Source organism: Lissotriton vulgaris, chromosome 9 (assembly GCF_964263255.1).
Source record: "Lissotriton vulgaris chromosome 9, aLisVul1.2, whole genome shotgun sequence".
Taxonomy (NCBI): domain Eukaryota; kingdom Metazoa; phylum Chordata; class Amphibia; order Caudata; family Salamandridae; genus Lissotriton; species Lissotriton vulgaris.
The window spans coordinates 644020782-644303088 of NC_141697.1; the positions used below are offsets into that span (position 1 = coordinate 644020782).

The 282307-nt window shown below is 44.7% G+C and overlaps 1 long non-coding RNA gene and 1 pseudogene across 1 annotated transcript; one reads left to right on the forward strand and one right to left on the reverse strand.

Annotated features, from left to right (window-relative positions):
- Window positions 1-31821: 31821 nt before the first annotated feature.
- On the forward strand, window positions 31822-204004 carry LOC147692025 (uncharacterized). Its single transcript, XR_015299804.1, has 4 exons — window positions 31822-31871; window positions 122988-123205; window positions 164968-165087; window positions 202852-204004. It is a non-coding gene; the product is annotated as an uncharacterized LOC147692025 (long non-coding RNA).
- Window positions 204005-239976: 35972 nt separating this feature from the next.
- On the reverse strand, window positions 239977-275088 carry LOC147692026 (uncharacterized; annotated as a pseudogene).
- Between the last annotated feature and the right edge of the window lie 7219 nt (window positions 275089-282307).

Genomic DNA, 282307 nt, shown 5'->3' on the forward strand with positions numbered 1-282307 from the left:
CCATTACACGGACACTAGTAATCTCTTTCAATCAATAACTATCAATAATATAGAGTCTGTAGGAAGACGGTCTTCTCTTGTAATTTTAAATGCATACATTCCACCTGAAGATACTTTTAACATCGTTTTGAAGCGAATGTTTTCCTATGTAAAACAATTATTAGAGCTCGATCAGCCCCCTTATATCTTACTTATGGGTGACTTAAATAGCAAAGTGTCTAATTCAAGTACAGATATGTTTAGAAACAAATTCAAGGAAGAAGCATATAATATACCCCAAGCAATCTTTCCTAGTAAAATAAAAACTAATAAAAGAGGAAAGATATTACTTGAAGAACTTAGCTATTTAGAGGGGCTAATCGTAAATGGTAGGATGCCTTCTGACATTCCCGCTAATTTTACACATAGGTCATTTAGGGGTGAATCCATCCTGGATTATGTGATTACGGACTATGATACGTTCCCTTTCATTCGAGACATAATGATCTCTCAATCCTCCTTGAGCGATCATAATGTGATTAACATAACTGTCTCATTACAACCTCCAGATACTGACTCCTGGTCTTTAATCAATAAAGGAGTTTCTATTCATTGTAAGTCTGGAAGGTGCTTCTGGGACCCTACCACTATGAAGGATGTACAAAATATTCTTGCCCAAACTTTACTAGAATTAGATGAATGGCAGGGTAGGGAATTCTTATACTTCGAAAACTTTAAGAAGAAGCTTACTATGACAGCTAAGAAAACAAGAAATCCTAAGAAGTTGCACTTCCCTCCTAGTATATTACTACCTTTAAATAAGGAAATAAATAAACTTGTGCGGCAACAGTACCTTAGTAGATCTAGGGAAAATGAGCATAAGTTAGCCTTACTAAGAAGAAGGAGGGCCAGACTGAAAATAAAATTAAAAAGAGAAAAAGAAGATTCCCTCTGGATTAGGTTAAGAGAAGCATCGGCCTTTAATAAATCTAAAGAGTTTTGGTCCATAATAGGGAAGGGATGTGGTGCAAGAACCACCCCCATCCCCATCTCTATTGCTGAAGATGTTTGGATACTATTCATATCTAGTCTGTACGCATCTAACGGTGTAGAGGGTGATAATTGGGACCTAGCCCCGAATAGTGAGCATAATATAGAGCTCCCGACCGAGAAAACCATAGCTTCGGTGATAAAGAGTATGCGCTCTTCCGGAGCTATGGGTCCGGACGAGTTACCCATGTCAATAATGAAGCAAGATGTCACCTCCTGGAGTAGGATTCTTCTCCCAGTGTTTCATGCATGCCTCCTATCGAGATCAGTCCCTAACTCTTGGAGGGGAAGTATATTAATTCCCATATTTAAAAAGGGAGAGCGGGATAATCCTACGAATTATCGTTTAATAGCTCTATTGGATTCAATAGGAAAACATTTTGCTAAATATCTTTTAATATTAATTACTGAATGGATAGAATTAAATGGTATTTTACCCTTGGAACAAACTGGATTTCGCAAAGAGCATGGCACACTTGATAATTTAACAGCATTACAGGTGATTGTCGACAAATATGTACGTGTTCGAGGTGGTGGAATATACGTGGCATTTATAGACTTCTCCACAGCGTTCGTCCAACGCTGTGGAGAAAGCTTGCAGCTTTAGGCATGCCAATACAGTTACTCGAACTTGTAAAGTCTCTTCACTCAAACACGTGGTGTAAGGTACTACAAGGCGGAGAAAGGGGTCTTTCTCAATCTATCCCTTCTCCGAATGGGCTGAAACAAGGGTGTATACTGGCCCCTATATTGTTTTCACTATATACGGCAGACCTACCTACTTCCATTTCTGCTTGTGGTGGGCAAGCCCCAATAATTGGAGGATCATCTATATCGGTTTTAATGTATGCAGATGATATCCTCATCTTAGATTTAACCCCGAAGGGCTTGTCTAACCGCTTACATGCATTAAATCAATTCGCAGAAGCACATTACATGAAGATCAATGTTTCGAAAAGTAAAATTATGTGCATTTTTGGAAAGAAAAAATGTAGGTCTGAAAACTATAGCTGGGCCATAGGAAGACAGAAACTAGAGGTGGTTAAAACCTACACATTCTTAGGTAAAATAATCACAGCAAACTTAAGTGAGAAACCCCACATTGAGCACAATTCAAGTAAAGCATCGGCTCATGGTATGGGGTTATGTTCCTTGTACAACGCTACAGGGAAGAGACACTTCACACTATTTTTGGATGTATTTAGAGCAAAGATCCCTGCAACTCTACTGTACGGATTAGAATTAGTGGAGTTAAAACATTGGGGATTCTTGCAAAAAATGGAAGGAAAGGTGCTAAGAAGAATTTCTTCCCTTAAGACAGCTTGCTCTGTATCTTCATGCAGGCTGGAATTCGGACTCCGAAGTTGTTGGGTACAGGGGTTGATTGCCCTCGTAAGGTGGGTAGCCCGCTTAGCGAGAGGTAAACCGGGTACCTTACGGGAAGCCATTAAAAAATGAACTCCTGGGCAATTTTAACGAGTTTTCCCTGTTAGTAAAAAAACTTTAGAAAAGCAGTAACTCTGTTAGAGTTGGATGTAAGCACATTGTTTTTACTTACTCCCTCTGAACTAAAGTCTAAATTAAAATGTGCATCTTGGGAACTCAGTTTTAAATTGGATGTGATTGCCCAACAAGGAAAAAGAGAAAGGCAATCACTGTTAAACACATACACACCAAAACTGGCCCAACAATACCTCACCTGGAATATCCCCCATAGAGTCCGTAGGTTATGGTACCTTTTAAGACAAGATTTGCTCCCACTAAATCTCCTTTTTGCAAAATGGTATGGTGTATCTTCAATATGTAATCTTTGTTATAATGCCATACAGGATCGTAATCATGTCTTGTTTATCTGTCCCGCACTACGCCCATTGCGTTTTAAATGGTTAAAACCAATTTGTCTACAATTAGGAATTTTAAATGTAAAAACTATTTTCCATGCACTTTATTGTCCGCCAAATGAAATGTTCTGTTTCAGAATTTTTAACTTTTTTAAAGGGTTTTTAGATATTTATTAATGATACATAGAGAAGTGTTAGATGATTGTTCGACCAGTGAATATGAAGTGTTTCCTTTTGTTCTGCCTTTGTGATTTTCATTGTAATTAATGTTGTATAATTATGTGTTTATTTTATGTGGCCCTCTTTTGAGAGCCAAAAACATAATAAACTTAAACTTAAACTGCTACTCGTTCTCTAATACTCTCCACTACTCTCTCTCTACTCTTCACTCTCTACTACTCTCTACTGCTCACTCTCTGATACTCACTACTACTCACTCTCTACTACTCACTCTCTACTACTCACTCTCTACTACTCACTCTCTACTACTCTCTAACACTCTACTACTCTCTGCTACAAACTCTCTACTTCTCACTCTCTACTACTCAGTCTCTACTACTCTTTCTCTACTACTCACTCTCTACTACTCTCTACTCTACTCACACTCTACTACTCTCTGCTACTCACTCTCTACTACTCTCTACTACTCATTCTCTACTACTCATTATCACTTTCTCTCTACTACTCACTTTCCACTACTCTCTAATACTCTCCACTACCCACTCTCTACTTTTCACTCTCTACTACTCTCTACTACTCACACTCCACTACTCTCTTTATACTAGTCTCTACTACTCTCTACTCACTCTCTACTACTCTCTGCTACTCACTCTCTACTACTCTCTCTCTACTACTCTACTCTACTACTCACTCTCAACTACTCACTCTCTACTACTCTCTACTACTCTCTACTCACTCTCTACTACTCTCTGCTACTCACTCTCTACTACTCTCTACTCCACTCACTCTCTGATACTCGCTCTCTACTACTCTCTACTACTCATTCTCTACTACTCTCAACTACTCAGTCTCTACTACTCTCTCCGCTACTCACTCTCTACTACTCTCTACTCTACTCACACTCTACTACTCACTCTCTACTACTCACTCTCTACTACTCACTCTCTACTACTCATTCTCTCCTACTCTATACTACTCACTCTCTACTACTCTCCACTACCCACTCTCTACTACTCGTACTCTACTACTCACACTCCACTGCTCTCTTCATACTAGTCTCTACTGCTCACTCTCTACTACTTTCTACTCACTCTCTACTACTCTCTGCTACTCACTCTCTACTACTCTCTTTCTACTACTCTCTACTCTACTACTCACTCTCTACTACTCTCTACTCCACTCACTCTCTGATACTCGCTCTCTACTACTCTCTACTACTCACTACTCACTCTCTACTACTCTCCGCTACTCACTCTCTACTATTCTCTACTCCACTCACTCTCTGATACTCGCTCTCTACTACTCTCTACTACTCATTCTCTACTACTCTCAACTACTCAGTCTCTACTACTCTCTCTCCACTACTCACTCTCTACTACTCTCTACTCTACTCACACTCTACTACTCTCTGCTACTCACTCTCTACTACTCTCTACTACTCACTCTCTACTACTCATTCTCTCCTACTCTATACTACTCACTCTCTACTACTCTCCGCTACTCACTCTCTACTACTCTCTACCCACTCTCTGCTACTCACTCTCTGCTACTCGCTCTCTACTACTCTCCACTACTCTCTCTCTACTACTCACTCTCTACTACTCAGTCTCTACTACTCTCTCTCTACTACTCACTTTCTACTACTCTCTACTCTACTCACTCTCTACTACTCTCTGCTACTCAATCTCGACTACATTCTACTACTCACTCTCTACTACTCATTCTCTCCTACTCTCTACTCACTCTCTACTACTCTCTCTCTACTACTCTCTACTCTCTACTACTCTTCACTACTCTCTACTCTACTCACCTTCCGATACTCGCTCTCAGCTACTCACTCTCTACTACTCTCTCTTTCTACTACCCACTCTCTGCGACTCTCTACTACTCACTGTTTACTACTCACTCTCTACTACTCTACTCACTCTCTACTACTCTCTCTAAACTCTCTACTACTCACTCTCTACTACTCACTCTACTCACTCTCTACTACTCTCTACTACTCACTCTCTACTACTCACTTTCTACTACTCCCTCTCTACTACTCTCTACTCTACTCACTCTCTACTAACCTCTTGTACTTGCTCTCTACTACTCTCTCTACTCACTCTCTACTACTGTCTGCTACTCACTCTCTACTACTCACTCTCTACTACTGTCTACTACTCACTCTCCACTACTCACTCTCTACTACTGTCTACTAGTCACTCTCTACTCTCTACGTATTAACTCTACTACTTACTCCCTACTACTCTCTCTCTACTACTACCTCTCTACTACTCTACTCTACTCACTCTCTACTCACTCTCTGCTACTCACTCTCTACTACTCTCTGTACTACTCACTCTACTACTCTCTTACTCACAATCTACTACTCACACTCTACTACTCTCTACTACTTACTCTCTACTACTCTCTACTCTCTACTACTCTCTACTCTGCTAACTCCTACTCTACTAACTCTCTGATACTCACTCTCTGCTACTCGCTCTCTACTACTCTCTTTATACTACTCACTCTCTACTACTTTCTACTCACTCTCTACTACTCTCTCTCTACTACTCTCTACTCTACTACTCACTCTCTACTACTCACTCTCTACTTCTCTCTACTATTCTCGACTCATTCTCTACTACTCTCTGCTACTCACTCTCTACTACTCGCTACTCTACTTATTCTCTGCTACTCGCTCTCTGCTACTCTCTCTCTACTACTCATTGTCTACTACTCTCTACAATTCAGTCTCTACTACTCACTCTCTACTTATCTCTACCCTACTCACTCTCAACTACTCTCTGCTACTCACTCTCTCCTACTCTCTACTACCCACTCTCCAATACTCGCTCTCAGCTACCCGCTCTCTACTACTCTCTCTTTCTACTACTCTCTCTCTACTACTCTCTACTACTCACTCTCTACTACTCTCTTCTACTCAAATAACAATAAGAGGGACAGATAGGGATATTTTGTAACAGGGTCCAGCGTACATGCCCAGGAATATGCCAACAAAGTGAGGTACGCAGTTCCCCAAGTGTGGTGTACCCAAGGAGTGAAGACAGAGAAGCCAGGTATGAACATAAGAAGGAAACACGAGAAAGGGGGAGGGGAATTCTCCCTTTCGGGACAAAAACCCTCACACACCCAGCAAGCTAGGTGTCATGCTTCATCATCTAGTTTTTGCTCCTCGTAAAACTGGCAGTGCAATGTCTGACGGGCACCCAGATGGGGCTCTTTATCGGAGAACATTTGTCCATGCCAGTTGGTGCATGTGGGTATGAGGACCTAGTGGGAGGTGTCTAGATGTGTAAAAGTAGTGGTGGTGATTAAAAAAGGTTAGGTAGTCCACTATGTGTTTTTTATTGGTGTGGCTATCTACCTTAATAAAAAGCAGTGGGGAGAGATGACTTCCTGTTACTAAGATCCAGAGAAGTATATTCTACCGGGTGGTCGGGTGGTGGTTGGTCAACATGTTTCATGCAAATGTTCTGAAGGATAAAGCGCAATTCATCAGGACCTAAAAGCTATAAAACTATCTACACGCTGTGGAAGGAGAAAGATTACCTCTTCCACAGGGAGTTCAATGGTAGGCCAAGAGTCCTACCACTTCTTAGTAGAACTCCACAGGGAGTTCAATGGTAGGCCGATGGTCCTACCACTTCTTAGTGGAACCCTAAAGTATACCGTGTATGGCTTCAACGGCCTCCTCCCGTGAACCGAGCACTTCAAAAGTAGGTGCCCTAGTGCCAGAGCACATTGCGACTGTCAACCTACCCTCACGTGGCACGGGGTGAAGGAGCCAGAGCACTCTCTACTACTCACTCAGTACTACTCTCTACTCACTCTCTACTACTCTCTCTCTACTACTCTCTACTCTCTACTACTCACTCTCTACTACTCATTCTCTCCTACTCTCTACTCACTCTCTACTACTCTCTCTCTACTACTCTCTACCCTCTACTACTCTTCACTACTCTCTACTCTACTCACCTTCCGATACTCGCTCTCAGCTACTCACTCTCTACTACTCTCTCTTTCTACTACCCACTCTCTGCGACTCTCTACTACTCACTGTTTACTACTCACTCTCTACTACTCTACTCACTCTCTACTACTCTATCTAAACTCTCTACTACTCACTCTCTACTACTCACTCTACTCACTCTCTACTACTCACTACTACTCACTCTCTACTACTCACTTTCTACTACTCCCTCTCTACTACTCTCTACTCTACTCACTCTCTACTAACCTCTAGTACTTGCTCTCTACTACTCTCTCTACTCACTCTCTACTACTGTCTGCTACTCACTCTCTACTACTCACTCTCTACTACTGTCTACTACTCACTCTCTACTACTCACTCTCTACTACTGTCTACTACTCACTCTCTACGTATTAACTCTACTACGTACTCCCTACTACTCTCTCTCTACTACTACCTCTCTACTACTCTACTCTACTCACTCTCTACTCACTCTCTGCTACTCACTCTCTACTACTCTCTGTACTACTCACTCTACTACTCTCTTACTCACAATCTACTACTCACACTCTACTACTCTCTACTACTCTCTACTCTCTACTACTCTCTACTCTGCTAACTCCTACTCTACTAACTCTCTGATACTCACTCTCTGCTACTCGCTCTCTACTACTCTCTTTATACTACTCACTCTCTACTACTTTCTACTCACTCTCTACTACTCTCTCTCTCTACTACTCTCTACTCTACTACTCACTCTCTACTACTCACTCTCTACTTCTCTCTACTATTCTTGACTCATTCTCTACTACTCTCTGCTACTCACTCTCTACTACTCACTACTCTACTTATTCTCTGCTACTCGCTCTCTGCTACTCTCTCTCTACTACTCATTCTCTACTACTCTCTACAATTCAGTCTCTACTACTCTCTCTCTACTACTCACTCTCTACTTATCTCTACCCTACTCACTCTCAACTACTCTCTGCTACTCACTCTCTACTACTCTCTACTACTCAATCTCTACTACTCAGTCTCTCCTACTCTCTACTACCCACTCTCCAATACTCGCTCTCAGCTACTCGCTCTCTACTACTCTCTCTTTCTACTACTCTCTCTCTACTACTCTCTACTACTCACTCTCTACTACTCTCTTCTACTCAAATAACAATAAGAGGGACAGATAGGGATATTTTGTAACAGGGTCCAGCGTACATGCCCAGGAATATGCCAACAAAGTGAGGTACGCAGTTCCCCAAGTGTGGTGTACCCAAGGAGTGAAGACAGAGAAGCCAGGTATGAACATAAGAAGGAAACACGAGAAAGGGGGAGGGGAATTCTCCCTTTCGGGACAAAAACCCTCACACACCCAGCAAGCTAGGTGTCATGCTTCATCATCTAGTTTTTGCTCCTCGTAAAACTGGCAGTGCAATGTCTGACGGGCACCCAGATGGGGCTCTTTATCGGAGAACATTTGTCCATGCCAGTTGGTGCATGTGGGTATGAGGACCTAGTGGGAGGTGTCTAGATGTGTAAAAGTAGTGGTGGTGATTAAAAAAGGTTAGGTAGTCCACTATGTGTTTTTTATTGGCGTGGCTATCTACCTTAATAAAAAGCAGTGGGGAGAGATGACTTCCTGTTACTAAGATCCAGAGAAGTATATTCTACCGGGTGGTCGGGTGGTGGTTGGTCAACATGTTTCATGCAAATGTTCTGAAGGATAAAGCGCAATTCATCAGGACCTAAAAGCTATAAAACTATCTACACGCTGTGGAAGGAGAAAGATTACCTCTTCCACAGGGAGTTCAATGGTAGGCCAAGAGTCCTACCACTTCTTAGTGGAACTCCACAGGGAGTTCAATGGTAGGCCGATGGTCCTACCACTTCTTAGTGGAACCCTAAAGTATACCGTGTATGGCTTCAACGGCCTCCTCCCGTGAACCGAGCACTTCAAAAGTAGGTGCCCTAGTGCCAGAGCACATTGCGACTGTCAACCTACCCTCACGTGGCACGGGGTGAAGGAGCCAGAGCACTCTCTACTACTCACACAGTACTACTCTCTACTCACTCTCTACTACTCTCTCTCTACTACTCTCTACTCTCTACTACTCACTCTCTATTACTCACTCTCTACTCACTCTCTACTACTCACTTTCTACTACTCACTCTCTACTACTCTCCACTCTACTCACTCTCTACAACTCTCTTCAACTCACTCTCTACTACTGTCTCTACTCTCTACTCTCTACTACTCTCTGCTACTCACTCTCTGCTACTCACTCTCTACTACTCACTCTCTACTACTCTCTACTACTCACTCTCTACTACTCTCTCTCTACTCACTCTCCACTCACTCTCAGCTACTCACTCTCTCTGTAATACTCACTCTACTACTCTCTTACCCACAATCTACTACTCACTCTCTACTACTTTTTACTACTCACTACTCTCTACTACTCCCTACTCTCTATTACTCTCTACTACTCCCTACTCTACTCACTCTCTGATACTCGCTCTCTGCTACTCGTTCTATAATACTCTCCACTACTCTCTCTCTACTACTCACTCTCTACTACTCTCTACTGCTCACTCTCTGCTACTCGCTACTACTCACTCTCTACTACTCTCTACTTTACTCACTCTCTACAACTCTCTACAACTCACTCTCTACTACTCTCTCTACTCTCTACTCACTCTCTACTACTCACTCTCTACTACTCTCTACTACTCACTCTCTACTACTCTCTCTCTACTACTACCTCTCTACTACTCTACTCACTCTCCACTCACTCTCAGCTACTCACTCTCTCTGTAATACTCACTCTTCTACTCTCTTACCCACAATCTACTACTCACTCTCTACTACTTTTACTACTCACTACTCTCTACTACTCTCTACTCTCTATTACTCTCTACTACTCCCTACTCTACTCACTCTCCGATACTCGCTCTATGCTACTTGTTCTCTAATACTCTCCACTACTCTCTCTCTACTACTCACTCTCTACTACTCTCTACTGCTCACTCTCTGCTACTCGCTACTACTCACTCTCTACTACTCACTTTCTACTACTCACTCTCTACTACTCACTCTCTACTACTCTCTAACACTCCACTCACTCTCTGATACTCGCTCTCTACTACTCTCTACTACTTAGTCTTTACTACTCTTTCTCTACTACTCACTCTCTACTACTCTCTACTCTACTCACGCTCTACTACTCTCTGCTACTCACTCTCTGCTACTCTCTACTACTCATTCTCTACTACTCTCTCTCTACTACTCTACTCACTCTCCACTCACACTCAGCTACTCACTCTCTCTGTAATACTCACTCTACTACTCTCTTACCCACAATCTACTACTCACTCTCTACTACTTTTTAATACTCACTACTCTCTACTACTCCCTACTCTCTATTACTCTCTACTACTCCCTACTCTACTCACTCTCTGATACTCGCTCTCTGCTACTCGTTCTCTAATACTCTCCACTACTCTCTCTCTACTACTCACTCTCTACTACTCTCTACTGCTCACTCTCTGCTACTCGCTACTACTCCCTCTCTACTACTCACTCACTACTACTCTCTACTTTACTCACTCTCTACAACTCTCTACAACTCACTCTCTACTACTCTCTCTACTCTCTACTCACTCTCTACTACTCTCTGCTACTCACTCTCTACTACTCACTACTACTCACTCTCTACTACTCTCTCTCTACTACTACCTCTCTACTACTCTACTCACTCTCCACTCACTCTCAGCTACTCACTCTCTCTGTAATACTCACTCTTCTACTCTCTTACCCACAATCTACTACTCACTCTCTACTACTTTTACTACTCACTACTCTCTACTACTCTCTACTCTCTATTACTCTCTACTACTCCCTACTCTACTCACTCTCCGATACTCGCTCTATGCTACTTGTTCTCTAATACTCTCCACTACTCTCTCTCTACTACTCACTCTCTACTACTCTCTACTGCGCACTCTCTGCTACTCGCTACTACTCACTCTCTACTACTCACTCTCTACTACTCACTCTCTACTACTCTCTAACACTCCACTCACTCTCTGATACTCGCTCTCTACTACTCTCTACTACTTAGTCTTTACTACTCTTTCTCTACTACTCACTCTCTACTACTCTCTACTCTACTCACGCTCTACTACTCTCTGCTACTCACTCTCTACTACTCTCTACTACTCATTCTCTACTACTCATCATCACATACTCTCTACTACTCACTTTCCACGACTCTCTACTCTCTACTACTCTCCACTACGCACTCTCTACTACTCACTCTCCACTACTCTCTACTACTCACACTCCACTACTCTCTTTATACTAGTCTCTACTCATTCTCTACTACTCTTAACTATTCAGTCTCTACTACTCTCTCTCCACTACTCACTCTCTACTACTCTCTACTTTACTCACACTCTACTACTCACTCTCTACTACTCTCTACTACTCACACTCCACTACTCTCTTTATACTAGTCACTACTACTCACTCACTACTACTCTCTACTCACTCTCTACTACTTTCTGCTACTCACTCTCTACTACTCTCTTTCTACTACTCTCTACTCTACTACTCACTCTCTACTACTCACTCTCTACTACTCTCTACTACTCTCTACTCACTCTCTACTACTCTCTGCTACTCACTCTCTACTATTCTCCACTACCCACTCTCTACTACTCACTCTCTACTACTCTCTACTACTCACACTCCACTACTCTCTTTATACTAGTCACTACTACTCACTCTCTACTACTCTCTACTCACTCTCTACTTCTCTCTCTCTAATACTACCTCTCTACTACTCTACTCACTCTCCACTCACTCTCAGCTACTCACTCTCTCTGTAATACTCACTCTACTACTCTCTTACTCACAATCTACTACTCACTCTCTACTACATTTTACTACTCACTACTCTCTACTACTCTCTACTCTCTATTACTCTCTACTACTCTCTACTCTACTCACTCTCTGATACTCGCTATCTGCTACTTGTTCTCTAATACTCTCCACTACTCTCTCTCTACTATTCACTCTCTACTGCTCTCTACTACTCACCCTCTTCTACTCACTACTACTCACTCTCTACTACTCTCTAACACTCTCTCTACTGCTCCCTGCTACTCACTCTCTACTACTCTCTCTCTCTACTACTCTCTACTCTACTACTCACTCTCTACTACTCTCTCTCTACTACTCACTCTCTACTACTACCATTCTACTACTCTCTACTCTACTCACTCTCTGCTACTCACTCTCTACTACTCTCTCAGTACTACTCACTCTCTACTACTCTCTAGTACTCACAATCTACTACTCACTCTCTACTACTCACTCTCTCCTACTCACTTGCTACTACACACTCTCTACTACTCCCTACTACTCTCTACACTCTACTAGTCTCTACTCTCTACTACTCTCACTCGTCTCTACTATTCTCTACTCTACACACTCTCTTATACTCGCTCGCTGCAACTCGCTGTCTACTACTCTCTACTACCCTATCTCTACTACTCACTCTCAACTACTCACTCTTTACTCCTCTCTACTACTCACTCTCTACTACTCTCTACTACTCACTGTCTACTACTCTCTACTACTCCACTCACTCTCTACTACTCTTCACAACTCACTCTCTACTACTCACTCTCTACTACTCGCTCTCTACTACTATCTACTACTCACTCTCCACTACTCTCCACTACTCTCAGCTACTCACTCTCTACTACTCTCTACTAATCACTCTCTACTCACGGTCTACTCTCTCTCCACTACTTACTCTCTAGTACTCACTCTCCACTACTCACTCTCCACTACTCACTACTACTCTTTACTCCCAACTACTCACTCTCTTCTACTCACTGTCTACTACTCGCTCTCTACTACCCTCTACTACTCTGTACTCACTCTCTACTAATCTCTACTGCTCACTCTCTTCAACTCTCTACTACTCACTCTCTACTACTCTCTCCTCACTCTCTAATACACTCTACTACTCACTCTCTGCTACTCACTCTTTACTACTCTCTGCTATTCACTCACTATTACTCTCTCTCTACTACTCACTCTCTTCTACTTTCTCTCGACTACTCTCTACTACTCACTCTCTACTACTCACTCTCTACTACTCTCTACTCTACTCACTCTCTACTTCTCTTTTCTCTACTATCTACTAATCTCTACTCTCTACTTACTCTACTACTCTCTGCTACTCACTCTCTACTACTCTACTATTTACTCTCTACTACTCACTCTCTACTACTCACTCTCTACTACTCTCTACTCTACTACTCACTCTCTACTACTCTCTCTCTACTACTCACTCTCTACTACTCTCTAGTCACTCTCTACTTCTCTCTTCTCTACTATCTACTACTCTCTACTCTCTACTCACTCTCTACTTCTCTCTGCTACTCACTCTCTACTACTCTACTATTTACTCTCTACTACTCACTCTCTACTACTCACTCTCTACTACTCACTCTCTACTACTCTCTACTCTACTACTCACTCTCTACTACTCTCTCTCTCTACTACTCTCTACTACTACCTCTCAACTACTCTCTACTCTACTCACTCTCTACTCACTCTCTGCTATTCACTCTCTACTACCCTCTCTGCTACTGATTCTCTACTACTCTCTCTGTACTACTCACTCTCTACTACTCTCTAGTACTCAGAATCAACTGCTCACTCTCTACTACTCACTCTCTACTACTCTCTACTACTCTCTACTCTCTACTACTCTCTACAACTCTCTACTACTCTCCACTCCACTCAATCTCTGATACTCACTCACTGCTACTCGCTCTCTACTACTCTCTACTACTCTCTCTACTACTCTCTGCTACTCACTCTCTACTACTCTCTACTCTACTACCCACTCTCTACTACTCTCTCTCTACTACTCTCTACTCTCTACTACTCACTCTCTACTACTCACTCTCTACTCACTCTCTACTTCTCTCTACTACTCACTCTCTACTACTCTCTACTCTACTACTCACTCTCTACTACTCTCTCTCTACTACTCACTCTCTACTACTACCTCTCAACTACTCTCTACTCTACTCACTCTCTACTCACTCTCTGCTATTCACTCTCTACTACCCTCTCTGCTACTCATTCTCTACTACTCTCTCTGTACTACTCACTCTCTACTACTCTCTAGTACTCAGAATCTACTGCTCACTCTCTACTACTCACTCTCTACTACTCTCTACTACTCTCTACAACTCTCTACTACTCTCCACTCCACTCAATCTCTGATATTCGCTCACTGCTACTCGCTCTCTACTACTCTCTACTACTCTCTCTACTACTCTCTGCTACTCACTCTCTACTACTCTCTACTCTACTACCCACTCTCTACTACTCTCTCTCTACTACTCTCTACTCTCTACTACTCACTCTCTACTACTCACTCTCTACTCACTCTCTACTTCTCTCTACTACTCACTCTCTACTACTCTTTACTCTACTCACTCTCTCTTACTCTCTACTACTCACTCTCTACTACTCACTCTCTTTTACTCTCTTCTACTCTTTACTACTCTCTACTTACTCTACAACTCAGTCTCTACTACTCTTTCTCTACTACTCACTCTCATTTGAGATGTAATCAGTGATGTCAAGAGTGATGTCACTGACCATGTAATGAGTGATGTAATATGTGACGTCATCAGCAATGCATTGCGAGCGCGCAAGTTATAGTTAGCTGAACTAACTATAACGGAGAAATTTCAATGGTTTTGTATGAGAGAAATGTCCAGCTAACTAAAACATTGATGAAACCTATGGTTTTTTCAGTGAATTTCTAAGGTTTTTTAAATGCTAATTCCTAACTATAACGTGGCTAAAACCTATGTTTTTTTCAGTGGATTTTCAAGGTTTTTTAAATGCTAATTCCTACTATAACGTGGCTGAAACCTATGTTTTTTTCAGTGAATTACTAAGGTTTTTAAAATATTAATTCCTAACTATATCATGCCTGAAACCTATGGTTTTTCAGTGAATTTCAAAGGTTTTGTAAATAATAATTTATAAATGTATTAATTATGATGTCTTTCTTTTTATACTAATTTCTTATATTTTTTATATAAATATTTATGTTTATTTTATTTTTTAGATTATATTTCATATTCTTATTATAAAATACTAACAAAACTAATATGCAAAATATTTTTGGGATTAATTATTGCTTGACTTCGATTGCAACCATAACACAACTCCAGCAAAGCTCTCGGGCCGTATGCTCACAATGCTGTATCAATCCTTACACCTGCTTCAAGCATATGCAAGGTATTGACGCAGCATAAGATCAAAAGTAACTGAATGAAATGTTATACATTTCACTCAGTCACTTTTAGGAGGCGTTGCTGCACCCCCTCCTGCACAGGAAAGCCTCCTTCTGGTGCAGGGCTTTACAATGTAATGCACTCTCCAAATGCATCACATTCTTAATACAACACACCATGGAACATCTTTTGCACCACTGCTGTGTCACAAAAGTGATGCAACGGCTGTGTAAAAGAGGCACAGGGGGATTGTAAATCCGCCCCTCACACATACAAATTCACCCAGACTTGTAACATATTTATGTACATATGTTACATTCAAGTGCTTTGAACATACTACAGTATACTATAGGTAAACACCTTATAGATTTATGCTGTAGCACTTCCTTATAGTTCTGCACTTTCACATTTTCCATCCACTAGTAATATATTCATTCATTCATTTATAAACTACACATTCATTCTGACAAACCTCTACACACTAACATAGAAATATAGTTCTTTCTTTGACCAGTGAAGGTAGTTCTAAAAAGAACTGCTTTTTTCTGTTTTTACTTTTCAATTTTTTTTGTGTTTTGTGAACAAGTTTTTTTTTTAAACTAAAAAAATTTGAACTGGAGACCAAAAAGTATCAAACAGGAACAAAAGAATGAAAAAAAAAAAGCTAATGTCGAGGGCCGCGATGCTCCTGCATCCTGCGTTTCATCAGATCAATAGACTGCTCCCTATAACATAAAAGTCTATTGCAATGAATGCATACAATTTTAACGTCAGCAAAATCAATTTGTGGGTGTGGACTGCTTCCTGAATATTCTGCTGCAGTAGTTGATGTGCTTGTTGCAGAAGCAGGTGGGTTCTCCTGCAACTTCCGTCTTGCAGCTCGAGCAAAGTTATTGAGGTGCAAGTTCTTCACATGTCGCACCATATTTGCTGTGTCAAAGGAGCATTTTTTTGATGGATCACCCCTTGAAAGAGTTGATTGGCAAATTTTACAGGTTACTTTTGGAGCATTAACCTTTTTTTGCCCTTCTGGAAAAGTACAAAATTGACAAATTAGAGCTTCTTTCCTCTTCTTTGGAGGTTCTTCAGGAATGAAACCTCCCTCTGAAGAACTGCTGGAAGATGATTCCATTGCTCTTATAATGATCTTCCTTCTATTTGAAAAAATTGTCAGAAGAAATGATTCTTCTTAGAAAGTCAAAGTCGAATGATTGTAATGGGACGGAAATTTCAAGAGTTACAATAGGAAAACTTATGAACCAATCAAATCTCTCCTTTTAAAGTCATATGACTTTACGTACGCTTATGATGAGCTTATGCAGCTGTTTCGATACCAGTACGCATGATGTTCTACCGCGATTTGTGTAATTGTTTTTAAAAGCAATATATGTTTATAGTTATCCCAAATAATATCTTCCCTTAGTATGTACATTAAATATATAAATATATGTTTTTAACCATGTAGAAACATTGGCGCCTTTCGCGTACAGGGCGCCGTTCATGACGTCACACTTAACCTTTGATGCAACGCGTAACGTCAAACCATATACGTACTGTATGCGCGGGTACACGCTGACTATGATTAGCAGTACATGTATGGTGCAATCACCCTCTCAGTGACAAATCAGAGCACAGGGCGCGCTAACTAGAATGATTAGAAGTAGTCACTCATTGGAGATCTGATTCTGGGCCTGCCTCTGCGCACATAATAACACCGCCCCCATCTCTCTCTGTTTTTAATTGTTGGTGCACACACTCACACTTGCACATGTGCGGTGCACGAACGCCCACACTCGCCACATGCCACCACCTAGCATGCTTGCTATCACTAAGCATGGAACCCAATACATTAGCCAATGTGATGTCCCCCAAGGCCATCATTCTTATAGACCGCGAAAACGCTACCAATGATGCTCCTGGGCTTGGTTTGCTCAGCCCCCACGGTTCCCATATAATCCGAACACTGACGTGAGCATGCTCTCTTTTGCCTGCTTGTGCTGCGCTGACAGACAGAGTGTTGTCATCGATTTCACTACAAATTCACAGCTCGAGCGGAGGAGGACTCCTGACACTCGACGTGGTATCACTACTGCTGCCGCCCAGCCACAATACCGTAGGCGCAGAAGCAGCGGCGCCCGCACCCAAAACACCCCAGATCCAGCGAAACCGCAGCCTTTGAAGACACGACAAAACACGACAGAAGCAAAGGTAAGAGAAACCGTCACAACATCAGACTCCGCTGTAAATTGTATATGCATGATGCTACCCCTTAATGGTTTGAAATTGTATGCACATAGTCTTAAAGTTTCTATCTGCGTCACGAGGTCCTATACACCTCTAATTTTATAAATTATGCGTCCATAAATTTCTATGTCGTATTTCTGTACTACGCCACGTGCTTAGGTCTCTATCGTTATTAATTGTGCGTCTATCATGATATTTTCTTTTCTGCATCACAAGGCCGTCTGCGGCAGACCCGGACTAGCCGTTACGGGCACAGGCAATCCCCCGATACGCCGCAAGAGTGGGGGCCGGTTTTGGGCCCCTGGGGGCCGATTTTGTTACAGGGCCGTTTTTGCAGCATAATCGGCCCTGTAACAAAATCGGCCAAAAACTGGCCCCACCAAAGAGCTCGGTCGCACCCCCAACTCCCCTCCTCCTGGGGGACGGGGTGGGGGGGCAGCTGAGCACTTTGCCAGGGCCAGTTATGGTTCCCAGTCCGGCCCTGGTCCCAGGCCTCCATTCTTATTGATCTTCCTTTGTTGATCCTAATATTTCCTTCTGCACTCCTACGCTTTTTTTTAATAAATTGAGCTTCCATGAATTTCTGTATCCTATTTTTGAAGTGTGTCACGTGCTTTACAATGTGTTCTTTTTATTGTATGTTCGTGATGGTATTCTTTTCTGCATCATGTGCCCCTCCTACCCCTCAATGATTTTCTATGTACATAGTATAAGGGAGGACCCAGGGGGAGCCGTGCGCAAGCCGCTCTCTCCCCTTGGTTGGTTCGCGCAAGGGAACGGGCCACAGGTGCAAGGGGCGGTGATTAGCTAGTTGGAGCGGAAAGGAAAAGGGATAAATAGGGGTAGTAAGGGCGGGAAAAGGAACTGTGCCGGGGGAGGCGGGTGGCGAAGGTTGTTTTTGCCCCACCCACCCTCTTGCTCTTTCAGGTCCTGTTTGTTTGTTGTTTTATTGTGCTTTGGGTACTGCCGAAGCTGTTTATTCCTGGTTGCCACGCTAAGACAGGTCTAGGTGCAATTTTAGTTCAAGTTCCAAGTATATTTTTATTTGTTTGATTAATTAAAATCTTACAAAAAAAGCAGCTAAAACTTCACCAATTTTTAAAATGATAAATTAATTTCCAAGGAGTTAAATATATATCGTACACATTTAATTGTCTAATAGCCTGTCCTTTATGATTGTTTTAAAAACTGTATTATATAAAATCCATATTCACATAGTCTGTTGTTTGGTCAAACGAAAGCCTCCAATTTTTTCTGTACAGCGCAAAGGAATTTGACATGCAGAACTCATTGGCAGATCTTCTGGATTTAGACTTGCAATCAGGGCCTGTCTATATGTCCTTACACCACGCATGTTAAACATTCTTTTAAGGATTATTAATAATTTCTTTATTGTATAGTTAATAAAAACCATTACAAAATATAAAAATGCGGAGTATTTAAAAGGCACAATATAAACTTTAGTCTACAGTTACAAATACAGTCAATCTTTAACATTTGTAAAAATGAATCTCGTTCTTCAGAAGGAGCAGTCACATAAATTATGAGGGTTTATGGTGTAATTTAAGGCTTTACCAAAGTTCTTCTCTTTTTCTCGAAGTTGGTAATAAATTGGACTGCTCCGCAGATAAGCTGGGGATCCCCAGTGCACATGATTTCTATTATCGGAGACCGACAGGTACGTATTCCAATTTCCTTGAACTTGGCCTTTAGCCTGCTCTGTCGTTCCGGAAGGAGTGCGGGCAAGATGCAGATCAGGTGAATTAGATCTTGTTTTCCTGCGCCACATAGTTCGCACCCTTTGTTTTCTTGATCTTTTAAGCATAGTTTTTCTTTCGATTTCCAGATCCGGACAAAGACACAATAAGTGTAAAATGTTTTCTTCTCCTAGTTTACAAAGCCTGCATAAGTTATTTTCTTGTAATATTTTCCATGGTGCTAAGTGACATGTGCCTTGAAAGAAGCCAAATCTAGCATTAATGAAAATGTGCTTATTTTTCTTAGACAATGGTGTTTCCAGGTAGGTTTGAACTTGTTTTTTTTTTTTTTGAAAACCTTTATTTAACATTTGCAATCAAATACAGATCAGGGCCTACAACTCCCAGGGCTGGCCGCTAAGCGTTTCAGTACGGTATTACAGTCCAACGACAAACCCGCCTCCCTTGGGAGCATAGGAACTCCATCCACAAAGCACATCGGTTGCAAAGGCAGTTCAATTCGGAAACAGGATGGGAGGTTTTCATTTTACAATAATAAGTAGAAAGGATCAGGTGTCGTACAGTGTCTCGGATCACAAAGGGGGGCGAGCAAAAGAACAACGTGTCCAACAGAAGCTCGCTATAATGTAAGTCTACTGCGTTAAGACATTCGGCAACAGGATAAACTAGCACATTATTATTCGTCTACGCCATCATTATTGACCGCCCCATAGCACCAAACCTCAGAAAAGTTAGGGTACAGATATAGAAACAAGGATGTAAGAAAGCCGAACCCACTACACTAACCCGGAAAAGGAAAAAGAAGAAAAGACAAGGGACGAGAAGAAAGAAAAGAGGCCATAGAACAAAAATAAAAACGAACACCCATCCCCACACCCCCCCACCCTGCACCCCTGCTGATGACTACGGCCACCCCCCTCGCAGCGTGCCTGTCGCCCAGTAACCAGAACCCGAAATATAGAAGAAAGGGAAAGAAAGGAAAAGGCAAAGAACCCCACTCGATGAGGGAAATCGGAGGAGGGCATATTTCTACGGACTCCCGGTCTCCTTCCCCCGTCGTAGCCAGCCCCGCCGCGGACTCCGTTAGGTCAATAGAACAACCCCGTTAAACATAATGCCACACTGAGAGATCCAGATAAAGATCTCAACCCTGGCCCCGTCGGTCAAATTCACTGAAGTCGTCAATTAAGGAAAGCCCATTCCACAAAATACTGCAAAAGTCTACAGAACAGGAGTACACAGATGAGAAAAGAACGGCAGGTCCCAATATAGACGGCTGGTACCAATGTTGCCCCTCCCTGCCTTCCAAGCCAAGCTTTACCCCATCCGCCATCTTGAAGGACCGACAGGGGAGGGGAATCAACACGGTCGAAAACAGCAAAAGATAGAAAGTAGAAAGTTCCAAAATGGGAACGACATGTAAATGTTCCGAGGTATACACAATCGGGGGTTCCAACGGTTCCATCGGGTGACCAGGCACAGTACAATCAGGTAGATCCAGTACAATAGGGGCAAACCCTGCTTCCAGTGTCGGGTCAAAATACGTCTCTGAAACATCTATTGAAAAGCGGGCTGGTTGCCGGGTAGCGGGTGTTGAGTTAGGATCCGGTCTCAGGCCTGTGAGTCCATCCGTCGCAGACTTCAATAGTCCCCTTAAGTGCCATGAGTGCCTCCAGCACCGTTCGCAATGACGGGCCAGTTCGAGCCTGCTCCGCTAGATGACTTTCGACCTCCAACATGGTGGTCCCCACGGAGAGGCGCCTTCTCCGGGGCAAAATTAGGCAGAGCAGGAGTAAGCCATGAGGGACTGACGGGTAGCGAGCAGTAATACTCAGCGAGGCACCGACCCGGGGGAATCGGCGATGTGAATGCTGAGCCCCCGGTCAAGGACCCCCCCGACACAGCACCGTGCGTCACTCGTCACCTCACCTACTGTAGGGCACCGGGCAGCTGTTGGTAGCAGAACAATCAAAAAGGTCCGAGTGCTCCAGAGACTGGACCCAACCACATTCAGCAGTCCGTTGTTATTCAACTCGGACCCGGCAGAGCCAGCACTCGAGACCCCGGCTTCTCCGCTGGGTTAGGCCTCAATGCGACACTCGACGTAGCTCCACTCCGCAACGGCAGAGAAACTCCGGGATTGCACCCCTGGAGTGCGGGTCGGATCACACACACGGATCCGGTGCAGGTAATCAGGATAAGCAACAGGATATTAGGGCGAAGGACGGAGGTCAGCGGAGCCGGGAGACTATGCGGCCAACTTGGTTGGTGTCGTAGCTCCTCCGCCAGGTTTGAACCTTTTTATTCTTAAATCCAGAGACAATTGACCATGCATGGCTGCATTTAACCAAAATATCTTTATGCATAATCATGGAGAGGTAATTAGTGAGTTTGTTTATTGTTTTTTTGAAGCTCTCCGACGTAATTTTGGTTTTCCAGATGGGTGTTATACCAAATTCTGCAATTGCTCTATTTAAGTAGGAGTTGACATTTGTGTTTGTTTTATTATTTGCTTCTTGCCACAATAAACGGGACATTTAGTTATCCTGATCGTTTTTTATTCTGTTCCATACTTTTAGTATGTGCCCTTTCCTTGCGTAGCATTGATTGTTTAGCCCAAACTCAAGTCTCACCAGGGCTTGTGAGACATTCTTCGGGAGAGAGAATAAAGATCTATACTTTTTAGCCACAGCGATATTAATAATCTCAGCATCTTTACCATTGAGTGCCTCACTACCATAAGTTAAGGCAGGCAATAGTTTTGCGGCAATTATTTTTAATAAAGGGTGAGAAGACAAATCTCCTGTTGATTTCCGAATGATTTTAAATGCCCCTACAAGGGAGTTTGCTTTCCTTGTAATGTCCGTTTTTTATCTCTGAGAGTTGCCATTGTCATTAAAAGTAACTCCCAAGTATTTATAATCAGCTACTTGCTCCAATTTTTTGCCATCCAAAAACCATTTATGTTTGGATTTAAGATGCACATTTTTTGAGATGACCATTACCTTGGTCTTAGCTTCATTTATTCGCATGGCATTTTCCTGTGAATACCTAAAAACTCCATCGATTAATAGTTGCATGCCAACTTTGGTTGGACTTAAAAGTACAACGTTGTCTGCATATAATAGGTTAGATATCAGTTTGTTTGCTAACCTTGGAGGATGTGCATTGATTTTGTTAAGTTCTGTAGAAAGGTCAGCTAAAAATAAATTAAAAAGTAAGGGGGCAGAACGCACCCTTGTTTCAAACCACTCAATGTAGGGATTGTATTGGTTAGTGTTTTTCCCTCACCTAACCTCACCCTTACCCAAGTTTCCGTGTGCAGGAGCCGGATCATTTTTAACAGGTTATGCGGAAATCCTTGATTGTTAAGTTTTTCCCAAAGAAGTTCTCTGTCGACACAGTCAAAAGCAGACTTAAAGTCTACGAATCACAGGTATAGTGGTTCTTTAACTGTAATTGCTTTGTCAGTTAGTATTGATAGTATTAAAATGTTTGTGGATGTACCAAGGCCCTTGATAAAGCCTGTTTGGTTTGAGGGCAGTACCTGTTTCTCCTTTGCCCAGTCCGTTAAATTCTTCAGAAGGATTCCAGCAAACAACTTTCCGTCTATATCCTGCAATGTAATTAAGCGATAGTTTTCCAGTAGTTGCCAATTTCCTTTCTTCAGGATAGGTGTTATTAGCGATCCTTTCCATGATTTAGGGATTTGGCCACTTTCGACTACTTCTCTAAAAACATCTAAGATAAATAGACCAGAAATCAGGTGCTTCTTTGTATAGTGCAAATGGGATGCCATTGGGACCAGGGGCCCGATCCTTTTATCTTTTAATTAGTCTGGCCACTTGAGTTTTGGGTATTAAGATTTCACAATCGCCTTCTTGGTCAGTTTTTGTATACATCGGATTTTTGGCCGATTGTTTGTGTGCTGTGTATTCCGAATTTAGATGATTTTTAAGGAACGTCACCCATTCTTCTTCAGATAAGCTAGATCCTATACCAGCTTTATTTGGTCTGGCTAGGCCATTAATTAGTCTCCAGAACTCCTGCGAGTTTGTTAAAGTGCTTACGTGGAAGATTATTGTCGAGAGCTCTTGTTTGCCTTTATTTTTTTCATTGCAAATTAATTTCCTTAAAGTGCAATTTGTATTTTTTAATGATGCCAGTATTTCCTCGTTGAGTGGGGACTTGGTAAGCTGCTTCCTAAGCCTGTTTCTCGTGCTTCTAGTTTTCCTTATAGCATATGAAAGAAAGATGTTAGTTTCTCTAGTTTACTTGAATTTGTTCTTTTTCCTTTGTTCACCTGTTATTTTTGTATTGTAGGTCACTACTTTCTGTGTAAATTCAACCGACTGGTCGAGGGCAGTAGACTTTATTTGTTCATCAAAGCATTCTTTAACTAGATTTTTTGCCATTGCTGTAATCTCATCCATATTTTCGGGCTTCCATGTAAGTTTCTTATAATTGATGGTACCGATCTGACCTTGAAGTGTCAAGTACTTTTCAGATTTTGGGCAGAATAACTTTATCTTAATAATTTGCTGACTGTGATCGCTGTTCAAAACTTTTTTCAGACAGTAGGATGTCACTCTGTTGAAAGTACACAAAGATGTAAGTGTGTAATCAATATATGAATTATCATTAGTTGAATAAAAAGAGCAAGCCGGTGGACAGTCCGTTGTGAATCTACCATTTAGTATCCTGAGACCTAGCGCTTCCATGTCCTTTACCAAGTTTCTCCCTGTTCTATTTTGTTTATTAGGTGTTCTAGGTTCCATTATTGGATCCGGGATTTCCCATTGTTGGTTTTGAGATTGGACAAAGTCATCCCGCGCAAAGGATGTCAACAAGTTTGTATTGAAGTCACCTGTTACGATATAGTCCGCTAACGGCTCTTCCAAGATTAGCTCCATAAGCAAGATATTATGGCAGTAGTCATCTCTTTGTTTGCTTTCTGTTTAGGAGGTATGCATATATTGACTAAAATCCGAATTTTATATGACCCACTTCTGAGCGTTTTGTTTCGTCATTTTACTACGAGTAGATTTGGATTGTTCGTCTGTATTTGCTCATGTTTTACGTCTAATACCAATTGAACATATATTGCTAGACCTCCGCAGGGGCGGCCAAATTTCTTGTATTTAATTGCTGGTACAAAATATCCCTTGTAGTTTTTTAACATAGGTGGGTCCATTGCCCATTTTTCCTGCAGTAATATTAATTGGTTTTGATCCGAGAAGCCTTCTATTTTGGCATCAATTAACTTGCTACAAATCCCCTTGATATTCCATGAGCATATCTTTGTTATAGAGGTGGCCATACTCTGCTCTTGTAATAGTATTTGTGACGAGTGTTGTCAATGTTCCTTGTTACAATGCAAGGCTGCTGTAATCCATTTTTCGTTTACCTCATTGCTGTCGTCTTTCTTTAGGTTATTGGGACATTTTTTATTTTCAATGATTGTTTTGCCAATAGGGTTTTTTAGAATAGAAAAAACACTCTCGATTCTTTCAGGCTGTGATTCTTTTGTTTGACGTTCTGTGTGTAGGAGTGGAGTTGGATAGACCTTTGGAAGTGGCTGGCTGATTAGTATACCCCATTCAAGAAAGGTACCATGCTCTTTCAGGATTGAGTCCGCTAGTGGTCCTGTGGCCACTGTTAGTAACGTTAACTGTTGGCTTCCTTCGGGGTTTGGTTGAAAGCCCACACATATAATGCCTTCTGAAGTTATCATTTCAAGCGTTGTTATCGATTTCAACAGTCGGAGGATATTTCCTCTATTTAGAACGTCATGTGCTCCTTTATAGGACAAGTTGCCTGGCCCTATTTTTTAGGTGACTGTTATCACCATTGGTGTCTCCATTTCTTCTGTATTCCGTATAAATGATCTGCCTATTCTGACCTCTTCTTTCAATTACTATGTTATTTTGGATATTTGGGTATGTCAAATCATCTGTTGGTTCTTTTTCATTCTAAGATTGTGACTTTGTTCTCTTAATCCCTGTTTCGTACCTTGCCACCAGATCGTCTTTTTGGTTACAATTCCTAAGGATGCCAAGCAGAGATTTTTTATCTCCTTCTCTTGGCATTAATGGACTTGTGTGATTTTTGTTGGTCATTCTCGTTAGGTGAGGATGTTCCGGGTTCCGGTATAGTCCCTGACACCTTTTCTTTGGTCATACATTTAGTTTGGTCAAATCAGATATCGGAATAAGTAGGCTCTTTTAGTTGGTAGGTGCTTTTTCTGGGGGGTGGGCAGCCTAGACCGGGTTGGTTAAAGGAAAGGAGGGGGGTATCAACAAGAGTTAGATGCTCCTGAGGTTGTTTGGGTTAACTTGGTGGGAGTTTCATCTTTCATAAGGATGCTAAGATAAGTTGAAGGAATTTTTGCTTTATTAAATAATGAATTGCAAGATGTTTGATTACAAGTTAATTTGCACCTGTCTTAATAAAGTGGCCTTTCTTGCTAACCAAGAAGTAGTGAACAGAGAGTTATTGCGCGAATGTTTCTTTCTATCCATCACGTGGTCCTCCCAGCTCTGCTTTGCTTTATTTTTCTGGAATATATGCTTTCTGGTTCATCGTATTTGCTCCCTCCTAATTCTCCCATTAGTTTTAATATTTATTACTGCATCACGTGACACTCCCAAGCCTGTATTCGAATTCGAATACTTGTAAGTCTAATCGAATTTAATTGGCAGCCACGGCTGGTACAGGACATTACGCCGGGCGGTGACATCAGCAGCCATGGCTCGTGCAGGACGTTACGCCAGGTGGTGATGTCAGGCAGAGGAGGGCCAGGGTGGGGGGTTGTAAAATGCGGGATATGGACGATGTCAGGTAAGTACAGAAAAAAAAAATTGTTGCCCGCGCTGCATCACATTTAGCTATGCAGCGCGGGTAACGAAATGCATATTTTTTTTTCGGTACTTACCTGACATCGTCTATATCTAACTTAGCCGGGGTATAGTACAGACTGAACATGGTTTTGTACAACTGGGCTTTGAGGTTACTAGACATAAGAAGACAGTTTGACAACTCAATACCTTTATACACATCAACATTTGGATTATCCAGCTTCGCTGCCCACGTTACCTCAATTTTCTCAAGATCATCCTGAATTTTGGTCATTAAAATATCATACAGTCTGCCAATTCTGATCTTGAATCTTCCCATTAAATCAAGCAGTTCAATGCTTAACATGTCGACTGATGATTCGTTAGCTTTAAGTTTAGCAAACAGTTGAACAAATTTAAGATAGTCTCCATTAAGTAAATTATATTTCAATTTCAAATCCAGAAAGGTAGTTTCAAAACCTTTGACCAAAAAATCATTGACCGTTTTAATACCAAGCAACTCCCATTTTTTTGCTATAGCATCAAAATCTATACCAGATGTAAGAGTCGAATGCCACAAGGGTGTATACCTATTTATTTTACTAATATGCATATGTTTATTAATCTTATTCCAAACCTTAAGGGCACTGGTTATGGTTGCAAATTTACAATTATTTCTGTAATAAGAAGAATCTGTGTATCGCAAAAACAAGAGTTCCGCGTTGCTCCCAAGCAGAAGCTCATATATCGATGGTATTGGATTGATTTCCATATTGTCAACTCCGCTTTTTGGATTAATCAAAATAGCAAAAGTTTGTAAAAAGGTGGCCCAATGGTACAAAGTAGAGTTGGGGATAGCGAGCCCTCCTCTCTCCAGTGATAAAGACAACAGTTTGTGTGACCTCCTAATTTTGCCATGCTGCCAAATAAATTTGTACATAAAAGAGTTTAACATTTTTAGAATCTTATCGTCGATGGCTAGGGGGATAGCACGGAATAGGTATAAAAACCTAGGAAGCACATTAATTTTTAAAAAATTGGCTCTACCAATGATTGAGAGGTACAGACTATTTACACGATCTAGGTCTGATTTAATTCTGTCCAGGAGAGGATCATAATTTAGTTTTATAATACGTTTGATATCTGGACTAATCACGACTCCAAGTATGTAGCTTTACTAGCTACCCTAGCATCGGAGCAGTCAACATTGTCAGTACATACTATTACTGTTTTCCCATTATTAAGACAATAACCCGAATAATTACCATACTCAGAGGTAACACTCTCAATTGTGTTCATGGCCTCCGAGGGATCGGATGTAACAACCGCTATGTCGTCTGCATATGCCAGCACTTTTGTATAATATTGACCGCAGACAACTGGCTTAATTAGGTGACTCTCGAGAAGTTTTAAAATTAAGGGGTTAATATATAGTGCAAATAAAAGGGGGGAACAGGGGCATCCCTACCTGGTGCCCCTAGAAATATTAATATAGCCAGAATCATACCCTAATACCTGAATCTTTGCTTTGGGAGATAAATACATGGATTTAATAGATTTCAAAAATTTGGGGCCGAAATTAATACGTGACATGACCGCCCATAGAAATGACCAAGAGACGCGGTCAAAAGCTTTTTCTGCGTCCAAGAGGATCATTGACATCTGACCCCCCATAACAGACATGGCATCGAATAAAGTGATAGCCCTGCTGACATGATCAGTAGTCCCCTTCCCAGGGACGAAGCCATGTTGCCACGAGGAGACCAGATGTTCAATGACCCCACTCAGTCTGGCAGCCATCACTTTAGCATATAATTTAGAGTCCGAATTGATTAGCGAAATTGGACGATTAGAAGTAACAAATTCCGGGGTTTGCCTTTCTTTGGGAATACAACTATATTGGCTTTGTTCCAGGATTGAGGGGGGATCTCATTATATTAAACGCCTAAAAATAGGTCATGGAGAAGAGGCCCAAGCTGGTGGCTCAATATTTTGTATAAATCGATTGGGATTTTATCAGGGCCTGGGGCCTTGCCAGGGGAAAGTGCAGACAAAGCAGCCAGTACCTCCTCTATTGTAATTTCTTTTTCCAGATCGTTGCGAGAGAGATCATCAAGTCTCATTTCCTCCTCTGGGGAATTAAGTAAATTGTTTAAATAAACCGAGGAGTCTCTTTCAGTATAAACTACGTCCTCAGTATATAATTTCTGATAATATTGTTGAAATCGCGTAGCTATATCAGACGTTTGGGTATATATCTGACCATTATCATGTATAGAGGTGATATTTTTGGTGATATTTTTAGTGACATTCTTCTGCCGCGTACGTAGTGCTAGCTGTCTGCCAACCTTTTCTCCGCTCTCGTATACATCCTTCCTATATGTTCTATAAGTTTGGGCAGCTCTCTGGCTAAGATTATGATTAAGATCTGATTTTAGTACTGCCACCTGTTACATCTCGTGCTTCGCTTCACAACCCCGTGAAATTTGTGTAATATGTTTTTCTTCTGCTTTCACTAGGGCTTGTATCTTTAGATTATATTCGTTGACTTGCTGTTTCCTAGCCCTATTTTGAAAACTAATAGTTTCGCCTCTAAGAGACGCTTTAAAACTGTCCCAGACTATATTCCTCAATGCACTAAAACGGTTGACCTCAAAAAATTGATTCTACCACTGTTTAATATGAGTAATGTATTCGCTGTTCACCAACAATGTGCGGTCAAACATCCAAGGCCTACGCTGACTAGAGGAGTTAGGTGTTTTTGTTGTCAAAATAAGCGGATTGTGGTCCGAAATAATCTTGGGATATTTGCTAATTGAGGATTGTGCAACAAGATCGTGTGAAACAAAGAAATAATCAATCCTAACATGTTTCTGATGGGGATTCGAAAAATATGTACACCCTGGATCATCTTTGTTTATATGATTCCAAAAATCAACTAAACCCAAACTATTAGCCAATCTGGTAAGAGCCTTAACACCTTAGGTTTGTGGCCTACATATTTCTGTTGAAGGGGATTTATGCCTGGTTGTACTTTAAGGGAGATGTTAAAATCCCCACAGACAATAATTGGTCCCTGCTGGTTGGAAGCTATGTTTCTAAGAATTCAAAGATAGCTGGGTCATCTTGATTTGAACCATAGATGGTACAGATTGTAATACCCAAGGCCAATTTAACCACCGTCCACCTACCATAAGGATCGGACAGTTGGCGCATAGCCGCCCCAAGATGGGTTTTTGCCAAAATCGCCACCCCCCTTATATTTGAAGTTTGAGTTGAGCTTGCTAATAAGTTATAACCCCTCAATTTATACAGTGATCTTTTCTCCCAGGGTATGTGTGTCTCCTGGAGACACAGGATGTCGACTGGATTTAAACGAATCAATTCAGCCAGGAGCTGTCGTTTATTAGCAGTCAGTAATCCCCCTACATTCAATGTTTGTATAGTTAGCTTACCCATTATCATAATAGTAAATTGGTCAACCTGTATTACCTAAAAATAACTGAGTATGCTTAATATGCAACAGTGACTTATTTTGTTTGACACTTATTTTATTGTACTTCATACACACTGTGATTCCTTTTAACTGGCCTGGTTTTTTTGGGATTTAGCTGCTCCCCCCCCCCTCCACCCCCCACCCTACCCTGCCACCCCTGAACAACCCTCCCCCTGAACACCCACCTCCCAACCAAAGGCATTCAGAATCTACCAGAGTCTGGGTGATGGAAAGCAGAGCTACACCTGAGCTACCTCCTTGATTTCTAATATACACTCACCATAGGATCACCAACCACAAGAACAAGAGTGAAAATACATTAAAAAAAATAAAAGAAGTCAATTGAATTTACCAAGACCTCTACAAAAAAGTAACAGAGTTATGACCAAAGATCTTCTTAGCGGACCTAGTTTTAAATCTCATCTAAATAAGCTTTGGCTTTAATCTCTGAAGTGAATACTTTGGTCTTTCCTCCACGAACAACCTTTAGCTTAGCTGGATTATTCAGAAAGGCCTGGGCTCCTTTATCCTGAAAGGGCTTAATCAGTGAGCGTAATCGCCATCGACGCTCAACCGTTGCATGACAAAAGTCAGGCCTTGTAAAAAAAGAACAATCATTAAACTTCAGCTTACGATCAGGCCTGGCTTTCTCTGCAACTATCTGCCTTAATAAAAAATTTCCAAAATAAACCAAAATGGCTCGTGGATATACACCAGGTTTAGTTGGTAAATTAAATGGGATCCGATGGGCTCGTTGTATTTCCACGTCCCAGTTCCAATCAATCAATTCGGGCATTGATTCTCTGAACATTTTCACTACAAATGTACGGATGTTCTCGCCCTTGATATTTTCAGGGATTCCTAAAATACGTAGGTTACTACGGCGCTGCCGGTTCTCAAAATCTTCAAGTTTCCATTTCACATTCACTAATTCAGCTTCTTGTAACTTAATTTTTTCTGTATTAACCATGACCTCATTCTCGTTAAGGAGCACTCTTGACTCGATCTCAGTGACTCTCTCCCCAAACGCAGTGCAAGACTTTGTGAGCTTTCTAACTACCCCTTGGACTTTCCGAAGTGCAGCTCTAGATCTTTTACTATCAAGGGTCGTCTCCATGTTTAGCCTGTACTATACCCCGGATAAGTTACATGCTTGGGGAAAAAGAGAAAATGATTTGTGTCCCAGATGTGCAATGGGTCCTGCTGACAGTATTCATATGTTCAGTAGCTGTTGCAAGCTTGATGCAATTAAAAGTATGATGGCAGACTTTTGGGAGGTACTATTCGGTCACAGACTCCCCGATTCCGATTGTTTATTTTTAATGGGCTATGATAGTTCTCTAAAGTTTTCAAGAGACGAAAAAAGACTTGTATTTATTGGTACAGCGGTACTAAGAATTATTTTGTCCGCACGTTGGAAAGATTCGGATCCTCCCAGCTTCCAGATGTGGTTAGCCCGCTTTTTAGCGGTATATAGCTACAAGACTTCAATTTATGCTACAAGAGGACTGAAAGCCAGGAAGTTGGTAGATTCAATTTGGAGTCCGGTATCTCACTGGAAGGCTGGAATTAATCCGACCATAAGAGACAGCATTTAGTTTATAGGGTAGTAGTTATTGGTTATTGGTTATTGGTAATATGTTATTTGTTTCTCTTTAATGTTCTGCTTGTACTAGATACCATGATAATATGTTGTGTCTCCATTATAACTTGCTGTGTATCCTGTGTACTGTCCTGGTTCAATAAAAATTTTTTTTTAAAAAAAAGACATCGTCTATATCCTGCATTTTACAACCCCCACCCTGCCCCTCCTCTGCCTGACGTCACCGCCCGGCGTAACGCCCTGCACGAGCCGAGGCTATTAAATGCAATTGCAATTTAAGGAATCTCAATTTAGAGATTCCTTAATTGCGATTTTTGCATTTGGGAAGATGCATCCCAAATGCAAAAATACCGGTCACAAATAGAAAGATTCTGAGAATCTGCCCATTTGCCACCATTTTTTTGCTTCATGCAACTTTGTTAAAATACTTGTAAATACCAAAGAGGGTTTCAAGGATAACATTTATTTTGCAAACTACTTTTTCAATGGTTAGCATTGCTATAATGATTCCCTAATATACATTTTTTTTACATTTACAGTCTATTGAAAAGTATTGTGGTGTCTGCAACCAAAAAGCTTCAGTAACTTATACAGAAAAACTTATGGTAAGAATCTTTTCTGAGTTGCGTACACTATATTTGAAAGCTGACTATGCACCGTCAAGGATGTGTAATTTCTATAGCCCGACGCACAGCACATATTGTTTGAGGTCAAGGGCAACAAGTGTTCATGTATATTGTGTCCTTGGCACAAGTAGGCCCAACTCCCACCAGCACAAACCCTATGTCTGGCAGTTAGCAGTTCCACATAATGGGTCAGAGAAGGGCACCGTCTGTAGTTAACGTAATATGTTGACCATATTTTAATACAGTTCAAACCTGTATTTATTGTTCATTAATTGAATGCATTTATTACTCGGGTGCGCACTCTAAGTAAATGTTGTAACCTCTTAGTGCACAACTGTCAGTGGCTCCAGTATACAAAAGCGTGCACCTCTCTAACACACCTGACCCACGTATACTTATCACAAATGTCTACTGCCGAGTTAATATTTCTGTCCATATGTTAAAGACCTTCAAACTTGTACAACATTGATGCAGTTATTATTATTAGTTAGAGTGACTCTTCCAAATAAATGTTGTAAACTCAGACTGCACTAATAACAATTTCTGTAGTAAAAAGTGTACACACACTTCCAAAGTTTAGCACTATGAGGCTATGTATACTGCTCCCACAATACTCTGCGATTTGACGCAAATAATTGCAGAAGCTTAAAAGCAAGTTTGATAATACTTTGCTTTCAAAATAAAATGTTCATAAAAAAGAGAAAGCAGGAAAGAAACATTTTGCTAAACTACTATAACATTTCTGTTACCATTTTTTGCAGTATCATTTAATAACGTGTTCATCCATGCTAGTATTTCCCCAAAATATTCATTATGGAAAATCTCTGTAACTACTTTCAATAAGATTATTGGAAACAAAATTCAACAACCATTGGCAAACACAGTAGGTCTGAAATTGATGGTCACCTTTTTACTTTTGTCATTGTGTGACTCATTTTAGCATCGTGTTTGTAAAATTTAATTGCCATGTAAGCTGCTGCCCCCTCACTATTATTATTATTTTTTTAAATCTGTTTATTAGCATAGTAAGTAGAGCAGTTACATACATATTCGAGCGCAGTAGTAATCAGGGTGGTACATGCATGTGCTTGCCCAGAACATATAAATACATAGTATAATTGATTTTTCGTTTTGTTGTTGTCTGTAATCATACCAACTGAACAAACCCAAGTCGTTCCCGAACCCTCCCTCCACCCTCGAGAATCCCTCCTGACACTCTCTCAATATGCACATAACCGTAGTATTTACAACTGGGTCACCCATGACACTGTAACATGTAGCTTTATCTATACACACAGGTAGGTTGAGGTAGAATGGTCGATGGTTCGGGATTCCCCGTACCCCATTACAGTGCACCACAGTCAGCGACGGTGCATGAAGGACTAGATCAGGACACATTTATCCTACAAGTGGTGAGTCATGTGTATCCCCATCGTCCCCGTCATCTCCAGCTTCAAACGTTCCCACCGTGGCAAACCAATCCAGTGAGATCTGCGTTTTCCGGAGACCTCTGCGTTCCTCTCGCTGCAGTGCTTCGCCTTCTGCCTTACCCCACCGTATTACCTCTGCTTTCCATAATTCAGGGTTGGGTGGTTTGGGTGACTTCCACCTCATCGTGATGGCACGCTTCGCTATTAACAGGGCCAAGTCTGTAAAACGTGTCGCCACGGTTCTAGTGCGTTTTGGTGGTCCCAGCCCTAACAGTGTATGTTCTAGTGCAGGTGATCGGGACAGAATACCAGCCCTCTCAAGCGAGTCATTGACAGTGGTCCAGTAATACCCCAACTTAGGGCATTGCCATAGCATGTGTATTAGCGATGCGTCGTCAGTGTCACATCGGGGGCAGTTGCTATTCGCGTCAGGGAACATCACATGTATGCAGTGTGGGGTCAGGTAGGCTCTATGTAGCAACATCAATTGAATAAACTTGAACTTGGGGTTCCTAGCTACCTTTTTGGGAAACTGAAGGATACGCTCCCACTCTTTGTCTCTCAGAGGCCTACCGATATCTTCTTCCCATGCCGCCAGGAGTGGTGAGAGTGTGAGTGCCCTCCCCATTTTGATGCTAGCAGTGAGCCATTTGGTCAGATGGCCGCCTGTGCCCATGAGGTAGTGCATTGTTATTAGAGGGTTTGTAACAGGCTCTTGGCCCTCAGGTGACCACTTGTGTGTTATATAATGGCGAAGGCCAGCGTGTAAAAGGAATGAGCCCCTAGGAACGCCATGTGCGGCTCTAAAGTCTTCAAAGGATAATAGGTGCCCCTCTGCAAACAGGTCACCCACGTGCGACACTCCTGCGTCGTGCCAGGGCACCAGCGTGTTTGTCGTAAGTGTTCCCGAGCCCAGTGGGATACCCAAGAGTGGGATCGTGGGGGCATAAGATGTCTTGGGGGACGTGTACTTCAATGCCTTCCGCCAGTATGTTATCTCCAGCCTGAGGAGTGGCGGGGCGTCTCTCGGTAGATCCGAGCTGGGTAAAAGTAATGTGTGTACTCTCCCTTTTGCATGTTCATCCTCCGACACATTGATCTCATGAAGATTGCGACCCGCCACCCAGAAGGCCAGCCACTGTAGCTGGCACGCATAGTTGTAAGCCCTAAAGTCCGGTAGGCCCATTCCACCGGAGTCGGAGGGGAGCTGCAGCTTGGCTAGACCTATGCGTCTGCGGCCGTGTCCCCATACAAGTTCAGTGAGTAGTGTGTCAAGGGTCTTAAATGTCGCTGCTGGGATCAGGAACAGCAGATTGGTGAAGTGGTAGATGAGACGGGGGAGCATCACCATCTTAGAGATTGCCGCTCTGCCGGTTATTGAGAGGGGCAGTGTTAGCCAGAATTGAATTTGCGATTTCAGTGTTCTAATGGCCCTCCCAAGGTTGCCGTCTATCATCATGTCAGCCTCCCTGTAGATGTGCATCCCAAGGTATCGGAAAGTGGTTTCCGCCATCTGGAATTTGTGAGGGGCGAAGGGTAGGGGAGTAGATAGGCTTGTGGTTGCAAAGGTGAACCCATAGGACTTAGATTCGCTTATGGTGAGGCCAGAGATCGCCCTAAAGTCCTCGAATACTTGGGGTATAGGGCTCAGGTCGCCCCGCAGGTCTCGGAGATGTAATATGATATAATCCGCATAAGCGGACACAATGTGCGCTGTCCCGTGCCTCTGTACACCATAGCGGGGGGCCATCATCCAGAGCTTACAGAGCATTGGTTCGAGGGCGAGGATAAAGAGGAGGGGGGAGAGCGGGCAGCCCTGCCGGGTGCCTCTCGCTATAGCTATGGGTTCTGAGATGTGGCTGGAGGTGCGCACTCTAGCTGTGGGGAGGGTGTACAGTAATCTGACCCAGGCAATGAATTCGGGTGGTATCCCGAATTTTAACAGTGTGGCAAACATATAGTCCCACCTAAGGGAATCGAACGCTTGCTTCAGATCCAGAGATATGCAGCCCTCGGAGCTCGCGTCCACTTGGTCGCCGAGCATCAGCTGGGCTAAGCGCCTGAGATTCATGGCCGTATTGCGGCCCGGTACAAAACCACATTGGTCCGGATGGATCAGCTGTGGTATGTATTGCACGAGTCTCGACGCCAGCACTTTGCTCAAGATCTTGGAGTCAGTATTGAGAAGGGACAGGGGTCTGTAGTCGGCCATCCATAGCCCGTCTTTGCCAGGCTTTAAGAGGGATGTGATTAACGCTTGCATGGATGATTGTGGTAGAGAGGCTGTCCGTAGAGCTTCCAAATAAACAGTGTGTAACCGTGGGGCCAGGAGGTCAGTGAATGTTGCATAGAATTCGGCCGGTAGGCCATCTGTTCCGGGGGTCTTGCCCTTCGGGAGAGCTCGTATTGCCTGCCTAATTTCCGCTACTGAGACGTTGCGCTTCAGTTCTTTGCATTGCCTGTCAGTGAGTTGGGGTAGGTCTAGATCCCTCATGAAGGCCTCGAATGCAATCTCTGATAGGGGCTGTGGAGGGCTGTACAGCGTGGTATAATAGTCCTTGAACGCCGTATTAATCCCTACTTGGGTGGAAGTCGGGCTGCCTGTCTGGTCTAATATTTCCAGGATCGGGTGGCAAATTGGGGAATCACGTAGGAGGCGGGCTAGTAGGGGACCGGCTCTATCTGCCTGTGTATGCTGCCTATTCGTGTATTCTCTACAGTCTAGAAGCCTCAGGTCTTCCAGCAGCTCCGCATGTCTAATGTGAGCCTCCTGCAGTGGCGTGAAAGGTGCATTTGTGCCCGCTGCTTCATTCTCTAGAGACGCTAGTGAACCCTCCACTTCCTTCAGTTGACTGATTACCTCCCGTTTCCTGCCCACTCGAGCGGTCATTGCTGTCCCCCTGAGACAGACTTTGAAAGCGTCCCATTCTATCTGACGGGTGCTGGCTGTGTTCACATTTGTGGAGAAGTAGGTTTCTATAGTGTCGGACAGGGACGACCGGAAGACCGAGTCTTCAAGGAGATCTGGAGACAGCCTCCAAGTTGGGATGGGGGCCAGCCGCCTGCCCCACTGGCAAGTGAGCTCTACGGGGTTGTGGTCGGATAGGGTTTTCCCCATATGTTTGGTCTGAACAATTGAGTCTGTGAGGGAGCAGGAGCAGAAAACATGGTCGATTCTGGTGTGGAGCTGGTGGGGTGGGGAGAAAAAGGTATATTCCCTCTCCTGTGAGTGTGTGCTGCGCCATGCGTCTGCCAAATCCCAGCCCTCGGCCCACCGTGTTAGAGCGTCTGCCTGTTTCCTGCTCTCAGCGGCCTGCAAAGGTGGATGTGACCTATCCAGTGTAACATCAAGCACAGAGTTGAAATCTCCCCCAATTATCCAGCGGTGATCAGCCCAATCTGCAAGTACCCCGTTTACAGTTAACAAAAACTCCGATTGACTTGTGTTCAGTGAGTACACACAACCAAATACAATAGCATCCCCGTCCAACAGTCCCCGCACAAATACATAACGTCCTTCCTGGTCAATTCTTTGCTCCAACACCTGGAAGGGGACAGAGCTGCGAAGCCAAATTGCCGCGCCCCTAGAGAACGCAGAATAGGAGGTAGCAAAGAGCTGCCCTCTCCATTTCTTGCGTAGCTTCACGTTTTCAGCAGCGTTCAAATGTGTCTCTTGCAGGCAAGCAATCTGTGTCCCCCTGCGGTTGAGTTGAGCCAAGATTCTATGGCGTTTGTGTGCTGATCCCATGCCCCGTACGTTCCAGGTGCACAATTGGTAATTATTAAGAGGCCCCATAACTATCTGTGTGGTGCGGTAAAGTGAAACACCCGGGTGACCATGTCAGTTCTGTTTTGCTATAAGGTGAGAGTGTCTTGCGAACATGTAACCCCTTAACAATAAGGTCCCCAAGCCAACGTGCCCGGGAGCCAAACCATGGTGCCCAACGTGGGCACAAGTCAGTTAAGTTCGTGTGCATACTGGGGGTAGTAGGCCTCTGGCGACTGTCACTTAACGGCCTGCATGGGCATGATAGCCCTCGACAGGGTGGGCCCCTGTGCAACCCACCATACATGAAGGGGATCAGTTATACGTTACCACCCGGAGGGGATCAATCGTGTCGCCGCTCAGAACTCCGCCGCCATCTGGGCTGTGATCTTTGGAAATAGTTGTAGGCTGTCTACTGATCCGGATACCTCAGTGTGGGTGTCGGTGGTAACGGTGAGTATGTTTCCGGTTGCTCCCGCGTCGTGAGCGGCCAGTGCCTCCTCCGTTAGCCGCAACTGTGGTGATGAGTGGCCCGCCGTCTGACCTCCGGAAGGGTGTGCCTTCGCCGGTGTTCCATGGGAAGGGTGATGTCTGGGGCTGGAAGTGTTGTTCCGTCGGTCTGGTGGGCTCCTGTGGCTGCCGCTGCGGTGATCTTCGAATGGGTCCTGTGAGTTCGTTGGGGTCAGTGTGACTTCCATCCATTCTTCCGCCTCTTCCGGCGAGTCAAAGAAGTGAGATTTGTTGGCATGCAGTATTTTGAGCCGAGCGGGGAACAGAAGCGCATATTTCATATTTCTGTCTCTCAATTTGCGTTTCACTCCCATGAAGGTGGACCTGGCTCGCTGCACAGTGGGCGTGAAATCAGGGTAGACCGATATGTTCTTATCCTCAAAGCGTATCGGCGCTTTCTCTCTGGCCGCTCTTAGAACAGTGTCCCGGTCTCTATAGTGGAGGAGGCGTGCAATCAAGGGACGAGGAGGTGCCCCCGGTTGTGGGGGTTGCGACGGCATCCTGTGTGCCCGTTCTACACTGTATAGGGCAGTAAGGGGTTCCTGGACCACCAGTTTCCACAGCCAATCCTCCACGAACTGGGTGGGGTTCCTTCCCTCGCTTCTCTCCGGAATGCCCAGGATGCGGACGTTATTGCGGCGGACACGTCCTTCTGCGTCGTCCACCCTATCCCATAGTTGTCTGAGCTGTTTCTCCACGTTCTCCAACTTCGTGGAGTGTTCTGTCTGCTGTGGTATGAGGTCACTCAGCGCTATCTTCTGTTCCGCGACCCGCTCCGCCAATTTGTTATGGTCAGCTCGCAGTAGGGACAGGCCAGTCGCCATATTGTCTATGCGCGATTCCAGTGCTTTGCGCGTCACGCGTATTTCATTTAGGATAAGGTCCAACTTGGCGTCCTGGGATCCCTTCCCGGTCGGCGGGATGATGTCCATGTTGGAGGAGGCCAGCGGGTCCTCGGAGCCCGTGGACTGCATGTCCGTCGGAGCGCCCTGGTCCTGAGTCTTGCCCCTGTGTCTGCCCATTGACCTCGTAAGCAGGGTGGCGCTGTAGTGGTTGCAGCAGTCTGCCACGCCCTCGCAAATGTCCACTCAGGGCGCCGGACAGCGGCTGCGGAGGATCTGAGTTGTGTTGGAGAAAGGCAGTTGTGGTGTAGACCCCAGGATTGGTAGGGACAGTGCAAGCTCGCTTATTGTGGCGCCGCTGTAGGGTGGGCCGGCGTTCCACTGGGGGCCTTGCGGGCTGGTGTGACCGCAGTCCTGCGAGGTGGACGGGGGGAGATAGCAGGTCCCAGGTTACTGCGAGGCGGATCGTCTATGGAAACCGGGAGCGCAACAGATTCCAGGTATGTAACGCTGTGGCAGGGCGCCGAGGCGCGTGACGCACTCCCTCACCGTGGGCCGGTGCCGGCAGCTCAGGTACCTGGGGCCCGCGTCTCGCTGCGAGGTACGCGGGTCCTTGATGCGCGCCACCTCGTGCCAGGTCCTCGCCACCGCGTGAACCAGGGGTAGGCAAGGCGTCGCAGCCGAGATCCGGGGGTCCCGTCTCAGCCCCGGCGCGGAGACAAGATGGCGCTGGTAAAATTGCCTCAAAGTCGGGCCATCCCCCGTCCCGCAGTGCCCAGTGCAGCCAGAGGGAAGCGGAGTCCACAGTGCCGATGGCGGGTTACACGCACCGCCCGCCCCGCTGTCCTCGCCCGTGTTGCTGATGGTGTGTGCTCCGCTGGTGCTGCGGGCGGGCGGCGGGCCGGTCCGGGAATGCTCCTGCGTCCCCAACGGGCCTCACGGCAGGGCGGGCCGGCTGGGGGTTGAAGCAGTTGAGGGGGAGGCAGCGGGGCCACAGGCAGGGTAGGGCACCCCTCCGCACTCCGGTGCCTCGGCTGGTGTCACGGCTTACTTCTGGTCCGGGGTTCCGACTGGATCGCGATAGCAGCTGGGGGCAGGTCGGGCAGGCCACGCAATTTAGGCCGAGGCTTCACGCTGCTCCGTAGGCCGCAACAGGTGCCGCGGCCACGATGCTTTTACGGTGCGGTCCGGGGGGGAGCTACACTTCACCGCTGCACGCCGCTCACTCCCGGAGGTTTCGTGCACAGGATTCAGGTGGGCTGCAGGTAGGGATTACAGGATAAATCGCTTGTATTCAGGGCTAAGGACGGAGCTTGGAGACTACACGTCCACCATGATCGGCTCTTGGCCACGCCCCCCTCGCCCCCTCACTATTATAACAAACTTTGGGAAAAGCAAAAAATATTTTTGGTTTTAAAAAGCACAAACTTCCACAGTAGTTACTGTAACTGAACGAAACTACTTTGTGTGCTGATGTACTCCTTGTGAAACAGGATAATGCTGTGACTCACAGTGAAGCCATCCGATACAAAGAGAGGGAGAGAGAGAGAGACAGCGAGAGAGAGAGAGAGAGAGAGAGAGACAGGAGAGAGAGCAGAGTGGATGAGAGTGGAGGGAACAGAGAGAGAGAGAGAGAGAGATGTAATAAAAGCAAAAGTTCACGGTTAATGCCAGACCAAATTTGCGGCCCAATTATTCAAGAAAGTCTCAAAAGTGCACCCATGGAATATGTCCTAGCATTAAGTGCAGCTATACAGCTTTTCTGAATTCCCAAAAATGTACACAAGTAGGACAAGAAATAGTACTCCTAGAAAATATTTGTGGACTACATTTTAGCATGAGCAAATTTGCATGTGTAGATTTGCTCATGCGAAAATCTGAATGTTTACAAATTCACTTTTCCCCCAACACCTTTTTTCCCAACTCAGAAAGAAGGTTGATGTCTGCCATTGTCGGGAAGAAATTTCCAACATTCTTCACTATAACAAATGATTAGAGAAGAGTTCTTAAAAACGCATAAAACATGGAAGTTAGTGGGATTGCACAGACTCGAAGGGCCATTCTGACCCTGGAACTATGTTTACCATGTAAATACATATACACTTTTTATTTCAAAAAGCTATTCATCTTTAAACCATGCAATATTAATTACAACTTACTTTTCACAGGCCCAATGTTTCGAATGGATGTATGTCGTTACAACGCATGCTTTTTTCACGCATGCCTTTACAACACAGGTTTTACAACGCAAGTCGACTTGCGTTGGGGGGCGTTGAATAGTGAATAGTTTAATTTACTCTTCCAACTCCAGTCCCCGTGGATAGTAGGGAAGGTTTTGGATAGTAAATTAAACTATTCCCTACCCTACAGCGCCCCCAGCGCAAGTCGTTGTAACAACTTGGGTTGAAAAAGTTGCGTTGTAAAGGTACTGCGTGGAAAAAGTTTTGTTGTAAAGGATGTTTCCCGTTTCGAATGCAGCAGATGACCACCTTCAATCCATAAAAGGAAATGTAAATCATACTTACCTGTTACTACCTATATATGTAAAACAAAATTCATTTTGTTGAGTCTAAACACACCTCTTGCATTAGGACTATGAAATATTGGTGTAAAATATAATACATTCTATTGTCAGATATCTACCTTGGTGACAGTGGAATTACCACTACTTTTTAGACTACTATTGAACAATATTGTGTAGAGGACCGGTGTTGCTTCTTGACCTTCAAAGAGGAACATTTAAATGTATATTTCAACAGGTAAACAAAATAATTGCTGAATTTCAAGAAGAAAATTAAGTATCAATGTTACAGGAACTCTGCTCCAAATCTAAAAAGATTACTATCTCAAGCTTTTACAACCCTGAATGCTAGGTTTTCTGTGAGACGATGCCCATGCATAACCATGCTAAGTTTTGTTTAGCTCCATGAACACATGTAGTGTAACCTATCAAACACTTTAAAATGCTACCCTCCCACTAGTTCTAAAGGGGGATGTAGAATTCAACAGTTCTTCACAAAATAGAATTGGACGTCACTAAGTACAAAGTGTTTCTGTATTATGAAAGCTCTAATGTGTCCCTTAAAGATTCCAGCAAAGTCCACACACATACTAACTGAAACACACCAACCATTAGTAACCTGTTAAATTTACCAAACAACTCTTTCAAGGTGTGATCAATCCAAAAAATCCTCCTTTGGCACAACAAATATAGTGCAACACTTAAACAACTTGCACCGCAACAACTTAGCTTCACTGCAACACAGAGATTGCAGAACAACCGACTTCCTGCTGCATCAAGCACATCAACTACTGCAACAGTATCTTCCGCAAACAGTCCATGCTCACATATTGATCTTCAATTTGGTAAACTTAAATTTCTATGCATTTATTGCGAATAACTTTTGTGTTACACGAAACAGTCTATCAACCTCATCAAAAACAACAAACAGAAGTGTCACTGTCCTTAACATTACTTATTAGACATTTATCAAACTTTTTTGTTGTAAAAACTACCCCGTCCAAAGGCAGTGGAAAATTTGCACACTTGCTGCCTTTCTTGGCTGGAGTTATGAATTATTCTAAAATTAATTCAAATTCAAAATGCAGACCCTTTATTCAGCCTTCATGCTAACTACAAACTGTGAATACCAGTGAGTAATTTGCACACTTCTGTCCTTTCTTCCGTCCTTTCTACCGCACAGTGACTGTACTTTCTGCACTTGCACTGTTTGCTTAGATGTGATACCCACTTCTCAGGCTCCCACTACAGAATCTGACGCACAGTCTGTGTGATGGACTACAAAACCAAACACCCACTTCCTTTACAAAGCCGTCGGTAGTTTCCACATCTCCTGTCTTTCTTAATTTTCACCTTATTCTGTATCCACTAGCATAAACACACCTACCTGCAGCCTTTCCTGACTGTCTTTGCCAACTATTATTCTAATTCAAAGTAGAGACCCTGAAAAGGGTCGGTTGTTCTTATTTTTAAACTCTACGGCCCACAGTGGAAACGTAGTACACTTGCTTTGCTTCCTTAGATGTGGTAGTCATTTCGCAGCCTCCCACTGCGGAATACAACACCCTCTCTGTATAATAAAAAGGATATTGAAAGATCCACTTCCCTGACAAGGCAGAGAGTAGTTTGCATATCTGCAGCCTTTCTTATTTTTCACCGAATTCATCTTCTACTTGATCTAGACATGATCCACACGTACACACACTTACTTGCTGCCTTTTTTGGCTGGGGTTATCAATTATTCTTCAATTTCATATTCTAATTCAAAGACAAGGCCCTTTATCGATCCTTTTTGTTGTAACTACTTCCCCAACTAAACACACTAGGTAATTTGCACTTTTGCAGCCAACACCAATATTGGACATTTTAATAAAAAATGTTGTAGCTGGTCCAGTTTCAATATCAGGAAGAACTTTTGTAACTGTTGCAATTATTTTTCATAATGAACCTTCTACAACATCTGGACATTACACTGTTTATTTAAAATCACTGAAAGCTTGGATACATTGTAATGATAGGCAATTAGTTTATAAGCAACGTTTGCCTAAAGAGTTACCAAAATGTTACCTAGTATTTTTAAAGTCAAAATTTTAAGATCAAAATTTTGCCTTTTTAGGATTACTACTGTTAAGGTAGATTACTCTGGTGTTGTAGAGTATTTTATAAGTGAGGGTGAGCAGCTTGAAGATGATCCTATTCTTGGTATTAAGGCAGTGTAGATGTATCAGGTGGTGAATGATGTGGCTGCAGCAGAGGACTTTGATAATCACTCAGTCTTTTGGACTTGTTGTAACTGTTGTACATGTTTGACTGGAATTCCTATATACAGTGTTTAGCCACTGTGTAGTCTGCTGCTCATGAAGGACTGTATCACTGTTTTTCTTTTGTTCACGATCCAATTGTAAATGTTGCAGAGCATGTGGAGGGTGTTATAGCAGTACGAGGAGACGGTGTAGACTTGCTTTCACATACAAAGGGAGGAGTTGAGGATGAATCCTAGGTTGTGCACATGCTTGATAGGTGTTGGTACTGTCCACAATGTACTCAGCTAGCGTAAGTCATCCGAGGCTGAGAAAGTGGGTGTGAAGAAGACTACCTTCATTTTGTACAACTTCATGTTTAGAGAACTGCTCTTTATGTACTTGGTGACGTTGCAGACATTCTTATGTTTTACATTATTTATCTTCCACTCAATCAACACATTATCTACACGTACACACACACACACACCTACTTTCTACCTTTCTTGCCTATGGTTAACAACCGTTTCTTACGCTCCCACTGCAGAATCCGACTAACACTCTGTAATGTACTGGAAAACAAAACACCCATTTCCTTTACAAGACAGTAGGTTCTTTCCGCTTCTGCCACCTTTCTTCCTTTTCACCTTATTCCACATCCACTACTTCAAATACACCTACCTACTACATTTCTTGCTGCCTTTGCCAAGTATTATTGTAATTCGAAATGGAGTCCCTTAAATGGGCCCGGTGTTGTAATTTTTCAGCCCTACCACAGCAGTGGCAACCTAGTACACTTACATTCCTTCATTTCATGTGGTAGTCATTTCTCAGACTCCACTGCGAAATTCGACAATCTATCTGTATAATGAGGTGTGAAACCAAACATCCACTTCCTTGACAAAGCAGTGGGTACTTTGCACCTCTGCAGCCTTTCTAATTGTTCACCTTTTTTATCTTCTCAATCAACACATCATCTACACATAACACACACCAACTTGCTGCCTTTTTTTGTCTAGGCTTATCAATTATCATTGAATTTTAAATTCTGATTCAAACTCATGCCCTTTGTCAAGCCTTTTTGTTCTAACCAAAGTGGAAACAATATTATTTTGAAATGGCTAAGGTGACTAGACATATTCTACATTTTTTAGTACTGTATTTTGCTATAACAGCCTGAGCCTTTTCCTAAAGTCATCAGGAATGAAGGATTTCAAAATTTAAGAAAACATAAGAACACAATTTCCTTATAAGTAATTATATTTATATAACTTTGTAAATGAGTAAAACTCTACTAATGAAATGTTATTAGATAATGGTCTTTATATAATATTTTTTGTAAGCCAAAATAGGTGAAAACGCTAGTTTTGTATTTATATATTACGAAAACTGATAAAATTAACTGTTTATATTTTTATACAAGGAGCAACAACATAAAGAATAAATTATGGAAAGAGAACAGCCTCATACTGAGGAGGTTTTGGATATTACCTTGAGTGTAATTCAAGAACTAATTGTATCTATCAGAGGCAATGAGAGTGAAAAGGGGAAATTAGTGCTCCAGACATGAACTATGATTTCAAAGACGAAAGCTTTGATACACACTTTCTAGAAGCATTAAATTATTTTGAAACTTTAGAACAAATGAATTCCGATACTGCTAACGAGAAAGTTGATGTGTATGAAATACCTGATGAACTGATTCAAAGTCAAGGCCCTTTATTGAGCCTTTCTGTTCTAGCTACTACCGCGGCCGAAAGCAGTGGGAAATTTCACACCTGCAGACTTTTTTTGCCAGGGTAATCAATTATTCTTGAAGTAATTCAAAGTTCAGGCCCTTTATTGAACCTTCTTCGTACCCATGAATGTCAGTGGGTAATTTGTACACTTGCATCCTTTTTTGCGTCCTTTCTACCGCACAGCGTGTGTACTTTGTGCACTCGCTAAACTTCTTAGATGAGATACCCATTTCTCAGGCTCCCACTGCACAATCTGACGCACAGTCTGTGTAATGGACTGGAAGACCAAACACCCACTTTCTTTACAAAGTAGTGGGTAGTTTTTGCGTCTGCTCTTTCTTATTTTTCACCTTTTTGATCTTCCACTTAATCAACACATCATGTACACGCACACACACACCTACTTTCTATCTTTCTTTGCTATGGTTAACTAATGGTTATCTAATCTTCTATTTCATATCCATATTCAAAATGCACGCCGTTTATCGAACCTTTTTATTGTAGCTACTACCCCAGCCAAAGACAGTGGGAAGTTTGCACACTTACTGCCTTTCTTGCCTTGGATTATCAATTATTCTTCAATTTCATATTCTGATTCAAAGTCCTTTTTCGACTCTTTTTGTTGTAGCTACTACCCCAGCCGAAAGCAGTGGGAAATTTGCACACTTGCTGCCTTTCCTTCCTAGGGTTATCAAATACTCTTGAATTTCATATTCTAATTCAAACTCATGTCCCTTTATCAAGCCTTTTTCATGTAGATATTGCACGGCCAGAAGGCAGTGGGAAATTTGCGCACTTGCTAACTTTCTTAAGTGGGCTTATCAATTATTCCTCTTAAAATTCAAATTTAAAGTGCAGGCCCTTTATTGAGCCTTTTTGGTAACTGTTACTCGTCAATGAGTAGGTAATTTGCGCACTTCCTACCGTTCATGTATAATAAAAAGCTTAACAAAAGTCTACCAATATTAAAAAAGAGCCACTACGGTCTATGTTTATCAAATCTACTGTTTCTTATCCTAATTCAAAGTACAGACCCTTTTTTGACCCTTCTTGGTAACTACTACTCATGAATTGCAGTGGATAATTTCCACACTTGCATCTTTCTTATTTTTTCACATTATTCATCTTCCACTCAATCAACACATCATCTACACATACACACACCTACTTGCAGCCTCTCTTGGCTATGGTTATCCACTATTCTTCTATTTCATATCCGTCGTCAAAGAACAGGCCCTTTATCGAACCTTATTGTTGTAGCTACTAACCCAGGTGATGGCAGTGCAAAATTTGCACACTTCCTCCCTTTCTTGGCTGACATTATCAAATACTCTTCAATTTCATATTCTGATTCAAACTCATGTCCCTTTATCAAACCTTTTTCATGTAGATATTGCATGGCCAGAAGGCAGTGAGAAATTTGCACAGTTGCTGCCTTTCTTAGCTGGGCGTATCAATTATTTTTCTTCAATCAACACAACATCTACACACACCCACAACTACTTGCTGCCTTTCTTACCTATGGTTCTCAACTGTTCTTCTATTTCATATTCCTATTCAAAATGCAAGCCCTTTATCAAGCCTTTTTATAGTAACAACTACCTCAGCCGAAAACAGTAAGAAATGTGCATACTTGCTGCCTTTCTTCTCTGGGGTTATCAAACATTCTTCAATTTCAGATTCTGATTCAAAGTCAAGGTCCTTTTTCAAGCCTTTATTTTGTAGCTACTACCCCAGCCGAAGGCAGTGGGAAATTTGCACACTTGCTGCCTTTCTTGACTGGGGTTATCAATTATCCTTCTTGCAATACAAATTCAAAGTACAAGCACTTTATTGGGCCTTCTTGGTAACTACTACCCGTGAATGGCAGTGGGTAATTTGCACACTTTCAACCTTTCTTGTTTTTTTTCATTATTCATCTTCCACTCAATCAACACAACATCTAGACATACACACACACACACACCTACTTTCTACCTTTCTTGCCTATGGTTAACAACTATTCTTCTATTTCATATCCATATTCAAAATGCAGGCCCTTTATCGAACCTTTTTGCTATAGCTACTAACCCAGCCGATGGCAGTGCGAAATTTGCACACTTCCTGCCTTTCTTGGCTAGGATTATCAAATACTCTTGAATTTCATATTCTGATCCAAACTCAAGTCCCTTTATCAAGCCTTTTTCATGTAAATACTGCACTGCCAGAAGGCAGTGGGAAATTTGCGCACTTCCTGCCTTTCTTAGCTGGCCTTATGAACTATTTTTCTTAACATTCAAAGTGCAGGCCCTTTATTGAGCCTTCTTCGTAACTATTACTCATCAATGGCAGTGGGTAATTTGCGCACTTCCTGCTGTTCATGTATAATACAAAGCTTAATAAAAGTCTACCGATATTAAAAAAGAGCCAGTATGGTCTATGGTTAAGAAATTATACTGTGTCCTCAGATTATGCAAACAGTGACTAAAAAACTTTCATCGATCTTTCTGTCAACAACTGCCTTCAATCTACACTGCAGACAGCTGGGTTCACAACTTGAATTCAGCTTTCCTTCTACATTAAGGACAACATTGTATTCAGCCTTGCTTTCCTTAAGGCAGAGACAATTATACTGTGTCCCCAGGTTATGTTCTCTGTGACTAAATAGCATTCTTCAATCTTTGTGTGAACAACTGCCTTCAACCTACACTACGGACAGCTGGTTTCACAACTTGAATTCAACTTCCTTCTACATTAAGGACCGCATTACATTCAACACTGTTTTCCTTATGACAGATACAATTCTACTCTGTCCTCAGATTCTGTTACCTGTAACTAAATAGCAATCTTCAATCTTTGTCTCAACAACTGCCTTCAATCTACACTGCAGACAGCAGAGTTCACAACTTCAATTGAGCTTTCCTTCTACATTAAGGACCGCATTACATTCAACACTGTTTTCCTTGGGGGCGCTAGAGGGCGCACACGCTAATGGCCGCACTTCCGTGAGGCTCTGGCTGCCTGGCCGGTAATATCCTGAAATTATCCGCTTCCCCTGCGAGCTGAAGCCTACAACCCGCACCGAGTGCGAGGCTGGAAGTCCTGCCGGTCCTGTCCGACTTTGGAGAAAATTGGAGGCGCTGAGCCCGAGATATGGCAAGGTGAGCAACCACCGGATGAAGGCGACGCGGAGAGCAGCAGAGGCGCACCGGGAGCTGACCTACGCGAGGCCGCGGCTTCCCACGAGGCAGGTGGGCCTCGAAATCCCTGACTGCGGCCTGCGGGGAGGGTGGCCGAAAGAAGGTCTGGCGGAGGCTGGCGGAGGTGAGTCTTGCCGCCCCCAGTGAGCACCGGGGCAGGGGACGGACGGGACCCCCTTTTCTTGACACCGGGTGGCAATCCCGTTCACCCCGGCGCGCAGCGCCTGGCTCGGCCGGAGGGAAGAGAGACGCACCCGGCCATTTTACCTGCCCCTCCGATTGCATCCTTGACTTGCCTGCTGGACACTACTGGCGTCAGGCACGGAGGCTAGAGGCCCGGAGGATCACCCGACAGACCGAGCTGGCGATCGAGCGCAGGATCGGAGCTGTACTGGCGACATTGCGCTACCCTCCACTGCCGGTGGGCCTGCATCTCTCAATCCTGCACGTCGCTGCTGAAACGGGCTGAGCGCTTGCTACCAGCGTGCAGACTCCCCAGGGTGCCCTGGTCACTGTATCTGGGACGGGGAATCGCTACCCCACTTCTTGCTTGACCCTACCCTGATAGAACTCGACGCAGCGAGGGTGGCTGGCTGGGGGGCCCTGCACTGGTGGGGAGATGTCTACTAGCCACTCATCAGTGTCCGGCCCCGAACGGCGTCAACGGACTGAACACCATGGGCAAAAACGACGCCAAACAGGCGAAACTGTCCTTTGAGGCCGCACCCACCAAGAAACCACTGCGAGGCGCTACGACCTCTAATGGGGCCCCAGGACCATCGAATGCTGATACATCTCCTACATCGGCCGCTCCAGAGCTGCGTCTGCTTTTTGACGAGATGCGTCAGGGCTTCGCAACGATCGTAGATAAGGTAGACCGCTTATCTTCCAGGATGGACGGAGTTGCACAAAAGATGGAAGTCCATGAGGAGCGGCTCACGGAGGTGGAGCGGCGCATCTCAACTGCGGAGGACGTATCCAACACTCATGACACGCGGCTAACCCGAATGGATAATATCCTAAGGGTAATCGCAGCTAAGAACGAGGAATTGGAAGCCAGGAGTAGACGCAATAACATCCGCGTCACGGGAGTTCCAGAATCCACCAACACAGGTCGGATGGAAGATTACGTGGAGCGTATCCTGACCACCGCCATAGGTAAAGAGGCCTTCTCCAGTCAGTTCATTGTAGAGCGGGCGCACCGCTCTCTGGGTCCAGTCCCTAAGCCAGGGGCACAGCCTCGACCTATTATAGCCCGCTTACTCAATTACCGCCACAGGGATGCGGCGCTGAGGGCGGCCCGGACTACTCGGAACTTGACCTGTGATGGGGTACAGTTCTCATTATACCCAGACTTCACGCCCATGGTGCAGGACCAGCGTAGAAAATTCCTGGATGTAAAAAAGAAACTTAGGGATATGCAGATTGACTACGCCCTCCTATACCCGGCACGCCTCAGGGTGACCCATCAGGGCAAACAGCATTTTTTTTCGAACCCGCAACAGGCCGAAGACTACGTAAAAAGACTCCGTGCGGCCAGGAGGGAAAGGCGCAATGATGAGGAGGAGGAGGCCGCAGAACATCAAGCCGAACAAGAAGACTAGTAGTGGGAGACTTATGCTCGACTGCTCGATAACTACTCAATGCACTATGGATACAGCTTTCGGAAATTGTGAGTCCTAGAGGATGAAACTGGCCTGCACAACACATGGTGGTGCCACTGAGAACTATCTGGCCTCACAAGGGAACTGCTGCCAGGCGACTGACAGCTGATCATCGTATTTTGCTGTTATCATTTTGCCGAAATCGTGCAGAGGCATGTCATGATGGGAGGACATATGGATTGTGGAAAGATCTACGAATGACGAGGGCTTCTTTTTTTTTTTTTTTATTGGAAGAGTACACTGCTGGCCCTGACGGTGGCCGGGAGAAGGAAACTCGCACGAGAGATGAGTTACTTTGCCACCGATACGCTGCTGGTCGTTGCCCAAGCACATTTGCCCAGCCTCCGGATGGAGGAGCACATTTGAGTTGCATTGAGGTGACGGAGGGGCTTTGGCCTGCAGGGACGATACAAACCAGGCACCACCCCACCTTCTCTGTCTTTCACGTATGCTGCATGCGGATGGGGAGGGGAGAGTTGGGGTGTTTCAGTGTGTACCTCTTTTGCTCCCGAGAGGGAATTCCCCACATGGTTTTTCTAATGTTCTGGGACACATGGGTTGGGGCGGGGGGAAGGGACAAGGTACTGGCAAGTTTGAGTTGCTTCAGTGGGAGGGGGGAGGGAACGGACAGCCAGGGTTGGGTGGCTGTGCACGTGATGGGGAGTATAGTTTTTTTGTTAAGCTGCTAGCTGTTCGAAGTGGCGAGTTTGATGCGTGTGGCACTTGTGGCGAGAATGCAGGTAGTATGGATGACATGTATGGGAGTATGGTTGATCGGGGGGGGGAGATTGCACTTGACAGCGGAGTTGTCGACGAATGGTACTAGTCGATTCGGAGCTGGGGCATTGGCTACCGGCTTCATACTGGGATTGAAAGACATCTATAGGCGATAATGTGTTGGATAAAGTTGTCATATTGTCCTGGAATGTCCGCGGACTCAATGATCCCCGTAAATGCAGAAATGTACTTGCATATCTAGATCGGCACCAGGTGCAAATAGCGATGCTCCAGGAAACCCACCTTAGGCCGGGTGGTACTCCCAAGTTTGCGAGTCGGTGGGCGTGTGAGAGAGAGTTTTCCTCTTATTCCACATATTCTAGGGGGACGGTAATACTGGTCAATAAGAAACTTCCATTTCAAAAGCTGGGTGTGCGAGTGGATAGGGAGGGGAGATATGTCATCCTTTGGGGGAGGCTAGGATCTGATGTAATAATGCTTGTGAACTGCTATGCACCAAATGTCGACACTCCTGGATTTTTCTTGTCATTGTGGGGCCACATGTTGGAGATTGAGGCCGCGCACATTATCTGGGGGGGGGGACTTTAACTTATCATTACATAACACGATGGATAGATCCGACGGTAGTGGACATTACAACATGAACGCCACAAACACGCTTCAGGGGATACTCACGGAGGCGGTACTGGTAGACAGTTGGAGGCACACGCATCCGGCACTCAGAGAAGGCACCCACTTCACAGCACATGCGCGATCATGGGCAAGGATTGATTATTGCTTCATCTCACGGGGGCTTGCTGGGGGAATAGTGCAAGCGAAGCATTTGCCTCGCACTTATTCGGACCACTGTCCAGTATTGACCGTCCTTGAAGTACCCCGGCACACTAGGGTGAGACCGCCATGGCGGCTCTTCCCCTCGGCCTTGCTAGATCCTGTCTTTAAGCAAGAACTTGGAGAAGAGATCGAAGCCTTTTTCCCTAGAAACAAGGGCTCTGTGGAGAAAGTCGAAACCATCTGGGAGGCTTTTAAAGTTACCGTCAGGGGCGTCACAATCTCTAAAAGCTGCGGGATATTGCGGAGCATAGTGCGCACTCTACACACACTCGAAGGGGAGCTTAGGGCGCTAGAGGTGGAAATGGCAGGAAATACCAGTCCTGAGTTGGCAGCACGATTCAGAGCTAAACTGTCGACTTATGAGGAGGAGGCGGCCAGAGAGGTAAAATTCCGAGGCAAATATTGGACAGCTAGACGGTACTGCGAGGGGGACCGACCGGGGAAGGTATTGGCGGCGCTCACGAGGCACCAACGTTTTGCCTCTCATATCCTAGAGAGCTCTGATAAGGAGGGGAAGATCCATCAGGATTCTGAGGGGATTCGGGACACCTTCCTGCGACACTACAGACGCCTATACTCCACACAACAGGAGGGAGAGGTAGAGTTCGGTAATTACCTGGACGACATAGCGCTCTGCTGGTTGAGTGATGGGGACAGGGGGTTCTTAGGGTGCCCTTTCGAACTGGACGAGGTCAGGGAAGCGATCATGTCCCTCAGTAATGGCAAAGCGGCTGGGTTGGACGGCCTACCGGCCGAATTCTATACATGTTATATCGACATAATGGCGCCGGTATTGAAAGAGGTCTTCGAGGAATCGCTAGAGGTGGGGATGTTACCGGGGTCTATGAGGGAGGTGGCGATCACCTCGCTGTTGAAGCCGGGTAAGGATCCGAAGGACACTGATTCCTATAGACCCCTGTCTTTACTGAACTGCGACGCGAAGATACTTGCGAAAATATTGGCGACTAGGTTATCCCTGCTGATGACTAAACTTGTACTTCCGGACCAATCTGGATTCGTCCCAGGGAGGGCCACGTCCCACAATCTGCGCACGTTGTTCTCGTTAATCCCCTCCATCGCACCCGAATTGCCGGTTGCTGCTGTGTTTCTGGACGCCACCAAGGCGTTCGACTCGGTGGAATGGGGATACCTGCTGGCCATCCTGGGCAGGATGGGGTTCCCCCGGATATTCATCGCTTGGGTGACATTGCTATACACTTCCCCAGTCGCTAGAATCGTCATCAACGGGGCGCTGTCGAAACAGAGGCCGATCACGAGAGGCACTAGGCAGGGATGCCCTTTATCGCCCTTACTATTCGCCCTGGCGATAGAACCGCTGGCCTGCAGGATACGACAACTGCACAGAGACAGGGCCTTTTACTGCAACCAGCGGCAGATAGGCATCTCCCTCTATGCAGATGATGTCACACTGTATGTGCGCCACCCACAAGATAACCTCAATCCACTTTTGAGAGAATTTGTAGCGTTTGGAGGCATATCTGGTGTACATATTAATTGGCAAAAGTCACAACTCTTCCCCCTCACGGCATCGGTCACCCAATTTCCGCTGGACTACCCCTTGGAGTGGTGCAGCTCTGACTTGAAGTATCTGGGGATTACGATATCGCTGGATAAGGCTGACACCATCCGATTAAACTATGGCGTAGCCATTACACGACTGGCTGAAAATATCACGCGTTGGTTGGCACTTCCCCTTTCGATGGCAGGTAGGGCCTCCCTGATCAAGATGGTCGTCCTCCCACGATTCTTATATTTATTCCAAAATATACCGTATTACCCAGGCGCCTATTTTTTCAAAAGAATTCGCTCTGAACTGCTTCGCCTGTTTTGGGGTGGTAAACAACCGCGCATTAGGTGGTCGGTCTTAACGCAGCCGTATGACAGAGGCGGCTTTGATGTGCCCGACCTGGAAATTTACTACCTGAGCGCACAGGCGCAACATGCTTATTACTGGATAAGGCCCGTTCCTTTTATGCCACAGGTCGCTGCGGAGGACTGGATAGTGCACCCACTGCCTCTTGAGGGCATGCTAATGGGAGAGATTGGAGATGTTGAGACGCCCGCCACTACTGTGACTTGCACGATCGATGCCTGGCGGAGAGTGACCAAAATGCTGGACGCCCCCCTACTGTATTCGCCGGCGTTGCCTCTGGCATATCATCCGAGACTATCACTCCTACTGGAGGGAGGTTTCCGTTCGATGTGCCGCCGCATAAATCTTAGCACGTGGGGCGACTTCTTTCAGGATGGCCTGTTCCGCACCAAGGACCAGCTGTTCCAGAATACCCCCCGACGCCTATGGAGGTGTTCTATTACATCCGGCTACGTCAGGGTATGCGAGATATTCTCCCTAACTTCCCGGAGGAACCAGGGACGGTACTGCCATTGCATGTTATGCTCGTATCGGATGGGAGACACTTGGTGTCTAAACTCTATGCTGCCGTTCGAGAACAACGACCGATCACCCTGGCTAAGGCTCGGACCGACTGGGAGTCGGAACTGCCAGCCGCCCTCACGGATGACCAGTGGAAATACTGCTGCTCGATCACGGCTAGAATATCCCCCAGTTCTCGAATGAAAATTATTCATTATAAGTTTGTGCAAAGGTGCTATTACACACCGGTCAGAAAATTGAGATTTGGCCTCTCAACGGATGATAGATGTGCTAGATGTCGCATGGAAGGCGCGGGGTTCCTGCATCTGGCTTGGGATTGTGGAGCAATACAGACCTACTGGGGCCAGGTGCATGCCGCCCTTCAGGTAATGATAGCCGGCCCTCTCCCGTTAGACCCGATAGTGATGATATTAGGTTATACCAGAGATGTGCCCAAAGCGGATCGCAAGTTTGTTGACATCGCGCTACTACTCGCTAAACGGAGGGTTGCTTGCAGATGGGGGAGGGGAAGAGCGCCGAAGTTCAAGGAATGGCTGGATGACCTCCAACACTGTCAGGAACAGTATGGCGTCTATACGGAACTGATGCCAGCCCGATGTGCTCCCAGTGACATCTGGTCCCCTTTACGGGTATACTGGCTGGCTCAGGAGACGCAAAACGACTCCTCCGGGGATGATGACCTGGACCCTGGTCCATGAGCGCATTGACACTGTACATTTCATTCGCCTCACTACATCCGCACTACATGCTACATATGGGGACACCTACATTGAGAAACGTCGATAGACCCGGGGAAGAAGAGCGGTGGAGGGGATCTTGTTCAGAATAGGTCATGAGACACAACGCCTGAGTCAATTGTCCACCACCTCCCTCTTGGAAGTGACGCTGTGGGGCGGAGGGGGTGTACACACATTATTTAATGAAGCGGCAAGGGACGGCTGATGACAAGTTGGTGGAAAGGCATGGCATGCCGCCCTTAGTCGACAATCATGGGGTCCAGACACAAACACGTCACACGCTGAGATGCAGTGCTGAGCTGCGCACGCTAGGTACGCAAAGATAACGACACTGAGTGGATTCACGTAGCTAGCTGTCAGACACAGACAGAGATGATGCAGGGCTGGGATGGACAGTGCCACTATACCTGTGATGCTCATGCCCCACAATAGCGCAAAGGGATGTAGTCTCCCGGCCTGAATTACTCCTTGTTCCTTCCCCGTTTTCTCCCCCCCCGCACCCCGGATGAATAAGACGCGATGCCCATACTCGACTAGCTGCCTACTGTGACACATTGGGAACTGTATATGTAAAGTGCTGGTTGCAATGTTAAGATGGACCTTATACACGTGCTCGTCTTTCTCTCAAATGCTGGTACCATACTGCCATACGAAACTGTAAATGCTGTACCTGTCATGCCTTTGTGTTGTATGCATCTAATAAAGGTTTAAAAAAAAACACTGTTTTCCTTATCACAAATACAATTCTATGTCCTCAGATTCTGTTATCTGTAACTAAATAGCATTCTTGAATCTTTGTGTCAACAACTGCCTTCAATCTACACTGCAGACAGCACAGTTCACAACTTCAATTGAGCTTTCCTTCTACATTAAGGACCGCATTACATTCAACACTGTTTTCCTTATCACAAATACAATTCTTTGTCCTCAGATTCTGTTATCTGTGACTAAATAGCATTCTTCAATCTTTCTGTCAATAACTACCTTCAATCTACACTGCCGATAACTGGGTTGACAACTTGCATTCACTGATCTTTCTGTCAACAACTTCCTTCGATCTACACTGCAGACAGAAGTGTTCACAACTTCAATTCACCTTTCCTTCTACATTAAGGACCACATTACATTCAACACTGTTTTCCTTATCACAGATGCAATTCTACTCTGTCCTCAGATTCAGTTATCTGAAACTAAATAGCATTCTTCAATCTTTGTCTCAACAACTGCTTTCAATCTACACTGCAGACAGCAGAGTTCCCAACTTCAATTCAGCTTTCCTTCTACATTAAGGACTGTATTATATTTAACACTGTTTTCCTTATCACAAATAAAATTATATATCCTTAGATTCTGTTATCTGTAACTAAATAGCATTATTCAATCTTTCTGTCAACAACTACCTTCAATCTACACTGCAGACAACTGAGTTGACAACTTACATTCACCGATCTTTCTGTCAACAACTACCTTCGATCTACACTGCAGACAGCAGGGTTCACAACTTCAATTCAACTTTCCTTCTACATTAAGGACAACAATACATTTAGCCTTGCTTTCCTTAAGGCACATACAATTATACTGTATCCTGAGATTCTATTGTCTGGGGGTAAATGGCATTCATCGACCATTGTGTCAAAAACTGCCTTCAATCTACACTATGGATAGCTCAGTTCAACACTTCAATTGAGCTTTCCTTCTACATTAAGGACAGCATTGTATTCAACCTTGCTTTCCTTAACCCAAACACAATTCTGCTGTGACCTAAAATTCTGTTATCTGCAACTAAATTGCATTCTCCAATCTTTTTAACAACAACTGCCTTCAATATAACCTGCATACTGCAGGGTACACAACTTGCATTCAGCTTACCTTCTACATTAAGGACTACATTGTACTCAGCCTTGCTTTCCTTAAGGCAGAGAAAATTATACTATTTCCTCACATTCTATTAACTGTACAAAATAGCATTCATCAATATTTGTATCGATTAGTACCTTCGATGTACATTACAAACAGCAGAGTTCACAACTTCAATTCACTTTTGCATGTACATTTCTCTTATGTCTACAAAGAAGAGCCTTCAATAAATTCTGCGCTCACTAGAGTTCAAATCTAGATACCAATACCACCAGTAGTACAAAAAACATTCAATACAATCTTGATTTATTTAAAACAGACAATTTCACAATGTCATCCCATTTCCTTACAGTTTGTACATTAGGAAATGCAGCCTTCATTTCTTAAAATTATAGCTGTTTCTACTGTATGTCTTCAGATTTTTTAATTAAAAAAGAAACAAAAAGCATTCCTTCATTTCTGTGTCAACTACTGCCTTCGACCTACACTACGGACAAGAGGATTAACAACTTCAATTCACCTTTCCATGTACACTAAGGACAACATTGAATGTAGCTTTGCTTTATTTAAGAGAGACAATTGTACTGTGTCCACACATTCTGTTAACTGTGACAAAATTGCATTCATCGATCCCTTTAATGAAGGCCAAAAGTAAATTGAAAAGAGAAACTAACACATCATTTTTCAGACATTTTTCTTAGGAGAATGGAACGATAGATCAAGTTCTAAGCCTTTCTTTAATGACAAGTTATCTTCATAGTAATTATTTGCATATAGATGACACTAGTATTCGTACCTATGAAGTTAGAAAGAGTTGTTAAAACTCCAGGGAACACTTCCAATTCTAGTAGGATTTATACTGTAAGTTAAGAATGTATTCATATTTTTAATGCAACTTTTTAACTAAGTATAGTAACAAAAGTGTTAAACAAAAGATTAAGATGTGGCACGCACTAGACTCTTGCAGAGTGAGAGAAAATACTGGTTTGAAAAGTCATTCCCTGCCTTGTCTTTCTAAAAAAGTATGCCAAAGTGTTTTCACCGATTCAGAATGTTACCAGTTTATCATACTCAAATTAATCAGAACATTGTATTACGCAAAAATTCCAGCACTAATGTTAAAAGAAATTGAACAGAACTCTTTTCCTTGCATCTGTATCAGATGTAACAAATGTCTCAGAAGAAATTCAGCTTAGTTACTTTGGTCCTCAGGAAAACCGTGCAGAAGCTGAGATATTAATAAAAGAAAATGTGGAACAGAATGTACAATGTTGTACTGTAGATAATTGTGAGCAACATATTACAAAGTTGTAGGTGATTTCACTAACACCAAAACACCAAATTATTCTTCCATTTATTTTCAACAAACTCGTTATAAAAATCAAACCAGCACTGTTCATCTGTATTTAAAAAGGAAAAAATAATGACGAACCATTTTGCAACTTATTTATCACAGAATAGTTTTGAATTGCATTCTAATCAGCATATTTCTAAATATTTTTATAACAAATTAGATAAGAACAAAATGCCTCCTAGTGCTGTGCATAATAATGTAGACTTCGTAATAATTCCTTCTGAATTGATGGATTTAAATACCTATGAGTTTATTCTTATTAAATGAGTCCATCCATTTCAGGCTATTATTTGTATAGAGCCTAACACAGAAAAATGTCCTTCTTTTCATTCACAGAGAGAACCCACCTACTGCTGCACCAAGCACAGCAATTGCTGCAGCAGCATATTCACCAAGCAATCCACACCCACAAGTTAATCCTCATTTCGGTGAAATTAACATTCTGTGCATTTATTGTGATGAAGTTTTGTCTTACGAGGAACAGTCTATCGACCTAATAAAATGGATGGATCAGGAGCATCACTATGCTCAACATTACTTTTTTGGCATTATCTTCTAATTAGTATGAACTTCCTCAGCCGAAAGCAGTGCTTAAATTGCACACTTTCTGCCTTTCTTGACTGGTATTATCAATTATTCTTCAATATCACATTCTGCTTGAACATCAAGGCCCTGCATCGAGCCTTTTTGTTGTAACTACTTCCCCGGCTAAAGGCACTGGGTAATTTGCACACTTGCAGCCATTTCAATAAATGTATTCTTATAACATCTCATAACTTAATAGGCCTAAAATAATTTCATCATGTATTTCATATACCTCATTATCAATTTCAAAACTCATATGATAATACTCGATGTCAAGTAATTCTTCCAGAAAATCAAAATCTAACCTTTAATCTAGAAAATCACAGATAATATCTCCAGCATTTATATCTTCCTCTTCATTCTCGCTACTTTTAGAAGGTATGTTCAGCTCTTCTGTGACACTGTTACTAATTTCGAAAATGTGTTCAAATTTGTGTTATTGATTTTCCATACTGAATTTCTTCTGTTGTAGCTCCTTGTACATAAACACTTCTTTTTATCTTTACTATAATATCAGCTGCTGCAGTGATTCAAAAAAATTATATAAAATATTTATTTTTCCAATAAAACTATATTTTGTACATGAGTATATTCTATTTTAAAAACATTGGAAAATTAAATACAATAAATAGTGTCACTCTACATTGTGTCAAGTGCTTTATTTATCCTACCTACTGTGTTGCAAACTTAAAACAGAGAGAACAGCAGTGCCCCATTACGTTGTCAATTAGGGCGGAGGGACGCAAACAAAAAACAACACTGCCACAGACGCTACGCTGTGGAACTCATTCTGAAGAGACATAGAAACATACTGTAAAGAAAACAGAATATAAGTAAAGAAAAAGAAAAAAACATACATGCATGACAAAGTCACTGGACGAATACCCTGTTCCCCAACACAAGAAAGAATTTTGCAAAAACTATATGTACGAATGTTTAAGGAGCTGCAAATGAACCCATTCCCCGGGATTCAAGAAATATCATTAGGAACCGTGTGGGGAACGCCAATGCCCACACGGTCCCAGCCTTCGAGAGCCGGCATTGCTTTCTAAGAGAGAGCAGTTTATATGCTGCTCTCTAACGTAAAGCAATCTAATTCCTACTTGAAAGACACAGCAGCTTAACTTGCTCTTCCTTTCAAATAGGAAACCGGTTTGCTGTGCTAAAGTGGAAGCCGCGACGCTCCCACCCTACCATACCAAACAGCAGTGTCCCGGGGATACACACCCCGAGACACTGCAGGAGTCTGCCCTAAGACATGGTGGTCCCCAGAACAATCAAGAGCTCCAGGACGGATCAGCGCTATCCCCTCCCAACATTAAAAAGCCCCGAAAAGTGGTAAGCCCCGGAACTGGGAGGTCCGTGCCCTCACGGCCACTCCATTTTAAAGATTACTGCCCCAGGAAGGTGGCGGACCCAGGGCACGTACGCCCCCTCGGCCACACTTCAAAATAAAACATGCCTGCTAACACATCCTACTTTGAAGCGTTGACAGCCAATCAACATGCAACTCGTGATTGCACGTCTGCGTACGCCGCAATTTTTCCATTGTAAATAAAAAAAATATATAGAGATTAAAAATCCATGAACGACCCCCTGAGCAAGCCTACAGGAACAGGATGTTTCCACCATGCCCCCTTTCCTTATTTCTCACCTATTTTTTTTTTAACTGCTTTCTTGTGACTAGGTTCTATCGACCAACAACACGACTGCCAACACTTCCTGGTTTGGAGTATCGACAGACAGTTGACAGCCAAGCAGCATGCATGTAAATACACGTACTCCGTATTTTTTCTATTCAAAATAAAAAAAATATATAGAGCTTAAAAATCCATAAACGACCCCCTGAGCAAGCCTACAGGATCAGGATGTTTCTACCATGCCCCCTTTCCTTATTTCTCGCCTTTTTTTTTAACTGATTTCCTCTGATTTGGTTCTAGCGACCAACAACACGGCTACCAACACTTCCTGGTTTGGAGTGTCGACAACCAATCAGCATGCAGCTCGTGCACGTAAATATGCGTACTGCGCTATTTTTTGAAAATTGCATGGGGAAAACACGTTTTGGGACCCCCCTTTTTTCTCTGCCCCCACTTGACGAATCCCCCCCTAAACTTTCAGGGAAGGAGCAGAACTGAGCAGGCCATTTACTTAGAAATATTCACGAAGATTCGTCCACTGGCGCCAAAGTTATTCCAAATAGAATGTTGTGGATTTCCTATGGAAACTAGGGCCTAACTATAACTACCTACTGGCGACTGCCAGTGTGATATATATATATATATATATATATATATATATATATATATATATATATATATATATATATATATATATATACATATATATATATCTCCAACCAAACAAGTCGCTGTAGAACCCTGCCACTTGTCAAAGGCGGGCCTCGGATGGGATAGCGAGTCCCAATATATCCAGCAAAAAACCTTCTCCAGTAAAGAAAAAGAAATCCGGGCCACTTGAAAGTGCAAAGCGTGATTTTATTCAATGGCTTTCTCGACGCGTTTCGCAGTCAGTTCTGGTAACTGGTGACTGGTAAACCACCTTCTCTTCCCAAAGTCCCAAGTAAAGACAGGCAAAGCTCGGCGCAAAACAAGTCCCCATTCACGCTTCAAGATGTTTGGATAGTATGAATGAATCAATTCATGGCTGTCATGGTGCAAACTGGATCTTTAAATACCGTTTAAAATGTCAAGTACATCAATCCTTTATTGCAGTTATAATTATGTTGCAATCGGACTAATTTTGCGATTACTGTGCCCACTTGGGCTGCATGAGGAGTATTTATTCCAATGTGAATAGAATGTACGAGACTGCATTCCTGCACCTGTATTATTTGTTTTATACATATGATTGCTTTAATATGTCCATTCTACTGCACAACGAGTGTTTGTTTACATAGGACTCAGCCCGTGAATTTACTGGTAGTCTGTTTTCCATGAGTATGAATTCAATACCATGTGACTGTATATAATCAGCACTTCCTGTTTGGTTTCGGTCTCGTGAAAAAGCAGAACTGACTGCGAAACGCGTCGAGAAAGCCATTGAATAAAATCACGCTTTGCACTTTCAAGTGGCCCGGATTTCTTTTTCTTTACTGGAGAAGGTTTTTTTTGCTGGATATATATATATATATATATATATAACAATCCTCCAAAGATTGCAGGTACGACGCGTAGCTCCAGACCGAGAGGGCGTGTCACAAGACCAGTACCTGCGAACTGGTAAAACATAGCACCTCGACTCCCTCTTGGTGAAGAAAGAGAGTGACACAGCTCCGGGGGAATAAGTGAAGATTTATTGATTTTTCTATGCGCTAGTCCCTGAAACGCTGGGCAGACGCGTTTCAGCCATCCATTGGCCTCATCAGTGCCCGTCTCAGCTGCCTTCTCGTTGTTTCTGGGCGTCCGTTGTGGTGATGTTTTAACCTGTGACCACTCTTGATCATGTGATCACTGGCCCCACCTTATGCCTCACAGGTGTGAGTCATGTTGCGCTGTTCTACAGTCCCACTGCATGCTGGGCGTTGGAGTCCTTCGTCAGAGCCCATACAGTGAAGGGGTTTCCAAAACACCAGGTGGTGCTTCCAAAGTTATTTGGCCGAAGAATTCACGCCTTTCTACAGCCGGGATTGCAGGTAAATCTGTCCTTTGTCCCCCTTTATCAGGCAAACGCCGCGTTTGCCTCCTCTCTCCCCATGCGTTCAATCGCCTCCAAGTGGAAATCCAACGCCGGGGGGGCGACGCGTATTCAAACACGCCCTCTCGGTCTGGAGCTACGCGTCGTACCTGCAATCTTTGGAGGATTGTTTGAATACGCGTCGCCCCCCCGGCGTTGGATTTCCACTGTGAGGCATAAGGTGGGGCCAGTGATCACATGATCAAGAGAGGTCACAGGTTAAAACATCACCACAACGGACGCCCAGAAACAACGAGAAGGCAGCTGAGACGGGCACTGATGAGGCCAATGGATGGCTGAAACGCGTCTGCCCAGCGTTTCAGGGACTAGCGCATAGAAAAATCAATAAATCTTCACTTATTCCCCCGGAGCTGTGTCACTCTCTTTCTTCACCAAGAGGGAGTCGAGGTGCTATGTTTTACCAGTTCGCAGGTACTGGTCTTGTGACACGCCCTCTCGGTCTGGAGCTACGCGTCGTACCTGCAATCTTTGGAGGATTGTTTGAATACGCGTCGCCCCCCCGGCGTTGGATTTCCACTTGGAGGCGATTGAACGCATGGGGAGAGAGGAGGCAAACGCGGCGTTTGCCTGATAAAGGGGGACAAAGGACAGATTTACCTGCAATCCCGGCTGTAGAAAGGCGTGAATTCTTCGGCCAAATAACTTTGGAAGCACCACCTGGTGTTTTGGAAACCCCTTCACTGTATGGGCTCTGACCAAGGACTCCAACGCCCAGCATGCAGTGGGACTGTAGAACAGCGCAACATGACTCACACCTGTGAGGCATAAGGTGGGGCCAGTGATCACATGATCAAGAGTGGTCACAGGTTAAAACATCACCACAACGGACGCCCAGAAACAACGAGAAGGCAGCTGAGACGGGCACTGATGAGGCCAATGGATGGCTGAAACGCGTCTGCCCAGCGTTTCAGGGACTAGCGCATAGAAAAATCAATAAATCTTCACTTATTCCCCCGGAGCTGTGTCACTCTCTTTCTTCACCAAGAGGGAGTCGAGGTGCTATGTTTTACCAGTTCGCAGGTACTGGTCTTGTGACACGCCCTCTCGGTCTGGAGCTACGCGTCGTACCTGCAATCTTTGGAGGATTGTTTGAATACGCGTCGCCCCCCCGGCGTTGGATTTCCACTTGGAGGCGATTGAACGCATGGGGAGAGAGGAGGCAAACGCGGCGTTTGCCTGATAAAGGGGGACAAAGGACAGATTTACCTGCAATCCCGGCTGTAGAAAGGCGTGAATTCTTCGGCCAAATAACTTTGGAAGCACCACCTGGTGTTTTGGAAACCCCTTCACTGTATGGGCTCTGACGAAGGACTCCAACGCCCAGCATGCAGTGGGACTGTAGAACAGCGCAACATGACTCACACCTGTGAGGCATAAGGTGGGGCCAGTGATCACATGATCAAGAGTGGTCACAGGTTAAAACATCACCACAACGGACGCCCAGAAACAACGAGAAGGCAGCTGAGACGGGCACTGATGAGGCCAATGGATGGCTGAAACGCGTCTGCCCAGCGTTTCAGGGACTAGCGCATAGAAAAATCAATAAATCTTCACTTATTCCCCCGGAGCTGTGTCACTCTCTTTCTTCACCAAGAGGGAGTCGAGGTGCTATGTTTTACCAGTTCGCAGGTACTGGTCTTGTGACACGCCCTCTCGGTCTGGAGCTACGCGTCGTACCTGCAATCTTTGGAGGATTGTTTGAATACGCGTCGCCCCCCCGGCGTTGGATTTCCACTTGGAGGCGATTGAACGCATGGGGAGAGAGGAGGCAAACGCGGCGTTTGCCTGATAAAGGGGGACAAAGGACAGATTTACCTGCAATCCCGGCTGTAGAAAGGCGTGAATTCTTCGGCCAAATAACTTTGGAAGCACCACCTGGTGTTTTGGAAACCCCTTCACTGTATGGGCTCTGACGAAGGACTCCAACGCCCAGCATGCAGTGGGACTGTAGAACAGCGCAACATGACTCACACCTGTGAGGCATAAGGTGGGGCCAGTGATCACATGATCAAGAGTGGTCACAGGTTAAAACATCACCACAACGGACGCCCAGAAACAACGAGAAGGCAGCTGAGACGGGCACTGATGAGGCCAATGGATGGCTGAAACGCGTCTGCCCAGCGTTTCAGGGACTAGCGCATAGAAAAATCAATAAATCTTCACTTATTCCCCCGGAGCTGTGTCACTCTCTTTCTTCACCAAGAGGGAGTCGAGGTGCTATGTTTTACCAGTTCGCAGGTACTGGTCTTGTGACACGCCCTCTCGGTCTGGAGCTACGCGTCGTACCTGCAATCTTTGGAGGATTGTTTGAATACGCGTCGCCCCCCCGGCGTTGGATTTCCACTTGGAGGCGATTGAACGCATGGGGAGAGAGGAGGCAAACGCGGCGTTTGCCTGATAAAGGGGGACAAAGGACAGATTTACCTGCAATCCCGGCTGTAGAAAGGCGTGAATTCTTCGGCCAAATAACTTTGGAAGCACCACCTGGTGTTTTGGAAACCCCTTCACTGTATGGGCTCTGACCAAGGACTCCAACGCCCAGCATGCAGTGGGACTGTAGAACAGCGCAACATGACTCACACCTGTGAGGCATAAGGTGGGGCCAGTGATCACATGATCAAGAGTGGTCACAGGTTAAAACATCACCACAACGGACGCCCAGAAACAACGAGAAGGCAGCTGAGACGGGCACTGATGAGGCCAATGGATGGCTGAAACGCGTCTGCCCAGCGTTTCAGGGACTAGCGCATAGAAAAATCAATAAATCTTCACTTATTCCCCCGGAGCTGTGTCACTCTCTTTCTTCACCAAGAGGTAGTCGAGGTGCTATGTTTTACCAGTTCGCAGGTACTGGTCTTGTGACACGCCCTCTCGGTCTGGAGCTACGCGTCGTACCTGCAATCTTTGGAGGATTGTTTGAATACGCGTCGCCCCCCCGGCGTTGGATTTCCACTTGGAGGCGATTGAACGCATGGGGAGAGAGGAGGCAAACGCGGCGTTTGCCTGATAAAGGGGGACAAAGGACAGATTTACCTGCAATCCCGGCTGTAGAAAGGCGTGAATTCTTCGGCCAAATAACTTTGGAAGCACCACCTGGTGTTTTGGAAACCCCTTCACTGTATGGGCTCTGACGAAGGACTCCAACGCCCAGCATGCAGTGGGACTGTAGAACAGCGCAACATGACTCACACCTGTGAGGCATAAGGTGGGGCCAGTGATCACATGATCAAGAGTGGTCACAGGTTAAAACATCACCACAACGGACGCCCAGAAACAACGAGAAGGCAGCTGAGACGGGCACTGATGAGGCCAATGGATGGCTGAAACGCGTCTGCCCAGCGTTTCAGGGACTAGCGCATAGAAAAATCAATAAATCTTCACTTATTCCCCCGGAGCTGTGTCACTCTCTTTCTTCACCAAGAGGGAGTCGAGGTGCTATGTTTTACCAGTTCCCAGGTACTGGTCTTGTGACACGCCCTCTCGGTCTGGAGCTACGCGTCGTACCTGCAATCTTTGGAGGATTGTTTGAATACGCGTCGCCCCCCCGGCGTTGGATTTCCACTTGGAGGCGATTGAACGCATGGGGAGAGAGGAGGCAAACGCGGCGTTTGCCTGATAAAGGGGGACAAAGGACAGATTTACCTGCAATCCCGGCTGTAGAAAGGCGTGAATTCTTCGGCCAAATAACTTTGGAAGCACCACCTGGTGTTTTGGAAACCCCTTCACTGTATGGGCTCTGACGAAGGACTCCAACGCCCAGCATGCAGTGGGACTGTAGAACAGCGCAACATGACTCACACCTGTGAGGCATAAGGTGGGGCCAGTGATCACATGATCAAGAGTGGTCACAGGTTAAAACATCACCACAACGGACGCCCAGAAACAACGAGAAGGCAGCTGAGACGGGCACTGATGAGGCCAATGGATGGCTGAAACGCGTCTGCCCAGCGTTTCAGGGACTAGCGCATAGAAAAATCAATAAATCTTCACTTATTCCCCCGGAGCTGTGTCACTCTCTTTCTTCACCAAGAGGGAGTCGAGGTGCTATATATATATATATATATATATATATATATATATATATATACACAAACAAAATCTTCAAATCAGCAAACTCCTGCAATGAAGACACGGACCCAAGGCTGCAGTAAGGGTGATTTATTTCAACCTCTCAGGCGACGCGTTTCGAGCAACTAGTGCTCTTGATCACACACCATACACCTGGTCAGCAAACATTTATATACACTTTTTTTACTAAGTGATGCTCCACCTTCTTTGTGAATCACATGGTGCATAAAAATAGATGAAATACTCATCAATGCTTTTAGTAAGTGCACACCCATATAAAACTTAAAAGGCACTGAACACAATATAACTGCATGAATGCATAAACCATTTCTTTCTCATGTTCCACTCCTGATTTCTGAAGTCATGACAAATAACATCGTTAAAGCAATACTCCAACAAAAACTTGAAACAAAGTATAAACAAATAGAAAAAAAAAAAATATATATATATATATATATACGAATTTCCTATATACATTAATTTACATATAATTTGTCTATATACATCTTTATTTACAACTTTCAAATTTCATGACTTGGTATCACAGTACCTAGTAATGTATATACTGGATTTCGGAGTTCACATATGAGAATTAAATCCCTATTTGAATATATCAAACGTGCTCCAAGTGCCCATAATGTTGAACAAACCCTAAGTGATTACTAAAATAAAAGTTGTAACGTGATAATATTAAAACAGTGAAAGCAAAGAAAACCTTATTGTTGATAACAAAAAGTAACCAATCATTGATATGTACATAGTGTTGGGATGAGAGTCTAACAATTACGAAGCTTAGTACCAGCTTTCATAGTCTTTTAAGTTGAAATCTCTCAACTGTTTCACCCAAGGTGCAACTTGATGCAGTTAAATTTTCTGTATTTCATACGCATTCTTTAGTTCTGAAAGACCTTAAAAAAATGAGATATAAAAAAATCACATAAATGTTCGTTCTATATCTACTTATGAAGTAGCCTGTATTACACACAAAGTGAGCAGAAATCATGTGCATTATTATAACAAATGATGTAAATCTTCTGTTGTATTCAGTCCGTTGGGATATTTACTGTCCAGCTCAACTATGTATTCTGTTTCTTTCTTCCTCAGTAATCTTTCTCTGTCACCACCTCGATTGAGGGGAGCCACCACATCTATGACAAAGTATGTCAACTTTGACAAATCATTGTTATGAGTTGACCTGAAGTGGCGTGCTACCGGGTATGTGTTATCATTATTTACTATTGCACGTAAGTGTTGCAGGATCCTGACATGCACCTGCAGTTTGGTACTGCCTACATATTGTAGGCCACAGGCGCATGTCAGGACATATACTGCAAACTCACTGTGACAATTGTAATTACCCCGGATAGCTTTTCTGATGGAACTAAAAGGTGTGTTATAATGAGTGGTATTTACACCAAACTTGCACGCCCTACATGAGGAGCATTTGAAGAAACCTTTCTGTTTCAGCCAGGCACTGCCACTACCCAGCTCTGGACTGTTTTTCACCAGACTGTTGTGCATGCTTTGGGCTTTTTTATAGGTTATTGTGGGAGTGATTGGAAGTGTATCACTGAAGAAACCATCTGTCATAAGAAGAGGCCAGTGTTTCTTGACAATAGACCTAATTTGTCTTTCTTGCTTGCTATAGGTCAGAATTAGGCGAGGAGTATTATTGTCTGTTGCTGGCTCTGGTGTTTCTGATCTAAGTAGCGATTCCCTAGATTTTTCACGGCTACGTCTCAGAGCACTATTCAGAACTTTATCGTTGTAACCTCTAGCTTTTAAGTCTGTTAATTGTGTTCTGGGCTTCCTGTTCAAATATCTCAGGGGTACTGCTGATTCTTTTAACACGCAGCAATTCACCATATGGAACATTGGCAATCACATGTTGCGGATGTTTGCTACTGGCATGTAATATGCTGTTTCCAGCAGTTGGTTTTCGAAATAAGGAAGTGGTTACAGCATTATTTTCAATGGTTACATGGACGTCTAAAAAGTCTGCCTGCACCTTGCTGATATTGGAGGTGAAGAAAAGATTTTCCTGATTCTTATTAAGTGCATCAACAAAGGTATGGGCACTTTCCTCACCCCCCTCCCATATGCAGAACACGTCATCAATAAACCGTTTCCAGTATTGCACATGTTGAAATCCCGGTGTTTCAATGAGACTGCGCTCCTCCCACCAGCCCACGTGTAAACACGCATAGCTGGGGGAGAAGCACGATCCCATTGCCACACCCCGGACCTGTCTCCATACACCTTTAGCAAACATGAAGTAGTTATTATGCAAGCACCAATGTATTAGTTCACATAACATTTTGTTGTGAGTATAGTATTCACATGATCGTAAACCAAGATAATGTCTGATAGCTTCTAAACCCTTAGAGTGGTATATATATATATATTACCTACTGGCGGTCGCCAGTAGGTAGTTATAGTTAGGATTTTTTTCAATGTTAAATCTCAAAATTCTATTTGGAATAACTTTGGCGCCGGTTGACGAATCTGCCTGAAGATTTCCTCAAAATGGCCTCATTGAGCTCCGGTCCTTCCCTGAAAGTTTGGGGGGGATGCGTCAAGCGGGGGCCGAGATAAAAGGGGGGGTCCCAAAACGCATTTTCCCCATGTTAATTTCCATAAGGCGGTCGACCTCACTTTTAGCCCGAACGGCTGAATGGATTTACACCAAATTTGGCAAAATTGTAGGGACTGGTAGCCCGATGTACCTTTGCTATGTCTCAAGATATGTTCTACAGTGGATTTTGAGTAATTTAGGTTCAAAAAAATATATATATCTATAAGCGCACCCCGGTACGCGCTCCGGGGAGCGCTCCAGGCGCACCAGGCGACTTGGGCGCAGAAAGCTGATTGGTTCTTGGGTGTCTGTAAACATTCGAAACAGTCCGGAGCGGCCGCCATCTTGTGTCTCTGTAGGATCGAGACACAAGAGGTGGCCAAAACAAAGGGGGAATTGACCATAAGGGGGCAGGGTAGACCCCCCTGACCCCCTAGGTTTGATGTGGGGGCTATAAAAGGGTCCTGCTGGGCAAAAAAAAAATTTTTTTTTGATTTTTGATTTGCGCGGGGGGAGCGCCTGGTACGCGCACCGGGGAGCGCACCGGGGAGCGCACCGGGGAGAAAAGAGAATGGCAGAGTTTAAAAATGTAAGTCATTTTATATAAATGGGAGGTAGTTCTGAAAAGAACTGTTTTTTTTCTTATTGTTGTTTTACATATTTTTTTTGTTTTTTGGAACATTTTTTTTTTCCGGATTTTCTGAACAATTTTATATTTTTTTGTAGTTTTTCTGGGGTGAAACAAAAGACAGGGTATTGCAAACAGCTCAACTGGAGCAAAAAAATAGAAAAAAATTAAGGTTGCTTGCTGCAGTGATTGTTGTCTGCAGCTCGATTAAGTAAAGTGATGCTCTGCTCACCATATGATATAGTTTTGTTGCAATATATGCAAACAAATTTAGATTTTGAAAATTTGGTTTGGACATTAGGGACCATCTCCCTAGCCTCTGCACCCGATGGAGTGGGTTGGTTGGAGGTGCCTGAAGTTGAAGGATGGGGAGGGTTCTTGGTCATTTGCCTGACTTCTGCTCTTGAATAATTGTTTGGGTGCTTCCTCTGCATATGCCTTATCATCGTGTGGTTCCCAAACGAATATTTCCTGTTTGGGTTCCCTCTTGACAGTTCTTGGTCACAGATGAGGCAAGTGACCTTTGCTGCATTTACTTTTTTGGCACCCCTTGGCATTTTGAAAAACTCCCAAATAAAATGTTCTTTGGGTTTGTATGGGGGATTGTCCTCAGGCAGATATTGCCTCTCCTCCTGCTCCTGCTCCTCTTCTTCATGACCACCAATGTGGTCTTGTGGTGGTCCTTGTGGTGGTGGTGGAGGTGGTGCAGCTGCTACCATTGAAGCCATTTCTTACAGAATGCAGGTCTTCTTCACTCAAACAACAAAGTGAAAATGAGGAAAAAAGGTGAGGTCTTTCATCATTTGGAAAACAAAACTGTTGTGAACCAATCAAAAGTGTTATTTTCAGGTCACATGACCCGACACGCTTACGCTACGCGCCCCGGGACGTACCCAGGGGCGCGTCGCGTAAGCGCGTTGAATGCTTCCGGGTGCGTTTACGCCGTGCGTATCACGCGGACGCGGCAACGCGATACGTCACGATCATGTTTTCGTTCGCGACATTGGTGTTAACGGGACGCTTCCCGGTTCGCGCATTGGGGCGCTTCAAACGAGTACGCTCTCCGGGGCGCTCACCGGGGCGCGCACCGGGAGTGCTCCAAGGCAAAAAAAAAAAAAACAATTAAAAAAAGAAATGGGAAACATTGTAGGGACTGGTAGCCCGAAGTGCCTTTGCTATACTCAAGTGGTTTTTACGAAAATTAACTTTGAAAAAAATATATATTGTGCTACATTGGGCTATATATATGTTAGAGCCCAAATGTAGCCCAAATGTAGCCCAATGTAGCCCAATGTAGCCCAAAGACGGCCTCCAGAGACAAAAAATACAAATGTAGCCCAGATATCAGCCATATGTAGCCCAACTATAGCCCAATGATAGAATGTACCAGAGTGTTCTAAAGAACAACTAGAGCGTTAACAGTCTTACTTATAAAGTGAGACTTATAGTTAGGAATTAGCATTTAAAAAACCTACGAAATTCACTGAAAAAACCATAGGTTTCACACCAGTTATAGTTAGGAATTAGCATTTAAAAATAGAAACTAACATTTACAAAAAAGTGGAGCTACCTATACCAGTTACAACAACCAATTCAGTAATTCCACCATTTATATACACATCCACTCATTCACCAACAGTTCTATATAGTCATTCATACATATACTCACTTATCATATGTAGTGAGACACCTTTACATCCGTTAACACACTGACAGTCTTCCAAAAGTTACTCACACATGCAAATAAACTATTGAACATCCATTTATTTGCCTATACAGCTATACACACACTAGCACATTACTTCTAAGGAAACTTACACATACTTACTCTCTTAAACAATCACTTATAGAAACACATACTTTTTGAAACAGGAACTCTTTCAATCTCTCACTCTCATATATACTCACTTATATACATCAATACTCACATATACTAGATGAAAACATATGTAGTTACTCATAAAGACACTAGTGAGACAGTCATTCACTCACTAACACACACATATGCAAACCTTTCCACCCATACAGTCCTGCACATATGCTGTCTTCAAAACACATACAAACAGTGAGTTAGTCATTGATGCATCTATGTGCTAAGTAACACTCCCACCAAACCATACAGACACTCATACTGATACTAAAAAAACATCTAATAACACATATACACACACATGTAGCTACTCACCAACCCATGCAGCCACTTATACACAAAGTGAAACACTGATACAAACATTTAAATATTTAAACAATATTCGCTAATATATGTATTCACTAAGATACACTTAATAAGCCAGTTAACCAATCATTTTTTTTAAAAACATCCATTAAGACACTTATTTAAACATGTATTCTTCCATCGACCTTTACATATACATATATAAAACATATTTATTTTTAGAAAGACAAACATTCACTGGATGGTGTCATCAGTGATGTCATGAGTGATGTCACTGACCATGTCATGAGTGATGTAATATGTGACGTCATCAGCAGTGCAGTACACGTGCAAGTTATAGTGAGTCCAACTAACTATAATGTGGAATTTCAATGGTTTTATGTCAGTAAAATTTCCAGGTAACTATAACTGGTGTGAAACCTATGGTTTTTTCAGTGAATATATATATATATATATATATATATATATATATATATATATATATATATATATATATATACATCTCACACTGGCAGTCGCCAGTAGGTAGTTATAGTTAGGCCCTAGTTTCCATAGGAAATCCACAACATTCTATTTGGAATAACTTTGGCGCCAGTGGACGAATTTTCGTGAATTTTTCTAAGTAAATGGCCTGCTCAGTTCTGCTCCTTCCCTAAAAGTTTAGGGGGGATTCGTCAAGTGGGGGCAGAGAAAAAAGGGGGGTCCCAAAACGTGTTTTCCCCATGCAATTTTCCAAAAATAGAACAGTACGCATATTTACGTGCACGAGCTGCATGCTGATTGGTTGTCGACACTCCAAACCAGGAAGTGTTGGTAGCCGTGTTGTTGGTCGCTAGAACCGAGTCAGAGGAAAGCAGTTAAAAAAAAAAGGCGAGAAATAAGGAAAGGGGGCATGGTAGAAACATCCTGATCCTGTAGGCTTACTCAGGGGGTCGTTTATGGATTTTTAAGCTCTATATATTTTTTTTATTTTGAATAGAAAAATACGGAGTACGTGTATTTACGTGCATGCTGCTTGGTTGTCACCTGTCTGTCGATACTCCAAACCAGGAAGTGTTGGCAGTCGTGTTGTTGGTCGATAGAACCTAGTCACAAGAAAACAGTTAAAAAAAAAAAAATAGGTGAGAAATAAGGAAAGGGGGCATGGTGGAAACATCCTGTTCCTGTAGGCTTGCTCAGGGGGTCGTTCATGGATTTTTAAGCTCTATATATTTATTTTATTTACAATGGAAAAATTGCGGCGTACTCGGACGTACAATCACGAGTTGCATGTTGATTGGCTGTCAACGCTTCAAAGTAGGATGTGTTAGCAGGCATGTTTTATTTTGAAGTGTGGCCGAGGGGGCGTACGTGCCCTATATATATATATATATATATATATTACCTACTGGCGATAGCAAGTAGGTATATATAGTTAGGATTGGCTACCATAGGAAATTCCGAACATTCTATTGGGAATAACTTTGGCGCCGATTGAGGGATCTGACTGTAATTTTCCTTAAAATGGTCTCGCTGCGCTCCGCTCCTTCCCTGAAATTTTCGGGGGGATTTGTGAAGTGGGGGCTGAGAAAAAAGGGGGGTCCCAAAACGTGTTTTCCCCATGTTAATTTTCATAGGACGGTCTGACAAGTCTACAGCCCGAACCGCTGAATGGAATTAGTCCAAACTTGGCAAAATTGTAGGGACTGGTACGCAGATGTGCCTTTGCTATGTTTGGTGGAAATTGCTCCATGGTTTTTATGAAAATTAGGTTCAAAAACACATATATATCTATATGAGATTACGGGTCCACGCACCGTACGCGTACCGTACGCATACGTGCGCGTACCCTTACGTACGCGAGCGCGATCCTGATTGGTTGGCAGTCAACTGTCAACATTCCAAACTGTCCAAACCAGGAAGAGTTGGGCATCATCTTGTTTCTCAGGAGAACTGAGGCACAAGAGAGCCCAAAACAAGAGTGGAAAACACGAAAAGGGGGCAGGGTAGAGACCCCCCAACCCCCTAGCCCTTCTCAGGGGGTCTCAGAAGGACCCCCAAGGGCAAACAAAAACCCCAAAAACCAGAAAAATTGCGGGGTACGTGCCCGGTATGCGTATAGGCCGTACGTACGCGTACCGTGCGCGTACCGTGCGCGTACCCTGCGATTTCTTTTTTTTTTTAAATTATCATTTTGCCCTTGGGGTCCTTCTGGGACAACCTGAGAAGGGCTAGGGGGTCAGGGAGTCTCTACCCTGCCCCCTTTTTGCGTTTTCCACTCTTGTTTTGTGCTCTCTTGTGCCTCAGTTCTACTGAGAAATGAGATGGCTGCTCAGGTGGTACCAGAAGGATATTAACATATAAAAACGTTATTCGCTAATAGAATTCGCATTTACAAAACCTTTGAAGTTGTTTGGAAAAAAAAAGGTTTCACGCCAGATATAGTTAGGAATTGGCATTTAAAAAACCTTGCAAATTCACTGAAAAAACCATAGGTTTCAGGCCTTATATAGTTAGGAATTAGCATTTACAAAACCTTGCAAATTCACTTAAAAAACCATAGGTTTCAGGCCTTATATAGTTGGGAATTAGCATTTAAAAAACCTTTGAAATTCACTTAAAAAACCATAGATTTCAGGCCTTATATAGTTAGGAATTAGCTTTAAAAAAAACTTTGAAATTCACTCAAAAAAGTTTTAGGGGTGTTATAGTTTGCTGGACATTTCACTCATACAAAACCATTGAAATTGCTCCTATATAGTTAGTTTGACTAACTATATTTCGTGCACCCGCAATGCACTGCTGATGATGTCACATATTAGATCATTCATGACATGGTCAGTGACATCACTGATGACATCTCAAATGACATCACTGATGACATCATCCATGTGACAATCACATACACCTTTTCATACATAAGTAAAATCTTTCATCACTCTTTGTAAAATATCATATTTGAATGCATTGTCACAGCACAGCAATACAATTATCAAAAAACCCACTCAGTGATTCATAGATGTATGCACACATCTAATCACTTACCTGTAGATTCACTCATACATGCTGTCAATGAACGATAGAACACTATCAAAAATACTTATACACCTATATCAACATTGCACAGCAGCACACATCTTATTCACATATGAAGTCATCCTACTCACTTAGGCAAACAATGGATCATACTTACATACTTACTTAACTACACACTTATACAAACACCACTTCATCTATTCATTTAGATAGTAAGTCATACCTAGTGAATTATAAAATCATTATTACAAGTATATAGTTATCCACACAGTCACTCACACAATCATTGAGTCTTATGGATACTTATTTATATACAACAACTGCCTTTTATTTTTCTAGTTTGTTGGACATGTACCATTGAGAAAAATATTTGCTTATCACCTCACCCTTAAAGAGATTCACTCACCCAAACTGTTAGAACATGTAATTCTAACTTCATATAGCTACTGAATCAACTATTCACACATCTTTGGACAGTCACACACCCCCCAACGAACCACACACACTTTCACTCTCCCATAGAAATACTCAGTTATCTAATCAATAACTAATATAGACCTTCACATAGCTAGTAACCAACTGGAGAACCAGTTTACACAACAGCTGACAAAGTGATATAGATATTCGCACAGTTTAGTCCCTATCCACTATATTTAGTGAGACACTATAAATTGGTCAAGTAAACAGTCAATTACACTGCTACTAAATCCTCCATCCAAATATTTATTTATATATTTCCACTCATTCTTCAATGCAAATTGCTTTATATATAATACATATTTAAATAAAGAAGCAAACCAAATTCACTGGATGATGTCATCAGTGATGTCATTTGAGATGTCATCAGTGATGTCACTGACCATGTCATGAATGATCTAATATGTGATATCATCAGCAGTGCATTGCGGGTGCGCGAAATATAGTTACTCCAACTAACTATATAGGAGCAATTTCAATGGTATTGTATGAGTGAAATGTCCAGCAAACTATAACACCCCTAAAACTTTTTTTGAGTGAATTTCAAAGTTTTTTTTAAAGCTAATTCCTAACTATATAAGGCCTGAAACCTATGTTTTTTTCAGTGAATATATATATATATATATATATATATATATATATATATTCACTTAAAAAACGATAGGTTTCAGGCCTTATATAGTTAGGAATTAGCATTTAAAAAAACTTTGAAATTGCTCCTATATAGTTAGTTGTACTAACAATATTTCGCACCCGCAATCCACTGCTGATGATGTCACATATTACATCATTCATGACATGGTCAGTGACATCATTGATGACATAACTGATGACATCTCAAATGACATCACTGATGACATCTCAAATGACATCACTGATGACATCTCAAATGACATCACCGATGACATCTCAAATGACATCACTGATGACATCTCATTTGGCATCACTGATGACATCATCCAGTGACTGTGTGTTTCTGTAAAGTTTAAATATGTTTTACATATTGAAGAATGAGTGGATGTATAAGTGTCTGGATGAAGGATTTAGTAGGTGCGTGACTGACTGTATGAGTGAGTGATTAAATGTGTCTTACTAAATGCATGGGTTAGTGACTAAACTGTCTGAATGTGTGCATCAGTATGTCTGTTGTTGTGTAAGCTGCTGCATGTGTTGATCAGTAGCTATATGAGTGGCTATATGGGTTATTGATTGGTTGCCCAAGTATTTAAATGGGAGACTGAGTGTGTGTGTGTGGGTGGCTGGGAGGTGTGTGACTCTGTGCATAGATGTGTGAGCAGTTGATTCACTAGGTGTATGAGTTCAAGAGTTCATGTGGAAACAGCTATATGGGCAGTTGATTGTGTGCATGGGTGTGTTGGTGAGTGAATGGATATCTCAGTGCTACATGTCCAAGTAAGTACATATGTAAAACACAGTGCATGTGAGAGTTGGCATATATAAATGACTATACATGAGAGCCAGTGAATGTGCGAGTGGCTGTATGGATCATTGTGTACTTGTATCAGTGATTGTATAAGAGAGTAAGTATGTGTTAGTATATGTTTTAATAAGTAAGGTGTTGTGTGCATAACTGTATAGTTGAGGAAATGGAAGTGTGATTGATTCTTTGCATGACTGACTAGGTGTGTGAGTAACTCCATGGATGAGTGGCAGTGTGTGAGTGTCTGTATAGGTGTATGAGTGCATATGATAGTGTTGTATTGATGAGTGACTGTATGTATGAGTGATTCTATGGGTGAATGAGTGAATGTGTGTGTAGACCTAGGAATCAGTGAGTGCGTATGTAGTAACTGGTATTGGTGTGTCAATGATTTCAAGAATGGTAGTCTGTATTTAACACTGGGTGTATCAAAGGTTATATTAGAGTGTGAGGAGGTGCATCATATTATCACAAGAATGATATCATCAGTTATGTCAAATGAGATGTCATCAGTGATGTTATCAGTGATGTCATTTGAGATGTCATCAGTGATGTCATCAGTGATGTCACTGACCATGTCATGAATGATGTAATATGTGACATCATCAGCAGTGGATTGCGGGTGCGCGAAATATAGTTAGTACAACTAACTATATAGGAGCAATTTCAATGGTTTTTAAATGCTAATTCCTAACTATATAAGGCCTGAAACCTATGGTTTTTTAAGTGAATTTGCAAGGTTTTTAAAATGCTAATTCCTAACTTTATAAGGCCTGAAACCTATGGTTTTTTAAGTGAATTTGCAAGGTTTTTTAAATGCTAATTCCTATCTATATAAGGCCTGAAACCTATGTTTTTCTAAGTGAATATATATATATATATATATATATATATGTGTGTGTGTGTGTGTGTGTGTGTGTGTGTATGTGTGGGTGTGTGTGTGTGTGTGTGTGTGTGTGTGTGTGTGTGTGTGTGTGTATGTATATCTGCTTATATATATGCCGTTTCACCTTGTCCAAAGAACGAGGCTCACTCACCACAGATAAAATTCACTGTGCACCCACAAGATTCTGCGCGTAACTTCATTGTTTCCTAGTGTGCCCAACGCGTTTCAAATTTTCCAATCCTTGATCACGGGCTGACGATAAAGGACAACAGAGTCAAATACAGGGCTCTCTTTAAATATCCCAGTGCTAACTTTATTACGCTCAGGTGAGCACATCATCATTCGCTATGCATCTTGGGAAGTGAAGTCCATTACCATACAAAGCATATCGTCATAGTTCATAGTTCTTGTGGCAATTTTTGTAACAACCCTGATAAGTTGTGAAGGCCACGCAGATTGTCTGGTGAGCAAATTCCACAAACTGTGGTCCTGACAGGCTCCATATTCAAAGGGCCCCAGGTCCGCCATACCAGTCCTGGCGGGGGTGCGCCTCCACGGCTTGGAGTGCCATGTTTACATGCCGTTTCACCTTGTCCAAAGAACGAGGCTCACTCACCACAGATAAAATTCACTGTGCACCCACAAGACTCTGCGCGTAACTTCATTGTTTCATAGTGTGCCCAACGTGTTTCAAATATTCCAATCCTTGATCACGGGCTGACGATAAAGGACAACAGAGTCAAATACAAGGCTCTCTTTAAATATCCAAGTGCTAACTTTATTACGCTCAGGACTGGTATGGCGGACCTGGGGCCCTTTGAATATGGAGCCTGTCAGGACCACAGTTTGTGGAATTTGTACATGAAAGTTTTAAAAACACTAATTAAAGCAAAGCTAAATAGCCACCTAATTACAGACAGAATTGCTTTAACTTAAACGAGAGCGAGACCTATTGCATTTTTCAATGCTTGTTGTATCACTCCTACCACTCCCAAACACTTGTGGGGTTGCCAAAGAACTTCGAGCGGATATCTAGGATGATTTTTAACTTTGCCTCTAAACAGGAGCATATATTGCAGTCCCAGCTCTCGGAGTGGTGGTTAAGCTTTGAGGTACGAGGCCCTTTTGCCTTGCATTGCTACAGTATAGTATGGGAACCTGGCCACTGGGTTGTTCTCAACGTGTGGTCGGACATGCCTTTTGCAATATTGTGTCTCTATCTTTTTTGTGCAACTGGGAGGGCAACTACCAGTTATCTCACTGATCCCAGAGATGGGTGTCTTGCCGGTATCTTATGGGCCCTATCAAGAACTAAAAATAGAGATAGGCCCTGTGGGGCCTGTGCACACTAGAACAATTGTTCCAAGGATGACACCATATGTGTCCCCTCAAAACCCTCAGCAGACCCTCAATACTACCATCATTATGCCTATTACGTCAATCAGTGTCCTCCGCCTTTTTGTCCAATTGATCAGCCCTTTCAGAGGTGATATTCAGCTGTTTCTGTAACTTATTTACTGATGGGATTGCTTCCTCTAGGGTGGTCTCTTTCTTTTTTCACCTGGTCCAACAGTTTCCAGTGATCATTCATTAATGGCGACAGCAATTACCACTCGGTCAATTTTATGTTCCTGTATTTCTTGTAAGGTATTGATAGTTTTCAGTATATGGTCAAGCTTGGGATCTGAGGTGGCCCTCAGGTCTTTCAGCTACATTGTGGGCCCCTCAGGGATGAGCCCGACCGCTGGCCACTCTGGAGGTCCTTCACTGCCCTAGTTCTATCCCACATGAAGACTTGGTTGGGGGTGGGTCCGCTTCCCCAATGCCAAAGGTAGGCATGCTAGGCTGTGCTTCCTGTGTGTCTTGTGTATTGTTGACAGTGTCCACATTTTATGACCTGTGTCATCCAAGGAGTGATATCATATGCTCACATCACCTTGTTATTATTATGACCAGAGCTCATGAATTCAGATGGCTTTTAGGCCTTGCAATATCCAGCTTCACTAACCCAATCAAAGCAGCCTCTCTCACTTATGTCCCTTAGCACCAGTCATTATCAGTGGGGTACCATTTAACCCTGCTTTTCTAACAAAATGGCCTACTGTAGACCTGTCAGCCTTAGGATGATCTTCCCCCAAACATTTTGCCTTCCTCCTCCATTATGCTGACCTTGTATTTGCTTACCTTAGGACTCTGTACCCTTTACCCCTGCTATCCAGTACTAAAGTGATTGCGCTCTCTCCTTGAAACATGTTATTGTTAGCTTATCTTTGATTGGTATAGTAAATTTACCTATACGTCCCTACTAAAGTGGAACTACATTTATCCAGGGCCAGTAAATTAAATGCTACTAGTGGGCCTACAGCACTGGTTGTGCCACCCACTTAAGTAGCACTGTAAACATGTCTCATGTCTGCCATTGCAGAGTTTGCGTGTGCAGTTGTAAACTGCCATTTCAACCTGGCAAAATAAACCATTTGCCAGGCTGAAACCTTCCTTTTTAATACATATAAGTAACCCCTAGGGTAGGATCTGGACAGCCAAAAAGACAGGGTGCAGTGAATTTAAAAGGTAGAGCATGAACTTTCAAGCTGTACATGTCCTGGTAGTGAAAAACTCTTAAATTCTGTTTTCACTACTACAAGGCATATCTCTTCCATAGGGTAACATTGGAGCTGCCTTATTATTTAGCCCCTCATTCACCCTCTTCCGCTGTCCCTGAGAAACCTACACCCTCACAACCTGCCTTGCAACCTTTCAGAGGAGGAAACTTGGGCCCGCCTCCTTTCCTACACACCTTCCCCTGCTACGCCCAGCTCTCTAGACTTCATGGAGGAAGAAGTTGCAGACCTCCTCATTAGATATGAGTCAGCACTGTTAACCCCATGCCCCTCAGATCTGAGTGACAAACACCCCATCCGCACGGTTGCAACCAACCCCTTCAGATCAGCCACCCTCCGTGACAGAGGAGTGATCCAGAGCAACCTAGCGCTAGCTCCTATCTCTGTCCCTACGCATGACACACACTCAGACCCACCTCTATCAGGCCTCCTAATCTACTGCTGCTCTGCAGTTAAGCATGCCACTGATGTCACAGAGCTCATTCTGAGCCTAAACTCAGACCTTGCGTTCCTGACTGAATCGTGGCTCAATGAGTCTACTTCGCCCTGTCTAGACCTCTTAGTACCGCCCAATTACAAAATCGTATGACTGGACAGGCAATCTCCCAAAAAAGGGGGCGACATTGCCTCCATCTATCGATCTAACCTCCTTGTTACTGAACTTTCGGCTCATCCTACAGACACCTGCAAATACCTTGCACTTTCCATATGCAACAACTTCACCCAACTGTGCAGATTGCACATTTTTTACCACCCCCAGGCAAGAACGACACCTTCACTGACCTCCTCATGGAAATCATCACAGCCAATACCTCCCGCAACTGTAATGACATTTTCTTTGGCGACTTCAACTTGCACTGGAACGATCCCAAGGACCCTCAGGTCACCGCCATTAGAGATGTCTTGGCCGACCAAGCCCTTACTCAAGCCTGCTCACTCCCAACCCACACGAAAGGCCCCACTCTTTACTGGATCATAGCGAAGGAATCCGCGGCCAAACTCATCTCTATAGACCCCTGTGATTGGTCTCACCACCATGCCATCACCTTCCTTCTACCTGGCTCCAACAAAACTTGGACACCACAACCCGTTATTCCCAAACGTTGGGTTAGAGACACCAAGAACTTTGATCATGGGATACTGGCTGCCTGCTGTGAGACTGAGCCCCCCATCTTATATTTCTATGGTCAACAACCTCATTGACCATTATTCCAAAACGATTTCCAACATTCTCAATGACCTTTCCCCGCTAAAACTAAAAAGAACCCATATCAAAGACATAAACCCCTGGTTCAATGGATCCCTCAACAATGAGGTGAGATCCTTCCGGCAGGCCGAACATAATTGGAAAAAGCACCCATCAGCAGCCCATCCAAAACTCCTCCGCCAGTCCAGAAATGCCTACAATAGGAAAATCCTCAACTCAAAAAAAGAATTATTCAGAACTGAACTGGAGAACGCCAAAAACAGACCTCTCAAGCTATTCCATCGGGTTTAACACCAATCTAACACACTGGCTAAAACATCCAAAGAAACCCCTATATTGCCAATTTCATGTGAGGAATTGTACTCCTTCTTCATTGACAAAATCACTGCTTTAGGAAATGAACTCATCTCTGCAAAGCACTCCCAAACTACTACGCCGGCTCTACCTCTTCTCACCAGGCACCAGTCATCTCCAGACTGGAATATGGTTGCTCTACCCTTGCAGGTTTACCCAAGAACTCTCTGGCTCCACTGAAAGCATGCCTTAACGCCGCTGCAGGACTCCTAACAGGCTCAAAGAAATTCAACCACATTTCTCCCCACCTCAATGCTCTAAATTGGCTCCCTCTTGAGGCCAGAATAAACTTAAGCTGGCTTGCATCACACACAAGGCCCTATACTCCAATGCCCCAGCATATCTCGCCCAAAATCTCGTGATTTCCGGAGGAGCTAGAAACTCACGGTCTGCCAGAGATATGTAGCTCCAACCAGCACATTTGCGGGAAAGAAAAGTACAACCAGGCCTTCTCTGGGGCCGCTCCAAGAATTTGGAACTCATTCCCGTCATCAGAAGACTTTCGTTCTTGGCACTTTAAAAAGGAGGCCAAGACTTTCCTAATGGGCAAATTCCTCTCCTAATGCTTGCATTCAATAACCCCAATGTCTTTGTTTTCTCTTACCATTAAGGCCTTACCCACGGTCTCCCGGATTATACCCACCCGGCACCTCTGGGCAGCATTCCCTGGAACTGAGATTGCTACACTTGTAAAAGTTGTATAAGGTGCTATTTGTTTTTATCCCAAATGTTTCCAACATTTGCTATTGCTTATTCTTTTCCTTGTTTCATACAAATTCCTCTCCTAATGCTCGCATTTTAATCACCTCAGCGACTGTTTTCTCATACTATTATGTTTTACCTACGGCTACCTAGATGGTACCCACCAGGCTCTTCTGAGCATCCTTTCCTGGACTCGACACTACCTCATTTGTGCAATGGTGCTATATGCTCTTATCCTAACTGTTTTCATTGTTTGTTTCTGCTATTCTTCTCTTTCCTGTTACTTTTGCAACTACCTGTTTTTACCCAACTGTATCCAACCATCCCAAGTTCATGTATCTTACCTGTCAATCCTGTAAAGCGCTCTGATACCTTCACAGGTCTGGTTCGCGCTCAATAAAACTCAAATAAATAAATTACATTTTATAAGTGTAATTTCCAAATGGGAAAGGAGAGCTAGTTTGTTTGGTGTCTCTGGAATCACAATTTAAAAGCCCAAATTATGGAGAAGTTGGATTTTAAATTGCAATTCTGAAAATGCCACTTTCATGATGTTGAAAAGGCATGATGAGAATGTACTCCTTCCCTTAATGTGAAACCATGCTTGCAGACTTCAATAGAAAGTTTGTGCGAACAGTAATTGTCGATCGCCCCAAATCACAAAAAATACTGTTGTATTAAAAAAACAAGCTCTATTCTTGCGCTCTTTTACTGTTACACTGCAAAAAGGGGAACAACTCCCTTCATTGCATTATCTTCATCCAGGTATTCCACAGTACTCTTTGTAATCAATGTGTTTTTTAGTCTTCCTTATTACTGTCTTTAGCTTAGTATTCTTCACCACAACGGAGACAGTGGGATTCAATCTTTAATATTTATTAGACGTTTCTGATACATGCTGTATGCCATTCTGGGCTTTGTACAACACTACGTGCAAATTGATCTCCATATTTAAGAGTAAGGGAGTGAGGAGCATATGGACTTACTACTATGGAAGCATAAGGACGTTGTATTTCTATGGAGAGGAGCTAAAGGAGGTGAGATTGGTGCAGGCGGTTGACGTAAATAGCTAGAGGCAGCATGAAGATGTGAGAGAGGAATGAAAGTGGTTTGAAGTGTGGATAAGTGAGGGAATGTCATGAAGGAACGCGTGCAGTATCGAAGGGGAGGATGTGGTTTTGGATTGATTATGTGCTTGTTTGTAATAAGTGAGTGTCAGTGTGCAGATTAACAGGGAGGGACAAGGTGCAACAGTGGGAGTGATAAGAAAGAAGGAGAGAGATAATGGAGGAGAGTGAAGGGAAGGAGGTAGAGGAACGGGAAGGAGTATGAAAGGCATTGAAGGGGAGCATGTGGTCTTGGATTGATCAGGTGGTAGTTTGCAGTTAGTGAGTGCTAGTGTGCAGAATAATAGTGAGAGATAAGTTGAAAGAGTGGGTGTGATACGAAGAAAGGAGGGAGTTAACGGAGGAGAGTGAAGGTGAAGAGGGAGAGGAACGGGGTGGAGTCATGTAAGGAGAGATGAGTTTTTGTAACAAGGGGCCTGCATGGGTTTTTGGTGTGATTGTGAAGTTTTTGGGGAAACATATGTTTGGGCAGTAGGGGTGTAGAGGAGGGTGTTGCATTCAGTATGATGATTTTCACTAATGTGGGTGAAGGAAGGGTGTTGTAAGCAGATTGTGTGTTTATGAAAAGCATTACCATATTTTTGTTGCTATTACATATGCCTTACCATGGATTCGATAAGTCAAACTGTTCATTTTTATATGTTTTAGAATCCCCTGACGAAGAGCCTTTGGGGCTTGAAATGCATTGAGGCATACACATTGTGCTCATTTCACATAGAGATAAATTTGCACGTACTGTTGTACGGAGCCCAGAATGGCACACAGCATGTATCAGAAACGTCTAATAAAGATTTCAGATTGAATCCCACTGTATCAGTTGTGGTGAAGAATACTAAGCGAAAGACATTAATAAGGAAGACTAAAAAACACATTGATTACAAAGAGTACTGTGGAATACCTGGATGGATATAATACAATGGAGGCAGTTGTTCCCGCTTTTTTCAGTGCAACAGTAAAAAAGCGCAAGAATAGAGCTCGGTTTTTTACTAAAACTTTTATAATGGCATTTTATTGCCTTGGTAAGTTTAGTGCATGTAGCCTGTCTCTGGTCACATTACTGGGTTCTTTGTGTATTCCTCCTAGACAGCCACACACAGCAGGGAGCTTAGGTGTGCCCGGATGAGCCATCACTGGCAGAATAGTATGAAGGAGCTGGGTACAGCCCCACTTGCACCCGAATAGGTTAAGTCCTACTTCCACACAAAGGGCTTCATAACCCCCGGGAATTAGTCTGGAGCCAAGACAGGGAAGGCAGGATTCTTTGGGACTTCAAAGGGAAACCTCTAGAAATGTCTTCCCCACTTCAAAGGCACAACTGGTTTTAATACTGGACCTCAGACACCAACTCTTCATACACTTCTGGACCTGAGGATACACTGCCAGAAAGAAGGACTGCTGTGCTGATACAAGGACTGCCACTCTACTGGACTGCTGCTCTAAAGGAATAATTGCCCTGCTGTGCTGACCTGCTGCCCTCTTGCCTGGGAAAGAAGAACTAGACCTGCAACTTTATCTTGAACTCAGGACTCCATAGTGACTCTAAGGGCTAATCTGCTGACAGCCTGATCTGAGCCTCAGGGACATAAAAGACTCCCCAGCCAGCTCTTGGACCCAGCTTCAGCATGTTCCTGACCCCCAAGTGGTGCCTCTCAGGTCCTGGACCCTTGGAGTGGCTCAGCAGGTTTTAAAATCAAGCTTTTGAGCAATTTGCAACTGAAAATGGGCCTGTTCGCACAGGAACCATGTGGCTTGAACTGAAATTCAGCGTAAGCCGCCACCAGCCCGTCTCGGGGAACATCCTTTACGACGCGGATGTTACCCCGCGCTACCATTACGACGCGTCTCTTACAACGCAAGTCGTAACCACGACTTGCGCTGGAGGGCGCTCAAGGACAAGGAATAGTTAATTTACTATTCCAACACCTTCCCTACTATCCACGGGGACTGGTGTTGGAATAGTAAATTAAACTATTCCTAAGTCCGCACCCTACAGCGCAAGTCGTGGTAACGACTTGCGTTGTAAAACACGCATTGTAACGGTACGCAGGGTAATAGCCCGCGTCGTACCGTCATACATCCTCCCGTCTCTCCGCACAGAAAGCATCAATCGCCCTTGGAGGAACCCCCCTCACCATCCCGCCTATCTGCGACACATGGCCTGTTCTTTGCGCCAATTCAAACGCCACCTGTGATGCTCTTCTTGCTCTCTGTGATCCTCTCCAACGCGAACTGGACTTTTGACACAAAACTTAAAAAGCTAAACCTTCAGAGGGACTAATCTGGGGGTGTATCTGATCCACGCTCCATCACAGTTGGCCAGAACTTTTGACTTAAACCTGGTCAAGCATGACAAGATAGCTGCGGTTGGCGCTTTATGGTTTAGGTGCTAAAATGCTGTTTATTTTTTTTAATTCATAACTTCCGTTCTACTGATTGGATTTTGTCATTTTGGCCTTGTTTTATTTATTACATTTTGCCCTATATTCTAACCTGGTGTGGGATCTTTTTTTGTGGTGTTTTCAATGTTTTACTGTTTGAAGTTTTTGACAAATACTAAACACATTGCCTCTAAGTTAAGCCTGACTGCTCTGTGCCAAGCTACCAGGGAGTTGATCACAAGTTAAGTTGGTGTTTGCTTGGGTGTTACCTTGACAAGGATTGTGGTGGCTGCTTGACCAAGCCTCCCACCCCAGTCAATCATCAACCCAATTTCTTACACTCACACACTCTAAAGTGTTGCAGCATGGAGTCTTCTGTCACTACATGCAGGATATCACTTTTACAGATCCAGATCACATGGACTAGCATACCAGCACTAGGCCCTCGCAGAGGCAAATAGTGACTTCTCTTCACCTACCCACCCCCTCCCCCCACTCCCTACAGTAATTTCCCTCACAGTGCCCTCGTCCTCCGCCAAGTGCTCAGCCACTGGGGTCACAGGAGTGCATGATCATTTTATCTCACAACAGGACTTTGGTAAGGCAGTTTGTGTAGTGCTGCCGATAGCCCACCTAGCGCCTTTCAAAGCATTCTGCTGCAAAGTTAGTTCACAAGGCAAAATAACATGACCGCATCACACCCATTTTTAAGGAGAAAAAGTGTTTGCAATGCTGTTGGTACAACGCTGTGCCATTACAACACGGCCAGTACAACGACTGCGTTGTTACCACGCATACCATTACAGCGCAAGTAATTACAACGACTTGCTGTTGGGGGCTTTAGGTGTTGGATTTTCAATCCAACACCTTCCCTACTGTTGCACAGACTGGAATTGGAATAGTAAATTATACTATTCCAAACTCCAGCGCCCCCCTACAGCAAATCGTTGTAATGACTTGCATTGTAATGGTACACGTGGTTACAACGCAGCCGTTGTACTGACCACGTTCTAAATGCATGCGTTGCAACATTTTATATATTTATTTTTAAGAGACCTCCATTGGCTTCCTATTCCAACTAGGTTTATGTTCAAACTCTGCATCCTCACACACAAGGCTATACATAATAGTACTCCACTAGGCCTAACTGAACCTCTGAGCATTTCAGAGGGTCCACAGGCCTTAGAAGCACAATCTAACTTGCTACTACTTTATGTCCCCAAATGTAAGTTCTCACGACCAGCAAATACTTCTCGAGTGCTGCAGAATCAGCCTGGAACACTCCTCTATTGGCCTTCAGAAAACAATTGAAAACTCATCTTTTCCAACAATTCCTGACTCATTGACTTCACCATCTGTCTTATCTCTAAGAGATTACCATCATATCGTCAGAAGTTACTTGTTAATTCTTTTACTGGCATCTATTGTTTAGCATCAGTACTGTTCTTGTTCTCCCCTAGTTGAGAATCGCAATCCTTAATTTACGACTCATGTAACCCCTGTAAGCTGTTAGCATCCAATTTTGAGTAAAGCAGAATTATACCTGTTTGGTCTTGGCGGTGCGATATAAATGTTTAAATAAATTATAAAGAAAGAAATCCTAAAATGCAGGAGAGAGATCGTTGAGCACACTGAACATTTAGAGGACATTAAGCTAGGACGTTGATAGAACAAAATGTGGCCCCTTGAAAAGCTTAAATAAGCCCAGAGATGACTAAATCAAAAATAGTTGGACGGTTAGTGGACTCCATCAATATGCTTTACAAACATCAAGCAGCTGGCTGAAGAGAAGTTGCACATTCACAAAGAGGGTAGGCCACGACAGCTGGTTTACTGGGCAATACTTTTCTATAAATGCAGTTGCCCATGAATATTATTTTTTTTATAGATTTAGAATTGTCACTAGGGGTGGATTTATTCATCATCTATAAAACATACTTGCGAAGACCTACAGTTACACATGAGTAAGGAAATGTAACACATTTATAATCCTAGTTCTCCATCCTGAATAATCACTGAATTAATGAAAACGTAATACTTCTGCCTCTATGCGGGTTACTGGAACACTTCACTTGAGAACATTTCTCTTCTTTGTTTTTTAAAATATTTGCCTATTTTAAGCAATGCTTTTTTTTAAGACAATCAATTAAAATATTGCACTGACAATCCAGTGGCTTTAGCCTCTAATAATCCATATTTGAGTTTTTAAACAGTTGTTGGCATGGGACTCTCCACATCATGTCCATTATCCACCATGACATTTGTGAATTTGTCTTCCCAGTCTTCCGAGAGTCTAGGAACCTACCCCACCGGTCCTCTGTGTATTTGTAAAGAGTTCTCATGAGCGACCTTGCCTTAGTCACGATGAAAACTGAAAAAGTCACAGATCCTTGCAGAGCTGAAATTTGGAGAGCAGTTGGATGAGGCACCATGCATAGAACTGACACTTCTTCTGCATGAACCACCATCACTCCTCCAAAGCACACATTTGTTTAATCCACTGAACTTTTTAATGTGACATGAGAAGTATTATAGAAATAAAAAGCTGGCATGCAAATGTTGCAAACTCATAATGTATGCAGCCAACTAAAAGCACATACTACAACCACCGCTCCACTTCCATATCACACTATCTACCCCAACTATGGCTTCCTAAGCAAAATCCTGATTTCGATTGTCACACGCTCAACATGAGATTTACAAATCCTCCTGCATTTTCCCATTAACCACTGGATAGTCTCCAAGGGAGCTGAAATATGATGGGTTTTACTGTCCTAAGGTTTGGTTTCAAAATATGCATCCTCTAGATCATTACATTTAGTTATATCTAATAGTCACTCTTTCCTTGCTTACATGGGGGCTTTAAACCATTTCAATGTAGCTCTCTGTTTAGCAGGTGTCAGCATTGTCTCAAGAAGCTTCCCATTTATTTTCAGACGAGCTCTTGTCATGCATTGCCAATCAACTTTAAAAACATTTCTCTAGTAATGCAAATGTTATTATCAATATCCGTGCATTTCTGTCAGTGGAGGTGTACAAAATAGCACCCATCATGCGACATCTTGTATATTCCGCCTGTTTTCCAAATGTATCAGTTTCAGTCTCTTCGGGGTATGCTATACTTGGTGTAGATATTTAAACTGTGATGGCTTATGGATATAATTATATAATAAGAAAAGAAAACATAAACGGAGGTTGGAGGGTCTAAGGGAAGTTTAAAGACCTGACCAGGTTATCATCCCCTGATACACAATCTATAAATACACAAAAACCTGGGGGTCTAGCAAGAAACAAGTGTGTTTAAGGGACCATACAAAATATAGAGTCAACCGAGTACTAGCTGGAATGACAGAATGGTCTTTATATAAAGTTTAATAATCCAACGCATGTGACCACCAGCAAAAGTAGGTGAGACCCAAGATCCAGAGATGGATTACCATCAAAATCTTGTTGGTGATCTCATTTTCTCATCTGGTCATCCACAGGGCTGGGCTGGGGTGTCTCTAGATCAGTGAGACTACTTCCAGAACCGCCTGGCAGGACTGGGGTCAAGCCCACAATCGCTTGCTGACCATGCGTGGGATCACCAAATGGAACAAAGTGCAGTGCAAAGGGTGAAAGTGTAGGGAAAGTGAAGTTAAAAAAGAATAGAGAACTCACAGTAAGGAAACTTTAAAGGCTGTAAGCCTCTTTCAATTTAAAAACCAGAACAGCGCAAAAACGCAGTATAAACAAATGACTGCTTAGGGGCCGACATGTTTCTGCCAAATAGGGGAAATACTCCCTTGGCTTTCCTCAGGGCCTCTGTTCTTAAAGACCTTTGCTACTGCTAGTGCAAGCCACACTCAAAATAATAATGAAATCAAATACAGTGACATCTTTAAAGGATATATGTTCCTATTCCTCCATGTCAGCTGGTGTGTCAATTACCTAAAACAAGGGTGCAAAGTGGTGTAAATGCATAGGATATATAACAATATAAATCTGTTTGGAAGAGGAGCATAATAGTTCCTTACTCACCCTTCTTGACAGGGGAAACTACCTCACCTCACCTGGACCAAGCTCAGAGTAAGGGAGGCCACGCTCTAGGGATAAGAAAAGGCAAACCAAGTCAAGATAAAGCACGAAAAATTAAGCTTATCTAATTGCTTGGAGTCCCTAATCAATGTCTTATCCTCAAGATAGCATTCTTTCAACCAGTCTTCAGCTAAGCTCACCCACAAGCACTCCAACTACATAATATGGGAGAAAGTGCAGGGCTGTCTCACTATAGGGACATGAGCTCGAGTTCACAAAATATTTAAGAACCACATCATGGTGGCTACACTCACCTCTCCGTCGTTGCCCCGAGCTATGTCTGAGGTTGGGGGAGGCAATGTTTGAAAGAAAGGGTGCTTCATATATAGGTGCATCTTCTATTGTGTGCCCCTATCAGCGCGGGGTGTGGGGCCACGCCTATGTAGAGAGGCAACAACTGATTAGCACTGATGACAAACGCATAAAATAGTCTCTCGTTAGTAAACCGCTTCTAGAATTATTTATCACAGACAATCGCGGCCGTAAGAAGGAATATTTCACGATTACGCGACGTATTGTTGTCAGTAAGTCTGAAAGCGTGTTATCGCGAGATCTGAAACGAACTACAGAAGATGGGAGTTGTAGTTCGAGACGCGTTTACAGGAGATCAAGAAAGCGGAACCACAAAACAGGGAATTGTAGTCCGACGCATTTGATGTTTCAGTTATGATTCCGATAGAGATCGAGAATCAACATGCCTATGTAGAGAATAATTTACAGAGCCAGAGGCAGAATGTGGGTTCATAATCTATGCTGTTTATGTTTCGGTATGTGATTATCATTGGATTACCGCAAGATCTAAACCGAACTACAGAAGATGGGAGTAGTAGTTCGAGACGCGTTCAAAAAAAGCGGAACTACAAAACAAGGGAATCGTAGTCCGGCGCATTTGATGTTTCAGTTATGATTCCGATTAAGATCAAGAATCAACATGCCTGTGTAGAGAATAATTAACAGAGCCGAAGCCACAATGTGGGATCATAGTCTTCGCTGTTTATGTTTCAGTAGGTTGTTATCATTGGGGAAAGTATAGATACCAATAGGAAAGGAAGTACTGAATTCGTTCCTAGCTGGGAAATGTAGTTTCTGAGCACAGGGAGGCTAGGGTTCTGTCCTTAGCTCAGCTAGTTTTAACGAATAAAGCCTTTTGGATAGTATGGCCACATTGCACCAAATTCTTTGCAAAAACAACACGATATTCACCCTAAGTTCTGGTAGCTAGGCAGTTTAGCATATTGATTTTGCAGCACTAATGCATACCAGGTCACTACGATTGAGCAGTGCAGGAAAGAAAAGTTTCTTGAATATACTAAATGGAAAGATGGTTACTCATTCATAAGTGTATGCCTGGGTGTGTGAAGATGGTACAATGATTATATTCCTGCGTGCCTAAGTTGGATTGTAAAAGAAATGTTATTTCTTGTGTGTACTGATAGGAAAGATCATTTCTCATTCATTAAAAATGTGCCTGGAAAGGTCAAGATGGTACAGTGTTATTATTCGTACACACCTAAATACGATTGTGGTAGAGATTACAGCAGCAGAGAAAACTAATTTGATGTCTGACAGCTGGTCATAACGTGGTCCACGGAATTTCATCATTCAAACCCCGGGAATCTGTAGATAGTCTAAGTATCCATTTTTGTTCCTTAACAAATAGGTATCTAGCTATGTCCCCAATGTGTGATGGTATAAAAGGCTTTTCCAGGACTGTCCAGGTAAAGTCGGTTTCACTGTGATTTAGCTCAATAAAGTGTTTCGTCAGTTTGGAAACGCTCTTTTTGCAACGAAAAGCACTTTTGTGCTCCAGCATCCTCGTACGCACGTTCCTAGTGGTCATCCCCACATATTGTTCTTGACAGGGGCATGTGAGTAAGTAAATTAACTGGGAACTATTACAATTTGTAAAGTTTTTTAGGATCCAGGGGCGATCTGTGCCTATCTCAATTTGGGTAGCTTTCGAAGATTGAGGACACACGTTACAGTTACCGCAGGGATGATGTCTGATAACTGCCGCAGTGTTCCAAAGTGTCCCTACTGCTCTTTTGGGAGGATCTCTGGGACGAGTGTGTATCAACCGGTCCCTTAGGTTGGTAGACCTTTTAAAGGCAAAGAGGGGGGGTTGATTTTCTCATTGCCAAAATTGAGAATTTTCCAGTTATTCCTCACAATCCGTTGGAACTGGTTTGACTTAGTGTTGTAGGCGGTCACTAGAGTTAGACGGTCAAGAGGTGGTTTCTCAGCTGGGACCTCTAACAGGGCGTCACAATGGTTATTGGCCGCCCGTTTCCATGATCGTGTAATCAGTTTTTTTGGGTAATGTAGTGTTTGGAGTTGTCGGGATAGCCCTTCAGCGTGTTTTTGAAAAGTTGTAGGTGTTAAACAATTCCGCCGTACTCGTAGGAATTGCCCGTAGGGCAAATTATCCCTTAGGGATTTGGGATGTTGGCTCTCATATAGGAGCAGCAAGTTTCTGGCCAGAGGTTTTCTGTATAGTTCGGTTTCGAGACCGGTGGGAGTCACAAAAATGGACAGATCAAGGAAGGAGATCCTTTCTTTGCTTTTTTCCACTGTGAATCTTAGAAAGCGATTCTGAGTATTCAACCACTGGTGGAACGACATAATAGACTGTTCTTCCCCTCGCCAAATGACGAGGATGTCGTCTATGTAGCGTTTCCACCAGTGGATGTGTGACCTAAGGGGATTGTTAGGAGTCAAGACGCATTCCTGCTCGAATGCGTGGACGTACAGGTTCGCCAGGCTGGGAGCAAAAATGTTCCCCATGCTGGTTCCCGACACCTGTAAATATGTGGTCTTTTCATATTTGAAAGAATTCTCTTTCATGGCGATCCTAGCTAAAGCCATGATGAAGGGAACTGGTGTTATTGATTCCAAATTCGCCTCTTCTAGGATGTGCATGATTGTCTCCAAGGTCTCATCTTGAGGGATGGAGGTATAGAGAGACTCTATATCTAGCGAGACTAGGAAATCAGTTTGTATGTTGAATGCAATATCTGGGATTACACATAGTATGTCTTTGGTTTCCTTCAAGTAGGTTGGCATAGTCTGCACCAGAGGCCTTAGAAAAAAGTCCACAAATGCAGAAAGGGGCTCTAGAAGGGATCCCTGACCTGATATTATCGGTCTGCCCAGTGGTGGTCTTTGAGTCTTGTGGACTTTCGGCAAAGTATAAAAGTGCCGACAGATCTAGTAACACTAGAATCACAGAGTACCCTTTGTCCTGAAACATGTGTAGGTCATCAGTAACAGACAAAAGGGTAGACTCTGTACTGTGTTTCGGCCTGAAACCAGATTGGGAGTAGTGTAGGCCGCCAGTAGTTTCAACATAGTTGGAAAGATGTTGGTTTACATATTTTTCTGTGAGCTTACCCAAGAAAGGAAGCAGGGAGATGGGTCTGAGGTTTGTTAGTTCAGTCCATGGAGTAGCAGTGTTTTTCCTGACAGGCCTGACTAGCGCCTGTTTCCATTGCCTTGGGACAGAGCCTGTGCTGAGTGACAGATTGATGAGTTTTTCCATCGTAGGACATAGGGCCTCCAACAAGGAGGGCATAAGTCTGGCTGGAATTGTATCGTCAGGTCTTCCACTTTTAATTTGCACAGTGAGTGCTGACAGCTCCTTAGGGGTAATAGGGGGGAAATATCTAAGGTATGAGAATTTGGATTGCATTCTGTTTCACATGAAGCAATACCTGCATTAAGCATGGGCGGAAAATCCGTTTCGCTCGCGGATTTTGCGGATTTTCGGTAAATTCGCAATCCGCGAGATTCGCGAATCTCCCGCAAAATCCGCAAATCCGCGAGCAGCGGATTTTATGGCTTGCTCGCACTGTTCGCGTGAGTTCGCGGCTTCCCAGTACAACTTCGCGCCCCGCGAATAAGCGCTAAATTGCAGAAATACGATCTTAGCAAAACTGAAACTACTTACCAGGTTCAAAAGTTCAGGCTCATCATTAGTAGCCATTTCCTGTAGTGCTTCCTGAGGGGCCCCTCCAGAGTTCAGTTGCCAGTTGCAACTATTATGTGACCCTGCTCTGAACCTCAGAATAGTTACACATATGCCACAAAGGTCCTGAATTACAGCTAAGGGAGACAAGCAGGAGCCAGGCTGGAAGTTCAAATCCATTAATCAGCCCCTAATTCATTATTGTCAGTTGGGGCAGGGCAGGTGTTGTAACTAATTTTGCAACAATGAAAGCACTTAGCAAGTGCAAAAGATCACTAATCAGGAAGCACTAAGGAAGCAGGTGCCAGCTAAAAAAATATTCTGTGACACATTAATCAGCCCCAAATTAATTCAGGTCACTTGAGGCAGGGAAGGTGTGCTTTGCTTTGCCACAATAATGTACACTGACTGGACAACCAGAGGGTGCTGTGATGAAACAGAGGGTGGCATGGGTGGGCCAGAGGGTGGCATGAGTAGTCAGAGAGTGGCAGTAGTGACAGAGAGTGGCAAACACACAAAAAAAAAAAAAATCCGCAAATTCACGAGAATTCGCGGATTTTGCGGATTGCGAGTTCGCAAATCCGCAAAATTCGCGAACGCGTGATTCGCAAAATTCGCCCATGCTTAACCTGCATCACCAGTCATAAGGTTATTGGAGTCAATTATTTTTTTGTAGATCACATCAATTTTATTGGGAAAAAAATGGGATATCTCATCACAAAGCTTTTGAGATGAGGTGTCAGGACTTTCGCTTGCTGTTGGTTTAACAAAAGATTGTAATATTTGATACAGCACCCTAGGGGAATTATCTGCAGCAGTGATAAGGGATGTTATGTGAGTTTTCCTTGCAGTACGGATAGCCTTGTGATAGATGGTTAGTGATTCCCAGTAACTGCTTCTATCAGTTGCTAGGTGAGATGTTCTCCATTTTTTCTCTAACTTCCTAGCTGTTTGTTTTAATGTCCTAAGGTTATCAGAGAACCATATTTCCTGTTTATTGGCTGGCCGAGGTCTGAATTTTGTTATAGGGGCTATAGTGTCTATGGCGGTCTTTGAGGCTTTTTCAAATTTACTAAGAGCATTATCTATATTTTCCGACGTAAAAGATGGTACAATGAATTTGTCTAAGAAAGTAGTTTCATTGACTTTATGCCATTGTCGTCGTTCGCTAGGAAGAGAAATCGGGCCATGGGGAGTCGGTTTAGGGCAGGGGGTGTGAAACTCAATGATAAAATGGTCAGTCCAGCTGACTTGAGTAGGAGGGGAGCAGGTGACTGTAGGAAAATTCGCCAGTATTAGGTCTAGGGTGTGTCCAGCCTGATGTGTTGGGCCCACGTTTCGTTGTATTAGCCCTAGTAGTGATAGATCATTAAGAATAGATTGTGCTTCTCTACATTCTTTTAGTTCGCTGTGAATGTTGAAATCTCCAACTAATAGAAAATCTCTGTCATAACAGACATAGGGTGCGAGATTCTCAAGTAGAATATTTGAGAAATTGGTGCTAGGTCCAGGTGGACGATACACTAAAGCACCCATTCTGGTTTGTTTGGGGGAGAGGACAATTTTAAAAATAAGTAGTTCTATGTCAGGCGTACTAAGTTCTGCTACTGTGGTACAGATAGTTTCCTGTTTATGAATGATCGCAATCCCCCCTCCAATTTTCGAGAGGAGGTCTAGTCGAATTATTTTATAGCCAGTAGGAATTGCCAATGCGATAGCGGGGTCGAATGAGGTTTGAGCCAGGTTTCGGTGAAGAAACACAAATCTGGCTCGGTAGAGGAAATAAGGTCCCAGATTTTGGAGGTATGTTTGGGTAATGATCTTATATTACAGAGAATATTTTTCTTACCAATGGGACTAGAAGTGTTAATATTTATGTCCCCAACTCTAGGGAGGGGAGTTGATGCAGTAGTGTTTTTCTCAGCACCGACTACCTGGCTTTGAGTGGAAAACTGGGCTCTGCAATGTATGCATGCAAACGGACCCTCCAGTGAGGTAATTTTATGTTTGCCACAAGCTTGTATTGGACTTACATGTAGATCGCGAAGCGTCTGCATAGAGTAGGTTATCCTGGGGAAGATGGGTTTATGCGACTTATACCTGGTATCCCCCATGGCCCCTGGTCCCGTCCAGTCGCGGACGGGCGCAGACGGGCTGGTCTTTGGCTTGTCTTAGGCGCTGACTAGGGCGCCCCGCTGCGCGCAATCGCTGCGCGCTAGGTCCGACGAGGGGCTAAATAGCCCTCACAAGTGAACAGCTGCAACGCTAACTGCTCGATTTCCTGTGGGTGTCTAGCTCTTACCTGCCCCACCCTCCGCACTACGGTATTGGCTACCGAGTCGGACCGGGGCGGGCAGGCTGGAGTATTGAGCACAGACGGCTGTCAGGTGTAATGTGAGCCCCTAGCAGCACCGGCAAAGTGCAATTAACAACACAAAGTGAGTACAGTTAAAATTATTAATCAATTTTAACAGGTATCCGCTGCTAGTACAAAGTGCTGGGTATATTTAAAATGTATTTAAAATTAGCATTCAATTTTAAAAGTCGAGCGCTTTAAGAAGGGTAAAACAATATTTCAGCAGAGCCTCCGCTCTAAGTATGCTTGCAGGCGCCAAGCGGGGTCAGGAGATGCTGCCACCGTCGTCCCTTACCGTCCTTGATCTGTCCATTTTCGTGACTCCCACCGGTCTCGAAACCGAACTATACAGAAAACCTCTAGCCAGAAACTCGCTGCTCCTATATGAGAGCCAACATCGGGCTATTCCTACGAGTACGGCAGAATTGTTCAACACCTACAACTTTTCAAAAACACGCTGAAGGGCTATCCTGACAACTTCAAGCACGACATTACCCCAAAAAACTGATTACACGATCATGGAAACGGGCGGCCAATAACCATCGTGACGCCCTGTTAGAGGTCCCAGCTGAGAAACCATCTCTTGACCGTCTAACTCTAGTGACCACCTACAACACTAAGTCAAACCAGTTCCAACGGATTGTGAGGAATAACTGAAAAATTCTCAATTTTGGCAATGAGAAAATCGAACCCCCCCTCTTTGCCTTTAAAAGGTCTACCAACCTAAGGGACCGGTTGATACACACTCGTCCCAGAGATCCTCCCAAAGGAGCAGTAGGGACACTTTGGAATACTGCGGCAGTTACCGGACATCATCCTTGCGGTAACTGTACCGTGTGTCCTCAAACTTCGAAAGCTACCCAAATTGAGATAGGCACAGATCGCCCCTGGATCCTAAAAAACTTTACAAATTGTAATAGTTCCCAGTTAATTTACTTACTCACATGCCCCTGTCAAGAACAATATGTGGGGATGACCACTAGGAAGGTGCGTACGAGGATGCTGGAGCACAAAAGTGCTTTTAGTTGCAAAAAGAGCGTTTCCAAACTGACGAAACACTCTATTGAGCTAAATCACAGTGAAACCGACTTTACCTGGACAGTCCTGGAGAAGCCTTTTATACCATCACACATTGGGGACATAGCTAGATACCTATTTGTTAAGGAACAAAAATGGATATTTAGACTATCTACAGATTCCCGGGGTTTGAATGATGAAATTCCGTGGACCACGTTATGACCAGCTGTCAGACATCAAATTAGTTTTCTCTGCTGCTGTAATCCCTACCACAATCGTATTTAGGTGTGTACGAAAAATAACACTGTACCATCTTGACCTTTCCAGGCACATTTTTAATGAATGAGAAATGATCTTTCCAATCAGTACACACAAGAAATAACATTTCTTTTACAATCCAACTTAGGCACGCAGGAATATAATCATTGTACCATCTTCACACACCCAGGCATACACTTATGTATGAGTAACCATCTTTCCATTCAGTATATTCAAGAAACTTTTCTTTCCTGCAGTGCTCAATCTTAGTGACCTGGTTTGCATTAGTGCTGCAAAATCAATATGCTAAACTGCCTAGCTACCAGAACTTAGGGTGAATATTGTGTTGTTTTTGCAAATAATTTGGTGCAATGTGGCCATACTATCCAAAAGGCTTTATTCGTTAAAACTAGCTGAGCTAAGGACAGAACCCTAGCCTCCCTGTGCTCAGAAACTACATTTCCCAGCTAGGAACGAATTCAGTAGTTCCTTTCCTATTGGTATCTATACTTTTCCCAATGATAACAACCTACTGAAACATAAAAATCGAAGACTATGATCCCACATTGTGGCTTTGGCTCTGTTAATTATTCTCTACACAGGCATGTTGATTCTTGATCTTAATCGGAATCATAACTGAAACATCAAATGCGCTGGACTATAATTCCCTTGTTTTGTAGTTCTGTTTTTTTAACGCGTCTCGAACTACTACTCCCATCTTCTGTAGTTCGGTTTAGATCTCGCGGTAATCCAATACCGAAACATAAACAGCATAGATTATGAGCCCACATTCTGCCTCTGGCTCTGTAAATTATTCTCTACATAGGCATGTTGATTCTCGATCTCTATCGGAATCATACCTGAAACATCAAATGCGTCGGACTACAATTCCCTGTTTTGTGGTTCCGCTTTCTTGATCTCCTGTAAACGCGTCTCGAACTACAACTCCCATCTTCTGTAGTTCGTTTCAGATCTCGCGATAACACGCTTTCAGACTTACTGACAACAATACGTCGCGTAATCGTGAAATATTCCTTCTTGCGGCCGCGATTGTCTGTGATAAATAGTTCTAGAAGCGGTTTACTAATGAGAGACTATTTTATGCGTTTGTCATCAGTGCTAATCAGTTGTTGCCTCTCTACATAGGCGTGGCCCCATACCCCGCGCTGATAGGGGCACACAATAGAAGATGCACCTATATATGAAGCTCTCTTTCTGTCAAACGTTGCCTCCCCCAACCTCAGACATAGCTCGGGGCAATGACGGAGAGGTGAGTGTAGCCACCATGATGTGGTTCTTAAATATTTTGTGAACTCGAGCTCATGTCCCTATAGTGAGACAGCCCTGCACTTTCTCCCATATTATGTAGTTGGAGTGCTTGTGGGTGAGCTTAGCTGAAGACTGGTTGAAAGAATGCTATCTTGAGGATAAGACATTGATTAGGGACTCCAAGCAATTAGATAAGCTTAGTTTTTCGTGCTTTATCTTGACTTGGATTGCCTTTTCTTATCCCTAGAGCGTGGCCTCCCTTACTCCGAGCTTGGTTCAGGTGAGGTGAGGTAGTTTCCCCTGTCAAGAAGGGTGAGTAAGGAACTATTATGCTCCTCTTTCAAATATATTGTTATATATCCTATGCATTTACACCACTTTGCACTCTTGTTTTAGGTGATTGACACACCAGGTGACATGGAGGAATAGGAACATATATCTTTAAAGATGTCACTGTATTTGATTTCATTATTATTTTGAGTGTGGCTTGCACTAGCAGTAGCAAAAGTCTTTAAGAACAGAGGCCCTGAGGAAAGCCAAGGGAGTATTTCCCCTATTTGGCAGAAACATGTCGGCCCCTAAGCAGTCATTTGTTTATACTGCGTTTTTGCGCTGTTCTGGTTTTTTAATTGAAAGAGGCTTACAGCCATTAAAGTTTCCTTACTGTGAGTTCTCTATTCTTTTTTAACTTCACTTTCCCTACACTTTCACCCTTTGCACTGCACTTTGTTCCATTTGGTGATCCCACGCATGGTCAGCAAGCGATTGTGGGCTTGACCACAGTCCTGCCAGGCGGTTCTGGAAGTAGTCTCACTGATCTAGAGACACCCCAGCCCAGCCCTGTGGATGACCAGATGAGAAAATGAGATCACCAACAAGATTTTGATGGTAATCCATCTCTGGATCTTGGGTCTCACCTACTTTTGCTGGTGGTCACATACGTTGAATTATTAAACTTTATAAAAAGACCATTCTGTCATTCCAGCTAGTACTCGGTTGACTTTATATTTTGTATGGTCCCTTAAACACACTTGTTTCTTGCTAGACCCCCAGGTTTTTGTGTATTTATATGTAATTATATAATGCCAGCTTTGCCTGAAGAAAAGCATATATATTCGTTTATCCTTTAAGTCACCCTCAGTGTCCTTGACTCACCCATAGCTGCTTTTTAGGTCAACATGAGATAGGCATGTTTAGGGATGAGGTTAGTCTGACCTCTCCTTTCACACTCATGCCATGTTTAACAATGGGAATGCTTCAGGCTGAGAAGTGATACAAGGAAACTGTTGTGACGTGGTATTGCAGGCGTAGGTAATATCACAGTATGACTACCCTTCAGATGCTTCCATGGTAATTGAGGGGTAAGTACCACTAAAAACAGGTGCAAGAGTTGAACAAATGGAAAATCCAGAACTATGGATGGCATAACACTATGGTAACTTTGTAGTTTTAGGAAAATGTATCACACACTAGACTAAAGCTTCAACATTTTGTTTGATAATTTAGAAAATCTCTACATCACACACAAAAATGAACAAAACAATACTAAATAATCACCTGTTCCTTCCACGCTCCTTCTGACGCTCATTCGTTCAGTGACAACACCAGCCAAGATTGTTGCCAAAATTGCTGTGAAGAATTCACCAGAGACGTGGGTCCTGGGAGAGGAGAAGGTTTATTTGAAGACACAGGTAAGAACGGACCCCTGCACCATTCCCATTCTCTTCAGAACCTCTATTACCTACCACTACTTTACAGAATGAAATGCCATCCTAGTATCCGGTGTGGTAAATACTGCTTCAATCATCATCATCAAAGTAACTTTATTCGGTCCAAACAAGACTATAAAGGTACAGTAGACTTAAATAGATAAACACAATTCACAGAGAGAATAAAACATTCCAGATTCTTTAACAATAAGCTGCTTATATACATAAAATACATGAAATTCATATGGAATACCAGGAACTTTGTCAATAGAAAACTTACATTTAAAAAACTATACGGGGCGTGGCCAAGATGGCGGTGTAAGAGGTCGCACGTGCCTCAATCTCCTCCACACCCGGGCCCCTAAACTACTGCAGTGCTGCTGATCTCCCCCCACGCTGCGATTTCTCAGCAGCGGAAGGTGTGGGGAACCCAAGCATCTCACCCCGGAGAGCAACGAGCCTTGGGGACGCCACTGAGGTGCTCCGGAAGCTGTGCCGGGATAGGAGACGGCCTTCGAGTCCGGCCGCAAGTGGTGTTGGGCTCGCCAGGCGGAGTTGGCTGGGCCCGGGGAGCTGCCCTGGGGTGCCGGATTCGACCCGGACCAGAGCGGAGGAGCCCTGCCGGGGCTGGCGGACACCCGTGAGGAGCCGGGCACAATACCCCTCACAAGCGGAGACACGGGTGGCTGAGGGTCCGGGCCGGGACCGACTGCGGAGCAGGGCTGAGTCACGGCCAGGAGGAAGAGCCGGGTGGTGCAGGGTGAGTCCCCGGGCTTGGTGGGACTCGAGGATGGTTCAGTGGCGGCCCCCCCCGGCGGCCCGTAGGTGATGGGAACCCGCCTCCGGGAAGGTGGGGCCACCTGCGCCCCCGGCGGCCGGCGGGACAGCTGACCTACGTGAGGCCCCGGCTTCCCTCACAGAAGGCCTGGGTGAATTGGAGGAGGGGCGCACGAACGGAGGACCAGCGCTGCCTCTCCAGTGCCCAGGGGCGAATCTGGGAGCATTGTGACTGAGGCATTGTGGACATGCACCGGGGGTGATTCGCTGCCGGCCCTCATGCCAAGGGGGGGGGTGCTCAGACACGGAGGCCTGCCAGAGTCTGTGAGCAGCTCTGCGGGGGGGATTGAGGCCCTTCCCCCTGACCCTACTAAGCCGGAGAGGTGTGGAGCACGTCGGACTGGGAGATTGAGGACTGCGTGGTCTGTTGGCGAGGGAGGCAATGCGACGCCACAGCTGAGGGCCCTGAGTTGTTAGTGTGATGCAGGTCTCGGAGGGGGAGGTGGAAGCGTACCCGCCCGGCCCTCTTCCGATATTTCTTGGGGGGACTGCTGCCGGCCGGCCGATCTGGTAGGTGGCTGGTCAAGATCATTAGCGGCGCAGTGGCACAGCGAGACGGCGGTGGGCCTCCATAGCCTTTGGGATATACTCGGCCTTGGAGCGTGAGGTCCAGCCTCAACCTGGTCCGAGTGGTGGCGGAAGACATTGGCGTGGCCCTAGGAGGGGTCGGCGGGCCTGGTGGTGGTCTGGGATCTTCGGAGGAGTGGTGCGGGGCTCCGGTGGACCACCTCCCTGTCATTGCATACGGTCGGGCCCGGCGCCTGGAGCTTGACCCCCGGGGGCTGGCCGGATTGGGACAGAACAGGCATCTGGAGACGGCATAAGGGCGCAGGGATCTCAGGAGACTGGGGCTGACCGACTACCTGGTGGTCCAGTGGCACGGCGTTCTCTGGTGTTCCCAGTGGTGTTTGCAGAATCCGGAATATTGTTCAGAATGGCCGGCAATAAGGGGAACAAGAAGGGTGACCGCATCCTACCGGATATGCTGAGCAGGGGCGCAGCACGACAAGACAGAGGACAGCACTCCCCAGGACAGTCGAGCAGCTCCCAGGGGGCAGGTGGAGGGGAGCCGCCGGTCACCAGGTCCTTTCTGGAATCCTTGTTTAGCACCCTCCGCGAGGACTTTCAGACCCTTAAGCAGGAAGTTGCGGGGGAGGTCCGAGAAATACGGAGGGAGGTCGATGGCCTCGGAGAGAGGGTGGCTACAGTGGAGGAGGCCGGACACGCCCGGGATGAGGAACTCACGCAGCTTCAACAAGAAGTGATACGGCTTCGGGACCAACAGATCGATCTTCAATCGCACGTGGAGGATCTCGAGAACCGTTCCCGGAGGAACAACATTCGGGTTCGGGATGTGCCTCTCGGAGAGGAAGAGGAAGACGCTGCGGCCTACCTGCAGGATCTGTTCAGGGAAATATTGGGTGAGCCGACCGACTTTCTTGTTAGAATCGACAGGGCGCATAGAGTGGGCCCGCGGCGCAGATCACCAGCGCCCCCGACCTTTTGGCCTACTTACCGGACTACCCCCTAAAGGAGAGAATCCTCCGGGTGGCCCGGACCAAGCCTTCTCTGGAGTTCGGGGGTCACCGGGTGGCCCTCTTTCAGGATCTCTCTGTGGTTACACTACAGAAACGCAAATCCTTTAAAATTGCGACTGACTTTCTACGAGAGCACGACACTCAGTACTCTTGGGGCAACCCGTTTCGCCTCATTTTCCGATGGAATGGTACATTGCATCAACTGCGCTCTCTTCAGGACACCTGTGCGGTCTTGGGCATCACTGCAACGGATGAGGACGCGCCCACCCCGCGCCGTCGACGAGTCACGAGAGACGGCTGGCAGTCGGTCCCTGGCCGCCGGGATTCTGCTTCTTTGGCGAGGCCTGACTCGCCTACTATCCGAGCAGAGATGGATAGTGCAGTGAGAGAAGTGGCTAGAGACACGGCGACCGGTGAAGTTGCACTGACCGCTTAAAGAAAGCTCCGGGGGGAGATCGACATCGCCTTCTTGAAATTGCAGGTTTGGGGGCCGGGGGGAGGGGGGGAGAGCGGGGGTTGCGTGGTGGCTGGACGTCCACTTTTGTGACTTTCCATAGACTTGCCCGTTATGGGCCGGACTTGGACATTGGTTCCTTTGGAACGGGTTGTGGGGAGAAAGGGGTGGGGTTTTGGGGGAGGGGGGGCTTAGTTGGGGTATGGGAATGTTGGGGTGGGACCCGGGAGTTGGGTACGGGGGCAGAGGTCGTCCAGTGCACCAGGCAGGCATTTGTTACTTTAGCTGTTTTTCTTTACCTCGTTTTGGCCGGGTGGGGGCGAGATGGGCATGCAGAAGGGGGGGGATGGGTTGGATGGTGCGCGGCGCAGCATGAGGGCGCGTTGGATTCAGCCGCGCGCAGCAGCTGCCCTAACAGGGACCTGGGTTGGGGGGGAAGCACACACCTTCCATGACCTTCACACAGAGTGGCCACGCTCCCACGTACACTATCCACTATGCCTCCCTACACTTTTAAAGTTGTGACCTTGAATGTCCAGGGTTTGAACAACCCGGTCAAGAGACGGGCAGTGCTATCCCTGCTGGAAAATGCTCAAGCGGACATGTGCCTTCTTCAGGAAACGCACCTACTGCCGCAGGACACGCACAGACTGCGCTCACACAAATTCCCGACGCAGTTCTTTTCCTCTTGCGCCACCAAGACTGCAGGGGTGGCGATTTTGGTGGCCAGACATTTTAAGGGGGAACATCTCCACAAGCTCACTGAGCAGAAGGGCAGGTTGCTGGCGCACAGGTTCAGAATGGGGGGACTTACGTTCACGATCGGCTCCCTCTATAGCCCCAATAACAAGCAGGAACGTTTCCTGCAATCGGCAGTGGAGAATATTACTGATTCGCCAGACAGACACATTATCCTTGGAGGGGATTTTAATATGGTCTTCGACTCTGCCGTGGATAGATCGGCGCAGCGCTCTCCGCAGGTCGGGGAATTCTCGGCCTGCTGTAAGGCACGGCTTGCAGAGGTAGATCTCCTGGACCTCTGGCGTTGCAGGCACCCCACGGACAGGGACTATTCGTACTATTCTCATGCGCACAAGACCTATGCGAGGCTAGATCATATTTTAGTCACTTCACCGGTGCAGGCGTTGGTTTCTTCGGTGGACATGGGAGTACTATCCTTATCTGACCACGCTCCGGTGGAGGCTTCGTTGTGTCTGCCCCCTGCCACTCAACCCTCGAGGACTTGGCTCCTCCGGGATACTTTGTTACATAGGAAGATGGTGGTGGATCGTATTGAAGAAGTGCTCCGGGACTATATGGCTCACAATGATAACGTCGATACCACCCGGGCCACGCAGTGGTCAGCATTGAAGGCTGTCCTCAGGGGGGAATTTTTGTCAATCTCCGCTGCTGACAACAAAGACTGAAGGGCTAAGAGGGAAGAGCTTACGGATAGGGTTCGGGAGCTTGAGTTGATTCATCGTAGGACGGGGGCGCCGAGGATCTGGCGGCAGCTTAAAGAGGCAAGGAAGCTTTTGGCGGCCTTGGATATGGACCGGGCAGAATACGCGGCTCTCCGGCTGCGTCACGCCTTTTATACCGGGGGTGATCGTAGTGGTAAGCTGCTAGCCAATAGACTCCGGGTTGCCCGACAGAGCCAGGTGGTGAAGGAGACCTCCGACCCCACGGGAAGTCTGGAGATGGAAGATGCCCGTATCTCGGCCGTGTTCCGTGGGTTCTACGAGAACCTCTACGCTGGCGATCCGCCGGACGCTACGTCCACGGCCTCCTATTTGGAATCGGTCACCTTGCCGTCCCTGGATCCCCTGCAGGCGGATCACTTGAATAGGAACATTGGAATAGAGGAGGTGGTGTCGGCCATTGCCAAACTCAAACATGGTAAAGCGCCGGGCCCGGACGGCTACTCCGCCCTTTTTATAAGACGTTTTGTACGTCGTTAGCCCCTATCCTCACCCGCCTTTTCAACTCCTTCGCGGAACCTGGAGCCATACCGTCTGATCTTCTGAGGGCCTCCATCACGGTCATCCCTAAGCCAAGGAAAGACCCAAAATTCTGTGGGTCCTACAGACCGATATCTCTCTTGAACGTAGATTTCAAACTCTATACCGGGATCCTGGCCAGTCGCCTGGCGCCCTATTTGCCCGGTCTCATTGACCCGGATCAAGCGGGCTTTGTCCCAGGGAGGCAGACGGTCGACAACACAAAACGGGTGGTCCACCTGCTGGAGAAGGCTTCTCGGATCCCTGGAGAGCGAATGATGCTAGCGGTCGACGCAGAAAAGGCGTTCGACCGCGTACATTGGCCCTTTTTAGAACAGGTGCTGGTGAAGGCGGGCATCGGTGAGAAGTTTCGCTCCATGATCCTCAATTGCTATAAAGAGCCAACAGCCGTGGTCCGCGTGAACGGACACACTTCCGCTGCCTTCACCATTGAGAAAGGCACTAGGCAGGGTTGTCCACTCTCACCCTTGCTCTTTGCTTTATTCATGGAGCCGTTCGCTCAGAGGGTGAGGGCTAACCCAGCGGTGGAAGGGATACGGATGGGTGGCTTTACCCATGCGATTAGCCTCTACGGGGACGATGTCATCTTTACGTTAGCCTCGCCCCGAACAGCCTTGCCGGCTTGTATGGAGGAACTGGACGCATTTGGCGCGGTCTCAGGCTTTAAGATGAATGTGGGGAAGTCGGTGGCTTTGGATATCTCCCTAGACCCGGCCACCAGGGCTCACCTACAGACCAGATTCCCCTTGCTTTGGTCTTCGGAGACAGTACCGTATCTGGGGATTAAGATAGCGCCCACGTTACCGGCTATGGTTTCGGCTAACTACACGGCCTTGGGGGCGAAGATCAGGGAGGAACTTGGCCGGTGGAACCGCGGCATACTCTCCTGGATGGGAAGGATTGCAGCCATAAAAATGACGATTTTGCCGCAGGTTCTTTACCTGTTTAGGGCTCTGCCGCTTCAGCCTCCGGCTGGGTGGATCCCACAGCTACAGTCGGATGTGGCGCGCTTCGTTTGGCAAGGGAAAAAACCCAGACTACGCAGGGCCCTCTCCCTTTTGTCTCCTGAAGCGGGAGGTCTGGGTATCCCTGACTTCCGTAAATACTTTCAAGCGACACAATTGCGGTATTTTGTAGAATGGTGCAGGTGGGAGTCGGATAAGCATTGGCTATTCCAGGACCAAGCGGTGGCAGGTCGGCCGCTGCAAGAGGTACCGTTTTTACACCGGTCCCATCGTCCTAGGAATCTCTACGCCTCCTTTGTCACCAGGGTGCCTCTGCGGGTTTGGGATGCGACGTGCCTTAAGTATGACCTTACCTCGTTTCCGTCGCCGCTCTCGCCGTTGGTGGATAACCCGGCTTTTACGCCCGGAATGGAGAAGGGAGCTTTCACACATTGGCGGCAGGCAGGATGTAGAGCTTTATGTCATCTGTATGGGTCCGAAGGGGTCATCCCATTCACGCAGTTCCGCCAGGAATTCACTCTCCCTGAGACCGAGAGGCACCGCTATATGCAGGCCCGACACTGGGCTTTCCAGCCGCAAGTGAGAGAAACAGCGGATAGGCTCTTCTCACCGTATGAGAGATAGCTGCTGTCTCGTACATCTGACTCGAAACTAATCACGGACTTATATAGGTTTTTACAACTACCCTCTACACACTTTCACAACCCCGGGAGGGAGAGATGGGAGCGGGAACTCGGGCGAACACTGAGTCCCAAGGAGTGGGACCACATCTCCTATAGGGCACGTCACTCAGCTTATCATATGGGCCTCACTGACACATTCACCAAAGTCTCCACATATTGGTACTACACGCCTGAGAGGATACACGAGTTCGACCGCAGTAAGGCGGACACATGCTGGTGGGGGTGTGGACATCGGGGTACGCTTACGCACATTCTGTGGGACTGCCCTCTTCTGGCCACTTACTGGAAGGAAGTGTTGGACGAAATAGACTCCCACTTTGGGATAGAACTCCCGCGCTTCCCCGCATATACCCTATTAGGCCTCCCAAATGATTTAATGTATCCCCTCAGGTCCAGAAGAGGTACTCCCGCGCTTCCCCGCATATACCCTATTAGGCCTCCCAAATGATTTAATGTATCCCCTCAGGTCCAGAAGAGGTAGGCAGCCATCGCCCTAGGCTCTGCTGTCCAGAATATTCTGATACACTGGCGCACTGTCACACCGCCCACCATCACAGGCTGGCTCCACAGATTGTGGCATGTGCTGGGTATGGAAAAGCTTTCGCTGGTTGTGGCTGGAGACGTAGCACAATTTAACGAACTCTGGCAGCCGTTTCATTCCCTATCGCTCACGGAGTTCAGAGAGCTCACCTGTCCGAAATATCTCCGCCTCCTGCGGCTCACAAGCCCACCGACACTTCACCGGTGAATTGGTACGGGACTCCCCTTCCTTGTGACCTATGGCCTTGAGGTACACACTAGAGGATGATTGTGTACTGGACGACGGGTGGGGGGGTGGGGGGTTGTTGGGTTGGGGGGACTGGAAGTTGGGGTGGGGGGTAGTTTTTGTATTAAAATGTTATGTCACACTAGGTTTATGCACCCTCTCTATTGCTAGGCTGGATTACCATGTGTGGCCTATGCCTAATAGCTTTCTCTGAACATTGGGTTTTTCCGGCGAACAAAGGTTGCTCTATGATGACGTGTATTTGCCTTGGTGTGTCATGCTGAATAAAATACTTTAAACTTAAAAAACTATACATCGCATCTAAAAGATTGGAAGAAGGAGCACATCTTATAATACATTTCACAAAGGACAATATTATTATACATTTCCTGTTCACATGCAAATTCTTCCATTTTGCTTCAGTCTCCAAGCATACTTGGTGAACAGTTGTGAGCGCCATTTTCAGATTGTTTGAGATTTAGGGGCCCTGGATAGAATCAGGCTGGTCCGGGTGTGTCAATCAGGGAATCATAAAAAGCAGCTCATTCACGCAAACCCCGAAAAAACTATGGAGCCATGCTTGCCCAAATAGGCTAATCTTATCCTCGATTTAGTGTAACTATTCAAACTTTTCAAATTCAGGAATTTAACCTGCACCTAAGTCTCAGTCCTGTCCTGTAACTCATTAGAGAAGCTTTTTACCTCTCATGATGAATGGCGCTCATTAAAGTTATTCGTGAGCATGGCAACCTTGGGTATTGTTGGCTATAGTTTATTAGTGTAATGGATGTTTTTGTCACTACCTGCCCTGCACTCTGACTCAAAGTCAAACATGCACAACTGTCAGAGTGACTTCTTAGTCAACTGTGTTCCTCTTATCATCGAAGAGCCAACAGCTGACCATCACAAGGCCAAACAAAACCCAATAGTGTCCTCATAAAAGGGGCATTTTTTCCAATCTGGCCACTGCTGCTGAGCCCGCTTGATCATAGTATTAAAGGCATTGCCTGGAAAAATCCTAACTTGGCAACCTCCTCCCAACTAGATTTTATTGACCGCAGCTCTCTGATGAACTAGGGGTGCATCATTAAACCAATGTATGGCCATATAGCAGAACTGTTCAAGTGGCTCAGGAATTCTCCATTTATTACTTTATTTCGGCCACTAGGGCCATAAAAGTGCAGACAATAAAATAGATAATATACACTTATGGTTAAAAACAGGAGAGACTGACAGACATCTTCTTGTACGATAATTGTCCCGAGACTGGAAAGAACAATGCACACAGTACATGGGTACAGCAGGAATGTGAATTAATACATAATACTAACATAAGCCTGTTAAAAACAGAATAAAAACAACCAACCTACGATTAAATGCTCTAAAATGTGTACAAGAATAAAACTATGGAAGGCGATGCAAAGCCCGGGGCGTGGGTACAAGCTTACTCAACCTAGGCGATTTCGTACAGTTATTCATCCTCCATAGGATCTACTTTAGGTAGGCCCGGCGAGTGTGCCACATACAGTTTAAAAATCGTGATACAGCAAAGACAATTGGTGGCTGAGTGTCATACTTTAGAATTCTGTAAGCCTCTATGCAGCGCACAAACCCAAGATTCTTACACAGGAATTCTAAAGTGTACCTCCGACTACACCTTGCTGAGTTTAGCACGGCGCATGGCATCCTGTAGTGGTTACCACTGTCCCATTCTCAGTTCCATCAACATACACTAGTTACCCCTTCTCTGTAATTAATCATCACTCACAGACCTAGTGCAGTTATTGATGCTGTCCGAATGTTTTCGTGAATGTCTTTTGGATAGGTTTTGGATTGTAGATTGAGACAAACAAAAGTCTTGCTGCCGTTGGCAGCTCTGAAGAAGTGTGTCTTGTTTGCAGGCTCCATAAATAGATAGCCTTGCTGGAAATAATAGAGTATATCATCCAATATGCCTGCAATGTATTTCTGATCTACAGAAATAACTTTAAATTAGCCAGAAGTTATGAAGTGAAAATGTGGAGCACCATCAATCTGGATCCTTTAAGTCACACCTCGCCCTCTCTCTGGTAAGGCTAGGCGAATGGGAGGTCTTCAGGAGGAAGAAACGCAACAAGTGGCTGGATGAGAAGGTTACTCCAAACAAACTAACAAGCAATTGCGACTGGAAGATGCTATGCCATTAACAAATGAGATGCATGTTAATGACCCAAGAGATCCCAGGATCGACTCTCAGACCCATAACCCTTCTAAACTACAGGATAAATTAAACAACGTCTAATTCGTTTAGGGCCAGATATACAAATAATTTTTGAAGTTGCAAACAGTTCGATTCACAAACATGGTTTTTTAGGTGTAGAAAAAACAAATTGTGACCCCCACACTAATTTGATAATTAATAGTTCTAAAGTTTCTTGCATTAGGAATTGTGATTTCCTATCTGCTATTCGGTAAGAATAGCAATTTGGAAATCTCAATTCCTAGTTTTTGTACATCTGGCCCTAAGAATCCAATACAGTTTTCACCTTATATTCTGCCTGTCCCGCTGCTTAAATTGGAGGTGGTGCATGGGGTAACCATGTTCCTTCTTTTACTGGCTTAATCAGGAAAATGTGAAATACTGGATGTACTTGTAGTGTTTAGGGCATTTCTATTTTCACCACAACTGAGATTTATCTTTGAAACCTTAAAAGCTCCTATAAACTTGGGCTGAAATGTATTTCTGCCTTTAAGGCATAGATAGTAGGTGGACAACCACACTTGATCTCCAATCTTGTGTAATTGGTCAGGTTTTCCTTGCTTATTCGCAAATTCTTTATACTTTTTCTTGGCTTCTTCTAACTTACCTTTGTGAAGTGTTGTGAATGTCTATATTGTGTTCATGAAACTCTTAAACTGCAGGTACTAGATTAGGTGTCTGAATATTCACTGTCATCATTTTAGGGTGAAAACCTTATGTACAGAAAAAAAGTGAAAAATCTGAAGATTTACTGGTAGAATACATGCTAACTTCGCATTACATAACCAGGAACCCTAATTTGCACTTTACTGCAATATTTGACATCCCAGGTATTGCTCCAAACACTGTTTCACTCTCTCAGTCTGTCCATCTATCTGAGGATGGTGAATGGAGGATAACCTGAATTCAATGTCTATGAGGTCAGAAAAGGATCTACAATGTGTGAAATAAATTGAGATCCACAGCCTGAAATAAGCATTGAAGGAATTTCATGTAATCGCACAATAGACTGCCTAAACACCTCTGCTAATCTTTTTGCTGATGGCAAACCTTTCATCGGGATGAAATGAGACATTTTAGTCAAATGGTTGACTGTTACTACAACTGTGTTATATCCTTCTGGTCTGTGGAGTAACTCGACAATGAAATCAAGAGAGACTGTATGTCACTGGCATGCCTGAACTGGAATGGGTTGGAGTAAGACAGTGGGAGCCACATTAGAAATTTTACTCTGAGCGCAGATTGCACACATTTCAGCAAATTGTTTAGTGTCTTTAAAAATTGTAGGCCACCAGAAGTGTCTCCTCACTAAGTCTAATGTATTTTCTACCCAGGATGCCCAGCTAGTCTACTAGAAGGCTATATTGTGCGTGTACCACTTTAGTAGGGAGAAATAGGCCTTATTTTTATAATATAGATAATTCTGTTTAAATCCAGCATGTTGTGTCAGTAAACTTTTACTTAGTGTTGTGCTTTGTTCTTGTTGTACTTGTCTCATAACTTCATCACTTGTTATGAGTCCCACTACTTTTTCAATAAGTATTATGGAGGAAGGAGCTATTGGTTGTTCCACAGAGCATACCCATATCGAAGACATTTTGTCTGCCTTCTCATTTTTCTTCCCTGAACAAAAAGTAATGACAAAGTCATAATCATTAAAGAATTCTGCCTGACACAATTGCCTAGTAGAAAAAGCTTGAGCAGACTTCAAAAATTGCAAATTTGCCGTGGTCTGTTAAAATTGCAGTAGTATCTTGTGCTCTTAGTTGATATTTGCACCATTCTTCAAATGCTTTTTTAACTAAACATTCCCTATCTGCCGTTGTGTAATTTGATTCTGCTGGGCTCAATTTTCAAGAAACGAACGCAACAGAGTTTAACTGTGCAGTTTATGGATCATGTTGTGACAAGATTCCCTAATAGCATTTTGTGAGGCATCTGCCTCCACGATAAATGGATGTGCTGTATCTGGATGTCGATGCACTGGAGCTGTGGTAAATTGTTCTTTCAAGGTTTGAAAAGCTTTCTCTGCTTCAGACTACCATTGGAACTTGATTCCCTTTTTTAATAAATGCGTTATGGGAGAGACTCTGGCTGAAAACTGTTTTATAAAACACAGGTAAAATTTGGTGAGACCCAAGAAGTTCTGCACTTCTCTAACAGTTTGGGGAGCTTTCCAGTTCTCTCTTGCCTCTACTTTCTGTCTGTTCATGAGAATACCAATAGGAAAAACGATGCATTCAAAGAATCCTACCTCAGTTACATGAAAGATACATTTCTCTAACTTAGCAAAAAAGATGATGACTTTTGTGGGATAGATTTTGCATGGCCAATATGTTCTAATAGGGAATTTGAGTAAATTAGGATATCTTTTAAATTGACCACAGCACACATTTCAATAAATTCATGCAAAACCCTTTATAAAATACTGGAAGGTAGTTTGACCATTACACAGTCCAAAGGGAACTTCAAGATATTCATAGAGACCACATTTAGTTCAAAAGGTGGTTTCCCACTCATCACCTTCACAGATTCAAACTAAATAGTATGCTCCTCTCAGAATCAATTTTCTGTAAATGGTTGCCTTCCTTGCTTGATATAAAAGAGATACTATTAGAAGTAATGGATATCTGTTCTCAATAGTAACCCGATTCAAGGCTTTTCAATCTATCCATGTTGTGAGAACCCCCCCTCTTCTTGATAACAAAAAATAGAGGTGTGGAAACTGGAGACCTAGATGGGTGATGAACTCATTTTCCAGAAGTTCATCGAGGTATTCTCTGAGGTGAAGATTTTCACCCTCAATCAAAGTTAAAATTCTACAACAAGACAAGGTATCTGAGCCCCAGTTTGCAAATCTGTACGACAATCATAAGGCCTATGAGGTAATAATACATTAGACAATTTCTTGTCCAATACATCTTTAAATTCTCTGTAGACTGCCGAGATCAGTAACTCATCATCTCCTGTAATGCACAGAAGATTCTCTTGTTTTATCAAACAATATTGAAGACAATGAGAAGATCCGAAGTCTAAACTTCTTTCTGCCCAATCAATACTGGGTTATATTAGTACAGTTAATGAATTCCTAGAGTTTCTCTAGGTCAAGGGGCCATTATTAAATCAAACTGGACCTGTTCCTTATATCCACCATCAATTGTCATGGTTAACTGAATGGTTTGGGTGTTAACTGGTCCTGACAATATTTCACTACCATCCACTGTTCAAATATATTCAATTTTATTCCTTCATTAATGGGAATGCCTAAATCTTTAGCAAAGGATGAATCCATAAACTTTCCTGCTGCCCCTGAAACAATTAACAATTTAATAGTTACTTTGTTGTTAGACATCCATTCTAATAGTATCAGTAGCTGAAAGTGATGTATTGAATCCACCCTAGAGGATTTCCTTAACTCCCTGAAGAACTGTAAATTCTGTTCATCTGGAAGTTGAGTCTTCACAACTACCGGGCTCCTGAGCTTCCCTTTTCCTCAAGTATAACTGGAACCACTATAGATTTACCTTTGAGCTTTATAGAACATTCCCTACGAAAATGTCCTGTCTTTACACAATACAGACACAGCTTTGTATCTCTTTGTCTCTGTCTTTCTTACTTAGAAAGTGGGCCATGTATTCTCCTCCCGGCCAAAAAGTCAAAAAGTGTTTATTGATTGAGACCCTAACATGGATCAACAAAACAAAGATTCCCACAATCATGCTATGAATCAGGTGTGCACATAAATAAGATATTTAAAATAATTTCAAGAAGCATTTAAAACATTTAAATACATAACACACAAATTCATTGGTGGAAACTCGTAGGACGGGCAGCCTTAGGTTGATCTACCCACAAACATTTTGCATGCTTACCTCCACTTTTTGCTGTATTCTTTTTGTTGGCCATAGGACTTTGAACACTTTAACACTGCTGACCAGTGCTAAAGTGCATGTGCTTCTCCCCTAAACATGGCTTATCCACAATTGGTATATTTAATGTGTCTGTAAGTCCCTAGTAGAGTGCACTACCTGTGTGCCAGCCTGTGAATTAAATGCTACTAGTGGGCCTGCAGATGAGTGTGCCACGCACACAAGTAGCCCTTTAAAACATGTCTGAGGCCTGTCACTGAAGAGCCTGTTGTGCAGTTTACACTGCCATGTCAACTTGCCATTTAAAACCCCTTGCTAAGCGTTAAACTCCCCATTTACTACATATGTCATCCCTAAGGTAGGCCCTAAGTAGCCAATAGGACAGGGTGCTGTGTAACTAAAAGGTAAGACACGTACTTTTAAGTTTATAATGTCCTGGGAGCATAAAGAAACCTTAATTTCTTTTCAATACTGTGAGGCTACCCCTCCCATAGGTTAACACTGGGATTTTCTTATTACAATTGTAAGCTATATTTCCTGATTGAGAAGGAGTAGCTCTGTCTTGTTTTATAACATTGGAACGGTAACGAAAAATCCTCTTTGGTGTCAAATTTGGATCTATCATTACATTTTAGAATTGACACTTTAGAAAGATCCATCAACTAGAAAGGGTTGGATCCATAATCAGTAAGGCGAGGCCTACTTTAACAATCAAAAAACGACACATATGCCAATACTGATCTCAATTCACCATCTCACATCATGATCACACAAACCACTTGGTATGACCATATATTTTATTTTTTCTGTTATTTTATATCATTTTTTCAACCACTTTTTCAAAGTTATTAAAAATGCAGTATTCATGAGTTAGAACAACAATTTGTCACAAACCATTGAACAACAGAGACACAAAAACGCTATTAGTAGCACAAGAAGGGTACAAAGTTCCCCAAAATGAGTAGGAGTGTGTGTCTAGCGTAAACAGAGAAACAGGTAAAAGGGCGGGGAATTTCCCTTTTCGGAACTAAAACCCTCACACACCCAGCAAGCTAGGTGTCATGCTTCATAATATGGGTTCTGCTCCTCGTCAGACTGGCGCTGCAATGTCTGACGGGCACCCGCGAAGGGGCTCTTTACCGGAGATCTTTTGTTCCTACCATATTTTGCATGCGTGTAAGAGGGGAGGGTAATCGCGGGTGAATGTGTAGTCGTGAAGTGAATGTGAGTTAAAAAAGGTTAGTCAATCCAATGGGGACTTTATTGGTGTGGTTGACTCCCTTGGTTAAAAGGTGGGAGGGGAGAAATGTACTGGTGTAAGGTTCACAGTAGAAAATCTACTACCCTCTGATCAGGTCAACATGTTTCTTGCATTCTAAGCAATTCGTCAGGACCTAAGTGCAATGTACTACACAGTGAATAAAGAGATATAACCTTATGTCTTGAGGTCAGTGATAGTGCAGGCCGATTGGTCCTGCCCTTAATGATGCAACCTAGAAATGAAAGTAGACAACAGAGAAGAGCAATCAACATTACGCTCTATTCCTGTCTAGGTATTCTGTTCTCTATGCTAAAAACACACTAACACTATGAATTTAAAAATGTGGATAAGCGTTCAGAGGAACACCCACAATGGTCCTTTAAAATCTCTAATCATAGAGAGGACGAGGATACACAGCTCTTCAAGTAAACAGGAGAGGATAATATAGTGTTTTGCTTACCCTAAGGATTTCCCTAAGGTGCCACAGCAGTCAGCTCCCGTGGAACCAGCACTTTTGAGTAAGGTACCTGGGGGAGAGAGGGGGCGCAAAGTAAAGGGAAAAACTTTAGAGGGGACAGGATGACATCTGTAAAACGCTATTGCATTAAATTACATTCCTTACAACAAAACAAACAAGACATTTGACAGTTTAACCACATAAAAAACAGAGTACAGAAATCTTAGTAGCTCCGGTTCTGTAGTTGCTCAAGACAATATATCTTTTTGTCACACAAAAAACACAACCACACCCTTTCGGCTCATGTTTTAACACCCTACTTATATATTCCTTTAACAAGGGCAATACCAAACAGTGTGCCAATTGGGCTCGATATACGCCTTCTCAGTTATAACTTATATTAGTTCACATTATGAGCCTCCATGGTAGATGCTTGCGTGAAACACTTGTTTGGAAAAACAACAGATGGCGCGTTTCAAACCCTATTATGTGCTTTACAGGGTTCTCCTCAGGACTAAGAACACACAATGAGCTCTTTTATCCGAAAATAAGTCTCTCTTGCTTAGTTATCCTTATAAACTTTGAAGTGGCCCCAACTTCACGACATACTACGACATTGTAAAGGGAATTCTCGTTCCCGATCACAGAAGCCAACAAACGCTTCATGGAAATGTGTGTAAATTCACTTCTGTTTGAGAGGGCACCGAACTGGACTACTATTCTCCACACTGTCTGTTAGAAATGCCACTTTAGAAAAATGACACTTCTCTGCTCTTAAAGCTCTGTGTGTCTGCAGCCTGTCTCCAATACACGTCTGGGGTGGATGACAGCTAAACGTCTTGCATACGCCGGTACCACCGCAAAACTCCAGAAAAAACTCCAACGCATCCAGAACGCTTCAGCCAGACTCATACTAGACATCCCGCGTAAAGACCACATCTCTGTTCACCTGAAAAACCTCCACTGGCTCCCCGTCAACAAGAGGATTACTTTCCGCCTCCTAACCCACGCACACAAAGCACTCTACGAACTTGGACCCGAATGCCTCAACACACGACTTTCCTTCTACACCCCCTCCTGCCAGCTACGATCCTCCAACCAAGCCCTGGCTACTGTACCTCGCATCAACAAAACCACCATGGGAGGTAGATTCTTCTCCTACCTGGCAGCTAAAACCTGGAACTCACTTCCCACTCACCTTCGCCTCACTCAGAACCACCTAGCATTCAGAAAGCAACTTAAAACTTGGATATTCGACAAGTAATTCCCCACCCTTCTTCAAGCGCCTTGAGACCCTCTGGGTATGTAGCGCGCTATATAAATCTCTGACTTGACTTGACTTGACATTCCCTCTAGACAACCGTCTGGGGTGGATGACAGCTAAACGTCTTGCATACGCCGGTACCACCGCAAAACTCCAGAAAAAACTCCAACGCATCCAGAACGCTTCAGCCAGACTCATACTAGACATCCCGCGTAAAGACCACATCTCTGTTCACCTGGAAAACCTCCACTGGCTCCCCGTCAACAAGAGGATTACTTTCCGCCTCCTAACCCACGCACACAAAGCACTCTACGAACTTGGACCCGAATGCCTCAACACACGACTTTCCTTCTACACCCCCTCCTGCCAGCTACGATCCTCCAACCAAGCCCTGGCTACTGTACCTCGCATCAACAAAACCACCATGGGAGGTAGATTCTTCTCCTACCTGGCAGCTAAAACCTGGAACTCACTTCCCACTCACCTTCGCCTCACTCAGAACCACCTAGCATTCAGAAAGCAACTTAAAACTTGGATATTCGACAAGTAATTCCCCACCCTTCTTCAAGCGCCTTGAGACCCTCTGGGTATGTAGCGCGCTATATAAATCTCTGACTTGACTTGACTTGACATTCCCTCTAGACAACCACACACAAAGGAAGGGTAGGTGTGACTGAGTACCCATCTGCATACCGATGGCTCACCCTGGGTAAGACGGGTGGAAGGAGCTGAAACACCTGAATGGACAGTGCTCTCCCTCACACAAAGGGTTGATTACCTTCTGTAGTGAGGCTGGAGCCTTGGCTGGGTAGGGAGGACCTCTGTGCACTTCAAAGCCTCTCTTTGCATTAACTTCCACTTCAAAGGCACAACTGGGTATAAGTTCAGGGTTTCTGACCCCACCAAATCAGACACTTCTTCCTGTAAAGAAACTTTGCCAGGCAGAAGGACTGCTGTGTTGGTACAAGGACTGCCACTCTGCTGGACTACTCCTCTAGAAGAGCTGCTTTTCTGCTGTGCCACCCTGCAGACTGCTACCCTCTGCCCCTGCTGAGGACAAACTGGACTCGTGCTTGACCCTAGAATGATCTACAAGGGCAAGCTTGCTTGCCTTCTGTTTTGAGACTCAGGGAAATCAAAGTCTGACCTCCTGCTTCTGTGCCTGGTCCACTGGAAGTGGATCAAGGTGCATGCTCTAGTGGAACTGACGCATCCTCTGCTGTGTGAAGCAGAACCAATGGATTGCAGCCCTTGCGGGAAGAAGAAATGGCACATCACACTCGTAACCAAAGCATCACCTCCAGAACTGATGCATCAGAATCACAAAACCGCCGCTGCAGAGTGAGGAGATTGATGCATGGACAAACTCGGCGCATCCGCTCCGGAACCAACGCAACTCGGCTCCGGTGTTTCCTCTTCAGAACTGGCATATCGCCACCCTTCTATGAAGAAAATCAACCCATCACCTCTACTTCAGGGAGGAATACCGACGCATTGCTCGGCTGCGCCCGCATGTTACTGTTGTTACCAGGATCAAGTTACTTTGTTCAGCGAGACTTTCATGTCTCCTCCATCTGGCTCGCGCTCTATTGGAGTTGGCCTAAACATTTGACTGTACCCTGTTCCTGAGCGACCAGACAACCTCAATAGGCGCTTATTGCCCTGGAGCTCTATTTTTACATTTAATCTTTAAAAATTTATTTCTTGACTTCTACTTATTGGATGTTTGTCCCTTTGGTCTTGTTTTAATTATAAAAACATAATCTATTGTTCTAAACTGGTGTGGAGTCTTTTTGTGGTGTTGTCACAGTGTTACTGTTTGAAGTGTTGCACAAATACTTTATACATTGCCTCTGAAGTTAAGCCTGCCTGCTCTATGGCAAGCTATCAGACGGTGAGCACAGGTTAATTTATGGTGTGTATCTGACTTACTCTGACTAGGATTGTGCTTCTTGCTCAGACAGGGTGCATATCTCTGCCAACCAGAAACTAAATTTCTAACAGAAACCTTTTAACAATTAACAATTCATCTGTGTTTATTATGCTAAATTTGAAATATAACGGAGTTAGAAATCAACAACGCGTTACTGAGGCTGCAGGACAATGCCAAGTGCATGAGTCAGATCTTGAATCCATCCTTGACACAGATCGCACAGTCCTATGGAGTTGTGCCATCTGCTTGTATCGGTGTTTAGTAATAGCACCCCTAATCTAAGCAACAGTATAAACCACCTAACTCCATGATCTTGGTTGAAGGATAGATACATTTGTAGATAAGTGTCATCTTGGACAACTGGCAGAGATTTATATAGTTTTAACTTCATGCAATGATTCCTGTCACTTAAGTAACTTAATCTCAGAATACAGGTTTGTTTTTTAAAAGCTTAATTTGTGCAGGGGTCCAATAGGATATCACCTCACATTGCAGATTATTTTAAACCAATTTTCGCTAAAGGTGTTATTGTTTTTTTAATATTGTAAGGATTTCCTGTCTCATAATATCTTTAAGTGTGCCTTCTGTGGCATAACATAGGCTATAGGCCCAGCGCACTACGTTTGCCATTGCAATGGCAAGGGAACTTTTGATGGTGAATTCTAATTGCAGCACCTGTTTGTGAACTGCTTGGCTTACTGAAGTCAATTTACTGAGAATCGTTATTTCATTGTGATCCAAAAACTACCATTACCTTATCGGTGTATGTTCTATGTAATATATGAGGGTCAGTCCTGCAGATGTTCTAGTAGGCTGGCTGCATAAATCTTTCTCGATACGCCTAGAAGAGCAACCTGGCGGCAGTTGGCTGTAGATTTTCATGAGCCTCTTTTATGGAATGGTATTATAATTATAACCCTCCACTTCCAAGACAAGGGGATTTGACCAGCATAGTAACAGTATTCAAAAAGTGATACTATACATTTTCATCCTTTTTCAAAACCTTTATGGGAATTCTATCTGGACCCATTGCTGCGAACAAACTTGCATTTGTTTTATTTTACACCACTATGGATTGCCCCTATTTGCATTGGCTCACCTTCACCAACTGTCTTGACTTCAAGTTACTTATCTCTGATTATTACTACCTTTTGATCTTATTTACCCTGATCCCTCTTTCTTTCTGATAATCCGTGGTCTCGTTTAACAACTAGATCAAGTAATTAATCACAATTCTCAGGTGGATTAACCACCTGGGCTGATAAATCCTTTAACTCATCCCATAACCCTCTGTAAAAGAGTTAAGCTCTTTTCTCTTCAGGCCACCCAGATTCAGCAACCAAATGATTAGAGGTAGCTAAATAGGAAAGAAGGCCTTTGTTTCCTTGTTTAAGTTTTAAAAATTCTGCATCTACGGACTGAGTAAAGGTATCCTTGTCAAAAAGTTTTTTAATTTCTGCCTTGATGTCTGAATAATTATACAGGATGGATCATCCCTTTCTATCAAGGATATTGACCAAGTGGCAGCTGCACCGCTCAAATAAGAAAGAATAAATGCTACTCTAGACTGATTATCAGGAAAATAAGACTTTTGACATATGAATTGCAACTGACACTGATTTTAAAAAAATTAGAAAATTCAGAGGTTTAAAAAACGCTTGGGTGATGCCAGAGGTATAGTGTGAGGGGTTACTAATTGCACCACAGGAGTGGGAATAGCTCCTCTAGTAGCTCTTTCCCTCTCTAAATATACTGTATGGGACGGGGGGTCAGGATAATTGAAAGTTGGTGGTTAAAGCTTATATTTTGACCTGCCAACTCCACCAATGGTTTGCCTTTCTGTTTGAATAATACTACTTGGCTTTCTTCGAATTTCATCTACTCTACACACACACACACACACACAGATCCATGTTCACAGTATATCTACAACTTTGGAGGACCCGTGATCAGCAAACTCCTTGCTCTCATCATCAACTACTCCATCGAGTCTGCAACTTTTCCAGAGGAGTGGAAGCATGCTGAAGTCACCGCACTGTTATAAGAAATTGGCTATACCAAAGTTGTACTATACCCAGCAAAGGTGATAGAGAAGGCAACTCAACAACCACTTGCAGCTCCACAGTCTTCTCAACCACTCTCAATAAGAATTGTGCAGCAATCACTGCACAGAGCCTGCAAGTATCATCGCCACAGATGAGATCCACACCCTTCTAGACCAAGGAGAAACCGCCGCCCTCATACTGCTGGATCTCTTGGTAGCATTCAACACTATGTCAAACTCCAACCTAATCAAAAGATTACACGATACAGGCATCCAAGACACAGCCCTCGAATAAATATGCTCCTTCCTCAAAGAATTCAGCGAGTCAGACTCCCCCACCCTTTACACCCGGAACCCAAGGACCAGATCACCAAATCCCTCAAGAATCATCCCTCAACCCCACCCTGCTCAACATTTACAAGACTTGATTCGTCAACGTCATCAGATCCCACGGCATCCCCATCATCGCCTACACCAATGACATCCAACTCATACTCTCCATGTTAGACAAATACCAAACAACCAGATCCATCTTCACTGAATGCATGAGCCAGGTAGTAGAATGGATGACAACCAAGTGCCTGAAACTCAACACAGATATGGTAGAAGTGCTGATCTTTGGTAACAGAAACTCGCCCGGGAAATCCACCTGATAGCCATCAGAGCTCAGTCCTACTCCATTACCCACCAGTCGTGTAAGCATCCTGGGGATCATTTTAGAAGACAAACTCAATATGGCCACAGAGCACCAGACGTCCAGGCACTTAAGCCCTAATCACCAGCAGACTTGAATACGGCAATGCACTCTATGCTGAAATTCAAAATCACCTCCACCATCGTCTCAAAACCACCCAGAATGCCGCTGGCAGTCTTGTCCTGGACCTCCCACAGCACACCAACATGACGAATTACCTCAGAGATGTCCATGGGCTGCTAATACACAAACATAGCCAATTCAAACTCCTCACAAATGCATACACTGCACTATATAACATTGGACCAGCATACCTCAACTCCCACCTCCACTTCTGCCAGCTCACCAGACACCTACGCTCTCTCTCTCTCCCTCTGTTGCACGTGCAACCTGAATCCACAGAACTGGAGGTCTGGCCTTCTTAAGCCTCGCATCAAAACATGGAACGATCTCCCTCTAGGCCTAAAGGCCTCCCTTCTTGCTTCTGGAGTTACGTAAGAAGCTGAAGAACAGGCTCTTCAACTAAGACCCTGAATACAATCTTCACACCTTCTCCAGCTCCCGAATACCCTTCGGCTGATTAGTTACACGTTACAAATCCCTGTAACATAACATTATATAACATTTGTGTGCCAGTTGTAATGTTTCCCATGAGACTGCTACACAGTCAGATGTAACTCTTCAGTCTCATTTTTTAATGTTACTAAAAGATTAACAACACTTATCAATTAAGGATTCTGGGGTTCCATTTAGCTCAGACAGGATAAATACTCGGGCCTGCTATTCTGTTACCTTATGCACTAACCCGTGCCAAATTTTTTCCTTCTGGTAGTTCTATCCTGTAGAGTTGAGAGACAATCCCAGAGGAGACTTCCCACTGTATACATCCAACTCTTAAATAAAGAGTTCAGGACAAAATCAGTGTTCAGGAGAACAGGGAAGTGGACAAAAAGAAGAGAAAATCTGCATGGTCTACCACTTTAATCCCTCTGGATGTAGATACCTCTTCGTTGGTCAATATTACTTTGTTTTTGCGTGCATCTAACAATATAAAGCAGATTAGTAAGTAACAATATCTTAATTCATGTGTAGTAATGTTCGATTAATACTCATATTTTCACTTCCCCAATAACTTCTCTCTTTCCTACTGTTTAATTTTGGAAAGCGTGTGAGTGCATCTACTAGGTTATATGAAAACACAAGAGAAAACATTACTGAAAAGGTCAAGGAAAAAAAGTGGAGTTATGTAAAAAAGACCCCTAAGAATCAATTACCAATTGAAACTGTAGCAAGGACCAATAGCGGGCAATGCTTTGCAACATCCAGTTGCATGATTAACTTTCATCTTATTGATAGTTTGCTCAAGATGAGTTTCATTACTGACTTTCACAAAAAGTATCACACCAAGATTTTAGTACCAATTGTGTTAAACATAAAAAAAGTACTTTCCTTAATAAAGCCTCTTTCTGTTTCCTTCCCAGTGAATTTCAGAAGTTACAAAAAAGGTGATTTCCAATCAGTGAGATTGCAAATAAAAGTACGATTTACTTTTAGAAATATAATTATGCATGCATGTTACTAAATTTTAGGACAGTTCCACTGCTAATAAGTGCTTGTTTCTCTCTTTTTCTGACAGTGCTAATATTAACCATCGAGAATTAAAGTGTCAGAAAGAAACCTGCCAACTACTGGGCTCACCTAAAGGCAGGTGAACTATTAGAAAAGCTAAACTCAAAACTGCTACCTGAAATAAGAAGGCAGGAATGAAGGAGAATACTCAAAAAAGATTCCAGCTGATGAACAGGTTCTTTAAGAAGACAATTAATGATGACAATTCCGGGTTAAGTATCTCAGGTAAGTTGTTTCTGAATTTTGCCAAGAATAGCGAGCTAACTTGTGCCCCTTGAGCTGGCTTTAATTACCTAAGCCGAAACAGTAAATCACACAAGTGTGCAAATGATGGTCAGGAAATGTTACAACGGACAATAAGGGGCACAAGGTGTAGGAGTCACATATCTTCCATACTGGTAGGCATTTAAGTTAAGAGTTCATTGTTAGAAGAAATACAAAGTAAGAATTTAAAATGTAACACACTGCTTGGGGTTGTCTGTACTAATAAGACTTTCAGCCTGATTCATCAAAGACCCGTTTTGCGTGTCTTTAATAGCGATTCATAAGGAATCGCTATTACAGGGTCGCAAAACGGGATTCAAGTAGGAATCGCAAAAAAAATGCGATTCCTACATATTCCTTATTTGCGATTAGCAAATTGTTAATCGCAAATAAGGAATAACTTCCCATTCATTCCTATGGGCCAAACGGCCCATAGGAATGAATGGGGAGTATTCCTTATTTGCGATTAGCAATTAGCTAATCGCAAATAAGATAGCGATTTAAAGGGTGCCAGGGGTGTCCAAAGGACACCCTGTAGCACCCCTTAAATGCAAATTTAAACAGGTGTTGCGCATACACATGTCCAAAGGACATGTGTGTGTGCAACATGCAACTTAGAAAAATGCTCTTAAAAGCATTTTTCTAAGTTTTCGCTATTTACTACGAGGTTTGACCTCGCGGTAAATAGCGGGCCGAAATTGCGAATTCACAATTTTTTAATGGATGATGAATTGCATTTAAGGAATCTCAAATAGAGATTCCTTAAATGTAATTCCTCGCAAAATTGCGACATTGCTATTACCGATTTTTGCATTTGGAATGATGAATCCCAAATGCAAAAATAGAGCTCGCAAAGGGCCAGATTCTCAGAATCTGGCCCTTTGCGAGCCGATTTCGGCTTGATGAATCAGGCTGTTTATTACTACCCTAAGGAACTATTTTGAGAAACCTTAGAATAATCAAATAGTGAGGGAAAACATGGTTCCAAAGTAGCTCACTCTGCTGCATTAGCAGGATTGCAATTTATGACCTGCAAGTGACAAAAGGATTTGTTTTAGAAATAGTAACCCACTTACCTATCTGCGTAAAATAAAACCTGTGATCTGCCTGTTACACAATGTGCTTTACAGCAGGCACATTGGGCCAGATGCATCAAGCCTCCATTTTGCGATTCCTTATTAGCAAAAAATAAGGTATCGCTAATAAGGAATAGCAAAATGGAATGCATCACGCAATCACACAAAAAATAGCGATTCCTTAATTGCGACTCGCAAATTGCGAGTCGCAATTAATGAATACCTCCCCATTCATTCCTATGGGCATGAATGGGAAGACAATCTCAAGTTGCGAATCGCAATTAGCGATTCGCAAATTGAGATTGCGAGTTCAAGGGTGCAGGGGTGTCCAAAGGACACCCTGTTACACCCCTGAATGTGATCTGTGCACATATGTTGCGCACACACATGCCCTTAGGGCATGTGTGTGCGCAACATGAAACTTTGAAAAGTGCACAAAAGTGCATTTTTCAAAGTTTTTGCAAATTACCATGAAGTTGTACTTCGTGGTAATTTGCGTGCCCTATTAGCGAATTCGCTATTTTTGATACTTTCATGCATTGCATTTAAGGAATCTCAATTTGAGATTCCTTAAATGCAAACAATCGCAATTTAGCGAATTCTCTAATTGCGAATTTTGCATTTGGGATGATGCATCCCAAATGCAAAAATTGCACTTGCAAAGGGCCAGATTCTCAGAATCTGGCCCTTTTGCGAGCGCATTTCGCTTGATGCATCGGGCCCATTAACCCTCCATCTGAGCTAAGTAAAAACTGCATTTACCACCACAATTATGTCACCATTATTATATCCTGAAAAATGCTTGGCACGCAGTGAAGCAGGTGCCTTAACCCAATAAGATTTTTTTAAATAATTGTAACCGACCAAGTATACCGGATTATATTTACTGTCAAGTTTGTCGCGGTGCCAATTTCTTTGCATCTCATTAAAAAAAAAAATAGAAGTTAATTGTCAGTCTCTGCTTTTCATGACTCCTGCCTGCCCTCGTAACTCCATTCCCTTTGCTGCACCTTGAACCCTAATTTATAGGGTCTTTGCAGCACTTTTTTTCCACTTCTTTGGGTGCCACACCTTTATACCCCGTTCGGAGGTGTGATACCCTCTCCACTTATGGTTTGATAGCATTGTACTGAATAAGGAATTGCGGACTCCAGAACTTGGTTTCAGTCCAGATCCTGGGTACATCTCTTTGTTTCTCTGTGTTTTATTAATTCACTTATTTGCCAAGCACTCTGGAGTTCTTAGAACCAGGGTAGGTCTCGGGTTAATGTCTTCGGCATATCGTTGATTAATTAAGTCTTTTTGTGGCGTGCTTCTTCTTGCCCGAGAAAAGATGCAGCACCGCAGGTCTCGCGTTACGAGACAGCTGAGCGGGTCACCGGAAGTCCCATACTGGGACATCCTCTGATGTCCAGGACACCTGCCAGCAGGTATTCCGAAATAATCTGCCCTGTCAATGCGGATCTCTCTGTATCCGTGCCAAAGGGCGGAGGACCAGGAGCCAGTGTTTTTGATGGCACTCCTCTCATTAAACGCTTTCGTCCTAGGTGACTGGGGGTGTTTGACAAGCTTGGTAATAATGGATGGTAGAGGTTTCCTTAGGTGTGTTTGAGTGAGGTATGGATGCGCGAATCACTAAATTCGGGGTTACACAGTGTTAACTTGCTACCTTTCCCAAGCAAACCCTTCCGGCCATTTGTTTAGATGGAAAAGCCAGTGTGATACTTAAATCAGATCTTCGATACAGTAATTCATAGTGGATTTTAAAGTGACACATGGGCATCTATTAGCATTAATAATCATTTAGGATTAGTTAAAAAAAAGTAAAATTATATAGTTTAAGCGATTTGTCCTTGTATTTGCTGTTCAAAGTTTATATTTCCACTGGCAGTGCAAATCGGGCTTGCCTGTGCAAGAGCTACCGGCATTGCCATACACTTTTTAACTATATTTACAACAAGGGGTGGTGAGGGACAGAGTCTCTGAATTAAGCAGAAAGCTCTCACCCAGTCAAGAGATCAGGGCTAGATCCAACACCGTTTTTTAGCTCACTGCACCATCCCAGTTTCAGAACCTGGCTGTATGCAAATTAGTCTGTTCCTGTCCCAGTGCATGATGGGAACAGGGCAAACCAAACTACAAAAGCCAATTCTTACACTGGGAAGGAAACAAGCTCCCGGGGACCGGTTTCTGGCATTACAGCCGTCTTCGGCCCGGTTTGCTTGAATCCTGATGGTGCAATGAGCAAGGGTCTCACATCTGAGAATACCCTTCCACGCTTAGGGTGGACAAAAATATTTACAACAAGGGGTGGTGAGGGACAGAGTCTCTGAAATAAGCAGAAAGCTCTCACACAGTCAAGAGATCAGGGCTAGATCCAACACCTTAATTTGTACCTTAATTCAGACACTCTGTTCATCACCACCCCCTTTTCTGAATCGGTTTTGGCCACTATAGGTGTGGCAGGGTATACTCAGACATGAGTCCCTTTCTCACTGTACCATCAGGATTTAAGCAAGCCGGGCCGAAGACGGCTGAAATGCCAGAAACCGGTCCCCGGTAGCTTGTCTCCTTTCTGGTGAAGAATTGGCTTGGTAGTTTAGTCTGCCCTGTTCCCATGATGCACTGGGCCAGGGACAGACTGATTTGCATATAGCCAGGTTCTGAGCTGGGATGGTGCAGTGAGATAAATAACGGTGATGGATCAAGCCCTGATCTTTGGACTGGGTAAGAGTGGTCTGCTTAATTCAGACACTCTGTTCATCACCACCCCCTTTTCTGAATACACTTTTTAACTGCATCTGGGCGGATGAAATATTTGGGTTAAAATGTATGTTTTACTTTATTCTGTTTAAATAGTTTTTAGTACGATGGTACCAGGTATTACATATGCCCTGCCTGTGTGGTATTGGGCGTTACAATGTCAGGATTATCAGCGCCCGTTGTTAAATATCTCTTAACTAAGGGGCCCATTAGGATAGCGGGCGGTGGCACCTCCGCGGTGGTGGCGGGGCGGAAAAACAGCTTTTTCCGCCCGCGAGCAGCGGTACTCACGTTTGCCACATTAGGATAGCAAAACATAGGTAATTTCCATTCCGCCGCGGAGCGCCGCGCACCGCCATCAAAGTGCGCCCGCAACCGCGGCGGTGTGAGCCAATCGAGACTCACCACCGTGCGGATTGATGTCCGCCCGATGCACAAATTAGGATGGCCCAAACAAGCAGACGCACTGCAGCGGAGACACCGCCCAACCTGAGCAGGTGGAAACTCGACAGCGGAGCAAGATAGCCGAGACCCGGTCATGAACGCCATGACCCAGCCCTCCATATGCATCCGGTGATGTACCTCCTACAACACTACCTTCAGATGGGCTGCCGCAGATGCCGCTGCAGGTACGCAACTACACAAATACAACACACAGGCCGGAACAGGGTACAATCACCACACAGACACCCTGCTGGAGGTCACAACACATTCACAAGGGCACCCACACATGAGCCACCTGACAACAAGGCACCCCTCAGCATCCGGGACACACATCGACCGCCAACCAGCAGCAACGTCCCGGTCACATCACCGCCGCGGTCAACACATGCACAATGCAGAAGGCAGGGCCACTACAAGGCATGGGCAGGGCACAAACACCACAGGGACACACCACCCCCAAACACACAACAAAACACCCCATCAAGTCACAGGCCAGGTGCCCATCCTGTGCACCCCCATGTACACCAACAAGCAACAAGCACTGCAGCAAGCAAGTACAATACACACCCTGCACCACACAGCACACAACCAGGGAGACAGCCACTGCAGGAGTGGCTGACACGGAACACACAACACAAGTGCCACACACTGAAGGCTCACAATCCTTGCCTGCTCATACACACACAAACAAACACACACCCTGGGTGTAGCCACAAACACAAGACACACACAGGGATGCCTCAACAGATGCCTGCACAAGAACAACACACAAACACTACAGGAACACATACTGAACATCAACAGAAACAGACATACCCTGTGAGCCAAACTGGGAAAAGGCAATGGGAGCACAGACACAACAAGAGTCCACAACATCATCACTCAGGAACAAAATACACACACCATAACACATATCACACAAGAAGTGCATCAGGACTAACCCACACTGTCACACCAAACCAACCACAGATGCACATGAAACACGAATCAACAAACACCACAGGACATCAGGGTATGCACATCAGGCAATGCCAAGGCCACATATACACAGCACTGCATGCACAACAAGCAGTGTGTGCATAACACGCACAACAGCCACACACAGACATGATTGACACAACCTCATCACACACACCACAAACCAGCACAGCACAAATACAACAGCGCACCCAGGAAGTGAAGCAATACCACAGCCAACACACACACATCCAACACAACAACTACACATGCACCACTCTGGGATACAAGAGGCAAGCCATCTCCACCAGAGCACTGGGCAGCACACACAGCTGAAGTGCACATGACCACTACAGAATGACTAATAGCACAAGGACAGCACACATACACCATTGTGGCAATGTCCAGAGTGGAAAAACACTCATGGACCAAGAACTGCACCACAAAGCACAAGCTCACAAATGAAGTGATGGGGAGGCACACACACATGGAAACCAAGGGGAAGCTGACATCAAAGTGAAATACTCTGCATGTCAGTAGCAGACATGTAAGGGGTGTACCACACACAAATAGAGGGAGGGAAGACCCACATTGGCCAGGTACAAGTGGCACATATAGTGGATGGCTTTACACCACACATACCATCTATTCAAGAAGGGGAGGAAGGGCGAGGGGCGAATTCCACTCCACAGGGGTGGGAGTTCCAGCTACAGCAATAGCCCCACAACGTCAGAACAAAAGGAGCCGTGCCGTTCCTCAAAGGGAGAAAGGTTTCAGTCACACTATGTAGGTGCCACTGGTCTTAATAAGATCCCAGTTGGGCATCCATTTTGTTGGATGTAATGCCCTCACACAACCTTGCATGTGTCATGCTTCATCATCTGGGCTGCTCCTCGTTGGGTCGGCGGTGCAATACCCAATGGGATCACCTCTAGGAGGGGCTCTTTATCGTAGATCTTTTTCCAACAGCCGTTTGGTGAAGTGCGGGTGTGGGGCCAGAAGTGTGTAGACTTAGGGGTGAGTTAAAATAAGACTGGAAGTACCTATAAGAAAATCTTTTTATTCTGGGGGTCTCCTGCCTTAATTAAAATGTGTGGTAACTAGCACTTGGCGGAGTTAAATGTTCCTGTTTCAGTGCTGGTTAGTGTTTGTAGTGGTCTAAAAGCTATTTTAGATTAGTCTACACAAGAGGACCTAGGTATGTGTCCAGTAGGTTGGTTTATGTATCACAAGGAGAAAAGTGCTAATTGTGTTCAACGGTCTGTGATGAGCTGGATCTTCCTATTCTGTAAAAGACCAAGGCATCAACAGTACCTGGCAGCTTTCACAATGGTTAAGGCTTACATCAAGTTTTGGAATTTGTGCCTCCTGTGCGCGCCAATATGACCTACCTGTGAGAAGTTGGCCTGGTATATAATGCTCACTAATTCTAGTGATCACTTTGTACCATGCCAAGCAACCCTTATGATGATTGGTTGTAATTCAACCTTGTAGACCAGTTATCCTAGTGGTAACGTGGACAAAGCAGTCTTAGGCTAAACTCTGAAAGGCATGTGAAGCCAGCTGTATTACCATACACAACCCCCTTGAATACCAAATGAAAGGACACCACACAGATATATATTGAAAATATATATTGATTTATTAACTATAAAATCCCCTGGACTCTTTATGAGCACAGAAGCACAAGCGTTAAATCACAAGACAGTTTAAAATACACAAAAGTTGCACAATATGGATGAGCCCTAGGGGCCACCTAAACCATATACTAAGAAAGTGGTATAAGAGATACCAATTGGAAAGGAAACAGGCCTAGGGCCTTGGGAATCGCTGGAGCTATTCAAGACTATCAATGATTAAGTCGGGAAAGGCCCGCGGGACTCGGGTGCAGTGTTTAAAGTGCACGCACTTCTCAATGTAAAGTCTATGGTGCGTAAAAAGTACAAAGTTAGTTAGTTCGGAACCTTCCGAGTGACCTAGAACGCTGAAACTTAAGACACAGGCCCTTGAGATGTGTACCAGTGTAGGAACACCGGCGGAGCTGAGTTACCTCACCCACAGGAAGCGGGTGCACAGGGTCGAAGTAGTGTCGGGTTTCGTCACGCTGGTCGATGGTGCTTGGAGCTGAAGATGCTGCAGGCGGCTCGATGTGAAAAGTTCCGGTGGATCCAAGGATGGATCTGAAGATGTGAAGACCTGAAAGCAGAGGGGACAATGTTCAAAGTCACTAGCCAGTGACTACCGTGGAACCAGATTGGAACCAGGCGATGTCGGGTGCAAACAGGCGTTGTCGGGTAGCTTCTCTCTGCAGCCACGTGGACACCGGGGGCCGAGGACGTCCAGGAGTCGGTCACGAGCTGTCCCACGCAGGCTTCTCACTGTTGGCGGTATCGGCGACCTGATCGGAGCAAACAGGCCTTGGCTAATGCAAGCCACGCAGGAATTGAAAGATGCTTAACACTCAGACCAGCAAGGTCAGAGCGAGTGCTCCTTTTCACAGGAGCTTGGGTGAGTCTGGAGCAACCAGACCCGCTGTGTAGTTCGTCGGTTTCGTCGCCAAGATGGCCGCTGACCACGTGGCTAGTGGCCGGGATGGCGCGTCGAGTGGCACAATGCAAAAGGGCCCCACGCAGATCGTGGAGATGCTGGAGGGCTCTTCTTCGGTGCAAGGGCTGCTCGGTGGTGGGGGTTCTCAGTCCCCAAAGCACAACGTCGAGGATGCCTCAGATGCTGCGCAGTCAGCTTTTCGAGTGTCTTCCAAGAGGTCCAGTCCCACGTCACTCGGTGCCTCCACGGGTCCCTTCTTTGCAGGGACTGTGGATCGGATTCTGAGAGGTCTGGGAGTCTGGTTCTTGTCGGGCTCTGGGCTCCGGCGGGAGGGGGCGGCAAAGCAGACGTCGAGTTGCTGGTTGGTGCCTGTATTCACAGGGTGGCCACTCCTAGGCCACAAGGGAGATTCTCTTCAGTCTTCTGTGCAGCAGAATGTCGAAGTCCAGTCTTCTTCTTGTTTAAAGTTGATTTCAGGATGATCTGCTGTGCAATGGCACTGCTCCCACTCTTATTCCCAATCTGAGGAGTGGATCACCTACTAGGTCCCTCCTCTGGGAGGAACCAGGAAGGGGGGCGGTTACAGCCCCTTTCCTTTGTCCAGCTCCTCGCCAGGCCTGGGTCTGGAAAGTCCCAGGACAGGTTTGGACTGGCTTATGCACGGGGACACCTTGTGTGCCCCGGGCATGTCTGATTCTATTCAGCCCTGTTCTACCCAATACACAAAACCCTGTCTGGGTTGGTGCTCGCACCTCCCAAGGCAGGAAACCCTTTGTCCAGGCCACCATCTGGCGAGTTTCGGTCAGCAGCAGGAGGCCAGACTCGTGTCTGTGGTGGCAGCATCCATTTTGGGATGCTGTGGCTCTGGTTAACTTTAACCGGGGTTAAGGCTACACACATGTTGTGTCCCTCTAGAAGGGTGGAATGCTATCACCGTCGACAGAACTGTCGAGGGGATAGTATTCCAATTCGTCTGACACCTTACTCGACATGTTTTGATAAAGCCAAACCAAAGATAGCATTTAACCGCTAGGAATATAATGCACTTAAGAGTATATGGTATGGCAATATCCCGGAACAGCTTAGGGAGTGGTTCCCGACAGCTGCAGACAGGCTCAGCTCATGCTAGAGCACCATCTCACATATTTCCAAGCACTCTGCCTCCAGGATTGAAGAGGCCTTCCATAGGAGTGGCTGATAGGAACATATGTGTCCAGTTTTAAGGTTAGATATAGGGATACTATATCTAAGTAAGAGGTGATTACACCAACTTACCCCAGCTGAGTGATCAGCCAGTTGTGTCAAATATGGAGGCCAGGCCAGGGGTGGCAAAATACATGCTGCAGCCCCTGGTAGGCCTTGGAAACACCTATGCCCTGGGTACCTAGGGTACACTGTTACAGGGGCCAATAAGGTGAACCCGTTCCAATTCGTAATGCACCTAAAGTGCATTGGCAGTAATTTAGAGAGAGAACAGCAGGCTGTGGGTCTGATTAGCAGGCCCACAGCCACATTAAGTCATAAACCAGTGAAGCAAAAAGCAAAAATTTGGGGTGACCATAGGATAGCAGACCCTACTCTCCTACACCACCCCTCACCGCCTGGTCTGGGAGCCGCCAGCTCCTTTTGTTCTGACCACACATACCATGCCATACAGGAGGAGAAAAGCCACCATGTGCCTGCAATGCATGACAAACACAAACACAATGCCAGTGTGGAGCAGCAGGGCCACACAGTCTACACAAACACACCCAAGACACATTGAGGATCAAACAAACACAACACTGATGTGCAACTCACACACTTTGCACACTTCTAACTTACTAACACAACAAGGAGGAGTCACACACAACAGCATGGAGACACCAACACACAGCACAGTGCACAACAAACAGCTCACGCAAGTGCATACAATCTAATACACAGGGCAAGACAAAACAAACACCAGGCACACAACTCCTGGGTGACACGTGTGTTGCTCACAATCCAGGGGCACACACACATCCACTACAAACTTACACCCTTCACACTGCACACCTCTGCTACACCCAAGACCACGCATCTCATGTATGCCTTGGTACCAGGACTAAGGGCCAACACAAGATGACCATACACATACACGGCTGGGCACACAAAAAGGAATCCAGACACATACATCATTACATATCCCAGCCTGCGTCCAAACCTTTGCACAGCATCACACCCTGTGCTGGCAGTGTCCCCCAACCTTCCATGTGAACAGTGTAGCCAACAATAGCAAATCACCAAGAAGTAAACTGCATGGCAGGTAAAATAGCCATCACAGATTACACTATTATCAGGTTCAGAATTGACAGAAGACCCTGTCACCCCTGTCTAAAAATCTGATGCGTGCAAAGAGCTTTGCAATGTTGAAGTGATACATAGAGCATGGGGCACAGCCAATCAAATGCAAACACCAAAAAGAACTTTAATCAGCAAGGACACTGACAAAACACACAACAGGAGTAACTGTATTTATTCACATATTGCACAGATGTAGCAGTAGAACAATAGTAGACAACAGCAAGGCACAAAATGATGATCATATGCAAGATACTATGCACAGGTTAAGTACAAACAGGAAGGCCAGTGTCCATTGCACAGGGGAGAGCCCAACACAGCAGAGCAACAGGGCCAGTGTCCATGGCACAGGTGATACAGCAAGTACATGAGAGGCTGCACAGGGGGGAGTACAGCACAGCAGAGCAACAGGGCCAGTGTCCATAGCACAGTGGAGTGCCCAACACACCAGAGCAACATGCTAGTGTCCATGGCACAGGTGAGACAGCAAGTTCATGAGAGGCTGCACATGGGAGAGTACAGCACAGCAGAGCAACAGGGCCAGTGTCCAGGGGACAGGTGAGACAGCAAGTACATGAGAGGCTGCACAGGGGAGAGTGCAGCACAGCAGAGCAACAGGGGCAGTGTTCATAGCACAGGGGAGAGCCCAACACAGCAGAGCAACAGGGCCAGTGCCCATGGCACAGGCTAGACAGCAAGTACATGAGAGGCTGCACAGGGGAGAGTACAGCACAGCAGAGCAACAGGGCCAGTGTCCATAGCACAGGGGAGAGCCAAACACAGCAAAGCAACAGGGCCAGCAACACACCCAGGTTGTAAACAATGGTCAGGACTAGCACACCAGTATGAGGCACAGGCGTATGAGGGGGATGTCAACTCACTCCTGGCTGTCATGCGGACTTGGACCTGGCTGTGTGTCGGGGACAGCAGGCCCACTTGACTGGGGTGACAGAGCCCCAGGTGATGTGGGGCTAACAGTGGCTTGGCAAGCTGGAGGGCTGTGTGGAACAGGTGGCAAAGTGGCACGTGAAGGTGGAGTCATGCAGACCTCTGACACAGTGTGGGTGGGAGAGGTTTGAGGGGTACCCTTCCACTTTTTGGGAATATGAAATGGCTTCCCTGTCTTGGGGTTGATGGGAAGTGGTGATGACACAACAGGCACACACACCAACTGTCCCACATCAGGTGCAGACACTGGCACTACCCATGGTGAAGTGCTGGATCCTGCGGAAACCTTGGTCTGGCTATGCCTCTGGACCACCTTCCCCTCTTTGCCAGGAGTACCCCCTACAGTGCCCTCCTTTGCCTTTTTCCCAGGTGTACCCCCTACTAAGCATGGGCGAATTTTGCGGATCTCGCGTTCGCGAATTTTGCGGATTTGCGGATTCGCAATCCGCAAAATCCGCGAATTCCCGCGAATTTGCGGATTTTTTTTTTTTTGTGTTCGCCCGTGTTTCTGCCAGTTCGCGAGGGTTTTTACAATTTCGCAATTTGCGAACTTACCTGTCGGGTCGCAAGTTTTGCGAACTTGTTTCTACGTGTCCAGCCTGTTTGGGACACTCTTCTTCATCACTGCCACTCTCTGTCACCACTGCCACTCTCTGACTACTCATGCCACCCTCTGGCCCACCCATGCCACCCTCTGTTTCATCACCACACCCTCTGGTTGTCCAGTGTACATTATTTTCGGCAAAGCAAAGCACACCTTCCCTGCCTCAAGTGACCTGAATTAATTTGGGGCTGATTAATGTGTCACAGAATATTTTTTTAGCTGGCACCTGCTTCCTTAGTGCGCCCTGATTAGTGATCTTTTGCACTTGCTAAGTGCTTTCATTGTTGCAAAATTAGTTACAACACCTGCCCTGCCCCAACTGACAATAATGAATTAGGGGCTGATTAATGGATTTTAACTTCCAGCCTGGCTCCTGCTTGTCTCCCTTAGCTGTAATTCAGGACCTTTGTGGCATATGTGTAACTATTCTGAGGTTCAGAGCAGGGTCACATAATAGTTTCAACTGGCAACTGAACTCTGGAGGGGCCCCTCAGGAAGCACTACAGGAAATGGCTACTAATGATGAGCCTGAACTTTTGAACCTGGTAAGTAGTTACTTTCAGTTTTGCTAAGAGCGTATTTCTGCAATTTTGCACTTATTCGCGGGGCGCGAACTCACGCGAACAGTGCGAGCAGTGCGAGCAAAATCCGCTGCTCGCGGATTTGCGGATTTTGTGGGAGATTCGCGAATCTCGCGGATTGCGAATTTCCCGAAAATCCGCAAAATCCGCGAGCGGAACGGATTTTCCGCCCATGCTTACCCCCTACAGTGCCCTCCTTTCCCTTTTTGCCAGGGGTGGTCTCTACAGTGCCCTCCTTTGCCTTTTTGCCAGGGGTGGTCTCCACAGTGCCCTCATTTCCCTTTTTGCCATGGGTGGTCTCCACAGTGCCCTCCTTTCTTTTTTTGCCAGGGGTGGTCTCTACAGTGCCCTCCTTTCCCTTTTTGCCAGGGTTGGTCTCTACAGTGCCCTCCTTTCTCTTTTTGCCAGGGGTGGGCTCCACAGTGCCCTCCTTTCCCTTTTTGCCAGGGGTGGTCTCTACAGTGCCCTCCTCCACCTGCTTCAATGGTCTTGGAATTGGGGTTGATGTGTCCCTGTGCTCTTCCTAGGTGTGCCCCTGATATACCACACCTCCTCAGTGGGCACAGACACTGCATGGGTAGGTCTGTGTGTTTTTTCAGTGACAGGAGTGTCTTTTGGTGGTGATGCCTCTGCGGCATCTGAGCCTGATGTCTGCCTCATTGCTCTTCTGGCCTTGCTGTTCCCTAACTGGCTGTTGTCTGTGCATTCTGGAGTGGCCCTGCTCTTCAGTGGGGATAGTGTCTGTGGGCGGGAGTGCTTGGGTTGTGTCTGTTGTGTGCTCCTTGGGCTGTATCGATTTGGTGACGCATGCAAACCGTGGTCACTGTCATCTGATGTGGCCACTGACTGGGGGGGTGGACAAAGACACCTGAGCTTGAATGGGAGCATGTGCCTGTTGAAGGGCAGACGTCACTGTGGGGGACAATGCCTGGACTGTACGATGTAGCCCACCCACGTCAGAGTGTATGCCCTCCATGTATGCAACCACCGGGCCTCATTTCTTGTCATGGTCACTGAAGGCATTGAGCAGGGCGGTCTGGCTCACACAAAGCTGGTGCAGGAGCTCTACACACACTGCACTGAGGGCAGTAGGGGGGACAGGTGCAGACAAACAAACATATAATTAAAAAGTCAATTAAATTTACATAGTCAATCAAACAAGCACATGCACGTTTTAACAATTTAAAAAACAATGACACATCATATGTACAGGTGCAAAGATCATTACCGTCGACAAAAAGAGACCAGAGGGGTGATGTTCATAATAACAATGTAAATATCCCCAAAAAATTGTACATTAAAAAAGAATTCATTACATTAAAAATCAATGTTCAAGCCAATGACACGTTGCATAAACAGAGAATAGACAAATGTCTAGCAGTCTCTGGTCAGCTAAAAAACTTACAGAGAATAAACATTAGTTTAGCAGTCTCTGGCTATTTACTAAGCAATTACAGAGAATAGACAAATGTCTAGCAGTCTCTGATCGACTTGGTGGCAGTATTTAACTTGCCAGCAGTCTCTTCCTTAAAACCCACGCCCATCCCAGGTACTTTGCAATTGCAATATTGATCCATTCTTCAGTAGCAGATTTTACTATACGCAGTGCCACCATACTACTTTTTGTACCTAAATTCCTACACATAGGAGCCAACCAGGCTTGCCTTGGGGCAGAATATAATGGGCAACAAAACAGGAAATGACCTAAGGTTTCTTCTCCTACCCCACAGGCTGGACATAGCACTGCCCCCCCTGATTTCCATTTAGCTGTTAAGTTACAGAGGGGGAGCGAACCTACCCTCATTTGAAATAACAATTTCCTGTCCAGGGGGTTCATTATGTAGTCCCAATACTTTTCATAAATGGGGAACATTTTAGCTTCTAGGTAGCCAGTGGTCATAGTCCCACTGTTGGTGTTAAGTAAGCTATTATTAGCTACGTGTTCCCAAAATATGTCTTTTAAAACAGTCTTAGAGGGAAATAAAGCCCCAGCAGGATCTGTCCATAAAGCATGGAGTCCTAAATTAAACAGTGCAGTCTTTAGTGTTTTAAACCATCTGATTTTATTGTAATGGTCAGCTTTAATGACATCAGAGAACCCTGCCGCGTAATGTAAGAGCTCTGGTGTAGTCCAAAGTCTACGCCAGAATAATATCGGGCGCAGTTTGGCCTTTTCCGTAAGCTCTCTTCTACCTAACTCGTAGCGCAGGGGCAATAATGGGCTGCTCTGTGGGGTACCCGTCAGCGACCTCAGAAATTTATTTTCAGATAGTTGGAGTTCGTGGAGGTTTTCATACCCCCATAGCTCCGCACCATACAAAGCAGACCCAATTGCTTTTGCCTCATATATTATCAGGGGCGGTTTAATAGGTTTAGTCATTGACTTCCTATGCTCCTTAATTATAGTGCCAGATAGCTGCTTGTGCCTTAATGTAGCAATGTTAAGGTGTTGCTGCCACTTATTGTCATTGGAGATCAAGATCCCCAAATAGGTAAAGGATTTTACAACTTCGAGAATGCGGCCACTCATGGTAATATTCGATTTAAAATTTCTATGTGGGTTAAAAGCCATGAGTTTTGTCTTGGACGCATTCACCTCAAGTCCATGGTCGGTGCAGAACCCGTCAAATATTGCCAATGCTTTTTGTAAGCCACTGGGGGTTTTTGATAAAATTAAAGTGTCATCGGCAAACATTAAAATGGGGACTTTCTCCCCAGCGAGAGAAGGGGCATCCACAGCCCGAGATTGCATGCGGGAAACAACACCATTAATAAAAAGGGTAAACAAAGTAGGGGCCATCGAACATCCCTGCCGAACCCCGCGCTCAACAGGAAATTCGGCAGTGTTGTTCCCATATCCTCCCCATCTTATTTTGGCATAGTTGCCCTCATGCAATCGCATAATTAAAATCAACAGATCCCCAGGGACCCCTAGTGTCTCAAGCACTTCCCACAGTTTCGCCCTCGGTACCAGGTCGAAGGCAGCCCGCAAATCAACAAATGCTGCATACAGGCTGCCTCCACCTAGCACCACGGTCTTCCACTGTATTAGTTGGAAACGGAAGACTTGATCCACAGTACTGGTTGCCCTGCGAAATCCGGCCTGAAAGGGGGATAAAATGTTGTGTTCATCAACCCAATCGAGCAACCTATTGACAACTACTCGCCCCACTATTTTCTGAATGGTGTCTATTAAACTAATGGGGCGATAGTTACCGGGCTGGGCCCGATCTCCTTTCTTGTATATAGGGATGATTACAGCACCCCTCCAGGTCACTGGGATATCTGCCCCCCTGGTGATCAAATTTATCAACAGATGGATGTATTTGCACCATCTATCAGTGTCATTCAGGAAAACATCTGCCGGCACCCCGTCAATACCAGGAGCCCGCCCACTTCGAACAGTTTTTAAGGCAGTGAGTATTTCACTCTTAGTGAAGATGTCATCCCCAGTTGGTAAACAGTTCGTGCACCTTCTATCCACTGCCTGATCTCTAGAAGCATACTGTTCGCTAAAAAACTTAACCCAAGCATCCTGGGGGACATTATTAGTGCTTGCTTCTTCTATCCTATCGTGTCCCCATTTGACTATGTGCCAAAATAACCTGGAGTCCTTACGGTCACTTGCATTTTTTAGATTGTTCCAGTGTGCCTCATCCCAATCTTTTTTCGCTGTTACTATACACTGTTTGTAATGCTTCCTGGCAGATCTAATTGCCTCTAAATTCTTGTTTTTAATAGCATCACCCAAGGAGGTTCTTGCCAGCCTGCATTCGTGATTGTACCATCGTGCTGGTCTGTGGGCATGCATCTTTTTATTTGCCGGTTTCAGAAAATGGCCTTTAATTTCATCAAAGAGAGCTTCATGGACCTTGGTGACTTTATTTTTACTAGGAAGAAACCCAGTTTCACCCTCAAGGGCCATGATAGCCTTGTCAGTTGCCATGCTTATTTTTTCCAGAACCAGCTGATCTGTTTTAACACTAGTCCACCTCAGCCTGCGTAAATCATTTGTAGGTACAATCAACGGGGGTAAGGGATCAATAGGAGCACTGGGGGCAATCACATCAGACAGCCACCATTTGTGAAGAACGCAAAGAGGATTATGGTCACTCTCGAGCCTTTCCTTAACCTCCATATCAATAATGGATGACCACAGGGCCATACAGCATATAACATAGTCAATACGACTCTTAGATCTTCCATTATCAAAGGTCATGGCTGATACTCTGTCTGACTTAGTACGACCATTCAGAGCCCTTAACCCATATTCAAGGCACATGGCATTCAGGCTTAGGATATCCTCGGTCCAGCGAGTTATTGGGGTTAAGTCAAGTGCAGGAATTTCCCACATATTGTCTTCCTCCGCACCTAAAAAAGCCTCACCAGTATCAAGGGGTTCAAAAGTACGGTTTAGGTCTCCTGCCAATATGATGTTATTCCTAGAAGAGTGAGTATCTAGGTGACTGTACAGAGACGATAAAACCGCTGATTTACCAGCATTACCCCCTCTAACATATAAATTATAGATGTCAATGGGAGTAGAGGAGTCCCTCTCAAGTCTAATGAGCTGGATGTCTTTGTGATTTAGCTCTAGATTTTTTACTAAGATCTTCAGGGACTGACGGACCCATATAGTGAGACCTCCCATTGGTCTCCCTTTGGGACCTTTGATAGCCGGTACATAATAGTTCAGATACCCCAAAGCATAAACGGGATCACAGGCCCATGTTTCTTGGAAAATGCAGACGTCATACTTGCTAACAAATTCAAACCACTCTCCACAGTCCATTTTGGAACATAGCCCTGCTATATTCCAAGATAGAAGGTTCCCAAAGGCCTGCTCCACACATATTTCAGAACTTTGATCAAGCCTATTCATATTTACATCCACATTGACATTGACTTCTGCTATTGAATATGTTAATCCTACTGAAACATCTGGATTACATAACTCATTTGGAGAGCCCATAACTCGATTGTGCCCCCCTGTTGCACACATGGCTGAGGGTATTTGCAGCTGAGGCATACAATTGGTTATTTGTCAATCACAAGCATCTAGGTTGGAAAGAGCAGAGAATCTGTTTTCTAAACCTAGACCCCACTCAACGGAACCAAAGTTCTTACTACCCCTTTTGGTTACAACGTTCCATTTTGTTCTTAAGGTGCTTGGATTGGGGCCTCTGCCTTTTCGAGGATAAAAGAAGTCAAGGGTCAATGGTACAATAGAGGTAGATCGTCTCTGTGGTGGAAAAATGTTAGGCAGTATGTTTGGTAATACATCAGGGTGAGAGAGATTAAGCACAACGCAATCACCCTTGAACTTTTTTTCCCTGTTCCCAATCCACTCCACTCTTCTTGCATTTACCAGTTCCTCGGCCAGTTGCTGTTTCCCCCACGGAGATATGGCCATGTTGTTGGTTAGCCAAGATAAAGATTTGTTTAGAAGCGATGCTGTTGTTTCAGCTTCACCGGAAGCCAGAGGGGGCACGTTTGCTAATACAAGGACTAATGGCGAGGCTTCCACCACCAGCTCAAATGACCCTTTCGAGGTATTAGGTTCGTCAGTAAAGTGGGCGGAGGGTGCAACACCAGAGCTAGTTTCCGGTGGGTTTATCAGAGGAGCCACTGGGGGGTTTGGGGCAACAGTGGGTGGCAATTTAATTGCTAGAATGTCATTACCCAAAGGTTGTACATTGGACGTGATGACTTCAGGGAGTTTCTCCACTTCACCCAGCGTCTTACCAAGGAGACCTTCCAATTTAGTCACTTCAGCGGATAGCTTATCAATTTTGCTTATCAGAGGTTTGACTATACCTTTGATTTTTATGTCCATCAGACTGCAACATTTCTGAAATTGAGTATTAGAGAAGGATACATATGTTTCCCCCAAGGGATCATCCTCCTCCTCGCCAGAGATTTTCCTTGGTGGTGTTGCAATTTTATTTTTAGCTGATCTTAACCCCGGTCGTTTTTGTATAGCTTTTCTTTTAACCCCTGTAACCCTTGGTGCTGGAATTGGAACAGTGGAAGGGGTAATAAGCTCACAGATCATAGGACTCAGAGGCACTACATCAATGTCGTTGTTGTCTTCAGTGCTGGCCACTATGCCACTGGGTTGAATAGTGACAGTGTCTTGTGAGGAAGCTTGTGCCACTCCAGAGAGGCTAGTGTTTATCAGGTCAAAAGGGTCCTCTGTTTCTATGTCTACTAATGGGGATTGTGTGGATGAATCCAAACCCAATGAGGACCTTCTATCGCTGTTTATTTTCGCCACTACCTGGACTAAATAGTTCTCCATGGTGTTGGTTGCAGGTGTTAGCTTTTTACTAGGCATACCAGGCATGTGTGCAGGTGGCTTAGCAATACCAGGACGTAAAGCTTGGATATGAAAACAACGTTTTACCTGACAGACGATGGATTTGCAGATCAATGAACGTCTGGAGGCCTGTAGATGTATGGGCAGAATTCCGGGCCCAACCCAACTTTGTCCGACCTCGGACGGCCCGCCCTTTGCCCGGGCTTCGCCCCGGGCGTCCCGCGACGCGGGGGTGCTCCTCCTTTTGAGTGCCTCTGTTCGCGCTCTCTGAGCGCTGCCGCGTCACTCGGACGCGCCGCCGCGGTGCCTGCCGGGATTTGGAGTCTCCCGGAGCGGCGGTGCGGAGTCTGTGATCCCTTGACTCTTGGCGGTGGCGGCGGCGTGGGCAATGGCTTCAGCCTTCCTTCCTCGGTGTCAGGTAAGTGGTTGTGACTCTCGGCGGTGGCGGCGGTATGCAGATAGTCTCCCCCGCTCTGCCGGGGTGCTCCTCCTTTTGAGTGCCTCTGTTCGCGCTCTCTGAGCACTGCCGCGTCACTCGGACGCGCCGCCGCGGTGCCTGCCGGGATTTGGAGTCTCCCGGAGCGGCGGTGCGGAGTCTGTGATCCCTTGACTCTTGGCGGTGGCGGCGGCGTGGGCAATGGCTTCAGCCTTCCTTCCTCGGTGTCAGGTAAGTGGTTGTGACTCTCGGCGGTGGCGGCGGTATGCAGATAGTCTCCCCCGCTCTGCCGGGGTGCTCCTCCTTTTGAGTGCCTCTGTTCGCGCTCTCTGAGCGCTGCCGCGTCACTCGGACGCGCCACCGCGGTGCCTGCCGGGATTTGGAGTCTCCCGGAGCGGCGGCGCGGAGTCTGTGATCCCTTGACTCTTGGCGGTGGCGGTGGCGGCGGCGTGGGCAATGGCTTCAGCCTTCCTTCCTCGGTGTCAGGTAAGTGGTTGTGACTCTCGGCGGTGGCGGCGGTATGCAGATAGTCTCCCCCGGTATGCAGCACAACTACACGTCTGACATCCCCCTGCTCTACAGCTACCTTCATGGTGACTTACCACTACATTGGGACCACCAAACAGCCTTGGGTACTGTGCCAGTACCTCGTCCACAAGGACCTCCAGCTCGTCACTTGTGAATGGACTGGCACGGATCTTCTCTGTCCTTGCCATCCCTGTGGACATGGAACACCTGTGGTGGAAGTGAGTGGTGAGTGGTCCCAGGCAGCAGGTTCTTGAGGCAGCAGCAGGAGAGGGTCCCAGGCAGCAGGCTCTTGGGGCAGCAGCAGGAGAGGGCCCCAGGCAGCAGGCTCTTGAGGCAGCAGCAGGAGAGGGTCCCAGGCAGCAGGCTCTGTGAGCAGTGGAAATGTGAGTCTTACTCTCACAGATTTATAGCCCCCTGGGCTCATTTGTAAGTTGAAAAGCTGCAACAATTGGTTGTCACCTGACAGTGCTGGAGGACATGGAGAATGTTGCAATCATTTGGAAATTCCGCCTCGACAGACCAACACTGAAGAACCTGTGTGATCTTTTGGAGCCCCACCTGCAGCCTTGCCGCCACTATCCAACAGCATTCCCACCCACATACAAGGTGGTGGCAGCCCTCCACTTTTTTGCAACTGGTTCCTTCCAGGAGACCGTGGCCAGCGCTGGAGGGATGTCGCAGCCCATGTTCAGCCAGGTGCCGAGGGATGTTCTTGCAGCCATGAAGCTATATAAGAATCGCTACATTAATTTCCCTAGGGGAGCAGAATTGGCCGGTGTGAAGGGTGACTTCTATCCACTTGGGCGTATCCCCCATGTTGTTGGTGCCATCGATTGCACCCATGTAGGTCTGGTGCCACCACAGGCAACTGAGCACATTTTTGGAAATCGTAAACATTATCATTCTATCAATGTGCAGGTGGTGTGCCTTGCAGACATGACCATTTCCCATGTGTGCGCAAGATTTCCTGGCTCTGCACATGATTCGTACATCATGAGGAACAGCATGGTGCCACCGATGATGGAAAATCTGCATCCCGAGAGTGCTTGGATTGTGGGTGAGTATGCCTACTAATATGGTGTGCTGTGTGTTACCTGCTGCACTCTGGCTGTGCAACATTGCAATGGGTGTTTGTCATTCAAAGGTGACTCGGCGTATCCCAGTCGGCCATGGCTGTTGAGCACGCTAACGAATCCCTTGACCCCGGGTGACGTCCGGTACAATGAGGCCAATGGCAGGACCCGACGCGTAATCGAGCGGACTTTTGGCGTGCTGATGTCAAGATTCCGCTGCCTTGACAGGACAGGAGGTGCACTGGCATACTCGCCTGGGAAGGTCTGCAAGATCGTTGTGGCATACTGTATGCTGCACAACCTGACCATCCACAAGGGGATCCCCCTGCTCATGGATGATGGTGAGGAACCAAGGCCATTGCCTGCTCAAGGACCTGAGTCCAGTGATGAGGACAGTGAAGAGGAGGAAGGAGTTGACCTGCGCCAACAGCTCATCGACTGCTACTTCACTTGAAGTTGGGTGACGAGGTACGACTTGTACATTCTCTGGTGTGGTTGCTGTTGTTGTGAAGTGAAAGCACGGATGTAACAGACAGGCACATGTGGAGTGACCTGTATGCGAAAATGTGTCAGTGACATTTCACATGTGACCATATGCAAGACTCTGTTTGTTGACACTTGCTGCACATTGTGTTGTCTGCCGGTACAGTTATGTTGATGTTTGGTGTTGTGTTATGTCTGTGATAGCACACTGATGCCAGTGACTTGTTCTGTTGTGTCTCCCTAGGTGCTACGGAGTCATCCTGGCCTACATAATCTACATCTTTTGTATACATCATGGACATTTTGGACACAGTCAAAATAGCACTAAAGACAAGACTGCACAAATTGTAGTGTGTAAGGTGTTTTATTTACAAAGTTGACATGTGAGGGGTGCGGGCATTTTCACATGTAGGTGGTGATGGAGCAGTGAGTTGACAGTCATAGTAGATGAGATGCAAGAGTAGAGACCATATAGATGTGGTGACCCAGTCCAACAGACATGTGCCATTCACAAGGCAGTGCGGGGAAGGACAGTTCAAAGAGTCAATACAGTGGGGAAGAGGGTTGCCATCAGGGCTGGCTCCGTGACTGGCGTGTGGCTGGTGCTTTGCCTCCAGAGACTCCCAGGCTCTTCTTTGGATGCCCCCTTGATCTCTTGGGGGGTGCTGCTGCTTGGCCAACAGCGTCGGAGGACTCACCCCTCTCTGTGGCTGCAGGGGAGGATGGTGCAATGTCATCCTGTGGCACAACAGAGGGGGCAGAGGTGTTGTTTGGGACGCTGACCTGTTCCTCAGTAATGCCACTTGCTGGCCCATGAGGTCCACCATCTGTTCAAGGCGGTTGTCGATGGACCTCATCAGCAGGATGAGCTCCGGTAATAGTTCATCAGACCGGCCACTTTGTCCCTGGACCTGTTGGTATGCCTCCACAACTCTGGTGAAGTGATCCAGGGATGGTGTCTACTCCTCCTGAGGTCTGGTGGTGAACCTGGCCCTCCCACCTGCCCTGCTGCCACGGACCTGTTGCCTCGCCACTCTGGGTTCACGCACACTCTTCCTGCCCTCCACAGTTGTTGGTGTGGCCTGGTCATCCCCTGGGACAGGGAAGGTGCTGCAGGTGGTACTGGCGGTACTGGTGGTGGTGGTGGCGGTGGTGGCAGCAGTGGAGGCAGAGGCCGTGACTGCAGTGGTCTGCTGTGCTGTTGTTGTTGCAGCAGACGTGGTGGTGGGGAGGATGGGGTCTTGGGACCTCTGGGTCTGTGGCACACCAGATGGGCCAGCCTGGAGCTCATCGTCCAAACTGTCCTGGGAGTCAACATCCGAGAGTCCATGTGCTGGGGGTGGAGACTGGCTCTGCTGTTCGTTGTTGTGGTCCTCAGCAGTGAGTTCTTCATCACCTGTGGATTAGATGGGTAATGGTCAGTGTTGGGCACTGTGCAAGTATTGTGTCATCTGCGTGTCATCGACTGTCTGTACACTACACAATTGTGAAGTCACCACTAGTATTATTCAATGCAACACTGTGTGTAATTTCATGGTGCAGAGGAACATCATTTACTCATACATGCAATTGTTGCTGTGTGTACGGATGCAGGTCTCACACACACACATCAAGAAGAGTGAAGATGGCTACCTACCTGTTAGGTGAGGGAGAACATTGCAATGGTTGACACATGCTTCTGGGTGGGAGGGAGTGCTCCATGCGGGTGGGGTGTGGGCCTGGGGGCATGGTGGGAGTTGTGGAACAAACCTCCCTCCCCCAAACAGACCTCAAAGTGAAAATGGCTTCCTACCTGTTAGGTGAGGGTGGACAGTGCAATGGCTGACACATGATCCTCAGTGAGTGAGGCCTCCATGCTGCTGGAGTGTGGGACAGGGGGCATGCTAGGAGTAGTGATACAGGCCTCCCACCCCCAAACAACCCTCCAATACAAGATGGCTACCTACCTGTTAGGTGAGGGAGAACATTGCAATGGCTGGCACATGCTCCTGGTTGGGAGGGAGTGCTCCATGCGGCTGGGGTGTGAGCCAGGGGGCATGGTGGGAGTAGTAGCACAGGCCTCCCACCCCAAACAGGCCTCCAATACAAGATGGCTACCTACCTGTTAGGTGAGGGAGAACATTGCAATGGCTGACACATGCTCATGGGTGGGAGGGAGTGCTCCATGCGGGTGGGGTGTGGGCCAGGGGGCATGGTGGGAGTTGTGGAACAAACCTCCCTCCCCCAAACAGACCTCCCAGTGAAGATGGCTACCTACCTGTTATGTGAGGGTGGACAGTGCAATGGCTGATACATGCTCCAGGGTGGGTGAGGCCTCCATGCTGCTGGAGTGTGAATTAGGGGCATGCTGGGAGTGGTAGTGCAGGCCTCCCTCCCCCAAACGGGCCTCACAGTGAAGATGGCTGGCTACCTGTTAGGTGAGGTTGTACAGTGCAATGGTGTTTGGGTTGTGAAGGAAGTACTCATCAGTGTGTTGTATGGCATTTGTTTGTACTTACCAGCCTCCGTTCCCCCGGGTACTCCTGTGAGATTCTCAGGATGCAGTATGGCAAGGACCTTCTCCTCCCATGGTGTGAATGTTTTCGGTGGGATGGGAGGGCCACTACCAGTCACGTTCGCCAGCTCCCAGTTCTTGCTCCTCTTCTCCTTGACAACCCTCTTGAGATCATGCCACCGCTTCATGATCTCCTTCTTGGATCTTGGGTGGTCCCTACTGCATTGACCCTTTGTAGTATCCTTTCCCACATTTGTGTCCTTGTGGCTTATGGTGTCTGTTGGACCAGGCTTCCAAACAGTTGTGGCTCTACTCTGACAATCTCATTGACCATGACTGTCAACTCACCCTCTGTGAATTTGGGCATCTTCTGTGAGGTCATGGTGTGTTTTGGTTGAAGTGTTTTTGGGTGCAGGTGTGTGGTGGCGGGTGTAGTGTTGGTATGTGAGGTGTGTTGTGTGCTGGGGGATTGTTTGTGCTGGTGTGATGGTGGTAGTGATGGTGGTGGTAGTTGTGTGTGTGTGCTGTGCTCTTTTGCCTCTCCTGTCAGTTGTGGTGTATGGCCTTCTCTTCTGGAGTGTTGCAAAGGATTGTGGTCAGTGAAGGGGCTGGTTTTATACTCAGCTATGTGGGTGTGCCCAAGTGGAATTTGGCTGGCAGGTGTGTTGTGGGAGTTGTCCTGTGCTTTTAATTTTGGTTTTGCATTTATTTATTTCATGTGTATGTTTTTTTATGTATTTGCGGGGCATGGCTACTTTGATTTGTGCAATGTTTGGCATCACTGAGGTGTTTTTGCATTGTCCGCCATTTTTTTCATGTACCTTCCGCTGCAGTGGCTATGCTGCAGCTCTTCTGCTATCTCTCCCATTCACTCCTGTGTGCGACCGCGGCGGTCGGAAACAGCGGTTCCGACCGCGAGACCCTCGGGGATATCCTAATTTCCTGTGCGGTGTCTCCGCTTTCCTTGCGGCAGGTTGTTGCTTTTCTGCTGCTTTTCCGACCGCCGTGGTCGGTTTTTGCCGTCACCGCCCGCGTCGGGCGGTTTTGGTAGGCCTGCTACCGCCGCGGTCGGTCTTTTGTGGCGGTTGATCCTAATTTGGCCGCCGGTTTATCCGCGGTCCTAGCGGACGGTTGTTTCCCGCCTCCATGGCGGTCGGGGTGATTTTCCGCCCGCTATCCTAATGGGGGCCTAAATTTGGTTGGATGAAACACTCTGACTAAAAGTAGCATCACATTAGTTGTTGCCACCACGTACTGGTTCATGATGTACATTCTTTCTCGATGGGTTGTTGCTTAACCATTTTGTTATAACCTTATTTTCTGGTGTATATGTGTTTTGGTGTATTGCTAAGCATTGACTACCATAGAAAAGTAAATACACTTTCCACAATGGCCTTCACAACGAATTCAACTCTTCTCTGCTTATATATGGGCACGCCATAAGTATTTAATTGACCTACCTTGCTATATATAACTATATTTGTTGGCAGAACCACTGGGTATTTGATTTTGATCACCCACTACAAACCTGAAGAATTTCTGTCTGAGCGTGATTACTCTTTTTTAATTGCTGATAAATATGGGATAAATACCCATCTCAAGATTAAAAGGTGATTGCCCAGTCTATATATATATATATATATATATATATATATATATATATATATATATATATATATATATATATATATATATATATATATATATATATATATATATATATATAATTATGTACTTGGTGTTTTTACATGAGCTGTCACATTCCTATGTTTGTTCCCTGATTGCCTATGATGAATATATACAAAAATATGTATAAGGTTCTTCCCATATGAGTCGCCCCACTCCTCGCAAAAAATATTAATTTGGATGGAGATATTATATTTTGTTGTAGTCAGTTTCCCCGTCCTTGTAAAAGTTTCAGCAGCTTTGAAATTATGTGAAATATGGCAAATAAATCTGAGAAATAATATCGTTGCAATGTAAAGAAAAATTAATGTTTATATTGTTTTGTTTTGTGACATATTTTGGCAATATGAATTGCTCTTTCACTAATCTCTTAACAGTGTTTGTTTTGAGCACTGGTTTTAAAATATAATATTCTGTGTTTTTAGTGCATATTTTAATGTATATATTATGTACTTATTTGTAGCCCTGAAAAAGACCTTCTGGGTCGAAACGCATTGGCTACGGTCGTTTTTAAGAATACTTTTTCATTAAAGAAACCAAGAAATAGGAACCTGCTGAAGTCATGTGCATCTTTTTATGTTGCTTATATCTGAGAATGACAATCATTTCTTAACTCATTGGAGTGCTGAATCACTGTTTTAGCTCTAACTTTTGTATTGTGTTGTTGCTATTGGTGGTGGTGATATTGTAGCGTGGTATTGGTATTGTTAACGGTGGTAGAATGGTGTTGGTGATGGTGGTTTTGGTGATAGGGCTATTAGCAATTGGTGGTGTTGTTAGTGGTGGCAGTATTGATGGTGTTAGTGGTGCTGATGGTGGTATTGGTGGTGTGGCGATATAGGTGGTTGGTGTTTTGTTGTTGGTACTGTTGGAGGTCTTGGAGGTGGTAGTAACAGGTGTGGTATTAGTGGTGGTGTGGTATTTATGGTAGGAGTATTATTGTATTGATGATATTGATATTGGTGGTGATATTGGTGTTATTAGTGTGGCTGATGTTGTAATTTGTGTAGTACTGGTGGAGGTGATATTGGTGGTGTTTTGGATTGGTTGTGGTGTAGTATTGTTGGTGGTAATGGAGATGTTCCTGGTAGTATTGGTGTTAGTATTCGTGTTGTTGGTGTCATTGGTGGTAATGGTAGTATTGTATTGTGGCACTGGTTTAAATATCAGGGTGCTGGGGTGGTAGTAGTGTTGTTGCTGTGGTATGGGTCATGTGTGGTATTTGTGGTTGTTTGGGTAGTGGCATGACAGTGATGGTGATATTGGTATGGTTGTTTTATTATTAGTGGCATTGATGATGGTGGTGTTGCTTAGTAGTGAGATTGTTGGTGTTGGTTACTGATCATTGAAGTTTTCCTGGTGGTACTGGTGGTCACAGGTGGTTGCAGGAATTGTGGTATTGGTGATGGTCAATATTGGTGGTTGAATAGCTAGTAAGGTATTGTTATGTTATGTTATGTTAAAAGTTTTATAAAGCGCTCAAATCACCCTGGGGCATCGCGGCGCTGCCTAGAAAATAAGATTCTGCGGGAGGAGCACCGGGGAAGAAGAGTACATTAAAACAAAAAGGCTTTCAACTGTTTCCTAAAAAGAACATAGCTGGGGAATTTCTCGTAAGGTTTGGGGAAGCTGGTTTCAATATTTTGGAGCAAGGAATTAAAAATCTCTTCCGCCCGTCTGAGTAAGGCGGATTCGGGGAACCTGAAAAAGACCCAGTGAGCTAGATCTGAGTCTCCTAGAGGGACAATAGTTCAGAAGTTTTCTTTGTAGGTATAGAGGACATCTGTTGTTCAAAGCATTAAAAGTTAGGCAGCAAATTTTAAAAAACGATCTTTTTCCCACCGATAGCCAGTGTAATTTCCTGAGCAGCGGGATTTAGGGGGTGCCCGCTGGGCGGTTCAAAATCATTCTGGCTGCTGTATTTTGAACCACCTGCAATTTGGCCAGGTGTGTTTGTCCTACTTCTGCCAGCAGAGCATTACCATAATCCCGACGACTAGTTACCATTGCCTGTACTAATGTCCTTCGATGCTGGGTGGGCATAAACTGAAGGATTTTCCGTAAGAGTCGTATGCTATAATAGCATTCACTGGTCGTGGCCGCGATTTGGTCCCTCATGGATAATTGTCTATCTATTTTTACACCCAAGTTTTTCACTGCTGGCTTAGGGATGGGGGCGGCACTAAGTTGGATGGGCCACCATTCATCCGACCAGATGTCTGAGGCTTTACCCATCAACATAATCTCAGTTTTTTCTGGATTTAGTTGAAGGCAATTTCCAGTCATCCAGTCGAAAATCACCCTCATACCAGTGGAGAAACAGATTTTTTCTTGCTCAGGGTTTGTTCCGATAGTGAACATGAGCTGCGTGTCATCTGCTTATGAGATGATCGCGAAGCCCAACTGTTCTACTACCCTCGCCAAGGGGTCCATATATATATTAAACAGGTTAGGACTTAAACAGGAGCCCTGTGGGACCCCTTTCTCCAGGGACATTTTTGCTGAGGAATATGGGCCAAGACTGACAGTTTGGGTTCACCCAGACAGAAAGTGTTGTAACCACTTCAGGGCAGTCCCCCCGACACCACAATCTGACAATCTCTCCGCTAGCTTTATATGAGAGATGGTATCAAAAGCAGCCGAGAGATCTAGGAGGATCAGTATCGAGGAGCCCCCTGCATCTATTTGTCTGTCTGAGAGAATCTGTTACTGCCAGTATGGCAGTTTCCGTGCTGAAACCCGGCCGAAAACCCGATTGGGAAGGGCCCAGGATTTCATTTAGTTCCAAATAGGAGCTTAGCTGTCTATTAATGATGCTTTCCAGCAGTTTACTCAGGAGTGGCAACTGGGATATAGGCCGGTAGTTGCTAAGGATTGAGGGGTCGGCTGTGGGCTTCTTTAATATAGGACCTTACATTACATAATATATTTTTTAATTCATTAGAGGCTACATTTGAGGCCTCACTTTCAGGGGGTGGAATCTCTGCTTGAGTAACCGTATGGAACTGGCAGTGCTTACATGATACTGGTCCTTCTAGCATATTCGGGAACTTCTGGGAGCAGTTCCAATGGCTTTTATCCTTAGAGGGTTCAAGCGCGCTAATGTCCCGTAAGGATTCAGCAGAATAAAAGAAGAAGGTGCAATGATTCTTTTTTTTCCTGGGTGGGGGCAGCATTTCTGGCCTCTGGGCTCAGTTGGGCGCAGACGGGCGCAGACGAGCTTGCCTTTGGTGCGCCTTGCGCGCCCTCGGCGCGCGTCTACTGCACGCCCGACTCACCATCCTCTTTTATAGTCCCTTATACGCAACGAATAGCGCGCTGCCTGGGCTGCCTACCTGGGCTGCTTGCCCAATATGTCTGTCCGCTCCTGAGTCCTACGTCCAAGCAGCGTGCCTGTGAAGCCTCCCGCTTTCAGCTGAGAGTGAGGTGAGTGGTGTGAGCTTTTTAATTAAAACAGAGAGCAATTTTCAATTTTTAAAACCATGCGGCGCAAAGAAATGAAATAATAAAGCAAACAGCAGGTACTCCCGGCTTCCGCCTCAGGAGCCTATCTACTAGATCAGAGGGCTCAGGATTACCTCCTCTTTTGTAGTCCCTGATACGCAACGACTAGCGCGCTGCCTGGGCTGCCTCCCTGGGCTGCCTGCCCAATATGTTTGCCCGCTCCTGCGTCCTACATCCGAGCAGCGTGCGTGTGAAGCCTCCCACTTTCAGCTGAGAGTGATTGGTATTGGTGGTGGTGTGGTATTGGCTGTGCTTGTATAATGAGTATAGTGTTACTGGTGGTGGTACAAGTTGTGAGAGGTGTTGGCGGTGGCATTGGTGGTGCTGGTGGTAGTGGTATAAGTTTTGGTGGTAGTGGAGATGGTATTGGGGCTGAGGTATTTGCCATGGAGATATTGGTAGTTATTAGTGATTCTTATGGTATTGTTTGAGTTGATGTTTGTGGTATTTTTGCTGCACCCACATCACACTGCATCTCAGGAAGCTTCACTGGCTCACAAGCACATCCAATCCAAGCTTCTAATGCACCCATACAACGCCCTACACAACACAGGACCAGAATACCTGAACAACCGCATACACTTTCACCAACCCACCAGATACCTATGCTTTGCCTAACTCTCACTCGCACACACTACGTGCTTACTCAAAAGCAAAGCTGGAGGTAGCTCATTCTCCTCCATCGCATCCAAGGCATGGAACAACCTCCCATAAATCATCAGAATTTCTCCTCACTCCGTGACTTGGCTCTTCATATAACACCGTGGGACCACACACCTGAACACCTTGAACAAGCACCTTGATACAATCTCAGGTGATTAATGCGCTATACAAATCAACATAAAATAAGCTATGTTTCTAAAATACTCTTATACATATTGCTGCCTACTAAACTCTCGATTTTACTGCAGGAAATACATTCATGTATAACCCTTCTGATGCAAGGATGTATCCAGATGGCCTGGAATGATTCATTAAAATTCATATAATTCATACGTCTCCCTTCAAACCAAGTGACCACTAAAAATATAAAAGAGAGGGATTAAAAATACATAAGAGCACCAAAACACACCACACCTAAAAACATAATCCGGAAATAATCAAAATTTCAAGTTTAGGGTTTTACACCCGAGCAGTCATCATATCCTTGACACAAACTCTGCCCTTAGCCTACTTAATCCTTAAATGATCCAGAAATATGCCCATTGCATAACATAAGCGGACATCATTACATTTCATAATGTATGCTAGCGAGTCATTTAAATGACTGGGGTTGATTTTGCGGAATCTTAGCACTAAAAATCGCCTTTTCTCGCTATGTAAGGGTTCACAAAATACAAAAAGGTGAACAGCTGTCAGATAACTATTAGAACAAAAGGGGAAAATATTACCCTATGAAACCACCATTCCATTATCCTTATTGCACTTGGTTCATTTAAAAAGGCCTGGCACTTGGCCACGTCTGAGTTTCAACATCCAACTTCGACGTTACTAGCCTTTTGTATCTTTTACATACAATTGTGAGAGCCCTCTGTAATTCATGTCCATCAGGCGAGCCAGCTGTATTCGACCCTGACAGTCTTTGAATCTGTTTCAATAAATTTTTCTTTCAACAAATGTTTTAACATATTTTTCCTACATGCTACTGATCTATCCTCAGTATTGACAAGCTGAACCAAGTCAAAACCTTTAGTTATGTTGGCCAGCAGGACTGGTCAAGTTGCAAGTGACTTTTTAGCCAGATCTGGAATGACTCTTCCTCAGCTTTTAGCAAGCTAAACCAATAATGCATAGTCCTTTGCTGGCCCTTAAATTTAATGTTAGTCAACCCCAGATCAAGTGTCCACCCACTTTTCCATAATTTTGTTTCAATATACTGAGTGAGGCTAATTCCTGGTCAGAAAAATAATTCACAACCATAGAGTAGCAGGCTGGATATTTTTAAGTTGTTCGCGACCCTTACAACCTCTACAGATTTCTGCCCCAACTTTAAATCAAGTCTCAACAAAGAGCCCGCAACAGCATTGGCTTGTGTTGCCTCTTGGGCTAAATGAGGTTTAAAGTTAAGATGTATTTGAAATAGAAGGCCAAGGTACCTGTACTCCTTTTTTTTTTCAAAAAACACACTTTATTGTGCCATTTATTTAGGGTGCATTACAACACGGCCAATTGGTCTTGGCATTTTACATTTTTCATCATGGTGCAACATGACCCATTAAACATTGTAATGAAGTGTATATACTTAGAATCTTGTACCCAACAGTTCCATGACATACAAAATATACAATATGAGAATACACAGCATTTATATTCATCCATGTTAGTTACTGATGTCACTAACGTGACATGAATTTGTATTTTTATACTCTTAAACGAAGTTAAGTACTCCCTCCCTCTCTCCCCCCCCTTCCTGGTCTGACAGTGTGGTGTCACCTAATTAGTCTCTTAGTCATGTGGTAACATGAGTGCCAACCTATATCCTTGGTACATCAGGGCCTTTCCACGTAATCTATTCTGATCTTCCCTGTTGGTGTGATGAATTTCATGGCGGATCAGGGTAGTGGATCAAATAACGGAAGTGGGATGTCCGATAGCGTGAAGTCCTCTAATATTACGTCCCAATCCATGGAAATAGGATGTTTTTGCAATCCCCTTGTCTCCTCCCATCTAAGTGCAGCGCTTTCCGCGCTACCCCATCTGATTACCTCTTCTCTCCATATTTGTAGTGGGGGGCTCCTTGGGGATTTCCATCTCATAGTAATTGTCCTGATTGCTAATATAAGCGCTAAGTCTAGAAATCTCAGCTGCACCCTCTGGGCCTTGGTATGCTTGTGTAGACCCAATAAGCCCTCCAGTACGCTGTCTGTCATTGGAAGGTGTGTGATTTCTCCCAACATGTTGTGAATATGTCCCCAATAATCTTTGAGGCGCGGAAAAACCCATAGCATATGTATAAAACCAGCCTCCTCCTCCCTGCATCTTGGACAATGGTTCTGGGCCTCTGGGAACCTGCAGTGTATCCGTTTCGGGGGTAAAAACGCTCTATGGAGCACCATGTACTCTATGAACTTGAGTTTTGCATTACGGGACACCCGCTTGGGGTGTTCTAAAATACCCTCCCAGGCTTTATCGGTGAGTACCATATCTGTTGTTTCTGCCCATTTCCCACGGAGGTCCGCAAGGCATATAGCGGCCTGCGTTCGGATGCCAGTATATATCCACCTAGCTAGGTGTCCACCCCTCCCCATATATTATAACAGATGCACCATGTCATGCTGTGGGGGCTTCCTACGCGGGGTGACCATGTATTCTTAATGTAATGCACTATCATTGCATGTAGTAGGTAAAGGCGATCAGAAGCCCCGGTGGTCCTCACAAATGTGCCATGGTCCATAAGTATGCCGTCTCCAAAGAAGGAACCCACCTCCGTGACTCCAGCGGCTTCCCAAGTTTGCAGCCTAGCCATTGTGAGTCTACCACCCGTGACTGGCAGCCCCAAGAGTGGGGTATTGGGCGAGTAGGGAACCGCTTTCGATGTGTATTGCAGTGCCTTTCTCCAGCAGTGTAGGGCCATCCGCAATAGCGGTGGACCGTCCAATGGTATTCTCGCCCTCGGGAGCAGCAGACCATGTAGTGTACCCCTTTCCAGATCCTGTGTAGTATAATTCATTTCTTGTAAGTTCCTGCCTGCTGTCCAGAAGGACAGCCATTGCAGTTGGGAAGCCTAACAATACCCTCGGAAATCGGGAACTCCTAACCCTCCCCTGTCTGATTTTAGCTGTACCGTCTTGAGGCTTACCCTGCGCCTACCACTGCCCCATAAAAGTTCCACCAAGAGTGTGTCTAATAAGCGAAACGTAGATTGAGGCACCACCAGGGGCAGGTTTACAAAAAAGTACAATAATCGGGGCAACATCACCATCTTGGAGATGGCTATCCTCCCCATCATGGACAGTGGCAAGGACATCCAGAATGAGATACGAGGGTGCAGCGAGGTGATGGCCATCATCGAATTTCTACTCTAGTGGGTCTGTAAAATTTCTATATACATGGATACCCAAGTACTTAAAAGTATCCTGTGCTACCTGTATCTGATACGTACCTAATTGGATTACATCTGGACGAAGACCCTCTTGGAAGTAAAAAGCATGGGATTTCCCGGCATTAACTGCCAGCCCTGATATAGTCTCAAAGGCGGCAAACACCCTAGGGAGCGGGTTCGCCTCGCCCTCCAAGACACGTAGGTATATGAGGATATCGTCTGCATATATCGAGATAAGGTGTGTATCATATAGTATAGGAATTCCCAAATCTTCAGATGACCGTCTCAGGGCTATGGCCAGTGGCTCCATTTCGAGCACAAACAGGAGAGGGTAGAGTGGACACCCCTGTCTAGTGCCTCTGTGTACTGCATATTCCGGGGATATATATATCTCCCGGTGCGTGCCCTCGCAGAAGTGGTTAGTGTAGAGTAGGCGTACCCACTGCAAAAAATCCTGGGGGAGACCAAAACGTGACAGGGCCGTGAACATGTACTCCCACGTTATGGAGTCAAATGCCTGACGTAGGTCTAATGCCAGACAACCCGCCCTATCGTATTCGCTGGGAATAGATCTAATTACGTGGTGAAGTCTCCGTGTTGAGTGAAGTGCTGCGCGCGGGGAGGAACCTGCACTGATCGCTGTGTTTAAAGAGTGGGGGGAGCCGGAACCAGCTGGTTTGCTAAGGCCGTACTAAGAATTTTATATTTGGTAGCCAGCAACGACAGTGGCCTGAGGTACCTGTACTCCTTTACCTTCTCCACCGAAAAGGAAGCTCATATAGCCACAACTTCATCCTATTTTTCTGGCTTTGCTTTTTGGAAAATACCATTATTTTAGTCTTAGTGACATTTATGATCAAATCCTTTACTTTGCAATAAGAGGCAAAAGAGTTTAATTCTCTCTACAGACCCAGAGGCGTTAGATCCAGCATGACCCTGTTGTCTGCATAAAGAATTGAGGGTATGGTTGCACAATTTGGGAGTAAAGACACAAAGGAGGGCACCTAAACCAGGAACATCCGTTAAATAAATAGCGACCAACAATGGGGATAAGATACAAACCTGTCTTAACCCACTTGGGGTATTTATTTTATGTGAGAGAGCATCATTGCACGCTAATTCCACTTTGTCCATGTACCTTCATGGAGTGTATTATCAGTTTCAGCAGGGTGGGTGGTACTTCCCTATTTGCTCAGAGAGGGGAGCGATTAATTATTTTGAAATGCTGGAGATAGATGAATGAACATTGCATAGAGCGGCTGACCTTTCTTCAAAGCGTACTCCTCAGCAATTACTTCTATGTCAGGACCGTAGGCATGGATTATGCATTCTTTCTTCACTTTATTTTCACAGAAGCCATGTTTAACATATATAACCATAAACTACCTTTCCCATTAAACAACGATAAAGAAAGACAAAACATATGAGCCAATAGTAACACTGCCAATCCCATAATAGTCCTTCTTTGATTATCACACTCCCACTTTTGACGCTGCTGCCGTCATCTTGTGTGGTTTACTTCCTATTGTACTGAATACAGGAAATATGTAGGGGTGGGCAGTACCACTCCGCCGGCGGTGTTGTTGGATTTTTGGCCACTCAATTTCCATCCAAATTCCACAAACCCCTGCGTGGTGGAGTTTTTACTCATACACGGCTCACCAATGGAATGTTGGTGAGCATGAGTAAAAATACTCATCCACTTGCGTGATTTTTATGGGCACTAAGAGGACACCAAGCGAGATTTTCTTAATGCTGCGGTTGCAACAATTCACTGGGAGGAAGGTAGTACTCGAGTAGATAATCGAATCGAGTGGAAGCGAAGAAGCAGCACCCTTTGGATTTGTGTGCCGCATGGTGCCATTTGCTCTGATTTTGCAGTGCGAAACAAGCTCATGGCGCTACAAATCAGTGCGAGCAGCGCAAATTGCAGATTTCCACCTGTTTACGGAACTCTGTGGAATGTATGTATGTATGTATATGTATGTATAGGCATTTATATAGCGCACTACTTACCCGTAGGGTCCCAAGGCGCTTCGCTGTGTTTTTATGTAAGTCCGTGAAATTCCATGAAACAAAACTCCATGAGTTTCGAACACCCCAAGCAATATGTTGATTTCGGTTTTATTGTTTAACCAAAGCTTTTTCCCTTAACAGAGGCACTGTAAGAACAGATTTCACTGTTCCTTGTGCGGCTCCGCTGCTGCACTTCAGTGGGCTGCTGTACCCGTGGCGGTGCCTCCTCCCACTAGGGGGCACGCTTTCCTAAAACGGAGTGCCCTCACAGAGACACGCTACAAGCTCCTCTGTCGGATGGTGCACAATCAAAGTTCAAACTGAATGGTGTGCCCACAGAAAGAGTCTTGGCCACCACACCGCATGGAGCAAGACAACCATCTTTGGGGTATGTAGGTGATGCTGTACACCACACCATCTTCACAGTATTGACGTCACAACGGTGGGTCAGTATCTGTGTCAATAGCCACAGGCAAAAGTACTCACTCGTTTACACCCCATTGGGGTCTGTATTTCCATACAGGCGTGGAAGCCTGCAAATTGATACCACAAGGGACATGCACAAGTGTGAAGCCCGCAAAATAAAAAAGGGCATTCCATCCCACGGCACAACCCCATGCCTAACCTCTGGCTCTTCATACAACTATACCCAACACCAAATCATAGCTTTCAGCTACCCATACTATTATATTAGCCTCTGTGCAGCCATGCAGCATTCAGAGATGGCCAATGGCCCCCCTGATCTGAATTTGTTGGACCCTACCGTAGGTCCTAGGAAACCCCTGCAACAAACAGGGATCCTGATAAAATTCCATCTAAGGTAGGGAGTAAACGCAAATCCGTACAGGGCCTGGACTTGGACACATTTGACTACCTAAAAAGGAAATTCTTATCCCAATCTATTATCCCCTCGGGTAACCCTGACTCCAAAATTCCTATATTAGCGGGCTGGGTCTTGGAGGAGGCGATAATCTCACCGGATGTGACTGTTACCCCTGACCCGTTGGATGCAGACGACTCTCATGAGGATTCGGATGGAGACTCAGGCCCCTCTAGATCATAGTGTCCTTCCGTAGATGAGGAAAACTCTCTTGTGCCCCCTATAACACAGGGGACAGACATTTCAAACATGCTGGACCTGGATGACCTAATGCATCCCTGTTCCTTGGAGTGGTCCCCAGCTGAGAAAGTAGTGACCTATTTCTCAGGTAGACTGAGGAAACCATTGGAAAAGGAAGTTCAAGCTCGCCTTAGAGTGAAGTATCCTCGTCTCTCTTTGCAAGACAAGGTAGCCTTGACCCCAGAGATTGACACCCGAATATCCACCTTCCTGGGGAAATATATTTGAGATCCCAAGAAAGGCATTGACTGCTTGTGCTAGTCTTGCCAAGATAAACTGCTGCACGTCACAGAGCCACTCACTAAAATCTTGGATATGGCTTAAAAGGTCAAACAATCTAGGTCCCAAATTTTATTGAAAATTCTACCTGGATGGGCCCAGCGGCCCAACATCTTCATAGGAAATGCCAACTGTGCATTGTCTACTTCTCAGGAAAAAACACAGGCTTCAATGAAGCATATATTTGCACCTAAGAATATCTCTGAGGCTGGTCTTGGTATAAGGAGCACAGCTGGCTGTTCCTTTACAACCGCTGTCATGACAAGTACAGGTTAAGAGGCTTCTACCCCTCCAGAAGGCCATCCACTGAGGTGCCAGGGGAAAATCTCTACGAGGTTCCCACAGCACTACTTCGAGTAAGTGTTCGCCCTTCTTTTCAACTAAGAGTGGAAGGGCAGCTGACCCAATTCGTCCACAATTTGGAAAGTATTACATCAGACCCCTGGGTCTTCCAATCAATACAGAGTTTTCGCATTGAATTCTATAGGACTTCCCATCAAAGACGACTCCCTTATCATCTCCTGTTCTCGGAAGTAGACTTCCTTCTAATTAGGCAGGAAGTGGAGGACTTACTAAACAAAGGGACTATATCCCTTCTGTCATTCATCCACAGGGCTCTGTAAGCAATATTTACTTGGTAAAAAGGAGGAATTGAGGCCAACACCCTGTGATCAATCTGCAAGACTTCAACGAGTGTCTGGTTTATCGTCACTTCAAAATGGAAGGAATACACCTTCTGAGTGACATTTTGAATCTTGCCAGTTGGATAAGATTTATAGATTTGAAGGACGCATACCACACCATCCCCATTTTCCCACCACATCGGGGATTTCTTCCAGTCATGTGGAAAGGTAAACCATACCAGTTCACCTCCTTGCCCTTCGGCCTTTCTTCTGCGCACTGGTGTTTCACCAAGGTGCTACATCAAGCAATGGAGACCCTACGGGTTCAAGGAATCTGCCTGATGGTCTGCTTGGATGATATCCTCATCATGGACCAATGTCCTAAGAAACTTTGAGAGCACCTCCAAACAGCAATACTCCTCGTGGAAGGTCTAGGGTTCACCATCAACGCAAAAAAGTTGCTGATCCTCCTGGCACAGCAAACAACATTTCTGAGTTTTATAATCGACTCCCGCAAAACCACCTTCCGTCGAAAAAGATTGAAAACATCAGGCAAGACTCTATCAAAGGAATGGTCTTCTTTGAAGCAAATAGCTTGAATAGTGGGACTCCTTTCCTTGTCCATTCAAGCAATATGTATTTTTACTCTACAACTACAGGGCCCTACTATGAATGAAAGCTCAACACTTATGCAAAGTCTTTACATACTTGCAGAAGGTTTCTCTTATGGAAGACAGTAAGGAAGAAAGGAGATGGTGGCTCACCATATGGAAGCATGGAATGGGAGAACAATCTTCATTTCCAAATCAGATACCGTTATAGAATCAGATGCCAGCAGAAGCAACTGGGGCATCCGTTGCAGCATTTTATCCACTAGAGGGAAGTGGTCTGTACAAGAACGGTGGCACATATCAACTGTCTGGAACCTCTGGCAGGCTCGTTTGCCGTACATTGATGGACCAAAGAGACGGCACAGTGTTTGTTCTGCTGAAGATGGACAATGTTTCAGCAGCACATTACATAAACAATCTAGGGGGGACTCAATCCAGAACCCTATTGGAGTTAGGCAAGTACTCTGGAGCTTTTGTCTGGACAACAACATCTCAGTGAAAGCCAGAACACCTTCCTTGCAATGTAAACAAAGTGGCGGACTGGAACTCCAGATACCACCAGGAAACAAGTCTTTGGAAACTTAATCCTACAATCGTCAAGATGATAGAGGAATGGTAGGGCCCATTCAAGGTAGATTGTATCATGCCTGGATCACCAATTGAAGACATTCGTCAGCAGGAAACCCGATCTCCAAGAGGTAACAACAGATGCCTTTCTCCAGGATTGGGTCCAATAAAATGGATACACGTTCCCTCCCATCTCAATGAGCATGAGATTATCAGTGCAGGTGAGAAGACGGGAGGCAGAGTTAGTGGTAGTAACACCGAATAGGAGAACGAAAGTCTGGTATCCTATTCTGATGGAACTTTCTTGGGATTCCCCAATCCTTCTTCCCCTAGTGCCAGATCTCCTACAGGATCCTCAGGGAAATCCCCATCCCTTAGAATTGAATGAGCAACTGTTTCTCATAGTGTGGAGGATTTCAGTGAGCGATGGGAAGTCCCAGGACTTTCGCAAGATGCTCAATGCCTCCTATCAAAGGCCTGGACGGACGGAACAAATAAGAGAAATAAGTCCACGTGGAGAAGATGGATGGATTGGTGTCTCCAGAGGGATGTGGATACTGTGGAGTCGGATGTTGTCCAGATTCTGAATTTTCAGTCCTCTTTGGCCTCAGAAGTTCTAGCTTACAGATCAGTGAATACCTTCAGGTTGACCATATCAGCAGGGTTTCTTCTGATCGATGTACCTCCATTGGGGGAACACCCTTGGGTACGAGAAATGATGAAGGATATACATCTGTGACTTCCTCTCTAACCAAAGTGCTCAATCGTTTGGGATGTGATTGATGTCCTCACTCTCTTTTGTCATGGAAGGGTAATAAATACCTCTCTAGTGAGTAACTGTCAGGTAAGCTGGCCATGTGGTTTTGTCTTATATCCTGTAGGAGAGTTTCGGATGTCAGAGTAAGTTGTTGTGTCTAGGCAAATAAAATGTAATATGAGGTTGATTTGTGTCAGCCTTAGGGTGGTCTTCCCCCAAACTTTTTGCTTCGGACCTCCATGTTTTGCTGTATTTATTTGTTGGCCTTAGGACTCTGAGCACTTTACCACTGCTAACCAGTACTAAAGCGCATGTGCTTCTTCCCTAAACATGCTTGTGATTGGTGTGTACCTGATTGACCTATTTAATTTACTTGTAAGTCCTTAGTAAAATGGAATCCTATATACCCAGGGCCTGTAAGTTAAATGCTACCAGTGGGCTTGCAGCATTGGTTGTGCCACCCAGAGAAGAAGCCTTTCAAACCTGTCTTGGGCCCGCCATTGCAGGACCTGTGAGCACAGTTTACTGACACTCCGACTTGACATTTAAAACCTACTTGCCAAGCCTTAAACTACCCTTTTATTACATATAGGTCACTCAAAAGGTAGGTCCTAGGTAGCCCTAAGGGCAGGGCACTGTGTATGTAAAAGGTAGGACATGAACCTTTATCTTTTGAATTCCCTGGTAGTGATAATCCGCCTATTGTTGTGGTATTTTTCACTACTGTGAGGCCTACCCCTCTCATTGGGTAGCATTGAGAATTCCTTAATAATCTTTTAAGCTGTAATTCCTGATCAGAGTGGAGTATATTTTGGATGCTTCATATGTTTGGAATGGTATAAATCCTACTTACTGATGAGGTTGGATTTAAATTGACTATTAAGAAAGTGGACATTTCTCTGCACTTACTGTGTCTGCATTCTTCTCCATACTGATAGTTCATACTGGGCAGGAGGGAGGAGAGAACACTTCACTTGAATACGTAGTCTCCACAAAAAGGGATGATTTACTCCCACAGCTAGGCTTGCAGATATGACTGGGCTGAAAGAGGCCCTGTGCACTTCAGGGAGTCCTTTTGAAGTCACCCCCTACACCAAAGGCACTTTTGGGTATAAGTACTGGGTCTCTGACCCTATCTAATCAGACAATTTTGCACCTGTATACAGAAATTGCTGGCTCTACATATGCACATTGCCAGAAGAACTGCTGTGCTGCAAGTAGGGTCTACCACTCTGCTAACTGCTCTGCAATGTTGGCCTGCTGCTTGCTGAGCAGCAGGAGGGGCTGCTACTTTGTGACCTGCCTTGTTGTGCAGGCATGCTGCCTGCTACTTTTTTGCTGTGATGCCCTTTAAAGTGCTCTCCAAGGGCTTGATGGCTTGCCCCCTGTTCTCCAAAGACTCAGGGCCATCTAAGACTTTGAATTCTTGCCATGGGACTCCGCTCTATGAGGATCCAGCATTAATCCTGCATCTAAAACTCTCCTGAGTCTGTGCACCAGCTTGCGCAGCTCAACTCCGAGCGCTTCACTGGGATCATGCGTCGACAACTCCACTCCAACCCCGCATGACTAAAAGAGCAAGTGCATCACAATGGTAGCGCTTCCAGCATGTGATACCCCTGACACTACAGCATCGAGAGAGAGGGCTTTACTGTTTGGCACTACCAGGTTGACTGGACGACAATGGACAGTGTGTCAGCCCCACCTGCCCCCATGAAGAGCTCCGACGCTCTGTGTGCTGGCATCAACCAAAGCAACACGAGCCCCAGAAGCTCTCTAGAAAGGTAATGGGATTCTGACGTTAAGCAAGAGGTTCATACAATTGCCTGCACACTTACAGACCCCTTGCTTTTCTATGGTCGGACCCCTACAAACCCATTGACGAGTGCTGCTTGGGCACAAAGGGTGCCTGTGTGCACCGAGCTACCCCCAGTTGGGATCAAGAACACTTTGAAACCTGTATTTCCAATACTTTAAAGAACATAATGGTAGCAACTGCATATTTTCACGCTGTATTCCCTTGTGCGTTGAGTGTAACAACTTGAGAATATTTAATCGGATTTATATTGTTTTGGGGTTATTTTGTTGATAATACAATACCTATTTGTATAAACCTGTGTGGAATCTTTTTGTGGTGTATTCATTGTGTTACTGTGACTAGAGTGGTGGGTTCTTCCTGGCTTGGGTGTCTGCTTTAGCCTTTCAGAGACCCCATTTCTAACAATTTTCTATCCAGCATTTGATGAACAGCCCAAATTGTGTGAAGTAAGATGCATTTAAGCCTATGAGGATATGACCTCTGAGTTTCGTACCCAAAATAAACCACTGATCCTCTTATCCATTTGCAAGCCATTCCATGTAGTTTCCTCCCCCACTATAGTGAGATGGGTCCGATGGTCCATACAAGAGGCTGATATCGACACTTCCAACTTCGGGGTGCACTCCGTTAGAGGTGCTATTACCTCAAAAGCCTTTGCCCTAGGAGCCTGGCTGGAGGACATTCATTGGTCCTCAGATTCCATCTTTAAACATTTCTACTTCAAATCGTTCATAGACATGGCAACCCTAGTGGTCAATGAACTTTGAACATACATAATCCTCACCTCCAGTCCTGACATAAAATGAAACATTTCCTAGCTATTGTTACAGAAAGTTTCAATTCTATTACGGACTCGGAGGTGAGGATTACCCCTCCCAATGAACAGTAGGTCACAACTCACCCGTATTACGGGAGCATAGAAAAGGATATATTGCTGGTAAGTAGGCAAATATTTGTATGGTTTTGATTTATTATGATGCATATCACGTAAAATCATAGAGCTGAATTTGGAATGATGCTATGGTATTGCCACTGTTCCAAAGTGGACTCAGGCAGTGTTATATACTAGTTGTACTAACTTACATGGCTGGGTTCTGAATTATGTTGTTCTGTATTCTTCATAGGAATTGACGTGTCCAACAGGAATAACATGCAAGATGGACATGATCTTGGCTGCGCGAAGAAAGAGGGAGCCTTATAATCAGAGAAGGACTAGTATGGGACTGGCAGTGTTACTATTGGATGTATGTGTATTGTCTTTCTATCCGGTGTTACTGGAACTGAAGTTTATGGTTATATGGTAAATATTGCCTCCGAGTCCTTAATAGAATTGAAACTGGGAAGTTTTTCATTTAAGTGTATAGCATCAATCAGTCGTCGAATTACCTCTTCTGAACCCAAGTTGTGTTTTGGAAGAACAGCCTCCTTATCCGCCCATTCTTCTTATGCATTCAAAAAATGTTTTCCGTATATTTTACTGGGTTTATCTAGAGGTAGCATTCTTGAACCTTTTTTGTAAATTGGGACCCTGATATTCCCTTTTCAGGCTTCTGAGATTAGATGTAAATGTATTTTAATTGTATTTTAGTGATTTTTCAGAATCTCAAGCTCAAAATAACAATCTCTTACAGCAATTTTCATTTGTCCCCACTCTCCCTTCACCCTGTCCTCTGGGATCACCATCTTTCTTTCTTTGTATCATTCCCGCTGATGACGGTAGTCCTTATACAAATCAAGCTGTAAGCGGCTGTTGTCTTTTTACTCTTTTGAATTGTCCAGGTTAGCCCGGGTCTGTTCCCCGCATCCCCTCTAGGTCTCCTGTGGCTTTCTGTACAGTGCTACTTCTCTCCTGCCCATCCACTCCATATTGTACCAAATGTTTTGGGACAACCTCTCCTCTTATATATAATCTTTCCTGTGCTTAGCAAATGTTAATTTCACTTTTCCAGTCTTAGACTTCTGGTACCTTCGTTGAACCCCCATGTAATTGATAGTTCTCATTTGGCCAGAATAAAGCCCAGGCTAATAAGGGGTTTCTTGTAGGAGGACGAATATGTATAACTTCATATTCCCAACATCACTAACTCTTAACCGGGTTCTAAATGTGTCAATGTGTCTCCCTCCAGTCTTTGCGGAACACTTTCCTAAAATGTTTCAAAATGTATGAAAGAATTTGCCCCTCTGCCACTTCCCTGTAGGCATGTCTTATCTGGAGCTGTTCCCATTTGCTGTAGAAGGACTCCAGTGTAGTATCCCCGATGTAATATCTTAAGTTGCATCAGACCGAAAGTGCCTTGATCACCGATACTATGGGGAATTGCAATGCTTCCCCTAGTCCTCTTCCTCTATCCCTCCCACCTCATTCTGCCATCTAATTTGTAGGTGCTCTAGGTCCCTTTGCATGTTTCTCTGTAAAGTCTGATATGTGAGAGATATCACCCTAGTTGTCACATGGCCATTCATCAGTCTATTCTCCAGGGGGAGGACTCCATAGTTCCTTCATCCAGTGGCACTGCCGCTTTCAGCGTGTGGCGCAGGTGGAGATACTTAAACGCATGGGAGGTCAGCTTATTGTATTCTGTCTGAAGATGGTCAAATGGAACAACTCTGCTCGCATCCCACACCTCAGTGAGAGTAGAAATACCTATATAATCCAATTTCTGGAATTCAGGAAAATCTTGCTACTGTGATTAGCTTCGTGCCCAGCTATAGAGGGTTTTTGCTGTGAGACGCTTATGACATCCGACTTCTCTATTCAGCGTATGCCCGGTAGTAAGTACCATTGTTGCCAAAGGGGCATCTGTGGGTACTCTCCCGCCATATAATACCCCTTCTCCCCCAGTGCCGCCCGGTCAAGTCGGAAAGCCGGGTCTTCCAACTATACATATGCCCACTCATTAACTATGCAAACCTGTGCTGCCTCATAGTATTATTGTACATTCAAGAGTGCACTGCTCCCCTCATATGCAGAGTGCTGGAGAGTGGATAGCGCTATCCTCGGTGGGCCGGCCTGCCAGAGTAGAGTTCTTAATAATGCGTTTATGATCTGAAAAAAACAACTTGGGTATGTGGGCTGTTTTGGAATATGTAAGTGAATCTAGGTAGGGCGGTCATTTTAAATAGTGCAGTTCTTCCAGTCATGTGTTTAATGTCTTACTCAAGTCTCCAGAGTAGCAGGACTAGATTAACTTTGTTGTGGGATTTCTTCCCTCTGGAGATCCACAGTCCCAAATATTTGAAGTGACATTGTCTGACGCTTAGTGGTATGGGCAGACTTATGTTTACCTTCCACGTGCCCATTGGCAATATCAGGGACTTCCCCCACTTAATTTACAGTCTGTAGCATCTCTCATAAAATTCAAATATTTCACCTACTCTCACTACTTCGATCAGAGTTCACTAAGTACAGCAGGACATCATCTGCATATAGTGAGATGTGCTCTTCCCATAGGGAGGGGTCCCATCTTCAGACTTCGATCTGGGCGTCAGTCCGCATCCATTAGCTGAGTAGTCCCATCACAAATAAAAACAGCATTGGTGATAGAGAGCAGCCTTGCCTCATTCCTCTCCATATCAGGAAGTCTGAGGAGAAAATAGAATTTTTCTTCAGCCGCGCTCTAGGATTAGTGTATAATAGAAGGACCCAGGCTAAGAATATTTCCCCGAAGCCCATTTTCTCCAGGATTGCGAACAGGACAGGTCACTCTACCAAATGAAAGCCCTTGTGGGTGTCAAGGGGACCACAGCCAATAGCACCTCCACCCCTCTTTGTGCTGCTATATTATTATGAAGTCTACGAAGATTAAGGCCTCCCGATCTGTGGGGCATGCATCCATTTTGGTCTGGGTGGACCATGTCCAATATTACTCCCATTAGCCTGTAGACTAGGGCCTTGGCTAGAATTGTGATGCCTTTATTGAGTAGGGAGATTAAGAGTCTTATTTGCTAGTGGTTTCCCTGGTTTAAATATAGGAATAACTGTCACCATTCTTAAGCCTCTTCAGAGTTTCCCGTTCCCATGGGCCTCCTCGTATAACTTATTAAGCGAGCCGCAATTTTGGCTGACATTCCCCTCATGAATTCCACTGGGAGTCCCTTTGGGCCATGAGCTTTCCCAGCCTGCAGCTGTGAGAGCATGGTTCGTATCTCACTCTCAGTCAAGTTTGCTTCTAACTCTAGCACCTTCTGGTGCTTCAACTTCCTACATTGGCAGTACCGGACAAAGCCCTGGAGATCCAAATCCCTGGTCAAGTATCTTCCTTGAGTAGAAGCCTTGTATGTACTTCGCCATTACCTCCGCTATTCCTTCGCTTCCTGTGATCCTCTCTCTGATGGGCCTACAAGCTCACTAAGGTGTTCTCTGTCTTCATTCCTAGCTGCCAGCCATGGGAGAAGCTCACCTAACTTTTCTCCCGCTTCATATCTTTGTCGAACTGTGTATACCTATTTAGACTTGTTGGTTACTGAGGCCCGGTATTCTTCCTTTTTCTGGACTATCCTTTGAGTGAGCTCTTCTGTTGGGATATGGGTGTGTGTGTTCTTCAGCAGCAGGAGTTCCCTTTCAGCTCTTGAACAGTCCCGCTCCCTCTGTCTTTTTTCTCCAACCTCCTCTGAAATTATTTCTCCCCTTGTAGTGAACTTGTGGGCCTCCAACAGGGTAGCTGCACTGTCTGCAGAGTTGGTATTTTTGGTGAAATGTAATTATGTAGCCCTATTCAACCGTGTAACTTTTAGGGCGTTAGTGAGTCGCCAGGTTGCCATTCGCCATTGTCCTTTCCCCCTTGGGTTAGGTGTTTTTAATGTATTTTGCTAACAGGGAGTGATCAGATATTGCCCGTGCCCTATATTCTGCCTTTGTAAATCTGTGGAGAGTCAGCCTGAGGGCGCTAAAAAGTAATTTGTATGGGTAAGCGTGTTATGGGCCCCCGAATAATAGGAGTATCCCCAAGCTGTCTGCGCAGTGATCTCCACATATCTCCCAGACCCAGCACCTGGACAAAGCTCTCTAACTTCCCAAAGTGGGATTGTTGCACTTGTCTAATGTAAGTTCTGTCCAGTTGTGGGTGTATGATCTTATTGAATTGACCCCCCAAAATGGTTGTCACCATTGGAATGTCTGCCAGAACTTGTCCCAGGGTATGTAGTGTGTGTGTTTGCAGACCTGGGGAACTTACTCAATTAATGAATGCCAGTGTCTCTCACTTCCATTTCCCCAGAACCACTGTATACTACCCCAGAGCATCCATCCATACTTTCGTTACTTGGAGCGTCAAAGATTTATTTAACTAACATTTCCACCCCTCTGGAGGAGCCTGTAGTGATTCCTGCATGGCCTACCACCTTATGTTTCCCTCACCCTAAAGCTGGTGTACTATTACCTTTCATGAGAGTCTCTTCTATGAATACCACATCTTCTGAGTATCTTGCTAGTGCCTTCATCACTAGTCCCCTTGTAATTTTGTGACTCAGGACATTAACATTCCAAGTCAACAATTTAAGAGTATGTGCAGCCATTCATGTTGGTGCGTATGCCTTAGCCCCATCATGCCATCCATATTTAAGCTTGGTGTCTCTGTTCCCCTGAAACTTGTAGCATTGCAAACTGTTCCCCAACTATCACCCCTCCCTAACTTACCATGCTGCGGCCTTGACACTGGTTGCCCCGCCAATTCACAGTATGTTGATCGTCCCTTCAATACATAGCTTGTATACACTACCATCAAAGTCATGTTCCATTGACTAGGCTCTGTCAAGTTTAGGTCAGATGCGAATGGGATTATTATGTCACAGTTCCATCCCCATGATTAGTAGCAACTCATCAGAGGGGAGGGAAGTAGTCTCCAAGGGTTCCACATCCACCAGCTACTGAAAGCCTACTGTTGTTTCAAATAATTTCTCCCAAGGTATTTGGTGTCACCACCGGTGGGGGCGACTTCTCCTCCCAGCCCCGGATTCTGAGTGCCAGAGTCTTCTGTGCTGTCCCAATGATTGTATGGACCCAGGGGTGCCTGTTTCCTACGTTTGTGGCACCGTCTGCATTCCTGCCACTCTGGTGCTGATGTTACACACTTTACACAGCTAGGTGCTGAATATTGCTGCTGCTCCAGCAACTTTCACATCTCATCTGGGGTGGCGAAGAAGTATGTTTCACCCTGAAGAGTAACACTGACCCTGGCAGGGAAAATCAGTACTTATTTTATGCCCAGGCTCTTCAAATGTCTTTTGACCACCAGGAATGTTTCTTGTTGTTGCTACATCTGCGTGGTGCAGTCTAGGTAGATATTGACAGTCGCCCCCTCCACTTGCCATGGTCCATGTGCCCTCGCTCTTTTCAGTATAGCTTCCCTGTCACGATAATTTAGTAGTCAGACCACTATGGCCCTTGGTGGGGCTCCTGGAGACTCTCCACTGTGAACCATTTGGAGGTCTTCTCCTCCACACCGCTTCAAACAGCCAGTCCTCAAGGAACAGTTCTATTGATGGTCCTTCTGCAGACTATAGAGCACACTGGAAAGTGATAGCCAGAATGACCAGGGCCTCAATTAACAGGCTCAGAACCTGGATCAAGAGGGCCAGGATCACTGGTTGCAATATGAGTACGAACAAGAGGACAAGGTGGACCAGGACTACATAAACCAGGAGGACGAACACTAAAAGGGCAGGATATGAGTGGCCTGAATGACTAAGGGGAGCAGCAGGATCACGACCAGCTGTATCAGGGTTAGGAGGTTTAGGGCGAGGAGATCCTCCTTTTTGAGCGGCCGGACTCAAGCGGTTCGTCTGGGAGAGTTCTCTGCGGAATTTCAACCCATACAGTGTGGTGTCCCCCAGGGCTCCTCTTTGTCCCCCCTTTTATTTAACCTCTACATTGCCCCCCTCATTTTTGCTTTACAGCAACTGGAGGTCTCTGTGTACAATTACGCAGACGATCTCCAGCTTATTTTTTCCCTTTCCTCTACCCCGGAGTCCATGTCCAAAGTCCAGTCCATTATGACCTTCATCCAGGACTGGATGAACTTCAACCACCTGAAGCTCAACCCCGATAAAACGGAGTTGGTGTTGACGGGTGGTTGCTCCAGTCATTGGACCTCCTCCTTCTGGCCCCCCTCACTAGGCTCCCCTCCCACTCCTGTATCCTCTGTCAAAACCCTTGGATTTAAAATCAATAACCAACTCTCCCTACATTCTCAAGTTCTGCTGTGGTTTCCTCAGCCTTCCTTTCACTTAGGACTATCCGCAGAGTCTCTCGATTTTTCGCCCCAGACGCGCTCAAACTAATTCTTCTAGCCATGGTAACATCCCGCCTTGATTATGGCAATATCCTCTACCATGGCATGCCCAACTACCTCATGAGACGTCTCCAGCTTGTTCAAAACCAGGCCGCTCGGCTGGTTTTTAACATTTCCAAATCACACCATGTTACCCCACTTCTCTCTTCCCTACACTGGCTCCCTGTCCGGCAACGCGTCTTATTCAAGCTCGGCTGCACCATTTTTAAAGCCCGGACAGGCTCTGCCCCTTCCTTCATTAACTCGGCCATTCAATCCTACACTCCCTCACGAGACCTCCGATCCTCTTCTCACCACCTCCTCCTGGTTCCCCGCTTCAAACGGAAAAGTGGGGTGGTTCAAAATTTGCTACCACGGGTCCAGCCTTCTGGAACTCCCTCCCATTGCCCCTCAGAACCTGCACCCAGTACCCCCTCTTCCGTAGAGACCTCAAGACTTTCCTCTTCACCCAAGCCTTCCCATCCTGAATGCTCAACTTGTTCCCCTTTCCGACACACTGAGTAGCAGTTGCCAGTGAGCGCCAAGAAACCGCCAGGTGTACGAGCGCTATACAAATCCCTTCAAATTCAAATTCAAATTCAAGGTGCCCAAGGACAAGAGGACTACAAAGGAAGAGGTCCAGAATGGACCAAGACTGAGGGAACCAAGAAAGGCCAGGATGTCCAAAAAAACAGGTTTATGGTGACCAGCACAATACTTATAACAAATAGTATCTGAAGGTACGCTTTAGAGACCCAAAGAGATCCAAACTTTACCTTGTAAATCATAGGTGGGAACCTGTCAAGCTAAAGAATTACTTCAGCGTGCAAACAAAAGAAATATACTTGCTGTGTGGAGCGATTTGCCCCAGCTGTGAATAAGAAATACTTACCAGGGGATGTGGGGGTAGGCCCTGTTGTCAACCTTATGTCAAGGGTCCCAAACCTGCAGCAAACCTGTCTGTCCTGACCTCCAAGTAACGTCACCTTTATAAATTACAAGGTGACATTACTGGGGGATCTATTCTCTAGTACCACCCTGAAGAATGCCCAGGACCAATATAGGCCAATATAGTAGGGCATAAACATGTTGACGCTTTTACCTCAGGGTCATAGGACAACAACATCCTGGATGCCCCTTCCCATAGTTTTTTATCTTTCCCGCTCACCCAACAAATAAAGGGATACCTTGGTTGAGTTAGGGGTTTCCTTCAATGGAAGAAAAAACCCTTACAAGAAAATTAAGACTTCTCTAAAGTGCTCCCTGGAACCTGATTGAGCCCACCCTGTCCTTTAGGAGTTAGTGTGAACCCAATGACAAAGGATGCCACTACTAGAGTGGGTGAGGGTTATATATAAAAAGAGGTTTTCTCCTCTTCCCACCGCTAAATGCGGTGGAGTTTTTTTTCCCATCCTCCTTAATCACTGCTCCTTGGATGGGAGGATACTATTTGTGAGTTAAGACCAGCACAATAGACAATTAGGAAAGGATGATTAGGACCAAGGTGACCAAGACTAGGACAGCTGGTTGACCAGATCCATAAGAACTAGACCCAAACAAAATATAAGGGCCAGGACCAAGACAATCAGAGCAATTGCACACAGAAGCATGAGAAAAACAAGGATTATGAAAAACAAGAACAGGAGGACCATGGCCAGTAGAATAAGGGAGGTGATTCAGGCAACTGGAGCCAGCAGACAAACGTTAACTAAACCAGGAAACAAAGGACTGGGGGGACAAGAGGATCGGGAAAAAGAGAATCAGGACCAATAGGAACAGGGTGAGCAAAGGGTGGATCAGGACCAGGAACATCAGGATGACCACACCCAAGAGGACCAGGCTGTTGGGATAGAAACAGGATGGCTAGGAGAATGAGGAACAGGATGGTCAGGTCCAGGCAGACCGTAACAAGGATGACCATGGCCAGTTGGTGTAGAACTATGAAGGCAAGGAGCAAGAGGACCTGGGTAGTAGGATTAGGACCAGATCCAGGAAGACCAGGAAGATTAGGTGCATGAGAATTATGGCCATTAGGACCGTGGTACCAAAGTAAGCAAGGAAGACAAGGGGGCCAGGACCAAGGATACCAGGACCGGAACCAGGAGGACTAGGACCAGAGCAAGGAGGATCAAGAGGATCAGAACCATGAGTACCAAAAACAGCTCAAGAGTGCCAGGGGGACCCCGACCTTAGGACTGAGACCAGTGTACCAAGAGGAGCAGAAGGACCAGGACCTGGGGTAGCAGGACCACATTGAGGAAGATTAAGAGGACTAGAACAGCCAGGAAGACCAAGGGGATAGGTTGGATGGCCAAGAGGACCAGGACCAAAAAGACCAGATACAGAAGGACCCAAACTAAAAAAAACAGGACTAAGAGGTCCCAGACCAGAGGGTGCAGTACCAGAATGATCATGAGGACAAGGTACAGAGCCAGGAAGACCAGGAGAATTTAAACTAGGAGGACAAGGACTAAAAAGAAGAGGACCATGGTACAAGATGCCAGATGAACCAAGGGGACAGCAGGACCCGGAGCAGAATCACCAAGAATCGGCTAAATAAGGTGAGAATAATCAAAAGGATCAGAAGGACAAGCTCAAAGGGCCTAGGGTCAAGAGGACCAGGATGAAACAGGAAGAGCTAGAACAAGGGAGCCTGGAATAACAGCCAGGAGGGTCAGGCAGATTAGCCATACAAAGACCCAGATAAGGAGGACCAGAAGCAAGATCAAGAAGTAGGAGGATCAAGTCTTTCGATCAAAACCAGGAAGTGAACACAGACTGTGCAGACCAGAAATAGGAAGATCAATGCTAAGCAAATCAGAACAAAAGAGAGGAAGATTAATAGAACAGGACATGGAGAATCAGGAGCATGTGCCCAGGCAACCAGAGCCAGAAGGACAAGAGTTAAGAGGAGCAAGCAGGACCAATGGGACCACAACCAAGGAGACCAGGAAAATCAAGGTACAGAGGCACGGGAAGATCAAGATCTGGCATAACAAGACAAGGAATACCAGGACGAGGAGGGACAAGGAGTAGGGCGGATGGAGGAGGACCAGGAGAACTTGTCAGATGAGGAGAATGCGGACTAGAATCTGGGACTCAATGGAAGAGAATTAAGTGGTCTAGAAGAATCAAGATTAGGAGGAACAGGGCTAATAGGACCAGATGGACCAGAACAAAGGGGACTATCACCTGAAGTACCACCCAGAACAGGAGGACCAGGAACTAAGGTAGCAGGACCAAGAGGGTGAGGATCAGAGGGCCAGAACAACCAAAGCCACAAAGAACAATGGGTCCAGACCAGGTTCAAAATTATCAGGCCCAGCCCAAGGCAACCTTGCAAGGAGGGCCAGGAACACTGGATGCAGTGCCAGACGGATCAAAAGGACAGTGAACTGGATGAGAAGGATCAGGATAGCCCAAGTAAGGAGTACTAGGAGTGCCAGACCTAGGAGAGTCAGGACAACTGGGCCAGGTGGAGAAGGAACCAGCAGACCAACAGAATCAGGGTGAGTAGTATCAATAGTACCAGGATCAGGAGGCCCAAGAAGGGCTAGTATAGAAAAAGGGCCAGGAAGACCAGGATCAGAACGGCTAGAATCAGGAACTCTAGATTCAAGAAATCAGCACCAGGGTGACCAGAGCTAATCAGACCAGAGCCAGGATGAGGACCAAAACAACCCAGAAACGAGAAACATGGAAGAGAACCAGGAAGAAGACCAACACCAAAAGGTATGAAAGGATTAAGAGGAGTAGGAAAAAGACAGAGCAGATGACACCTATGTGAATCTTGGCCACATGTATTAGGGTATCCCTTTGTGAATAGTTCTTATTCATGCATCTTATACTGTCAACTCCTAAAACCCTTATTTGTTAACCCCACTTATAGAACTGATAAGTATTTGTTGAAAAATCAAAGCATGCAAAATGGCTAAAAATACAGGATTTTTACACTCTTAAGTGGTAGCAGACATTATCTGCTGGCACAGAAGGCAGAGAGTACATCAGAAGGACTGAAACTTGACCGATGGTCCTATGGGTGTATGAGCTAAAAGTAATCTGGTCAGTGAAGGATGGTAGAAAGGGTTTGAAAAACTCAGGGGCCTGAAGTCAGCAAAAATGGTTACTTGCTAACAAATGGGTCAAAGGGCCAAGGCAATTTGCAAAGTAGAGCGCATGGTCATAAGAAGGTTTCAATGAGTGGAAGCGAGGATGAGGGAGTCTCTAGATAGATCATTTCAGATGACCCTTAGAGGGATCCTGAGTTACAAAGGCCTCTGATTGCCAGCTGTGATCGATTTGGGAACCAAGGCCTGCAGTGATAGACTAGAAAAGTTGCCTGTGCAACTCTGATGGCTAGATGAAGGATGTTGGAGATACATATGTGGCAGAAATGTTTGGAAAGCCAGCAAAAAGCTATCAGGTGTGAAAATCGGTAGAGTAGTCTATGTGACTTCCAGACTTTGCACTGACATTCCATGTGCATTTATGTGATGGATGTGTAACAAGAGTATAGTAGTAAGAATTCACATATGGTGAAAGTCTGTGTGCTTGGACTAGTGGAGTGCATTTTGTATGGGCCCTGGTTTAGCACGGCAAGTGATGGAGAGTAGATAAAGCTTCCCCAGGTAGTGGGAGTGTATTGACTGCATCCCTGTGGGTGGAGGATGGAGACCCACACACTAAAGTGAGAGAAGATGGAGAGAAAGCCACAGAAATTCAGTGATCTTCATTTTCGCAAAGGGCTGATGAAAAGCTCTCCTTTAATGACAACATAGGGTAGGAGGTAGGGGCAGGCCAGAGTTTTCTCTTGTTAAAGGCAAAAATGTTTGTCTGTGCCTCATGACTGCTTCAGATTGATGACATCCAAGCACCAAGCTCTCACACTTCATTTTCTCCTTTATTTATATACTACTGCTTGGAGCCAGCACCTTTGCTACCACGGTGAGAGCCATCACCTAGCAGACAGTTTGTGTCTGAGCTACAGCCTGCAAATGACATTTGAAAGAGAATTAACCCAGACCAGTTTAGAAACCCTAGACCTGGATCTAGATCCTGTGTCCGGAAAATTAGAATCACAGTGGAACTGGAACTGATAGATCTGTACGTCACAAGAATGGAGGTAACAACAAATCTCTGTTTATTAACAGTGCCTTAATTCCTTTAATACGAGTAAAAAAGCAAATGAACAAAATATCTCTGTCAGCTTTTTTTTGTATCTTTGATGCCTGTTTGTCTTCTCTGATTTACTGGGAATATTTCCATGACATTCAGTTCAATTAATTATTATCTCATTCCTTCGCAAGTAAAGAAAACATTATCCATGTGTTGACCATATGGTGAGATTAGTGGCTCCTCCAGATCTTTTCCCCATGACCTTCTTCAGGAAAGTCTTCCCTGTCCTCAGAGAACGAAGAGGCAACGTCCATCTCTGGTGTGTAGTCTGGATGCTCATCCCCTTAAGAATTACTTCCTTTTATTCCCTTGGTGATTCCTACTTGAGAGAAAGAAGAGACAGCAAACATTTCTGGTATGTGGCCTGAATGTTCCCCAATGTGTTGTCTCTTTTAAATAGTTCAGAGACAACCAGGGAGAGCCCAAACCTTTCTGATGCCTTCTGGTGGAGTTCCAGTTAGAGTGAATGGCTCTTACATCTACAGGATTCTGATTGGGTGATCAGCTGTAAGAAATGCACCTAACCCTGCCACCTTAAAAGCCTGGTGAAGGAAGTGACCCGCTTAGGGTCACTCGCTACCACCTCTCAGCCTTCCTCACAAATGAAGAGTCCGTCAGACAGACGAGAATACAAACCAAAGATATTTATTGAAAGTACATTCGAGTGTAATCCAGTCAGACCAATCTCCTTAGATTGGTGCGGAAGGACTGACCACTACCAACCGGACAACGTATAATGTACATTTTCAGGATCACTAAAGACACGCCCAGACTGAAAATTTCCAGTTGGTAGTTAGTGAACAATGGAGATACAGAAGGATGAGTTGCAATCCCAGGACCAGGTACATGTTATTTCAGAGCCAAGATTACTCGGCCTGCACCTGCCTCTCTAAGGGTGAGAGCAGGCCTATCTAGAGAGAAAGTTATGCAATAACAAAAACAGTCTATTCATTAGCACAGCAAAGCCCAACCTTGGAGAAATAAGAAAAGAGAATATCGCAGCTGCTTTCCGTTTAGGCAAAGTGAGACAGGAATTAGTTTCGATCATGGCTCAAAATGGCAGCTCAACTCAAAATGGTGCTGGGAATGCTAACTTTACACAGAGCAATGTGCTAGCAGAATGAATGCATGACATTTACATTTCAACACTGGTTCCTCCCTGCATGCAGTCCTGCCATCACCGGTGAATGTCTCCAGGTGTTACCACTTTTTCCCTGTGCTCTTGCTGTGAGCAAGGACTTAAGCCTCCTCCCCCTCGCATAGAGGGTATCTTCCCCTTTAATTCCAATGTAGAAACCCGATGGGAAGGAGGCAGTATATACATCCCTCCCATCTTTTGAGCCGGTGCTTGGCTTTAATGCGTCTATCCAGGCCCTTCCTGAGACACTTTCTTGAGTCCTGTGTTTCCTTCCATATCACCCTTCTCCCCCTTTTCGCAGTATTGAGAGAATTGCGCATATCAAATACTTCCCCTCTGCTCACTGCCTAAAGTGAGACGAAGATATTGCTTCCGGAGAGCTCGAAGCAATGAGCACCGTATACCCGGGATTTGAATTCATCGCTGCAGGAGCCGCCCTCTGATCACATCCGTCGAGGCCGTTGCCGCTATTAAGGCTATCACGGCTGAAGCCGCTTATGGTAATTATGGCGGCAGGAGCCGCTGTTTTGAAATCCTCATACGCGACCGTTGACTCTTTCTAGCCATGAGCGTTTGAGGACGCTAGGGGGATTATTATCGCGACCGGAGTTGTTAAGAACCACCCCGTTACGCAGCAGTAGCCGCGAGAAAGTTATCGCGGTCTAGGCCGATAATGTAAAGTTAAATATATCGGACACTGTGTTGTAACATTTTGCCTCACGCTGCAGTTGACGTTGGAAAATCACCCGCAGCCGATGTTGCTGGAGACATTGTGACTGTTTATTCCCTTACTCAGGATTCAAAGGGAGTTACTATATATAGTTTAAGTTATTATTTTACTTTTCTTTCCTATAAGGCCCCGGGTGAGAAACCATCACCTTTGGCCTTGAGAGGCCTAGATATAAAGGAAAAGCATTTCTCCTGAGGATGCAGCAAGCGTGATGAAGAAACACCAGGCCTTCTTTCTATTGAGGCGCACAGCAGGAGCTGGCAGCACCACCTCCTACGCCACTTTATTTACTTTTATACTGTTCTAGAGTTATTTCGAGGCGCACGGCAGGAGCCGGCAGCACCGCCTCCAACGCTCCAAGTATTTATTCCTTTGCTGTTCTGGGATCCTTTAAGAGGCGCATGGCAGGAGCCGATGGCACCGCCTCCCTCGTTCCAAGCAACTAAACAACCAGAAAGCCAGTACTGAGATCTCTATTTCAATGGGGTTTCCTGCGCGCAAAGAATTTAACTACCTGCGGGACAGTGACACAGTTCACAGATTAGATCTCTTTTATTTATGAATTAAATTTTTTTTAAAGGAATTACTTGGTTCAAAGTTTACCAAAAATTCAACACAATATCGAACACAAACAATACAGGGACCACTATTCATAAAAATGACATTTTCTTAAAACAGACATTGATAGCACAACAATTAGTGAAAAAATTAGTGAAAAAACATCCTAACATACCAAGTTGATCAACATTTACATTCATTATTCATTCTCTCATGCACAACACACACTCACGACTATATATACAATTGTATTGTCACAAACTAATTTTTTGGATACAAATAAATGGGGAAAGAAAGAGAGCACCATAGACAACAGCTGTGGAAAAGCAAATCAGCTTATTTTTATAATTTCAAAAAAGAATAGTTTGAATTTGATGGTCTTATGGTGTGGTAGAATGGTCTATGCGTTTCGAACCCTTAATAATTTATGGGGTTCTCATCAGGACCTCATGGCTGGAAGAGAGAAAACATAAGGGCTGAATCAGAATTGGGGAGAGATATATATGGTGGTTCTAGCCGCATGGCCGCGCCTTCGCTTCCTACCTTGTGTGAGAACTCATACTCTGAATAAACACCCGGACGTTGGCCGACTGCAAAACAAATTCATTGGGAACAATAGATCAGCCTAACATCAAATAATACGACACTACTCTGCCAGTATTAAATATGAAGCCAAGGTTGTACTTACATACACAACGGTGGGGAACAAAAGAATTATCTGTTGGTACAAAAAATAACTTGATGAGCACTGGGGAGGGTTTTACGGGAGGGCGCAGTTTTTTAATTGTCCGGCAAGTGCCGTCTTGCTTACTTGTAAGATGTACTCAATTGGTTCTCTATGGGGGAGTGTTCGAATGCAGCGATGCTCAAATCGATTGAATCACAGGCCTGTGGATGAAAGATAAGAGCACACGTTACTCGCGTGTGAGTCTCAGTATGAGCGGCAAGAATTTTGAGTTTGGGCTTGCCTGGCATGCTCGGGATTAGGCTTACGCGTACCTTAAATTAAAGCTGCGGCTGGTCCTCTGTATTAAAGTCAGCAAGACACAATCTGTGTGTTCTTGCGCTGGGTGAGTCGGATATTTCAATTCTACTTCCGCGGTAATCGGGCTTCTGGGAACTGTAGTCCCACTGATAATGAAAACGCTGAAACGTTTAACTGTGGAACCTTGTGAGCAAATTCCGGCACTTGTTTACCTCCATCTTTCACATATGTATATTTTTCTGCTAATTCTAAGAAGGTTGACAACTGTGGGCACATATAACATAGTGCTGCCAATTTTGCGGGAGAATATCTTGTTTGTACGTTTTCATTATTTCACAGCGCAATGTATGAAAACATTTGTAATAATTATTTGTGGTGGTCTTACTGGATCGCGTGCGTTTGATTCCAGATGTCACGCGTCCAATGTAGTAAGAACTGATAATCATGTTGGGCCTTACGCTGTGGTCCCTTTTGATGTTGCTCATTGTTTGTATTTTCAGGAAATTCGTTATCCACTTAGAAGTGTGGTGTATGTACAAGTATTCCTTGCATGGTATTTGTGATGTAGGCCGGGTTAGAGAATGTTCTTAATGGTTTGCATCGATATGGTTGCAGTTGTCGTGCATCCAAAGTTCTGATATTTGGAGATGTCTCGTCAGGAGTCAGCGTTATATGTCCAGTGTGTATTTAGTGTGTCACGTCTTAGCCCATGGGAATCAGTTAAGTTTATGTAATTCAGACATTTCATTTAGCCCTTTGGTGACTGTATTACATTTCAGGATCAGCATCGCTTCTTTTTGCAGCAGTTTTTTGTCCAAGTCGCCCCCTCTTTGGTCTTTGTCAACCTTTAGGATAACAGTCCATTTCAAATCAGCTTCTTTGTGGTTCATTGTTAACCAATGGTTGACTAATGGTGCTGTCAATGCCTTCATTCTTATTCGTGACTTGTACTGCGTTATACGCGACCTTACTTCCTGATTAGTTTTGCCAATATATAACAAGTCACATGGACACTTGATCCCGTATATCACATTTCGTGACTTGCAATTTGTAAAAGCAGTGTGTTTCCAAAAGATGTTTTTATATTGGAAAAAAAGCTACGGACTCCTCTTCCCTTCCCACCGTACAAGAGTTATCCGCAGCATTAGTGGCACTGTAACAGGAGGTACAGAATTTGCGACAGGAAAACATGTCTTTAAAGTTGGCACTACAGAGTAGACCAATTGCGAATCCGTGGAGTTCCCAAAAGGCCAGCGTTCGGTAGTCTAACCCGCCACTTTTCTATATGACAAGCCAGCGGCAGAAGGAGGAACCACCCCCTCGAACATCACGGTTGTAACCCCTGTCCCCGTACCCTTGGCAAACCCGGAACGTTTTAACGGAGAATGTGGGAAATATGTCACTTTTATGAATCAGTGTTATTTGCAATTCATGTGTAAACCTATCAATCAATCAATCAAGGAATTTGTAAAGCGCGCTACTCATCCGTTAGGGTCTCAAGGCGATAGGGGGGGGTCGCTACTGCTCAAACAGCCGGGTCTTGTGTTGTTTCCTGAAGGCGAGATGGTCCTGGGTCAGCAGGAGGGGGGTGGGGAGGGAGTTCCATTTTTGGCTGCTACATAGGAGAAAAATATTCCACCGGCGGCTGCTTTGCGAATTCGTGGGACGGTGGCGAGGGCGAGGCTGGCGGAGCTGAGCTGGCGGGTTGGTGTGTAGAATGCGAGGCGGTTGTTGAGGTACATGGGGCCCACGTTGTGGAGAGCCTTGTGTGCGTGGGTGAGGAGTCGGAATGTGATTCTCTTGCTGACGGCGAGCCAGTGTAGATCTTTTAGATGGACAGAGATGTGGCTGTGGCGGGGGATGTCCAGGATGAGTCTTGCAGAGGCGTTCTGTATGCGCTGTAGTCTTTTCTGGAGCTTGGCTGTGGTTCCGGCATAGAGGGTGTTTCCGTAGTCCAGGCGGCTGGTGACAAGGGCCTGGGTGACCGTCTTCCTGGTTGCAGTGAGGATCCATCGGAAGATTTTCCGGAGCATGTGCAGGGTATTGAAGCAGGATGACGAGAGGGCGTTGACTTGCTTGGTCATCGTGAGGGAGGGGTCCAGGATGATGCCCAGGTTGCGTGCGTGGTCTGTGGGTTTGGGGGCGGAGCCCAGGGCAGGTGGCCACCAGGAGTCGTCCCAGGCAGAGGGGGATGGTCCCAGGATGAGGAATTCCGTCTTGTCTGAGTTCAGTTTCAGACGGCTGAGCTTCATCCATTCCACAATGTCCTTTATTCCTTCCTGGAGGCTGGCTTTGGCGGTGTCCGGGTCGTTGGTAAGGGAGAGGATCAGCTGGGTGTCGTCGGCATAGGAGATGATGTTGAGGCTGTGTTTCCGTGCGATGGCTGCGAGGGTGCTTATGTAGACGCTGAAGAGGGTGGGGCTGAGCGAGGATCCTTGTGGGACGCCGCCGATGACTTCGGTAGCTGCGGACCAGAACGGGGGAAGGCAGACTCTCTGTGTTCTTCCAGCGAGGAACGAGATGATCCACTCCAAGGCCGCGCCTTGGATTCCGGTGTCGCTGAGGCGTTGTATCAGGGTGTGGTGGCATACCGTGTCGAAGGCTGCAGGAGGATGAGGGCGGTGGTTTCCCCGTTGTCGAGCATAGACCTGATGTCCTCGGTGGCTGCGATGAGGGTGGTCTCGGTGCTGTGGTTTGCTCGGAAAACGGACTGAGACTGGTTGAGGGATCCGTTTGTCTTGAGGAAGGCGGAGAGTTGTTTGTTGACCGTCTTCTCAATGACTTTGGCAGGAAAAGGGAGGAGCGAGATTGGTCGAAAGTTCTTGAGGTCCTTGGGGTCCGCAGTTGTTTTTTTCAGGAGGGCGCTGAGCTCGGCATGCTTCCAGCTCTCCGGGAAGGTGGCGGATGCGAAGGAGCTGTTGATGACGGCCAGGAGTTGGGGTGCGATGATGGAGTCGGCTTTGTTAAAGATGTGGTGTGGGCATGGGTCGGTAGGGGAGCCGGAGTGGATGGTGCTCATTGTTGTGGTGGTGTCTTCGGTGCTGACCGGGGTCCAGGTGCAGGGGGTGGCGGTTGGGTGCGTGGTCTGTGCGCCGAAGCTGTTGCGTATGTTGGCGATCTTGCGGTGAAAGAACGAGGCGAGTGATTTGCAGAGGTCTAGCGAGGGTGTAATGTCGTTGTTGCAGGCGCTGGGGTTGCAGAGCTCTTTAACGATGCTGAAGAGTTCCTTGCTGTTGTGGGTGTTGTTGTCCAGACGTTGTTTGTATGTAGTTCTCTTGGTGGTGCCGATCGGTTGGTGGTGCTTGCGGATGGCGTTCTTGAGGGCTGTCATGTTCTCTGTTGTCTGGTCCTGGCGCCAGGTTTTCTCCAGGGAGCGGCAAGTTTTCTTTGAGTTTGTGAGGTCGTCGGTGAACCACGAGGCTTTCTTGCTGTGGGGTCTGTTGGGTGGTTTCTTCAGTGGTGCGAGTTCATCGGCGCAGTTGGTGAGCTATTGTGCAAGGTTGCGGGCTGCTTTGTTGGGGTCCGTCTTGATGGTGGGAGGGTTCTGGCTGAGGGAGGTGGTGATCTGGTCGGTGGTGATCTGGTCGGTGGTGATCTTGCTCCAGCTTCTGCTGGGAGCTTTTTGCTGGTGGTGGTGGGTCGTGGTTTTCCTGAAGGAGAAGTGGACACAGTTGTGGTCTGTCCAGTGGAGTCCGGTGGAGTGGTTGAAGGAGATGTACTTGCTAGAGGAGAAGATTGGGTCAAGCGTGTGGCCGGCGTAGTGGGTGGGGGTGTTCACTAGTTGCTTGAGTCCGAGGTTGGCGAGGTTGTCCAGCAGGGTGCTGGTGTTGCTGTCATTGTTGTTTCTCCAGGTGGAAGTTGAGGTCTCCTAGGAGGATGTAGTCTGGGGAGGTGAGGGCGTGCGGGCTTATGAAGTCTGCGATGGCTTCGCTGAATTGAGTGCGGGGTCCCGAGGGTCTGTAGATTAGGGTGCCTCTGAGGGTGGTCCTGGGGTCGGTGTGTATCTGGAAGTGCAGGTGTTCGGCGGCTGTGAGGGTGTCTTCCGAGTTGGTCGTGATGCGGATGGTGTTTCTGTGGACGATGGCGATGCCTCCTCCCGTTTGGTTGGTGCGGTCCCTCCGGGTGATCTTGTAGCCGTCCGGGATGGCTATGGCAATATCGGGGGCTGAAGAGGCGTTCATCCAGGTTTCTGTGAGGAAGGCGATGTCGGGTGCTGTTGTGTCTAGGAGGTTCCAGAGTTCAACTGTGTGTCTGTGGATGGAGCGGGTGTAGAGCAGGATGCACTTGAGGTGATTCTTGCTGGTGGTAGGCTTGGCGGGTGCCGGCCCGGGGCGGCTGCAGTTGAATTTGCACTCTTGGCAGGTGGAGGGTCCGTGGGTGCGTTTCGGGGTAGCCAGGTAGCATGTGGGGTTCCGGCTGGTGTTGAGTGCGCGGAGGGGGGCGGCGTAGTCAGGTGCGTTGGCATCGTCGAGATCCAGGTTTCCTGGCGCTGGGCACGGTCCAGGCGTGGATGGGCGTAGACGGGCTTGCCTTTGGCGCACAATCGGCGCGCCCGCTGCGCGTGACCACTGCGCGTATGCGCGTACTCCGCCATAAATGGCCAGAGGGAGGAGGGAGGGAGGAACAGCTGGGAGGCGGGAGCGGGGTGGCGAGAGGGCAGGGGAGAGGGTCGGAAGGAAGAAGGGGGCAGGGCCACAGGGGAGCAGCGGCAGGGAGCGGGGAGCGGGGTAAACCGTGGGAAAAGGCGGCAGGAAACAAAAAACTCTAATTCATGGGCACAACACAGGGAAAGGCAATCCGAAAAAAGCTGGCACAGAGAAAGCAGAAGACCGGAAACCTATGGCCTTCCCGGATGACACTGCCAAGGTGGTGTAAAGACCGGATTCTCAGACCAGATAGAATCAGCTCACCAGAGCACCACCAACCCAGCCGAAACGCAACCACCTCCCTCCTCAGGGCCCATCTATCCAGGCACCTGGGTACCTACCTGAGTATGGGGAACTCGCAATATACAAGCTCATATCATCAGAAACACCACTAAATCTATAGGGATTACTAGGAATACTCACTGGTTACTAAGGACGTCCATGCCCTACACCACACTCATACCTCATAGTCTCGCGACCACATGGGCCCAGACTAATCTACCCTGGGGCAGTTCTGATTATTTACCATTACACACTGGTTACACCCAGTGCTCGCTCAAGATAGGCACTGGATCCCCCCAGTGCTCTCACTATTTCATACAAACACAAGCCACAATCCTGTGGGTATACCCACTAACCTCAGTCAGTGCTCTCATTAACGCCTCTTTCTCTAGAGACGATCTCATTACACACCAGTATCCACCCCGGTGCTCACTTACTTACAAGCCACAATCCGGTGGGTATAACGCCACATCCCAACGACGATCACTTTCCTATGAATACCTTCAGCTCTCTCTCTCTCTATGTTGGGAAGTTTCTCTCACTATTCACTAGAGGTTCACTACTACAATAATATTATGGAATGGCCGAATTACTTAGTGTATAACTTATTCTCCTAGCTCAAGGGCTCCTCTCTCCCTAATTATTCAGTGGCTACTTACCTGCTGTAACACCTGACTAGTAGAAAAGGTTATCTACACTATAAGAACAAGAGGCACACACTGTATGCAAAAGTTATTCCCTGATTTAAGCGCTCCTATTTCCTTTTGATCCATCAGTTACTATACAGCATCTGGTTAGAAGAAAGGTTAGCTCTATCATAAGAACAACACATGCACACTGGTTCACTAAGAACTGGGGTATCTTTATTACAATATAACACTATACTATAACACATAGCCTGAAAGGTAGAATGGGAATAGACACATACACAGATCTGCGGGGTCTCTGTAAAGCTTTATTACTATACTACATCCACATGTGACTAACAGGGACTGTAAATAGACTGCACACCCACATGTAACTAACAGGGACTGTAAATAGACTGCACACCGCTGAAAGAAAAAGGATTAACAATACAGTAGGGACAAGGTTAATGTTTAAAGATTAAGGACCAATATCACCTGATTAGTATGGAGTCTTGCTCTAGCTGTCATCTGGGCTCCTCTCTCGTCTGTTCCTTAGCTCGTCTTAGATCCTCTCCTGCACTCTTGGACATACATCTGCGCTGATCACTCTGCACTGGATTCCTCTCCCCACGAACTCTCTCCACCTTCCAGCTTCAGCCTAATTGTTTCTGCCGCTCTGATAACCGTTCGCTCCACTAGCTTCTTCACTCTGATTATCTCTGTTCAAATGTCTAATTCACTCCAGCTGCTCCCACAGATTAATCCACGATATAACTTCAGTCTCTTCCAAAAGGTATCACTTTAGACTCCAGCTGTTCACAACTCCTTCTGATAAGTAACTGCTTCTGACTGCTTCCTTCAGTTCCAAACAACATCTCACTTCTCTCTGTTCAAAACACCATCTGCTCACAACTGCTTCTGGCTTCTCTCTCTGGTTCCAGCTAACTGACTGTCTGTCTGTCTTCTCTCTGTTCCAAGCATCCACTGTCTCTTCTCCTCTGTTCCAACTCCTCTGCTTCTCCACTCCTTCTGCACTCAACTCTTTCTGCTCCAATCATCGACTGAACTCCTTCCAACTCAAACTCTTTCTGTCTGACTCCGCCTCTGCACTTCACTAATATGGAATACTCTCTCCTCATGGAAAGTTCCAGCCAGCAGCCTCCTCCCACCGATTCCATGTACCAGGCTTCTTGCGCTAGACGCTCCCACAGTGACCAGCTGCTTGTTTCGTCTAGAGACCTGAGCCCAGAGACACTTCCTGAATAGATTCAGCTCTGGCCGGTTCTCTCCGGTTCGCTTAGGGTGAACGACACTTTATAACTAAAACATTACCTTTACCCTGCAAGCATCTCAGTTCCGCAGGGACAGAAAGCAAAATGGAGTCTCTCTAGTTCTGGCCTTGTAGGCCTGAGAAGGATGAAATAACACTTAGCTCTGTCAGAGTACCTACACAAACCATACCAATATGTAGTATAAAGTCAGGACTACAGGATCCACCCTCTACTATAGGTAGGATGATGAAAGGACACATAATTATGTCAAAGCCAATAGGCAATAGATGGATTAGAGTCAAGAATAAGGGATCTATCATCATATAAAGCAGCTATCCTCTAGTTTATGCTTCTAGGTCTGGAAAAAGGGCTTAAAAGGACCAACACAAGGCAAGAATACAGATTCAAGATGTTAGCAAGCTTAAAGTCACCATCATTCAGAAATAGAGCCAAAAACCATGTCAGTACAGGTGGCGTTCGTGATTTCTTATCTGGCCGGAGTGGCCGACAATTGGTCCATTCCTCTAGTGGCATCTGATGATCCACTATTACAGAACTTTCCACCTTTCCAGGAGCAGATGAGGAGGCTATTTGATAAGCACTCCTTTGTGCAGGCCACCGACATAGAATTACTGAATCTCCAACAGTGAAAGAATTCATTACTATCCTATGTCACGGAGTTTAATCGATTAATGGCAGAAACCAGGTGGCCACAAGAGAAACGCACTTCCCTGTTCTACATGGGATTAACCGATGAGCTCAAGGACGTCTTATCGCAGATAGTTGATCCACCAGAAGACTGTACCGAATTTATAGATTTGGTGGTCATAGACTCATAGAAAGACATGGGGAGAGTGGAAAGGGGGATACCCCCGCGTCCTACAATATAAAAACATCAAGAAAGAGGACTCAAGAGTGAGTTTGGAGGAAACCATGCAAATAGGAGGGATCCGAGGCCCTCTGACGAAAGAGGAGAAAGACAAGAGATGTTGCCTTAACTTATGTCTCTATTGTGGAAAGGGAGGTCATTTTGCTCGAGAATGCCCGGTACGTCCAACAATGGGAGGGCCCAGAAAAATAGTGGCGCTAGCATGGAACAGACAGGATGCTTGGGTAGTCCGAGTACCGAAACATTTCACCATTAGCGTAACTTTGATCTTGTCCATTAGTAAACGTGTAACCATTTCGGTCTTATTAGATTCAGGGGCAACCGGAAATTTTTGGGATAATAAATTAGCCTTATCCTTAGGAGTCATGTGTGTACAGAAAGATGAACCAGAGTCGGTTAGCGCCGTGGACGGTTGTGCTTTGCCTTCTGGTCCCATCACCAGACAAACAACACCTCTAACCTTGGTGTGCAACAATGGACATTCGTAAGAAGTTACTTTTGATCTGATAGATACTCCCGCCTTTGGGGTGATCCTTGGAGTACCATGGTTGCAAAAACATAATCCCAAGATAGACTGGGTGAAACGAACACTAACATTGGATTCTCACTATTGCATTCAACACTGTTATCAGGAGGCCATTGATTGGGCGTCTCCATCAGTCTGTGCCTCGTGTAACGTACAGAAAATGAATCGCCTTCCCAGTTGATACGAACTGTATTCGGATGTATTTGAGGAGATAAAAGCCACAGCCTTACAGCCTCATCGCGACTTTGACTGTCATATTGATTCGGAGTCCGGTAGTATACTACCTTGTAGTCTGATATATGCCTTGTCTGAGCCCGAAACGGCTTATCTCAAGGAATATTTGGATAATATGCTGCAATGTGGTTTCATTAGACATTCTACATCTCCTGTATCATCTCCCCTCTTTTTTAAAGCAAAACGGGAAGGAAGTCTTTGTACGTGCATCGACTATCGGTCACTCAACAAAATCACCATCAAGAATAAGTATCCATTACCCCTTATTCCAGTTTTATTGGACCAAATTAAAGATGCCACTGTGTTCACGAAAATAGATTTACGAGGAGCCTATCATCTCATCAGGGTACGAACCGGGGATGAATGGAAAACCGCATTCCGGACCAAATTCGGTCTGTTTGAATATTGTGTAACTCCCTTCGGGCTTTGCAATGCCCCAGCGGCATTCCAATTTTTTATCAATGAGGTGTTTAGAGATTTCTTGGATAGGTTTCTATTCGTCTACAAAGACAACATCTTAATCTTCTCTAAGAATTATAAAGAACATTACAAACACGTTACACAAGTGTTGCAAAGGTTAAGAGAACATCACCTTTACTCTAAATTGGAGAAATGCACTTTTCATGCGGATAAGGTTGACTTTTTGGGGTTTGTCATTTCGGCTAATGGAATCAAAATGGACCATAAAAAGATAGATGCTATTTTGTCCTGGCCTATACCCACTAGTGTAAAAGACTTTCAGGCCTTATTGGGATTTGCAAACTTCTATAGGATGTTCATCACACATTTCTCAGACCTTGTTATCCACATTACCAGACTGGTAAAAAAAGGAGTACCATTTGTATGGTCCTCTGAAGCACAGAAAGCTTTCGATGCACTAAAAAGCGCTTTCACTTCGGCCCCTGTGCTCATACATCCAGACTCTACGCTCCCGTATTTCGTAGAAGCGTATGCATCGCAATACGCGGTAGGAGGGGTGCTTTCTCAAAGAGATGGTTTCAGATTAATATATCCAATTGCCTATTTCTCCCAAAAATTACTACCAGTGGAACAGAACTACACAGTAGCCGAGAGAGAGCTTCTGGCGATTCGGAAGGCTTTCCAAGAATGAAGGCATTATCTTTGGGGGGCTAAACATCCCATCACCATTTATACGGATCATAAGAACCTTGAATGTTTCCGTACGGCGAGAGCCTTAACCCCCAGACAAATGCAATGGGTCTCATTCTTCAATGAGTCTGATTTCGTAATCACCTATAGATCCGCCGCAAAACAAGTAAAATCTGATGCGTTATCACACTTTTGTATAATGCCCCCACTTAAGAGAACGGAACCGGAACTCAAAGCATTCATACCTCCAGGGAGAATCTTTGGGTATGTTTCTTTTGATAGGTTCTGTCAAGAATTGGAGGAGAAGCTGAAAGACATGGAATTGTCCCCTTGGTTGGAAAAACCTGGGTTTCACATGAGGAAGGGCCTGCTATATCATGGTGAACAGTTATACGTTCCAGAACTATTGAGAGAACAAGTATTGCACTGGGTTCATTCTTCTGCTCTGGTGGGTCATCCTGGCATTACAAAGACGAACGATATATGCCATAGGTGGTTTTGGTGGGAACATATGGCAAAAGATATCCAGAATTACGTTTCTTCTTGTGTGCCACGCAGAAAATGCCACGCTCTAGCCCAGAAGGGTTATTACACCCTCTGCCAGTGCCCCCTTATCCTTGGCATACGGTGAGCATGGATTTTGTCACAGATCTCCCTCCAGAAGAAAGGTTTACCACCATCCTAGTTATCGTTGATTCCTTTACTAAAACTGCACACTTTGAACCTATAGCCAAACTCCCCAACGCTAGTGAGCTAGTAGCCATCTTCCTCCATTATGTCATTAGGTTACACGGTATTCCATCCATATTAGTGTCAGACAGAGGCCCTCAGTTCATTTCTAAGTTCTGGCACGAAATAGGTTCCGCTTTACAAATGGATCTCCGTCTGTCTTCGGCCTACCACCCACCAACCGATGGACAGACGGAGAGAGTGAATCAGACCATGGAGCAGTTTCCGCGCTGTTTGTTAACAACTTTAACAAGCAGCTGGGTAAAAGCGTTACCTATCGCAGAATTCGTTTATAACAACAGTATCCACTCTGCCTTAGGCGATGTCTCCTTTTTTTTGTTCTATGGGATTTCACCCTAGAGCGGTACCTCTACAACCCAGTCTGAAAGTTCCGGCAGGAGACACTTTGTGAATGGACCTGAAAAGAATTTGGAAGACGGCCTATACTCAGTTACAGGAGACAAAAAGAAAGATGAAAAAAGCAGCCGACTTACATAGACGTCCGGCACCTGAGTATGACATAGGAGACAAGGTATGGTTATCTTCCAGAAATGTGAAATTACCAGGGCCAAAGAAGTTACAACCCCGGTATGTAGGTCAATTCGAAATAACACAGATTATTAATCCCGTGCTGTTCTGGGATCCTATAAGAGGCGCAAGGCAGGAGCCGGAGACACCGCCTCCCTCATTCCAGAAGCATCCCGTGATACAGTTGGGGATTCCGACTGTTGTTCCCGTGAGGGAATCTCACAAGCTATTGGTCCCCTCATCCAAGGCGTGATGAACTTCCTTTTAGGGTAAGAGATAGGTCTGTTCTCTGCGGTATATAGGGTGCAGGATATTATTCTAAGAAATTACTGCAACAGTTGATAAGCATTAGGGATTTTTAAAATTTTGTTGTTTTCTCCAGGGTCGGCTGAGTATCAATCCCCTGACGCACTGCAAGTCCTGTTATGCCTTAGCACACCTTCCGTCCTGAAACTTCCTATCTTGAATCATCCTTCCCTACAGAAGTCACCTGATTTTCTTGAGGTGTATTCTCCCCCTTCCCCTGTGGAGCGATTGCCCTATCAGTTATAGACCTGAGTGGAGGATTGCTTTGTGGGGGAGAGGGGAGGCTCTCATCGTTCCTGCGGTACCTGGTATTCAAGTGAATGAGGTTGGGACACCGGGGCAGGTGATTTACTGTGGTCCTCTATGTCAACCCTTGTGTAGACTGGATTGAAATTGAGGTTCACTTCCTATTCAACTTTTAGACACTACCTTGGGTGTTGACTGTAACAACACAGTTCGGGGAAGTTAAAACAAAACCGTCTGTGGTGTCTGCTCTTGGGTCCCGCAGTAAAACTGCTGTCTATGTGCTGTCCCCTGCCCCAGTGTTGCCTTTACAGGTAGGACTCTTGTCTGGCAGTATTGGACCTGACATCCTTGGTGTGGTTGTGCCCCAACTTTTTGCCTTTAATCCTCCTGTTTTTGCTGTCTTCACTTTTGCTATCCTTAGGACTCTACACCTTATACCACTGCTAACCAGTGCTAACGTGCTTGTGCCCTCTCCCTAAAACATGGTAACATTGGCTTACACCCAATAGGCACATTTAATTGATCTGTAAGTCCCTAGTAAAGTGGTACTATATGTACCAAGGGCCTATACATTAAATGCTACTAGTGGGTCTGCCAAATAAAAAAACAATGCTCACAAGGAACTCTTGACAATATTTATTTATTTATTTATTAATTAATCTTGTAGAGCGCGAACAGCTACCCGTGAGGGTTTCCCGGCGCTGATTGACAGTATAGCATAGTAATCCGAAGGGAGTTATTGAGCAAAAAGCCAGGTCTTAACTGCTTTGCAGAAGCGAAGATGGCAATGCTCCACTCGTAGGTCCAGGGGAAGAGAATTCCAAAGTTTGGGTCCTAGTACAGCAAAGGAACGACCACCCACTCTGGTAAGCCTAAACTTAGGCACACAGAAAAGATGTTGGGAAGAGGAACGGAGAGAACGTGCGGGTACATAGGGTTTGACAAGAGATTGGAGATAGGTGGGGGCAGCTTCAATTTTTATATTGTGCATAAAGCATAGTGCCTTGAATTTTACTCGTTTATCAAGGTTGAGCCAATGGAGTTCTTTGATGCGTTCGGTAATTGGATCATATTTCCGGCATCCGCACAGAAGCCGAGCAGCGGCATTCTGGACTAGTTGGAGACGGCGCATGACCGCCCTGGTCGCCCCCAGATAGAGGACATTACTGTAGTCCAATCTGGAGGTCACCAGCGCCGTCACAACAGATCTCTGGGTGTCAGAAGGCAGGATCCAAAAGATTTTTCGCAGCCATCTAAGAATAGTAAAGCAGGTGGCTGCAACTTCATTAGCCTGGTCCTTCATCGATAGCTCCCTATCGATAATGACCCCGAGATTTCTCACTCGTGCCGATGGAATGGGTAAGTCTCCCATAGTCGACGGCCAGTGTCTCGAACTCCATAGGTCAGGCTTGTTTCCGAAGACAAGCACCTCTGTCTTGTCGCTGTTGAGCTTAAGAAAATTGCAGCTCATCCAGCGGGAGATGTCCCTAAGACCTGATTGTAGAGAAGAAGGTGATGAAGGGTCGGCTTGGGATAGGGAAAACACAATCTGTGAGTCATCGGCGTAAGTAAAAAGATTAAGACCAGAGTGATGTGCAACATGTGCTAAAGGGACAACATAAAGATTGAAGAGAAGAGGACTAAGGATAGAGCCTTGGGGGACACCATGTGGAGAAAGATAAGTGTTGGAAGTGGAAGTGTTGGAAAAAATTTGAAAAGTCCGGTCAGTAAGAAAAGACGAAAGCCAATGCAAGGCTTTGTCACATATACCAAAAGAGGCAAGGCTACTGAGAAGGATACTGTGTGAGACAGTATCGAAGGCTGCACTGAGGTCGAGCAATATCAGTGCAGCCGTTTCACCTCGATCGAGTAGTTGGCGAATATTCTCAATTACTCCTAAAAGAGTGGATTCAGTGGAGAAGCCTTGACGGAAGCCTGACTGGGAGGGATGAAGGAGATTGTTGGTGACAACAAAACGAGATAAATGTAAATGAATATGCCGTTCCAAAATTTTCGAAAACGCCGCCAGCAGTGAGATAGGACGGAAGTTGGCAGCAACATTTGGATCTGCAGTGGGTTTCTTAAGAAGCGGGGTCACCATTGCATGCTTCCAGCTCTGGGGGACCGTGGCTGAGTCAAGAGAAGCATTTAGCAAAGTACAGATTACATCAAGTTGAGAAAACTCAAGTTGACGTAAAACCGAAATGGGTAGGGGGTCCATGGGTGAGCCAGACTTAATGTTGTTTAAAATTTCCAAGAGGGTAGCGGGTACAAGATTTGGCCAAGTCTTCAATGAGGCCGGAGGAGGGCAAGGAGTAGTGAGGGATGGATAAACGCTAACGTTGGATTTCTCCTGGGCTGCTATGTCTTTATAAATTTTATCAATTTTGGATGTGAAGTACTGGGCAAGTTCATCACATTTCGTGTTGGAAAGAGGAGGGGTATAGCAACTGTCTGTGAACCAGCAAGGTCTTTTACCACCTTAAATAAAACGTTGGACTTATTCATGGCTTCTGTAATCAGGTTGTTGACATAGGTAGCTCTGGTGTGAGCACAGGCCTTGTGGTAACGTTTCAGTTCAGCTTTATACGTAAGTCCAGCAGCGATGGAATAATCTTTCCTCCAGGTTCGCTCTAGTCTTTTGCATTGAGATTTGTGAACACGGAGGGTTTCATTGTACCATGGGGCAGGAGAATTATGGACAGTATTTTTCTTATTTGTGAAAGGGAGGCAAGTATTTATTGCCTCGGAGAGCCAGGAATTTACCGAGTTGGCAGATGCATTTATGTTGTCTGAGTTGAGTGGGTATTTGGACATGAGATCATACAGATTTTTATTGAAAGCGGCTATGTCCAGATTTTTCCTAACTCTCTTTTTAAAATTCATAGAAGGGTTAGCTGTAGTCTGTGTTTTATTATTTGTTACAGTAAATTTAACAGGATAATGATCAGACCAGGAGACAGGCAAGGCAGGAAAACATGTTATATTTGAGGAATTTGAGAAAATAGGATCCAAGAGATGCCCACCCTTGTGGGTAGGACCCTTGTTGAGTAAAATTAAATTCATAGCGGCAAGATCAGTAATGCAATTATCTGCAGAATGATCCTTAGGGTTATCCAAATGTAAATTTAAGTCACCAATAACAAAGAAATTACTGGAAGAAATAAGCACAGATGAAATATAATCAAAAAACTGGGTATACCAAGAATTTACCGTGCCCGGAGGACAGTACATTAGGAGCCCTGTGAGTATTATTGGGATTTAAAGTAAGCTTGAAAAACAGTGCATCACATCCGTTCAAAGTGATAGGATCCGAATGACACTGATATTTTTTATTAAAAATGATCGCTACACCACCCCCCGTCCTTCTAGGACGGTCATTGCGAACAATGGCATAGTCAGTGGGCAACGCTTCGGCGATGTCAGGGCCGGAGCTATCATGAAGCCAGGATTCAGTGATGAATAATGCATCCGGCGCTTCATCAATAAGCAAGTCGAAAATGTTGCGTTTGTGTTTAGGCAAAGAACGACAATTATGACTAATGAATGTAAATCCAGGAGGAGAAGGAGTAGTAAATATTAGACGTTGACTGTTGCATAAAAGAGGAGTATTTAGCAAAAATGGGCAGTCAGGGCAGTGCTGAGGAAAACGGTCGAGCATGTCAAATGAATGCATTTCATGCGTACTAGGAGGTCTTAAGTCGAGTAATTGTCTGCTAGTGTAAAAGTGAGGCACCGTAGAAAAAGAGCCAGGGGTTGTGGCCCGGGGCCCGGTTGGGCGCGGACGGGCGCAGACGGGCACGCCTTTGGCGCGCCCGCTGCGCCCGCCCGCTGCGCGGACGGGAAATGACACACATTTATACAGGAGGAGGGTGGGAGGGTCTGAGAGCCTAGACCGCGATCCCTGCACCTCCCTAAGATGGCGGCTGACCCCCGGCTCGAGCCGCGACAGCGTGAAATCGGCTGTGCGGTCAGAGGTGGGAAGCGGGAACAAAGTGAAAATGTGCAAATTAGCAAAAGTTTAAAATATGGGGATTAAAATACACCAGTAAGCACAAACATAAGACACATCAGAATTTCCCGGCTTTTCGCCTCAGGAAAACACGCTGGTAGCAATCACCGAGCAGTGCTGAGGAAGCAGTTTAAATACCCGGGAGGGCGGGAGGGTCTGAGAGCCTAGACCGCGATCCCTGCACCTCCCTAAGATGGCGGATCATCCCCACCCTGTTCACCCCAATTAACCTCCTCAGTCTCTAGCCAGAGGGACGAGGTAGGTTTTAAGTTGTTTCCGGAAGATACGTTCCGAGACTTCTGATCGCATTCCGTATGGGAGTTTATTCCAATGTTGAGCAGCTTGTACTCGGAAGGAGCGTCCACCCTTCCGAGCTCTTCTGAACCTAGGGACCTTCACCAGCCCTTTCCCAGAGGATCTCAGGTCCCGGCCCGGGATATACGGATTCAATAGATCCAGCAGGTAAGATGGCCCCTTTCCCTGCATGATACGATGGCTGAACAGTAGGGTCTTATAGAGCACCAGTTCTTTAATCGGAAGCCAGTGGAGGGATTCCAGGGCTTTCTTACATGATGCTCTTCTGGGTAATTTCAGGATCATGCGGGCCGCCATATTCTGTATCCGCTGGAGCCTAGTGATACATCTGTTATTGGCTCTTAAGTACAGGACGTTCCCATAGTCCAATCTCGAGGTAACCAGAGCATGGACTATGGTCTTCCTGGCTGTCGTGGGGAGTAGGTCCAATGTTTTCCGCATAGTTCTCAAAATGCCGAAGCATTGGCCGGTCACCCGAGTGGTATGCTGCTCGAAGGAGATCTTGCTATCTATCCAGATACCCAAGTTCTTCACTTGTTTACTAGGTGAGGGTAAAGGCCCCAGCTTTTGTGGCCACCATGCAGATGTCCACACCAATGGTGCCTGTCCCACCACCAGCACCTCTGTCTTACTGCCATGTAACTTCAATCAGTTATTAGCCATCCAAACTGCTGTGGCTTGAAGGCACATTGAGAAGTTGTTGGCTGCTGCACCGTCTGACTGTGCAAGAGACACCACCAATTGGGTGTCATCTGCATAGGTTACTACTTGAACCCCAAACCTCTCTGTGATCTCTGCTATAGGTGATACATAGAGATTGAAGAGGGTGGGTCTCAAGCTAGACCCTTGGGGCACTCCCTGATTAAGCATAATACTCCTAGACCGAAGAGGGCCTTGGGCGACTTGAAAGCTCTGATCCCGTAGGAACGATTCTAGCTACTCCAAAGCTCTGCCCCTTACTCCTCCTTTTTTCAGACACTGCAGCAAGATGTGATGTGCTACAGTGTCAAAGGCCGTGCTCAGGTCTAACAGGATCAGCGCTGTGGTATGGCCTTCGTCCACCAACTTACGTATGGTTTCAGTGGACAGGAGTAAGGCAGATTTGGTCGAGTAAGACGCCCGAAAACCTGATTGGGTGGGATGTAAGAGTTTACAGGTTTCAATGTGCTCTGTCAGTTGTTTATTGACAACTTTCTCTGCGATCTTAGAGAAATAAGGGAGGAGGGAGATTGGTCGTAGATTGTCTAATTGTTCTGCACTGATGTTAGTTGTTTTTTTTTGCGGAATTACCACTGCCTCTTTCCATACTGACGGAACACTCCCTGAGCCAAAAGACAGATCCAGCAGGTGGCGTATGTGAGGTTCCAGTATGTTAATACTTTCTCTAAGTATTTTGGCAGGTGCTGGGTCCTTAGGCGAGCCTGATTTAATTTTGGAGGCTATGTCAATTAGAATGTCCTCTTGGGGAGTATGAAGGATACTAGTAACTCAGTTCCTTCACAGTAGCTGGTGGCATCTTCTGTCCTAAGCTTTGTTCTAACTTCCCACTTTCTAACATAAGTGAAGGCAGTGGTTATTGGAAGCATAGGGGAAGAGGAGCCTTTAGATTTTATGAACCATTGGATTGGATTGGTGTTTTTTCAATATATAGGTTCTCTCTTTATGCAGTCGACGATGTTTCAACCCTCTCGAGATACAGGGTCTCTTCAGGATGGGAGTGCTGGGGACATATTAGAAACAGAGTGCACACGGATACAGATATTCCAAGGCAGATATCAATTCAATTGCAGTCCATCGAAAATGGGTACCCGGTTAGAATCAATCTATGGCATGTACGCACGGCGCCACGTCTTGGCCAGATGGCAGGGTAATTCCAATTGCTTGAATCGGTGTAAGTGGGTGATACAGATGGTCCGCTAGTCAATTACAGAACCACCGGACTATGTTCCCTTGATTGGGGAAAGCCCAATCTGGGCTGTGGTATACAGTAACCTAATTACTGTTGATACGGACGTCATGAGTTGCGATACGTGTAACAGCGGAATGCCGAGCTGGATCGGGTTTGTTTTTTGATTAAATCTAGCAAGTTATATTGTCTTGCAGAACGTACATTGTTCTTGTCAAAAGAGTTCCTTGTGAACATTTTTTTTTACTTAATGTTAATACCCAGTTCAGAGGACATATGGGTTGCTCTTGTTACTTTAGAAAAAAAAAACTAGTGGGTCTGCGGCACTGATTGTGCACCCACATAAGTAGCCACTTAGGTCCCTTTTTATTTATATTGTTTCAAAATATGAGCATACATTAGACAACCAGTGAAAGCATTGTTGTGCTTATGATAATGTTCAACACTTAAAGATGCAACCATTTAACCACTACAAATACACCCCTCCTTCCCTCCACGGGTACTCAATACTTAAGCAAGAACAATAGAAATGAAAACTGCAAAGGATTGAATTACATGAGTGGATTCTCATCTTGTGGTGCATGTATCGACTGAGTCAATCGGAGTAGTCTCAAATACCAAGGACAAAGCGATTCCCTGAATTCCTGAGAGAGGAGAACTATGTGTGGTTGCCATAGATCTCTATAGGAGTCCCCTTGTGCTGTTAATGTCGGTGTATGTTTCTCCATTCCCAGCATGTGTTAAATGTGATGGAGCCATGCCAGGCGGTTCAGTGATCTCTCTGTACCCCAATGTGCCAGAATTGTTTGGTGTGCAGCCCCTAATGCTAATCTGATGGGACGACCTCAGCAAGATTTGAGAGGGTATCTGAGTGCATTGGGAAGCCCCAGAATGGTATAAGCCAGGAATCGAGGTAATTGAGTGTGTAGTCGCATGTCAGGATCTCGTCCCAGAATTGAGTCAACTTGGGGCATTCTCACAGGATATGTAAAAGAGTTGCAGGGGACCTACAGTGCCCCCAGCATTCAGCACTTTGTGCTGGATTGCCTCTGTGGAGGCGTGTAGGGGTATGATACCAGTAGGTTATAATTTTAGTGACATGGTCCATGCTTGATGTGTTACGAGCTGCATGCTGTGCTCTGTAGTGTATATCCTGCCATTCCTTGGAGGCCTGCTTAATTCCACCTCCCAGCAAATTTGTGCTGAAGACTTCAGCTTGGCTGTGTCATGTAGCAGCATGTCATATAGTTCTGTGATGAGGTGTTTATCAGTGTGTGTAGTAAGAAGCCATTTTTCAAACTACATCAAGTGTCTCTGCGCCAGTCCCCTAATCATGGGCTGCATGAGCCAATGCCTAATCTGCAAGTCGTGGAGCCTCTAGCTCTCAGGGAGTGCAAAGTCCTCTCATAATATGTTAAAGGGTATGAGACCCTCCTTGTCAAAGAAATGCCCAATGGATCGGCAACCAGCATCCTGCCAAGCCTAGAACAAGGCTTGGTCAAGTCCTGATGCAAAGTCTGGCTTGCCTACCATGGGGGTCAAAGGGGAAGGGAATGTTGAGAGACTCTTCCATACAAACTGCCTATCCCACACCTTGAAGACCAATCTGTCTAGCGGGGACAGATAGAGGCCCGAAGGGTGAGGGGCACGAGACAAGAGCAGGATCTTGCGTAGAGGGTTTCCTGCCACTGCCCCATCCATAAATAACCAGTCCTTAGCTGACTCTGCTCTGGACCACTCAATCAAATAATGGAGCTGCACCGCATGGTACTAGTGGAGTAAGCTTGAGATTCCCAGGCAACCTTCTGCAGGAGAGCACCAGCTGTGGTCTTGTTTCATACATGGATGTCCTTCAGCCAGATAAAGTGCGGCTATTGCCTCCTGTAAAGACTGTATCAACCTCGATGGGGGCTGAAGAGGGAGGGTCTGGAAAGAAAAATTATCCTCGCGGGGACTGTCATCTTTAAGGCCACCATGCGGCCAAGCAGGGACAAGGGGTATAATTTCTAGCAGGCTAAATTGTCCCTCACCCTTCGTGGAAGATTTTGGTAGTAAAGATGTCTACCGCTATGTGTAACTGTGGGCCAAGTGAACCATGGTCCCTGGTGGAACTGAGAGGTTAAGGGCCTGTGATTTATGGAGATTCATGCGGAAGCCTGAGGCCTCTACAAACTCTATCACCTCCTCGAGAAAAAAAACGGCAGGGCGTCTCAGGGCTATCTAATGTCATGATAACATCATCAGCGTATTCCTCTCCAAAGCATACTTTTGTAATGGTACATTGGTCTCTCACACTTTGGGTGAATGGTTCCTTATAGAGGTGAAGGGGAAATAAGCTAAGTAAAAAAAAGTCACAAAGACAAAAAAAATTACACAAAAATGTCAAATGCACAAACACAAAGACACACAATATTATAAAAATTAAATAAGTGTTAGAAAAGTAATTAAGGAGGAGGATCACAAAGATTAAGAAGAGATTAAAATAACGGCCCAGCACCATAACAGAGAGCGGAAAAACAAGATGACTGAGCCCATGTGGACAGCGTGGTGCTGTTCGCGCGTTATTTAGAACGCAGGCACACTTCAGGACCGCAGAGTGTTTCCCGTATGATTTTAGAGCACATGGACGAGCACGTGGACGCACTTTGCCATCCCAACGTAAGGCGAACATCCATGCTGGCAAACTCCACCCAAAAGCCAAACTCCGCATAGCGTGGCAGAGTTTTTTTTTACTCCATGGAATTTCTTGCAGTAAGACTCGGGGAACTCCACCCATCCCTAAAATGTACACCACATGATGGTGATTTTTGATGATGATGGTGATTTTTGATGAATTCTTCCATTTTCCATTGATAGAAGATCTCTTATCTATCACTCAAGAAAGAGTCATCGAGAGATTAGACAGCATCTTTGTGACATGGGTGTTCCTGTGATCTTAAAATGTGACAACGGGCCACCTTTAAACAGTTGAGAATTTGAGACTTTCTCAGCCACCTTAATGTGAAGCATCACAAGAGCCCCATCTTTGGCCACAGGCCAATGGCTTTGTCAAACGTTTCATGAGTACTCTTAAGAAAGCTCTTCAGTGTGCTGTATTGAAAGCCCTACAACCTTGATGTTCAGGACAACCATACTGACCAAGTTACCCCAGTGGACCAACATAAGATCAAGTACTGAAGAAGAAACCTGTATAAACGACTTGGATCGTAAAGGAAAATGAAGGCCTGAGCAGACAGGTGCCGACATGCAGAAGACGGTTCTTTCACTAGAGGAGATCAAGTAAGACGGCAATCTGATGCTTCCTTCGATGCTGAGCCATTTCATATTGTGACCAGCAAAGGACACGTGGCGACCGCCCAGCGTCCTGGGAAGTCCATTACTTGAGATTCTTCGCATTTCCGACATGTGGCTCATCGCTCATCAGGCAATGATGTTAATATAGAGACTGGGTGTGAATGGACAATTGAAAAATCCCTGATTGCTTCTGCTCTTAAGTCACCAACGGAGATCACAGACATTTCTACTGCCTGTCCCCAGTTTCCAATGACACAATCAGAATGTGTGATCAGAGCGCCATGAAGACTCATTGAAAAACTATAACTTTAAATGTTTATAAAATGTTTTTATTTTATATTACACAGGGGGAGATGTAGTGTTGTTAGAGTTAGCAATGATGGAACCCTTGTGGCTCCTAATGACGTCAGTGCTAGAGCTTAGTGAAGTGAATGCAAGTTTAGAATTTTGAGTTCGCACTTACAAGCAGAAGAATAAAGGCATGTTATACTAAGTTCTGTGTGTGGCATAGTCATTAGCAGGTACCTAGGTTGGGGAGCACGCTAGAGCAGTCATCCACTAAACAATGAAATCTTGAAATTCTTGACAAGGTGAAAATTGAGAAGAGCAGGAGGCAAGTGGAGGTGACAGAACCTGAGAGATTGGAGGCCCATGTCTGACAGACTGCAGCAGCTTTCTTTTTGTGAGCTGCAGGCGCCAGGTGGCCGGTAGGATGGGGCGGGATGATGCGGAGTACTCACTCTTGCCTGGATGGTCAAAGAGTTGTTTTGCTACCTAGTAGAAATGCGTGGGGAGGGAAGACAGGTTTAAAAATATCTTATAGTTCATCTGAAATATCATTGATGGTTTCAGGGGTATTCTCAGTACAGCATGGAGATTGTTGTATTCTCATTTAGTATTACTTGCTCCTTTCCCCTTTAAGTTATTTGTTCTATTTAGATTCTTAGTGTGCTGATGTTCTGTACAATGCTTCTTGTGGGCAGTTGCTGTCTTGGTGGGAGCACCAACGACTCTCTGTTACTCGCAATAGAAACATCATTATTTTATATATATACTTTTGGTACTAGTCTACTTCCCTTACAACAGAGATCTTACATCAGGGGATATTGCCGAAGGAGTCGACACACATGTTTTAATTATAGCCGAAAGTGATTGGCATGACTACTGAGGAAATTATGATAGGGAAGTGACACCGACTGAGGGGGAGATGGAGCACGACATTAAGACACAGAATGGCTAAGGAACCTTGAAGTAATCTTGTAGAATGTGTGAGGATTAAGCTCTCCATCCAAGCAAATAAAGGCTCTGGTGTATACATTTCCCTGCAAGCGTAAAAAAAAAGTCTTTGGCCCTGATCCCAAGTGTGCGTTGGAGTAAGTGCTGTTTATAGCTCCTGTTAAATGAATACGGGGGGGTTCAGAATTTATCAGGTGTGATAAACAGGACATGGACCATGGTTTTACGGACCAACATGCGGTTGTTGGTGGTTACTGCACCAAAATCTGCCTGTTATTCTAAATACCGTGCTGTTTTCGCCTGTTAAAAAAAGGTTTGACCTTTTGAAATTTAATAGAGGGTGAAGTATTTAATGCACCCTGTAATTACTAAGTACAGAAAAGTCACTCAACTCAGAATTGCGACCTCTGTGCTAACAGGGGTTTGCACACAGGTTGGAAAACACAGAGCAGCTCAGAATCCGGGCCTAATAAGCCGTTCCTCGAAAATTCCTTTGCGTCCTCTGACTAGTTTGAGGGCATTTTCATGTTTTAAAGAATGTCAGACCTGCAGACACACCCTCCTCATCAGCGCTCCCTAGTAGGAAATCCAGCATTAAGTGACAAGTTTAAAAATAGAAACAGTCAACCACTTATTTAGATCAGGGGTAAAAATAGCTAGTTGCCTACGGCACTAACCAAAAGGTAAGAGTGAAAAAGGAATGTGGAATTTTTAATTCTGTAGTAAATTTTAGGGAGCTTTTACAAAACCTCCGTGTTTGGTGTAGATACATTTTAAATAAAAACATAAACAATGCCTCCAGTACAGAAAGCCACTGTTTTGATATTGAGATCTGAAGCTGAATGAGCAATAACAGTGCCTGTAAAAGTTATTTTTATCTTGTCAAATTTGCTGTGCTTCAAAGACAGAGATCAAATGTCAGACTGCTTTCTTTCAAATTGCTACTTATTCTTTCAACATTAATATTGGTGTTTACTTTTCTTTCTCTGACTGTAAAGTGAGAGGACACCTGCTCCCGTTCCCGGCGAAGGTCATCGAGAAGACTGTCACTAGACAACTGACACGCTACCTCGAGGAGAACAGCGTCCTGGACCTGCGTCAGTCCGGGTTCCGAAGCAACCACAGTACCGAAACTGCCCTCATCGCCGCCACGGATGACATCAGGGCCCTGCTAGACAACGGAGAAACCGCTGCTCTCCTTCTCCTCGACCTGTCACCTGCCTTCGACACGATCTGCCACCGCACCCTATGCACACGCCTCCACGACACTGGGATCCAAGAGAAGGCCCTGGACTGGATCACCTCTTTCCTCTCCGGCAGAACCTAGAGCGTCCGCTTCCCCCCTTTATGCTCCGAAGCCACCGAGATCATCTGCGGCATACCCCAGGGCTCGTCCCTCAGCCCAACACTATTCAACATCTACGTAGCACCGCTCACCCACGTTGCCCGACTGTACGACCTCAACATCATCTCTTATGCCGACGACACCCAGCTGATCCTCTCCCTCACCAAGGACCCCACATCGCTAAAACCAACCTCCACGAAGGAATTAAAGCCGTCGCCAAGTGGATGAAAATACAGGCTGACACACTGACATATCAACTTGCCATTTGGGCATGTCAAATTGTAGCATAGGCCAGTCTAACTCTCGATGCCTCCAGTCCATATTCGCAAAATGAAAGCTGTTATTCACACACAGCTTCTACTTTGCAAATTGTTAACACTCCGATTCAGCTGTCAGTTTCCCAAGAATGGTTTGCCATTGCAATTCCAGTCACAAAATATTGTTCTATTTATTGTGAATCATAAGAACTGTGCAAACTCATTTCACTCAACCTTTTTTTATCAATTCCAATGAGTTTTAAAGTGCACTGCATCTCATAAAGACACATGATTAGTTACGTGTTTTCGTTACATTGCAGATTTGGACATTACAGTTGCAAAGCTTTTGAGTTTGCGACTCAGATGCTTTTTGACCACAAAATTCATTAGTATATCAGGCCTTTTTTTTTGTTACACTATGTACTAATCCTGAAAATGTCAAATTTAACAGGTAAATTATTCCACTTTTGTTTTTGGAACGGTTTAGAATCCAGTAATGACAGAGTCCCTCAAAATGTTGTTTTTGCAATATGCAAAATTGAATAAACCAAAAACAATACTGCTGTGTTTTTGTTTCTTTTTTTCTTTTTAGAATATCATCAAATAATATCATACAACCTAGGGTCCAAATGTACAAAGCTTTTTAGTATTCATAAAAGATCAGATTAACAGAATTGGGACGTTTGTGACCGCAAAGAGGCTTTTTGGTGTGTATGAAATACAAATTGAATCCAAACTGTAATTCGGTAACACCGTACTGAGTCGGAATTTGAGCTTGCGATCAAATACCGAATTGGTATTTGGAAGGGGCATGTTTAGGGCATCCCTTTCAAATTCTGATTCGGACTGGGATGTATAAAAATTTTGCAAGCAAAATACTAATGCTTTCCCGACTACACAAATGCCATATATAAAGCGCCGCTCTGAAACACACCTACAGAATCAGATCCCAGACCTGAGGCGGAAGCCGGGTGCTGGAGGTACGCGATCTTTTAAAAATTGTGATATTTTGTTTTTACTGTGTTGACTAATAACCTGCAAAACAGCTGCCTGATACTTGCATCCTACCTTCTTGCCACGCAGCCGATTGAGCGCTGTCGCGGTAATTGTTTGCTTCACTTCCAGCGGCCGCCATCGCAGGCGTGCTCGCCAGCCACGCCCCCTTGAGGCCACGCCCCCTGCCCTATATAAAGCGCCGCTCTGAAACACACCTACAGAATCAGATCCCAGACCTGAGGCGGAAGCCGGGTTCTGGAGGTACGCGATCTTTTAAAAATTGTGATATTTTGTTTTTACTGTGTTGACTAATAACCTGCAAAACAGCTGACTGATACTTGCATCCTACCTTCTTGCCACGCAGCCGATTGAGCGCTGTCGCGGTAATTGTTTGCTTCACTTCCAGCGGCCGCCATCGCAGGCGTGCTCGCCAGCCACGCCCCCTTGAGGCCACGCCCCTTCCTCCTCCTTTATTATGTGCCAGGGCAGGAAGCGCAGCGGACGAGCGCAGCGGGAGCGCCTAAGGCAAGCCCGTCTGCGCCTGGACGGGCCCAGGGACCAGGCAGAATGATGAAATCATCAGATACTCCTCTCTAGAGTTACACTCTCTGCAAGATCCCGTTCCTCAACCACTCGACCCGTCCACGCCCGCTCGCCTAAAGGCAAGTAGCATCCTCGCTTTTCATCACTCACAAGACCCGACTCACACTCTCCCCCTAAACTCAAAAAATCTCATTCCCCCTAAACCCAATCTCAGGACTCTTCGCTGTCTCTACTTCAACACCAGATCCCTGGTCAAACACCAACTTGACATATTCCTGCTTCTGAAAACGGATAGCCCCGACATACTCTTTGTCACTGAGACATGGCTCACTACAGACTCCTTGCCAGATATACTCTCGGCCTTGCCATCAGACTGTTACATCTTGTCTGCAAATAGAAAATCAGGTAAAATTGGGGGAGGCGTGGCCGCTATTATTCATAAAGACCACACTTTTTCCTCCTTACCCCCTCTAGACCTACCAGACTCGGATAACCTAGTTATCAAATCTGACACCGAGACAGGCACCATGGTGCTAGTATTGCTATACCGTCCTCCCACATCCATGCCTTCCTTCCCTGCCTCCCTGTCTGAGCAAATTGCAGGCCTAGCCGTCGACCACGACAAAGTTATGGTCATAGGAGATTTCAATTACTGGTATAATAACGCTGATGCTGGACCTCACGCCACAGAACTGTTTGAACTCCTCTCCAACTTAAACTTCCACCAACATGTCGCGACCCCCACCCATGAAAAGGGACATACCCTAGACCATATTTGGTCTCACAACATCTCTACCTCCTGTCCCACGGCCTCACCATGCATATGGTCCGACCACCACTTACTGCAATTCTCTATTACCACTCAGGGTTATCAAAAAAACCATGCGCCCCCTGGAGGATCAGTCAGGAAATGGAGATCTTTAAACCTCCAAGATTTTCTCTCCTCTCTGTCCAACTCCATCCCCACCCAGCTACCAGATATCAATCTGACGGACAAGTCGCATTCCGAGTGGCTCCTCTCCGCATGTAATGAACATGCCCCCCTGACCAAGTTCTCTCGCGCCCGCCGCATGGACGCCCACAAATGGTTCTCTGCTGAATTAAAAGAACAGAAACTAGAACTCCGCCAACTCGAACGGAAGGGGAGACATAGCTACCTAGCCACTGACAGAGCACTGTATAAGACAGCCCGCAAAAACTACAAGGACTCAATCTTAGTGGCTAAATCTACCTTCTTTTCAGATAAAATTTCCAACGCCAAAAACAAATCACGGGAAATCTTCAGAGTCGTCAACGACCTTTGCAATGACACCAGAACTGCCCCCTCCCAACCCGCATCTCAAACGCTGTGTAACCAACTCAACAACTTCTTCAAGGAGAAGATTGACAACATAAAAAACAGCATCCAAACCAATCACCCTGCAGACGAGTCGGACATCTGCAGAAATCCCAACACCCTACAAGACTTCCCCCCCATTGACCCACCCAAACTATTGGAATTAATGAACCGAGTAAAATCGGGCTCACCCAACGATCCCTGCCCCCCGCACATTCTGAAAGAGGTCTACACCATACTTCCTCAGAGCATACTCCCCTTCCTGAACACCTCCCTATCACAAGGTACAGTACCCGACTCCTTTAAAAACGCCACCCTGGTCCCTCTCATAAAAAAACCAGGCGCCGATCCCTCCAACCTCGCTAACTATCGCCCCATCTCCCTCCTCCCCTACTGCGCAAAACTACTGGAAGCCTATGTAACCAGCCACTTATCCAACTTCATTGAGATATCTGACTATTTCGAACCTAACCAAGCTGGATTCCGCCAGGCACATTCCACCGAGGCGGTGATCCTCGCCGTGCAGAACACCCTAAGGACCAATGCCGATAACGGAATCCATCAGGCCCTCGTACTACTCGACCTATCGGCCGCGTTCGACACGGTGGACCACACCATTCTATTACACCGTGTCGAACAAGCCGGCCTCAGTGGCACGGCCCTCTCTTGGGTTAAATCCTTCCTGACGGACAGATATCAGGCGGTAAAGCTGGAGAACTTCACAGCCCCCACTCTCCCAACCACTTGCGGTGTCCCACAGGGCTCCTCACTGTCTCCCCTACTTTTTAATCTTTATCTCAAACCCCTCCTGCACTCCTTGAAAAACAGAAAAGTAATCATTTTTAACTACGCTGACGATTTGCAGCTGATATTCCCCCTCAACTCCCCGGATTCCGTCGAGGAATTCCAAAAGACCATGCTGCATATCCAGAGCTGGATGGATCGGAACCACCTTAAGCTAAACCCAGGAAAGACTGAGTTAGTACTCCCCTGTGACAGCGCACTCTGCTGGGGACCCCACTTCTGGCCACCTTCCATGGGCACACCCCCATCACCATCCCAGACAGCTAAAAGCCTTGGGGTCACTCTTAGCGCCGATCTCTCTCTGAAAACCCAGGTCGGAACAGTGATCTCCTCCTGCTTCTTTCAACTGAGAAAAATTTAAAAAATCGCTCATCTGTTGTCTCACTCTGCCCTCATCCAGGCAGTACTCGCACTAGTCCTCTCGCGATTAGATTTCTCTAACTCGACCTACCTCGGCCTTCCCCTCACCATCTCTAAACGCCTGCAGATTGTGCAAAATCAAGCTGCCAGATTAATCTTCAAGAGCAATCGCAGGAAGTCAGCCAAACCTCTGTTAGCCTCCCTCCACTGGCTCCCCATCACCCATCGGATCATCTTTAAGACAGGCTGCATAATTTTCAAGGCTCTTCACGGAAAAAGCCCTAGGTTCATCAACCAACTCATTATCAAACATATCCCGCCCCGTGAGCTTCGGTCTGCCCACCTATCCCTTCTCAAGGCGCCGACTTTTAAAAAGAAAAGACTCGGCGGATCCAGTTTCGCACACCTCGCCCCAAAGACCTGGAACTCTCTGCCCTTGTCCATCCGGAGCTGCTCCAAGCTGATTGAGTTCAGACGTGCATTGAAGACCTGGCTATTTAAACAAGCGTACTGCTAGAACTCTACATCTTCTGAACCCTCTCTTCTGTTTCTCTAGCGCCATGAAACCCCTGGGTGTCCGCGCGCTTAACAAATTCCGCACAAAAAAAAAAAAAAATGGTAAGGCATTCGTAAATGGGAAGGGGTCCCATTGGGACCCCTTCCACTTTGACAATGTTGAAAAAAATATTTTTGTAAGTAGTCCCAGGGACCACTGCCTACTCTTAAAAATATTAGTTACACTGTTCATATTTTGTTTTATAATGCATATCATTTTCCTTTAAGGAAAACATGCTTTTTTTTAAAGCTGTATTTCAAAGCAATCACAGACATGGTGGTCTGCTTACCTCATTCAAGCCAACATCCCTGTGATAGCTGTGATTCACACTGGGTTCCAATTTGTGACCTATCTCATTAATATTCATGGGGTAGGTCGAATTGAGACCCACTACCAATCGTGTTAATGCAAACCACCTATTAGTATATGGGGCAATTCGCAAAAACAGAATGCATTCCGTGAAAGTCAATGCGCAAATTGCGACCACTTTTTGCCAAATCCTTTTTTTGTACATCTGGCCCTCAGAGTTTCAAGACTGCTGCTCTCACTCAATACCATAAACAGTCTCTGGAAGTATGGAACTATTAAAAAAATGATAAGATGGGGAAGGGTCTTCCTAAGTTTATGGTCCTTGAGTATGGAAACAAATGCAAAAATTGACACTGACCTACTGTCAGGTTCTCAGTTTGCTCTAGTTGGTGAGGACGGCGTACCAGTGGTGGTCCCTGAGAGCAGATAAATCTGTTCTGAGTTTGTATTCCTCCTTGGATCCCTTTTGTTTATGAGGGTCAATGGAGGAAAGCGGTTCAGACAAGATCTTCTCTCTAAATCTAGTACCATGTGTTTAGGGCAAATTTGGCCTTTTTCCACTTTGACAGACGCAGAACTTTTTGAGGCATTCTGTCTGAGCCAGATCATCCTCAGGAGAAAATAGAACACTGAATAGTATCCTAACTCTGGAAGCAGTAAGGCCAGTCGACCCACTGTGCAGCAGGGGTGGACCAGGAATATCAAATTATGAGGCATAGTGCGGAACATTTCATGGCCGTGTAACTTCAATATTTGTCATTATGATGAATGTTAACACTGTCTGGGCAACAATGTCACCCCGTTAGTATCAGTTTGTTACTTAAATATTACAGTCAGAAATGAAACAAGCATTTGCATGCAATAGGGCTCGCATTAGTAAAGTTTGAGGGATTAGTATTGTTAATGACAAATTTATTATTTATGTTTTTGTTTTGAAATTTTGGAAATTAATAACTTTGTCATTTACAATGCTTATAATGTTAACTTGTAGAAATGTGACACCTATAGCATTTGTAATCCGTTGCTTGTGCTACACAAGGGCCGATATAACAGTAAGTTTAAACATATGCAACAGAAGCAATGAGTGAGAGTTACCACGGACAGCAGGACGACGGCGGGGTGAAAGGAACTACAGACAGCAAGAGGAGGACAGGCCTGCGGCCGTGAATAAGTGACGGCGGGGGGCGGGGTAGCGAAGCCTTTGATGTGCCAAATGCTGCTGGGTAACCGAGTTGGAGCCTCGGCGTGGGCTCAGCATCCTGTGATTCTGATCAAATCAGTTTATCTCCCTGCGCCGACCACACAATGAAAGTGTCCCTAATATCCTTTAGCAGTCGGTACATGGCGTGCCATTTTTTGGGAATTCATAAAGACAGATGGTGCAACTATAAAACAGCCTGCAGCGCTGATCCCATGTACACTATAACACGAACATTATTTCAAATTAAAAAAATGTTTTTTTATAGGATGACGTGCAATTGTAAAAAAGCAGCAAGTTTCACACTCGCAGATCACATTAGGTGCGATAGTATAATTTCAGCACATAATTGTAAGCTTAACTCATACTGCTATCCTTATTCACTTGGAATATAACATGCCATTGATTGGAAATTAATAAGGCCAGAGGTTACAACTAAAAAACAGCCTGCAGCACTAAGCCCATATGCACTATAACACGAGCATAATTTCAAATCAAATGTTTTGTTTTATGCACGTGGACATGCAAGTATAAAAAAAATCAGCATGTTTCACGCTCGCTGCTCACATCAGCTGTGATAGTATAGTTACAGTACGTAATCGTAACATCAACTCATCCTGTCATCCTTACGTACTTTCTAAATTCGCATGAGATTCAAGAGGGATTGATAAAGCTAGAGGTTAAAAGTATAAAACACCCTAAAACACTGAGCCCATGTGGTTACAACTATAAAACAGCATCAAAGGCAGAACTTATGTTCTCTATAACACGAGCATAGTTTAAAAAAAGAATTTTTTGTTTTGTGCAAATGCATTGGCATTTTACACATCAACACGTTTCACGCTCTCTGCTGATATCAAGTGTGATCTTATTTTCACAGGGCTTAATTCATACATCAAATCACCCTGATATATTTACGAAGTCAGTTCATAGCGTGCCATTTGTTATAAATTCATAAAGGCACAAGGAACAACTATTAAACAGCCTGAAGCGCTGCGCCCATGTACACTATACCACGAGTGTTTTCTACCTGAGTCCATACAACGTGCACGCAGACACTTTGCATTGTCGTTCAATTGGGAATAATATATAAAAATATGAGGTCTTTTGCTAAATTACATAGGAATATTTCAAACAGGATGGCTCAGAGTGTAAACGAAATTACCACCAACAAACTTAACACGTGTGCAGTCACTAAAAGAAGGCTTCCAAGAAGTAGCGTACAACCTACAGGGCATACACTTCAGTGCCTCGTAATGTGTAGTAGACGCTAGGCAATTAGTTTAGCCTGCCTCCACTCCCCAGAAAACGGGGGCATTCATAATTCTTTATCACCAGTCTAGGTTTTAATGATGCCCACTGAATTATTTTACTTTCAAGCATAAAAGAGTAACTCCTGTCCCTGAACATAAAATCATCTCTAATCTTCCAACTCAATGGGGTGTCGATGCTTTTGGCCCAGCAATTTTAATCAAAGCGAAAACAGAGACAGAAAACAGAGACTAAAACAGCGCAAGTCACATTTTAAAGCTAAACGTAGTTAAACTTTTAACTGCCTGTGTTTGTATTCTGGAGTTTTCAGTATTATCTGTATTCATACACCTTGCTTAATGTGGAAACACAGGCCGCTCGTAAGACCATAGACATTACAATTTCCCCACAACTTGAAACTCCATCCTGTGGGTCTGAATAGACTACGCCTCTGCACAAACGAGTTTCAGTACGGTTGGCTGTCACACAATAGCACTGGTAACCTCAACAGAAATATGTGCCGGTTAGCACACGATGTGGAAGCTGGAGCCGGTGACTATGTGGGAGGCGTAGAAGGGAGGGGGGAGCGAGAGCAGAGAGAGTGGGTAGAGGAGCAGGGAAAGAGACACAATAATGAAAGCATAAGTAGCGCGGCAGCCTCCGGTTTGACGGATTTTGTTTAGCCAAAGCGCTGCAATATTTTCGGGTGGATTTTGCGGTATTTAAAAAATTCAAAAAAGAAAATGAAACAAAAAATCTGCAGACGGAATCCCGGTTGCTGGGAATTGCCTGGCTTATCAAACAAGTCATAGAAGGAGCGAGGGGCGGATGGTGGGGGGGGGGGGGTCGGGGGGGGTGGGTGCTACACCGTGAAAAGTGGCACGTGCATATTAAACGTATGCGCGAACCAGGCGCCATGTCAAACAAGGCAAGTTTAAAATACCGTCCAAGATGTCACTAAAGTAAACTTACTGCTTACAAAAAGAAAATACAGCAGAGCCGGGAAGCGAGGCAGGGCCTGCGGCCCTGAATAAGTGACGGTGGGGGGGGCGGGGTAGCGGAAGCCTTTGATCGTAGCTTCAATTGTGGATGTGGCAGCGAAGCCTTTGATGTGCCAAATGCTGCTGGCAGGGGGAAGGATTGTGCAAGCTTATCCACGAGGAGCTTGTCACGTGATTCTATTTCTCATGAACTGTTGGGAATCCGGCTTGAAGAGAGCCAATCAGCTGCCTGAATAGAGCCTTTGGGGAAAGAAGCAGATCAGCGACATAAGGGCTCACCCCTGTTTTCTATTTCTGCGAAATAGAAAAGGGGCGAGCCCTAAAACTGACTAGATAACCTTTACAAAGTGCCTGCCACTGAGCAGCAACATATGTGGCAGTGTTTTCCAGCAACTATTGATCCGCTTGAAAAAGAAACAACATTATTTGTTCTTACAAATTACAGAAGTAATAGCTGCTTTCTTCAGCTGATATCTCCCAGTTGCCTGCCACACATTCCAGATGACATCATATGGGTTGTGGATAGAGCAGTGCACAGGCCACAACACATCTCCCCTTTCAAAATTAGCGACAAAATAACAGACAAATATGTGTAATTCTACTAAGGTATATAAAGAGAAAGTAAACAAAAAAGATAGTAACAAAACGAAAATTGGAAAAAAACAGTGGACATGGTGTAGGAAACTACAACCACAATCCAATAGTCTGTACTGTATACAAAGAACAATACTGGCCCACATGTATCATCACACATTGTCCTTCATCTAATGTTGTCACCTTCCGGTGACGCAATACATCCATTTGTTGCAAAATGCCTGGTGTAATACCTCATTTTTCCAGAGTGCCAGCTGTATTCAGTTTTAAAAGCTTCGACATGCTCCAGATGTCACCAGTCCCCACATCCACTAAAGTTCTTCAGATCGCCATGATGACAAACGGCCTCAGAAAATTGCTGTTGCCCGTCTTCACAAACCTAAGTTTCTTAACCCACACACTTACTCCCAGTCAAACCTTTTTAATCTCATGCCCCCTGTCCTACCAGAATCCTTGTACCAGAAAACGCTAAATCTGGGTCAGCCCTGAGCTTCTGCGGCTTCCAGCCACTCGTCGTTCTCAATGACATATTCACTTACCCACATAATGCTCAGATGTTTGTCTACTTCTTCAAGATTACAAATAGGTAACCTTTACAAACAGTCAGCTGTTGGATTCTTGACTCCAGACAATCAATTCACAGACAAATTTAAAGCAACTACTCCCTCCATCCATTGGCTGATAAGAAACATGACCCTCTCACTTCCCTTGCAGGAGAGGATATTGACAAGTGGGCAGTCACCATTCATAAGTGAACGGTATGCCCAAGAAATAATTGAAATGTCATATAGCTCCCGTGCAGGCCAATCTCTCCCTCTCAATTGCAGAATAGTTCGCGTTTGCTCCATCATGAAAACATGATGCAAAGACGACAACCCATTCATCCTCATGATCTATCTGACCTAACACTACACTTAATCCCTTAAAACTAGTATCAACTGTCAGAACAGTCCTTTTGTTCATGTCAAATTGGCCCAACTGTGGGAGCTTTGGCACTGCTTGCTTTATGGTAATAAACAAACCCTGGCAATCAACAACCTATGCATATTCAACTTTTTTTTTCATCAAGTCTCCTAGGGGATGAAGCAAGCTTGTAAAGCTCTTAATAATCTTGGGGTAATATTCAACTAACCTAAAGAATGAGCATAGCTGATATTTTCTGACAGTATTTGGTACTTTAACAACTGACTCAACCAGGTCTAATTTTGAGCTTATTCACTTGCCAGAAATGGTGAGTCCTAAGTAGGAACAGATACCATAAATGAATAGCAGATACCACAAGTGGCGCATAAACCACAAATGACATACAGCAGATACTGCAAATTGAGGGGGAGTGGCGTGGTGTGCAATTGCAGTGAGCAAACAGACAGAGTAGAAAGCAGTAAAATCATAGGGCTAATGCTTTACAGGAAGAAACAACTCAAGCTGGACAGCCTAAAACAAAAAAAGCCAGCAAACAGAAAGCAAGCAAATCTGCGTTACAAAACACAAAACCAATGGTAAGCAATGGGCGGAGTGCATTCCCAGGGAAGCATTCAGAATGTCCCCAAGACATCTGTAGAGATCCAGACAACTGCAATGTCTGATAGTCTTTGACCTAAAAAGAGTACCTCAATCCCAGTTTAGGCCTTGGATGGATACTTACTTAAAAAATAAACAATCAGTACTTGGTTCATGGAAGGATGAAACAAAGAGAAAGTTAAACAGCATGCACTGGCCAATCAGAGCTAGCAAATAAGAGTGACAGTGAATCCAACTATTGGTATGCGATGAGCTGGCTCCAAGCAGCAACAGCGCATGCACTGCCTCAGGCAAGACCTAAAAACAGTGGAGAAAATCAGACGCTACAAAGCTGTGGAGGGCCCCTAAAAACAGCTTTCACTGGCCTCCACACAAGAGCCTGCCCTGTCATTTCTCAAGATTTTCTTGGAAATCGGATCGCAACAAACACACAGATAACTGCCAACAGTACCTACCCTACATTTCTCCAAAACACATTGACACTTGCAACAAGCTAAAACATGCATGGATCAACGCTGCAAAATCAACGAATGTCATTGCCATACACTTGCAAACAAAAGGTTGGCCTCCTTTAAATGAGATGACAAATTGGCTTTACAAAGACCCGCCAACCAGTGTCCTGGTTTTTGGAAAACAATCAATTAACTTTAAATTAAAGTCCACACAGGAGAGCTGGACTTAAAGGGGCAGTATGTACAGAAGGGGCAGCAAGCTTGAATGGTAAATGGTATACAGTGAAAATTAAGAGATGCAGATACCATAAACGAATAGCAGATACCACAAGTGGCGCATAAACCACAAATGACATACAGCAGATACTACAAATTGAGGGGGAGTGGCGTGGTGTGCAATTGCAGTGAGCAAACAGACAGAGTAGAAAACAGTAAAATCATAGGGACAAATCCTTAGGTGATCTGTACCAGCAAAACCTCTGTTTCCCTCTCACCACAAAGCAGTGCATGGCACTCTAGGAGGGACATGCACAGTTCTAAATAAAAATTCTAACTACAAATAAAATCCGACTATTAGAATATAATACATTCTGGGTCGCCTTAAAATTAATTATAGTTATGCCCTTTTCATCTTAGCCCCTGATTTTTTTCTATGCACCAGACCCAAGAACTGAAAAAATAAACCTCTGACATACAACCTGCGTAGAAAATAAAGAAATATACACGCATGCAAACAAAATCGGGTACAATTCGGTGACCCTGCCACATTAAGCAGTGGTTACCATTCACAAACGCATTGATTATTTAGATATTTTTGATAAAGAAATGCTGCACAACAGTGTACCAGACTGATTGTGCATGCTACAGAAGGACAAAAAGACCAATAAACAGACAACAAAGGGACCAAGCCAGCTCAGACCTTGTGAATTATTGAAGTGTCAGAACAATAGTATTTGCATGATCAATATGCTGCAAATTATTGGCCAGTGAGCTAACAGTGACCCAATGAACAGCTGCAGAAGTTTTTGTTTTTGTTTTTAACTCTACCCAATACGATATTTGTATTGGGAGGCAGGGAGTGGATATAGGTAATCAGGGCGGGCCCTGCAACACACAACATACCCACAACCTTTTGTAGAGTTTAAACAGAAAACTGCAGATGTAGAATCAACAGGGTTGTCAAGCAGCGAAATGTGCTGTCATAGTTGCCCTGCCGGCCTGCATCTGCCGTCAATATACTACGATCTGGAAAAAAATGGCTACTGAAATGGGGTGACTGGAAAAAGACTAAGTCAAAAAGCAAATTATTTGGCCAGGATGAACCAGGTTGGTGTATACGAACCCCCTCCATCGAGGCCGGCCTCAAATTGCACCATGGTCCTGGTCTACTGCGATCATTGACTATCATCGGCTTTTCGTGCTTCTTGATACTATTCCTATTTAAAACTTTAAAAATTAATATCTCCAGTTCCCCTTATTGGATTATTGTCCTTTTGGTGTCTTTTTAGTTTTTTTAATGTTACTCTATTTTTCGTATTTGTTTTGAGATTATTATTCTTTTAAATTCTGACTTTTTGACTCTTTCGGTACTGCATACATATTGTACACATTGCCATACATTAAGCCTATCTGCTCTGACAACAGCTATGGGGTGGGGGGTGGGGGACTTTGAGGTTTCACCCTGACTAAAGCTTTCTAAAGCTATTTATTGCTTATGATTTTTGTTACAACAGAAGATCAGTTAAAACATGGATTGCAAAAACCTGGCTCTTTTCCCAGTGGGGCAAACAGCATTTAATAATTGGTGTACCAAAGTTTCCACCACATCCGCTATGGAATTTCTTACAAGGCTTGAAATGTAAAAATAGAAGTGCAGGTACTCTGTACAAGAGTAACTACTTGTTTCTGAGCACTGCCGATACTCTCCCTCTCAATGTAAAAAAAGTGCAGTTACTCAGTACAAGACAGTACCGGCCCATTTAAAGCACTGATTTCCAATGAAACCCTATTCTTAAAGCAAGACCAATTAAAGTTCTTAAGTAAAAACTTTAATGCTGAATGTCAGCAAATGGGGGTCAACGCCACATCTTTTTAGTTTACACCCGAGTCTGTGTTAATGCTGACACTCAGGAGGAGTTTTACCTGCTGTCCGGTGCATTGGTAAGTGAAAGTCCTCTACTAGATGGCCAGATGTATAGGTAGGTAAATTTATCCCGGTGTGATTCAATGCCACACCTTGCAGTATTGCCACTGGGGGAAATTACTATTTCATATTTCAGAGGTCAGAATAAGCCACAAGTGCATGGTATCTGACATATTTTCCCCATACACAAACGTCACTGGAAATTACCTAGCAAAACCTGCACAGTACTGGGAGCAAATACTGGGTTCAATTCCTCTGTGTTTCGGTACAAAAAGCAGCACGGTCTTTCCATAATTTGTAGGGTTTCTCTGCATCCAGACAGATATCAGGATGATTGAGCAGTATTACAAAAGTTTACTATTTTTGACTTTAGCAGGATGACTGAGCGGCATCAATAAAGCCAGCAGGGGGCGTGGCTTGGACGCCGATCGGGATGGCGGCGTGAGCTCGCAGCTCCGCGCGGAATCCCGCTAATTCTCCTGTTTTCGGAACCCTAGGCGACCCGAAGACGATGCTCCTGCCCTCTGAAGTGTAAGGGGACAGCTGGGCACAATCAGAGAGTCGCTGGGGGACTGCTGGCCCCGAGACGACCGAGTTGAAGAGGCGGCCGAGGTGTTGCCGAGGGCGCGAAGAAAATGGCGGCGAGGAGGTCGGACGGCTCCGAACTTCAGCCCTGAGCCAAGTTGTCGCCGATTGGCAAGAGATCCTGCAATCGGCTGATCGGGGCACTAGGATAGGCGGTGCTGTGTCCTGAGACCAGGGGACGCTGACCGGATTCACCCAGGAGCTTGGGGACCTTCGTTGGCCACCGCCATAAGACTCATCCTTCCCCTCTCAGGCTTCCGAGGGGGGCGACGGAACGGAGCTAGTCTAACTGGTCGTTGCTCCTGAGAGCGTCGGTGGGGACATTGCACTGCCCGGTGCCCGGAGACTGGCACGGAACTACGGGCGCCAACGCGAAACGGGTTCCTGGACCTGTGACGCAGCACCCTGTAATGGCGGCGATCGGAGGGCCGATGGCCGAGGGACGCCCTGAGGGGGACTTGGCGACATCAACTCGGCTGAGCGAGAGTCCTTCCCCGGAGCTTGATCAAGAACAGCGGCTGAACCGGCGTTTGGATGCCATACTTGATGCGATTACCTCAACTAAGGAAGCATTGCACCAAGACATTGCCCAAGTGGCCACGGGCCTGGGGCTGCTGCGCGCGGATCACGCGAAGCTGGCGGACAGGGTCAAGGACCATGACCAACTGTTGCTGGACCTGAAGCCATCGGTGGTGACCTCGGAGCACAGGATCACGGACATTTTGGCCCGACTGGACACGCAGGAGCGGAGGGCGGAGGATGCCGAAGGCCGCAATAGACGGAACAACGTGCGGGTCGTAGGCCTGCCGGAACGGATTGAGGGGGAGGATGCGGTGGCCTATATGGAGAACTGGTTCCGCACTGTGGTAGCGCCGGAGGGGCTTACTCCTTTTTTCACTCTGGAGCGAGCTCACCGGGTACCTGCACGCCCGCCGGGGCTTGGCCGCCCCCCCCGACCGATGGTGGTGCGGCTCCTCCACTACAAGGACCGGGATCTCCTCATCCAGCGGGCCAGGATGTCGGGCCCGTATGAGGTGGAGAACAGTAAGGTTACGATCTTCCCGGACTACACTCAAGCGGTCCAGAAGAACAGGGCATCGTTCCTCGCGGTGAAGAAGGAGCTCAGGGAGGAAGGCATCCAGTACTCCTTGCTCTACCCGGCTAAGCTACGGATCATTATGGATGGCTCCACGCACTTTTTTCAGACTCCGGATGAAGTTTGGCAATGGCTGGAGTCGTATAGAGCGGGGACGGACAGATCGCATAAAAGTAGGCGAGACCAACCCAAGCAGCCCCGGGTGAGGCAATCACAACGCATCAGATCCCGCAACAGGCGTCAGCGGGAGAAACGGGAGGCTCAAATGGCGGCGGAGAAGAGGGATGCGCTCGCAGCGACGGCAGCCATTACAGGGTCGCGACAGAACAGTGAACGGGCAGAGACGGACTCGGGAGGGGAAGGCAGCAGGACGGGAGAGGAACTCTCAGAGGCGGAAAGCTCGAAGGGACCGATAGTGACCCCACAGACATCGGATGGGATCTTCTGCGGCTGAGATTGAATTGGGACTAGATCTAGACTTCATGGTAGGGTGGTATCCTGTTGATGGAGGACGGGATGCTGGGAGGGGGAGCTGTGTGCTTCGGAGGGGATGAAGGTGCGGGGCGCGGGCTCCGCTTGCTGGGGTCGGCGGTGACTCACCCCCCTTGGGCCCTTAAGGCCGACTGTGGTGGAGACCACAGGGTAAGAGTGCGAGAAGTTGGTTCAAGGTTTGGATGGGGGCGGCCATTGGGTTCGTGTGCTCTGTCCTGGGGAGTGGGGTTTGGGAAGTTTTTCTGTTTTGGGTATGTTCGGGGGGGGGCAACTGCATTGGGGGGGCTATGATCCTTCGTTATTTGAATCGGACTATACGAAGCTGGAATGGGGACATTACCTAATCTGAAATGCCTGACGTGGAATGTCCGGGGGCTACGAACTATGGTGAAACGTCACAAAGTCCATGCATATCTAGTACGTAGAGGGGTTCAGATTGCTATGCTCCAGGAGACTCATCTCACCAAAAAAGAGTGCGCTGCCTTGCAGAAAAGATGGCGGGCCAGGTGTTTGGCACCACTTATTCAGCGTATGCTAGGGGGGTGCTGATCTGGGTGAGGGCGGGGATACCCTTTCAAGTGCTGAATCAAGTAGTGGATCCGGATGGCCGGTTTGTGGCGGTGGAGGGGAGGTTATATGGAAGGGATGTGGTTTTCTGCTGTGTATATGCACCGAACACAGAACAAGCTCGATACTTTGATAGCCTCTCGGGGTCCTTGGCCTCTTTCCTGGCGGGCCCGATAGTGTTAGGGGGGGACTTCAATTCGATCACGGATGTGGCTCTGGATAGGTCCCATCCCCCCCTGGTGGACTCCCCGGTGCGCAGGCTGGCCGCGCACAGGAAGGATTGGCAGGATAGATGGGGGTTGCTGGATGTCTGGAGGGAGCGGCACAGGGGAGCCAGGGATTATTCCTTTTACTCTGCTCTCCATGATCTGCATGTCAGGATTGATTTGGTGCTCTGCGGTGGATCCCTAGCCCCATTGATTTCCCATGTGGAGTACCTGGCTAGGACTATTTCCGATCATAACCCCCTATTGGTACACATTCAGTGGCAGAAAGAGCGCTCAGTGATACCAACATGGCGGCTTCGGCCGGAGACGCTTGAGGATTCTGTGTTCAGCGACGCGGTTCGGCAAGGCATTGATAGCTATTTCGGAGTGAATGAGGGCACGGCCACGAGCAGGTCCACTGAATGGGATGCAATGAAAGAGGTGGTGAGAGGGGTGTGTTTGGGTAGGTTCTCGAATGCTCGCACGACTGTGTTGAACGATCTCATGAAAGCGGAAGAAACTTTGAGGGACTTGGAGCGCCGCAGGCCGGCTAGGCCAGATTTACAGGCCCAGTTATTGGAAGCGAAGGAAGTGGTTGCCACCGAGGCGGAACGTTTAAGGTGTTATGACTACAGGCAGTATATCATCAGGGCACATGCAGAAAGGGACAAGGTGGGTACCCTCTTGGCCAGACTAGCTAACCCGGAACTTAGGGGCTGCCCGATCCTCAGCATTAATAATGCGCAGGGAGAAATGGTGTACTCCCAGGCAGCGGTATTGGAACGTTTTAGGGGGTATTATGAGGAATTGTACCAGAGTCAGCTGGGAGTGGGGGTTCAGGACATTGCGGAATACCTGGGGGAGAGGCAGCTTCCGGTCCTGGACGAGGAGGACGCGAAGGAGCTGGGTAGCCCGATCACGCTCACAGAAATACGGGTGGCCATCAAACATATGGCCCGCAACAAGACGCCCGGGGTGGACGGACTGCCGATTGAATTTTATCAACAGTATGTGGACAGCTTGGCTCCCAGGCTGCTGGTGGTGTATACGGAAGCCTTCGAGGCTGGGGCGTTGCCTGGGTCCATGCGGGAGGCCTTGATTGTACCGCTCCTAAAGCCTGGCCGGGACCCCGCGGATGTGAGGTCTTATCGCCCGCTATCCATGCTGACGGTAGATTATAAGATTCTGAGCCGAATCCTAGCCACCAGGTTGGCCCCACATATGACGGGCCTGGTACACAGGGACCAGGCCGGGTTTATACCCACGAGGAGCACGGCGCTGAATATCCGCCGCCTGGTGGGAATAATGGACGCCATCTTGGACGGGGAGGGAGCTCCGGCGGTCCTGTCCGTGGACATCGAGAAGGCCTTTGATAGTTTGGAATGGTCTTTCCTGGATGGAGTATTAGAGAGGTTTGGCATGGGCGAAGGGTTCCGCAGGTGGACGAGGGTCTTATATACCTCGGCAACGGCGAGAGTGCGTTTGGGCGGTCTGGTGTCTGCGGCGTACCCGGTGGGCAGGGGCACACGACAGGGATGTTCTCTCTCCCCCCTATTGTTTGCTCTGGCGATGGAACCCTTGGCGGTCCATGCGAGGTCAGGTGACAGGTACGTGGGGGTAGCCAGCGGCGGGCATTGGCATTATATATCGCTATATGCGGATGACTTGCTCCTGTACCTAGCTGACACCTCGGGGGCATTGGTTGGAGCGATGGATCTGTTGTCTGAGTTTGGCCGGCTGTCGGGCCTTAAGGTCAATTGGGCGAAGACTTGTGTGTTCCCGCTGCGAGCGGGATCACCAGTCCCTGGCAGCGATTTGGGCGTGGTATGGGAGCCCTCTTGCTTCACCTATTTGGGTGTTCGCATCTACCACGCGACAGCGGACTTATTGGAGGGCAACATTGGTCGCTGTGTCCGGGCACTGAGGGGCAGCTTGTCTTTCTGGTCGACCCTCCCGCTGACGGTTCTGGGTAGGATTGCACTTTTGAAAATGGTGGCGCTCCCCCGCTTACTCTATTATTTCCGAACGCTGCCTGTTTGGATTCCCCAAGGGGTCTTTAGAGACCTGCGGTCAATGATCATTGGCTTCCTATGGGGGCATGGCCGCCGTAGAGTGGCCCTGAGCACGCTACTTCGCCCCAAACTAGAAGGGGGCATGGCTGTGCCCGACTTCGAGCTGTATTATCTTGCGGCGCAGTTGCAGGTCCTTACTCAGAACGTAGCTAGGGTGTTTCGGGGTCCAGAGGAGGACCGAGATCGGGGGATACAACGCCACGTGCTGTCCTACATCATCATGCAACAGAGGCTCGAGTTGCGGGCCCTCACCATGGAGGAGCGGACGCTCCGGCTGTGCTGGCAGAGGAGCCTTCGGAGAGCGAAGGCATCGCGGCCTTATGCACCGGAGATCCCGATCGGAATGCTGACGGCTTTGCCGCACGGGGGAGATTGGTCCCCGTTGTTGGATTGGGAAGAGGCGGGACTGCAGGTGGTAGGTGACTTATACATAGACGGGGCTTTGGCGCCGTTCGAAGCGCTCCGGGACCAGTTTGGTCTGCCAGATGGGGGGTTCCTCCTACACGCGGCGGTGGTGGCTGCCATACAGAAGCACTGGAAAGGGGGGCTCATGGAACCAACAACGACTATGGCGTGCCAATATGTGGTGATGGCGGCAGGCACGTTCAAAGCTGTGACGTGCTCCATAATAGGATGCTGAATGAGGGACTGGAACCACTCCAAGGGCTCAAGGCTAAATGGGAGGAGAGCGTGGGCCGGCCCATACCGGATACGGCATGGGGCCATATCCTGCGGCGCACGTGGAAGGGCACGAGAAATGCGCGCTTTCAGCAAGTGCATTTCTATGTGCTTCATAGGGCTTATTTAACTCCTGAGAGATTACAGCGGTACTTTCAGGTGCCGGATGCCCGATGCCCACGGTGTTCGTCTCTGGGCGCGGACATGGACCATTTGTTTTGGGGATGCTCACACCTGGGGACCTATTGGGCGGAGGTAGGGGAACTCCTGAACGAAGTAACTGACAGGGAGGTGGAATTTGATATGGCGGCGTGCCTGCTGCTCTGGTTCCCGCATACTAAACACACCAAGGTGACAAGCAAATTCATTGACCTGGGTCTGATACTGGCGCAGAGGGAAATATCGTGGCATTGGAAGTCCAGGGGGGGACCCTCACTGCGTAGATGGAAGAATGAATTGCTGCAGTGGTCTGACTGCGAGAGTGTGCTCCGGATGAAGCAGGCTGTCAAGATGGGGAATGAGAAGGCATTGGATGCGGCGCGTGCATGGGAGTTAGTGGTACAGGCGTTGCGTGATTCTTTGGTAGAGGATGAGGATGGTGAAAACTAGGCCGGCGGACACCGCGGGGCGAACACAAAAGTATTGTACCACGCACTGTAGTGGATCCATCCAATTCGACAGGATGAGGCATACACCTTAGCAGTTGCCAGGGGAGGGGGGCTTTGGGGGGGTTGGTTAATGGGAGTTTGGGGTGGGCCGGAAGCCGTTAGATGGTAGCCCATTAGGGCACCTTGGACCTACTAGGATGGTGGGTACTGTGTGGAGCGTGGAATGGCTGGGGAGAGCAGCCAGGTGTGACAACTTATAGCGCCTAGGGCAGGCCCGACAAGGGCGATACCAATGATTCTCACTGGGATGGCTGACGGGAGTGATGTTGTGGGTGGGGGGGTAAAAGCAGATACGCAAAACGACATTTCAACCATGGTCCCTATGGGACGTGCACCGTGATGTTTTCCTATTGAACGAAGTAATATGCCGCCCGGCCTCCGGGATGCGGGCTGAATGGCTGTGTACGATTTGGATTTCTTATTAGACGGTGGGATATCACGAGTGAACTGGCTGATTAATTGTATCCTGTGGTTTATAACTCTGCAATAAAAATATATTAAAAAAAAAAAAAAAAAATCAATAAAGCCAGCATACAGGTGCATCTATGAACCATCCGCAAGATCAAAGGACTGACTATACCGCCTTTTCAGCTCTGTTGCGGAGACCTCTCTGTGGCATTGGAAGTCCTGCCCCACACTGCGCAACAAAGCCCGGCTCCGGGGGCCTGAACTCGGCTGAGCCGTGCAATGCTGTGCTAGGTCAGCCAAAGAAAGAGATGGAAACGAAGGTTAATTTGCCACGCATGCTCACAATCTTAGCCTCTATTGAGCAACATAATTAAAAAACAGGGGGTGGTGATGGACAGAGTTTCTGAATTAAGCAGAATACTCTCACCCAGTCAAGAGATCAGGGCTTAATCCAACACCGTTTTTTAGCTCACTGCACCATCCCATCTCAGAACCTGGCTATATGCAAATTAGTCTGTCCCTGGCCCAGTGCATCATGGGAACAGGGCAAACCAAACTACCAAGCCAATTCTTTCACTGGGAAGGAAACAAGCTTCCGGGGACCGGTTTCTGGCATTTCAGCCGTCTTCAGCCCGGCTTGCTTGAATCCTGATGGTGCAATGAGCAAGATACTCACATCTGAGTATATCCTTCCACGCTTATGGTGGACAAAATAATTAAACTACAGGGGGTGGTGATGGACAGAGTTTCTGAATTAAGCAGAATACTCTCACCCAGTCAAGAGATCAGGGCTTAATCCAACACCGTTTTTTAGCTCACTGCACCATCCCAGCTCAGAACCTGGCTATATGCAAATTAGTCTGTCCCTGGCCCAGTGCATCAAGGGAACAGGGCAAACCAAACTACCAAGCCAATTCCTTCACTGGGAAGGAAACAAGCTTCCGGGGACCGGTTTCTGGCATTTCAGCCGTCTTCGGCCCGGCTTGCTTGAATCCTGATGGTGCAATGAGCAAGGGACTCACGTCTGAGTATACCATTCCACGCTTATGGTGACAAAATAATTAAACAACAGGGGGTGGTGATGGACAGAGTTTCTGAATTAAGCAGAATACTCTCACCCAGTCAAGAGATCAGGGCTTAATCCAACACCGTTTTTTAGCTCACTGCACCATCCCAGCTCAGAATCTGGCTATATGCAAATTAGTCTGTCCCTGGCCCAGTGCATCATGGGAACAGGGCAAACCAAACTACCAAGCCAATTCTTTCACTGGGAAGGAAACAAGCTTCCGGGGACCGGTTTCTGGCATTTCAGCCGTCTTCGGCCCGGCTTGCTTGAATCCTGATGATGCAATGAGCAAGGGACTCACGTCTGAGTATACCCTTCCATGCTTATGGTGGACAAAATAATTAAACAACAGGGGGTGGTGATGGACAGAGTTTCTGAATTAAGGAGAATACTCTCACCCAGTCAAGAGATCAGGGCTTAATCCAACACCGTTTTTTAGCTCACTGCACCATCCCAGCTCAGAACCTGGCTATCTGCAAATTAGTCTGTCCCTGGCCCAGTGCATCATGGGAACAGGGCAAATCAAACTACCAAGCCAATTATTTCACTGGGAAGGAAACAAGCTTCCGGGGACCGGTTTCTGGCATTTCAGCCATCTTCGGCCCGGCTTGCTTGAATCCTGATGGTGCAATGAGCAAGGGACTCACGTCTGAGTATACCCTTCCACGCTTATGGTGAACAAAATAATTAAACAACAGGGGGTGGTGATGGACAGAGTTTCTGAATTAATCAGAAAACTCTCTCCCAGTCAAGAGATCAGGGCTTAATCCAACACCGTTTTTTAGCTCACTGCACCATCCCAGCTCAGAACCTGGCTATATGCAAATTAGTCTGTCCCTGCCACACCTTACAGTATTGCCACTGGGGGAAATTACCATTTCATATTTCAGAGGTCAGACTAACCCACAAGTGCATGGTATCTGACATCTTTTCCCCATACACAAACGTCACCGGAAATTACCTAGCAAAATCTGCACAGTACTGGGAGCAAATACTGGGTTCAATTCCTCTGTGTTTCGGTACAAATAGCAGCACGGCCTTTTCATAATTTGTAGGGTTTCTCTGCATCCAGACAGATATCAGGATGAATGAGCAGTATTACAAAAGTTTACTATTTTTGACTTTAGCAGGATGAATGAGCGGCATCAATAAAGCCAGCATACAGGTGCATCTGTGAACCATCCGCAAGATCAAAGGACTGACTATACCACCTTTTCAGCTCTGTTGCGGAGACCTCTCTGTGGCATTGGAAGTCATGCCCCACAGTGCGCAACAAAGCTCGGCTCCTGGGGCCTGAACTCGGCTGAGCCGTGCAATGCTGTGCTAGGTCAGCCGAAGAAAGAGATGGAAACGAAGGTTAATTTGCCACGCATGCTCACAATCTTAGTCTCTATTGAGCAACATAATTAAACAACAGGGGGTGGTGATGGACAGAGTTTCTGAATTAAGCAGAATACTCTCACCCAGTCAAGAGATCAGGGCTTAATCCAACACCGTTTTTTAGCTCACTGCACCATCCCAGCTCAGAACCTGGCTATATGCAAATTAGTCTGTCCCTAGCCCAGTGCATCATGGGAACAGGGCAAACCAAACTACCAAGCCAATTCTTTCACTGGGAAGGAAACAAGCTTCCGGGGACCGGTTTCTGGCATTTCAGCCATCTTCGGCCCGGCTTGCTTGAATCCTGATGGTGCAATGAGCAAGGGAACTCACGTCTGAGTATACCCTTCCACGCTTATGGTGAACAAAATAATTAAACAACAGGGGGTGGTGATGGACAGAGTTTCTGAATTAAGCAGAATAATCTCACCCAGTGAAGAGATCAGGGCTTAATCCAACACCGTTTTTTAGCTCACTGCACCATCCCAGCTCAGAACCTGGCTATATGCAAATTAGTCTGTCCCTGCCACACCTTGCCGTATTGCCACTGGGGGAAATTACCATTTCATATTTCAGAGGTCAGAATAAGCCACAAGTGCATGGTATCTGACATCTTTTCCCCATACACAAACGTCACCGGAAATTACCTAGCAAAATCTGCACAGTACTGGGAGCAAATACTGGGTTCAATTCCTCTGTGTTTCGGTACAAATAGCAGCACGGCCTTTCCATAATTTGTAGGGTTTCTCTGCATCCAGATAGATATCAGGATGAATGAGCAGTATTACAGAAGTTTACTATTTTTGACTTTAGCAGGATGAATGAGCGGCATCAATAAAGCCAGCATACAGGTGCATCTATGAACCACCCGCAAGATCAAAGGACTGACTATACCGCCTTTTCAGCTCTTTTGCAGAGACCTCTCTGTGGCATTGGAAGTCCTGCCCCACACTGCCCAACAAAGCCCGGCTCCTGAGGCCTGAACTCGGCTGAGCCGTGCTATGCTGTGCTAGGTCAGCTGTAGAAAGAGCTGGAAACAAAGGTTAATTTGCCACGCATGCTCACAATCTTAGCCTCTATTGAGCAACATTCAAGGTCAGTCACATCCAGGTTTTTTAATGTTCTCTTTTGTGGCCCAACTTCCCCAAGCCATAAAAGGGAGGCCTGATCCCAGAATGTCAGTAACAGGCCCTCTGGCATAGCGCCATTTATTGTCAAGACACAAAGCATAGTGGCATCTAGCGTGTTTGCTCATTAGTAGCCAACTAGCCACTGCAAAGGACAACAGGAGTTTAAGCTATTGGCATTGTAAATGACAATGCTTTTTATTTATGGTTTAAAACCAAAACATAAATAAAAGGCATTGTCATTTACAATGTCAATATCTCAAACTGATGTAAACGTGAGACCTCTTGCATTGCAGCTGCTTGTTTGGTTTGGAGTGGAGGCATAAAAAAAGCACGCGCCATTGTTGATAACACGATGCAGGCGCCGTTCTGAAGTATAAACGTTATGAATCTTGATTCTGCAGCACGGCGCCCGCTTTCATATTTTCAGCACGGCGGTGTGCTTTATTAAAGTGTGGACCAGGTTGATAATATGAAATCAGGCGCTGTGCTGCAGCATTAAGTTTCATAAAGTTTATACTTCAGCATGGCTCCCGCTTTCGTATTATCAGTACAGATACAGTGCTTTATTAAAATGTGGAGCCCAAGTTGATAACAGGAAAGTGGGCGCCGTTCTGAAGTATAAACTTTCTGAAACTTGATGTTTCAGCATTATGAATGCTTTCATATTATCAACACGGGCGCCTTGCGTTATTAAAGTGTGCTAAAAAAAAAGTTACCCAAGCGCTGATGAGCGGTGGACAGCGGAAAGTTACAATTTAAAAAAAAGAGAAGTGTTCTCCCACACAGCAACTGGAGACCCAAAACATAAGTAAACTGTACTTTACCAGTGCGTCTCAGCCTTGAAGGGAAGTGACATATCGGTAAAGACAACAAATTAGGCAGCAAAAAGGAGGTCAGTGGAGTGAACCAATGAGAACTAGCAGGGGGAAAAAGTCAGATTATTGATTACAGCAGGTCTTGCAGACAGCGCATGCTCGCTGTAGTTTGACTTGATTACAGCAGGTCTTTCAGACAGTGCTTGTTTGCTGTAGCTCGACCTAAAAAGTGCTATAGAAGACCCTGTTATAAGTGTCACTCAGCAAGAAGGGATAAACACAGTTTCAAAAGGTGACCTGAATGACTTTGCAGATTCTATAAGTGCAAATGTCTCTGTCCCTTGTACAATTGCTTGGGACATTATTGATGTGTATTTAAAAAGAAGCGTGGAAGGCGGGCCAGGAGCCGTGGATTGAACTGATAGCCTGGTTAATTCTAAGAAAGCCCCATTACAGAAAGACGGTAATCAGAGTATGGCATAGTGATTGGATAGATGGCCAACGCCATAACTTGAGGGTGGATTCAGTACTTGTAACAGTGTGGATGCATCAGCCCTCCCAATGAGAGAGAAGTCACAGAGTCCTGAGGTGCATGAGGCTGTTATTGTGGGTCATACTATGGATGCCCCGCATACCATAAATTTATCGCCTGCTTATGTCCATATGTAATTGTATTGACAAATGTACCGCGCTTATGCCCTGTGACAGAATAGTCTACAGACCAGATAAAAAATAAAGTAACCCATCGGACGGCTGAAAATGTGAAGTTTAATACCTATAACTTTAGCGATATTTTGATGGTGAACAGGGTCTGGTGGATAGTCCCATTGGTGAAATGCTTTAAAGGGGATTGCGTTATTGTTAATTAAAGCCAACCTTACCAGGAAGTAGATCTCAAACAGTAATTCATTCAAGCGTGGAAACTGCCAAGCTCAATACAGCTATTGGCTTTGGGCTTTTTTTATAGACATCTTAAGCCTGCCACTTTGGAATGGACTCCTGTCCTATTACAGCAACCTAATATGTGGACAGACCCGAACATATAATCGTTTTTATGTACTTTTGGATCTATCACAAATCAACTGAATGGTAGATCCAAAGTTTTGTGCTCACGTTTTTAGACACAAGCCTGAGGAGTGGAACGATGGCCAGACTGCCCTGAACACTCCCTCACAGTTGTTTTCTGAGATAAATGTATTATGTTGGAATATTGCTGATTTAACAGCTAAACTAATTTTTGTGAAGTGGATAGAATATATTTATGTGTTCGATATTGTTATGTTAAAAGAAACCTTTGCAGCAAGTGACAAAGATTTTGCTGGTTATATTACTTTCTCAAGGTCCGAGCTATAGTATTCAATAACGCAGATACCTAAAAAATGGACAGGTAACTTTCATTTTGTTTTAATTAACTTTTATAACGATGTTTTTTCAGCTATGGACAATTGGAACTTCAAATCATTATCTGAATTAATTCATGAATAGGGTAAGAAAGTATTAAGCGCTAGAAAGTATCTTAATGATAGGGGCCATTTTATTGCCAGGCCAGGGCACCAATAACATTTTCAAATCTATGTGATCTAACCTAGGGACTCTAGTGGAAATGTTTCGGATAACTATCAGATGAGCTATGATTTAGGGCCTCATTTAGATCTTGGCGGATCGAGTCTGGCCATGGCTTTTTCAGCAGCCTTCCCGCTCACCTGCTTGGCAGTCCATACACCCTATTTTGATATTAGTGGGTCCATAAACAAAAGACTGTGGAAGTCCTGCCATCACTGCCGTGAACTCTCGACCATGTCAATGGCGGTATAGGCAAAGCGGCTGTCGCAGGGAGGACTGCCAGTTTCTCAGCCAGGCCAATCACTATGTGCCTTCCCGGCCGACATGACTGTGGCGGTATAACCTCCACACCAGAGTTGGTGGAATGGAAGGGATATAAGTCAGAAACTCACCTTTTCTCACTTACACACTCCCTGGTCCACCATGGATCTGATCATCCAAGTCCTGCTTGTGCTGCTTGCAAACAGAATCAACACCATCGTGGACTCAATCGATATGTAAGCTACACTCTTACCTGTTAGCTATTGATTTGTCTGTTAACAATTGCACAGGATTCATGCATTTACCAATCTCTCTTACAAGCAATAGCATATCGATGTGCAATGTGTATGTCTGCAAAAAGAGATTTAACAAAACACACCTACTTCTTCATATTGTATGCATACATTTGGTGCAAGCTGCCTTAAAAAAATGGGGACTTGTACAAAAAAGGATATCCAATTACAAATCAAAAAGTCCCCATAAAGATGTGTTTAAAGAAATTCCTAAAATTCCCACATTAAAAACATATGCAATATATATCATAGGGATAAGTGCAATGAAATTGCACTAGACAAGGTGTAACCTTTACCTCAGAAATTAACTGTAAAATCAATGTCAGTCACAAATTGAAAATTTCAACATATACATCCATTTACCCCTTCTAGTGCGAGTCCTGTACTGTATCCAATGTCAGTAGTCACAACATAGTTCATGCTGATCAGTAATCAAGGTGAAACAAACACACCTGTAGTAACACATCCAAATAAAATGTATAACATCAATTAGCTGGTGCAAGTTGCCATTACTCTGAGGAATGCCTTCTCCTAAATTCAAATGATCATCACATTCAATGTTACCCAGTGTATGCACCTAACAAAGTAGACATTAAACAAATCGGTTGTATTACTTCACATTTGACTCTGAAACATTGCTGAGAATCAAACAGTTGCTAAGGGAAATTAATGCCAGGATTAATTTGGTCAAATCCAAAGCAGGTACTCATTCAAGAAAATTAGATAAGGCTCTCAAAAGAATAATTAAGCCAGATGGCAGTCCATAAAGTGAAATATCTGCACTGTTGTGCAGTGGCACAAGGTTTGCCTACAAATACAGTGCCAAGGGGAAACTCCTCAGGAAGGGGCATCTAGTGGGTAGACCAGGCACCTCCAAGATCTTACATGGGAGGGGGGATTGGGTTTTGGAAGGGTGCCCTTGTGTTTGGAAGGGGATATGTTTTGGAAGGGGTGCTCTTGCGTTTGGCAGGGATGAGTTGGGATGTGGAAGGGGTGTATTTGCTTTTGGTAGGATGGGTTTGGATGTTGAAGAGGTGGGTTGGGGTGTGGAATGGGTAGACCACCATTTGTTAGGGGTGGGGTGAGTTGGTATGTGGAAGGGGTGGTTTGGGGTATGGAAGAGTTAGATTGGCATCTTCTAGGGGTGGGTAGGGGTTTGGCAGGGGTTGGGGCAAACGTTAAAAGGACATCTCCAATGGGAAAATGGGGAGGGTGTTGGGGAGGGATTTGGACGTGGAAGGTAGAGGGAGTGGCAGTGTCTTATATGCAAGTGTCTATTTAGGGTGCAGGTGCCTGTGGGTATGGTGAATGTTGTGCATGTTTGGTTGTACATTGAGTCATTGGTGTCTGTTGTTTGGGTGAGTGTGGGCATTTCAGTTTGTGGCTGTGAATTCTGATGTGGAAGGTGTGCTGTGGCAGGTGCTGGTCGTGGTTGCAGTGTATGTGGATGTAGATGTGGTGGATGCGTTGGCTGTGGAAGTGTTGGGTGTGGATGTAGTGCATGTGAGTGTGATGGTGGCTGCGCTGGCTGTGGAGGTGCTGGTGTTGGTTGTGGTGCATGTGTGTGTGTGGTGGATGCCGTTTCTGCAGAGGTGCTAGGTATGTGTTTCTGGTGCATGTTGGTGTGGTGGTGGCTGCAGTGTCTGTGGATATGCTGGTGGTGGGGGTGGGGCATGTGTGTGTGTGTGGTAGTGGCTGCAGAATCTGTGGTTGTGCAGGTGGTGGGGGTAGTGTCTATCAGTTTGGATGTGTGCCTGTGTTTTTTGTGCTGTTTGTGTTTCTATGTGGGTGTGCTGCTTGTGTCTGTGTGAGCGGGTGCGTGCAAAGGTGTGAGTGTGCTTGGGGCAGGTCTAGGAATAGGGAATTTGGAAGGGGAAGGGGCAAGAGGTGGGGCCCAAGGTTATGATGGTTGAGTGGCTGCGGTCAGCGAGGAGGCTAGACCTTGAAAAGATTTCTGTAGGCCAGACATAGCACTGTGAATGCCTTCCAGGTAGTTTACCATTTGTTGCAATTGGCAGCCATGCCCCTGGATGTCATTCAGTAGTGCACAGTAAATAAGTGTCAACAAATACTTCAATGTTGTCCAAATATTAGCATAAACTGAAAGTAGGCTAAATTTGTTTAGGCTTACTTCAAGCCACTAAATAAAGTACATATCAATTGTCAAACATTATAAATGAATTCTGTACTGAAGTAGCTCAGCAATGTACCACATAATATGTTTATACCTGTACTATTGAGGACAGGAACAAATATTTGGGTGGATTGACAAATTACTTCTACAGCATAAGTAAATACATGGATCCTGAAACACTTCAGTGCAGAGCTAAGACATGTTCACATTTCTCTCCTAAGTACCTCTAGTTATTTAAAGTTTGTTTAACTTTGTGAAATTGTTTCACTAAATATGCTGACTTTCATTGTAGTCAAACCGTTGTAGAAGACCATCACAGTAATTATTACATACAATAATTCATATATAATGATAATTACTTCAAATGATCAAATGTAAATCCCAATATGCAACATATTACGCCTGGATCCATTTCATCATTTGCCTAATGAGTCATGAGTCTGGCTGGATTCTGAATTTTCCTGATGGGATTCTCCTACACATATGTGTTGGAACATTCCATTTGCCAAAATCCCTTAAAGTTTCCCATTTTTCTCCGTCATTGATTTTTCATCTGAACATGACAAAGGACACTGATGGATGGTTTTGGGTATATGTTACTCTCTAACCAATGTGCACATGTTCCTGTCTGTGTTTCATCAGAAGTTGTATGTCAATCACATTTATTTGTCTAAAACAGACAGGCTCACACACACATTGGTGAAGGAGTAAGACATCATGCTAATCTGTCACTTTCAACATGTAGGAAAAAGAATTTCTGATGTTAAACACAATTTGGATATGTTTTTATTCCAAAATGCAGTCATCAATTCTGATGTCACTAGTCATTTTGGATCACATGCTCACTCTTGTTTGTATTGAATCCCAACTTACCAATGTGACGTTTGGTACATCCACTGTATCATAAGTGCCCAGTATGCTGGCACATGTAATAAGTCTACCATTACATCATACACAACAGTGAAGGAGCATCACAACGGACACAATAAAGACTATTGGCCTGTTTGGTACCGCTTTCCATCATGACATCAAAGAACCTGATGTATATGTGGAGTTTAGGCAGCCATGTATCTGCTCAGAACAGTCCTTTGGTTGTGAACAGGAATCAGGTGGGATCCTTTCCAAACAAATAATAGACACATCACATCATCATACACATTGTGCAAAACTTACGTCTTCAAGAACTCTTATTGTGCTGTGGACATAGGTCACCCTTAATGTTGATGGAAAAAATCCTGGTTGTAACAAGAATTAGTCATATAATGTAAAACTCTGATAAGCACTTGTCCTGTTGTTGCTGCGGTTGGTTATCAAAAGATAAAGAGGGAGCTACCCTTTTGACAGGAAAAGGATTGGGTCAACAATCTTATGAAAACAAAAAACTCCTTCTCCTGTGTTTGGCAAATGATTAGTGATGCTAGATTCCCCTGGGGCCCGTTTGCATCAGTGGGAGGGATTTAAGTATTGCGTAGGTTACCAAATTTACAACTTAATATGTATCAGACCAATAGATAGCATGAAAACATTGAATACACAAAAATTAAAAGTTTCATTCATTTATTCAAATAATCTAAAAATAATAACACGTTATTTCATAAAAACAATCTTGTGCATATTTGTTTTTGCTGTTAGTCAGCTATATTACAAAAACTCAAATTTAAAAAAAAATGCTGTTAAGCAGTGTTACACAAGTCTACATGTACATCATATTAATTTAGACATAAGGAACAAACTGTCGCCGCGGCGTTTCGGTGCCTCAAATAATCTTGCACCTTCTTCAGGACTTGTTCATTTAAATCATATCCAGGTTTGTATTTCCTTCCTGGCACTACCTTCTCGGTCTTTTGAGCAGGTTCTCTTCCGCTCTTGTGTTCCCTTAAGGAAGTTTTTGTTTGCTTCATTACCAAACAGCCCGGGAAGGAGGAGGACGCCGCGCAGCTCAGCTACCAAAAACAAAGTTGGCAGCTAATTTATGAAAGCCCAACAAAGTGACCCTTGATTTCACACTAAAGAAAAAAGAAGGAGGAAATCAAGTTTAAAGCAGGTCTTTTCACCAAGAAGAAAAAGTGGTGAGAAGAACAGCGACGGGTAGCTCCCAGAGGCGTCCTTCCAACCTTTTAAGACACCAAGAAAATAGGACCAGATTGAAGTTGGTCCATTTTTATTCAACCCAGGTGGAGTACTAACAAAACTGATACATAAGAATAAGAAAGAGGAAAGCAAACAAAAACTTCCTTAAGGGAACACAAGAGCGGAAGAGAACCTGCTCAAAAGACCGAGAAGGTAGTGCCAGGAAGGAAATACAAACCTGGATATGATTTAAATGAACAAGTCCTGAAGAAGGTGCAAGATTATTTGAGGCACCAAAACGCCGCGTCAACAGTTTGTTCCTTATGTCTAAATAAATATGATGTACATGTAGACTTGTGTAACAATGCTTAACAGCATTTTTTTTTAAATTGGAGTTTTTTTAATATAGCTGACTAACAGCAAAAACGAATGTGCACAAGATTGTTTTTATGAAATAACGTGTTATTATTTTAAAATTATTTGAATAAATGAATGAAACTTTTAATTTTTGTGTATACAATGTTTTCATGCTATTTTTTGGTCTGATACATATTAAGTTGTAAATTTGGTAACCTACGCAATACTTAAATCCCTCCTACTGATGCAAACGGGCCCCAGGGGAATCTAGCATCACTAATCATTTGCCAAACTCAGGAGAAGGAGTTTTTTGTTTTCATAAGGTTGCTGCGGTTGGGCCCTCAACTGCTCATTAAGCTCTGGAAAGGCCACCGTAAAAGTGAGGGCCATTAGGGGGTCGAAGCAGCGCATGTGCTTCCCATGTTGGAAGAACTGCCCAAGCTGGACATCCGTTGACTTTCTGGTCCAGCGTTGTATGTCCTCCCACCTCTTGCAGCAATGGATGCTGTGCCACTTGTAGGGCACCTGGGTCCACACCTTCCTGGCGATGGCCTTTCAAATGTCCCGCTTCTGATGGGCGTTGACCTGTATGGATTCCAAGAAATGAAAGGAAAAAAATGGTTTTGTGACTTTCTGTTTGTCTGTATTGATGAAACAAACATTTTCTACATCTATCACTAGCATGACTCATAAGTTAGCATACAACATGTGTATTTTCACATGCTGACCAAACCAATATCTTAATACACATTTTGTAGTGACCTGTTGACTACCCTCAGTCCATGTCATGGTCTAAGCTCACCAATCCAGGCTTGTGACTTCATCTAGCCCAGGGGACTCATTCATATTTTGTTATATGACCTACTTCTGATCAGTGAAATAGACTGTGAATGACTGAAGGCAAAACATGAATACTTATGGCACAGTGAATAGTTGCCACTAAGAATAAGGGGCCTGCAGTTTAGACATGACACAGTTTGAAATGAAGTTTTAGCTCAAGAAGCTAGGTAACTCTCCCTTTTAACCGCCGTCCATTTAAAAGAATTCAGGGGTATATTTGTAAGCATACCTTAAAGTTTGACCCAGCAAGTAGGTTTATGACAGATGTACCGAGGTACTTCATTTGTTTGTTCCTGTGACTCAGCCCTTGCCTGGCCATTATTGTGACTTAGCAGTGTTCATTGTCAGACCTTGTTATCTGCAGCATGATGTTCATGATGTCACATGAACATAGCTTTTCTTTAACTTTTACATTCAAATATTATCTTCTGACCATCTGATAAATGTCCTCAAGGCTGTGTGCTTCTCTGAAATGCGTCTGGGAGGTACTGGTAGGTCCCATACAACTGTTTGGAGAGCCCTGATGTAGGCTGAGTGATTTGTGGTACAATACACATAGCTAACATAATTTTCATTTGGATTGTACAGAAAACATTTTTATGTACAGTTGTAAAGAGTATATGATGTGTTTTCTAATTTACGTGATGCAAGTTTTCAACATACCACATGTGATTTAAACATATGTATAGATATATCTCTACATACACAACAATTAGAATCTATGGCTTTAAACACACAACAAATACTAAAGTTGTTGTTTTTTAACAATGTAAAGGGCTTAGAAATCCCCAACATCATTGTCCTCTGTAAGGAACAAAATATATGACACCTCACATCACTAACTACACTTCACTCAGGGACCCAATGGGGCATTGTAACCTGTGTTAATGGAACAAAAACAGTTAGACAGATTCCCATATACTTTTCAGACATGTACCTATTCCTGTGGTGAGCCATAGAGCTGGCCATACAGGGAGAGGACCTCCTGTACCAGCAACTCCAGCTCTTCTGGTGAGAAGGCAGGGGCCCTCTCACCTGCATTGTCTGGCATCCTTGCTCCCAGAGGTGACAAACAGCAGCAAATGTGGAGGAGGTCTTGATGGCAGCAGGGTTAGGAGGCAAGTGAGATTTTAATTTCTAACCACCTCGTACATGTACACAATGTAGGCGATCGTCAGCGTAGACAAACAGATCCATTGGCCTGCGTACGTTACTTTCACTCAGTAGCGGCTGCCTCAGCGGGGTGTGAAGTTGGGGGAAATGGATAAAAAAAATAATAATAAAGGTACCTTCGCCACCACTGCATGCATCTCAACCGTCCTCATCTCTCTGCAAAGACAGCACCGGAAGCACTCAGGCTCCCAGACTCTTCCAGTCAATCACGTCTCATGTAGCATGGTAATTGGTCTGAGCAACCTCTTTGGTTGCTTAGGCAGTGCCTGGGAACCTGGGAATGTTCTCAACTGGACTGTGCAACACAGCCAGATGGAGAAGATGCAAAGTGCGCAGGACTGTTTGGCTGTCTCAAGAGGGCCGGCCAAACAGTCATGCGCACTTAAGGAGTGCAAACCACTTCCCACTCTGCTCTGGGGAGCCCAGCCCAGCCCGACCTGGCTCCAGTCCCGCACAGAAAAATAAAATGATAATAGCATCTAGTTATCATTTTATTTTTGCACTGCTCAAATAGCAGTGAGGCGACGCTTCTCAGCCTTAGCGGAGGAACCGCCACTGCTCTCACCAACGTTAATCTTGGCTGTGTCCTTCGTGGAGTTTATCATACACTACACGGTCAACTTCCATGCTCCAATTTAATTCCAAATGTCTTATTAGGAAGGTCAGGCACCAACCATTTTAGAAGTTCAAAATAGTGTGTTTGTGACTGTTAAGTGCGTCACCACCACTCAAAATGGGGCTAGTTTGTTTACATATTCAAACTTCGATTGACATTCATTCTTTGCAAAAAATCTTCTATATGTAGTTCGTTACTGTGCTGAAATGATATTAGCGCGGTACGTTTACACCTACGTTGTCGGTACTTTTGGAGGAAAAAATTTACAAAATGTGTAAATACAACATTTAATTTGTATTATTTACACATTTAATTTTTTATTATTTTTTTCCTATAAATGTAATTTTTGAAGAGTAAAGGACAAAAAAGCAAATGTTTTATTAAAATATGTAGTAAAAGCATATATATTTTGTAAATCTACATAACTTTAGTGTTAAATATCAAACAATATGCTGTGGAAAATGTAACATTTTTCAAATTGTTTATCAATGCAGACATATGAACCTTTGAAGAGTGAGGAGATGACAGCCTCATATTTACCACCCATTTCCAGACCTTGCCACCATGGAAGACAGGGATATAATCAAGACGTTCAGATTGAATAGGCAAACTATACTGACTTATGTCATCAGCTGGAGCCAGATCTTCAGCCTCACAACAGAAATCCCACATCTATCACACCAATTGTCAAACTCATGGCAGTACTTCGTTTTGTGGCCACAGGATCCTTTCTGTTCACTGTGGCAGTCTTTGGTGGAATGTCACAACTAGTTTTCAGTAGTGTGCTTCAAGGAGTTATACCTCAATGATGAGACACATCAACAGCCTCATCCAGTTTCCATGGCAGCAGGATTTAGCCACTGTTTGGGCCACTTACCACATATCGTTGGAGCAATTGAAGGCACATATATTTCCTAAGTGCCACCACACACTAAAAACTGTTCTACAGGAGTCTGGAATATTTCCATTCAAGTTATCTGCTTTATGGATTTGTACATCACAAGCATCTGTGTGCATTTTCCCGGCTCTGACCATGATTCCTGTGAAATACGGAACAACTCCACACCCCTGCAAATGACACAACTTGCACCTTATGAGGGCTTGGCTTGGCTTGGCTGGTTGGTCAGTACAGTCTTTCATAATATTGTTTGGGGGGTTTCTAATTGAATAAACTGAAATTGTGTAACATTTTTGGGCAATTTTTTTGTCTTCCATCTAGGAGACTCAGCTCATTCCCACCGACCATGGTTGTTGGCACCGCTGAGGAATCTAACAACACCAGGGGAAGTCCACTTCAATGAGGCCCATGGAAGAACACGGCAGCCAGTGGAGTGGGATTTTGGGCTCCTAAAGGCAAGATTGCATTGTCTGGACCAAACTGATGGAGTGCTCCTATACTCACCCGATAATGTGTGCCAAATCACAGTGGCATCCTGCATGCTTCACAACATGACCTTGCAACAGAATATTCCTTACATATTAGAGGATGCAGACCATGAAGAGCCTCAGGGTGAGGATCCTGAAATGCCAAATGAAGATGATAATGGTAAAGAGGAAGAAGTTGACTTATGTCAAAATGTCATTGACAGCTTTACATTATCTGTGAAAGAACTGGAGCCCCTGTTTGTAGGATAAATCAGCCCTTAACAGGGAATATACAAAAAATGTAAAGACACACCTGGGCACGGTATTTTACAAATTACGAGGGCAAAAACCTCTAGGACAATAGCAATGACAATTAAAAAGAGCAAACAATTATTACCATAACTGATATCCCAAAAATTATTTATTTTTCATTTTTCCCCAAATTTATCGGAAACATTTCTTTTCTGCGAATATATTTTTCCATATATATGATTTTTTTAAATAGTTTGAAAAGGTTTTATGTTGCCATACTTCTCAGTGAACACATGAAACACAGTGATATGTAAGACAAACATGTATGTAAAACTGGCAATTCATTACACCATAAGATACATAATCATTAATCAAGCTACATGCGTTTCGGCAAAGCCTTCGCCAGGACTCCGTCACAGTAATCACTGTATCTTGTAGTATACATGTAAATCAATGAGAAGAGATGAAAATAACTGGGCGCAGAAGGAATGCTGCAAAGATTGTGGAAAGATACCAGTCCTTTGGAATCTATAAATGTATGTTAAAAGTTAATGGCCCACTGTCTGAGAATGGGCTAGATAGGATTAATTAATCTTGAAGACGCTGCCTGAGGAGAAGAAAATGGATATCGACAAAGTAGCTGACTGCAAAAGATGATTCTTGATTTTTGATGATATGTCAAACATCTGTAAGATTTCTCCAGAACTAGTGTGGTTCATGTGTTAGTGTCTCATCATTGTAGGACATATATATTGTGGCACACCACTGAAACTTGGGTGTGACATTCCACCATATACTGGAACAGTGGATTGGAATGATCCTGTGTCTACAAAAGGTACAAAAGGTAGTACTGCCATGTTTTTGTCTATTGGTGTTATTAAGTGAGCCAAAAGATCTGGCTCCAGCTGATGACATTAGTCAATGACAAGTTGCCTATTCAATCTTATTCTTTTGGATATATCCCCTTCTTGCATGTTGGCAAGGTCTGGAACTGGAAATGTGAAAACTGGCACTGATTATTAGTGTCATGTATGGGTTGTTATGTTAGTGAAAATGTGGACCGACAATTATTGGTCAAATGGAATTAACATAGTGGTAGAAGATTTAATGGTGTATTTTTTGGGGAGTCGTGTTTGGACACTTGAGAAAAACATTACCTACTTGCTAATTCTTTATGTTTACACAATTATTTATATTTGTGTCATTGTAAAATTATGATGGAGGATAACACATGCATCGATAGAGTTGAGATATACAACACCAGCCTATGAGTTTCTGAGTTGTGAATTTATTGAAGTAAATGTGAAGAAATTAAACAGATTGAAAATGAAAAAGACAACTAAAAAATGAAAGTGAAGAAGTCAGTCATGGTGAATGAAACCACAGTTGAAGAGCCAACATTATTTGAAGTCCAGTGTCCAAACTACAACTACCTCAGAAAGGTAAAAGTATCCAGAAATGTTCCACAGAGTGAATGCTAGTGACACACTGGAGGAAATTAGGTTTTGGGTTTCTTGCTGGTGGTGGTGAAGGTCTTGCCATCCACACCTCTTGAAAATTTGGATGAATGTCCCCTCCTGTGGGTGTGTGCAGGATCCACAGTTGCATGGCATGGGGTGGCTGCAGGTGTTTCTTCCAGAGGCAGCCTCTTCCTTCCTGTGGCTGTTGCAAATGTAGATGGGCCAAATGTTGTAGGACCATATGAAGGGGTAAATGGTACTGGGAAAGCCTTGCACATATGGATGTAAATATCCTGCAGCACCCCAGTCAGGGAGCCCATATTGGAGTTGTGAGCCTCAATCTGATAATAGAGCTCCCTCTGCAACTGCTTCATCTCCCGGAGCTCGGTGAGTACATGGCCCATTATGTCTTGGGACTGATGATAGACTCCCAAGACTTGGTCTATGGTGGTCTGGCTTAGAGTGACCCCAGGGGCCTGACTATGCTGGCCCGCTGAATCCCTCCCATGACCCCTAACCCCACTACCCTGTGCCTTTGGCCAATGTGCCCCATCCAACTGGATCCTGGGTGAGCTGCAGCTGGTGGTGCTGTGCTCTCAACATTACCCAGGACTGGGAGACACGCAATCAGTGTCACAGTGGTAGGAACATAGGAAGTGGAGTCTTTGTTTAGTTGAGTTACTACAGCTGGGCTGGGAGGTGTTGGTGTGAGCTCAGAGAGACTCACTGGAGCTGTCTGCCCATGCGGACCAGATGGCCCAGGATCCTCATCGTCATCCAGATTACCAGGAGTGTTGACCTCACTCAAGTCTTGATCCTGGGCTGGAGTGGAGGTCTCTTCAGTGGCAGATTCCTTGCCACGTGCTCAGGCAGTTGGACAAATTGAGAAAAAATGTCTTAGTAAAAGTAGTGTGTAGTATGCATCCAAATCGTTTGAGACACAGAATGTACAGATCTAGAAGTAAAAAAGGTAGAGATTATTATGATGATAGCTTTCAGTTGTATAGAACTAATTATTCTAGCTTTTATCAATTTAGAACAGTACAACTTCAAATAAGCAGATGCCCTGAAATGTTTAAGAGGTGATTAGGAAGTATAGCTAACATCTGCCAACCATTCAACCCAGCACAGTGGAGATGTGAAATGGTTAATTGACAATTCCAAGGCCTAGCTGACTTCATAACAAACATTTAAACAAGGGGGATGGATGTTTGGCATTAGTCATCATGTGAACAGTGCAAAGTCAATTTTTGCAATTACCACTTATATTCAGCATAGTAGTTTTCATACCTTACAATTTGTGGGTCAAGACAGTTTGATTTGTGGAACTTGTGACATCAATTCAATTGGTTGAGAAGAACAGGACAACATTCAGAAAACAACACAAACCATTTTCAGAAAAGAGCATTGAACAGGGATTGATCACTACATGACACTTTATTATATATTAAAATATGTTAGACAAGAGAGAATGAGCAATATGAAATAGAAGTATTCTTTTGACTAAACAGAAACAGAGTATCATGGTAGTTGCAGTCATTTCAAAGACAACTTCCCTACACTTGCAAAATGATTAGTGGAACATATCTGTGCAGAATATGCAGTTGAAATAGGAAAGACACTTACAATATGACACACATATCATTATGTGACATGTAATGGAGATTGAAACCTGTAATCGTAGGTGTAACACAATACATTCGCACAAAAAATCCAAATAATCTGATACTGATAGTTTGAGGTTTCTCGGTTATGAAAATGTGTGCAGAACACATTGGCAACAGCTGAGTTGAGAACAAACAGGACATTGAGGTTTAGTGATACTTTGTAAAGTGTAGCTTACCAGCCTTCACTCCATCAGGTATTTCTATCAAGCCTTTAGGATGTTGAATTTGGAAGACCTTCTCCTTCTCCAGGGAATGGGTAATAAGCGGGGCCTGGGAGAATCATCACCAGTCCTCTGGGCCTCTATGTGACACTTGGAGGCCATGGAACGCACTCTCCCCTGCAGGTCGTTCCACCTCCTCCCAGGGGCGGCTCCTCCATTTGGGCAGAGAAGCGCCGCCCCACTGCTTTCTTGCAGTGCGAGAAGTAGAAAATAAAATGGTATTTTGAATACCATTTTATTTTCTGCTTCTCACGCTGCGAGAAAGCAGAAGGCAGGGGTATGCCTGGTTGAGGGTGGGCTGGAGGATATGCCTGGTTGGGGGCGGGCGGGTCTGAGAGGAGTGGCATGCACCACTCTGAGTACCCTGACTGTTTGGTCGGCCCGGGTGCCGATTAAAGAGGTCATGCGCACTCTACATTTTCTCTATGTAGGCTCCATGTATAGAGAAAATCGCCTCCCTACAGATGCCCGGCTGGGCGCTGTCTGGGACTCCGCACCAATCACAACGCTGCCATTGTAGCGTTGTGATTGGTTTAGAGGAGGGGAGGGAGCATGCCTGTTCCTGTTCCTCTTCAGGAGCAGGAGAATGCGGGACAGGCCCAGGAATAGAGATGGCGCAGGACCAGGGTCAGGTAAGTTTTATTTTTATTTTCTTTGACCGACCCACCCCCTGCAGTACCCCCGCACGATAATCCCCGCACAACCCCATCTGCCCCACCAGCCGCGAGAATTGCGAGCCACAACAGCCTCTTCCTAATTTCCTCCTGTATGTGCAGGTTGTTACTACAGCATTCACTCACTATACTATTCTGGTCCACATTTGCCTTTTCTGAGATAGGGGTATATAGTGGACTTGGGCCCTAAATAATTGTGGCTCTACTCTTATGATTTCATCCACCATGACTGAAAATCCTTCCTCAGTAAAAAGGGGATTTTTGGGGCCTGGCATTGTGCAAAGAAATATGATTGAATAAAAAAAGTAACCACAAGGTAATGAATGAAATAAGCTAAAGGTACAAGAAACAGTTAAAAAGAAAAAAATCACCTCACTTAACTGGAAAAAGCTCTACTACAAAATGTCATGGTGCAGTGGAATAGCAAAGGATCATACTCTGAAATAGAGTGTGTTTTATAGTGTGGGTGTTTCCATTTGGCCAATAAACATCAGGGTGTGTTCGAATAGCATTCATCCAATGGCCATTGTGATGGAGCATTGTTGAGCGTGTGCCACAGTGGACTCTCTCCATCAGGGAACTGCCACTAGGAGCTAGCATTAGGGTCCGCCATGTCAGCAGCAGTGTGCCGTGATGGCAGGGGTGGAAATACTCTGTTGACTTGGACAGCACGTCAGCCTTCATGCATATAAATATGGCGGGTGAAAGACCGTCAACTTGGCAGAGTACTACGGTCCACCGCAATGGTGTGACGCAGTAAGACCGCCAGGATCTAAATCAGGCCCAGTGGCAATTCCTTATACTTACTGAATTCCTTAATTTATATATGCTTACATTTATAGGAAGGGTCTCTAGCTCTATTATTGACTATATTTGTATATCTAGGTGACTTAGAATTATGGGTATCATTACGATGCTGGTTGGTCAGACTGCCAGGCGCTATTGCGGTGGTTAGGAGACCATTGACAAGCATGAGGGCGGTTCGGCCACCATTTCGAGATGCAACCGCTCGGCTGGGGGCAGAAACTCGTCTGGGCATGCTGCGACCCTGGAAAAGGGCCTCAGCACATGTCAATGCTGTGCAGCACCACCTGTACATCCATGAACCGTGTGCCATGCTCCATGTCATGCATGATTCATAAAAGGGGGTGGTGATGAACAGAGTGTCTGAATTAAGCAGACCACTCTTACCCAGTCCAAAGATCAGGGCTTGATCCATCACCGTTTTTTAGCTCACTGCACCATCCCAGCTCAGAACTTGGCTATATGCAAATTAGTCTGACCCTGGCCCAGTGCATCATGGGAACAGGGCAGACCAAACTACCAAGCCAATTCTTATACTGGGAAGGAAACAAGCTACCGGGGACCGGTGTCTGGCATTTCAGCCGTCTTCGGCCCGGCTTGCTTGAATCCTGATGGTGCAATGAGCTAGGGACTCACATCTGAGTATACCCTTCCACGCTTATGGTGGACAAAAATGATTCATAAAAGGGGGTGGTGATGAACAGAGTGTCTGAATTAAGCAGACCACTCTTACCCAGTCCAAAGATCAGGGCTTGATCCATCACCGTTTTTTAGCTCACTGCACCATGTCATGCATGGTGCACAGAGGAAAGTGTCATGGAAGGGGGCATTACAAATGCCCCTAGGGACACTTCTCCAGGAGCCAGGGGCCCTGTTTGGGACTACAATCCCTTTCCAACAACCTTTTCATGCCTGCCTCGGCACCGCCGCCATTCCTGGACGCTCTTTCTGACCGCCACATCATCCGGATCTATGATCCCGGAGGAGGCAGCTGTTTGGCGTCCAACAGCTGTAGGTCCAACCGCCAGTATCGTAATACGGCGGTTGGACCAAAGGCCTGTCAACAGTTGAACCGCCTACGACGGGCTGTCAGAGGTCGTAATCAGCTCCTGTATCCTGTAAGGGAAAGTAAGGCCAAGCGTTTATAGTGACCATAACCCACTTGCCTATAGGAAAGTATTTAATGTGGCTAGAGACTGCACATAATTAACTACAAAGGATAATGGGTCATGGCAAGTATGGAAATCTTCACACTTACTGAAGACAGTTTAGATCTCATGCATTGGTGTTTACCATCCACAGCTAGTCCCTCAAATATAATCTTTACCTTTGTAGAATTGGGAAGATGTATGAAAGACTTACTCACGAATCCACAAATAATTTTTGAGTCAGAACTCCCATGGGTGGTGTAATAAGGTCTGCAGATCTGTGATCCTTAGGATGCGTCGGGCCCAAAAGCAATTACATAGAGAAAGGGAAGAAACTGAATACGAGCCACAACTGAAACTAAAGTCTAGACCTTCTAAAAGAGTCCTAAGAAAATATAGTTACCTCATGTAAGTCAAAGGATACTCAGACTGTTGGGATAGCACTTAATACCAGCAAATTTTCTAAAACACCAAATCATACCCTGAGCTTGAATATTAAACCTGATTGCTGGATAGCTCATTTTGAAATAATCTATAGCTTTCTGACCAGTGATTTCATTGTTTTCACATTGAAACCGGTAAGCTACCCAATGCCAATTGATTTCCAGAGGTGCTGAGACAGAATATAGAGTAAAAAATATCGAATTGCACAAATATCGTGGCAAAAATATTGCGGGTCAGGAATATCGACAGGCAAATTCTCGTGGTCAAGAATATCGATTTTAGGTAAGTAATATTGATTTAAAAAGTATCAAAGTGTTTAATACAGTTTACAAAAATATAGTTGTTAAAAATATCGATTTTTATTAATGTTAGGAATCTTAGTATATATTTTATATGTGTGATATTTGTTTTTTGTATAAGAATTGTTTGTATTTTTATTATATGTGTTAAAATTTGAGTAGTTATTAAAAAATAAATTATTTGAATTTTGCATTTTTAGTTCTGTTACAGGTTGTGGGTTTATAGGGGAATAGGGTGGGTAGTAATTTAATTATATAAAACTAGCAGCCCGCCCCGACGTTGTCCGGGGGCAATGAGGCTTCATGTCCAACCGCCCACCCAGGCCTCTGCCCGCCCCGGCCCCCGCCCACCCCGGCCTCCACCCGCCCCGACATTGTCCGTGTCCCGGAGCCACCTCCCGCTCAGACATTGTCCGTGTCCCGGAGCCACCTCCCGCCCCGGCCCCCTCCCGCCCTGACATTTTACGTGTCCCTTTCACTTACCTTAGCCGGCGCTCCTGACTTCACTGCCGCTCGCCACTGTTCCTCGCCGCCTGTCCGCCGCTCCTCCCCGCGCTCCTGTCCGCCGCTCCCCCTCATCATCATGCACGTTGCGGCCAGCGCTACGTCGCAGCCAGCGCTATGTCGCGGCCGGTACTACTTCCAGGGGACTACTTTTTTTTTAAGTTACATTTTTACATTTACGTTTAATTTTTTTTTTTATAGCCTATGTCCATCTGCAACCCTGACATTTTCAACGGTGTATCGGGTGTGTGGATTGGCGCTGTGGTTCCCGAGTGTACCTGGCTCAAAGGTTTCTGTTCTCTCTTTATAATAGTAGTATAGATGTATTGATTATTTTTAGTAGTTATTAATGTATTTTTAGGTCTCGCGACCTATCATGCGCATTGAGCGGAGCGAGAATTCAAGTGCTCAAAATGCTCATCAAACCAAGGGCTTTTTGGTGCGATTTTCTTTGAGTTCACGTGAATCACGTGACCAAACAAGCACGCGCATCAGCCTCCCTCCCTCCCTCCTAATTGCATGTTTTTCACGGCCGCACAGCACATCAAAGAGCTTCTCCCAGCGTGTGCTGTGCGGCTTCTCCTCCCCTAATTATTCATGGCTGGCCGTACGCCTCTCGAGCGCATATGGCTCGTGTTGTTTCAGCACAGCATGCACCTCTCCCCGTCGGCTCCAGAACATCTTGGAAGCTCCCGGGGACTCTGCACGGCGTCAGCAGTCTCGGATTCCGATCGCCGTTCTTTGATTGTGGGCAAGTTGTTGTAATATGAAGCTCGTAAAAACGTTTTCCCTGCGCCTCACAGTGCCAATTGTTTCTCTTATACATAACAGTTCAGACTTTTCCTTTGCTCCCATACTCATGGTCACAGCGTGGCAGCAGTTCCTTTAAATTTCCAACTGCACCACATTGACAGTTGCTCCTAGACTACGCATGAGTCATGAATGTTCGCCGGCATATCATTTTATCATGATCTGTCAGCACCAAATTGCCCTCAGATTATTTTACACGTACTCTACTCAGCTTCACGCATTTGCAGTAACTTTTTTCTCTGATTACCTTGCGCTGTGCCTCCGCTGCAACACACAATATCGAACTGCGTCAATGTGACATTGGTCTTTATATCAAAAATGTACTTTTAGAGATGGGATGTCTTGCGCTTGCCTCAACTAATCGCTTTCACAAGTTTGCGTTTTTACGCTTTTAAAAAACAATCCTCCTGCTACACTTAAACATGGTGTCTCTTTCACTTTACAGCATATCACGCTAGTTCCTCTTTCTTTCAGCGATGCTCCACATTCATTTTCTGTTGCGCTTGACTTTTTCACCCCAAATCCACAGGCTGTCTTTCACAATCCTCATGGGGGTGTCAAGTGCTCCTCTCCACCTTCCTTCATGGGTTTGTTTTCCTGACTGCTTTCACAGGATCTTGAAGTTCACGCTGCGACTTTGTCATTGAGCCGGCAAGTCGTCGCCAAAATTATGTCGTAATATGAAGCTCTGGGACTAATAAGCTTGTAATTAAAAGGCTTTTGTTAAGCTTCATGGTCAGGCGTGACTTCTCCCCACACCAGCTCAGGGTAAACTGCAGACGAGTAGAACGTCAGGCTCATTTCAGTAACCACTGGAACAAAAAAACAATAACAAAGCGAACACAACAGATTGCAAAGTATGCATTAGCAGAGCACTAGTTTACAACACATATAACTAATCCCCATCTCTTCCGCCTTGTTCTATCTTAAGTTTGAATGCGATGCCCACATTGTAGCAAAAGTAAATAAATACCATTTATTTGTCAGGGGCATTTTTAAACTGCGTGTCCTGTGTGGCGCACAGATACCCCAGGTTTTTCTTGGGCACTATATGCAATTCTTTAGACTCCGCATGCTTTGCTACCACCATTATTTGCTCGCAGTAACTTCTGTCATGTATTGGTGTTGTAGTCTTGCACGTTGTCCAAAAACCTCAGGCGCCACTCTTGTTTTGCTTTTTCGAGGAGGGCCAACACTTCCCAAAGGGACTGTAACACTTCACATAAGCACCAGTTCCATTACACTAGAAGCGCAGCCTCCACAGCAGGCTCCGGCTCTCACCTCAAGTGCACATAATATTTATTATGTCTTTGTCTGTGAGGGGGTGTCAACACCATCAGCTGTGTACAAGCTGCGCATGCTGTATACACAGGCCGTCTCCCAGCACATACGGCAGCCTCTAGCTGAGTGCACCCCACATTTTTCTGATTTGCAGCATCTGACACATAATCCATCATCTGCCGCATAAACTGCAGATTTTAATAAAAGCGGTTGTAGCTCAAACGCATCCAAAGTTACAAACAATTCCGCAATGCATGTTGCAGCTCAGCGAAAGACCTTTCGCAAAGGTTAACTGATCACCTTTGTGCCACTTATTGAAAGGCCACTGGAATTATGTGGGTCGGGAGCACCGAATTATACGACAGAGTTCACTAAATTATGTGGCAAGTAAAGGAAAATTATGTGGCATGGTATTTTGTTGCATTTTTTTATATTACTACTCCATTATATTGCAATTCTTACTCATGGTCATAGTGTCTGTGCAAAGACTTCACCTTATTAGTGCCACTTTAACAAACAAAGACGGAGAAAAGCAATCAAAAGGTGACCGGTTAACTTTTGCAAAGGGCCCACCACTGCAAACAAAGCCACGTCGCCACATTTTCAGTAACTTTGGATTCGTTTGATCACAAACACATTTTTTCTGTTAAATTCTGCAGATTATGCAACACATGATGTATTATGTGGGAAATGTGGAATGCCCATAATTATGTGAAAATAGCCGCTTAATTGCATAATTCCAGTGGCCCTTCTTATTGATATATGTGTGTTTTATACTGGTCCTAATGAAATTAAACTCTTGCCCAGGCAGTGTTAACTGTCAAAATTACAAAATTATTGAGTAATGCTATCATAAAATATGACAAATTATGCCACATGATTTGCCTTTTCCTGCCACATAATGTAGTCAGCTGTGCTAAATAATTTGATCCTCACCTGCCGCATTATTCCAGAGACACTGGCTATATAAAACAACATCAAATTCAACCTACAAATACCTTCAGAGAATACCAACACGCTTGAACGTCTGGCCCCGAAAACTATGTCAGAGGCACCGCGTGGTCTGAAGCTGCACTGACATGCTGCCTTAAAGACACCTCTCAGGGGGGGCGTGGCTTGGACGCCGATCGGGATGGCGGCGTGAGCTCGCAGCTCCGCGCGGAGTCCCGCTAATTCTCCTGCTTTTCGCACCCTGGGCGACCCGTGGTCGACACTCCTACCCTACGAAATATAGGGGGACCACTGGGCATCGATAGGAGGTGGCTGGGGGACCGCTGGCCCCGAGGAGACCCTGATGAACGACGGCCGAGGTGTCGCTGAGAGTGAGAAGAAAATGGCGGCGGAGCGGGCCGGCGGCTCTGGACATCGACATTGAGCAGCTTTGGTACCGACTGGTGGGGGGTCCTGCAGCCGTGAGATAGATGCTGTGGGGACTGTGGCGACAGTCCTGAAATTCGGGGGACAGGGACCCCGGCGCCGCTCGGACCTCGGGGGCAATAGCTGGCTGCTATCCCTCCTCCTTCCCCCCCTCCTCCGGACCCCGGAGGGAGCAGATCGGACAGTTCTAACCCACTTGGCCCTTGGAGCTGCGGCGTCGGTGGTGACAATTGATCCTGTTCAATATTGGGAAGTTTGCGCTGTCCCAGAAGTGCCGGGACCAGACGGGTTCTTGGCCTGTGACGCAGTACTCTAAGATGGCGGCTACGGGAGGACCGGTGGCCACGGAACACGGACAGGGAGACCTGGCTGCGCTGTCCCAGGTGGGCGAGACCCCCCCGCCGGTGCTGGACCAGGAGCAACGACTGAATCGGCGCCTGGATGCTATACTGGACGCAATCACCTCGACCAAGGAGGCGTTGCAGCAGGACATAGCGCAAGTAGCTACGGGGCTGGGGCTATTGCGAGTGGACCATGCGAAACTGGCGGATAAGGTCAAGGACCATGATCAGCTACTATTGGACCTGAAACAGTCAGTGGTGACCGCAGAGCATAAGATCACGGACATCCTAGCCCGGTTGGATTCGCTGGAGCGTCGTGCGGAGGATGCCGAAGGCCGCAATAGGAGGAATAACGTGCGGGTCGTAGGCCTGCCGGAACGAATTGAGGGGGAGGATGCGGTGGCCTACATGGAAAACTGTTTTCGAACTGTGGTGGCACCGGAGGGGCTTACTCCTTTCTTTACTCTGGAACGAGCACACAGGGTGCCGGCTCGCCCGCCAGGGCTTGGCCGCCCCCCCCGACCGATGGTGGTGCGGCTCCTCCATTATAAGGACTGGGACCTCCTCATCCAGAGGACTCGATCTTTGGGCCCGTTTGAGGTGGAGAGCAGCAGGGTTACAATATTCCCGGATTACACCCAGGCGGTCCAAAAAACTAGAGCATCGTTCCTGGCGGTGAAGAAGGAGCTGCGAGAGGAGGGCATTCAATACTCCTTGCTCTTCCCGGGCAAGCTGCGGGTCATTTTGGATGAGACCACGCACTTCTTTCAGACTCCGGATGAAGCATGGCAGTGGCTGGAGTCCTACAGAGCGGGGACGGACAGGTCTCACAAGAGTAGGCGAGATCGGCCTAAACCGCCTCAGATCAGACAATCGCAACGCATCCGGTCCCGCAATAGGCGCCAGCGGGAGAAACGGGAGGCCCAAATGGCTGTGGACAAGAAGGACGCGCTAGCAGCGACGGCGGCCATTACGAGGTCGCAGCAAGGAAGTGAACTGGCTGAGACGGACTCTGGCGGCGAAGGCAGCAGGACGGGAGAGGACCTTTCGGAAGCGGAGAGCTCCAAGGGGCCGGTGGTGACCCCTCAGACTTCTGATTGGATATTCCATGGTTGAGGCTGTGTTGGGACTTGGTCAAGCTCTGCTGGTAGGGTGGTATCCTGTTGGCGATGGGGGGGTTGCCGGGTAGGGTGCTGCGTTGGCAGGATGGGATGGGAGTGCGGGGTGTGGGCTCTGCTAGCTGGGGTCGGCGATAACTCACCCCCTCGGGGCCCTTAAGGCCATCTGTGGTGGCGACCACAGGTTAGGACAATGTGTGGGTGGTTCAAGGTTTGGATCGGGGCTGACACTGGGTTTGTAGGCTCTGTCCTGGGGAGTGGGGTTTGGGGTGTTTTTCTTTTTAGAATCTGTTTCGGGGGGGCAACTGCTTTGGTGGGGATGTGAACTGGCATTGTTTGGCCTGGACTGTTCTCTGCTGGTATGGGGACGTTACCTAGCTTAAAATGCCTAACGTGGAATGTCCGGGGACTACGAACCATGATAAAGCGCCACAAGGTGCACGCATATCTGGTGCGGCGGGGGGTCCAGATTGCTATGTTGCAGGAGACCCATCTGACAAAAAAAGAATGTGCTGCGTTGCAGAAAAGATGGAGGGGTCAGGTGTTCGGCACCACTTACTCAGCGTACGCTAGGGGGGTATTGATATGGGTGAGAGCGGGGATACCGTTTCAGGTGCTAAATCAAGTGGTGGATCCTGAGGGCAGGTTTGTGGCGGTGGAGGGACGGTTGTATGGTAGGGATGTGGTACTCTGCTGTGTGTATGCGCCAAATGCTGAACAGGCCCGATTTTTCGATGGCCTTTCCGGGTCCTTGGCCTCTTTCCTAGCGGGCCCGGTGATACTGGGGGGGGACTTTAACTCGATTACGGATGTGGTCTTGGACAGGTCTCACCCTCCCCTTGTTGATTCCCCGGTACGCAAGTTAGCCATGCACAGGAAGGACTGGCAGGACAGGTGGGGGTTGCTGGATGTGTGGCGGGAACAGCACAGGGACACCAGGGATTATTCCTTTTACTCAGCTCTCCATGCATTGCACGTGAGGATTGATTCGGTGCTCTGTGGCGGATCCCTGGCCCCATTGATCTCACACATGGAATACTTGGCTAGAACCATATCAGACCATAATCCCCTACTAGTACATGTCCAGTGGCAACGGGAGCGCTCGGCAATTCCAACATGGCGGCTCCGGCCAGACACGTTGGAGGATCCAGTGTTTAGTGCAGCTGTCCAACAGGGCATCGATAATTATTTCGGCGAGAACGAGGGCACTGCCTCGTGTAGGTCCACTGAATGGGATGCGATGAAAGTGGTGGTGAAAGGGGTATGCCTGGGTCAGTTCTCGAATGCCCGTACGACTGTGTTGACTGCACTTGCGAAAGCGGAAGAGAAACTGAGAGATCTGGAGCGGCGCAGGCCGGCCAGACCGGACTTGCAGGCCCGGTTGCTGGAAGCGAAGGAGGTAGTCGCTACCGAAACAGAACGATTGCGAAGCTACGACTATAAACAATACGCCATTAGATCGCATGCGGAACGGGATAAGGTGGGCACGCTCCTGGCCAGATTTGCTACCCTGAAACTAGAGGCTGCCCGGTCCTTAGCATCAACAACGCACTGGGGGAGACGGTATATTCTCAGGCAGCAGTGTTGGAGTGCTTTCGTGTGTACTATGAGGAATTGTACCGGAGTCAGTTGGGAGTGGAGGCCCAGGACATTGTGGAGTACCTAGAGGCGAGGCAGCTACCGGTCCTGGACGAGGAGGACGCGAAAGAGCTGGGCGGGCCGATCACGCTTACTGAAATAAGGGCGGCCATTAAACATATGGCTCGGAATAAAACACCCGGAGTGGACGGGTTACCAATAGAGTTCTACCAGCAGTTTGTAGATAGCTTGGCACCCAGACTGCTAGTGGTGTACACAGAGGCTTATAAGTCAGGGGGTTTGCCCGGGTCCATGAGGGAAGCTTTGATCGTGCCGCTCCTAAAACCCGGCAGGGATGCGACGGCTGTGAGGTCCTATCGCCCGTTGTCCATGTTAACGGTGGACTACAAGATCCTGAGCCGGATTCTGGCTACCAGGCTAGCACCACACATGACTGGCCTGGTGCACAGGGATCAAGCGGGGTTTATCCCCACGAGGAGCACGGCGTTGAATATCCGGCGACTGGTTGGGATTATGGACGCTGCCCTGGACGAGGGTGGGTCCCAGGCGGTCCTCTCAGTGGACATAGAGAAGGCGTTCGACAGTCTGGAGTGGGTTTTTCTGGATGGAGTGAGGTAGAGGTTTGGCATAGGTGAAGGGTTCCGCCGGTGGACGAAGGTTCTGTATTCCTCGCCGACGGCGCGAGTACGCTTGGGTGGCTTGGTGTCTGCGGCTTACCCGGTGGGCAGGGGCACGAGACAGGGGTGCTCCCTTTCCCCCCTCCTGTTCGCCCTGGCAATGGAACCCCTGGCGGCCCATGCTAGGACGGGAGACAGATATGCGGGGATAGACAGTGGCGGGCGGCTACATCACATCTCGCTGTATGCGGATGACCTGTTGCTGTATTTAGACAATACGGAGCAAGCCTTGGAAGGAGCGATGGACTTGCTGTCGGAGTTTGGCCGGTTGTCGGGCCTTAAGGTTAATTGGGCGAAGACCTGTGTGTTCCCGCTGAGACCGGAGTCGCCCTGCCCTGCTCGCGACTTAGGGGTAGTTTGGGAGCCATCTTGCTTCACCTATTTGGGAGTCCGGGTCTACCACGTGACCGCGGACCTATTAGAAGGCAATATTGGAAGGTGCATACGGGCACTGAGGGGTAGTATGTCCTTTTGGTCGACCCTCCCGCTGACGGTATTGGGTAGGATTGCTCTTTTGAAAATGGTGGCGCTCCCCCGACTCCTGTACTACTTCTGGAAGCTACCCATTTGGATCCCTCAGAGGATCTTTAGGGACCTGAGGACGATGGTTATTGGCTTCTTGTGGGGACATGGCCGCCGTAGAGTGGCTTTGAGCACGTTGCTACGCCCCAAGATTGAGGGGGGGATGGCTGTTCCTGATTTTGAACTGTATTACTTGGCGGCGCAACTCCAGGTTCTCACGCAGCATGTGGCCCGGGTGTTTAGGGGACCGGAGTGTGATCGTGAGTTGGGGATACAGCGCCATGTGTTGTCCTATATCGTTATGCAGCAGAGGTTGGAGCTACGGGGCCTCACTATGGAGGAACGGACGCTCAGGTTGTGCTGGCAGAGGAATCTCAGGAGGGCGAGGGCGACTCGGCCTTATGCGCCGGAGATTCCGATTGGCATGCTGACAGCCCTACCACACGGGGGCGATTGGTCCCCATTGCTGGAATGGGAGGAGGCGGGACTTCAGGTGGTGGGTGACCTGTATGTCGATGGGACTTTGGTACCCTACGGAGTACTTCAGGACCAGTTCGGGCTGTCGGACGCGGGTTTTCTCTTGCATGCGGCGGTGGTAGCGGCCATACAGAAGCATTGGAAGGGAGGGCTCATTGAACCGGACACAACCATGGCATGCCAATATGTGGTGATGGCAGCGGGCACCTTTAAGGCGGTGACCTGCCTCCATAACAGGATGTTGCACGAGGGACTGGAACCGCTTCAGGGGCTCAAAGCGAAATGGGTGGAGAGTGTGGGTAGGCCCATCCCGGACACGGTATGGAGCCATATTTTACGGCGCACATGGAAGGGCACGAGGAATGCACGTTTCCAGCAAGTACATTTCTTTGTGCTACATAGGGCCTATCTGACTCCGGAAAAAATACGGCGGTACTTTCAGGTGCAGGACGCAAGGTGCCCGAGGTGTTCGTCACCGGAGGCGGACATCGATCACTTGTTTTGGGGTTGCCCGCACTTGGAGGCCTATTGGGCAGAGGTGGGGGACCTTCTAAACGAAGTGACTGACAGGGAGGTGGACTTCGACATGGCGGCGTGTCTGTTGCTCTGGTTCCCGCCCACCAAACACACTAAGGTGACGAGCAAATTTATTGACCTGGGTTTGATACTGGCACAAAGAGAGATCTCATGGCATTGGAAGTCCAGGGGCGGGCCGTCAGTAAGGAGGTGGAAGAATGAATTGCTGCTGTGGTCTGAATGTGAGAGTGTGCTCCGAATGAGGCAGGCTGTCAAGCTTGGTAATGAGAAAGCCTTCGATGCAGCGCGTGCGTGGGAATTAGTGGTGCAAGCCTTGCGTGATTCATTGGTAGAAGATGAGGACTGAGTGAATGGAACCTGTGGACACCACGAGGCATACTAGCTCAGAGTTCTCATTGACACTGTAGCGGGACCCATACTACAATTCAGAACAGGACACACACCATTAGCGGTTGCCGGGGAAGGGACACTAGGGGGTTGTTTAGTGGGAGTTCGGGGTGGATTGGGAGCCTGGGGGTTGATTGGCCACGGTAGCGATTCTGGGCTGAGAAGGGCCTGTGGGGCGTAAGTGGTGAGCGGGAGGTACCAGAGGGAGCGGGTCAGGTATGGTGGGCCCCGCAGGGCAAGGAGGGGGTCCGGAGGCGGCTTGTAGCACTGACCTGCATATGTGGAATGGCTGATGTTGTCACTTGTTGTGGGTGGGGGGGTAAAATGCAGATACGTAAAACGTTCTTTTCGACCATTGTCCCGTAGGGACACTCACCGTGATGCCTCCCTGCTACTCAGGGCACTACGCCGCCCGGCCTCCGGGATGCGGGCTGAATGGCTGTGTATGATACAAGTTTTTAATGATTGCAGCGGGGGGACACCATGAGTGGACTGGTTGAGTAATTGTATTCTGTGGTTTCTAATTCTGCAATAAAAACAAATAAAAAAAAAAAAAATTAAAGACACCTCTCATTCAGTTCTCTAAACACGCCCGGGGCACCCCCCTCCACCCTCTCAATCTGCGCGGGGGAGGGGGCGGGGGAGCCTGTCGTGTGGCTGTAAAGAGAGTTAACGCCACTAGTCAGTGTCCTCTGGGGAAGAATAGGCGCTTTGTCTGCGCCCTGGCAGAGGGCTCGTCGTCTGGCGAGCGGCCCCGCCACCCCCAGAGACCCCTGATTGGCATGCTAATGCAGGCTAACAACAAGCATTCCCATAGCCAATAGGACTCGCATTAGGAAAGTGTAAGCTATTGGCTTTGTAAATAACAATGCTATTAATTTATATATTTTCAGTGCCAACACATATTAAAAAAATAATTGTCATTTACAATACCAATAGCCCACACTTTCCTAATGTGAGACCTATTGGCAACGCCAGTGCTTGTTTTTTTTATTTGCGTTTTTAGTTCCGTAGCGGGTTGTTGGTTTATAGGGGAATGGGGTTAGGAAGTAATTTAATTATATAAAATGTATTGAATCTTTTTAATTGTTTTTATATTTGTGTAATTGTGATGTTATAATGGTAAATGTGTAAATTAATTTATTATTAATTATTTGATAATTAGTTGTTAATTAATTTAAATTAATTAATTAATAATTAATTGTGGCAATTGTGTAATACATTTTAGGTGTGTGTTGTGGTATTCATAGGTGTAAATGTTGGAATGGTGGGAAGTCATTTATTTTTGTTGATGAATTATTAATTAGTTGTTAATTATGGTAATTGTGTAATTCATTTTAGGTGTGTTTTGTGGTGTTTATAGGTGTAAATGGTGGGAAGGGTGTGAAGTAATTTATTTTTTATCGATGAATTATAAATTAGTTGTTAGTTAATTTAAATTAATTAATTAGTAACTAATTATGGTAATTGTGTGATTAATTTTAGGTGTGTGTTGTGGATATTATAGTGTCTAGAATGTGTAGTCAATTAATGTTTAATTACTTTTTTGATTAATAATATTTATTACATTCCTTGTTAATTATGTTAATTATGGAAATACATTTAAATAAAAATGTTGAAGTCTTTTTTATTGGTGTGGTGTTATATGGTAGGAAATAAAAATAAATACATGTATGTTTTAAATAATTTTTTTGTTAATATTTGCTCCTTTTTAATAAATATTGTCTATAAATGTATTTATTAATTTATTTTATATAATAGTTGTACCCATTTGTTATATGTAATTAAGATTATAATTTGTGTTCTTTTTATATCTTTAATATATTTAATTGCATATTTTATAAATATTGTTTATTTATTTCTAAGATTATTTAATTTTTTTCAATTGTTTAAATGTTATTAGTATTTTTGTTTCTCTGCTATTCAACACTATCCCTACTGTTGCACTCACTGAGTTGGGAATAGAAGTGTTTACCCCTCCCCTATACAGCACTTTCCCTACTGTTGCACTCATTAGAGTGGGAGTAGTAATTATTACCCCTCTGCTATCCAGCACTTTCCCTACTGTTGTACTCACTAAAGTGGAAATTGTAATTTTTACCCATCCGCTATCCAGAACTTTCCCTACTGTTGCGCTCACTGGAGTGGGAATAGTAATTTTACCCCTCCGCAATCCAGTGTTTTCCCCGCTGTTGCACTCACTGGAGTAGGAAAAGTAATTTCTACTTCTTCTGCTATCCAACACTTTGCCTGCTGTTGCACTCTTTGTAATGGGAATAGTCATGTTTACCCCTTTGTTATTCAGCACTTTCCTTACTGTTGCAAAAACTGGAGTAGGAATAATAATTTCTACCCCTCCGCTATCTAACACTTTCCCTACTGTTGCACTCTTTGGAGTAGGAATAGTAATGTTTGCCCCTCTGCTATCCAACACTTTCCCTGCTGTTGCACTCACTGGAGTGGGAATAGTCATTTTTACCCCTCCGCTATCCAACATTTTCCCTACTCTTGCATCACAATCTTTATGTGACGATACTGCTCTCTACTTTATACAAAAAATAGAACTGATTTAAGGAAAAATTATTAGACCAGGAGGTATGATGCAGATCCAGGAGGGCACTAACCAGCTTGATTCCATGGAACCTCAGCTATTGGAGAACTTTCTAGCAATCTCGCTGAATGAGGTTGAATTATTGATTAATAAAATCAAGTCAGGCTCCCCTACTGATCACATTCCTGCTAGGATTCTTCCCTCCCTGTCCAAGAGGCTGTCCTACCCCATGGAATCCCTCATTAATCTCTCCCTTGGAGAGGACACGTACCTCTGGAGTAAAAAGTTGCCCAGGTTAGGCCAATTCGGAAGAATGCTAAACTTCCCTGGACGGATTTTTCCAACCTCCGCCCTATCTCACTACTCCTGTTTACAAGCAAACTAATGGAAAAGCATGTAAACAACCACCTCTCCAATTTTGTCGAACATACGGGTTGTTTAGATTCTTCCAAGTATGGTTTTAGGCCCAAATACAGCACCGAATCAGCTCTTCTAGTGGTCACGTATAAAATCAGGATGACCCTAGATAAGGGCCACTCTATGATTCTGGTGCTGTTGGACCTATCCGCGTCATTCAACACAATTTCGCACAACATCTTGATTAACAGATTGTAAGAGGTTGGGTTGAGGAAAACAGCTCTGCAATGGCTGAGGAGTTTTCTATCCGATCGTTTTCAGATCATTAACCTGGGCCTGTATAGATCGCCCCCTGCTGAGTTGTCCAAGGGAGTTCCACAGGGCTCATGTTTGAGCCCTACACTTTTTAATATCTATATTACTCCCTTGGCCAATCTTGTAAAAACCCATGGGTTTATTCCCATCTCATATGCTGATGACACCCAGCTACTTTTTCCATTAAACAACTTCACTCCTGCAGTACAGCTGCCTTCTCTAGGGGGATGAGAGCGATATCTGACTGGATGCGAAACAACTTCCTCCAGTGTAATGTGGGGAAAACTGAAATCATGCTCTTCGGAGAGGCACCCCGTTTATGGACTCCTGAATGGTGGCCAACAGATCTAGGCCCCCTTCCAATCCCTAAGATGTCAATAAAAAACCTAGGGATTAGGCTGGACCAGGCACTCACACTGAAGGAGCATGCCACTGAAACAGCTGGGGTCTGTTTCCATACAATAGGCCTACTCCGTCGAGTTTTCCCCCTACTACCCGATTCCTCTCGGAAAACACTTGTCCAGGCACTTGTATTAAGTCGCCTGGACAATTGCAACGGCCTGCTAGTCTCTGTCAATGAGGCTTCATTGGCAAGACTACAGGTGGTTCAGAATACGGCGGCACGATTGGTCCTGAATGTCCCCCCTAGGACTCCCTCCTGCCCTCTCTTGATAAAATTGCACTGGCTCGCTATCCGTCAAAGAGTCAAGTTCAAAATCTGTTGCACTATTCACAAGGCACAGCTTAACGCAGGACCTGTATATCTCTCTGAGAAATTCATGTTATATGCTCCTTTAAGATCGCTCCGCTCAAGTATGAAATCTCTTTTTTGTGGTGCCACGAGTAAGAAGAGCAAGATTTGGAGGAAAGGCCTTATCCCATCTTGGCCCGCATTACTGGAACGAACTGCCGCTCCCCTTGAGGAAGTGTTTGGACCATCTTCAATTCCGAAAGCAGCTGAAGACTACCCTCTTCCTCACTTACTAACTCATTGGAGTTATTCTGCCACCCATATATCACTGAAGCGCAGAGATACCCCTTGGGGGTCGATTCTAGCACTATACAAACAAGCAAATAAATAAGTAAATAAATATATTTTTTAATCAGTATTTTTTACATCTTTATTTTTAACTTCGATATTTCTGATTCAATATTTTTGTACTTACCTGTTTAAGTATAGGGAGTCGATATTTTTATATTCGATATTTTTTTCGATATTTTTTACATCAATGTTTGTAGCATCGATATTCTATCAGTGAACCATTTTCAGATCCATGAAGTAAAGTCTGCTATAAAGAAAACGCCTTCAAATAAAACTCTAGACCAGGAGATGTCCAAGTAGGTTTATATAAAGCTAATTTTGAGTTATGTACCATCACCTTGCTAACACTTTTAATTCTGCACATAAAATCAGGTGCCATGAGACCTGGCAATTAACAATGATGGTACTATTCTTTAAAAAATGGAAATCCTATGGGCCCCCGCTATTTCCAACCCGTAATGTTTAAACTTGCATTTTTTTTTTAAACCTTTATTGACAAGTTTGATTATACAATAACAAGCAGTCAGTCAGCTCGGGTCATTCCACCGTTATCAACAAGCATATAAGATGAGCGTGGTACACAGCACTTCAGCAGACAACCCGGGGGTCCGGCGGCAGTTGAGCAAACATGTCATAGCAATGCACTTTTGAACTCAGGAGAAAGAAGGTCTTTTTCTTCTATATTTTTTAGAAAACCAAACAGACAAACGAAAGGAGAAAAATCATAAGTAACAGTCGAGGCATAACATAAGGCTTACACAAATGATCCTACAGGAGGGGGGGACCTACATCTAAAAGGATTCTACATGACAACAATTGAAACTAAGGGGGGGGAGGGGAGGCAAGCCAGCTAGCAATGTATTGAGGAAAATCAAGACCAGAAGGAATACCCGGCTAGGGGGTTTGCAACACCTCCGGTGGATTCACAAAGGGGGGAGTACAGATCTCTCTGCGATACTGGTTCCACTGATTCCATGAATAACTGACAGAATTTCGATTTCACAAAAATCGGCCTACTATAACATCGAGTCTCAAACATCGATATCACTAATATCGACACCCTATACTTAACATGAAAACTACAAAATTATCGATCAAACAATATCGATGCACAAAAATATTGACTACACAAATATCGTTAACATTATTTTCGACTACCATAATATCGACACTCAATACTACATATAGCACACTACAAAAATATCGAAAACTAAAATATCGATAGCACTATTTTCGTCTACATAAAAATATCGATAGCTTAAAAATACTCTTTTTTGATATATAACACCAATACATCTATTCTCTTAGTAATACACACATTTGAAAATACTTCACTAATTTATTTTACTATTATTAAGTAACATTTACTTTTAATAACTTTTTTTTCTCTCGCTAACGATATTTTTATATACACTCATTGTAAACATACATTTTTTTATAGATTGTACTCATTATAAATATACTATATTTATTACAAGGGGTTTTTATTACATAAATACATCATTTCTCTTCCTCTATATAAACAATATAATCAGATATATCTTAATTTTTTTACTTACAAAAATTCAAACTAACCAATAGTAACTCGTCTTAACATATGTGACCAATCAGATAGCAAACCTAATTACACATACCCTATATAAACCAGTCACAAACAGCCATACAACTTGCAGGGAATATTCTTCGTGACCACATACTGCCAGTTTTGGGAGCAACATCTATATTCTTCTGTGCCAGAAATTTCGTCCTAATACTACAAGTAAGTAATCATATAGCTCTGTTAATAATTTCTAATGTTTTATTAACTATTACTTATATACCAAGATTTTTAAACTAAAAGGTTGTTTCTCTATGTACTTTTCCTTAAAACAGACTCTACAAACAAATCAAGTTCTACTTCTACTCCAAGATATTCGACACTTTGACTATAAAAAAAGGTATCTACATATTTTAATTATTTACTTAAAGTAATTAGACAAGTAGTTTCCTAAAATCATGCTCTCTAATGTGTTTCTTCTGTTGTAACTCATAATACATATTGTGATCCCAGGTTTTTTAGGACGAAATAAGTTACAATGCTTTATCAAAAATTATCTATTCATGTTCTGAAATATGTTTCTTCTGCTTTAACTCATAATACATGTGTCATCCCAGGTTCTTTTCACCAAATAAGTAACAATGCTTTATAACAAGTGTCTATTCTTTATGCAACATATAAACTCATTGGTAATTTTCTGAAACTTTCTCTCTAAACAGACCTCAAAGCAACTGAAAACAGATAATTCACATCAAAGAACAAACATTCTGCTACAACTCTAAATCTCTTGGTAAGTACAAAAATCAAACATAACAAGTCTTTATAAACTCTATAGAATATACTCTAACTAAAATTGACTCTTTTTATGCTTCTCTTACTATTATCTTGCAAATGTCTCTTTTAAAATCCAAATAAAGTTAAGTATTTTTTAGTGACGTTAGAAACTACCAAAACTGTAACCAAAAAACACATTTAAACATATCCTATAACATACTTCACTTTTTTTCAACAGACTGTGGCAATAGGACTACAACATCTGACTGAAACTACACCTACTTTCGATACATACAACTTTACTGCTGGTAAGTAAGATACTAGAAATAGTACCTGCTTAATTTATAATGTTTTATAAATTACATATTTTCATAATATTTTTATATTAACTTTTGTAGATACCAGAACTCAAGAATGACTGATGATGCAAGATTTATTACATCTCAGAAAGGCAAATTTTTATTATGCTATATGGGCTACACTTATACTCAGGAGGAACAAAAAGACCTTAAAGTGAATTGGAAATGTACGAAATATTACTCCAATAAATGCTATGGGCGTGCTACAACAAGGGAAACAAGTGTTATTAATACTACTGAACATAATCACCCACCAAACATCTTGGAAATCGAAGTGAGATCCACTCTCGAGAATATCAAAGAATTAAGTAGCACATCAGACCTACCTAGCAGCGTAATTCTGAAAGAATTACTACCTAAAGTTCCCAGAGAAGCAAGAGGTCAGTTACCATCTATTGCTTCCATTGAAAGAACAATAGCAAGGACAAAGAAAGCAAGTAGACCCAATATACCAATTCCTAGAACTTTTGAGGAAGTCATAATTCCACCTGACCTTGTAATCACTCATAATGACAAACCATTTATCTTTTATGATAATCATAGCAAAGACAAAAGAATAATCATGTTTGCAACGAATAACAACATTACAAAATTGAAAGAAAGTGCTACTTGGATGATGGATGGAACTTTTTCTATATGCCCAAAACCTTTCTACCAATTATACACAATTCATGGGCAATATCATAATACCTGTATCCCATTCATATACTGTTTGTTACCGAACAAACAAGCCACAACTTATACAGAAATTTTGCAAAAAATAAAAAAACAAACTTCTGACTACTTCCCAATGAAAATAATCATAGACTTCGAACAAGCTATGATTAATTCAATTTTGAAAACTTACCCACACACATCCATTCAAGGATGCTATTTTCATTTCAATCAATGTCTCTGGAGACATTTACAAAAATCTGCCCTTAGTGTTGAGTATGCAACAAATATAACTTTTGCATACCAAATTAAACATCTCATTGCTCTGGCATATGTACCAGTAACTGACGTGGCAGAACATTACAATCTATTAATTGAAAATCCTTTCTACACCCAAAACGAGCAAAGACTTGCCCCACTTTTAGATTACTTTGAGGACAACTGGGTAGGGAGACTACATAGGTCAGGCCACAGACGCCAGCCTAAATTTTTAATTCCCTGGTGGAATGTATATCTACCAACGCTGAACCAAGAGGCTAAAACGCACAATGCTGTTGAAGGTTGGCACAATGCCTTCCTCTCTTCTACTGGACGTACAACACCCACATTACACAAGCTACTCACAGCTATACAAAAAGAGCAAAGCTTTCAGGAACTACGTATGGAGCAATCTGTCATACAACTAAAACCAAAACTCTCTAGACAAACTGCTCAAATGTATTTATATCTTCAACAGCAAGTCCAACTCTATCCTACAACAAGAGGACTCGAATATCTAAAAATGATAGCCAAAACATTAAACTAATTGTAATAAGTAAATAAATGGATAAACATCAGACAATATCCTTAATATGATACCACACATATTATAATATAACAATTCAATATTTATTTAGTCTAATTTATGTTTTAACAACATTATAAATAGACTAAATAAATATGTCATTATATCAAAATATTTTTGTTTAAATACTGTGTACATCCAAATAAAATAATATAAATGAATAACTTACCTTTAAATACAACATCATAACGATTAATCCTTTACCGACAATATAGTGTGTAAATCTGAAAGACCTAATACAACAAATCATTAAATATTTTGCAATTAACTGTGCTAAAAATATCCATCATCCAAATAAAACGACTCTTGAAATGCCATTGAAAATGACGACTATAATCTTAAACTGTGATAAAGATTTCAGTGAACTCAAAAAATAAAGTGAGAATGGTATACATCTCCTTTCTAACAACTGAAACACACTCAGTAATCGGAAACGGAAATAGCTGTTTCAAAATACGAGAAAAAAAAAACCAAACAATCCCATTGACATAACACTAACGAATATAGCATAATATATAAACATAACATCCCTACTTTTTTAACACCTTAGCTGCGTGTAAACATTTCTCCCCAGTGCTGCGCTGTCCATTAGAACTAGTGCTGAATGGACGTTCAATGGTCGTGCGCAGCACTGGGGAGGTAGCGCTGCTGACGACCATTGGCCGTCAGCAGCACTTAAGGGGTTAATTTTAAATTAAATCATACAACAGACTCACTAACTCCAACTACTTCAAATGCCACAAAAACTCGATAACGGAAATACGTATTGAGTCCACTCCATAATATGTAAATAGTCATACTTAAATTACCAACCCCTAAATAACAAAGGACTACATTTAATTTTTAGTTACAATACTTTAAAAAGATAAAACTAGAATCGTACCTACTCAAACGTGAACTTGCTTTGAACCGCGACTTTCCCTTTCCCAAAATAACGCAAAAAGACAAAGAGTGGTTACAAAATAAAAGAACCGAATTATGTGTAACTGTGAAAAGTACTACTATAAATGTCCATTGTTGTTATATATATGGTTAGAAATTATTTATAATGTACTAAAAATTGTATACTACATTGTGAGATAAATATCTTATTTTTCTATATATTATTGTATATTTTACATACTTTTAATATTTATTACATTAAGTATTAAAATATGGAAATATTTAATGTAATATTTATTACAATAAGTATATTGCTAAATGTGTAATATTGTATTTGTTTTTGTGATTAACTTTTTTACAATATGACTAATATGTGAAAATTATTATTATTAAACCTTATTTATTAATAATAATAATTATACATAACAATATTGTATACTTAAAAAAATCATTGATTATGATCAAAATGTTCTAATCAAGATCTTAATATTATACTATACTTTTAAAGATGTTCATATGTTAATATCATCATCTGTATAACACTATATTTTTTTTAAATTTGTGATTTATGTTTTTCATTACACATGTTTTATGTTTTATTAAGAAACAATATATTTATTATGTATGTATAGTATCATACATTGCATAATGTTAACTAACCATTTTTTCTCTATAAATTAAAAGTACTTTTCGAAACAACTACTCAAAAATGTGATTGTTCAAAGAACATTGTCCTTCTATTTTGTAATATTTATACCAAACATTGCTTTATAAAATGTATATCTGGTAGTAATTTTCAAATGTTGAATAAATAAAATTGTTTTCAACAAAAGTTTTGTAATTATTTTCTATTACCTATTGCAAAATCATTTTTATGTCTTTTTAAAATGTATTATAAATGTAATGTTCTATCTATTTCTATATACCACATGTAATTAGAGTACATACTATACACTGCACCTATAAAAGTTTTTATTCATACACCCATATACATATAATATAAATAGGTGAAGGAAACAGAATTAATTAATTTAATATTCCTGCTCCAATCACCATTTACTTTAGGTGATTGCTTGACAAAAAACCTTAATAATTTACTATTACAACTCCAATCACCATTTAATTATGGTAAGTGCTAACCACAGAACCTATTTAATTTACTATTCCAACTCCAATCACCATTTAATTAGGGTAAGTGCTGGACAGTAAACCTTAATAAATAACTATTCCAACTCCAATCACCATTTAATTAGGGTAAGTGCTGTAAACAGAACCTATTTAATTTACTATTCCAACTGCAATAACCATTTAATTAGGGTATGTGCTGGACACAGAACCTATTTAATTTACTATTCCAACTCCAATCACCATTTATTAGGGTAAGTGCTGGACACAGAACCTATTTAATTTACTATTCCAACTCCAATCACCATTTAATTAGGGTAAGTGCTGGACACAGAACCTATTTAATTTACTATTCCAACTCCAATCACCATTTAATTAGGGTAAGTGCTGGACACAGAACCTATTTAATTTACTATTCCAACTCCAATCACCATTTAATTAGGGTAAGTGCTGGACACAGAACCTATTTAATTTACTATTCCAACTCCAATCACCATTTAATTTGGGTAAGTGCTGGACACAGAACCTATTTAATTTACTATTCCAACTCCAATCACCATTTAATTAGGGTAAGTGCTGGACACAGAACCTATTTAATTTACTATTCCAACTCCAATCACCATTTAATTAGGGTAAGTGCTGGACACAGAACCTATTTAATTTACTATTCCAACTCCAATCACCATTTAATTAGGGTAAGTGCTGGACACAGAACCTATTTAATTTACTATTCCAACTCCAATCACCATTTAATTAGGGTAAGTGCTGGACACAGAACCTATTTAATTTACTATTCCAACTCCAATCACCATTTAATTAGGGTAAGTGCTGGACACATAACCTATTTAATTTACTATTCCAACTCCAATCACCATTTAATTAGGGTAAGTGCTGGACACAGAACCTATTTAATTTACTATTCCAACTCCAATCACCATTTAATTAGGGTAAGTGCTGGACACAGAACCTATTTAACTTACTATTCCAACTCCAATCACCATTTAATTAGGGTAAGTGCTGGACACAGAACCTATTTAATTTACTATTCCAACTCCAATCACCATTTAATTTGGGTAAGTGCTGGACACAGAACCTATTTAATTTACTATTCCAACTCCAATCACCATTTAATTAGGGTAAGTGCTGGACACAGAACCTATTTAATTTACTATTCCAACTCCAATCACCATTTAATTAGGGTAAGTGCTGGACACAGAACCTATTTAATTTACTAATCCAACTCCAATCACCATTTAATTAGGGTAAGTGCTGGACACAGAACCTATTTAATTTACTATTCCAACTCCAATCACCATTTAATTAGGGTAAGTGCTGGACATTAAATCTTAATAAATTACTATTCCAACTCCAATCACCATTTAATTAGGGTAATTGCTGGACACAGAGCCTATTTAATTTAATATTCCAACTCCAATCACCATTTAATTAGGGTAAGTGCTGGACACAGAACCTATTTAATTTAATATTCCAACTCCAATCACCATTTAATTAGGGTAAGTGCTGGACACAGAACCTATTTAATGTACTATTCCAACTCCAATCACCATTTAATTAGGGTAAGTGCTGGACACAGAACCTATTTAATTTACTATTCCAACTCCAATCACCATTTAATTAGGGTAAGTGCTGGACACAGAACCTATTTAATTTAATATTCCAACTCCAATCACCATTTAATTAGGGTAAGTGCTGGACACAGAACATATTTAATTTACTATTCCAACTCCAATCACCATTTAATTAGGGTAAGTGCTGGACACAGAACCTATTTAATTTACTATTCCAACTCCAATCACCATTTAATTAGGGTAAGTGATGGACACAGAACCTATTTAATTTACTATTCCAACTCCAATCACCATTTAATTGGGGTAAGTACTGGACATTAAATCTTAATAAATTACTATTCCAACTCCAATCACCATTTAATTAGGGTAATTGCTGGACACAGAACCTATTTAATTTAATATTCCAACTCCAATCACCATTTAATTAGGGTAAGTGCTGGACACAGAACCTATTTAATTTACTATTCTAACTCCAATCACCATTTAATTAGGGTAAGTGCTGGACACAGAAACTATTTAATTTACTATTCCAACTCCAATCACCATTTAATTAAGGTAAGTGCTGGACACAGAACCTATTTAATTTACTATTCCAACTCCAATCACCATTTAATTAGGGTAAGTGCTGGACACAGAACCTATTTAATTTACTATTCCAACTCCAATCACCATTTAATTAGGGTAAGTACTGGACATTAAATCTTAATAAATTACTATTCCAACTCCATTCACGATTTAATTAGGGTAATTGCTGGACACAGAACCTATTTAATTTAATATTCCAACTCCAATCACCATTTAATTAGGGTAAGTGCTGGACACAGAACCTATTTAATTTAATATTCCAACTCCAATCACCATTTAATTAGGGTAAGTGCTGGACACATAACCTATTTAATTTACTATTCCAACTCCAATCACCATTTAATTAGGGTAAGTGCTGGACACAGAACCTATATAATTTACTATTCCAACTCCAATCACCATTTAATTAGGGTAAGTGCTGGACACAGAACCTATTTAATTTACTATTCCAACTCCAATCACCATTTAATTAGGGTAAGTGCTGGACATTAAATCTTAATAAATTACTATTCCAACTCCAATCACCATTTAATTAGGGTATGTGCTGGACACAGAACCTATTTAATTTACTATTCCAACTCCAATCACCATTTAATTAGGGTAAGTGCTGGACACAGAACCTATTTAATTTACTATTCCAACTCCAATCACATTTTAATTAGGGTAAGTGCTGGACACAGAACCTAATTAATTTACTATTCCAACTCCAATCACCATTTAATTAGGGTAAGTGCTGGACACAGAACCTATTTAATTTTTCTATTCCAACTCCAATCACCATTTAATTAGGGTAAGTACTGGACATTAAATCTTAATAAATTACTATTCCAACTCCAATCACCATTTAATTAGGGTAATTGCTGGACACAGAACCTATTTAATTTAATATTCCAACTCCAATCACCATTTAATTATGGTAAGTGCTTGACACAGAACCTATTTAATTTAATATTCCAACTCCAATCACCATTTAATTAGGGTAAGTGCTGGACACAGAACCTATTTAATTTACTATTCCAACTCCAATCACCATTTAATTAGAGTAAGTGCTGGACACAGAACCTATTTAATTTACTATTCCAACTCCAATCACCATTTAATTAGGGTAAGTGCTGGACACAGAACATATTTAATTTACTATTCCAACTCCAATCACCATTTAATTAGGGTAAGTGCTGGACAGTAAACCTTAATAAATGACTAATCCAACTCCAATCACCATTTAATTAAAACATTAAACCATAATCCATAAATTGCTATACAATTTCGCAATTTATTAATAATTCGTAGACATTTCGATTTTTAGAATTTTAGATTTTAAATAAAATGTATTATTATATAATTACACTATACTTTTTGAAAATACTACCCACCCTTATCCCCTACAAAGTCTACATCCCGTTTCTAAAATTATTATGCATTTCTTTATTAAATATTAAATAATAAATATATATTTGCAATACTTTTTTATACATACACAAAAACAAAATACAAAAAATTTAACAATAATCCATAAATTTCTATACAATTTCGCCTTTTACAAATATTTATTACAATTTTCGAAATTTTGAAAATTTATTTAAATTTCGAAATTTATTATTCTATAATTACACTATACTTTTTTAAAACACTAACCACCCTTATCCCCTATAAACTCTACATCCCGCTCCTAAAATTAATATACATTTCTTTATTAAATATCTGAAAATAAATATATATTTACAATACTTTTTACTACATACACAAAAGCACAAAAAATAAATTAAACAATAATCCATAAATTGCTATAAAATTTCGCCTTTTACAAATATTTATTACAATTTTCGAAATTTTGACAATTTAATTAAAATTCGAAATTTATTATTCTATAATTACACTATACTTTTTTAAAACACTACCCACCTTTATCCCCTATTAACTCTACATCCCGCTCCTAAATATTATACATTTATTTCTTAAATATTTAATAATAAATATATATTTACAATGCTTTTTACTACATACACAAAAGAACTACAAAAAATTAAACAATAATCCATAAATTTCTATAAAATTTCGCCTTTTACAAATATTTATTACAAATTTCGAAATTTTGAACATTTATTTAAAATTCGAAATTTATTATTCTATAATTACACTATACTTTTTTAAAACACTACCCACCCTTATCCCCTATAAACTCTACATCCCGCTCCTACACTTATAACTAAATTTATTTAAATTATATTTATAAATTACCTTATATATAGACAACAGTTTACTATATCATTACTTAACATACTTTAAAACATCACTTTTAAATATCGATATTTTTGCCTATCGATATTTTAAGCTTCGATATTACATATTTCGAAATTAATGTCTTCGATATTATTAACACACACATAAGTCGATATTTTGGTTGTCGATATTTCTTACCATCGACTTTTAGGACTCGATAATATGGTACTTCGATATTATCAACTCGATATTTTGACTGTGTAACTGATTCCATATCCTCTCCCACTTCTTAGGCCTGCCCCGGGCAACATAGACCGTTTTCTCTCGAATCATGCACCAGGCCATGTTTCTTGACCAGGCCGATAGACTAGGTGCCCTGGAGTATCCCCACAGTTGTGCAATGTCGCGTTTGGCAACCATATTCCCTAGGGTGGCCCATTGTGTCTGAGCCACGCTGTAGTCGTTGGGCTCCCACACATTCAGCAGACATCTTCGGGCCTCAGGTTGGATCGAAACACCCGTTACTTCCTCCATGATGCCATGCACACCATTCCAAAAGGGCACCACAGCTGGGCATTCCCACAGAATATGGAGGAAGGTACCCATCATTCCACACCCACGCTTACACAATCCATCCACAGAGTACCCCATGCGTAGCAATCGAGGGCCCGTCACATACACTCGCTGCAGGATTTTCAATTGCACCAGCGGCAGACGGGCCGGGATTGCCACCTCCTTCGGGGAGGACATCGCTGCCTGCTAATCCTCATTGTCCAGTTCCAATACGTCACTGGTCCAGGCCTCACGGAGCTGTAAAAGAAGTTCTGCCCGGTCATTGATCAACTTCTTGTAGATAAGAGAGATCGTACTGTCCGGAACAGGGCCGTCGAGCACTCTGTCCTCCAGGGGTGAAGTATCCGGAACAAGAGTGCCGGTCGACATGACCGAGCCGACGGCATGTCGGACCTGTAAGTATCAAAAGTATTCTCGGTCACTAAGTTTATATTCAATTTGTAGCTCTTCGAAAGTCTTAATCCTATCTTTCCGCCAAAGATCTCCCACCTTACTGATACCAATGAGGTCCCATTTCTCAAAGCCCTTGGTGGTCCACAAATTGCCCAACCTCTCGGAGACATAGAGTGGAGTCGCTCGAGTGATAGTGTCTGACCAACCCATAGCTGCATTAGCACTGTACCAGATCCGCACCGCTACTTTGGTGGGCCCTGTTAACGTCTTGTCTGAGTGTCTGGAGTAGAGCGCCCTGTAGTAATTCCCACCCGGAAGCAACCAATTATCCATCGCAAAGGCCGGGTTAGTAACTGGGCCATATAGTGCATGATTAACCGAGCTCAGCTGAGAGGCCCAGTAATAACGCCTGATGTCGGGCAATGCTATTCCGCCATCGTACCAAGGCAGCGTGAGCTTAGCCATGGCAATCCGGGGACGTTTGGTCCACAACAACTTTCTTTGAAGGCTCTCGATCTCATGAAAATAGCTGGTAGGTACAAGGTCAAGAGTGTTTTGAGTGCATACAAAAACCTGGGGAGGGACATCATTTTGAAGAGAGCTGCCCTGCCCACAAGGGACAGCGGCAGCTTACACGAGGCTTTCACATCAGTCTTCAAACGGAGAAGCGGAGGGAGCAAATTGCGTTGATACCTAACAGCAGGGTCACGTGAGATATATATACCCAGATATTTGAAACCGGATGGGGAGATCTGTATCGGGCAATTGCGCGGCACAGGTGGCGTATCATCAGTAACCGAATAGACACAGGACTTACTCCAGTTGATCACCAGGCCAGAGTTTCTGCCGAAGGAGGTAAGGACATCGAACAGTACCCCCAAAGATTTCTAAGGGGAGGTGAGATAGAGGAGAATGTCGTCCGCATACAATAAAATGCGGTCTTCAAAGCCAGGGGACCACCAAATACACTTAAGCGACGGTTCCCACCGCAGCCAGGCGGCCAGGGGTTCCAGAGCCAGAGCGAAGAGCAGCGGGGACAGGGGGCACCCCTGTCGCGTACCTCTCCCGAGGACAAAAGAAGCCGAGACCCTACCATTAACCACCACCTGAGCTAGGGGCTCCTCATAAAGTAGCCGAACCCAGCCAATGAATACCGGTCCGAAGCCAAATTTCGTCAGAGCCGCCCACAGGTACAGCCATTCTACTGTATCAAATGCCATAGTGGCATCCAGAGAAACCAAAATGGCAGGCTCACGTAGCGTCTCCGCCCTCGCCAGAACGCCGTGTAAACGACGTAAATTCAACGCAGTGTTGCGGGTTGGGATAAAACCAGATTGATCCGGGTGCACCAAGTCCCCAATCATTGTAATCAATTGGTTAGCTAACAATTTTGCCAGGATCTTGGGTTCGGCATTGAGGAGTGAAATGGGTCTATAGGAGGTGCACAACTCACGGGGTTTCCCTTCCTTATGTATTACAACTGTAGATGCCAATCTCTGGTCTCTGGGAAGTGAGCCCCTTTCCCTGGACTCCAGAAACATCGAGTGGAGGTACGCCGCCATTTTGTTCGGACACAATTTATACAGCTCGATGGGTATGCCGTTTGGGCCTGTGGCCTTCCCGGAGCGAATGGATCGAATAGCGAGCGCTACTTCATCGGTGGAAAAATCTGCCTCCAGAAACTCTCTGTCAGAGTTGGACAAGGTAGGCAAAGCAATGTCCCTGAGCAAAAGACGCGAGTCCTCCTCAGGCCGATCAGAGACCGGTGCATACACCGCTTGGAAGTGACAGGCAAACTCTTCCACGATCTCCAGTGGATCCACCACACGTACACCATCCACCGGTTCGACAACCGGCACCACTCGATTCAATCTTTCTTTCTTGTCCAACCATGCAATCAACTTCCCGGCCTTGTCACCCACATCATACAAGCGGCCCAGTTGCTCTCGACTCATAGCTTTCGCTGCATTCGTAACCAAGGCTTTATAGTCAGATTGTTTCAGTCGCAAAACATGCATCTTGTCTCGCGTGACCCCCGACTCAAGGTCTGCTTCCAAAGCAACAATGTCAGATTCCAACCGCTCAACCTCCTCATTGTGGCGTTTCTTTGATAACGTCTGACCCCGAATAACTGTCTTCAAAGCTTCCCACAGGGACACAGACGAGGACACCGAACCCTCATTCTCAGCAAAGTAATGGTCAATTGCCTTAACCACCCCAGCCCTGGTCCCCGGAAGATGGGGATTTCAGGGATTGATCGGGGCGATCCGGCCACCGGAGCCCAGATGGAGAACAAAGAATATCCACAACGGGGAGTGATCCGAGATGCCTCTAGGCAAGTGTCGGACCTCTCTCACCGATACAGCCTGGGCTGCAGGCATGAGAATGTAAACAAGCCTAGCAAAGCTCCCATATGCTCCAGAGTGGAAGGTGTACTGGGACTGCCCGGGGTTAAGCATTCGCCAACATTCAACCACGCCAAATGTTTCCAAAAAGCCACCAAGGCCGGATTGAGACTGCGCGAGGGTCCTGAGAGGGTGACGATCCACCAAGCCATCAACTATCGAGTTAAAATCACCTCCAACCACCAAAATCCCCTCGGGAAGATCCAGCACCAGTTTCCCCAAGTCGGCAAACGTGGAAGTCTGTAGGCCCGGGGGAACATATATTGAGAGGTTGGAGACCGTCTTCCCCTCCCACCTACCGATAATGGCCGCATATCGTCCCCTATCATCCACTACCGTGTCATCAATCTTCAGGGGGAGGGAATTTCGGATCATAACACCGGTCCCTCTGGATCCCGAGGTGAACCCCGAGTGTGCAACTAATCTGTAACCCCTCCTATTCATGGCTTGGAACGTGTTCCCTACCAAGTGTGTTTCCTGCAATAGTACAATATCTGGTGAATGGCGTTTCAAGTATTGAAGTACAATCCCTCGTTTTATCTTGTCCCTCAAGCCGTTGACATTTCAACTTAGAACTTTCAACCCCCTATCCCCCATCCCATAACCATTGGCAGGGTCCCCCAAACCCCGTGAAAGAAACACAGATCACAATATGCGACAGTATGCAGCCTCTGTAACAATACAAACAGAAAGAAAGAACACCCCTCCCCCAAAATGTCCCACACACACATCCCCCACCCTGCACCCCTGCGAGAACACAAAGAACCACCCCAATTTGCAGTGTGCCTGTCGCCCTACCCCAGAAAACTAGTCTACAAGAAGAAAAAGGAACACCCCAGGAGGAGGACAAGTCCCAATCCCCCCGCCGCCCCAGGGTTAGCTTCATGAAAATGACGGTGACCCCAAAAAGAGAGTGAACCACCGCAACATCGTACGGCAATTACACGTGCCGATTTCCTTACTCCTCCTGGTCCTTCAGGCCTCCCCCAGCGCCCTTGGATTGCTCTGCAGTGTCCTGCTGCGTCGCCAAAGTGTCCAACCAGTCACTAACCAGCCCTGGCATATCAAAAAAGAACACACGCTCATTATGTTCGATATGCAATCGGGCAGGGAAAAGCATGGCATATTTCATGCCCAGGTCTCTCAATCTGCGCTTCACTCCGGTGAATCCCAGTCTCTGCTTCTGCACCGATTGGGTGAAGTCAGGGTAGAAGCTGATGGACGCATTCTCAAATTTGGTGGGGCCATTGGTCCTCGAAGCCTGCAAGATGGCGTCCCTGTCCCTGAAGTTAAAGATCCTCGCAATGATGGGTCGTGGTGTAGCGCCCTGCGTGCGTCGTCCGCCCGGAACTCTATGGGCACGCTCTACCGCGAAAAAGTTACTTAGGCCCTTAGGGGCGAGATAGTTCAGAATCAAGTCCTCCACAAGGAGATCTGTCGATTGATCGGCCGAGGACTCCGGAACTCCTACGATGCGAACGTTATTTCGCCTAGCACGGCTTTCAAAATCCTCGAGCCGGCGGGCAAACTGTTCGCTCGAGGATCGTAGGGTCCGGGCCTCGGTCTGGAGATCTGAAACGTCAGTGGTGAGACTAGCGGTTTTGATGTCCAGCGACTTGACTCTCTCGTTTGTCTTATCCAAATCCGCCCTAATCAAACTGACATTCACTGCCACTGTGTCAATTTTAGCGGCCAAAGTCTCATATTGTTGGCCCATGAATGACTTCACGCTCTCGATGGCGCCCATCACATCACGAAGAGTCAGCTCCTCCGTTTCAGGGGGGCCACCACCAAGGTCCTCAGGAGTTTTGCCAGTTCCGCTGGGTGAACCCTTGTTGCGCGCAAAGCGGTCCATAATGGTGGTTTGGGTAATGCCACCCCGAGTTGTGTTCTTAGTCATCCGCTTGTCACTATCAGGCTTCCCCACCATGGTAGGCTGCGCGCCCCTTGAGGGCCTCTGAGACCTGGTGAGAATGGCTCCCTACGGGGAGAAGCAGCAAAAAGTCAAAGTGCAGGGCGCCGGTGAGGAGCAAGTAAGCAAGTGAGCACACGGGCCAGCTGGATCAAGGGACAGTCGTCTCCCAGTCGTCTTGGGTGGGGAAAACCGAAACTGAAAGTAGACCTCGGACAGGATAAGTGACAGGATAGATGTAGGAGGCGGCGAGGGTTTCGGGAGCTCTCAGCTCACGCGACCATCTTGGATGCGCGCTAAGCTCCTCCCCACAAAAAAAACTTGCATTTGTTAATATCAACATATACTAACCACCCTCACTGCATTTGACCTTCATCGATCTCTCATGTGCCTTTATAGCATATATAGATGGAAGCTCTGGGCACTCTGCTCCTGGCCTCCTGGATGGCGGGTTGATGGATTTCCTCAAAGCTCCCATCTTCGATCTATCAGCATCAGTGAGATTTTGGAGACAGTGGCAAATGTACTGCTACTCATGGAGTGCACTAGGGCTGTGTTCTGGTTTCAATTCAGTTTCTGCCACATGTCAATAAACTAGACCCTATGCTAATTGCAGAAGGGATGAACATGCCAGTTATTAAGAAAGAAACTGTACCAGTTCTTTTATTTGCGGAAGACACAGTCCTATTGTCACACACCCTAACGGATTGAAAAACATATTGATGCCTTTGTCTATTTTATGGGAAAACTGAACTTAGAAACAGATCTATCAAAACCCTTCAGTATGGCTTGGAGCACATAGAATCTGTGGCCTCAATGTTTTTCTGCCAAAGGCACACCTGTTGGAAAGGTCGATAATGTCCCACATTTATGTGTGATTTTTTATTCTTCCAATAAAGAAGAAATAAGGGCAATCCAATAACCCATTATGAGCTTGTTTAACAGCATAAACTAAAGTAAATGGCCAACAAGGGGATCATTTACAGAAACAAAGAAATACTGTAAATAAATATTTATGCATTTAGATACCTATAATGCACTGTATGGAATTAACAAGAATTAATCCAATATCTGAAATTACAGATTCATGCAACAAAAACATTAAACGAAGATGGAGGAGTGCCAGCAATATAATGACAATCAGCTGGTATGTATTTGAACAGGACGTTTCAATTGGTTCTTTTAACAACTAAACAAAATATGCATATCTGTCTAGCATATTGATTGTACATATTTCCATTTAGCATTTCACTGAGATAGAAGTGTGCGACTCACACTTAATACAATGAACATTCCTGGAGAGTGTATCCACTCTCCACTCTCCAATACACTAAGTTTCCCCCTTCCAGAGCTTTCACTTACGGCTGCAAGTCCACGGTGTATTATGGGAAATCTCCTTTCAGGTCAATTGGTTGTTCATAGGTTTTGGGACGCACATACTATGGATCAGCCATCTGTGAAAAGCAATGAAGAGTTTCCTCCTGTGACAGTTCAGGAGACTCCTGAAGAAGCGGAGGGAATGCCCTAGGGGCCCATGAGACTACAAAGGGTACAAACAAAAAAGGGGGGGGACTGGCCGAATGGAACACCAGGGGCAGAATCTCTTGCCTGACCCCAAGATGGCTGCCACAGCGGTCCTTTACCACAATGAGCTACAACTCCCACAATCGTGTGAAGAGCCACAGGCTTACTCCATATGGAACACCAGGGGCACCATTTGTTTGTGGACTATTGCACTGTACTCGCCTTTCACGGCATTCGATTCCGAGATGCTGCCTGTACCTGCCTTCTATTGAACTATGACGATGCCCCATGGGCTTAAACTAAAACTGTTTGTACTTTCTGGGGAGCCCGAGTACCCTTGGCCGCTGCCAGGTGGAGCTGTCCTGTGCAACTATTGCGGAGTCTGTCTCTGGGTCACACATTGGCAGCCTGCAGTGAGACAGTCCAGGTATGGATGGTAAACATTCACCCGCACACAGGTTGATGCAATAACTGGTAACATCTACCCAAAGCAGCGGCTCTCTGCCCTGTGGCTACCTTTACCTCCGCCGCTCATCTGTCCATAAAGGGGGTCCTCCGGTCTAATTTCGCCCGCTCGTGGAACTCCATGGAATCTCGCAGATTTTTGGGGTAACTTCGCGGAATTCCACAGAGTGAAACACTGCGCGCTCCGCCCACCCCTAGTGATTATTTCATTGTTATTTTCTTCCACTCACTGCAGCATACAATATAGGCAGGGCTATTGGAATTATGCGATTCTATGGTTGCAGATGTTTTTTTTTGCATGATTATGGATTTGCAACATTTGTCAAATAATGCATCATCTGCTGCCTAATCTGCAGGCTTTAATAAAAATTAATTTGTTTCTAGCTCAAACGTATCAAAAGTCACAAAAAAGGTGCAACATGTTTGTGTGCAGTGAAAGGCCCTTTGTGAAGATTAACTGGTCATCTTTCATTTGCCTATTTCTGTATTTGGTTGTTAAAGTGGGACTAATTAGGTGAAATCTGTCCCCAGACGGTATTGCCATCTGCAAAAATGACAAAATAGTGAAGTATTATTTTCAAAAAAGTGCTGCATTATGCTGCATAATTGTCTTTTCTTGCTGAATAAGTTAGTCCACCATGAGGCATAATTTGGTGCTCCCTGATGCATAATTGCAATTTCCCTGAGTATAGTGCAATCGGTCATCCCACTTCAGCCATGGCCTGACTTCACTGTGAGTGAATGCATTCTGCTCTTTCATAAGGAAAACATCTGCATACAAAGTAGTTTCCTTCAGTGCAAGGAACTTCGATGACAATGTGTGCATTTTAAGAACAACAAAAAAAGGAGAGGGCTTGGAAACTCCCACAACAATGTTTTATGACAAAAAAAACCATGGCAAAACAAACCAAGCATTAGCAAAGTCAAAAGTCGGGCAACCAAAAACCAGACCTATTAGGTTTGCCAATGCTTGTTCTAAATGTAGTAGATGTCAAAGATGGCTGACTAAGCACAGAGACAAGTATTCTTATGTACTACTTATGTTATATTTATACAGTGCACAAGCGCACAGCTTATTGGCACTAGCTAAAGTAACGTAACAATTGAGAAAAAAATAAAGAAACATAACAGATCTGCATAAAACAGAAAAAATGGCATGAGAGAGAGCTATAGGATGATTATTTGCCATAGTCTGGTGAGCCCTAATTTATTCAGATGTGGTGGCAAGCCAGGATTTGATCTTGTGCAGTGCTTAATTTGAGCTCCTGATTGCAGGTGAGACCCACAGGCACTGCATTTTGGGGACCTGCAATTATTTGTCCTCTACAGACTTTGATCCAGAGCAAGATAGAGAAAAACACAAAATGGTGAGAGAAGAAAGAAGAGAAATATGGAAAAACAGTAACAAAGGAAGAAACCAGGGATGAAAAAGAACCTGCAAGAGTGAGCTAATGGGGCAGGGTGTGTCTGGTAGTGTATTAAAGAGGCATGAGGTGGAATCAACTTGAGCTGACCGCACCCTTGGTATTCCACATCCCGACCTTCGATAGCGCCAGCCGCAGACTTCTGAGTAAAAATGTAGGCCCCTGCGCTTATTCTTTTACAAATTAAGCACTGTTGAAGAGGAAGGAAATATGTATTTGTTTATTGTCTTTAATGTAGGGGCAGGGCATTCCAGAGCCCATCTGAGGTGATGGAAAAGGTCCAATCAACAAAACTCAGTGTGAATCTTGCGAATTTAAAATTTGCATATGGGTGCAGAGCAGGGCGACATAAATTGTGAGCATCACTGGAAAATATATGCCAGTAGTTCCAGGACTAATTCGCAACTACTCTCAGAAAACAGCTTATGTAACACGGATCACTGACAGAACATCGACAGACAAAATATCGAGAGGACAAAATATCGAGGTCAAAATATCGACTGCAAAAATATCGACTTCCTATCTTCAAACAGGTAAGTACAAAAATATCGACTCCAAAATATCGAGTGTAAAAAAATAGACTGTCAAAATATCGAATTTTTTAAATGTCTTAAAAGTAAATTAAAAGTAATATAATAATAAATTAAATTAATTTAAACATATTTAAAATACTTAAATAAACTTAAAATTGAGAAATAATTAATGTAACTTTAAAAAATATATATTTTTAATACATATATATATATATATACATATTTTTTACAAAACATATACAATATTTTTACCGTAGGATAGCGAAAGGGTTACATTTACTGTAACGACTCCAGTGAGTGCAACAGTAGGGAAAGCATTAGATGGCGTAGGGGTAAAAATTACTATTCCCACTCCAGAGAGTGCAACAGTAGGGAAAGCGTTGGATAGCGTAAGGGTAAGAAATACTATTCCCACTCCAGAGAGTGCAACAGTAGGGAAAGTGTTGTATAGCGTAGGAGTAAAAATTACTATTCCCACTCCAGAGAGTGCAACAGTAGGGAAAGTGTTGGATAGCGTAGGGGTAAAAATTACTATTCCAACTCCAGAGAGTGCAACAGTACGGAAAGCGTTGGATAGCGTAGGGGTAGAAATTACTATTCTCACTCCAGAGAGTGCAACAGTAGGGAAAGCGTTGGATAGCGTAGAGGTAAAAAATACTATTCCCACTCTAGAGAGTGCTAAAGTAGGGAAAGCGTTGGATAGCGTAGGGGTAAAAATTACTATTCCTACTCCAGAGAGTGCAACAGTAGGGAAAACATTGGATAGCGTAGTGGTAAAAATTACTATTACCACTCCAGAGAGTGCAACAGTAGGGAAAATGTTGGATAGCGCAGAGGTAAAAATTACTGTTCCCACTCCAGTGAGCGCAACAGTTGGGAAAGCGTTGGATAGCGTAGGGGTTTAAATTACTATTCCAACTCCAGTGAGTGTAACAGTAGGGTAAGCGTTGGATAGAGTAGGAGTAAAAATTACTATTCCAACTCCAGAGAGTGCAACAGTAGGGAAAACATTGGATAGCGTAGGGGTAAAAATTACTATTACCACTACAGAGAGTGCAACAGTAGGGAAAGCGTTGGATAGCGTAGGGGTAAAAATTACTATTCCCACTCCAGTGAGTGCAACAGTAGGGAAAGCGTTACATAGCGTAGGGGTAAAATTTACTATTCCCCCTCCAGTGAGTGCAACAGTAGGGAAAGCGTTGGATAGCGTAGGGGTAAAAATTACTATTCCCACTCCAGTGAGTGCAACAGTAGGGAAAGCGTTGGATAGCGTAGGGGTAAAAATGACTATTCCCACTCCAGTGAGTGCAACAGTAGGGAAAGCGTTGGATAGCGTAGGGGTAAAAATTACTTTTCCCACTCCAGTGAGTGCAACAGTAGGGAAAACGTTGGATAGCGTAGGGGTAAAAATTACTATTCCAACTCCAGTGAGTGCAACAGTAGGGAAAGCGTTGGATAGCGTGGGGGTAAAATTACTATTCCAACTACAGTGAGTGCAATAGTAGGGCAAGTAAATACTTACTATTTAAATATAAATAATATAAATAGTAACACCAATTACAAATTAATTAAAATATTTTACAATTGTGTAAAATATGTCAAATAATCAATTTAAAATACAAATAAAAATTACTTAATAATAAAAATGACCTACTAATAGTAAATATTTAACTATTAAAAATAAATAACTAACAATTTAAAAGTATTTTTAAAAATTAACTCAATAAATGTTTTATTAAAAAATTTAATTACTTACAATTAAATTACTTCACAAGCTATTCCCCTAAAAATACACAACCCACTACAGAAATTAATTTAATAAAAGTAACATAATTATCAATTAATCAATTGCAATAAATTACAAAATATATTCTAATTAATTACAATTTAATAATTATTTAACAATTAATTCCAAATAAATACCAATAATTAAAATAACATATTTAAATAAATATAATAAAATTAATTCCCACCCTATTCCCCTATAAACTCACAACCCACTACATAAAGAAATTAATAACATTAACATATTTATCAATTAATCAATTAAAATTAATTAGCAATTATATTTTAATTAATTGCCAATTAATAATTGATTAACAAATAATTCTAAATAAATACCCCACAATTAAATTACATATTTAATTAATTATAATAAAATTACTTCCCACCCTATTCCCCTATAAACCCACAACCCGCTACATAAAAAAATTAATAACATTAACATATCTATCAATTAATCAATTAAAATGTATTACTAATTATATTGTAATTAGTTGCCAAATAATAACTAATTAACAATTAATTCTAAATAAGTACCCCAAAATTAAATTACATATTTAATTAATTATAATAAAATTACTTCCCACCCTATTCCCCTATAAACCCACAACCCGCTACATAAAAAAATTAATAACATTAACATATCTATCAATTAATCAATTAAAATGAATTACTAATTATATTTTAATTAATTGCCAAATAATAATTAATTAACAATTAATTCTAAATAAATACCCCAAAATTAAATTACATATTTAATTAATTATAATAAAATTACTTCCCACCCTTTTCCCCTATAAACCCACAACCCGCTACATAAAAAAATTAATAACATTAACATATTTATCAATGAATCAATTAAAATTAATTACCAATTACATTTTAATTAATTGCTAATTTTCAATTAATTAACAAATAATTCTAAATAAATACCAATAACTAAAATAACATATTTAATTTATTATAATTAAATTACTTCCCACCCTATTCCCCTATAAACTTACAACCCGCTACGGAAAATAAATTACAAAAAATGAAATATTAATCAATTAAACAATTAAAACTAATTAGCAATTATATTTTAATTAATTACCAATTAATACTAATTTAACAATGAATTCTAACTAAATACCAATAAAGAAAATAACATATTTAATTAATTATAATTAAATTACTTCCCACCCTATTCCCCTATAAACCCACAACCCACTACAGAATTATATTACACAAAAATTAAACATTAATATTAACTTTACTTAACTTCGATATTTTTGTTGTCTATATTCTGTCTAGTCGATATTATGTCCATTCTATATTTTTGATTCGATATTATTGCTATTCTAGTCGATATTAATTTTTTCTAGTCGATATTTTTGTAGTCTATATTATGTCTAGTCGATATTATGTCTATTCTACATTTTTGACTCGATATTATGTCTAGTCGAAATTAAAAACTCGATATTTTGACTAGTTACCATGTAACACAAATGACACTGGGTGTGAAAGTGC